General features: G+C 39.8%; 4 protein-coding genes and 3 long non-coding RNA genes across 10 annotated transcripts in view; 4 read left to right on the top strand and 3 right to left on the bottom strand.

Annotated features, from left to right (window-relative positions):
• The window catches only part of LOC147138149 (glypican-5-like), a 45860-nt gene extending 23707 nt beyond the window's left edge, over positions 1-22153 (top strand). The window contains exons 9-11 of the mRNA XM_086047466.1: positions 5696-5825; positions 18516-18604; positions 20284-22153. Coding sequence (XP_085903592.1) covers positions 5696-5825; positions 18516-18604; positions 20284-20382 — 318 coding nt within the window. The 3' untranslated portion in view covers positions 20383-22153. The remainder of the gene's footprint in view (positions 1-5695; positions 5826-18515; positions 18605-20283) is intronic.
• A 10325-nt stretch (positions 22154-32478) lies between these two features.
• LOC147138147 (glypican-1-like) lies at positions 32479-73235 on the top strand. The gene is made up of 10 exons (XM_086048175.1): positions 32479-32882; positions 58437-58595; positions 60070-60287; positions 62300-62473; positions 64836-65001; positions 65077-65207; positions 67837-67977; positions 68829-68959; positions 69391-69566; positions 70349-73235. Exons 1-10 carry the CDS (start codon positions 32696-32698, stop codon positions 70531-70533), a joined length of 1668 nt encoding a protein of 555 aa, XP_085904301.1. The 5' UTR covers positions 32479-32695; the 3' UTR covers positions 70534-73235.
• LOC147138148 (uncharacterized) lies at positions 47840-65851 on the bottom strand. 3 transcript variants are annotated; one of them, XR_015089088.1, is made up of 7 exons: positions 65752-65851; positions 65513-65602; positions 65081-65174; positions 63127-63598; positions 56285-56388; positions 55342-55422; positions 47840-48174 (listed from the first exon to the last, which is right to left on the bottom strand). It is a non-coding gene; the product is annotated as an uncharacterized LOC147138148 (long non-coding RNA). The 3 variants fall into 3 exon arrangements; XR_015089090.1 differs by having other exon boundaries at positions 63266-63598; XR_015089089.1 differs by lacking the exon at positions 65513-65602.
• Positions 73236-74976: 1741 nt separating the features above from the next.
• LOC147138144 (ephrin type-B receptor 1-like) lies at positions 74977-168390 on the top strand. Of its 2 annotated transcripts, XM_086046309.1 has the most exons (20): positions 74977-75241; positions 107619-107683; positions 109041-109331; positions 110197-110415; positions 110519-110699; positions 119519-119674; positions 122766-123028; positions 127520-127595; positions 128948-129072; positions 141395-141560; positions 141843-141948; positions 144187-144248; positions 145475-145672; positions 148848-149095; positions 156013-156080; positions 156557-156704; positions 157787-157936; positions 162779-162975; positions 163063-163221; positions 164017-168390. In XM_086046309.1, the coding sequence occupies exons 1-20, from the start codon at positions 75148-75150 to the stop codon at positions 164126-164128; spliced, it is 3084 nt and encodes a 1027-aa protein (XP_085902435.1). In that variant the 5' UTR covers positions 74977-75147; the 3' UTR covers positions 164129-168390. The 2 variants fall into 2 exon arrangements, with proteins under 2 accessions (XP_085902435.1, XP_085902436.1); XM_086046310.1 differs by lacking the exon at positions 119519-119674.
• Positions 87056-94638, bottom strand: LOC147138146 (uncharacterized). Its single transcript, XR_015088872.1, has 3 exons — positions 94265-94638; positions 93983-94201; positions 87056-88005 (listed from the first exon to the last, which is right to left on the bottom strand). It is a non-coding gene; the product is annotated as an uncharacterized LOC147138146 (long non-coding RNA).
• Positions 149251-155764, bottom strand: LOC147138145 (uncharacterized). The gene is made up of 3 exons (XR_015088871.1): positions 155149-155764; positions 151911-151999; positions 149251-149941 (listed from the first exon to the last, which is right to left on the bottom strand). It is a non-coding gene; the product is annotated as an uncharacterized LOC147138145 (long non-coding RNA).
• Positions 168391-212340: 43950 nt separating the features above from the next.
• On the top strand, positions 212341-218153 carry LOC147138143 (fetuin-B). The gene is made up of 7 exons (XM_086048508.1): positions 212341-212662; positions 213211-213321; positions 215158-215245; positions 215556-215722; positions 216021-216128; positions 216456-216542; positions 217395-218153. Exons 1-7 carry the CDS (start codon positions 212426-212428, stop codon positions 217911-217913), a joined length of 1317 nt encoding a protein of 438 aa, XP_085904634.1. The 5' UTR covers positions 212341-212425; the 3' UTR covers positions 217914-218153.
• Positions 218154-220062: the final 1909 nt, after the last annotated feature.

Here is a 220062-nt window from a genome sequence, read left to right as displayed (position 1 = left end):
CTTTTATTTTGAAGTAAGTCGGCGTGTTACAATATGAGTATATTTACAACTTCCTCCACGTGTCTAAATGATGGTGCACACACCAAATAAACTATTACCCAATGCAAAAAAAAAAAAAAATCCTCTATCATTTTTAAATTTGAGGTACTTGAATTAATCTAATGTACCTGAATTTTCTTATGGAATATTATGCTTTTATCTGAATTTGACCAGTCAGCTGCAAACTTAGATGCGCATCTCCACCCATTAGTCGGACATTATCTAGAGCAGGAGTGTCAAACTCATTTTTTTTGCGGGCCACATCTTAGTTAGGGTTTGACTCGGAGGGCCGTTACGACTTCGAAACCCAAGTAGATGTATGGTCGCCTTTTATTGTCAAATATACACAACAAATTGATGGATAACTCCATTTCAAATCAGAAGCCAGTAAATAGTTTAACTATTTTTCAATGTACTTTAAAGAAGGGATTAGAAACTAAGGAAACGCATGTTTGCAATATCTTATGTTGTGTTAACAGTGAAGACAAATTCAAAGAAATATGTATGTGTATGTACGTACATATGTATGTATGTATGTATGTATGTGTGTAGACAATAAGTTAGTTGAGTGAACCATTACAACATCAGCGACTTGGTCAAAGTCATTTGCAACATTTTTGCAATTGAAGAAAAAATTACAGTATCGTATAATATTGTTTGTGTTGTTATAATATGTAAGGGATTCTTTGACCACCTCTGCAGTATCATCATCAGTTAAGAAACACTACTTAAATGTAACTTTTTTATGTTGCAATTCACCCCTGGCATATTCCATTATTTTGCTTTTATCATCGAAACACCACTTTAAAACCGAGATAATTTAATTTCCTTTTCCCAGGAAACTCATAGACTTCTTGGTTTTGGAAGGACTCGTAAATGGGCCTTTAGTTCTGATTAGCGTTCTTCCAGAAATTCTTTATGCCTGCAAAGTCCTCACAATTTTAGAAGGACAAATGTGTGTCTTTGAGTGTGTAATGTGTCTTGCCCCTCATTCAATCATTTGTTATCACCACTTGAGTGAAGTGCTGCTTAATGCAATACATTTAAATGTCACCATTGCAAGCATATGTTGATAATGACGTTCAGTATTACATTAATTCAGCAATTACAACAGATTTATGCGGCACTCTCAAAGCTTTTGACAGGTTGGTAATCTGCTGACAGGATTTGCAGTGATTACTCTTGAATCATCCATCAAGGTCATTCACAACGATGCTGCTTGTGTCCAAGACTCTTAATTGACAGTGACACTGCTTGACAGTTGTCAAGCTGATGATGTACCTTGACGTATAAGTATAATTCTCTTTGTGACCAAGCTGTTAAGCCACATCAATCAATTATCAAGTTCTATTCTCACCTAGTGTCTGAAAGTGACTAATTGCCACTAAAATTCATTTGCACATTCCTACTCTTGTCCATTTCAAACTGTGAAAATATATAGGTGGGCGGCGCAATATTTTGTTTTTGTTAACATCAAATGTGAGCTCCTATGAGGAAAAACCACTATCACCTCCACAAAATCAAACATACTTTATTGTGCTGATCGTTTTTCTATCTTTTTTTTTTTTAATGGCCTGCAATGGCCTTCAGGTTTTAAACAACGCTGAGGTCATCTTTGAATCTAAATCTTAGCCAAGTACTTTCCCATTCGAGAGACACAGCCATCAATTCAAACCTTTAATTCATTATTATTTATGACTGTCATTGCTTGTGTTCACACAGTCACAATGCAAGAACGAGTTGAGTAGCTAAATATGATAAAGATGCATCCGTGGAATATGAATGATCTTATCAGTCGTACTTTAGAGGTGTGTCATTCTCGCCGTCTTTGCCTGGCCTTTCTCATCTTCCACTGGCCCCGTTCTCTTGTAGCAGTTAATTAGACCTTTGGAGCAGTGGGCTCTGTTTCACGCAAGCTTTGCAGTCTAATGGGATTCCGCTAGCGTAGTCACTCGTTACACTCGTTCACTCCTTGCAATTAAAATGTGTGTGTACATGCTCAGCCAATCAGGACGAGCATAATCAAACTTGTGAGAACCACGCTTACATAGAAAAAGGCGGTGGCCACACTGCTGTGCGTCCATCTTTTTTCTTAAATGACAGACGATGACAATGTGGCCAGTGATAGCCCAACCCAGTGTTCTGATACATGGAATTTGTTCTGGGTGTAAAGGTCTTGACTCTTTACACATGGGGAATGCATGTGTCCATCCATACCAAATTACTGAATCAGAATGAGAGAGACTTGTTTGGGGCCTTTCTCTTATCTTTTTTCTGATAACTTTCTGGGTATTGTTGCCTGTTGTTGGAACAGTTTCCATATTTTGTCTGTTCTGGAGATTATAGTGCTAGGCAGAAGACCAATAACTCTAATTTTGTTAAATTATTTATTTATTTTTTTACCTGTTTGAACTTTCTCATGACCAAATTAGGAAAGATAGCTAGGTAAAGATATAGCTCTAAAATTGTCTTCAATGAGTATGAAGCACTACACAAATAAGGGGTTTTATTATTATTATTATTGTTATTATTATTATTATTATTAATATGAAATGTGCTTCTGAAAAAAAGTGTGATATCGTTTGTGGCTTTTGGGGAATACCTCTTGGAGGATAAATATGTTGCTGGGTTTCCTACCAACACCAGTGATGAAGCCTTCTCGGGTTGGGAGACGAAACGTCTTATGAGACAATTAGAACAGTTCAGTTGCGATCAATTCAGTGTACTGACATTCAAAGGGCTCCTACGCATTTGAGATTTCAAAATTACATACTTTTTTCCAGAGCCTAATTTCTAGATCTTTCAGTGTAAAAATATAAAATCAAGCACCCAATTTTTAAAAGACAAGCTTTTTCCCCAGAGTATGACTCACAACAGCCGCCTCCCCTACGTTGGAGATTAAATGATTTCACACAAAGTCTGCATTTTGCTTCTTTTCCCTTTTGGGATCCTTAGACAACCAGTATTTATATTTGATATTTATGAGCCTGTCATCAGAGAATTTCCACTTACCCATAATGAGGTATTGCAACGATCATCCAAGCTGGGACGTGCATCAGCTTTTAATGGACAACATGGAGGCATAAACTGGCGCCCAACAGAGGACAGTTGCCTCTGCAAAGTCTGTTAATCCCTGATAATTGAACATTTCAAGGGCATTGACCTGCTTATACGATGGTCACTTGCCAATGAAAATAATTTATGAATCTACCAATTCACAGTTGCATACACTTTGACTCTAGTCCCAACTTTCTAAGGGTGTGTAAAACCGTTTTAATGACAAGAGAAACTGTCAGCTACCATTGAAGATGTTGGCAAACGTCTGGCAAACATCTTTACGACCTGGAATGAACCCTGTTGAAAAATCGATATCCACTACCCTCGCAAACACTTGCAAACTTTCGCCGCTCAGTGGGGTAAAGGCTTTATTTATTTTATGTGACGGTTGATGCAAGCTCTCGGGCTGGCAACTCTGTACTCTTTGTCGGTCCCCGTCGACTGGACCTACCCTGTCTCGGTGTCCAGATAACTTTTTTCTGTCACAGGATGTCAGTGGAAATATCAATGGTGAAGTGTTCAAGTTCGTATGTGTCACTATTTGTGCAAAGAGTGTCTTAGTGTTTTAATTACCTATATTGTTTTATTCGCGTTGATTTCATTCTTGAGTGTGAGTGCATTTAAACCTAACGGAGTTACCTAAATTTTAAAAAACAATTAATCAGGGGATTCATGTAAAAAAAAAAGATACATAATGAATAATATATATATATATATATATATATATATATATATATATATATATATATATATATATTTGGTCCACTTAATGCTTATAATTGTAAAGAATTACAGGCAGAACATTTGACTGTTTCACAATACTTTGTCCTTTAGTATTTGTTGAACTTTACAACAAAGAGAAAATCAGCAAAAATGAGCCAATTTTTTCAGATTTCTTTGGGGTGGTACGAAGTTGGCTTCTTTTTTTTTCTTTTTGGGCCGATTTTAAAAGAGCTCATATAGTCCGATTAAATTGGCCAACCAATTAATCGGTTGGTCCCTAGTTGTAATCGCCAAATAAAGTAAATGATAAAATCAGTCATTATTGTTTTAAATTAGGTAATTTCTGTCCTCAGAATACTTTACTTTTCAGAAAATCTGACTGTGTCAGGTTGCTATGTTTGCTTGTATAATCTAACGGTGCTTGTGCATTCATTTGGAACAATGTAATGATTTTTGACAGGAACTACTTGAGATGTTTGAAGGGTGTGCATTATCAGCTAAAAATGTACACCGATGTAGTCATTTTCTGAGCCAATCAGAATCGGGTATTTACCAGAGCTGGGCACTTTTTTTGCCGGTCCGGCCGCGACCCTCCACCCTTGACCTGGGTAACCTTCCGGCAGCGACCCCCCGCCCTTATTCGTAAACATCGTCGGCACCCGCCTTCCACTGAGTAGGCTGAGATTAAATTTGGCCGCCTCGCGACCACGTCAAATGCATGAGGGCCGATTAGTGGGCTGGACTAAAATCCACTTCCGGCCATGCTTAGTCCAGCCATTTTTTTAAATTTGTCGCCCTGCCCCAGTTGTGGTTTTGAGAAACAAATTCCCCAAACCATAATTGTTAAAAAGAGAGCTGGGCAATACGTCCCAGGGAAAGAATGTAAACTTCTCGTCCTCCGTCCGTCCACAAAAAAGTTACCGGAGGTTTTTTTTTTTTTTCAAAAAGGACGTACTAAGCATGGACGGAAGTGGCTTTTCGTCCATCCCTCTATTTGTCCCTGATCGGGTCAAGTACGGACTGGAGCATCGACTCTGCTTCCCAGTAGTCGCATTGCACATGCTTATTCTGCCCTCTAGTGGTTCAGCATGTGTAATACCATGGATAATGCCACAGGAGCCAGGACGCCATTCAGAAACCCCCCCAGCCTGCCTTGTGTGTGTAATCCGGGACAGCAATTTTGTTTTGTTAACTATCTGTTAACATTTAATACCTTGTCCCTCTGCATGCAAAGTATGTCTGTGTGTGGGACATCTTTAGACCATAAAAATCTCTACCAGCGAATACATTTAAACGATCTGGAAGTGGAACTCTTTGTTTCCTCTTAAAAAAATCTTGCATTATTTTGCAATAATTATTTCATAAAAAATGAAAATGTCTTGCGTTGAAACGTAACAAAACACTGTTTATTTATTCATTGAAAATATAGAGATACCTGGAATTTAAATACAAAGGGGTTGGCCTGAAAAAGGCAATTATGATGATAGACTGAAATTATAAAATTGAAATGGATATCAACGGGGAAAATACAAAGATGTAAATGACTTCATTTTGCACTCAGGATTGAAAAATATACGTACTAAAATGTGACCAAAATGGAACACTCAATGTCCAGACAACTTTTCCTTATTTTAGTAACTGCCAAACAGAACATGTTTGTGAATACACTATCTCTATATGTGTTATATACAATTGTAAAACTACACTTAACGTGGGTGAGAAGGAACGTAAGGTGTTGAAATAATGTCATGTAAGTTTCACTGTGATGGCTAAGTTGTTGGACTGTTGCTGTTATATTTGTGACTTGGGGGACAGTCAGTTAATGAGTCAAATGAAAGTACTTTTGAAATATGCACTCATATTTATGTGTGTTCAGGAACTTTTGGTGGAGCTTGGCTGGGCGCATGAAGCCTCAAGAACGGGTGAGGAAGAGGACGGAGGGAGTGCAGAAGCAGACATGGGCAGTGGAGACAACTGTGACGATGAAGACGGCTGTGAAGCATCTGGTGAGGTTTTTTACTTTATTTTTTCAATTTCATCAGCATTTTCACCTTGATTTTACATGAGTTGACTTGGTTATTTTTTGTCAAATGTATTATGAACAAGGATGATATGTCATTGAAGTTCTCATGTGCTTTTATTTATAAAGCCCATCTGATTACATAACTGTTAACGCTTAATCGAGGGATGGGCGATACCGTTGGTTTTGGATTCGATCCAATACCAAGTAATACTGGGCCAAATATTACGATACTGATCCGATATCGATACCGGAAGTGTCTTTTTTCTTTTTTTAACACAAAGCTGCAAACAAAATCACATGTGCGCTGCCGCTGCGCTCACACCAGTGGGAGCGCACACATCATCAGTTGAACCAAACTACTATCAAACTATCGTTATCACTTTCATGTCATATTGTCAACAGTGGCGTGCACTCAATGCAGTGACTACGAAACGTGTGCCTTCACCCTGACCATTCTTCATCCAATCAAATGCCTTTACAAATTTCTGGTGGGCGGGACCAGAGCCAGCAGTCTGTTTCTGCTAAGGCAGAAATCTCTTTGCCCTTGTCAACCCATAGCAAAAATTCTGATTGGATGACAACACAAACTTCTGAGTTATAGATTTTAAATTTATTAGATCGATACTTTAGCTTGAGGATCGATAGTTAAAATTGAGCACTCTGGATCAGAATATCGATATTTTGGTATCAATCCACCCATCCCTAACTCAATTCTGGAAAGCCATCTAAGCAGTACAGTTTTACATTTGTTCAAAATATACAATGTTAAGTACTAGGGATGTAACAATTAATTGAAAATCGATTTAAAATAGATTTAAACTGCTTAAAGTATGCATCGACGTAAAAGATAAAAGAATCGATTCACAATGCCAGGTTGATACAACATAGATGCAGATATTGAAAGTAAAGTTTTGACCACAAAAGGATTTGTAATGCTAACCAGTCAAATCTATTGTACATTTTTTTATTTTCATGTTTAGTTTTGGCACTGACAAAACACTGTTAAGACAAAAATGCAAACATTTGTTTGTAACAAGAACAAAATGCAGATGTTAAAATAAAAACATTTTATGGTTATAAAATGAGTCATTCATTTTGATAAAAAAAAGATTTAAAAAAAAAATCTAATCAAAATCAGGAACTGAAAATCGAAAATCAAATTGAATCGGGGCTTGAGTGAATCATTACATCCCTATCAACTCATTCACTGCCAGACATTTTGAGACCCTCTTTTACCGTAATGTTTGAAAAAAAAAAAAAAAGTTCCTGGGATTGAATGGCTAGACTGTGAAAAGACAAATAAATACGTCAATGGCAGTGAATGAGTTAAATACAAACACAATGCACTGAGAAACATTAATTTCCTTTCACAGACAATTGCTTCGTGCGTGAGCGGTTTCTGCACTCAATTCTTTCAAAGAGAAGAACCCATTATGTGTTAGAACCACACCATGTAACAGAGCAGCCTTTTGTTTTTAACTTGAGGGGAGCTCTGCCCTTTCCAGTTTCTTTCTACCTAGTGCCCAAATGTCCCTACCTCACTTATGTGTCAGATGCACCCTGAATACTTATCAGGATCTACTCTACTTGTCATCATGATGACATGAGGATGTCACAATTGGTCTTACACACAGGGCAGCAGTAATGTATGTGAGAGGACAGTCTTTTTCACCAGCTTTCTGTCTTCATTTTGTCATTTCTCATTTCCCTCACCTCAGGAAGAAAACTGATTGATTTTTTTTTCCCCTACTCAGACCAAAGCGATCCTCTCCTCAATCCTTATACCTCCCCAGGCATGTTCTGTTAGTCAATAATGTAAATGTTATCACAGCTTCTTCTCTCCTCTCTACTATTCTGTGTAGAGCCACAAACTATTATGTTGTTGTTACAAATGTAACATTACTGACATACATTACGTTGCATTCTGGAAAATGACAATCATTTTTTTTTCTCAAATTACCGACTAATTTTGCATATTTACAATATATGTGATCTATAACATTCAAAATCCATGTTGGTGTGTGCACAAAAGTTTGAGTCATTGTAACCATGGTTACCAAATGATCTTGATCTTGACCATGAAAAAAGGAGTAGAAGAAAATGAAAGCGAGGCTGAATTTGTCCCATTTCTCAAAAGTCAGGAAATTTATTTTTTAGACCCACACTTAAAGTATGATTTAAATGGCCCTTATCATAAGAAATACACAGGAATACCTTGCGGAACCATTTTATATTTATTGCCATACTTAATGCATTTTCCCTTTGTTATCAACCATTGGCCTACAGTGCAGGTTTATGGATCAAAGTCTAAATGATCTATTTCAAGGGAATTGCCAATATTTTCCAGTGCATGCACCCGCTTAAGTTTGATCTATATTTATAAGCACCCATGGCTATTTGAATGGGACTAGAAAAGTGACTATAAAAGTGAGCCTTTGGTTCAGATTGATCAGTGCTATAAAATGAAACTGCCTTTTTGTCCAATCCATACACTCTGTGATATTGAGGCTGCAAACATGCTCAGAATAATATCAGTGTGCTTATCGAGCAGAGCCATGCTGGATAACCAGACTTCCCCTGCCTAATGTGCTGCATATTCATAGGGAGTTAAAAAAAATGGTGATTTGCCTAACAAGTATAAGTAATAATGTCACTTTAGTATAGTTACAGTTTCCTCTCATTGCTGTCTGATAAACTTTCAAAGTCAAACAATGCATATAGATGCATGGACCAGTTGATGTATGATGGTAAGTATTTCCAAACAGTCAATACAGTATATGTACCGTATTTTCCAGACTATAAGCCGCTACTTTTTTTCCAAGGTTTTGAACCATGCGGCTTACCTAAAGGTGCGGCTATTCTGTGGATTTTTCTTCCACCGCTAGGGGCGCTCTAACCGGAATTACAGTACAATTCAATACAATACATTTGCCATGAACAGGATGTGACTGCAGGTGGAGGAGTTCAACAGGTGAGGGCGCTACGCACTAGGTTATGCATTAGGTCATATGCGGAGCTAGAACAATAAAATGTGGACGTTAACTGACAAACTGGAGTAGCAGCGGGCAGTGAAATGAAGATACGTACTGCTTATTTTCTCTTGGTTCTGTTCCGTATTAATAATCAAAGTTGCTGCCATGTTAAAAGGCACTGCTAGGAAATAATCTGTTCAGGTACATACATGTTAATTTCCTGTTCAAAATCGTTCTGTAAATGCAAGAAATATCTAATTTTCCATGTTGTTTCCAAGTTCATGGCCAAATACAATGTAAAGTCCAAGTTCAGTAGTAGTAGAGTTACTTAACATTCTTACACTTCATTTCAATCTTCTTTCTCATGTTGCCCTTTTAAATTCTTTGATCCTGACCACTACTAGATGGAGTAGCATCTGTAGCTGCCTCATACTCTATTTGTGTGTGTGTTTGTGTGCGCACCCTTGTGTAGTGTGTGTAGTTTTGTAAATGTATCCTGAGCATTTCTAGCTGAATCAGTAATGAGCATTTCATTACTTCAACCTCAGTTCCCTTGGGAGGAAGTGCAGACACACGCACACACCCACGCCCATACTCACACACACACACACCTATGTTATACTATCCTGACACCTTTCAAGGTCACCTTTTAAGTGTGCGTTTGTAAGCATTGTGCATGTGTGCGTTTGAGAGACAGCGGGAGAATGCCTAATTTATTTGCTGCAAAATCCAAACACAATTGGCCCTCATCCGACAAGTTCGTACAAAACACCACGTTCATTTGATAACAGACAATAATGGATTTTTGCACTCGCTCATGCACACAGTCACAGACATCACAGCTATCAGTTTTCATTTGAACTTTTTCTCCTCATATCAGTCTTATCTGACTTCCGCTCACCATTTCGTCAACAAGAATGACATTCAGCACCAAATAGTAAATCTTTATTCTGTATGAGGTGTGTCACAAAAGTTATACTTCATATCCAAGCTACAAGTACACCCCCTAGAGATGAGCGCACTTTCCCAGCCTTCTCTACCACACCTTCATGCAGTCCCGGAAGGACTTTTTTGGGATCCTCTGCAGCTCTATCACAGCCATCTTAATGTCATCCACATCTTCAAAACGGGTCACCTTGATGCCTTGTGTTTTGCAAAGTGGAAAAAAAAAACAGCCAGGTTGGGTAAGTAGATCCCCTGAGGGAAAAGATCAAACACCTTTCTCCAAGTCCACACAGCAAATGTAGACTGGTTGAGCAAACTCCCATGCCACCTCGAGGAGCCTGCTGAGGGTGTAGAACTTCTCCAATGTTCCACAGCCAGGACGAAAACCACACTGCACCTACTTTATCTGAGATTCGACTTCCCTTGGACACTCCTCTCCAGCACACCTGAATAGACCATAACAGAAAGCAGGGGCGTGCAGAGAACGGGGCCAATGGGGCAGGGTATCCCCCCCCGGGCAACCACAGCCCCCCTCGACATAAATGTCACTTCTGTCACAGATCAACAAACGAATAATGCGCATGTTGACGTGCCATCCTTCAGGGCTAGTGGGGCCATATACTTAAAGAAAGGTCTGTCCTCACCACGCCGCACCCTCCCATCGACAAAAAATGTAGGGTTAAGTGTAACGGATGCCAGCATGAGCTGCGTGGTTGGAAAACCTCACTTTCCGTGCCTTCTACTGTAATGGGGTTTTGAGCTAAATTGGCACCCCAGACATTTAGCTAAGCAGCCTGATCTCCCAAACCGATCCCCGAGTTGGGTGGACGCCGCAACAGTAAAACGTAAATATATGGTTAAGGAACCAATTAAACTTGTATCTTAAAGCAGAAGTCAACCCAAACATATTTTTAGAATATGAATATAGAATATGTTCTATGCAGGCCCACTAGTTGAAATGCGGCATTCTGATTAATATTGCGTTTGTGGAATATGAGTTAAGCAGCAAAATCCACCTGTCTTTAGCCATCTCAGGCGACGGCCATTTTGTCACTTCTGTCGACTGAAAATGACATCACAACTGCTCAGGGCTCGGGTAACAACCAATCACAGCTCACCTGTTTTCTGAAGCTGAGCCATGACTGGTCGTTACATAAGCCCTGAGCAACAGATGGCCAAAAACGGGTGGATTTCTCATGTTCCACAACCGCAATATTAATCAGAATGCCGTGTTGAGACTAGTGGGCCTGCATAGAACATATTATTGTAAAGAAAATGTTTGGGTTGACTTCCACTTTAAGGCATTTCTGTATGTATCCTATTATGTCTGGCAACCAATCCAGAGTGCATCCTACTTTTCACCCAGAGGGAGCTGGGATTCGGGACCACATAAGGGGCAGGATGGGGGGGCTCCAGGGCTTGGCCCCCAGGACAAGCAAAAAATGGACAGATTTAAAAACAATACAACACAGTACAAAAGTTTAAGGTCACCGTTAGATTTGAAGTGTTATTTCAGCCTGTTTTTCAATAAGATACATAAACACAGGAAGTATGTTTATGAATGTTTAACTTTTAAAATGTGTCCTTTTAATTACCTAAAGCAGATAGGTAGAGAGTAGATTGGTAGTCCTAATTGTCTCTACTTTCAGTACATGACTCCTTTTTTTATTAGTTAAATAAGTACTAAATGATGCACCTCGACTGACATATTTCATATTCAAAATATGAAATCCATATTGAGTAGCGATACACCAATATGGTCTTTTCAGGGATGATACCGTTTATTAGTAGTCAAGGGGGCCGATAACTGATATTTGAAGCCGATATTAATATGCATAAAAAAGGAAGAAATTGGCATCACATTTTAGAATAATTCCAGACTTTGACTGTTTAAAGGCCTTTCAGCACAAGTTTATTAAACAGATTCTGTGATTTGCGATATGTTATAGAGGAAGCCAACCCATACATATTTTTTTTCAAGAATATGTTCTATGCAGGCCCACTAATTGAAGCACGGCATTCTGACTAATATTGTGTTTATGGAATATAGAAAAATCCACCTATTTTTAGCCATCTCATGTGGCATCCATTTTATCACTCTTGTCGACTGAAAATGACATCACAGATGCCCAGGGCTCAGCTAACGACCAATCATGGCTCAGCTTCAGAAAACAGCTGAGCTAACGAGGGTCAGGCGTGCTGGGTCCTATCCGGGCAGTAGGCGGGATACACCCTGAATTGGTTGCCAGCCAATCGCAGACAACAACAATAACAGTTTTCCCAAATTCAATATACTGTAACAGAAATGTTCATCTTTCACAGATCACTTATTATCTTTATTTTAAAGTTCAAACACAAAAAGCAACGCAGCCACTGGCCAGCAGCGAAATGAACATCTCATCAACGGCACTGTCTTCTCTCCGTTGATTTTTGTGGGTGTTTCTTTATTCTTGCGTGTCCCATATGCAACTGCCGTCTTCGTCACCCTGGCTTTCTGTAGCGGAAAGTCGTGAAACAAGCTCAGCCATTATTGACTTTAACTTGCAGCGCTTTGCTTTGAAAAAATGGCATTTTAGAAATCTAAGAGGTGATCGATGTACCTGGCTCATTGGATTATGCACATGGTCATAATGTTGTAACTAGTTGTATATGTGTGTTAACTTGTTTATTAACATTATAACACTTTGTTTTACTAGCATGGAAAACACTTGTTTTCTTTCAGCAACTAGGCATATTTCTCTAGTTTATAACGCTTTGAAAAGTGCACGTGTGTCCGTGTGAGGGATTTCGTTTCTGCCTAGAAATCAGCATATTGTATTCTGTGTGGGTCACTGAAGTTCTGATTTATGGCTACGCTCCACCTGCCTGCAAGCCTTGCTCTCACCCTTGGAGAGAGGCTTATTTTCCATTTTTATTTTATTATTTCGGAAGCTACCTTAATTAAAAATCACTGGTGAACAGATTCATTGGAATTGGAAAGGCAAAGTTGCTGCATTGGTGTTTTCTTGTTGCAGCCATCTGTCCTCTTTCGCCAGTATAGCATATGTAGCAAGCACTGCTGTCCTTCATTTGAACCTTCATGTCAGCTCCTCTGGGGATGCCAGCTGTGCCGGAATGGAGGTGTTAACTAATATGTGAGTCAGAAACTTTTAGCTGGCCTGAACCAAAAGTGACCTGGAAACTGCTACAAATAAAATACACTCAATACCTTGAATTGTTCTTTAAGCGAGGTTGTGAGGTCTTTTTAGTGTCTTGGTGTCCATGGCTTTTGAAAGTGTTCATCACTCATCTAATATGGGGGGGGGGGGGACAGTGCCCACCCACGGACACACTCTGCCCACCCATAGAAAACTGGATGTAGTTCTGATGGCAGAACCCAAAACGAAAAAAAACACTGTCACCTGCATGTCCATACTGTTCAGTAATGGTTGTGTTCTAAGTTTTAACCTTTGTTTGTGTTGTTAGATCCCCTTTCACCTTAAAAAAACAAAACAAAAAAAACATTGTCACCTGCATGTCCATACTGTTCAGTTATGGATGTCTTCCAAGTCAAATAAAATCAAATCAACTTTAATTTGTCAAGCCGAAATACAACAACAGTTATCTCAATTAAGGAGAAAACAAAACACTTTTTAAGGTGCAGGAGCACTACGCTGTATTTCGACCTACATGAGCATTGTAGTACTTTTTAGCCCCCCCAGGTAAGACTAATGCCCAGACACACCTGGCATCCTGGTAACACCACTGGGGCTAAGCATTGTTGGAAGCCCATTTTTTCCATCTGTGTAATCGTCTACCGTCTATTTTCGCGGTGAGGCTTCCGTTTCCCGTTGGCCACTTTTTGACAGCTTCTGGGTCCTAAAAGGAGAGGCATTTAGGTGTGGCCTCCATGCCATGATGAGTCTTTCGTTTCAAATATCGCTCAGCGGGCGGTGGGGATGCTAGTGGAAGTTGGTCGAAGTTAGTAGACGGAAACGCTAACGGAAGCCTGTTTAAAATGATTGTCGGACTGGCCCATTGGCGATTACTATTCGGTGGAAAATGGAGGATAGACGGATGGCGGAAGGGTACCACGGCTGCAGAAGGAAGGCAATAAACAGAAATTTTTGTACAACGCCCAGCTCTGTTTATTCGTAGAGAGTGCGGCTGAACTTGAGCCGAAACACTGAAGTATTGTGATTTTTGTGCTGACCTAAACATATATGCGCTTGTTTGGGAATTTGGTTCATCTCCCTGTGCCATGCCGGGCGTTTGGGGCATATCGTTTGACTTGTGGCCGAGACATCTGACAATTTGGTGGTTGAAAGTAGACTAAACTTGTCTGTGGCACCACGTCTAAATATTGACGCAGATAGTGTAACGTAATTTTCGTGAATTTGACTGAGGTGCAGGTAGACAGGTCCTGAGCTCAAATGATGTGCAGTGGATGTCATATTTCAGACCCTTTTACTTATTGTGGAAATCAATTCATTGAACGCATTATTATTTCATCTTTCTTACAGCGCAGCTCTGTGGGGGTGGGGTTCACACACGGACACGTATGACCGGGATGTATGGTAGTCTCCAAGTGCCCATTTTACACATCTGTGATCTCCTGGGCCAACTTGACATCATCCGTCGCAATTTATAAACGTAGACTTCAGTCTTCTGCGTGAGCGACTGAGTGAGTAGGATTACATTCAACTCACACAGGTAAGAAGATGCGGTGATCAATACTTAATTTTCCCATTAACTTTTGGTGGTCTGAAAAAGAATTGGGATACAGGAATTTATGTAACTGTTCCACCCCAGAATGAAAGTGGTACTTTTTGTATTTTCTAATGGACATATAAAGACATATAATCAGACAACAAAACAAAGATACTGTGCTACACACGGAGGTTGTCATTATGGTCATAGATGGAGAGGCAGTAGCTGCAAATATTTTAGACTGATCACTGCAGATATGTTAGTGATTCGACAATTACTCCACTTGGGAGAGGTTTGTTCTCTACTGAGCTAGCTGCTCCTGAATTTATTTTCTAAAGCTTATAGTGAGGTACATAGAATAGTGTTCCTTACTGAGATAAAACCCACCTTCTCCTTTTTTGGTGTTAACACATACTTCACTAATTTCATCAGGGAGATTGTCAGCAGCAATGCTATTGGTAGACTCTTTAAAGCGGAAGATAACCCTAACATATTTTTTTCAAGAATATTTTTGATGTAGGCCCACTAGTTAAAACAAGACATTCTGCTAAATATTGTGATTGTGTTTCATTGTCCTCAGTTTGGTCCAGAGACAGACGTCAGATTACATGACTATGAGCAAAACATCCAAAGGCCGCATAATCACATTGTTAAGTTCAAGTTGACCTTAGGACATACATTTACATTCTAATGCATTCACTCACACGTGCCCCTGTTTCTTGACTTTCCAGTTCAAACATATATTTGTACTTACTATTATTTGTATGTAAAAGGCATCAAAAGAAACTAGGCCTATGCCAGTATGCTTATAGGTGAGAAATCAAGTAACCAGCTGGATGCAGACAGAAAAGACAGTGGGGGTTGGTATGAATACTAATAGCTCATACTCAATAAAGGTAAAGGCCTAAAGGGGTAGCGCTATTTTGCATCCAGTGTATCTTGGAGCCGGAATGTATTTTTGTACGAAAACAATTTAATGACATTGCCTTAGATGTATGGTTTTAAAACACACTTTCATTTATTGAAAAAATAAATGAAGAATAAAGAACACAAATAAAAAGAAACACCTGGCTGAATTCCTTGAAAACTCTCCTTGATTGTAGAGGGAACACTGAAAAAAAAATGCAGTGCATCATTTACTCACTTATATTTCATCAAGTGGTTGCACGCAATAAAATCACCTGAATCCAGAGAGATTTTTTAAGCAGACTATACATCTCCATTAAAAATGTATCTGAATACAAATGATTTTATTTTGTGCAACCACTTGACAAAATAAAATTGACCAACCATTTTTTTTCAGTGAATAATTCGTCAAGTGGAGATGACTGGTGTCCTGATATATTTTTACTTGGTAGTTTTTGGAGTCTGATTATTCTTAAATTATGCAAATGATGTGTTGGGATGACAATTGAAAAGTGGGCAGCGCAACACTGGAAAAAAAAATGGTCCGTTGGATTTAATCAATTTTATTTCGTCTAAGTTTTTTAAGTAGTCTATACATCTACTTAAAAAATGCATCTAAATCCAGATGATTCTGGTGAGTGCTTGTGTATATGTTCGGGGCATGAATCCATTCACCTCCCGTATGGGTCCTGGAGAAATGCCAACACACACACACCCGCACACACCCCCACACACAACACACACACGCACACACACACACACACACACACACACACACAGTTGCATGAGTGAAATGGTTCTTCATTTAAAGGGGGAGTTTGCAGTTTTAAAACCGCTTGTAAGATTTAAATGTAGCCTCACTTCACTAATCACTCAGACACCCCTGAGTCTGACTAAAGACATGTCCCTCACTGACACGCACACACGGGATTCTGAAACATGGTCTTTCATAATAGTGTGCCATTAAAAGTGTTTTAGTTGCCATAAATCGTCAAAGTGTCCAGTTTCCACAATATAGCAGTGCTAGCAATAGCATTAACACTGCAAACAAGATGACGTCTGCCACGGCTGGTATGGTGGTAGAATGCCCTATTTGTAATAGTGTGACTATAAAACAACATTTATTGGTTTGATGTTTTGTTTTTTTGAGATGTACAATAATGTAAACATCTAAAAGAGGCGATAAATGTACCTGTGGGGCTGTTAAAATACGTTTTGCTTCCCCAAAAATGTTGTGTATTGTCAACAAAAACGCTATTGTCTAATTAAGGCTATGTTGACTCTGCTGCTCAATCCCAATTTTTTTTTTTTGCCCATATGTGACGCCTATCTGACATTGCAGTGTGAACAGGACAATTTGGAGTTTTTCAAATTTGTCCTGGGCCTCTTTTTGCAGTATGAACACTAGGTAGGTCACAATATCGGCAATATTGCGATATTAGAATTGCCACGATAGATCATCGTCGTCATGTCACAATATTAATAGCAGCAAATCTGTTTAAAAACCCAAGTTCTTTTCCATTTGTGCAGTTCCAGCGCCCTCTGGTGGTTAGTTTATTCGTGCCGTTTAATTTGACGCATGACTTGCCAAGCCTATTTCTTTATGAATGCTATTGTTACTGTATTATGTACAAAAACAGAATATTGTGATGTTTTTTCTTTTAAATTAGCATTTTTCATTTTATATCGTGAGCTTTTATACAGTATCATGAGATGTTTGTATATCGCCAACCTCTCGACAATATCGTTATAATATCGTGAGGTTCATATCGTGATATCGTATCATGATATCTGGATAGGGTCACTGATGGTCTAGTGGTACACACGCCTGAGTTGTGTGCGGGCAGCGTGGGTTCGGTTCCCGCTCAGTGACAGTGTCTGTGTGTGTGGCCTGCGACTGGCTGGCGACCAGTTCGGGGTGTAGTCTGCCTTTCGTCCATTGTCAGCTGGGATAGGCTCCAGCACCTCCCTGCGACCCTGTACAGGATAAGTGGTTTGGAAGATGACACGTGACACATGACATTTGGATATCGTGACATCCCTAATGACCGCTCATCCATGCACATGGGACCTATACGTCATCAAAAGCCCAATATGCGCTCGGCACGGGAGGGGGAAAGTCTTTGGGAAGGAGACTACTGACAATGGGCCGTGAATCTGCAGTTGTTTTGAGTAACAGTGTTGTCTTTATATTTGACTTTAATTTAAACCCCACTCGATACATTAAGCATATCGTTCACATATGTGGTGAAAGTACAAATTCAGCCACACAGACGGTTCATTTATTACACGCATCAGTGATGTCTCCATAAAGTGGGTAAAGGAGCGTCACCTCATTTCCCCAAAATATTTCTACCTCCTCCTGCCTTGCTATTATGGCGATATGAGATGATAAAAGGACGAGCCCCTACATGCAGGACCATATTTACTTCCATAAACACAATACCAGGTTGACGTCATTTTTAGTTTGGAGTGGACACCACTTGACGTGCTGTGTGCGCTTGCGTGTCACATCACGGATGCGTTGCTTTTACATTAGAAGTCGCATTTGTTTTTGTAATGTGAACGAATGAAGAGATTGGATTCAACAAAAAATCTGAATAGGGCATCACGCCCTACAGTGTGAAAGTAGCCTAAGTTGTATATCCAGATGTAAGTAAATGGAAATAGTAATACTATTTATTAGAGTATAGGAAATGTGAGTATAGGAAATGTCAACTTTACTCATTACTGTCAACTTTACTCATTACTGATCATTCATTTCATTTGATTCATTTTTTCATTTTACACATCACACCATTGCAAAAAATTGCTACAATATTTATTAAATGAATACCTCATCCACACTACCAGTCAAAACTGACTGCTGTTAAAGGCATTTTTATATGCAACTCTTGTGTTGTATCTCCTTTGGCGAGCTAATCCAATGGAATACTTGAAAGGAAATGACTGTAATGAGCTGACAAGGGCTGGTTTGGATCAGCTTATGTTGCTGTGTTGTTAGCTGAGTTGACTTTGTGGTATGTCTAAACTTAAATGCTTATGCTCAGTCCTTTTCTTATCACTGTGTGTTGTGAGTGAACAAACACAATTAAAGTGCTGCTCTGAAATTGCTTCAACAGAAAGATAGTCATGTTCTCTTCGGATATTTATGTGCTTAGGTATTGACACAGCTCATTTATCCAGCGGACACCGTCCAGTGATGAAGGACAGGGCTCCTCTTCCTCCTCATCCTAACTCTCCGCCACTGGTAGGCAATCTCTCGCATCCTCATTTTCAGCCCCCTTTTTCACTGCAGGAACCTTATGGAGAATTTTCCAATTTGCGGTGGTAAATTCAGTTGGCCCTTTGTTGTTTGGGTTTGTACTCAACATTAAACTATGTTATTCACGTGACATGCCTGAAACATGCCAATCAATGTAGAAAATTAAACCTGAATAAGAAATATGAGTGTGCGTATTCCAACTAAAATGGTCTAGAACCGCCTGTGTGTGAGTGGGTGTTTGTGTTTTTATATATATACTGTATACATATATTAGGGCTTTCAAAGTTAAAGTCTTAACTATGGAGATTAATTTAAATTTCATAACGCATTAAAAAAATTCACTCATTTAACTCAGTTTTATGTACTTCCTGTGGCAGCTTCCCTCTGCTCACTTTACAGCCAAACTTTGAGGAGAGTCACTGTCACAAAGACGGACCTTTACGTAGTTTTACTTTAAAAAGTTGCTCGATGGCTCATTGGAGCAATCCTAACTGAGTTATTTTTTTAATGCTTTATAAAATTTAAATCAATCTCCAAAGTTAACGCTTCAACTTTGACATCCCTAATATATAGATATCGCTGCCTCAAAGACACTCTGCAGCCTGGATGGCATTGCAAATGAGAGTCAGTTTTCAACTGATTTATCGAGATAAAGGGTAAAGAAAAAAAAAAGTAAACATAAGCAACAACACTTTGACTCTGATTTTCACACTATGACACATTTGAATATTGATTAAATATTTTAAATTATCCAATATGTTTTAGATTAAGATACAAACTAATACACACATTTTAAAGGTCACTTTCTGAAGCATTTTCTTTTAACTGCGATGATGTTTAAAAGCCATAGGGTGTCAGTAATGAGTTACACAGTAACGCAACACTTCCCCCTGTATACGTCATCAGTCTCATTTGCGTGACCTACCCTGAACTATGAATGCGGTGGAAATGCAAACCGCCCTGTCCACAGCAACTTTGTATTACCAAGAATGAAATGTTCCTGGGCTTCCTGGGTGGAAAAGTGGTATTATAGGGAACATGCAACTATGCCCTTTTGACATAAACCAAATTAAAGATGGAAGACTGATTAAGCAGTGAATAGACTATCAAACTATCTGTGCCTGAATAAGTCTTTAAAATGGAAATCAACCCAAACATATTTTTTTCAACAATATGTTCCCAGCAGGCCATCTAGTTGAAACACGGCATTCTGAATAATATTTCGTTTGTGGAATATGAGTTAAGCAGCAAAATCCACCCCTTTTTAGCCATCTCAGGGGGCGGCCATTTTGTTAGTTCAGTTCTGTCGACTGAAAATGACATCACAACTACTCAGGGCTCAGGTAACGACCAATCACGGCTCAGCTTCAGAAAACAGGTGAGATGTGATTGGTCGTTACCTGAGCGCTGAGCAGTTGTGATGTCATTTTCAGTCGACAAAAATGACAAAATGGCCGCCCCCGGAGATGGCTAAAAACGGGTGGATTAACTCTTATTCGACAAACGCAGTATTAATCAGAATGCCGAGTTTCAACTATTGGGCCTGCATACAACATATTCTTGGGTTGACTTCTCCTTTAAGTGACTCTTTAGGCAACTTATTCACTGTTTTTTCTTACAGAATTCACCCTTTCTCTTTCTCCCCTTTACATCTACTCCATCAGGTGCCTGTTACAGGTTCAGCCAGCATGCTGACTCTCGAACTACTACTTTTGAGCCTGGCGACTCTCCTGTTGTTGCTGTCCCCATGGCAACCACGTTGACACTTGAGTGACATAATCGGGGACTGAGAAACGACCACGTCATGTGTGTGGTTGATTCGTGCTTAAAACCTCTTTGAGCACAGTTTGGCCACTCATTGTTGTTACTTTGTGGACAATAACGATAATGGATGTTGTTGTTGATGATGATGATGATGATGATGGAAGATGAAATATTCATTCAAGAGTGTGAGCATTTTATGTTACCTGCACTGACCTCGATGTGTGCTCACTTGTATTTAACGCTCATAGCATAGATGGCACAGCACTACTTTTTTTTCAAGAGGTGTAAATACAAATCTATATTATATATTTATATAAAGAGTTTATGTAGATTAATTTTGTGTAAATAGTGCATAACATAGAAGACATCCGATTGACTTGTAGGTATTAATTGCACTTTTTTTGTTTTTATCACTCACTGATCTGATTCCTGACAGCTATACACTGAAAAAGTTTTTTGTTGAATTTACTCAATTTTATTTTCACCGAAATAAAATCACCTCGTTCCAGGTACATTGTTTACGTAGACTATACATCCATTTAAAAATGCATCTGGATCCAAAAGATTTTATTTTCTGCAGCCACTTGATAAAATAAAATTTAGTAAATTCAACTCACCATTTTTTTCAGTGATAGTTAGTAGTCATAGTAGTATTATTATAGGAGTAAAATATGTTATAGTAGTATAATTGAACAGAGACCCAGATATTGCTATGAAATTGTGTGTTTTGCTTTCACAATAGGCGAAACAGCCATTCACAGTGCCTTTATACTTATTTCAAATAATTTAAAATAATAAACGTGTTCACAAAATGCCAATTAGAATTTTCTTTACAAGCATGATGAATGATTGAATGCTTATGTAATGCCGGATGCATAGGCCTTTCACCTTTACTTAATCTTCTCTAAGAAATGGCATTAGTAGTAAGACAAAAAGTGCTACTTGTCTTACAATATGAATACATTGCCTATTTTCTTCACAGTTTTAGATCTACCTATTGGCGTCCCTTTTCACTAAGAAGTTAAAAATAAGCATACTGAAGCATAGAAGAGGGGACATAAATGCAGGTAGCTATTCCTGGTAGAACACAGCCATCTGTTTGATAAGTTGGTCTGAATCACAGTCATGTGACGGAATGAATAAGACACCAGGGAGAGATTACAATTGTCATCCAAGACAATGAGGCTTCTCCCCAAATTTGATCAACTTTATCACCTTGTCCTTGTTTTACAAATTGCAATACAGCATGATTGACGTCACACTGAATCTACATCTGATAATATAGACTGAATGTTATAAACATTAATTAGGATTATTCCAACACTTCTGTTTCTTTGTTGAGTTTCCATCCCCTCCCCAAACTGTGCACAGTGGAATACTGATGAATATATTCAAAAGGAGCTAGTCAGCCAGCTGAAGGATGCTTTGCACATCTGTCAGTGTGTTACTGACTTTCTTAAAGGTATCACTCTGATCTGAATGTATTAACATCCTGAGATATACTAATACGACTATAAATGTTTAACCAGAGATGCATGCAGAATAGGTTATGCTCCGATTAGTTCCTTTGACAGGAAATCCACCAGCCAATACAAAAAGTACCGGTAATAATAATAATAATAAGCCCATGTTAACATTTCATTTGATAAATTGTACTGGTACACAAATTAGGTGATTCAAACTGTTTGCCTGAATATATATGTTGGATTCAAGTCACGCATCTTTTGCCCGGTGACTTCATGAATAAAATGCACAACATGCCATGTTAAACCTGAAGTGATTTGTTTGTGATGCTGACGTCATTGTGTGGTAAGACATGTCAGGCTGGCCATGTAAAATACAAATGACTTCTGAACGCATACTGTACAAGCAGAAATGACACCAGCAACAGGTATCGACTTTCTTCAACACAATAATGCATTGCTTCTAGTGCCAATCCATAGCAACGTATTATTTTTAACTTATATACTTTTTTTTTTTAGAGAGAAAAAATTGCACTTTGTCACTCATACATAAGACCTCTGTTGATGTTCTGTGCTAAGATAAACACAAATACAAAGAAAAGCATACATATATATGATTGGTCGTTACCTGAGGCCTGAGTAGTTGCGATGTGATTTTCAGGCGACAGAAGTGACAAAATGGCCGTTCCCTAACATGGCTGAAAACGTGTGGATTTTACTGCTTAACTCATATGCCACAACCACAATATGAATCAGATTGCCGTGTTTCAACTACTGGGCCTGCTTGGAACATATTCTTGAAAAAAATATGTTTGGGGTGATTTCCCCTTCAAGCCACATTTCGATGGTCTTGGTGAGGCAAAAATTCTGTGAGGTAAAGAAATGGCCTCGCCAATGTAATATACTCGATCTTTTATTGCTGACTGAGGGAAGAAAAAGTAAGTCAAGTGATAATTACCCATAACACTTGCTCATTTTTTGTACTTTTACCCTGAAGGCAAATCAAGTTGAAAGTGTTTGACAGTCCACCGTCAGCCTGAGCCCGCCTGTAACAGAAACACAGGCTCTACTGAAGCAATCAGACAAGTCTTGCTGAAGGGCAATTCAACAGTTTCTGTGTGAACGTCTTGAATTATCCAATTCATCCAAACACTTCAATTATTCCTACCACCCCTGCAATACTTTCAATCCCTTACAACCCCTATATGGGCTCTGCTTGTTATGAGGCTTTAAAGTTTGCCACATTGTTTTTGAATTATGTAGTAATGCTGAGTTTGGTGACAAAATCAGCCTTTGCTTAAAAATTCACTGGATACAAATCCATCCATCCATCCATCCATCCATCCATCCTTCCATTATCCAAACCGCTTATCAATATGGGCAAAATACTTTATAAATAAAATCTTAATAAGATCACGTAAAAAGGGCAAACAAAAACAGAATCAACGGTGATTACTGACGTCACATGATTTTGAAACATTTTTCCCATTATTTGGAAATAATCTATTCTTGTACAAATTTGATTCCTGCATATTTTGTGACTTGATCTAGTAGAAGGCAATATGCTTATCGTGTACTTCCATCCATCCATAAATACATGATCTATACCGCTTATCCTCACAAGGGTCGCGGGCGTGCTGGAGCCAATCCCAGCTGTCATCGGGCAGTAGGCGGGGGACACCCTGAACTGGTTGCCAGCCAATCGCAGGGCACACAGAGAAACAAACAACCATTCGCACTCACAATCACACCTAGGGGCAATTTAGCGTGATCAATTAACCTACCATGCATGTTTTTGGAATGTGGGAGGAAACCGGAGTAACCGGAGAACATGCAAACTCCACACAGGCAGGCCACGGCCGGAATCGAACCCACGACCTTTGAACTGTGAGGCAGACGTGCTAACCAGTCGACCACACCGTGCCGCCATCATGTACTTCCTCGACAAGTAATTACAAGGTTTCGTGGAAATTCAAGAGCAAGACAGTGCAGCTTACCCATCAACCCTTAACAAGTAAAGCTTACTATGCATGCCAATGACACTTGCACTAGACCAGCATTGAAAAACCACTTGTGCTGCTCTATTTTGCACAGGTTGGTGCATGTTAATATATTTCTTAAGAGCAGCGGACCAGAACTTGAAGCAGTTGTCAAAATTAGACCGTATCAGAGCATTCCTAACCTGTCGACTGTTACTTTGAGAAATAGGCGCAGCGCTTGATTACAGACACTACATGCCTCATTTTAATCACTATATATTTTGCACAGTCCTCTGTAGTAAAATGTTCAAACTCTTTGAATGGTCCCTTTTTGAGGCGGCATGTTTCAGCTCAGATTTTCCATATGATTTTGATCAGGGCGATTCAGAATATTTAGATCTTTTTGTGTTCTTAGTCATTTTGGTGCATTTTTAGTTGTGAGTTTTTGGTCATCATCTTATTGACCTACCGCTGAGACAAAGCTTTCTGACACTGTACGGTAAATTTCGCTTCAGAAAGCCTTGCTAGTCGAAACACACATTCGGTCATGACGGGCAGCCTCCCCATTTCCAAAAGTGCTGCCAGCATCTTCCAAACTTTGCGATAAACCAGGAAAATGCCAATTCCAAACAGCAGAATCGAAACAGACAGAATTGCCAAGTCCATGATCCTCCACTTCAACCTGAAGTCCATCGTTTATCTGGCCGCAAATATTCCATCAGGAGAGGCAGGCTCACCTCTACCCGACCTTCTCATCGAGGAAATTTGGTTGGTTGCATCGAGAGATGGTGTAATTAATTACTGTGTGTACTGTATCGTAGTATTCATGTGTTTGATGTGTGCCTTTAATGTGGTGGCCTAGTGAGTAATGTTAGGAGGTGGAGTCGATTAGTTCATTGCGAGCATCTCGGCGTGAGTTGCGTCCTACAGCAACTTGTTGCCATTGTTCTCATTTCTATTTGATTGTTAGACTATTTTTCCCATTCACTGGAGGGCTGAAAGTGCATCGGCAGCTTTGGCTCTCCTTGTCCAAATGTGAGGACATTACAGTACCTTAAATGCACCATTTTTTCCACTTCACTCAAGCAGCGATGTATGTGAAAACCAACAGCATTTGGAGAACACATTTTTTTTCCCCAAATACCGTGTTTTGCTGAAATTCCAAATTAAACTGTGGTACATTAAGTGCATTAGACAGTGTACAGTAAGGAATATATATATATATATTTACATTCCAAATTAAATTTGGAATTTAATTTGGAATTTCAGCAGAACATGGTATTTGGAGAAATATTTCTATATTTCTAATTTCTAATGAACTTTTATTAGTCCCTTCTGAAAATTGTCACTTTTTTTTTTCATCTCTCACATTTACAATAACTGACGAGTACATAGCCACCTTCATTAAGATGAGATTTTTCAGGTTGGAGCCAGTCTGTATTGGCTTGGACCCCAGCCAATAATTCACTTCAATGCCATTATTCCAATGTTTATTGGTAGTGGCCAAGTGATTTTATCTTGAGTGGCAGATAGTTTGGAGTGGGAGTGGCAGCTAAGCTATTAAAAGAGACATGGCTTCATCATTTATATGATTTATTGTTTATAGGCATGTGTGTGGGTGTGTGTGTGTGTGAGTGTGTTTATGGGTGTGTGTGGGCGTGTGTGTGTGTGTGTGTTTTATACCAACCAATGATGATTATGAAAATTTTTTGCCGTCTCTGCACTGGCAGTATACATACACTGTCACTGTTTAATACATTATTGTATCACTGATGTTTACTGATCTCTTTTACCTATGGCAAATTCGACCCAAACTGACTGATAAATGTGCACGTGAAAAAGATGTCATTTTTATTCCCAGGCTTGACAGGAGACTGTCAACTTACAAATCCAAGAACGCAGGTTCTATCAGGCTTCTCAGCTTTGACTCTGGCTATCTTTCCCTTCCTTGACATCTTCATGCTTTGGCGCTTCACAGGCATGCGCTCGGAAACAGAGAGCCCATTATTTCACCATGATAATTATGTGTGAGAACATGTGGGAGCAAGGTGTCGAGTACTGTACGATGAATTGAGAATAGATTCTAAGTGTTGGAGTATTAATTCATAATTTACTGACTTTGATATGGCTGAGCCAACATTGAGCTCTTTGTTGCCAGTTGGGACTAAAGTCAGTATTCACATTGTTACATGAACCCACTTAGGTATCAGTTTGGACTCATTTTCAGTGAGGTTTTAGTCTAATAAATCATGCTCATATTGAATTTCTGTTGATGAGTAACACAGCCAACGCATCCGGCGGTTGACGAATTGAATTACTCTTTGTATTTTCCCATGGCAAAAGCTGGCAGCATTGTGAAGGTTTCATTAAGTTCAGTTTTACAATGTCCTGAGTAAACTTTGCATGAGGCTAATATGACATTTTTAATTAATTAATCTATTTCATTTTTTACCACCAGGAAAAAACATTTCAATAAATGTGATTACTAATCGTGCAATGTATGTGCAATGTAAAGTGAAAAGCCAATCAAGTACAAAGTAAATTTTGTAATGAACATTTTACTCTAAATTTGATGTGTAGTGTATTATTTTTACTAATAAACATTTTGTGAGTCAGAGTGATCAGACAGGCCTAGATAAACCATTGTATTAAAATAACTTCAGTCACTGAAATCGGTCACAGCCACTGTGAAATGTGAATTTCAACGTCAGTGCCCCCCTAAAAGGTTCACAACATAAAACAGCTGATTGAAAGTACGTGACGCCAATTTCAGAGGGGGGCCCCACAAATAGCCTGGGGGCCCCTGTCCAGCTTGAGCACGGCTATCTATAGTTTCTGAGTGATGTGCCGATGGATACTGAAATATAGATACCACAGATACCAGATTAATATGCGCTAAAATTGAATGTAAAATCAAAATATTGATACTTTAGATAATTCAGTCATTAGAAGTATTTTATATCATGACACCAACACAGTGGAAATTAAGTAAACTACGTATTGACTTCTTGTCTAAATGATATGTGGTTGGTGGGAATGACTTTTTCTTGTCTGCGTAAGCGTGTCATATGTAAGCGCAGCGGAATGTCACGCTGCTCAGTCAGTCACTCAGCCTCAGTCTGACTGTACAATGCAATCATGGCAGAAGGCCGATGTGTATCAACCTGCGAAACCTTTTGTCAATGCTCTGGTCATGCACAGATGGCTGCATCCTTTTCCTTATTGAGATATGAGATATCTACAAGTGAGATTTGAATTTGCCACATTTAAAGGGAATTAGAGGAGTCGCTTTGACTGGTGGTGAACTGAGTTGGCTGTGTTCACACCCACAACAGCGCAAACCGTGCTACTTTAAATGCGCTGGCGCTATTTTAAATGCACCCCTGCAAAATTACCAGCACGGTCTAACACTTCTGTGCCCATTCTATGTGCTACAATGGATTTTCGGAGGTGATGAATATAGAGCCCTATGAATTCGCACCAAAAATCAGGATTGCATTGTTCTCGCCGATTCCAGATTGAATTGTACTCAACACCTGTTGTATGGAACATCACTCATTTTACATCTCTGTGTAGCCACACAAGCAGCTAGGAGACAATATATTAAACATAAAAATTAAATAAAATTTTGCACTAGCGCACAAACTATGGAGTTTTGACTGGTGTTGACACTATTGACATATGCTGTTCCACAACAAAACAAATACTAAAGTAAAAAATACACTGAAGGGATTTAGAAAGATTGGATGCCATTATTTTTACATGATGAATAAAATAATCTTTTCCAAGTGCAGTATCAATCACAAATCCATTAGAATACTGTTAAACATCCATCACAGAGTGCCTCCTTATGATAGACGGAGCTACACATAAAATACTAGTAAGTTAAAACATATGGCTTTTGATGTGCTTTGTCAAGGTGCCCATAAATTTTAAATCCAGGGATTGGAATCTTTTAAAGCACAAGATGATTTATTGAAGGTGACGAATGAGGAACAATAGATTATATGACCTCTGAGACTTCTGGTGATCATGACTCTCCAGTTAAACCAAAGGAGTTTTAAAAGTACTCACACAAATCCTGAGAATGATTTTGTATTTGATGGGAACTCATGGTTACCATTATTAACTTATAGCCATTATTAGCAGAGACGGGCACTTTACCCTTTTTTTTCCGGTCCGTCCTTCCGTCCTCGTCCCTCCGTCCTTATTCATACAAATAATCGTCCTCCGACCCCGTCCGTCCTCGTCCTTTTAAAGCGCTTCCGTCCTTACATTGCGGCAGAAAAAAAAAAACGTCCGTGCACTCATAAACATTTAAAGCTAGCCAATTTCCTATGCACACCCACTTACCAGCTGGGAGTATCGTGAGTGGATGAATTGTTTACACCTGTTTAACCAAGATAGCATTTAGCTGCCAACCCCACCACGCTGCTCACTAGACTGGAGCCTGCCAGGTAACATTACGAGAATATTTAAGATAGCTTAATAAAGCAATACTATTGCATTTTATTGCCAAACTTTTGCATTATAACGCAATAAGCTCTCAGTTTTTATTACTACAATAAAGTAATTATTGCAAAATAACGTAAGGTTATTTTAGGAGCAAAGGAAAGACTTCCACTTCCAGTTTGTTTGAGTGTACGTCAGCGCTGGCAGAGATTTTTACAGTCTAAAGGTGTCCCACAACAAGGATATACTTTGCATGCAATTAGATAAGGTATATGTACAAATTTTTACAGTTAGTTAACAAAACAAAATTGCTATCCACCTTTTCCTACACCCAATACATGCCTCATCCCGGATTACACATACAAAACAGGCAGGGCGTGTTTCTGTCAATCGTCTGTGAATGAAAGTCCTGTGGTGTAATCCATGGAACCACTAGAGGGCAGACTATGCCTGTGCAATGTTACTGCAGGGAACCCACATGAAAAGTGTTGTGCAGGCGGTTCATGAAGGCGGCTCCGTGTATCGCAGAAGAGAACAGTGGTCTTGCTTTTTAAAAGAACCCAACACAATATGTAAGTCGGTACTTGACCCGGTTAGGGACGAACAGTGGAACGGACATAAACCCACATCTGTCCTTGCTTAGTCATTCCTTTTTAAAAGACTTCTCGTCCTATGGCTGTCCGTCCACAAAATGGGCGGTGGACAAAAGGACGGACCGTTCCTGGGACGGAATGCCCTTCTCTGATTATTAGTTTAATCTCAACAACAAAAATGACACAAATATAACAAGACTATTTTAAATGTTTACAACCAACTATATGTCAATTTCCATCAAAACTTGAACTTGAAGTCTTGCCACTCCAACTTTGAAGGAAGTGCAGATCTGTTAACTAGTCAGCTGTGCCACCCTTATTTTTCTTCCATCCATCCATTATCTATACCGCTTATCCTCACAAGGGTCGCGGGGAGTGCTGGAGCCTATCCCGGCAGTCTTCGGGCAGTAGGCGGGGGACACCCTGAACTGGTTGCCAGCCAATCGCAGGGCACACAGAGACAAACAAACATCCGCACTCGCAATCACACCTAGGGGCAATTTAGAGTGTCCAATCAACTTACCATGCATGTTTTTGGGATGTGGGAGGAAACCAGAGTATTCGGAGAAAACCCATGCGGGCACGGGGAGAACATGCAAGCTCCACACAGGGAGGCCGGAGCCGGGATCAAACCCACGACCTCTGAACTGTGAGACGGACGTGCTAACCAGTCGGGCACCGTGCCGCAACTCTTATTTTTCTGTATTTATTTATTTTATTTTTTTTACAAACCCCAAAATGCTGATAATTCAAAATCCCTAAATGGCAATTTTTATGGAAGAGAGCCCTTTGCACTCAAAACAAAAATTAGTATGTGGTTATTTTTGTACGCCTCAAACACTTTGTTTCGGAGATAGCATTGTGCTTTTTTTTTTTGCATGCATTGAAATGTATTGAATGTATTGTCAAAAAATAAATATATACATATTTTGTCCATATTTTAAAAAATGCATTTTTCTCATACATCTGGTTAGAAATGATCCTGGTCCTATGCGCCCCCCTAGAAGCACTGATGAAAAACTGTGGCCCCCCTCCCTCCATAATTTAAATTGCTGTGCAATAGACTGTAACATGGAAATAGATTGATATAATTTTATGGACTAAATACTGGACTATAGACTGTAAATGTATGTCAATGCTTTTGATCGTGTTTAAGTGGGCAGAGAAGGCCTTGCTGGCCCTGACCGCTCGACACTTCAGTTTGAGCTGAGGCTAAAATATGATTATGGGACACATGGTGGACTAATGCCTTGCTTCGAAGTTAAGGTGTCAGGAAACAGTCTGCATCAGCATGACCTTATTGATTGTTTGTTTGATTTGTGATTTTTTTTATCTGTAGTTTTTGTTCCCTTGCACAGGAAGGAACCATTGCAGCAGAATGAAATTGTGTTGAGACACAAACAACTGTTAAAAATGGGCAATTGATACAAGTACTACATCCTATACACTCAATACCCATCATTGACTGGTACCCACTCCAGTGAAACACAGGATTTGAACCTTACACTGTCCCGACTCCCGAATATCTTAACTGTGTTGCGTTTTGAAACCTATACCAAAGAAATGCAATTCATTGGAGGAAATGCAACACTGACATTAATTGAGTTCCTTCTGTATTTCGGCAATCACTGTAAAACACTGTGGCTGTCCGCTACATCAGTTAAAGACTGGATTAGCATAAGATTACCTTTCATCCACCTCTCTACTCATCTAAACCTAAACAGAATGTATCTAGCTTCATTGGTATGGGAAGGATTTGGGGGGATTTCTGCATTTTCAAGGTGTCACTCAAACTTGAGGATTGCCAGTGACCTTTCCAGGTTCTGCCTCTGGAAGGAAGTTGGATGTGGTGAACGACTGTCGGGTGTCAGACAGCTCATCCATCAAGTCCACTAGCTAGTGCTGCCAGAGCGTGTATGAAAAGTTACTGAATTGCTTGCCGGTGAGTAATTTCCTCAAAGTGATGCATACCGGGCTAGCCGTGATGATCATTTTGTTACACATATCATGAAAATGACTACATACACTCAATGACCCAATATGCTGCTCTTAAAAAAATCTTGATCAATTGATAATGTCAGAGAGGAATAAATAAGTGTTGGAATAAGGTGTACAACTTCTCTGCATCATACTGATCCAGCCGTTCACCCTCTCTACCGTGTGTCCTCATTAGGATCATGGATTAGATGGAGACTATCCCAGCTATTCACACATATGGACAATTGGTCTTCAATTAACCTTACATGCTTATTTTTGGAACGTGTATAAAGCCAGCGTATCAAGAAGAAGCTCGCAAGGACAAGGAAAACGTGCCAATTATGTACAGAGCTGGACTTTTATTAAAGATTTTAAGCCGTTGCCTCGTGACTGTGAGGCAGACATGTTAACCACAAGACAACTACACTGTGCTGGCCAATAATAAATATACTGTACAACAATAATAAGAATGGTTCCATTAATACCTACAGGCAGCACAGGGGCCTACTAGGAGTAGTTTACTCATAGTTTTGAGTTTTAGGTCTTAAATCTCAGCTCAGCTGGGGGGATAGGCTCAAGCTGACCTGTGACCAAAGCAAACACAAGCGGTACAGAAAATGGATGGAACTAGAAAGTGTTTGATGGGATGCATAATGATGATGAGTAGGATGGAAAGCTGGTTAAAGCCAAAGTCAACTCAAAAACTTTCCTTACATTTATATGTTCTATGGGCCTCCACTAGTTGAAGCACGACATTCTGATTAATATTGCATTTGTGGAATATGAGTTAAGCAGCAAAATCCACCCGGTTTTTAGCCATCTCAGGGGGCTGCCATTTTATCACTTCTGTCGATTGAAAATGACATCACGGTTGCTCAGGGCTCAGGTAATAACCAATTACTCACCTGTTTTCTGAAGCTGAGCCGTGATTGGTTGTTACCTGAGCCCCGAGCAAGTGTGATGTCATTTACAGTTGACAACAAGTAACAAAATGGCTGCCCCCTGAGATGGACACAAATGTGTGGATTTTACTGCTTAACTCATATTCCACAAACACAATATCTATCAGAATACCGTGTTTAGACTAATGGGGCTGCATAGAACATATTCTTGTGAAGAAAAAATGTGGGTTGACTCCCACTTTAAGGTTTAATTTGATATCTTTGGTATTTTTGCCAAATATGTAACTACTACACTCTTTGTACACACTAGTTACATTAAATTAAATTCTCATAGAGCCCCAGTTTAGTCAGGGGCAGTCCTAATGATTCATTGAAGAACGCGATGAGAATTAATCATTTGTTGCAACTTCCAAATCCTTGCAACCTGCAGGTGGCGCTGTTCGAACGCGTGAGTGACAGTGGAGATTGAAGAAACCGGCATCGCGTCACCCTAATTCTCACCCCGAGGCTACATTCCTTGATTTATTCTCGATGGTAGAACGTGATTGAGACAACATATTTCATCCGCAAACCAGCAGGCAACAGATCCGGCTTTGACAGAGCGAGCAGCTCTCTCTGTCTCTCTGTCTCTCTCTCTCTCTCTCTCTCTCTCTCTCTCTCTCTCTCTCTCTCTCTCTCTCTCTCTCTCTTTGTCTACGGCATCCCTTCCAGCTCCGAAGAAGGAGAAGAAGAGGAGGGGAAGGAGAGGAGGTGCGGGGTGTACCTGACACCTACAGCCGCGCGTCGTTGTTCCTCACCCGCAAAATTACAGCAGGCTTCCAGCCTCTATCCTGGTTATCGCTCCAATAGTTCCCTTATCGGACCACATCGCTGGTTGAACGGCCGCCACACTCCTCTGGTCACTATACGACAAGTACTATTTGAAGAACTCCCGAGACGTCCAGAAATGCAGTTTCTCCCTGCCGGATTTTCTTGGACTAGGTTTGAGAAGATGCTTGTGCTGATGCTGTCTCTGCTGCCCGGTCTGACCGGGGCAGCTGGGCCTGCACCGGACAGGAGCTGCGCCGACCTGCGCCAGTTCTACACCGGGAAGGGCTTCACGTTGGCCGGAGTACCTCAAACGGAGACCTCCGGTGAGTTGAGGAGAAAAACACAACACCACACTTTTGTGTTTCTACACTTGAACAACTCTCTCTCTCTGTCTAAAAATGGTCCCTATATTGACTTAGGTGCGAGTGAGACTTCTGTGAATGATTAAAATGGTTATGGTTTGATTTATCATTTCCTATGTGAATCTGACGATTTTGTTTTATTGTCCCAAAAGACCCAGGCTGCTCATGTTGTGTAAACAGTTGATCTTGATCTCACTTTATACTTATTGTACTTAGTGTACGTACTCCCATTTCCTATTTCTCTGACAAGCTACATGGGGTTGCACCATGCACGCACGTTATTTTATTAGAATTAAGATGAGGATAATTTTGCAGGTATGAGTAAAGTAACCCATGTGTCATTAGGCATAATAATCTATTATTGAGTGTTTTTGTGGGGTATTTCACCGCATGCATGCAAAAGCAAATAACCATTTATTAAGCAGAAAAAAAAATACGTTACATTTGCTTCTTATAACGCAGTTAGAATTGCATCAGTGCGTGTGTATGCCGATGTCTCCGTGTGCTGAAGTGAACTCTAACTGTGGCATGATCTAAAACTGTGTTGTGAAATGCGCTATGTAAATAAAATTGTATTGTATTGTATTGTATTATATGTGATGCTTAACTGAGATACCACTAATATAAAACAATAACAACAACAACAACAACATCAAATTTGGGCTGATCAAGAGGGGATGTTATACCGGAGCAATTATTACTGTTTCGTTTCTATTCTCTAATCATCCAGTCAATTACCCTGCGTGTCAGATGATCAAGCAGACTGAGTACTGGTTGGTCAGCCTGTCAGTCAACCAGACATCACACACCAGAGTCACAGTTCACACATTTATATTAAATTGATTGAACTGCTAGAAGAGAACAGATAGGAAATTAGAGTGGATTTTTCCTTGAAGGTAATCATCTGTCGGCCTGGGTCTTTTATCATTTAAAGGTGGACAGCAGCAGCAGCAGCCTGGAAATAAGGAGACAAAAGACTGTGGTGTGCTTGTGTGGAAGCTTTGTGATGCAGAAGGTCATTCCCATATGTCTTGTGTGGTGGTATATGAAACAGTTTGTGTGCGTGGGTGGTTGATCCCAAGCAAGATACCAACACACAGACAAGAGGGAGGCATATAAACGCAGTTAGAATGAGTAAGTCATGGGCAGACGGACTAGGAGAGAAGGAGACTGGAGGATTGGCAGAGGGATGTACAAAGAGGGAGGGTGGGGAGAGAGAGAGAGAGAGAGAGAGAGAGAGAGAGAGAGAGAGAGAGAGAGAGAGAGAGAGAGAGAGAGAGAAAAGTGAGTCACTCAAGATCTCAGTGGGCGCTTCAGGGGTGGCCAAGGAGGAGTCCAGATACCGCTCACTCCCTTCCCCTCCATTAAAAACTCATCTTTTATTGACATCTGAAGAACACAATTCCTTAGTTCTTTAGACCATGATTCGCTCTAGTTATTTGAACGAGAGTTTTGCCTACCCACAAAATAATTGAAGCTGACAAGCAGATAGGACAGGCAGTGGAATTCCCCAAAACAGCTATGTTTGGGCTTTTTTAGTTTAGTTTTCTCAGTATTTCTGTGTCCGTCTCGTCAATGATTGTGTCCACCTGTCTGCATTGCACCCCCTTGTGTTAGCCAATCAGCTGCCTCCTACCTTGTCCAGGTGTTTCTCGTTGTCTTGTCAGTATGCTTGTATTTAAGTTCCTAGTTTTTGTTCTGTCCTTGTCGGATCATTGTCGCTGTCAGGTTGTTTTGTTTTGCCCAGTGCTATGTTTTGTTTTTTAGTGTTTCTTTGCCACTTTGAATTTTGGACTTTTCAAGATTTGTTTGTCCTCGTTTTTGTTCGTAAATATTTTCTTCAGTACCCATTGCTTCTACTGCCTCCCTGCATTTTGGTCCGCCATCCCGAAAATGTGACAAAAACATAGGCTACTCATTTTTGTAAATACTGTCCATACTCTTAAAAATAGAATTGGTTGACCATGGACTCATGATACGAACAATATTTGATGAAACTTAGCTATGGCAGACATGTCGGAAGTTCAACAGTAGGACTCTGATGTACAGACTTTTTATATTCCATATTAGCTTCCTATGTTTTTCTTTTGTTTGATATAATTTAGCTGTACAACTCGGTGGTACATCAAAAGCTTGAATGCTTACGGTACACTCTCTTACTGTCGGAATCCCTCTCATTTTCCATTTTATCTTATTTTCTCATCCCAACTGTTATTGATCAGATAGATAGATGGATAGATAGACAGACAGACAGACATACAGACCGACACTAGAGCTGCGCGATATTGGAAAAGAAACATGCAATAGGCAATATGGTTGTTGAATACAGGAAGTTGTCGATTTACAAACGAGTTCCGTTCCTACGCAGGCAATGTAACCTGAATTTCCACGCAAGTCGAATTTCACTGTTAAAGTTGAAATTTACGGCAAAATACTTCATATAAAAAAAATGAAATACATTCAAATAAAATAAAAATAAGATGCTGCACTTACCATTACTGCTGGAGTAAGCAAGATACTCCTGGTGCACAATCACGGACAAGTACTATGCACTAGCTAAGCGGAAACACAATGGTGCTGGGGACAAAATGGCGGAAGAAGACCGGGTGTCGTAAAGTTGAAAAGTCATAGGTCCAGTATGTCGTAACTCAAGGACTTCCTGTAGAGCGATATTGGTATTATTGCGATATTTAACATGAACCTAAAGAAATGACATTTTTATTATCTAATGAAAGAATTATCAGTACATTTTTTTTCATGCACCAACGTACGGAATCTTAGTGTGTTCTTAGCTAATACATTTTGATGCGGCTGTCTGATTTGTGCCGCTCATGTCAATAAAAGGGTTCCATTTACGTATCTTGGATGTTTGAGCGCACACACGGGCGTGGTAGTGAGGACTACGTGAGAGGTGACCAATCAAAACGCATCCTCCGGTCAAATGATTTGAAAATGGCAGCACCTTGCAAAGTTGTCAGCGGTCACATATTAAGAGGTTTAATCCGTCTGCGCGTGGCCAGATGTTGTGTTGTCCGATCTTGTGAATGAAACTGAAGACAGGCGAAATCAAGTTCCTCCTCATTTAATTGATGAGGTGTCATCGCCGCCATTTATAATGCCTGCTGCCCTATTTTCAAAGTCAGGCGCTCCATGTAAAGATGGGCACATCTTTATTTTCGTACCTGGCAAGTCTAGTTTGCCTGGTTTTGGCTGCGTTTTGCCTCGCTGAGTTTTCCGGTTGGTGGAGCTGGCACGCCCCCAGCGGACTTGACAATTTGGTGACAGAAAGTAGACTGTGGTTGGCATAAAATTGGGCGCATGTTTATTTTCCTGCTGCGGCAAGTATAGTTTAGTGTTTGTTTGAATCTGATAGGTAGACCGCACTATGCCTCGATAGGCGTTCCAGCGCATTTGATTTTACTCCCCTGGCGCATTTTCTGACCAAAAGTTGACTAGGTTTTAGACTAGATCTTAAAGCAAGTCTAAATTTGCAGATGGTATATCGCGATTTTGTTGGATTTCAGGTGAAGACAGACAGATTGAGCTCTGCGGATGTGTGTGGTGGATGTCATCATATTTCACTCATAAGTATGACAACAATGTGGGAAAATCCGTTTGAATCACCGAACAAATCCATCCATCCATTATCTGTACCGCTTCTCCTCACAAGGGTCGCGGGGCGTGCTGGAGCCTATCCCAGCTGTCTTTGGGCAGTAGGCGGGGGACACCCTGAACTGGTTGCCAGCCAATCGCAGGGCACACAGAGACAAACATCCGCACTCACAATCACACCTAGGGCCAATTTAGAGTATCCAATCAACTTACCATGCATGTTTTTGGAATGTGGGAGGAAACCGGAGTGCCCGGAGAAAACCCACGCAGGCACGGGGAGAACATGCAAACTCCACACAGGGAGGCCGGAGCCGGGATCGAACCCACGACCTCTGAACTGTGAGGCGGACGTGCTAACCAGTCGAACACCGTGCCGCCCACCGAACAAATCAATTAATTGAATTAATTATTGTCATTATCATCTTAAAAATAATTTTGATAGCACCCACCTGATCGTGCGGCACAAGTATGGGTGGAGGGGGGGTTGTCACAGACTGACACTATCAGGGGTGGAAGGCTGTCCCCAAGTGCCCATCCACAGTGGTCAACTTTCCATCATCCGTAGTGGAGATCCTCTTGCAGTTCCTTTTACTGTAAATTAACTTTTATTTAAACTTAATTTGTCTTTCTTTGAACTCAAAATGCCAGTCAATTTAATTTGATACACACAGAACAATCCATTGGGATTAACAGCATTTTATTTGGTTCAGTTCTATTCCAGTCAATTTCCAAGTTTCAATCCTGGGCTCCTAGCTCACCATCGACCTGGCCAATTCCGTCAGTTGAGCATACGCTCCACATCACTTCCTCACTCACTCGGCATTCCGCTCAGATAGTCGGCTCCTACAGCAAACAATCCCCCACATGTGTTACTTTCTCCTCCGCCAGCGGACAATCGCTTCCGCATTTAAGCAACTGGATTGAACGCGCTACTCACGTGAGCGCATCACAAACACGGAAGTAACCACCAGAAAACAGAGATCTTAATACAAAGAGAAGAGTAACAGAAAGCACAAATACGAAGAGAATGTACAAACAGAACACAATACAGAAAGTACAACTGGGCTATGCTTAGATACACCAAAAATAACAAAATCGAATGTGCCGATTTGAACGTTTTTAACATCGTTTTATCCAGAAAATTCGGCTACGTTTCAAAATTGCTTAATCGAGCAGCGGCCTGGTACACGGTGAGGTTTTTTCCCCGACACCTGGGAAGCTTTAACCATGTCAGGTGAAAAGGATCAAGCATGCCGTAGCTGCGGCAGCGTTAGCTTAGCGTATGGCTGTTATAGCCTGTGCATGTACAGTATGATCTGTTTGCATATTCTTAGTTTTTCATAAGCACACAATTTGTTTGCATTCACACATTAAGTAGTTTTGGTCTGTATGTGGTTAGTTGGGATGGGGTGTGTAACTGTGGGCAGAGATATGTTCTATGTGTGGTTTTCGTGTTGTGTTATGTTTATTGATTTTGTATGTTTGATCCCCTCTAAAAGAGATTATTCATGCCAAGGGGTACAGCCGTATATAATAAAAAACAAATAACAACAGTTTGATGTGTTATGCATGCATGCTCTATAGTCATGCCTTAAGAGTCCTAATCTTCGCACTCCCTACTCACATAGCCATTGTCCCACAGGTTTAATGGCATGTGAATGGAAGTCATCGTCTTTCCTGCTGTCTGCCACTTTGTCTATGTGCCTGCAAGCACATTTTACTCACGCATTGTAGCCTTCATCTGGCCAGTGGTAAAGTTGAGCTCATCTTTGTTAGTGTGTGTGGTGTGTGTTTAAAAGTCTGTGAAAGCCAATACCTCCCAAAAAGTTTCATTCCCAAGTGCATTATCTTGCAGAGAAGCACACACCCTTGTGATCAAATGACCTGCAGCAACAAAATGAAACCGTTTTGTTTCCTGCTTACTGAGAATTGGACTGGAGATTGCACTAGATTGTATTTGTTTTTTGGAGTTTGGTTTCATGAAGACAAACAAAAGAGAATGTAATTTCAATTAACATTTGAAATAATATTACAAATTTTAAGGACATTAATATATGTTTGGTAACATGTTCAATAAGACTTAAAGTGAAAGTCAATCCAAGCATATATTTTTTTCAAGAATATGTTCTATGCAACCCCACTAGTTGAAACAAGGCATTCTGATAAATATTGCGTTTGTGGAATAAGTGTTAATCCACTCGTTTTTAGCCATCTCTGGGGGCGGCCATTTTGTCAGTTCTGTCGACTGAAAATGACATCACAACTACCCAGGGCTCAGGCAACGACCAATCACGGCTCAGCTTTAGAAAACAGGCGAGCCGTGACTGGTCGTTACCTGGTGCCCTGGGTTGTTGTGGTGTCATTTTCAGTTGACAGAAATGACAAAATGGCTGCCCCCTGAGATGGCTAAAAACGGGTGGATTGTGCTGCTTAACTCATACTCCACAAACGTAATATTAATCAGAATGCCGTGTTTCAACTAGTGGGCCTGCTGGGAACATATTTTTGAAAGAAATCTGTTTGGGTTGATAATTTTGATAAAATTTAATAAGGCCTGTCAACTCAAGAGCCTGCATTTTGTTTGTTGTGATCAGTTGCAGTTCAGCAACTGGAAATAGTCCGTCCATCTAAACTTATAATTTAATTGACATTCCTACATAGTAGTAATGATCTGCCTGTTGAACATAAATTTTTAGCTTGCCAAAAGTATCTAGCAGGATTTTTAAGGATCAAAATCTCAACTCTATTTGTATTGACTACCCGTCTGAATAAATACATTGCACTGAAAAAAAGATCCCATTGGAAAGTCTGAACATATTTTGCACGCATTAAAAATTATGTTTCACCAACATGACTATGATTTTTTTTTATGCAATACTGTATTCTTGATGGTGAAAGCACAAGTGGTCGGACAGGGGGTTCTAAATTAACACCCGCTAACCTACTAAATGTGGGTTAAATTTCATTTTAGCGGGTTTGATAAAAACTTAACAGCCAATTTTGCAGGTGATGCATGAGGCAATTGTGTCAGTCAGATATACTAGTCTCGATTGGAACGGGACTCTGTTTAGCAAGTAGATTGTCTCTCTAGAGCCAAAACATTTATCAATTTGCCTACTAGGCCTATTTTGCTTTTCAAAGTTGGATGTTCTCCGCTTCAACGCAGTTCTAGCCTGACGTCTGTGAAGAGTGGAGTCGACCACCCAAGCACTTAATTCCAGTGATAAAGGCACTAGCCTTGTCAATTTTAGGTTTCCTTAGTAATTAGCTTGGCTCCTCCTTCTTTTCCCGTCATCTCTTTATGAGAATGATACTTGTCAGAAATATAGCTTATTCGCCACCATGGCGGCAATGATTACTGACTTAGGAGCAACTCCGCAACGTGTTTAGGCGCACTAGAATCCAGTTCGTTTGCTAGCTAGCTGTTGCGGCATAAGTTGCACAGAGATTCCCTCCATCTCTGTCTACCAGCGGTAGAGGATGTGAGCCAGGCAAAGCTTTTTGGGACCGTCTTGGTCCTCATCTACTTTCTTTTGGCGGCTGTCTCGGCTGTTGATTCTCAGTTTTGTTGCATTTTGATGAGGCACAAAATACTAATATTTTCTCACCTACTGTGATGCAAAACCACTTATTTTGATCCTTGCGGTGTATATCTGTGTGTGCTTGTATGTGGTTTTTTTTGGGATTTGAGTTTAATGGAAAACTAAACAGAACCAAACAGAATTACATGTCGTGTATTTAACCAAACACCAACATAACTGTCTGACAAAAGTCTGCTAACTTAATGCTGACACACAATGCAAATGGCCACAGACAAGCTGACAAAATAGCATTGATGTTGCAGTGGTATAATCAGGGGTGCACATACAGTAAGTGGTGAACATGCGCACATGCGTGCTGAAAATATTAAATTGCGTACCAGATTCAAGTCTGTCACTGTGCATTTGTGTACTGAGCATTTTTTTTTTTTAAAGAGCACAGCAGTGGACGAGGCTCGAGGTGCAATGCGTTGCCTGAATGGAAGCGAAAGGAAGACATGCGCTTGTTTTAAATCCAGCCGCTCCCGTTCCACACAAAACTGTTTCGCCCGTCGCCCCGCCGTCATGAGCTGAAAGAACAGCATGAAATGAGAGCACCTGTGAGAGAGAACAAATTATCCAATGACAAAACATTATTTCTCTGAGGTGGGCCGGAGGTATTTGCGTCTGTATTCGGCTGACAAAAAATTGACATTTGAACAACTATTAGATAGTGAAGTGAATGAATTATGACAGCAAAATGGTCGTAAACCGATGCGTGTACAAGTAGTATAGTACTATGTTTGTAAAGACAGCTTTGCATATTTACAGTATATGGCTCCCTTAGACTTAAATTAACGGACTAGTGCAGGAGGTTGACGAGCTAACCACAACCCACCCGTGCTGTTTTCGTTTATTAACATGACAGTTAATCAGTAAACATGAATGACATGGCAGGACCATCATTTGAAATGTTAGCTTTCGTCTCCTTTTGGAAAGGAGCTCTTCAAGTACAGAGGTGGATGAGGTGGTTGGGGTAGTGCGCTCACCTTCTATTTTGGTACAGACCGTACTTCATCAGTAAATGTCATGCACTGTGGTTTGTAATTTTAAGGCAAGCGCATGTGGACAGTCTCCTTAGTGGTTATCTACACCCAAGTTCAGAGTGTGCATGGAGTCGCCACAGTGCCCTACTTTCCATTTCGCTAACCTTTGTACTCCCTCGAGCTAGTGCAGAGATACTCACACTGCTCACTGTAAGGATGAAGCATGGTGACTCGAGGGATCCTCCAAAAAAGTATATATGTTATATTTTTTATTGTTAAATGGTACATAAGGGCAATTGTAAATTAAAACTACTTTTAAAATGTATACTAATTTAATCCATGTCTTTGCTACAAACAAATGCATGTTGCGTACTTTGTGGTGTAGCTACATTCCAATCCCACTTCTTGTATCAGTGCTATTGAATTACTGTATTGTTAGGTTGCTCATACCAATTGAGCAACCACTTGAGTCATTGGCATAAGAGACCAAGGTGGCTGGAGAGCCATAATCAACAAAAAATGACATATGACACAGTGTTGCTTTAAATGAGGCCACTGAGCCCTTCTTGGTTTTAGCGGCATATTTGCCCCACTAAGCTGGTTAAGTCGCTAATGTTTGAGTTTCTGCAGGCTGAAAGAATTTCCAAATTTAAGCCAGATGAAGTTCAGAACAATATATTATATTGTAACAACCTGAACCAATCAGGCAATTTTTACACTACAAAATGAATTGGTAAAGTCACAGTAAATAACAAGAAAGAGTACAAAGTTGAATGTACTATCATCTTAATTGTCTTTATGATTAGTTCGTACATAAAGAATTCAAGCTGTAAGTGAAATATGGTTATTATAAGAGCAGCAGCTTGCTGCTGTGATTGGCCGCGATTTACATATTATCCGATTAGTCGACTAATTGCGACTACTGTTGGTGATTAGTCGACTAGCAAAATAGCCATTTGCGGCAGCCCTAATTCAGTATGATATTCTCCCTCTTATTACATTCTTTGTAAAGTTTGTTTACAGTTAAAAATGATTACATGTGACATTTTTGCATGTTCTCCCCGTGCCTGCGTGGGTCTCTGGTTTCCTCCCACATTCCATAAACATGCATGGTTGGTTAACTGAACACTCTAAATTGTCCCTAGGTGTGATTGTGAGAGTGAATGGTTGTTAGTCTATTTGTGGCCTGCAATTGGCTGGGGACCAGTTTTGGGTGTAACCCGCCAACCGCCCGAAGACACCTCAGATCTGCTCCAGCACGCCCGCAACCCTTGTGAGGAGAAGCGGTTCAGATAATGGATGGATGGATGGATTATTACATGAATATTTGTATACAAAGCTGTGCAGTTGTCGTGGGAAAAATTTCAGCTGGTGTTGCAGTTCATAATTATTTCCTTCAAATCTATTTGGAGTAATTAAAGAAGCGTTAGAGAAAAGAAAGAAATTAAGAACTGCGGTTTTGGAAACTGCACTGTTATTGCACTGGAATTTGTATTTAGACAATGCTGTCGCCTTTACCCCGGAGCCCTTTTTATTTAATCATTAAAATTGCATGTCAAGAGATCCTCTTTACGCTGCTATGTAGTAAATAATGAACGATGATTTGCCACTGCATACTATGTTGATCTGTCTGTGATTTTAAAGCCCACATGGGGAGGCCTATAGTGAAACACATTGCTATGATAATACAGACTGGAAGTGCATCAGCGGTTTCTATTTGTTCCTGTTTAAGAAACTCAACTATGTAGTGTCTCATTTTTACTTTCTGGCTGTCATACTTGTAAATATTATTTTTATGGCACACTCAGATATTGAATGAATGAATGAATAGTTTATTTTCGGTTGTACGCATAATACAAAAAGAAAAATACACAAATCATTTCAAATATCATTTGACAACCGAAAAAAGGAATGGGCTGAAGCACCAGGCTTATTATTGCCTATCCTATACTGTCCCATGAATCACCTAGAATTTCAATAGAACAAGATAAATAAATACTATACACATTTTAATCTCTAATTTTACATGTTATCAATGGCCCTATACACAATTATTTTACATTTGACTTTTTTTCTTAAACCTCAACAAAGAACAACACAGCTTCAACGCATCATCAAGTCCATTCCACAATTACACCCCCAAAACTGAAACGCATCTGTATTTTATGTTGGTCCTTACTTTACATACCGTTATTTCAAACATAAATAAACCTCTTAAATGATAATTTACCGGTATTAAATTGAAAAAGGTCTGAATACCAAGAGGTAGGCTTTTATTGAGCTCATATCGTGCAATACCCAATATTCCCCACTACTGTAATACCGTGCAATACTCAACATTCCCCACTACTGTTAGTCTAGTTTTATTTTTATCCAATGCTGTTCCTTACATTTCACTACAGCACTGCAGCACTGTCACTTCCTCTGTACTATGTACAGGGCAAAATGAGTGTTCCTCATACTTTTTATGTCGATGTATGTTGGTGTATATATACATGTGTATATACACATGTTACTGCGTATATTTACGTAGGTTTGATCCTGAATGTTTGCCGTCAATGTTATACATTAATGGCTACATTATGCCGCCGTCCTCGTGTGACCTATATCTTTGCTGCTGTAACACTGAAAATTTCCCCACTGTGGCATCAATAAATTCATTCTTATCTTATCTTATCTTATTTATGACACGAAAAGGGATTCCCAATGTCTTCAGATACACAATATCCATGAATTTTAAAATAACAGATCCTCTGAATAATTGATTAGTTGATTCTCTAAAGCCAACCGTGTTAATCATTCTAATAGCCTTTTTTTGTAATTTAATAATAGCATCTATATTTGTTTTATATACATTTCCCCAAATTTCAGCACAATATGTCAGGTGAGGCAACACAAGAGAAGAATACAATACTTGAGAGCTTTCTTGTTTAACAAATCTTTTACTTTGTAGAGAACAGTCACTGATTTCGCCAGTTTACGTTTAGTGTGTTCTATTTGTGGCTTCCAACACAGTTTATGATCAATAATTACTCCCAAAACTTTATTTCAGTGACTCTCTCAATTACAATACCATTTAAATTTAGTTTTATGCCATAGTTAAGGTGCATACCACCAAACACCATAAAATTTGTTTTATTTTCATTTAATGATAACTTATTACAATCAAACCATTTTTTGAATGCAATCAATTCCTTTTATACAGTTTGTATTAGTTGCTCCATGTTATTCCCTGCGCAAAATACATTTGTATCATCAGCAAAAATTACACATCTTAATATATTTGAGACAGTGGTGATATCATTTAAGTAAATTATAAACAATTTAGGTCCTAATACCGATCCCTGTGGAATACCACATGTTACTCTTCTCAGGTGTGAATCAGTATTATTGATTTTTACATATTGAAACCTATTACTTAAATAACTGCATAACCATTTAAATGCTACACCTCTTATGCCATATTGTTCACATTTCTGCAGAAGTAATGAGTGATCAATAGCATCAAATGCTTTGCGTAGATCAATAAATACACCCACAGCATATTGTTTTTTATTAATTATAGTAGCTATATTTTCTGCAAATTCCAGCACTGCTAGAGATGTTGATCACTTGTTTCTGAAGCCATACTGGTTGTCATTTAGTAACTCATATTTTTCAACAAAGACATCTAGTCTTTCTACAAAAAGTTTTTCAAGTATTTTAGAAAACTGAGGTAACAAAGAAACAGGTCTGTAATTTGACACAATATGCTTATCGCCATTTTTATGAATTGGAATCACTTTTGCTATTTTCATTTTATCAGGAAAAATACCTGTTAAAAAAAGATTTGTTACAAATATAGGTAATTGTGTTCAATCACACAATTAATCACTTCTTTTATAAGTGTCATATCAACATTGTTAGTATCAAATGATTTTTTGTTCTTGAACTTTCTGACAATTTCGAGCACATCACTCGAACAGACTCCTCCAAGAAACGTAGAATTACAATTATTAAAAGCACAATCAAAAGTTGTAACTTCATCTTTCGGCAAGTCAATCGAACTTGCCAAACCGGACCTATATTGACAAAAAAATAATTAAATTCATTAACAATCTCTACTTTATCATCAATGATAAAATAGTCCTTTTTAACAATTTTAGTTGGAAAATTTCTATTATGGCGATTTTTAAGTAGCTCATTAAGAACACTCCAAGTAGCTTTGATGATTTTTTTTTTTTATATATCTTTGCAGTCACTGGTCATAATAATCTTTCTTTTGTTGGCTCAAAATATTTCTTATACTTGTCTTCCTTTTCCTTTGTTCGATATTTCATAAATTCCCTATATAGGCTATTTTTCTTTTTACAAGCTCTTTTCAAACCTTTTGTTAACCATGGTTTCCCCTTTTTCATAGACTTTTTTCTACATTCTTTGAAAGGACAGTGTTTGTCATACATTGTAACAAATGTTTCCAAAATATTCCATATTGATACTGTAATTTGAGAACAAATTTCAATAAAATAAATATAATTGCATGTGAATAAGACTTCATCACCCGAATTGTATGAATACAATCTGAAAATACTCAATCATGTACTACACCGGAGAGGTGTTGAAAGGACCCATTTGAAAATGAGGTGATATATTTCAATGGGCTATTCTTGAAATAAATAAATAAATAAATAAATAAATATATAAATGTGCCCATTTTTGTATTCACTCCCATAACATTGCTGACTTCATCTATCCAACAATCTGGTTTGGTCATCACTTATTTTCTTTTCTAATAGTATGATGAAACAGTCTGTTGGTGAATGCCTTGCAAACTTGCCAATTTAGTGTATGATGGTATTGGATAAAAAGCACTGCTTATCGCAAAATTTACACATCTAAATTTAACATATAACAGATAACATTGCGAGACAGCCTGAGTCACAAAATTACAGGACAATAATCTGACAAATCTAACAATCAAAATAGTTTGAAGCTGCTTGTGGTCCTCCGAATATTAACATACAGTACATTGACAGGGAGATCTGGTTGTCACAAATATAACAGCAGCTGCTGTCAATACGAGTGTACAAAGGTAGCTCCTGTTGGTTCATTGGATTGGTACTTTTTTGCGGTATATTGCTTTTCACTTCATTCCCTACTACCACAGAAATTAATCTTAAATAGGAAGTCAACCCAAACATATTTTTTCCCCAGAATATTTTCTATGTATGCCCACTAGTTGAAATACAGCATTCTGATTAATATTGCGTTTGTGGAATATAAATTAAGCAGCAAAATGCACCCACTTTTAGCCATCTCAGGGGGCGGCCATTTTGTCATTTCTGTCGTCTGAAGATGACAGCGAAGTTCCCCAGGGTTTCTGAAGCTGAGTCATGATTGATTATCTGGCTGGTCGTTATCTGAGCCCTGAGCAACTTCGATCTTCAGTCGACAGAAGTGACAAAATGGCCGCAGCCTCAGCTAGTAAAGACAGGTGGATTTCTCATATTCCACAAACGCAATATTAATCAGAATGCCGTGTTTAGACTAGTGGGCCTGCATAGAACATATTCTGTAAGAAAATGGTTTGGGTTGACTCCTTTAAACAACTGCATTGCCACATAATACTTATGGTGCAAATACTTTAGCAATAGGAAGGGTCAGACGAGCCCACTGTGTGAATCAGTCATGCAGTGAAGTTGATCTGCAATGTTAAGTCTTTCTGTTTAGGCTTCAGTCCAAGCCCTTTAGTTGAAGTAGCTGTGATCAGGCAGTTACTGTGCATTTCAACATATTTCTCTAACTGGGAATGGCTGCCCTTATATTGTGACCCTAATGTTCCTCTTGTCCAAGAGATTTGATGCACCTCGAATGCGAAAGAGCAACGATGAGCACTCGCTTCTTATGTGCCCTTGCATGCTCTTACCGCACATATTCTCATGCCCACCACGCCCAATCAAGTGCTAAACTTGTGGCAAATATGCTTGTGAATTGCTCAGTGACACACCCATAAACCAACATTTTATTTGCCACCTTTCCATCACCAGGAGCATTTTCAGCACTGTTGGATTAAGGCCTGATGTCTAATCTCCTGCTAATCCCCATCAGTTAATCTATGTGTGAGCAGTTTCTAGTTCACAACCTGGCATCTAACACATGCTGAATTTGCAACAGAATAGACATGCTTATTACTTTTCACAGTTTTGGTCTTTAAGTGCAACGTATGTATTTACACAAAGCAATGCCTGTTATTGGAATACTTTTATTTGCACAGTTGCTGCTAACAGTATGCTGCTAATACATGCTAAATCTGGCAGTCAAAGGTAGCCGCTATGACCTTTGCCCCATCCTGATTGCTCCACCTTTGACTGCACAAATTTGCACACGCAGGCATTTCCCCAGTGTGGCACATAGCAGTTGGTACGCATTTTTTCTGTTTTACTGGGTGAAATAAAGTAAAAGCAACACTTACTTTGAGTGTCACTGTCTTCTCCCCAAATGACCTAAAATTATAGTATTACGTGAGCTTGGTGCAATTTGAACACACACATGCACACCACACACACACTTGGTGGGCAGCAGACAGGGCTGGTCTGTGGTAGTGTAGGGTATTTTTAGTCTGCTAATGTTTCACACAAATATATACGCACCTCCCAGTCTGAAGCACACACGCACGCACATGCACACACTTCTCTTAATTTGTCACTCAAATATTCACATGGCTATGCCTGAACAAGCTAGTGTTACTTTATTTTGCATGAAAGTGCATTCAAATGTAAATATGTCATACAAATAGTCTGCTGCTTTTGCATCCTTTCTTTTTAAAGTGGGAGTTTTGATTGTGATAATATAAATAATGGAATCATATGGTCGTCTGCCTTCGCCCGTTGACAGCTGGGATAGGCTCCAGCACCTCCCCGCGACCCTGTGTAGGATAAGCGGTTTGGAAGATGACATGAATCATATGGTCAGGATCGTTATCAGGTTTTTGCAGAGCTTGCTGACGAGCTGATCATTTGAATCGGTGTGTTGGAGGAGGTAAACATCTAACATATGCAGGATAGGAGCCCTCGAGGACCAGAGTTGGTGACCCCGGACCTAAACAAAAACACAGATCATATACATGCATGTAAAAGAACAAATGATAAGGAAGCAACCCTGGTGTAGTTACCCCTGTGAATAAACACGCAAGACTTTTTCCGTCAGTCCCCAGCGAAATGGGAGTCCGTCAGTGATGGACTGAGAAAGTCCACCGGTACACAGTAAATTTCGAGGAGTACATTTTACTGTAAAAAGACTATATTTGGTCCCGGTCTATCCATCCATCCATCCATCCATTATCTTCCGCTTATCCGAGGTCGGGTCGCGGAGACGGCAGCTTCAGCAGGGAAGCCCAGACTTCCCTCTCCCCAGCCACATCTTCCAGCTCTTCCGGAGGGATCCCAAGGCGTTCCCAGGCAAGCCGGGAGACATAGTCTCTCCAGCGTGTTCTGAGCCGTTCTCGGGGTCTCATACCGATGGGACATGCCCGGAACACTTCACCAGGGAGGCGTCCAGGAGGTATCCTAATCAGATGCCCGAGCCACCTCAACTGGCTCCTCTCAACGCGGAGGATCAGCGGCTCGACTCTGAGTCCCTCCCGGATGGCCGAACTTCTCACCTTATCTCTAAGGGAGAGCCCGTACACCCTGCGAATCAAACCCATTTCGGCCGCTTGTATCCAAGATCTTGTTCTTTTGGTCACGACCCACAGCTCATGACTATAGGTGAGGGTAGGAACGTAGATCGACCGGTAAATTGAGAGCTTCGCCTTTCGGCTGAGCTCCTTCTTCACCACGACAGACCGATACAGGGTCCGCATCACAGTAGACGCTGCACCGATCCGCCTGTCGATCTCCCGTTCCATCCTACCCTCACTCGCGAACAATACCCCAAGAAACCACTCCTCCACTTGGGGCAGAATCCCATCCCCGACCTGGAGAGGGCACGCCACCCTTTTCCGACTGAGGACCATGGTCTCAGACTTGGAGGTGCTGATTTTCATTCCGACTGCTTCACACTCGGCTGCGAACCGCTCCAGCGAGAGTGGGAGATCGCGGCTTGAAGAAGCCAACAGCACCACAATCATCTGCAAAAAGCAGAGATGCAATACTGAGGCCCCCAAACTGGACCCCCTCGACACCTCGGCTGCACCTAGAAATTCTGTCCATAAAAGTTATGAACAGAATCGGTGGCAAAGGGCAGCCTTGGCGGAGTCCAACCCTCACCGGGAATTAATCCGACTTACTGCGCGCAATGCGGACCAAACTCTGACATCGGTGGTACAGGGACCGAGCAGCCCTTATCAGGGGGCTCGGTACCCCGTACTCCCGAAGCACCCCCCACAGAACTCTCACAAACTTCCACAAACCCAATATTAATCAGAATGCCGTATTTCAACAAGTGGGACTGCATAGAAGATATCCTGGAAAAAAATATGTTTGGGTTGACTTCCTATTTAAGGTCAATGTAATATAAGACTCTGCCGACTGACTCAGGATTCCCTTGTTTTCTACATCGTTTGAGTAGTTAACAAAAGACACTATTTACTGGTAAATCTTATGGTTTTTCAAGGTTTCCGTATTATTATGATTACAGTTTAACTTAAAACTAGTATCTTAGATTCCAGCCCTGTGGTGCTTTATAACATTTTAATTAATCTCCATAGTTAATTTAACTTTAACTTTGACGGCCCTGATTTTTAGTAAAATATTATGAAATTATTTTTGAATGTGTGTTTTGTTGTGTTTTTTATTTTATTGAATATTAAGAACGGCATAATTGTGGTTGTCTAAGGAAGATCTGAAGATCTCCATAGTTAATTTAACTTTAACTTTGACAGCCCTAATTTTTAGTAAAATATTATAAAATTATTTTTGAATGTGTGTTTTGTTGTATTTTTTATTTTATTGAATATTAAGAACGGCATAATTGTGGTTGTCTAAGGAAGATCTGAACTTATTCAGTTTGTCATTTTATTTGAATATACGATATGTCGGGACAGGAGGATTATGCTGAGTGAGAGAAATATTCAGGCCCGCCATCCTGATTTTTCCAGGCCAACCCATTAGCTACATTCTGGCTCAGCCCAAGACCATCAGTCTCTCATTTAGGTAATAAGTCGCTATTGTTAGTGACAGGATTATTGTAAGACGCTCATTAGGAAAGGAAAGCTGAAATAACCTGAAGGGAATAAATTCAAACCATTGCTCCACTTTTACTCCACAGCAATGAGCTACTTTCATGTGATGTAGGATGGCTGAGGCAATCCAGTCCCTGTCAATCCAAATGAGTGCGAGAGCACTGAAGTTGTTCTTATTCTCCTCTGCTCTTTATTACTGATTTCATTTTCCATTTGGCATACAAATTGGTTTGTTTGCGTGTGTAAGATTTAAGGGTAAGTAAAACTGCCTTGTGTTAATGGCCCACTGAAAGAGGGAGTTCAGTGAAGTTTCAATGCAAAGGTCACTCCCTCCCCGACATGCTTTTGTCTCAGTAATGCGCTCACAAGTTCTGACATTTTGAAGCATATAAAATTTCATCAAATCCGTGCGAGCAGGTGTTTACAAGGTTTTAGGGCATAATGATAATTATGAGTCAGTATACTAGACTGTTCCAGGGTCAAAGTGTATCCCTCATTAAACCTTCCATTAAATGTACATGCTGTCATTTCAATGGCCATCCTTGTACTTAACTGATTTATTCTGTAAATTCTCTACATCATCAATTATTTTAAATGCGAACCAAATAAGAAAACCCAAATAAGGTCTCTTGAATAATACAGACCAAAGATTTAGAAGGTTTTATTCACTATTTTGATCGATTTAGGTTTTAATTTATGATCCATTAGGATTGGAGTCAGCGTGCTTATTTAGACTTTGAACATTTTCTCTGGCATGAAATTTAAACGGAGTTACATATTTCATTGAAACTGCTTTATGACTCAGCAATCTATCATATTGGAAACGTAATTTGCGCATAACATTAAAGTCGAACTAATCTGGTATATAAATTATCCCTAATTAATACGCATGCATATTTGTAAACAAGACTAAATTGAAAACTATTTTAAGCGAGGCAACAATATTCAGCCCTTCTAGTGATTTATTATGATTTATAATGCATAGGCATTAAAAGCTATAACCATAGTAGCATTAACACCATATACATAGAAATGCTAAATGTTTGAGACACTCAGTATGTGTCTGTGTTGCAGACTAACACGTAGACTAACACACAGACTAACATGCACGTAAAATAAATTCTACTCAAATTCTACTCATCTTAACCTACAGCCTCAGAGTATTTATCATCAAATATCACTGAGCCTTTTTGGTGTGTATGTTAAGTAAGATTAACGCTCCCATATAAATTTCCCATCCGGTGTGAGTTTGCATCATGAATTGCAGTGTCCTGATCTTCTAAATTGTGCGTCTGGTGACCTTGATCCACCTAATTGAGGCCACAAAGAGAAGTGTGGCTTTGGATTAATTGTAAAGCTGTTTCGGGTTTCACTGCGGTGTACCTCAATTAGGTCAAATACATGCGTCACAGTGACAGTGACTACTTACAAAGGCATCACTGGAAAAGAAATTCAATGACAGTTGCAATAAACAACTACCATAAAAGTATTTACCGGTATGACTTTGAGGCATCAGTTTGTACAGTTGACAACATTGATGGGCTCTTTTAGTATATGATACTGAACTGAGTGTGGAATAAAATGAGCACATTGATCAAGTTGGCAAGGTGTGAAATATTAACAGGATGAATTTGGCCGTATGTTTCGATCCAAAAGATGAAAAGAAAAGAAAAAAATGTTTAATGATGAAACGCCGCCGGGTGGCCACTGGCGCTTGATATTACAACATAAGTAGGCATTATCTTATTTTTCTTTCTGGTTGCTGTGTGTTACTAAATGGAGACCGGGTAAGCTTTAATTGTATATGTGTATGTTTTATTTATTCATCCATCTATATGATAAGTTGGGCAAGTGATTTAAGAAGTGAAGTCCATGTTTACATATCATGTTTAATAAAATGAAGTGACATGTAGGAAGTGGTAGAGCCACTGGATTATTGGTTCTCAGTCTATATAAGAAGTTGAGTGATAAAAGCGGGAGTCAACACAAACATATTTTTTTCAAGAATATGTTCTATGCAAGCCCACTAGTTGAAACAAGGCATTCTGATAAATGTTGCGTTTGTGGAATAAGAGTTAATCCACTCGTTTTTAGCCATCTCCGGGGGCGGCCATTTTGTCACTTCTGTCGACTGAAAATGACATCACAACTGCCCAGGGCTCAGGTCACGACCAATCACGGCTGACCTGCTTTCTGAAGCTGAGCCGTGATTGGCCGTTACCTGAGCCCTGAGCATTTGTGATGCAATTTTCAGTCGACAGAAGTGACAAAGTGGCCTCTCCCTGAGATGGCTAAAAAAATGCTTCTTTTTGTCCAAGCAAGACGAGAAGAACGAGGGACTGAATTATGTCAATGGGTGACCATCCAAGTCTATTTGTCTCTTGAGTGGTGGACCTAATTGAATACATGCTGACACTTGCGGGAAAACACAATATGAGCAATGAAATCACATGGAAAAAACATATTTTACTTGTCCCCACCCATCTTACTTCTCTGTTCGCACATTTTCTTCTTTTCTTTTCTTCACAAGATTTTCTTCTATGCTTTATATTTGAAAAAAGACCAACATTTGCAGTTTATATGATCATCTATTGTGCAATGACAACAACCCAAAGCTATTACATTACAAAATACACTGAAAAAAGCGCCATGCATCATTTACTCAATTTTATTTCGTCAAGTGTTTGCACAAAATAAAACTCTGAATCCAGATTTTTTTAACACAGACACTTCATCAAAAATGTATCTGGATACAGACAATTTTATTTTGTGCAACCACTTGACAAATTGAAATTGGGTAAATTCAACCATCATCTTTTTCAGTGTAGATGCCTAAATCATGTAACCTGTGTTAAATTATCTGGTCTTGCCAGCTACCGTTTGAGCACTAGCATATGGGTTGTGTTTTGTGCTTAGTTCTATCTTTCTGACTAAGTTGACGTTTTGTGACATTGCACTTAATCCTTCTATTACCAGTCAAACCCAAAATCCAATAATGCATCAATATGCGTCTGTGAGGAAACGCTGTGCATCTTCTGGGGTTTCATGCAAATCCAAACAACCAATGCTGACATTAGCCTATGAGCAACCAGCAATGGTGTCTGCGAGAGCAAAAATGTCACACTGATGGTGTTACTTTCAATCTCAGGAGAGTCATTTCTCTCCCCTCTGCCAAAACGAAATTGCCAAATTGATCAAAGTGAATGTTTGAGTCAGTAGTTGACAGTGGTGATGGATGAAAGCGGAGACTTCAAATGTGTTATTCAACTCCCATCTATAGTCAGACCAAGGGATACCTGTTTAAAATGGGATCAGACTATCAAGCAACACACACCCTTGTAAAATTTCCACATATTGTACATACCATGAGAGGTGTAAAAAACAATATTCTTTATTGTAAGGTTTATAAGTGGCTATTCTAAGACAAATAACATTTAAAGAACTATATCACCAGTTTAAGATAGCATTAAGATGCTTAGCTTTAATCAGCCTTCTATATGTTTTTATTTCACATGCAATTGATATTAAAAAAATGTGCCAATTTATGTCCAGTAATTTCATTTATGATTGTTTAATCCTCTGCTGCATCTGAAAACATCTTTCCTTCAATCTTTCATGCTTTTACTGTTTTTAACGATGGATGGATATTTTATTTAGAGGGAATTTTTTTCAGATAAAAATAAAAAATCCCCTTCATTAATAAACTTGTAATCTTAACATTGTCTTTGTCGAATCTTATTATATCAAGTTTTAAAGAGGAAGTCAACCCAAACATTTTTTTTTTCAAGAATATGTTCTATGCAAGCCCACTAGTTGAAACAAGGCATTCTGATAAATATTGCATTTGTGGAATGTGAAAAATCTCTGGGGCCGGCAATTTTGATACACTTCTGTCGACTGAAAATGACATCACAACTACCCAGGGCTTAGGTAATGACCAATCACAGCTGACCTGTTTTCTGAAGCTGAGCCATGATTGGCCGTTACCTAAGCCCTGAGCATTTGTGATGTCATTTTCAGTTGACAGAAGTGACAAAATGGCCGCCCCCTGAGATGGCTAAAACGGGTGCATTTTGCTGCTTAACTCATATTCCACAAACACAATATTAATCAGAATGCCGTGTTTCAACTAGTGCGCCTGCATAGAACATATTCTTGAAAAAAATGTGTTTGGGTTGATTTCCGCTTGAAGTTGTGGTGCTTATATGAGTATTATTGTGCTCATGTCGTTTGGATCTACTTCATCTGTTTGTAATCTGTTTGAAACTAAAATCGCTTTTAGTTTAAAATGACATGGAAAGAAGCACATTGCTTTTTGATGTAGGTGCTGTATTTGTGTCCTGGTTGATCTGTTGGTTGGTAATATGCATTTCAACTCTGAACTTAAAACCCCATTCCTTCATGTCCTCAATGAAATCTGTGATGGACCAAAATAGGTGTCACCAACATCATCAACATGGTGCCAAGTAGCTGTTTTTATTTGGCACTGTTTCTTATTGTTTACTGTTTTTTTTATGTACGTGATGGATACGAGTGCTTCTCCTTATTTTGTTGTGACACGTTTACAATAACAATACAGTAATGCCATTCTGTTTCGGATTGTTCTTTTGTCACCACCCACAGCTTGTGACCATAGGTGAAGGGTGAAAGTGTAAATCACCCAGTAAATTGAGAGCTTTGCCTTTTGGCTGAGCTGAGTTTCATAAAGTAGAACGCATACGCGTCCAGAATTGAGTCCAGCACATTCATGGTGGAAGTGAGAACAAATGTAAATAAAAAGTAGTGTTTAGAAGTATGGCAAAGTCATATATTTTGTGTCATGGTGCTGTATGAATTGAATGAATGAGACATCAACGGCAGTCTGCAAAGTGGTGTCAGTGACAATCACTCCGATTGGCTGTCAGCCAGGAAATGCAAATCAGTGCATGAGATGTATAAATTTGTAAAATGGTATACAATTTATTTCAGTTCTTTAAACCAAGCATTGCTTCCTTGCGGTCATCACCAGACAACTGCCTCACACTTTCACACGGGCTGTGATGAGTTGTGGGTCCATCTTGAAAAGTGTGTTGAGATATACTGACCACTTGAGGAGAGTTGCGCTCGACAGTTTTCAATCTCCAAGCAAGGTAACCAGAACCACTCTGGTAATCATAGAAATGTTCCTGTGGATTACAGTAAACACACAAAGTTAATATGGAACATTATTTGGAGAACGCACAGTTCTTGTGAAGTGTCACATCCTACAATGGCAGCAGACTAATGCCTTTTTTTTTCTTTTTTTTTTACAATTCCAGCACTCGTCCTGTCCAACACACACGCTCAGTTACAAGCAACCCGTTTTCAAAAGATTACAATGTGTGAAGTACTTGCCAAAACAGTGTGATAAATGAAAACATCCAAATGTCAAAAGTGTCGTTGACTTGACCACGATGCTGCGTGTGTCGACATGTGTAGACAGTATGTCGGTGACTGTCATGGCCGCCAGTCATACTTAATTCAAGTGTACATCTGGCACCCGTGTATGGGCCTGTAAGGTTGATTTTTGACCCGACATAAAACATTACTGGCATATAACCCAATATATAGTTAATTTGAACCAACAATTGGGTTAATTTATAAGACATAACCCAGAATTTTGACCCAACACCAACAATCCAAAAATTGGCTTAATGAAATAACCCAACTGTTTTTAGAGTGTGGGACAGGACCTCTTCCTCGACCCAGAGAAGGCACCTCCAAATCTGAGTACCATGCATGACCTCAGATTTGGAGGTGCTCATCCCAGCTGATTCATACTCAGCTGTGAACTGCTCCAGCGAGAGGTGAAGATTCTGGTTTAATGAAGCCAGCAGAACCACATCATCTGCAAAACGCAGAGACCTAATACTGAGGTTACCAAACTGGACCCTCTCAACGCCTCGGTTGTTTACTCGAAATTTTAATCGGTAAAGGTTATGAACGGAATCTGAGACAAAGGGCAGCTTTGAATGAGTCCAAAAATCACCGGATACAAATCTGACTTACTGTTGGCACTGCAGACCAAACTCGGACTCTGGTCGTAAAGGGACTGAACAGCCAGTGTCAAGGAGTCCGCTACCCCATACTCCTGAAGGCAGGGATAAAACATCCTAACCAAACAGAACAAAGAAAGTGTTAGACCCTGTGTAATCGCTCACATTTCAACTGACTCTTGGCAGACAGTGCCAAGGATTCTATGAAAGATTTATGGGGAAACATTGATGAAGGCATCTCCTCTTTTGCTCCACTTGTCCCATTGGACAATTTCTATGCCTCCCTTCCCCAAACCCCCACCCGCTCACATATATATCCAAAGAAAGTTGCACATTGCGACATCTGTAGGACGGATGCGCCTGATGACGCACACAGCTTTGGGCGTCTTTCTCACCCTTAACCTTCCCCAGACGTGCATGCACTTACTCTCATGAACACACATCATCCCTCAGGTTTGCACCTTTGAAAAAGATGATGCTCTCGACAGCTTTCTCGACTGGCTGGCAGAATTGATGTTACACATGCATTTATTCTTACCCTCACAAACAAGCCTCAATATTCCCTGAAGCCGAACACATATTTATGAGCGCCAAAGCATCCTTTCTTTATACGGTATTATTTTTTGGATTACCATTTGGCCATCAGTTTAACCACCAAAGCTAGTACTAGCACTTAATGATCAACACAACTATTTTTTTTATGCAAGTGCGATGGGGAGTAAGGCATTTAGTTTATTTTTGTACTGTGCCCCAAATGAGTTAATTGGGAGTTATTGTATAAGTAGTAACTAGTACTTTCTCTGCACTAAAATGTATAATTGATAAAAATATTTATTTCAATCTATTGTTTACTTACTAATAGGTTCATTGCCCTCTTAAAAGTTTGGCTTATTTTGATCAAAGTGGAACACAGCTTGTTTGGTTACAGTAGATGAAACGACAAAGAAAGCAATGTCGTAAAATCAGCAAAGTAAACAAATCTGTCTGATCAGTTGTCCTGCTGAAAAATACCAGCAGTGATATTGCTAGATTTTAGACGGCTTTAATATGACTCTATCTTGTACCCCCCCTTAAAATTAAAATTTCTTGGGGGGACAGGGAAAACACAGCAAATGTACTCTACTCTTGACAGCCAAGACCTTCTAGAAGATTTGGTCTCGGAATCGTTCCAAACGCAGAAAGTTAAATGGAAATAAAAAAAAAATATGAAAAATGAGGAGAAACACAGAAGACAAAGACAGGCCTGCACCTTGTTTTGTACCTAGAGCCTCTGTGAGGAAGAAATATTAATGCTGACCCGTGGAAAATTCCACCAAGATGAAAACAAAAGCATTTCTAAAATCCTTTTTCCCACATAACCCACAGCATTTTTTCAGTTACACTTTTGTATTTCTTTTCATTCGGTAGTGTCCCCAAGTGGCACAAAGGAAATTATTTTGTAAATATTTATTTTCATTGTTCAGTGAAATAGTGCTCTTTTTCCACTGTACTTTTAAATTCAGGCATTTTTCTTTGTAGATGGATAATTTAAGTTAATCTTTTTAATTCATTTGAAAGAGACCTTCAACTTTTTTTGTAAGGGTTCAAAATGTGCTTGTTTAATAAATCAAATTAAATTTTCTGAAACATTGATGGACTGCGTGGATTTCATAAGCAACACACTATTGTACAAGTGTAAAGATATGCATACATCTTCATTTTACATGTGAAAAAATGTTTTCGGCTCAGTGTTTTCTTTTCCATGGAAACCGGGTCGAAATGGCTCTTTAAGTGTAAAAGCTTGCAGACACCTGTACTCTACTATTTAAGTAAATTCAGCATGTTGTCATTTTGTGATTGGATGCTAAGATGATGGGTTGTAAAATGGAAGCAATATGTGACAAGTGACAAGTAGGGCTGTGCATTTAATCAAAATTCAATTCCAATTACGATTATTACACTCCACAATTACAAAATTTGGCCTGATCGTAAAAAAAAAAAGACATTCGTTTGAATAATCGTGATGTCAATTATTACCAAAATAATCATGATTAATATTTTTTTCATAATCAAGCAGCCCTAATCCTAAGCGTGTTAAGGATGTTTTGGTTAAAAAGTATGACTGGAAGTGTTCCCCGATTTATCAATTGTAATTCATTTTTAAAATATTTTCTCTACCTCATCAGGTGAACATCTGAGGACCTGTCCCCAGGGTCCAACCTGTTGTACTACTAGCATGGAGGAAAACCTGGAGGGCCTAAGTGCACGAGAGACAGAGGCGCTGATCAAGGAGGCTGGCAGGTCACTGCAGGCTGCCTTCAACACCCTCTATAGAAGCTTTGACAGTACGTAGGCTGTGTGTGTGTGTGTGTGTGTGTTTTTTTTTTTTTTTTCCAGAATAAACTCATTACTGGATGAGCTTGGTGAGTTTTTGTTTGCTACAAGCTCTAGATGTGCTCTGCATCCAACCGCAACTTCAGTCGAAATGGTGCATGTGCGAGGGGGGGATGTGTATGTCAAGTCCGTCAAGGAGACCCCTGACTGGGTGTTATAATGAGGGCAGAATCAGGCAGACACAATGAAACATGATAAGCCGATCCCCTGATCCCGAATGACACACACACACACACGCACACGCACAAACGGGAGGTATCCCCTGGGGCAGAGGCTGGTTCAGCTAATGAGCAGTTGACCCACTGAGGCGGCAACTCTGCAGATCTGAGACATAAAGGAATGAGCAAGGAAAGGGAAAGGAAGAGAAAAAAGACAGATGACTGTAGGAAGATGGCTAAATGCTGCAGGTGACAAATGTGCCATTATGACTGGGAATCGCTCTGGATCAATCCGAGGATCACAAGGAAAAAGACCACTGTTAATGCAGTGACCGTGACGATCTTTAAATCTATTATACAAACATGTTGCAGATAGGAGTCACTAATTGTGTAGTGGTGGGACATTGGCCTGACTTTGGTAGAGGAAGCGTGGGACCAGTTCCCATTCAGTGATAGCGTGAATTTGAATCTGAATGGTTGTCACATCTCTAAATGTGCCCTACGACTGACTGCCGAAAAGTCCAGGGTGTGGTTTGCCTCACCCAGATGACTCTGGGTGTGGTTCCCCGTGACCTGGAACAGGAAAGGAGATGAATAGAAGGATGGAGGATTCTCCACATGACAGTCACGCTTCAACACATAAAAAATCAGTTAAAAAGACTTTTGAAAATCAGTTAAAAAGACTTTAATATAGGAAGTCAACCCAAACAAATTTTTTTCATCAATATGTTCTACGCAGGCCCACTATAGTTGAAACAAGGCATTCTGATTACGTTAATATTGTGTTTGTGGAATATGAATTATGCAGCAAAATCCACCCGTTTTCAGCCATCACAGGGGTCGGCCATTTTGTCACTTCTGTTGATTGAAAATGACATCACAGATGCTCAGGGCTCAGATAACGACCAATCAGCTCAGCTTCGGAAAACAGGTGAGCTATGATTGGTCGTTACCTGAGCCCTGAGCAACTGTGGTGTCATTTACATTTGACAGAAGTGACAAAATGGCCGCCCCCTGAGATGGCTAAAAACGAGTGGATTAACTCTTATTCCACAAACGCGCTATTAATCAGAATGCCTTGTTTCAATTTGTTGGCCAGCATAGAACATATTCTTGAAAAAAAAATGTTTGGGTTGACTTCGCTTTACAAATGCAAAATCAGATGTTAATGAATTGAAATACATTGTTGATTGAAAAAAAATGTATTACTCCGAATCAGAATCATTTCTGCCATTAATGTATTTCTTCATCTTTGTCATCCTACCAGCCTATTTCACGGAACTTCACAGTCACTCTGAGCGCTCGCTCCAGGAAGCGCTATCTCCCCTTGGTGCCCTATACTCCCAAAATACTAGACTCTTTGGTGATTTGTACTCTGACCTCAAACAGTACTACCGCGGATCCGCTCTTAACTTGGATGAGACCCTGACTGAATTCTGGTCGCACCTTCTAGAACGCACCTTTAAAAGCTCCACCCCCAGAGATGTGAGTAGGGACTCCATCTTTATAAGTCATTTGAGGTTGACAAAGCAAACAAGTGAACAGCAGAATTACTGTGATTGTTTTTCAATAACGTAATAAAAGACACTGCCATTCATTGTGTACAAACACTTTTATCTTGAACCAGGGAATTCTTTTAACATTAAGAAATTGTAAAAATGAGTAGGTCTGGGGAATTAAATGTCATTTTACTTAAAGTAATGGATATATAGCATTTTTGAAAACACCTCTTCAGCTGGACTGTGATTGAACAAAAAAGGACGTGACCTTAAAGAAAAGTCAACCCAAACATATATGTTCTCTGCAAGCCCACTAGTTGAAAAACGGCATTCTGATAAATACTGTGTTTGTGGAATAAGACTTAATCCACTCGTTTTTATCCATCTCTGGGGACGGCCATTTTGTCACTTCTGTCGACTGAAAATGACATCACAACTACTCAGGGCTTAGGTAACGACCAGAGCTGGGCACTTGACCGTTTTTTGCCCATCCTCCACCTTTGACCTGGGTACCCTTCCGGCCGTGACCCTCCGGATATATTCATAAACAAACCGCCTTCGGCGCCCCCCCCCCCAAAAAAAAAAACAAAAAAACGTGCATGATGCCCTCGCGGGAGGGATGCTAACGGAAGAGGTTTATTTAAAGACAATTAGCTGGCTAACTTACTATTCAAACCCGATGTGGACACACTTCAAACGTGCCACTTACTCCCGTACTTACCCAGCTGCGTGTACTAACTTCCATTGCGAGTCCTGGGGTTAGTTTTGTCGTATTGTATAATTATTTGGGTCCAACAGACGACAAGTCTGCAAGCATTCAACAAGTTACTTATTTATTTTCCACACTTCCCCTCCTTCACACTTCCCGGACTTCAAAATAAAAGCATGCCAGCAAACCACTACACAGCAGTTTTGCTACGGCGTATTTCCGGAAGTAGGAAAGTGCACGATGTGCCATACTTGAGTGCTGCGCGCAGCTTGAATATACTCCCGGACACTAGTTGTTTAGAAAGCCTAAAAAGAAGCCTTTCACCGAGTAGGCTGAGATGAAATTTGGCTGCCTCGCGAGCGCGTCACAAGCATGAGGGCCGATTAGTGGGCCAGACTAAAATTCACTTCCGGCCATGCTTAGTCCTGACATTTTTTTTTTATTTGTCACCCCCCCCCCCCCCCCCCCCCCCAAACCCTCCGCCCCAAAAATGGGCATCCGACCGGTCTGGGCCAGGGACGGACTGCCCAGCTCTGGTAACGACCAATCACGGCTGACCTGTTTTCCGAAGCTGAGCCGTGTTTGGTCGTTACCTGAGCCCTGAGTAGTGTTGATGTCATTTTCAGTCGACAGATGTGACAAAATGGCCGACCCCTGAGATGGCTAAAAATGGGTGGATTAACTCTTATTCCACAAACACAATATTTATCAGAATGCCGTGTTTCAACTAGTGGGCCTGCTGAGAACACATTCTTGAAAAAAATTTGTTTGGGTTGATTTCCACTTAAACAAGTAAATTAAAATAAAACATCAGATTCAGTCTCAGTCATGTTAAGTTCAAGACAAATGCAGCACACATAGAATTGAATAAAATAATGATTAACCTGAATGACTGTATTGCTACATTCACCTAACTATTCAATGCATTCCACCAGCTACAGCTAAAAATGAAAAATAATCTGTGAATTCTGCAGCACGTTATTTGACTAAGTAGGCGGGCCCACATTACACCGGTTTTAAAATCGTTTCATAGGCTCCGAGTTTTTTAGGATCCATTTTAAGGTTCGTTTACAAGTGTCTTAATGGTCTTGGTCCTTCGTATCTTTCAGAACTGCTAGTACCTCTCGCAGTCCATGCACTCTGCTGCAGAGGTCTCCTAGTCATGATTTTAATCTCCAAAGTACTTTGAGTTGCAATTTCTGTGTGAAAATCTTTCGATAAAGTTTTCATTGATTAATAAATTGATTAATAAACCTTTATTGTATGCGCCGCTGTCCCCACCTTTGCAGGTTACACTGTCCGAGGACTACCTCGAGTGTGTTGCTAAGCAACAAGAGACCTTGCGACCATTCGGCGATTTCCCCCGGGATATGAAAGCAAAGGTTATACGGGCTTTTGTCACAGCCAGGTCATTTGTCCAAGGGCTGATCATCAGTGGGGAGGTTGTCAGAAAAGTCTCACAGGTGAGTGTGGGGGTTCACGTATCACTAGTATTGTGGGAACATCAGTTCAAACAGTTCACATTGTGTGGATAAATATAAGCAGTTACTTTTTGACTTTTAGGTTTAAATTTGTTAAGGGTGACACTATGATGATCCCAGAATAAACACTGATTTGGACTACAGTGAACACCCGTTATGATAGATGAAAATATGTGATATTGAGAGACAATGTAAAAAAAATCTAGTACTTCTACTTCTTCCACATGCTTTAAATACATTCAAGCTTATTATAAATGCATTAAAACTGAATTTTTAAATTATTCCTTAGCGCCTGTCTCTTGGCTCGCAGAGCTCTCCAAATAAGAAAGTAAAGCATGCTTTGCTTCCAGCTGTTTATTACTTCCTGGTGAATTTTACTGTTGAATTGATGCACACAAAAACAAATCTAACATTGCATATTTAAACACAAAAACGTTCAAGCAAACTAATCTATTTTTTCCAACAAATGTGCACTAGTTTAATGCTAACATATGTGAAAAGCCACATACGGGCAAATGGGAATAAACCCTTTAGCTGTCCACTGTAGTGACCACTGTGCATGAAAGGGTTAACATAGATGTTACGGTATAACACACACAGAGCAGCAAAACATACAGAGCATCAACAAAACTCACAGACATATGTTTAATTCTTGTCACGCAAGGAGTGGGATTTGGACCCAATAGCAGACGTGATACGGAAGCTCAGAAGTAAAAGTCTTTATCAATGAAAATACAAAGTAACTAATGAGAGCGGAACTGAAGGAATTCTCACTGGAAGAAAGCTTGCATCCGCACTCGAAGAAGGTTTGGCGCCGTAGTGACAACGTGTCACTCAGTCACTCGAGCTTATAAACTGTAAGACATCAGGCCTATATGACATAATAAAGGACAAAGCATCAAAGGACCATAGCAACTGCATAGCAACAGATACATCAAGGAACAACCAGTCACAGCAATTCTCCCTGCTCTGAAACGTTTATTACTGTAGCTCAGTTGGGGGGGGGTCTTATCTGACTCTTCTTTGTTGCCTAAATTGCGGTGCATCTCTTCCAGTCGACTTCAGTGCTGCCCAGCTCGCAACCCTAAATTCGCACTTGTCAATATACTGTAAAAAGCAATTAAAAAAAAACAAAAAACAACACTTGAAAATCTGATAAAATGAATCACAAAATAGTAAAATAGTCAGGGAAAGCTGTATTTTATACATTTACGCTTACCAGTACCTTCATTGATGAGCATATAAATCACATTCTTAAAAATATAATGTCCCAGTCTGTGAAGGAGTCCTGTAAATATGAAAATATCGCTAGCGTTGGGCGGAATCCTTGAGCCTCGTACCTCCAAAATCACTTTTCAGGAGACCAAAAGAACGGCATGTTTGTTCAACCATTCACATTGCATCGTCAAAGAGAGCAAGCCATTTTTTACACTCCAGATTAGTCAGTTTGTAAAAATAACACACACTTGTGTGGACTGAACAATATTCAATATTGTAGATCAATGCAAATATATGAATTTGACCAAACTGTGACATGCTGCTGAATTGAAATGAGGAGCTTCCTTTGGACTTTGGACTGTGATTTCGGCCCGACATCAGCGATATGTAATCTATTTTTATGAAACGTCAAAACTGCAATTTAGCTCTCACCCTCAATTTGGGAGTTTACTTTGGTTTGAAATTTAGACTTGACAAAATACTTGAGGAAAATATTCAAGCTGTCAATCATAAGAATCTTTACACTCTGGACTCCTACAACTGTGCTGTTTATATTTCTGAAATGATTTTCCAATTTCTACTTCTATTTCTTGACCTTCCGGGGTATAATGATCCAGTGTTACACTTTTATACAGATTTTTCTATTTTAGTCTTGTTCTGGCGGCACGGTGGCCGACTGGTTAGCACGTCCGCCTCACAGTTCAGAGGTCGTGGGTTCGATCCCGGCTCCGGCCTCCCTGTGTGGAGTTTGCATGTTCTCCCCGTGCCTGCGTGGGTTTTCTCCGGGCACTCCGGTTTCCTCCCACATTCCAAAAACATGCATGGTAAGTTGATTGGATACTCTAAATTGCCCCTAGGTGTGATTGTGAGTGCGGATGTTTGTCTCTGTGTGCCCTGCGATTGGCTGGCAACCAGTTCAGGGTGTCCCCCGCCTACTGCCCAAAGACAGCTGGGATAGGCTCCAGCACGCCCCGCGACCCTTGTGAGGAGAAAGCGGTACAGAGAATGGATGGATGGATAGTCTTGTTCTTGTGAAGGGGAGAAGAATGGCTTGTTACTGATGGAAGTTGTAAGTCAAGGCAAACAGTAAGTATAAAGTATAACTAAATATATGTTTGCTCTCCAGGTTCCTCTGAGTCCAGAATGTGTTAAGGCCTTGGTGAAACTTGTTTACTGCCCGCACTGCCGTGGCCTTGCCTCTGTCAAACCCTGTGCCAACTACTGCTCCAATGTCATGAAGGGCTGCCTGGCAAACCAAGCTGATCTGAATCCTGAGTGGCAGAATCTCATAGGTATAAATATCGCACCATCAGTACAGACACACACTATTACGATGGGATGTTGATGAATTACAATGGAATCTTCAGATACCATGATCCAAGTGGCATCTAGTTTCAGCACAGAGCCCAGTCTCGATGTGGTTGTGTCATCCATCCCCTCTCAGATCTTTGAGGCTGTCCGCTTGCTAAGGGAAAACATTGACACCTTTTCAGCCAAAGTAAGTTAGTGTTTTTAGAACATTTCTTTCTCAACGTGGTGCCTTCTGTTGTTAACTACAGTATGTCTGCAAGTACAAACATGTTTGATTTGAATTTCTTGCCTTGATGGACCAATTATGTTAAGTCTTAACCTTGACTTCATTTTTCATTCATTTCATTCAACTTTTCTGAATTCTAAATTCTTAAAATTCACAGGGTAATGAATGATTATATACAATCAAAATCCACCTTTAAAGCAGCACTGGGCAAGAATTCATCCTTAAAATGTTTTTTTCACAACTCTTTTGATGAAACATTGACTTACAAGTAGTTGAATGGGACTTTTGTCATGCCCTGGGGGGGTCTCTATCGTTTTTACTGGCACTAAGCAACTTTGAGGAGGATGGGAGCAACCCTGGCACACAAAAAAAATACAAATGTCCTGAATTGCTTTACAATAAAGATGGAAGTCGATTCAAACGTCTACACGCTATTACTGGTGTCATGGCAGGAGCCCCAAAACAAACAATAAAAGTATTGTTTGAACAATATTAGATTTATTACCTCATTGCTATTCATCTTTCACACAGCCACTGGAAATAGAAATGTAATTCAGTCCAACTTGCAGGCCAGAGAGCTCAGGATTTCACGACACTACGCACTGTGACTCTGATGATTTCAGTAAACTACGTATTTTAGCTTGGCAGACACTATGGCTAGGTTCACACGCAGATCTTAAGGCTCAATTCAGATTTTTAAAAAAATAAAATAAAATCCTAATTTTTTGAGTAAGCGTTCATATTACATTATAAATGCAACCTCGGTCTTGTCTGTTTAATGAATACATGTGTCGCCAAAGTGACCCCCATGCGCAGAAGAAGAGACGACATCACTCATGACTTTTTATTCACGGAAGTAAATGTGGTCCAGTGTGTCCGAGCATTTCTACAGTGAAGAGATTCAGTATGAGGTTGACATAAATACAGTATTTGGGGGAAGTGATGAGGCGAGTCTTTTGTATCTCATTTCATGGAGACATCACTAACGATGACGACACATCATAACCGTGCGTAAAGAATGAATCGATCTGAACCGTGGCTGAATTAGTACTATCACCATAAATGTCCACTTTATGCTTCATGTTTCAAGTGGGATTAAATTAAAGTCCAATATGAAGTCAATACTGTTACTCAAAACAACTTTGCAGATTCGATCCCTCTGCTACCAGCACTTTTCCTCCGCCCACGCGGAGCGCATTTCGCGTTGAGGATGACGTCAATGGCGGATATATGCGACATGGTGGTTCAGACCGTCGTATTGCAAAAAATCGGTTAAGTATCCGATCTAGGACCACATATGAAAGCGACCCAGTTTGGATTTGAAAAAATCTGAATTGCGCCATTCAGACTGTCATAAAAAGATACGTGGCGCATATGGGCGGAAAAATCTGATCTGGGTCACATTTGCCTAGCCTATAAGATCAAACATGTGTTTTCGGTGAGGGATTTGACTGGATTCTTTCTTGGCTAAGAAACCGCCTTTTGGTTTACTTAACATTTGGAATCTAAATCAGTTATAAGTCAGCAAATTGCTCCATAATTTTTAAAGTATGTCACATCGATTGTAATGTCATGAAATATTGAGAACGGACAACATTATGTATGAGAGTATAATGATAGATGTGCCTATGTATTGCATGTATGTAGGCATATGTATGCAAAAGTGTAAGTGCAGTTGCATATATAAGTTGGTTTATATACTGACATTTTTCCTTTTCCCCTCTTGCAAAATTCTACATCAATGACTTATTATTCTATTCATATGAAAGGAAAACATGAAAGTCAAAATACACAAAGAACAAGGAGTAGGACTACATAAGTTCTGGACTCCTTTTGAACATGTGACAGTGCTTAATGATAAACATTCGTTTTTTTCTTTTGTTTTATTGTTTTTCTGTTAAATCTTACATACTCTTACTCCTACTGTTTTTGTCCTATGTTATCTGTTTATATATGCAATAAATAAAAAACAAACAAAACAAAAAATGAACATTATAAATATGTCTATAGTGACATCTAGTGGCAGATTTTATACCTCTATCTTTCATAATCACTTTGATACATTAAACTCAGCGTTGTGTTGTTGCGCAAGTCAAGCAGTATGAAGGGCACAAATACACATACCATAATAATGACACATACTATAATAATGACACTTTTTTTATATTTAAATGCTAATCTATCTATCTATCTATCTATCTATCTATCTATCTATCTATCTATCTATCTATCTATCTATCTATCTATCTATCCATCCATCCATCCATCCATCCATCCATCCATCCATCCATCCATCCATCTATCTATCTATCTATATATATATATCTATCCATCTATCCCTCTATGTATCTGTCTGTCTGTAAACTATAGCTCTCTAGCTATTTCTTGCTCTACACACACTATTTAACACAACACTACTTAGTAATTGTATATTTGACCCAAGATAGACGACCAGACTTATCCCGCAACTCTGCTGTTGTTGACATAAATCAGGATATCAGTGTATGGTTTTTTTGGGGGTTTTTTTGCATTGAAATGTTAAAACGTGCTTAAAAATAAGCCTGTACAATATCCATTTTTCCCATCCCAGGTGTACCAAACATGTGGCACTCCAGTCGAGCCAGGCACGGGAAGTCCAACACTTCTCGAGCCAAAGAAAAAAAAGAGTGGCTCCCTGACTGCTTCAGAATACAAACTCTCTCCTACTGCGGGCCTCAGACTTGAAATGCAGGTGTGTTCAGTATGTGACTCTTTAGATGAAATAATTAGAAATGAACGAATCGGACAGCGTGAGGCTGAGAAACACATTATATGAGTTGTTAGAGCTCACTTTCAGCTCATTGCCAGAAAGTCGTCTTTCTGTATGGAGTTTACGTATTCTTCATTTCCTGGTTTCTTTCCCACAGTTCAGAAACATGTGTAAGTATGTTCGAGTACACAGGTCAACAGCACATTTAAACATTTTTAAAGGGATTGCTTTATGTGTCCCTAGATGTATATTTCACGCTGATTTAAAAAAAAAAAACGTCTTTACTTTCTTTCTAGCACACCAGGTTTTTGAGATATTTTCACATTTTTGGTTTTAAGTTTGACTAATAAAAGCTTGTGCAATACAGATTTTACCATGCTAATAATATCATTTATAGCTATGATGTTTCAGATAAATTCTCCCTGTTGCTGACCCTAACCATTAATTCATAAATATTGCTAAATATATTATTATATTACATATTCTTCTTCTTATTATTATTTTTTTACTTATTATTATTATTATTACTACAAAAACCTGATGTGCTAGAGGAAAACTGAGGGCAGATATGAAATCAGCATCAAAAAATATCCAGGAAAGATTACTTCCGTCTCCGATTGTAGCAATAAATGTAGTAAAATTGTCCAGTGTTACTAAACTAAGACTATTATTTTCCAGTTGATCTGACAATCAACATGAATAATAGTGAACAGAACTGACTGTAGATCAGATTGGACAGGGTTCCCCTACAATGTTTAAAATGGATGGAAACAGATACTGCAGAATGATACACAACTGTTTTCATTTGGATTTCATCATTGTGTCATCCCCAGGTGTCAGATCTCTCCAGTAAATTAAGGGAAATGAGGCAGTATTGGCTCCAGCTCCCCATAGCACTTTGCAGCAAATTGGCAGCAGGTGGCGCCAACAACGATAAATGCTGGAATGGCATTACCAAAGCCAGGTGGGAAAAAAATTGTCAAGCATCATTGAATGCTGTTTATTCGACAGTCTCAGCCCCTTCTTATAATTACATGATCACTTCGAGAGTAAAATCACTTCATCTATTTCATTTGTACCAATGAAGCGTTACATTTCTGTCATGTAACATAGCCTCAAAACTCCAAAACAAATAGTGTTGAAGATTTTTTTAATAACATTCATGTAATGTATTTATCCCGAAAACTGATCTAAGAAAATGTGCACTATTCTAAACACAGCACATTTGCTCAATTTTGCACATGGTCTCACTCACTAACTCACTCACTCACTCACTCACTCACTCACTCACTCACTCACTCACTCACTCACTCACTCACTCACTATCACAATCCAAAACAGCACCACTTGCTTCTCTAAAATCAGTTGTATTCCCATTGTTGGTGCTTCCTGAAGATACCTTCCTGAGGTGATGGGTGATGGCTTGGCCAATCAGATCAACAATCCCGAAGTGGAGCTTGACATCACCAAGCCGGACATGACGATCCGTCAACAAATCATGCAACTAAAAATTATGAGCAATAGGCTAAAAAATGCCATGGATGGGAATGATGTGGATTTCCAGGATGCAAGTAAGTCGATTTTTGGAAGGAAACATATTTTGATTTGTTTGTGTGTATGTGTGCGGGGGTGTGCGTGTGTGTGTGGGGTGTGTTTTTAACTATCACTGCAGCAGTGGAGAGAGTATGACATGAAGTTTAAAGCTGCTTTGCTTGTTTATACAGACCTTATCGACTCTGGCAAATTGACATTAAGAGTATGCTAATTTCTATACTGATCTGGCATTCCAATCTACCTTGAGAAGTGTGAAAAAAACACTAGCGTTTGGAATACATTACAGAAATTTATACAGCACTGTGAAAAACAAGCTGCAGCAATAGCTCATTTCCAGACTTTGTTTATTGTAAAACTGCTTTGTCATGATCCGAACCATTACTTCAATGGACAAAATCATTTTCATTTTTCTAAGAAACATTTACAGAAAAAAAGTGCTCAAACTTATGTAAGATTATTGTAAAATAAACATGTTCTACAATGTTGAAATAATAAAATGAGAAAAGTTTTCTTGCACGTTTAATACATTTATTGCTGAGTAACGCCACTTCAGCATCGCTCCTTGGCACCGATATGCCACAAGATATTGCCTATGCAATGCAATGATTGATTTGGCCATCGCACAAAGACATCAAATAGTTTGAGTTTTTCGAAGAGAATAGGTTCCCCAAAAAATCTGCAAATTAGTCAATTCACGACTGCCGAACCTCAAATATGCTTGAACCAAAAACTTTTCCCGCTGCAACAGAGCACATTTATGATGATGACTGAAAGCAATACAACTGTCTTTCTCCCGCAGGTGATGACATCAGCGGCTCGGGAAGTGGTATGTGCCTCAGGGGTCAGTGTAGTCGGAGCAGACCAGGACTGTACAGCTACCCTCAAGACACCAACCAAGTCATCGGTGCAGCCGCGTGTCAAAGCCGCCTGGCCAGCCTCCTATCGCTGCTCCCGCTGGCTCTCCTGCTGCTTTTTTGTCGATGATGCTCTGCCTTCTGCCAGACCCCGAGGTCCAGTGAAGGACTACATCATCCTAAATGAGCTGGAGTTCACAGGAGGGAATATTGGATTTGATTAACTTTGCCAAAAATGATTGAAAGTTATGGGAAAAATTCTGCGAAGAGGAACAAAAACTGGCAGTCCGGGGTTGGTTTTGCTGTGTTCTACTATAGTTTGATTGCATTTGTTGAGCTGGTTTCAATGAATTCCAAGGAAGAGGATGATGAAGAAAATGAGACGAGATGTTAGAAAAGACGAGTGATGATAAAAAATCAACAGAATGTTGATATTGATTTATTGATGTCCCACAAGGTCCATTGTGCTCCCCTCACCAGGGACTGTGCTCAGTGACAAATGCTGTGGTGCATTGAAAACTTTGTTATTTTATATTATTTTTAGTGTGTGTTCTTTTTTTTGGGGGGGGGGGGGGGGTGTACCTAAACAACATTGTGTAAGATATTAATGTACATAATGCATAGTTGGTGTGCATCATGTCCCCATCTGATGGAAACAAGACTGGCACCATAGTGAGCCATGGATGTACGTTTATAGGTTAATACTCGAATGGGAAAGAATCCCTTATAACCTGTGATGTAATTGTCAAGATTTTGTGGTGTATGTTGGCTTAACAAATATTTGCTAGGGATTTGTTTGGCCTACTTAACAATGATCACCCTCCTTAAATGTTGTGATAGCAAATGTTACTGTTCTAATGTCCTATGAAATAAGCAGGTGTCACCAAAACACTTACAAAGCACAGACTAGCAATTATCTGAAATCCATGATTTTATTTTGCTGTTACAAAAAAAAACCCATCACATTATTCTGCCACATTTAGTCGTCACACTGAGTGCATGTCACAACACAATTTAAGAGGGCATTTTTGATGGAACGCACGCCTGCCTTAATCTGCCGATTCATATGACATTAAAGCAACACATCAGGAGTAGCAGAGGAGAAGGGCACACCAAAGCATTTCTTCCCTTTAAAACAAAACAAAAAACTCTCAACTAATGATACTCCTTTTTTTCCATAGTTTTAACTGCATGTTTGAGCAGAACTACAGCACCGGGAGGTGGGTGGGGGCTCATATTGGTTTTATGATCAATGGTCAAGAATTCAGACTGGGTAAACTAAAATTAGCTCATTATAAGAATTGTTGGAAGATATTTACCCATGATGCACAGCAATGTAAAATGCAAAATACACTCAGAAGGACCAAATAAAACAAGCAAACAAGTAGAAGTAAAGTAAAGTAAAACTTTCTGAACATGTCTGATGGAATTTAAATTGCATTAACATTGAAAAGCTGCATTTTTTCCCCTCACACAATTTGGCCTTTTTACCTTTTATTATTCATTTGAAAATGAATGTTTTGTATTGTGTACCGTTTTTGTAAAATACAAACACAAGAAACAACTGTACTACTTTTGTTTTTCTCTTCAGAATCATGACTCAAGATTTTTGTGGCATTGTCTACTTGGCCTGCCTTTACAGTAGCTACGGAAAGTATTCAGACCCCTTGAAATGTTTCACTTTATGTGTCACTGCAGCCATTTTCCAAAATCAAAAAAGTTCATTTTATTTCTCATCAATGTAAACTCAGCACCCCATCTTGACATAAAAAAACCTGAAATATAGAAAATAATACAGAGAAATAATAATGAGAAATAAAATGATTTTTTTTCTTCATTTTGGCAAATGGCTGCAATGACACAAAAAGTGAAACGTTTTAATGAATTTGAATACTTTCCGTATCCTCTGTATTTCAGACTTCATGTTTGCTTAAACATAGAGTAGGCTATTGTGATTCCCTTTGAGCTGCGTCATATAGGGCTGTGTATTTCACTTTTAAAAAAAATGTAATTTATTATATTATTATTGTTATCATTATTTTTTTAAATGAATGCACATATCAAATCACATACAATATTCCAATCATTAAAATCATGTTAATGCACTAAATTTTGTCAGGACAATTTGAATGGAAACTTGTGTCTTCTTAACTGATGAGTCAAACACAAGTCGCGCACAAATATAACTAGATAAGTGAATAACGAGTCGGTCTGGAATATTTTAGTTTGCAGCGTTCATGTTTCATTTATTCTGCAATAGTGACTGAGGAGACTTAGGCCTATACTAAAAGTGTGTTCATGCATCTTGCCCTGCCATGTTAAGGTTCAAATAGGGGGTGAACGACGTGGCAGCACAGTATCGTGGGGACAATTGTTGACCTTTTTGACCCTGATCAAAGTGCAATTAACATTTGGTGTTCCTCAGCCTCTGTTACTCTGTATGACAATTCAGCTTTTGTCACAAACCCATCCTTGTTTGTTTTAAGTTTTAATAGGTTTAAAGAAATGAAAAAACACTCATAATAAAAATGAAACACTTTTTTTGCTCCATGTCCAACAGATGGCGAAATATACATACCGTATATTTTAATGTGGTTGTACCAGGAATGCTGAAGGAGGTCATGTACTGGTTGGCAGTGCTTTGCTTTTAGATGGACAGGATTTTGGGTTAAAACCAGTCAAGCTACAACAAGGCATGTTGACAGTGACTTCAAGAATACACACTTCTCAACATTAGGGCCTTAAATAGTATCAAAGAGGATTTATTTTATGTTTTGCCATTATTGTGGAATTGCGAGCCACTGGTTGGACAATAAAATGTATGACCTAGGAGATGAATTGTAGAGTGCTTATTTCACATATATATATATATATATATATATATATATATATATATATATATATATATATATATATATATATATATATATATATATATACTGTATATAGTATATAAGAATATTTTACCCAGGCAATACTACAGGAACCCACCCACTCAAAGGGCCGCACTCTTGACCTCATCTTATACTGTGGCCTGAACCCCTTTAATATTGCATTTAGGATATCTGTGTGTTAGAACCGCAAAGTACTTTTATTTAAAATGGTTTTCTGGACTTTTTAACACCGAATACTTGTCTCCCTTCAACAAAGATCTCACCACAGAAGAGCTCACCTCTTTTTTTTTTTTTTGTGAAAACATGCAAATCTGTCTTGGATTCTTTGGAATCAAGAGGCTTTCCAAAGTACAGCAGCCCTGGCTCAGAGAGGTCACACATACTTTAAAGATGAAGATTTAGTTTTCCAGCACTTTAAAACTTTATATTACTCATCATTACATTTGCGTTCAAGTTTTTACATTCAGCATTTCAGCATTCACACGCAATTTCACATAGTCTAGTTATTATTATTATCCATCCATCCATCCATTATCTATGCCGCTTATCCTCACAAGGGTCACGGGCGTGCTGGAGCCTATCCCAGCTGTCTTCGGGCAGTAGGCGGGGGACACCCTGAATTGGTTGCCAGCCAATGGCAGGGCACACAGAGACAAACAAACATCTGCACTCACAATCACACCTACGGGCAATTTCGAGTGTCCAATTAACCTAACAAGCATGTTTTTGGAATGTGGGAGGAAACCGGAGCACACGGAGAAAACCCACACAGGCACGGGGAGAACATGTAAACTCCACACAGGGAGGCCGGAGCAGGAATCGAACCCACCACGTGTATCAATACTTTTCGGTATGGCTTGTTAGGTTCGGTCCACTTTGCGTACTGTTCCTGATCAGTTTTTATTATTAGCGCTAGCTTGCGCACGACCTCTGCACTGTGAGGCAGACGTGCTAGCCAGTCGACCACTGCGCCGCCCATTATTATTATTATTATTATTATTATTATTATTATTATTATTATTTTTATCAACAATCTTATAGTATTATTATTACTATCATCATTATATTATTATTATATTATTATTACTTTTGTTATTATTATGGACCTAATTTTATTTTGAGACTTATTTGTTTTGAAATTATTTCCCTTTTGGGTTGTTGGAATCCTGTATTGCCTTAGGCTTTCCCATTTTTTAAAAACAGTGTTAATGTTACTGTTGTTGCTTACTGTAATGTGTTGCTTGATTGCATTTTCTTCTGTGAGAGTTGTTTTGTAGTTGGTCAGTAAAAGCACTGCAAACGCGTTGGTGGGAGGAAACCGGAGTACCCGGAGAAAACCCACGCAGGCACGGGGAGAACATGCAAACTCCACACAGGGAGGCCGGGGCCGGGATCGAACCCACGACCTCTGAACTGTGAGGTGGCCGTGCTAACCAGTCAACCACCATTATTATTTTTGTATTATTATTATTGAAAACCAGGTGACACTCAGAAATCGCTCCCGCATTTGCAGTTGACAGGTGGCGTGCCATTTGTTGCTTTCTTCTGTTTGGCCACTTGGCGTCGCTCATCTTACAAGGGCAACTATGTGAGATGTGTCCTTTGGGTTTGGAGTGTAGCTCAGGTGATTGGTTCATGTGTCGCCATCTTCTTCTCCGATTGGCCAGAAAAGTGTTGGAGAGGCGGTAATGACAGAAGCAGCAGAGCTCTCAGCAGTTGTGAGCCGTGTGCGCTGTTCAGTGGAAGTCCAGCTCGGTGCTCCCGCTTGGCTCTGTCTCGATGGTGATGTGAGTGTTCCAGAGGAATCCTGACGAGTGCATCAGTGGGATATTGTTTGTGCACGCCGGATAATGGGAGAGGACAGGCGGATGCTCACTGGAGCTATGCTGGCCACTTTTACTTCGCTTCTTCTGCTTATGATCACGACAGTGTGTGCAGTGGAAGGTAGGTCTGCTAACATATTTGGACTTGAACCAATTTATAATTAAAGGAGAGTCATTTGAACCTCAGAGAGTTCAAATTTTAAGTGTGACGAGGACTGATTGCATTTTGCAATGAAATGTGCTGGAGTGCCTCTGTGCCTTATAGCATAATTAGTTGACTTTTCATTTTATTCTGAAAAGCATTGAAACAAACATCCTTTTTTTTTTTTTTAAATTGAAGCAAGTGGTAATAATTTAGTCAAATGCTCATGGGTGCTTTGAGTTATAGCCCATTTCCTCCCATATTTTTGTTTCTGTCCCCTCTGTCTCCCATATGAATGCACCCACTGGTCCCAACATTAGCTGCACAGTCTAATGACATCAAATTACAAGAGCTTGATTAAACATTTTTCCTTTTATAAAGTGGAGAATGCAAATAGTTTATTGACATGTCAAAGAGGTATTAAATCAGCGTTTATTACTGTAGCTAGATTGGTGTAAAACTGTACGCAGAACTCAATCGTATTAGCAAATAGGCATGCTCATGGCTTTCCCTCTCATGTTGTGGAATAGATTAAGTCAAGTATGAGCAAATCCAGTCAATGCAGTGCAGGTGTGCCTAATATTAAGGACAATATATCTTTGTAACTTGTAGCTTCTGTGATTTTTACAGACCACAAAAATAGCAATTGATAACGTTTCACTTTTGACTTGGAACTCTTATAAGACTGGAGAAGGCATTACCATATTTTCTATCAGACTATAAGCTGCTACTTTTTTCCTACGCTTTGACCCTGCGGCTTTTAATGTGACGCGGTTTATTTAGGGATTTTTCATGACGAGCTAAGCCGTCAATAGACTTACTGTGGCTGCGTATCGATTCAGATTTCCAAAATCGCTCGATTCACACAGGCCTGGTTAAATTTATGATTCATGATTCACTTTCACAGATTTCAATTCAGGATTTCACGCAGTAGGCTACCTGTTTTACTTTCATATAGAAGACATTTTTAGAAGAAGCAATGCTGCAATAGTAGAAACGTCTTGCTCAAAGTTGGTGCATTATTTAAAATATGAATATTTATATTTAGAATTGATCAGAGATGGGTAAAGTACTGTTATTCTATACTTGGGTAAAAGTACAATTACTTGTGTAAAAATGACTTTGGTAAAAGTACTCATTCAAATAATTATCCATCCATCCATCCATTATCTATACCGCTTATCCTCACAAGGGTCGCGGAGAGTGCTGGAGCCTATCCCAGCTGTCTTCAGGCAGTAGGCGGGGGACACCCTGAATTGGTTGCCAGCCAATCGCAGGGCACACAGAGACAAACATCCGCACTCACAATCACACCTAGGGGCAATTTAGAGAATCCAATCAACTTACCATGCATGTTTTTGGAATGTGGGAGGAAACCGGAGTACCCGGAGAAAACCCACGCAGGCATGGGGAGAACATGCAAACTCCACACAGGGAGGCCGGGGCCGGGATCGGACCCACGACCTCTGAACTGTGAGGCGGACGTGCTAACCGGTCGACCACCGTGCCGCCTCAAATAATTACTAAAAGTAAAAAAGTACAGGCTCTAAAATGAACTTCGTGAGTAAAAGTAAAAAATATTTAACTGGATGTTTCCTCCTCACATCATATAATTTGATGGCTATTAAATTTGAAAGTTCGTCACTTAACACACCCTATAAACTAACTGGATGGATTTTTAACTGTGATGTGATGAATCATGCAGGTCGACCCACCTCTTGAAATCATGTTTTTATTAATGAACTGCTGTTTCATTCCATCAGAATAACACACACACACGTGCACACAGTTCCCATATCATCACTAAAATAAACTATAGAATTTCTAGACCTTACCAATGGTTCTCAAAATGTCAAGGTCTTCCTGAGAGCAAACAAATGGAACCAAATGGATTACCACGCTAATACAGCATGTTGTCATTAAGCAGGGCCAAGCCAGACTAATACAAACATTAGACCAGGGGTGGGCGTCAGCCAGCTGCTGACTCGCTGGTGCCGGCTCGTTCTGAGTCGAGCCCCTATTGTTGACGGTTTCAACATCAACACACTCCACATCACGTCATCGATCATTTTATTATTTCTCTCCTTCCCATGAAATAATCCTCTGTAGCGGGTATTGTGTCTTCTCGGTTGATCTCATAGCTTGAGCCAATCACAAACTGCGATGTCTGGAACCGGGTATAACCCTTCAAAACAGGTGGAGCCCTGTTTTGAAAAGGCATCAAGTAAAAAGTACAGGTACTGGTGTTAAAATGTGATGGATTAAAGTAAAAAGTATTCTAAAAAATAAATAATCCGTGAATTACAAAATTCCGGAAAAAACTACTTAAATTACAGTAACGAAGTATGTTCCCATCTCTGGAATTGATCCCAATGCAGTTACATTAATCATGTATGTTTTATTGAACATAACCTGATCAAAACATTAAATAATAATTTCAATCAATTCCAACCACAGGGGAAGCTATCTAAACTAAATTTAAAAATGAAACTAACTGCAGAGCTGGGCAGTCCATCCTGGGGCTGGAACGGACGGACGACCATTTTTGTGACGGAGGACAGGGGGCGACGAAATGCAAGGACGGACCCGCTTGAAAAGGACGAGGACGGACGGGGTTGGAGGACAATAATTTTTATGAATACGGACGGAGGGACGAGGACGGAAAGGGACCCTGGTTGCGGACGGAGAACGGACCGACAAAAAATGGTCAAGTGCCCAGCTCTGCTAAACTCATGACACTCACATTCCTGTGACTGTCTCACAAACTTTCACTTCATTTCTGTCTGTGTTTTTTTAAAACACAAAAACATGCAGACATCTGCCTTCAAGCTTGTTGGCGCTAATTTCAGTGCTTCCGCCATGTTATTTTCATACGCTACTCATAGTGACGAGATCTCCCATGGCACGAGAAGTCATGTATATTTATAGGAAAAAAATCAATTCAATTTTATTTCTTTTTGGGGGGGGTTAACCCAACTCTAAGATTTACCCATAGTCCCGTCACATGCCCGAGAGCATGTATGTATAGAGATATATAGATACTGTATATATTTCCTGCAACCTGCCTCAGCAGGCAGCATCCCCTGTTGTTTCCTCCTCTTCCTGCTGCTGTCTTAAATAAGTGTGAGATAAATCCTCTGTGGTGTTCTAATGGTGTGTGTAATGACAGACTCTGGCGAGGCGCCCCCATTCGAGGGCATGTAAATGCATTGCGGGGCAGGTCTATTTTCGCGGAATAGAACATCGAGCTCGTGTGAGACGCAGGTAGGAGGGTTAGGGGAAGAGGTGCAGTGTAGGTGATGGCTTATTATGCCGTTCCATGGTAAGTAGTCGCCTAATAAACACATGTACAGTAAAAACTAAACTGGGAGTTGGTATGCAATGACGCCATAGAGACACTCCATTTGACAACCAAGAGCAAGGTTATTGTACCGAAATGTCAATAAATGAGGATAAATGAGCTACGTTCCGAGGCTCAGGTTCCGATGTTAGGATGTGCACCTTTGCCACAAAATATGACTCAGTAACAAAAATGATTCATTACATACTGCAGGGCACAAAAGAGTAGGTCTGCACATTGTTAAACCCCTAATAAATTATTTCATTCTCTTTTTAACAAGGCAATATTTTGAGCAGTAGGATGTTCTCCAGAGCCGCTTGTTAAAAATGATTTATCTGGATCTGAAATTTGTGGGCCTAGTTTGCTTCCAATATTGCATTTGTTTTTCCCCCTGCTTTTGTTCAATGCTCCCATATATGATGTCTTCCTCAAGCCAAATCAAAATTCTGCACTTCTATGTGGGCGTGGTCACCGCTTTGACTCCATTTAAAATCATTAGTAGCATTGAGATCAAAAGTTGGAACCAATCCCATGCAAGGACATTCGTTTACTTCAATGTCTGTTTATCATGTTGGAAAGTGACTCTGGCAGTCTTGCAGAGACACCGGGCTGTTGGTTGTGGTCCAAAAAGGAGAACAGGTGTCCTCTCACATCTCCTGAGACTCTGTTGTTGGCACAGTTTAAGTACATTTAATTTTCCCCTAAATTGTCTTGTCTGTTCAAGGAACGTGTTTTACAGGTTCACTCAGTATTGTATTTGCGTCTCTGTTAGAAAGTATGCCACAGAAAGGCAATGCAGACCCTGACCCAGAATATATTGTTGGCTCAGATAAACCTTGGCGTGTGTGGCTAAATTGTCAGTGCCTGAACCAAATATGCAGTCAGCAATCAATGTTGTCACTCTAGCTGCTGATTTGTGACAGTGTTGGCTGTTGAGTGCTTGAGTATTTCTTGAGTATAAATTTTCCGTGCGCTAGTACGGTGGTTCCCAAACTTTTTTTTTTTGCAGGACCCCCCCCCCCCCATGGAGGTTAAATTAGTTTCAGCCCCCCGCCCCACATACAGTTTTTCAATGACTACGCATACGCTTAACTTGAAAACATTATTTCTTGGGGATCAACGAAAACATGAACAACAAACATAACTCCAATAATCACTGGCCTAGTTAATTTTACAGTGGAAAAATTACACCGGTGAGTTTACCAAGCCACCAAGAATAAACAAAAAGCTAAAAAAAAAAAAAAAAAGTAATTTCTGCTAAAATGTAACATCTTGAATGTTCTTCCTGCAGTCAGTGCTGTGGGCTTGCTTTGTACTGCAGATTTTTCTTATCGTGGACACAACTGTGAGACAGTCACGCGAAGCCACACTGCGGGTTGCTTCAAGCGGACAGGAGGAGGGGCTCGCCTCCTCCGATGTCGGTGTGGGGGTGCGGAGGTGGCGGGGTGGGGGGGGTCTGTGGCGTGGGGGGGGGCGTGGTGGTAATCTGGGAGTTCACACATTGCCAGACAATCAGGTGACTGATGGTGGTTTTGGTGGCTGTTAAATGCTATCTTAAGGCTTCTACACACCATTCCGACGTCGGCCGTTGTAGTCAACTGTCACGTTGGCCTAGAAGTCGGCATGTCGGACCGGAAAATGACCGAAGATCACACTACAATAGAAGAGATGCCATCGAAATTAGTATGTTTATCAAACCATTAAGAGCGGTCTCTGTATGAAAAGTAACTCGAGTAGGACCGTATTTTCCGGACTATAAGCCGCGACTATTTTCCTAGATTTTGAGCCATGCGATTTATAGTCCGGTGTGGCTATTCTGTGGATTTTTCTTCCACCGCTCGGGGCGCTCTAACCTGAAAGACAGTACAATTCAATACAATACATTTCCCATTGCCTGGATGTGACTGCAGGTGGAGGAGGTAAACAGGAGAGGGCGCCATAGACTGGGTTATTGCATTAGGTGCTGTAATGTTTTGAATTTATGTTTTCCTAGAGGTCCGTGAAGTGCACATGAATGCGATTGGCTGATGTTACGTCTGTTCTGTTGTTTCAATGTGAAATGCTATTGTTGATTTAGTACGTCGTATGTTAGATTGGCAGACTTCATTCACATAAAACAAGGCGGGTGCATATGTAGAATCTAGTAGAACAATAGAAGGTGGAGTCTTGTGGACAGTGTTAAAAGGCACTGTTAGGAAAGAATCTGCTCAGGTAAATACATGTACATTTACAGTTCATAATCATTCTGTAAATGCAGTAAATATAAAAATTTTCAACATAGATAGGTGCGGCTTATTAAGTTTTTTTCCGAAATGTTCTAAAAATAGAGTGGGCGCGGCTTATATGACGGTGCAGTTTATAGCCTGGAAAATACGGTAAATCCTGCCAGGTACAACCAGCTGTGTGTCAATAGCTTCCCATAGCTTGCCTTGCATCACTCGATCAGTGTAGCCTTTCACGGCGATGTAGAATAATGGAGGTCTTTTTTTTTTTTTTTTTCCGCTCTTCTGTCAAGCCAGCCATTATGTCCAAAGAGGAGCTGAGCGAAGTAAAAACCCCTCGATTTTTAAAAAAAAACCTCCAACGATAATTTGACGATATTCTACAAAAAAATATTTTAAATCTGCACTTGCTTCACAGACCAATTGTGGATAGACAGCGTTTGTGAACAACATCTGTTTTAAATTGCTAAATACAGCTTCTGCAAAACATAATGATGTTCTACGACAATATTTAACAATAAAAAACAGAAAAAATCCGGGCAGACTTACATTGATTTTTGGGAATATTTATGTCATTTAAATGTCTGTGCTGTTATTCCATAATGATGTTACATTTTGAGCTGCAGTAAGTACTGGTGTACCACTGTCAACTACTAGAGGAATCAGAGTGAGAAAAAAGTGTTAACTACATGTTACGGGTCCCAAAGACTTGGAATCCCAGATAACAAAAATATTTTGGCTGTGTCTAAACACCTGAAAAACACAGGTAAATGTGGAGAAGGAGTGGAGACACGAACCGCTTTCTTTCCATCCCAAATTTCCTCACTTTATTACAGCAAATGAATGAATCAATTCACAAGTGCATTATGCCATTTTATAATTGACAACATTTGGTTTTCCTTGTTCTACAACTTCTCATCTTCAGTAGTTATTCGTCCATCAGTATTTATACTGGCTTCTGAAATACTCACACAGAGTCAAATTGTTCATACTGTGGTTTCACATCCATCATCAAATAAATAAGCAAGATAAAAAAAACACTGTTAAAAAGACTTATTCCTATCTTGAGAAGTATTACACTGGGAAGGCTTTTTCCTATAACACTGGCTATCGAACGTTTATAATTCACTTAACACTTCTACACAAAATATTCACAACTTTGTAGTTTTGACACATTCTGTACATATTAACATCACAATCATGTTGGGAGCTTTAGCGCAGTTAGCAATGCTGCCAGAGTGTTCAATCAAGTTTCAGTTAACATCCAGCCGTTGATAAGCCTCATGCACCGCGGGTGCGTAACGATGACCTCGTTGAGCTTGTTAACACAGGCCGCAAAATATACTTACTCTACATCCATCATACTCATGTAAAAAAGTGTTTAACTTGCCAAACATTCGATTAAAAGTACGTTCTAAACATTACTAACCAGAAAAACACGGGTAAATGTGGAGAAGGAGTGGAGACACGAACCACTTTCTTTCCATCCCAAATTTCCTCTGAAGGGAGGGGGAGTGAGTTCCCTAATTTAACTAGGAACCTGAGCGCAACACTTGACAACTATGGTTCCGTTCTTTGTTTCCTATCCACAGTTATCAAAATGAATTTGAAAAAATATGTTTTCATTTACATTTGCGTGTAAAATAAATTCTGAGTACAAGATATGCTCTTATTAACAAAACAATTGTGACCGCATATTTTTGAGTGTCACATACAGCAATCAGAATGAGGCTGCAAGGGCTGCAATGGAACAAAAGGGGAGACACATTGTGTCTAAATTATACTAAAAAATAATTTATCAAAATTAGAGCTGAAATGATTAATCGACAACTACTCGATTATGAAATCAATCGATACTCATTTCTGACAATCAATCGTTTCAAGACCTAGTTTAATTTAAAATTGTCTGAATTTCAGACTCTCAGTACCTGTAATTATTCACCAATTTCTGTATTCCTCCATGTAAATCAAAATCAGTTTTTTTAATTACTTGACAAAATAATTGACAGATTAATTGATTCTTAAAATAATCATTAGCTGCCGCCCTAATTGAAATAAATAAATGAAATCAAATCTAATCAGAATAAATTAAACCGGATTTGGATTTTTCAATAATGTATGTACATATATAGCCTACTATATATGAATAATCAGTCAAGTCAGTTGTGTAATGTGTGGTTGAGTGGAAAATGTTTGTGTGGTTCTTGTAAGGTGCAAACATATTCTAAGGATACCAAAACATAATCAAACCCAGGACCAAATGTCCAGAGTTCAGTTTGAATGTGCTGTCCTGTAGCCAGAGGTGGACCGTTGAGGAGAGAAGCAGAGCAGCAGCCAGTAAAATGTGCAGCACACAGGATTGAAGTAATCCCACTCTAATCAGCATAGCCACTCAGCAACGACATGTCACCTCCAAGAGGACCTCAGGGGCCTTGACAAAAGCAAGGCCCATACCATATAGTGAGTAGATGTGCCCTTGTATGGCACATACATATTATACATGCTACTCTTGCATACCGTGCAGCATGCTCTGCCAGCTCATGTTTTAAAGATGCTGTTTCGATATTCAATTCCTGTAGTGACACGTTATCAGTGTGACAGACAGATAGTTGAACTGAGGAAAAGTGGGATCTTGGAAGATCCTTCACATGAGCCCTGAAGCTTTTATTCCAATGGGCCCTATGCAGTCTGTTTCCAAGGCCTTTGTGATTAAATATTTATTTCCTCTCAGCATTTTGAGTACATTTGTTTGTGTTCTCCCATCAGGTGCTTAAAACCCTGAAGGAATGTTTGCTTATTGCTTCGAGACTTGGTATTCACCGAGATAGGAATCAAAATGTGTCTCGTATCAGACACAGTACTCAAGTTATAAATATTAACTTGTTTTCTACAAGACACCTCCAATGTTAACTGTGATGTGATTAATGAGTACTGGCTGTGTGAAAATATTTCCTTAACTATGAATTTTCACATCTTTGCTGTGAATTTTCACACACACAACTTTTTCATGGCACTCTACAACTGATGATTCATGTCAGTTACTGCACATTTTCAGAAAATCACAAAAATAATTAATCAGTATATTATTAAAGTGGTTCTCACCCCCAAATCACTCCACCCCCCCATCATAAACTGTATGAACGGTTGTCTACTTATGCTGTCTTAAAGCAGCGCTGGGCAAGAATTTGACCTTAATAAATGTTTTTCACAACTCTTTTGATGAAACATTGACTTACAAGTAGTTGAATGGGACTTTTGTCATGCCCTGGGGGAGTCTGTATCGTTTTTACTTGCACAAAGCAACTTTGAGGAGGATGGGAGCAACCCTGGTACACAAAGAAAAATACAAATGTCCCGAATTGCTTTACGGTATACTCACTTCCTCCTTTTGCTACAAGGACTGAAGTCGATTCAAACGTCTACGCGCTATTACTGGTGTCATGGCAGAAGCCACAAAACAAACAAAAAAACAAAAGTATTGTTTAAGCAAAATTACATTCATTACCTCATCTCTATTCATCTTTCACACAGCCACTGGAGATAGAAAAGTAATTCAGTCCAACTTGCAGGCTAGCAAGAGGATTTCACAACACTTTTTTCAAAACTCTACCGCTTTTGTCCACTTGGCACCGCCATAATCAACAAAAACTGACATGACACAGTGTTGCTTTATGCCCAACCCTCTCCCCCCTCGCGAACCCAGACCTCTGATCAGATAGCTTACTTCGCACAATTCTTTACGGCAGCTGCCACTGTCCAATTTTTTTTTGCGCCACCGACCGCTTTTATTTTGACGGACCGTCGAAGCCGTGGTGCAGTGACACGGAAATAACGGCCTCGCCGGCAGTTCAACTGCACGTGTTTGTCCAGCATCTCACGGCAAATGTATTGTTACTGGGGAGAGCCACCATGCCAACAAGCCACCACTAGGGTTGGTGATAGGCAGGGGTGCACATATTTTTTTTCATGGGTTACTCACATGAGTACCAGGTGATTGACTTCGGCACTAGTGGTTCAACGGATCACATAAGTCACGGTTCAGATCGGTCACGGATTTTGAGTCACGGATCGGATTGTTTTTCCGGTCAGCAAAAAAAAAAAAAAAAAAAAAAGATAAGTAGAACATTTACTTTATTTTATAAAACACTTTTGCCCATTAAAAAAACAACTACAACAAAAAATAAACTCCTAATGTTTAATATGTCCTTTAGGATTTAAGAACGCAGTATAAGGCATGATACATACTTATTTTATACGTGGTGTGGTATATAAAATAAGGTATCCTGCTAGACATTTTGAGCTGAATGTGTTCTTAAAATTATTTACTGAGCAAAAGTGTTTTTATAAAATAAATGAAGACAACGTTTTATTTTATTTATTTTTTCTGAATGAAAAAGGCCTTGAAGTGCAATTTAAGGCTTGCTCTTTGCACATTGACAGCGCATTACAAAATAATGTAAGTCCACAATATTGAAAAACAAACAAACAAGTAAGCCAAGGAACAGCTGTTCAACAACCAGCCAGGCACTTGTTGCTAATGATAACAGCTACTGGCCACTAACGCCGGAGACTTGTGCCGTATCATACAATGAGAGCGTAATTAACTAGCAGTTTGTTAGCGTCCTAAATTAGCGACTGAATATGACACGTGTTGATGTAGGTGGCAAGCTGAGACGTTGAAAACGGAGGTCAAGTTAGCCGTTACTCCACCACGCAGGTCAACTTCAAAATAAAAGTCTACTACGGCTATTGCATTGGCATCAATGTATTATTTGGTAAGCTTTATTTTGAAGTAAGCCTTTGCGGAGGGAGTGTGTTCGTTGAGTATGTTTGCAAAGCGCTCCCATATGCGACTTTTGTGAGCCATGAGGGTTTTCAACTTTCTCTGCTGCTATTACAATGAATGCGGACTAATTACGCTGACTTAATGTGAATGCGCACAGTTTTTTTTTTCACCAACCATCGCGGATCGTGCCTGGCGGATCGAACCGTGATGCTTGATCCGTACCGACCACAGATCAAAGATGTTCCGTTGCACAGGTACGTAAAGGCCCGTCGTGACTCACATGACGTTACGCATCAATGATTTCTGTTGCGCATGCGTACCTGCGTACTAGTGATGTGCACCCCTGATGATAGGCTTCTATGCAACACGCCGCAAGGGTCAACTTCAAAATAAAAGCCAAACAAGTATGGATAGCAATGCCTTACCTATCTTTTATTTTGAAGTTGGTGCTCGGTAACAATCGTGACTGCTGACTTGACTTCGAATTGAAGCTGGCTTGACCCACCCTTAACTCATTCACTGCCAGACATTTCCCGACCGTCTTTTACCGAAACGTTTGGAAATTTAAAAAAAAATGTAAATAAGTTCCTGGGATTGAGTGAATGGACTGTGAAAAGACATATAAGTCAATGGCAGTGAATGAGTTAAGTGTGTAAAAGCGCAATGACAGACTTGAACTGCTGCGCAATATTCAATTTCCAGTGCTCATGCGCACTGACACACCACTTACGTGCACCCCTGATTATAAATCAGTGCAATTATGTAATGTTTTTTCTGATAAGAAACCTAAATTGATATTGGACCAAATGCTCAGCATGAAAAAGAATGAAATGTTTTTGCTTTGAAGCCTCCCTTTTTGTTGTCTTTTTGTTAGTTTTTTGCCTCTCAAAGAATCACATCAACACATCAGCAATGGCTTACTTCTTGTGCTGTGTCATCCATACTGATTGGATATTTCAACATGCAAAGGAAGCATCAACTGCTCTTTATTGCAGTCAAAGGGACATTAATATTGCCATACTTAACTCATGAACCCCATTTAATTGTATGTTGAGCTCTCTTGGGCTTCTCTTCAACAGGTTCAAAAGAAAGAAAAGCAGAATGATTTTGAAACGCTTTTCCCGTTTATACGCTAATGTTGATAAAAAAAAAAAGCAGTTGCAGACTTTAGGACAAGCCTGGAACTATGCAACAGTAATCTCCTTACTTATAATCAATATACAGTTGCATTCTGTGTATTTTTCATGAACACAATACACATGTTACATGTTACAACATTGTTGGTATTTGTATTGTGAGTGACAAGTACGTAGTGTATATACCGAACTAAACATACGTGTACTTGTGTGCGCAGAACAAAGAGTCAAGCCACACAACATGCCAGACAGAAGCGCACCAGCATGTCAGTCTCATCTGACCATGACTTATTGGGAAATCATTTTGATTACACTAATATACAGGTAGAGGTGTATCATTACAATACAGTGCATACTAAGCCTAAACATAAAATACTGTTTTTGTCTTTTTGATATTTTTCATTACACACACTGCTGTTGCCTTTTTTTTTTCCAGAGATGAGAAATGTCATTCATAATCTTTGTGTGGTGTTTTTATGAAAGGTAATGGAAGTTAATGTATCTAGAATTTATCTAGCAAGTCTGTAATTGCACATATAAGTAATGAGAAAGTAAGGAAAATTTGAACTTTATAGATAAAGTTTCATAAATGCCAATCAAAAATGCAAAAGGATTGGTAATTTAAAAAAATTATAGCCCTGTAAATTGTGATTGAATGGAACTGGAACTGTCGGATGCTCAGGAAATTGTGGGTTGTCTTTGTAAACCACTTCTTTGTAGATAGTAGTGCTGGTTGATAGTCTGGCCACCATTAAGGGGAAAAGTCGTTGTTGTTTGTGTTTAAAAGTGATCTTTTGTGACACCAGTCCTGGAACCTCGTAGATTTATGGAAAGGTGTAAATGTAAGTGATCATTATTTCATAAACAGTAGTGGAAAATGTAATGGCACCAAATTATTAATTGAAGAGTAGCTGTCACGGGCGGAACAGAATTTGGATCCAGAATCAGACAGAAGTGGCTCAGAAAAAAGTCTTTACATACAAAAATGCAAAGTAACAACATAGAGCAAGGAAGGACATGGAAGAAAACGTGACGTTCTGTCACTGAGCAACTCGAGCACATGTACTGAGAGACATCATAATTCCGTTCCATTTCCGTCACACTCTTCTTTGTTGCACTTGAGATATGTATAAGTCATTAAAGGATTCACTATTACGTCCATTTATTTGTGTGCTACTTGTGAGTGGGCCCGCTGCCAACCTCTTTAGGACTTCTGCCGTGGGCATATGGTCTCAAAGAGCCATGCTGGATGGTGACGCCTGTGTCAAAACAAGGAAAGGACATTGGAAATGAGGACAACACGGGTGCTTAATGTTAAAAGTAAGCCCCCAGGTGTCAAATATTTTGGTATTTGGATATCCTACTGAAAATTCTATTGAATAATCGGGTATTCGGATAAAAATAAAACTTTTTTTTTTTGCTTGGCTAAGACAAAAAACCCCACACATTTCCACTTAATAACGGACAGCCAATTGGTTTTCATTTTTAGGTACTCAACATTTTTTACTTACAGCATTTAAAACTGTGCTTAGCAGCATACTATTTTCGTTTCTAGAAACATTAATGAGAATTTAGATAAATCTCTCCTCTTGGATTTTGGTCCACGAGACGAAGAACCATGATTTTGTGGGCTAAAACAACACACTTGAATAAGCCTGATTTATGATCAGTGATCAGTAGGAACAGCAAGTGTGTCAGGCTGAGCCATTCAGCTGTATTAACTTGAGCGCTGCCAGCCCTGCTGGCGGGATAGCACTGCTAGCAAACAAATAATGATAAATACTATAAATAAAAATATAAATAAAAAAAATATAAACAAAAGCGAACAGGTTGCATATTGCTGTGCTGCATTTATATGTGTATTATGTTCAAACTGTGCATAATGTTACAGTGTCTTACAATAATATTACATTCTATACATTTTAGGAATAGGGTCTCTGGCTTATTTTCGATGAACACTTGGGCCTACTACACAACTATATCTTAATATTGGTCATTATGGTGGTACCTGGAGATCTGTGCTCTGCTATAGCTAAGCGTTATCTTGAAAAGCTTCAACGGCATACAACAAAACGAGTTTATCCGGACACAAATGATTTCATGAACGACATTTTACACCAAACTAGTGATTGGCGGACTGTGTCAACCAAAAGCTAAATTTCTTTGCTGTCATGAGACAAAGTTCCAGCCAACATTGTTCACCCATCCAGACACAAATTGTGTAATTATTAGTTAGTATTATCATGGTCAGCAACAAAAGTATTTAATAACAACAACAAAAAATACCGGTAATTTAATTTAAAGATTAAAAAAACAACAACAGTATATTTATCGGTCTCACTTGCGTGAGTACATGAAAAATTGACTCGCGCCGTCTCAGATTTTATAGGCAAAATGTGACCATTGAGGGGCAGTCTGGAGCCCTATAGATCACTATTTTAGTCCACCATGATCTTATCTGACAGAAAAGCATGTGTACAAATTGTTATAAGGCAATGACTCATAAGCTGCCATTTTAGGGTGGTTATGCAAATTATTTTTGCAGAATTCTGCAGCTCTTCCTCTTCTCTTGTTTACATGCAGCGAAACCAGGGCAGCATTGACAGTCAGGGGAATGAGAATGAAAATTTGATTTTGGCAGCACTTCTCAGCATGACAGTTGAGATGTCAAATTTCCATCAAAGGTACAAGAAAATAGGTTAGGATAGAAGATTTATGTAAAGGCAATCAACTTTCAGTGTAATTTTGAGTGCCTTTTACATTGTACTACCTTGTCATTTAACTGCGCAAATTGTCACTACTATGGGATTTTTAACCAGTCAAGAGCTGCACATGGACACGAACGATCAGCTTAGAAGGCGGTCTCCAAGTGTCTACTTCACAGTGGTGATCTGTGATCACCTTAGACAATTTGACATCAAAGACTGTGCACACGTCTCCTGCACAGATTTTAAAGGGAATGAGTGCAGCCACTTTCATTAGACAGGAAATAAGTTGGGTGTGTTCGTTCACTCACACAACAGCACAAATGCCCTTTCCTACCTGTTCCCGTCTACGAAATGCGCACAGTTAGACTGCACCTTGTACTAGAATTACACTGGGTACGAAAATGGGGCCCAATGTTAAAGTACTTCTGTTTTTCATACAACAAAAGCTAAGTTTCAACTGAAATGAATATTTATGGTTGGAATTTCCCTACAGAAAAGGATTCTAGACAAGGAAAATACAGTTTGCTGGTATGCACAATGAATTTAAGAAAAACACTTTATGGTGTAAAATAGGAAACCAATAGGTAAACCTATATTAAGTGAAATGTATTCTTTTCTTTTTTTATTATTTTCATGAGTGCTCTTTAAAGAGGAAGTCTACCCAAACATATATTTTTTAAGAATATGTTCTATGCAAGCCCACTAGTTGAAACAAGGCATTCTGATAAATATTGCGTTTGTGGAATAACAGTTAATCCACTCGTTTTTAGCCATGTCACCAATCATGGCTCAGCTTCAGAAAATAGTTCAGCCGTGAATGGTCGTTACCTGAGCCCTAAGTAGTTGTGATGTAATTTTCAGTAGACAGAAATGACAAAATGGCCGCAGAGATGGCTAAAAACGGGTGGATTTTTCTGCTTAACTCATATTCCACAAACTCAATATTAATCAGAATGCCGTGTATCAACTAGTGGGCCTGATGGGAACATATTCTTGAAAAAAATATGTTTGGGTTGTTTTCTACTTTAACCTGGCAAAAATATATTTTACCCGAATACTTTCAGTATTTTCAGTCGGATACTGGAATATTGAAATATTTGATAGCTCTACAACTTCACCGTTCTATTGTCATATTTATATTGTTGAATAAATTCATTGCTTCATTCCCCGGGGTTAATCGGCAAAAAAAAAAAAAATGCTCCTCAAAATTACATTGCTCGTCATTACATTACAACGTCATCAATTAGCAAAACGGCTACTCAAAGAAAAATAAGTTCATTTTAGCATTGTTTACAGAAGCAGAGCGAATCCCGTCCCTGAAATCACATTGTCATATGAAATAGAAATTCGAAAGCATACATTTACAGTGTGTGGCCTTGCCTCTCTTTTGGCTTTACAAATGGTAACTCCTCCCATAATGCTGTGCAGTATGTCACCCTGCAGTCTATCAGTCTTCACACTGGCATGCCCGAGCTTCATACCGTGCAAGCATGTGTCTCCCCGTCTCCCCTGTTGCACCCTCTGAGATAGCACAGTGTCTCATTGAGCTGCCTCCAAGACTGGTGCCAGTGAAACATCTGTCAACAGATTGACCCTCTATAGATAGAAGTTGTGAGGGGAGATGTAGAAGATGCATGGTGGCATTTCTCTCCTTTTCCCTTCATTCATGTCTATTCTTCTTGCCGAAACTAACTGACAATCATGATGACATAGGTATGATAACCAAATGCAAGACTAATGTGTGTTAATAGAATACAAATGAGAAAAAGACACGTCTTTAGTGAAAGCTAAGTTGAATGGAAATAATGCTAAAGTGGTTGAAGTTTTTGTTCCCTGTGTATTGGGAGCATTTTGGGAACACGGGACATTTTGAATCAGTTGACACTTCTCTATTTCAAAGCCAACAATGTCAATTCTTTATGAAGCAACAAAGGCACACCTTTGCCTATGGCATTATTGCCAGTTATTCAGGAAAAACTGCGGCCAAAAAACAAGACATGATATTAACTGTTCATTACAGTCAGGGCTGAAAACATTATTTACATCAGCATTCTTGCAAATCTATGCTTTATTCTCTTGTTTTGAACCCTATTTTCAGAGTATCTTTTAATTCATCGAGACTGGTGCTTGGTTTTAATCATCTAAAATAATTAGATTAACATGATTTTATTATGATTTTTGCAACGCATCTCTTTCACAAAATCAGCTGGGTTAGGCTCCAGCACACCCACAACCCTAATGAATGTATCCAGAGTTCCTCTTTTTTTTTTTTTGTTTGTTAACATTTATACTTTACAACCTCATTCATGACAGCAGCGGGTTGGGGGGGACCAAAATCTACAACTGATAAACCGTTTGAACGAACTCATACTTGTAGCTAAATGTTAGATTGTTTTTTTTTTTCTAGAGCTCTTGTGAGGTATGTAGTTTTTGATTGTCTTTACAACCACTTAAGTGACATGTATCCACTACAGCTGTACTTAAATTTACTGAACACTGAAAACACAACCCACGTGATGCAAAATGATGCAGATACAACTGTGTGATTACTTATGAAGATGACCGTACTAGTATAAAAAGCAACATTTGCATTTAACTTTGAGTGGACACAAGTTGGACCAGTATTTATGGAATGCTGCCACAAGTCAGCTGCAGTTGCCATCACTTCTGGTTCAGCGATTTTTAGCATCTGCTAACATATTTAAGTGCCAGCTCTTTAGCGACTGTTATCGATGACAAGCAAAGCAGCAAATTGTTCAAGGCCCTCAACTATCTTGAGTTCCTTAATCAAGTAGATTACTTCATTTATATTCGAAACACTACTCTACTACTACTTGTATTTTCATTGATGTATGAATTATGCATAGGTTTTGTTCCAAGCTACTTGCTATCAATAAACAAATGAGTGAGGTCATGCGGCCCGCAGATCGCCAGTTGCATATCACTGTTCTAGACTCTGAGCTCACTTTTTTTATCACGTAGCCTATTAAAAATATATTTTGTCACTTTAAGAATATAGCCGTAGTCTGCCCCTTTCTCTCTCAGGCCAACACAGAGACAATAATGCATGCATTTATTCCCAATTGGATTGACTACTGTAATGCCCTGCTTTCTGATCTTCCCCAAAAAAGAATTTCAAGCTTACAATTACAAACCTTGGCAGCGCGTGTTCTGACGAAGACCAGAAGGCGGCAGCACATTACACTGATTTTAAAATCACTGCATTTGCTTACCATGTGTTTCAGGATTGATTTTAAAGTTCTCTTTTTATTGTTTTTTTTAAGACATAGTAATGGTATTAGTATTAGTATAGTACTCTTCTCTTACCACATCTGTCACTGTTTTCATATTTGACTGATTTTCATCTTGTATTGTTTTATTTTCATGTGATTAAACTTGGCAGCTCACTCAACCGCCCACAGAAACTACACAGACCTCATTGCTCCAGCGGTGTTGGCCTCTAATTCACCCATCCTATCAAGATACCCACAAAAATCACAACAAAGGTTCTGAGGAGCTTCAAGTGAACATCTGCAAGTTCTGTTTTTTTTTTTCAAACAAAGTGTGCCATTTGGATGTCTCTTTTTCTTTGTTTTAGTCACAAAAGCACAAAGCAATCTGCCACAGTGACGAATGAAATGCTTCATACAGAAGTTTGTCTCTGAACTAGGACTGGGTGACATGGTCCAAAAGTCATATTCTAATGCTTTTTTTTTTTTAAGATGAATGGAGCTAAAGAAGCGGCACGGTGGGCGACTGGTTAGCACGTCCGCCTCACAGTTCAGAGGTCGTGGGTTCGATCCCGGCTCCGGCCTCCCTGTGTGGAGTTTGCATGTTCTCCCCGTGCCTGCGTGGGTTTTCTCCGGGCACTCCGGTTTCCTCCCACATTCCAAAAACATGCATGGTAAGTTGATTGGATACTCTAAATTGGCCCTAGGTGTGATTGTGAGTGCGGATGTTTGTCTCTGTGTGCCCTGCGATTGGCTGGCAACCAGTTCAGGGTGTCCCCCGCCTACTGCCCAAAGACAGCTGGGATAGGCTCCAGCACGCCCCGCGACCCTTGTGAGGAGAAGCGGTACAGATAATGGATGGATGGATGGAGCTAAAGAATGTACATCCTTATATTTTGTTTTTGTGGGAAAGCTAAAAAAAACGTACAAGATATATTTACTCTAAGGAAAGTTTTTATTTGAACAATGTTTTTTTTCTCGATTTGCAGCACATCAAATAATTTTCCCTTCAAATTGTATAAAATTAATGGCAATTTTCCTTCTTCAATTTGTTCATAAAACACATTTTGTATAGAACACTCAAAAAAAAGAATTTAAATAAATACATAAATAAAAGGAAACCAGTCACCTCCCTGAGCCGTCACCTTATCGTGGTAAAGGATTTGTGTGTCCCAATGGTTCTAGCTAAGTTGTCTGGGGTCACCCATGTCAAAAAGATCCTAGGTGAGGGATCAGACAAAGTGTCGCTCATATAGCCTCAATGATGAATGAAATATTTGGACCTTGATTTTCCTCACCTGGACGTGGGATGGCCTCTGCAGCCATGCCTGGAGGCAGGGCTCATTGGCGAGCGCCTGGTGACCCGGCCGTGCACAGCCCAAAGAGCCAACATGGGTCCCTCTCCCCATGGGTCCACCACCTATGGGAGGGGCCAAGGAGGTCGGGTGCGCAGAGAGCTGGGTGGCGGCCGAAGGCAGGGACCGTGGCAGTCCGATCCTCGGCTACAGAAGCTGGCTCTAGTGACATGGAATGTCACCTCTCTGGCCGGGAAAAGTCTGACTCGAGAAAGTTGGGCTCACCTTGACACATGGCTTTGGGCGTTTTCAGAGGGGTTGGACATTCTCTCCACTAAAGTGTTGCCCATGGAGAGAGGCGGCCAGCAGGTGTAGGTATACTTATTGCTCCCCGTCTTGGTGCTTGTTCATTTCGGTTAACCCTGTTGGACGAGATGGTAGCCTCCCTCCTCCTTTGGGTGTCCTGACTGTTGTTTGTGTTTATGCACCAAACAGCAGTTCAAAGTACCCAGCCTTCCTAGAGTCCTTCCTGGAGTAAGTGTTGGAGAACACTCCGTCTAGGGACTCCCTTGTTCTGTTGGGGGACTTCAGTGCTCATGTGGGCAATGGCAGCCCCCCGATCAGAACCCCAGCAGTGTTCTGTTATTGTACTTCTTTGGTCAACATGGATTGTTTATAATGGACACCATTTTCAGACATAAGGGTGTCCACGTGTAAACTTGGCACCAGGACACCCTAAGCTGCAGTTCGTGATCGACTTTGTGGTCGTGTCATCAGACTTGCGGCCGCATGCCTGGACACTCGAGTGAAGAGAGGGGCAGAGCTGTCAACCGACCACCACCAGATGGTGTGTTGGGTCCAATGTTGCGTGAAAATGCCCTCATGTCACATGACAAAACTCCGAAGTCACATTGCCATGGATTACACGGTGCATCCTCTCTGAGAGGTAAGAACTAATCCAAGTAAGTGCTGAGCCTGAAATACCAACACATGTTTCAAGGCATTCCGAAAGGCTCTGGATGTTGTGGAGCACTCATGGTTGTCATGCCTCTGCAACATCGCATGGACATCGGGTACAGTGCTTCTGGATTGGTAGGCCGGGCAGGTGGTTGCCTGTTCAAAATTTAATTGCGACAGGACAAATAGTTTGTGACCATTAAAACTGTTTGCAAACGTCTTTGCAACCTTTTGTAACATTTAACGAACCCTGGCGAAAAAAGGACATTAGCTACGTATGCTCACATAATCACTTTTTAAACACAAATAATATTTTAGAGGAATATCAATCTGGTTTTAGGATGAACCACTGTACAGAGACTCTTTTAAGGATTTTAAATGATATTAGGTGCACTGCAGACATGAGAAAACTCACAGTCTTGGTGCTACTGAATCTAAACGCTGCTTTTGATACAGTAGATCACCAAATTTTATCAAATAGACTTAAAAACCTAGTGGGCATTATTGGTACTGTTTTTAACTGGTTTTATTCCTATCTCACAGACTGACCTTTCTTTGTAAGTATGGATACTTGTTCCTCCAGAACCCATGAAATTAAATGTGAGGTTCCCCAAGGTTCAATTTTAGGACCAATACTTTTTAATCTTTATATTCTTCCCCTTGTGGATGTCATCAGGAGACACGGCGTCAGCTTCCACAGCTATGCTGATGACACACAGCTGTATATTGCCATGTCTCCTGATGACACAGGACCCATTGATACCCTTTTAAATTGCATGTTAGATATTAAGTCATGGATGGCAGAGAATTTCCTACAGCTCAATCAGGACAAAACTGATGTTTTAGTTATCGGCCCTGAAGGTCAGAGAGAGAAACTTTTACCAAAACTACAAGATTTTAAACCTTCAGAATGTGTGAAGAGCCTGAGCGTCATCTTTGACTCTGAGCTCAGTTTTATTTCTCATATTAAAAATGAAACGAAGATAGGTTTCTATCACCTTAAGAATATTGCCAGAGTCCGCCCGTTTCTCTCTCAGGCTAACACGGAAGTGCTGATGCATGCTTTTATTTCCTGTCTTTTAGATTATTGTAATGCCCTGCTCTCTGGCCTCCCCAAAAAGAGTATCTCTTTTTTACAACTACTCCAGAATTCAGCCGCTCGGGTGCTGACAAGCACCAGAAGGCGGGCACATTACACCAGTTTTAAAATCGCTGCATTGGCTACCCGTGTGTTTCAGGATAGATTTGAAGGTAATTTTATTAGTTTATAAATGCCTTAATGGTCTTGGGACATCTTATTTGTCTGATTTGCTTTTACCATACCAACCCTCGCGTATCCTGAGGTCCTCTGGCGCCGGCCTTTTAATTATTCCAAGGGTGAGGACCAAAACGCACGGCGAGGCTGCATTCAGTCATTTTGGTCCTCAACTTTGGAATAGCCTGGCAGAGGACGTCAGGTCCGCAGAGACTGTTGATATTTTTAAGAGGAAGCTCAAGACACACCTTTTTAGTTTGTCTTATAAATAATGTAAGGAATGTATCTTTTTCTTTTTATTGGGGATTATTTTTACTTTATCATATTTTATCATACTGATTTTAGTTCTTAGATTATATTACTGTTTTGTCTTTTAGTTTTGTTGTTAGCTTTTAGCTCCAGTGTTTCCTGGGGCCTCCACGTTGGGGGGGGGGGGGGGGGGGGGGTTGCTGCCCTTCCCGCGAGGGGCTTCATCGCAGGGGCTCCTCAGGTCCAGGTGACCGGGGGCCTCCACACTAGGTGTGGCGTCTCCCCGGCTAATCTGGGCCGGGGGGCTCTGTGATGCTGGCGCTGCCCGTGGCCCGTGGGCTGTCATTCCCCTCAGTGTGAATGAGCACCTCTTGGGTACCCTTTCCTCATATGGTTTCTCTGTGCCATGTCATGTCTTTTTTAACACAGTTTATCAGGTTGTGTGCTTTGGGCATGTGTGTGTGTATGTGCGAGTGATGATGTACTGGCGGATATATGTCTTTGGGTTTGTTGGGAGGGAGGGCGTGAGCGGGTCTTTTTAAGTTGTGTTTTGTACATTTTCATTGGACAGCACTTTGGGTTGCATTTTTTTTGTATGAAAAGTGCTATATGAATAAATTTGATTGATTGATTGATTGATCTTTAGTAAATCATTTCACCATCTGTGCATGCTTTGTGAATTAGCCACCATCTGTTTGCTCCATTTTTACCAGTTAGTGCCACGCAAAAGCCATGCAATCCTTAAGTGAATTTGTCCCTCTGTTGTCTGCAATCTTAGTATTATGGCTTCAAAGAAATGCGGCATCTATGGCTGTAATCATATTCAAAGATGAATAACTATGTCGCTCAATACAGCAGAAACCCCTGCAACAGACTATCTAACTATCTATCTAGCTATCTATCTACATATCTATCTAGCTATCCATTTTTGCTTGTGCTATTCAGGATTGCGCTAGGTGATCTGAAACTTATACCGGCTGTTTTTAGGAAAGAGGTGTAATACACTGGAATGGTGGCTACTGAGACACAAGTCAGTAATGAAACAAATTGGGACTTGCTTGGCTAAAATTTATGAACAATTTGACTTGTGTCAATATTGACACAATATTTCAATATTTGTAAGCATCAGCACAGATACTGTGATAATATTTGTAAGTATCAGCACAGAGGGGGTGGAGCATTCTTGATGGGCCCTTATGAAAGTCACTTTACCACAGTACTGGGCTGCAGGCGGCTTTGGGGAAATCAAAACGGGGACCTATCAAGGGCCCTGTGAGCTTGTGGGCCCTCGGGCGACCACTCCCTTGCCCCCGCTCTGCCTCCGCTACTGTTTGAACTACTTGACTAGAAAAGTCAAATAATTAAGATGCATGTTGGTCATACGCTTGATTTAGAACACAATAAGAGACAATACAAAGACAGGTTTTGAAACTATTAAAAATCTAATGTCAAAGATGATGAATCAGCCGATCAATAAAATTAAACCCTGTGTAACTGTATAAAATGTAAATTTCGTATTAGTAAATATACTCTACCACATTTTAGTCCATGCAAAAGAATAGGCCCTGGTTCACCACAGAGGTTTGGGGGTCAGTCAGTCTTCATCAAAACAAAAACTATCATAATTGTGCTTACATGGTTTGAAAGTCAAAGATCAGATGTATAAGTAAATGTGCCATGTCTCTGCTAGATGCGTTATTCATCACCTCCTCCACTTCACTTGAAGCCCCACATCAAAGCAGCAAACATTGATTGTGCACTGCCGTTATTGTTACACTTCTTGCACCACATTGACCGCAGCATGCTACGCTTCCTCCGCTTTTTTCTTTACAATCGTTGTGCATCTCCATCGTGATGCATCTAAGATTCGATTATTTTACTCCGTCGTGGATCGTCATGGCATTTCGAATTGATCAAAAATTATAATGGAAAACACCTGAAAGCTTCAAATTAAGTTATATAGTGCATTTATCTTGCTCATGTAACGGAATCGTAATTTTCTCAACAGTGTTTTAAAGTTATGCTTATTTTCTGCTGATACAATGTGTTTTAAAACTGCTGAAAAGACTCTTGTGAGAGATCAGGGTGAGCCTATTAAATGATCTGAAATGTGAACATTAGGATGAGACTTAGTCATTTTTGTACAAGGGGTACCTCTTGTTGCTAGCAGGTTCTGGGTGTGGAAAATCTGGATTTTTTAAAAGGCACTGGAGCATCAGTCCAGAGTGAGTGCTTTGTAGTTTGTCTCTGCAGTCTGTTAGTCCGCAGCTACAACTTTATGACCCCTTGCACAATACAATATGTATAAAATACAAGAGCAGTATCAAATATTCTGCCTTTGGAAAGAATAATGTTCAGTTTTGATTAACACTGTCTGGCCTTGGGAGGTATTAACAATGAGTTCATTATCGTGGTAGTTAGAAACTGCACTTCATCATACTAATGTTTTTTACTCTTTCACATGAATCGGTTACCAAATTACATTACACACACTAAGTGTATGTGCAAGAGTTTCTGAATGGTCGAGACTGAGACGCTCTTTCATTACACTGTGTCGTTCCACATGAATTGGTCAACAACCATCTCTGTAGGTAGTTTGATGTCTGAAACTACAGGAATGTTTTTAATGTGTTTGCCTTGTCAACATGTATGCTTGTGTGTCCCTATTGGTGTTCTTCATCCACAAAAGCTTAAACTCTGTAAGTGGCACCACACACAGTATATACTGTATTGAACACACACTTCCACCAACTATCCTATAAATCAGAAGTAATTGGCACTCTTTGGGCAGCAAAGCCATTTGGTGGGTGAATGCAAGGCTAATTAGCATACAATGATCTAACTTTAGCATTTGCAGTAGCACTAGTAGATCACTCCCACTAAAGTAATACAATCCAGCAGCTATTATGGAAGTAGTTTGATATCTTTTTTGTGGGCTTCAACAAGCTTTTAACCAGCCTCTGTAAGTGCTATAGTACCATACAGATTTACCTGCTGCTCCTCACGTGATTAAATTGTTCAGATTTCATGTTGTGGGGCATAGATTAAAGAGGTGTGGAGATGGCTGCAACCACAGCCTCCAATATGTCACAAGTAATTAGGCTGATGATAGTATTCCCTATTCTGCACAAAAAGGTGTGTGCTGTTAATTAGAATGATGAGCAGTTACACTCTAATAAGCCTATAGACCATGAAAAACAAGGCTTCTTTTTGTTCTCATTCGACTTGCCTCCATCTAACCATGATTGTCCATATAGTCACTGGAATGTTTTTAAATGCAAGCTCAGCTAAGCTGAAACATACAGTACATCTAACCCAGAGAAGGTAATGTTTAGTGACGGGATGTTTTTAGGAACAAATATTTTTTGTTGGTGAATTCTTTCCACCACAATAAGTAGGCCTACATGTGAACAGATTTGTGTGAACAAAAGACATTCATTTGTATTATCAAAAAAAATTGTGGATCTGATTCATTTGTATCACATATAAGTACCAAATTGTGAATTGTTATTGTGGCACTTTGGTATCAAGCAAGGACCATTTTATATAGTAGCATCTTGGCTCGGCTGAGCTCTACTCCACCTTTGGAGTGGTCGTTACACTTCAATATGGTACTACAGCGATCTGCAAAATACACACAAACAATACATTAACAGGACTCCAGACTGCCCCTAAATGGTTGCATTTTGCGCCTAAAATATGAGACAATGCGAGTAATCTTTTCATCCACTCGCGCCAAGTGCGACCGGTAATCTCTTCTTTTTAAAAAAAAAAAAATATTTAGTTTATTTTTTATTTTTTAGGGTGAAACATCTTTTGGTACTGACACACTTCTGTTCTACGCTTCATATCAAAAGACGTTTATCACCGGAACAACACCAGCGGACACAAACAGGATCTTGTGTCGCAAGAAAATAACGGGACACTCTGGCAGGCCGTAACAGCCTGCTAGCATGTTGGCCTGCCAGAATCTGTATCTCCTAGTAACTTTGCCTAGGAAAAAGGGATCCTGCTCATATTTGCTACAGTTACTCAAAATGATTCCAGGAATACACAGAGTAAGTCACTTGATGGTTGGGATTCACCATTTTGTGATTGGAGGGAGGGGGTACAGATTCTGGCAGGTGCTCCCGCGGCCAGGGGATACAGGGGTAAGTACTTTGGCACAACACCGTTAAGTAAATAAAAAAAGTTGTGCTTGTACATTGTTGGAATGTCAGTGCAATGTAAATATTGAAATACCTTTGTCATTCAGTTATTCTTTGAAGCATTAACATTAATGATGTGTGTGCAATGCCTTCATTTTAGTGAGATCAATAAAAAGTCAACTATGAAATAAGCAAAACTTAAAGCATTATATTGTGAATCGAAGGAGCCTGTTCCGCTTCCACACGGCCACCACCAAACAATTCTTAATCAGACCTAGGGGTGGGCGATATGACGATATTAGATCGTTAACGTGTTCACAATCTCATAAAGCCGAAAGATCATTTGATCGTCTACATGGCACATTCTAAACAGTTTAGCTCTGACGTGTATACCCGACCGACCAATCACAGCACGCACAGTGCACCATACGTGACACTACCCGCCTCCCTGTTTGTTTGTATAGCGGGGAGTTATAGTGGAAAGTTACCACAAAGCAGAGTTGGTCCCGAAAAGAAAACTCCCCATCCACAGTGTCGATTTGTTTTGGCTATTCCTCGGAGGAGAAAGCGCAAACCAGTTATTTGCAAAGTTTGCAGAGACTCAGTTCGGACGTCAGCGCTGACAGCCGAAGCAAACGGACACATGGTAGCCAGAGGCAGCCGCTAGCTCCAAGCTAACACAGTCATTTAACAAGAGCACCCCATATGAAAAACAAGCAAGCTGTGTAAAGAAGTAACTGAGGCAGTGACTTACCACCTTGCTGAAGACATGATTCCCATTAAAACAGTGGAAAACGAGGGGTTTAAAAGACTCTTCAAAGTACTAGACCTGCGTTACGAGCTGTGTTGTTATCAGAGCTGGGCAGTCCGTCTCGGGGCCGGACCGGTCGGACCCTTTGGCCCGGCCAGATGCCCGCGAGGCGGCCAAATTTCATCTCAGCCTACTCGGTGAAAGGCTTCTTTTTAGGCTTCTTTCTACTCCCGCATCGGCGCGAGCGACAACTGCCACATTGATTCACAAGACCTACACGTTGTGCTGTTGGCAACAGGTCTGCAACACATGCCACGCACACATCAGGAATTGTTGCTGCGCTGATTGGTCCATTATGTCACAGGTTGCAATGACATACAGTTTCCCCCAGAGGAGAGGATGCACCACGCAGCTTGTTGCTGCTGCAAAGCAAACTAGTTTGGCAGCGGCGTGGGTGTTATATCACGTATGCGTGTGTAAAGAAGCTACTCACCCACGTTCCCCCTTAGCAGCCTCCTTCCAGATCATTTTTGCAATAAAATTAAATGCATCGTCTAGTTATCTCGGTCCCTTTATGGTTGTAGCAGGCATGATATCCATTGTTGTCGCTGTCTTTTTGAAACGACGCCTCCCAACTTGGAACATAATTGTTTCAAAACAACTTGTCTCCACGAGTATAGTCAAGCTGCGCGCAGCACTCAAGGATGACGCTGGCACAAGGTGGAGTTTATTCACTTCTTCTGGCGTCTTCCCTACTTCCGTGGTTTACTGGAATGCTTTTATTTTGAAGGCCGGGAAGTGTGAAGGAGGGGAAGTGTGGAGAATAAATAAGTAACTCATTGAATGCTTGCATACTTGTCGTCTGTTGGACCCAAATAATTATACAATATGACAAAAAACATATCACATATCACATATAACATATTCACATATCACATTTTGATAAAACCTGTTCAGAAAGCTTAGCTGATTTAAAATGTCTTTTTTTTTCTGTTAGGGTTTTATACACATTTTAAATATGTTTTATATGTTTAACATGGGCGGCACGGTGGTCGACTGGTTAGCACGTCCGCCTCACAGTTCAGAGGTCGTGGGTTCGATCCCGGCTCCATCCTCCCTGTGTGGGGTTTGCATGTTCTCCCCGTGCCTGCATGGGTTTTCTCCGGGTACTCCGGTTTCCTCCCACATTCCAAAAACAAAAACACGATGTAAAAAAAAGAATCATGATAAAATCGTGATCATGATTTAACTCAAAAAAAATTGTGATATGATATTTTTGCCAGATCGCCCACCCCTAATCAGACCCTGCACAACACTTTTTCTCCCCAACAAATCCTGGGACAAATCCTGGCCTGGTCGCCAGTCAGTCGCAAAGCACACTTATAGACAGACAAACGTTGACCCTCATATTTACACTGTCTTTGAATGGGAACTGAAAAGATGCTTGCCTGCACCGAAGTCAGGCGAACAAATTCAAATCTACTGCAAACACTCTTGTCCATACCCACAAACATAAACTGAGTGTGAATTTTGTGGATAATACTTGCACTGTCAGTCTAAACATTAACTTTACATTTTTAGTTATAAATATGTGTGACTTAATTTATACAATACTTTGGGGTTCTGTTGTCGAAACTTGCACGATAAGATGTGAATTTAAAACATTGTAGTTTCTGCAAGCACAGTATTTATCAGTAATATGGTGAAAATTGAGCAGAATTTAAAAATTTACTTTGCGAGTCAATTTTCCGTGTTTGCGCCTAAATTTTCGAAGGGCCGACTGTGCTCCTGGTAAAAGACTCTGGAGCCCTATACCTTTTTGCCCGTCCGGCCGCGACCCTCCACCCTTGACCTGGGTACCCTTCCGGCCGCAACCCCCCAGCCATATTCATAAACATTGTCGGCCCCCGCCCTGTACTACATAATGAGCCATAGTTGAGTGCTGGGCGCAGCTTGAATATACTCCCGGACACAAGTTGTTTTGAAAGAAGCCTAAAAAGAAGCCTTTCACCGAGTAGGGCACATCACACGCATGAGGGCCGATTTAGTTGGCCGGACTAAAATCTACTTCCGGCCATGCTTAGTCCAGCCATTTGAAAAAATGTGTCACCCCCCCACCCCTCCGCCCCAAAAATGGGCATCGGGCCGGGCCGGCCCAGGGACGGACTGCCCAGCTCTGACATTATTTATTGGTAGGCCTGTCAGGATGGCTCATTTTTCTGGATGATATATTTATCCAGAAATTATCACAATAAATGATAGTGTCATTTGTTTGTTTGTTGTTGTTGTTGTTGTTGTTTAAATGCCAGCGGGCTCGAGCAAAAATATTTTCTTTTTAAGTGAAATAACCATTCAATTCTCAAGGCTATGGAACATTTGTATTGAAATGTAGTACAAAAATATCTTAATTTTTAATTATATTAATTATAATACTCTGTACTCTAACATTTTTTTTTACAACAACAACATTCAGCAAATTAACACAACACATACACCACATTCAGTATCTGTAGTGGCAGAGTAAAATTGTCTTTTGTTTCCTTACTTTCCTCTTTCCTTCCTAAACAATTGAACTTTTTCTATTCTTAAAATTCGGTCGGGAACATTAGAGCAGCACTGCGCATAGGACTGCTTTATTGTATATATAATTAATATTAATGCTTCAAAGAATAAATCACTCACAGAGTTATTTACTTTAGCAGTGACCTTTCAGTAATGTGCATTGCACACATACTGCACATGAGTGCACACATATTTTTAATTAAATGCAGGACCCCAAACATTTTAGTGCTAATGGTCATTTTCATATGAATACATTTTCAAGGACTAAAATGAAATCACACCCCACCCACCCCTAAAAAAATCACTTACCATAGACGTACTTCAACAAGCCGTGCCCGTTTGTATTCCAACAAGTGTTAATTACTATGACAGTACGTCGCAGTGCAGAGCTGGGCAGTCCACCTATGTGACGAACCGGTCCATCTATCCGCCTATGACGGATGCCCCTCTTCTAGGCAATAAACGATAGACGGGAACCTTAAAAAAAATCGGCGGACTAAGCATAGTCAAAAGCCCTTTTTTTCCCGTCTATGTATTCGGCTATTGTCAATTTCGCGGTGAGGCTTCAATGGCCCGGCGATGCTTCCGTTGGCCGCGGCCGAGGTCCTAAAAGGTACAAGAAGGGAAAAAGGTCCTAAAAGGAAACACATTTTGTCCGGCTGCAGTGAGGCTTTCATGCCACGGTGAGTCTTTCATTTTAAATATAGGTCAGTAGCCGTAGGGGGTTGTTAGTGGTAGGTGGTAGACTGATATGCTAACGGAAGCTCATTTAAAATGTTAGGCGGACCGGCCTATAGGCGATTACTATTTGGTCCGGCTGGACAAAACGGCGGATAGTCGGACGGCGGAAGGGAACCCCGGCTGCAGGCGGAAGGCGATAAGCGGACCGGGTAAATTTTAGTAAAATGCCCAGCTTGTGCAGTGTCATAGCGTTTGCTTTCCATCCAACCATGTTGTGAACCAATTACCCTCACTTAAGTCACAAGCGTGCAATAAGGTTGTCGTTGTAGTCTGCGCATTATTGGACATCATAATCTGGTGATGAAACAAAAGTCGCTTTGTACCGCAGTGGTTGACTGCAAGTGCAGTTGCACTGAAGCGTGGGGAGTGTTTAGCGAGATTTCCACGATTAATAAAATGCAACAGTCCTGAACCTAGCGATTTCCCACTATCTGTTGTTCCAGATCACTTGTCTTGTGTGTTATGGATATGGTGTGGGAGGTAGACAGGCTCAGCAGTGCAGTTTGAGTGGTTAGCATTTGCCTTAGCCTAGCCATAGTCAATCTTGGCAACCCCGCTTTTTTTAATGTTTGCTACCCGGCTTACGGCGCCAGACCCGACAACAATCCACGCAGGTCCCGCTATCTCATCTGGGATGTTAAATGTGCGGTAAAAAGTCTCTAGAACTCGTCAATTTGGACTGTAATCCAATGTCGATTAAGTCCACGCGATTGTAGTATCCAGCAGTGAAGGTAAAAGTACAGTTAAAAAGGAAAAGGCGCGGTTTGCTCGTCATCACAGTCCGATGACTGCCTGAAGCTGCTTACGCTGAGGCGGGGCCACAACCGTCACGCCGGGTGACCACAGAGGTAGCCTCAGCTCTCAGTAAGGGTATGGACCCCAGCATGCATTCATGAAAATGTTTATCCCAAGCTTCAATATTTATGATAAATATGTGTTTTAGAGTCAAGGGGATTTTGGTTGGTTGTACATTGTACATGTACTACAATCTATAATTTTTTCTGGTGGCCACACTGTGAAAGGGCGCCTGCACACCCAAATTGGGCACGCCATAGAGCCCGCCTTAGCCTGGCAGTCCGTCAGGCTTATTCAGCACTGGGGGAAACCCTGCAGAGTCCAGCAAAAGGTTTAGGTAATATTAACATGTTTGCTTGTTCTTGTCATTTGTTGCTGTGTAGCATCCAACAATAGCAAATAAGCTTGACAGTTTGTTTTACATTATCCATTTAGTGTTGCCTGATTTCTAACCCCGGATGACTAGATTCTAGAAAAAGCATTGTATGGTAGAAAAGGGCATAAGTCCTGTCTTGTCCACGTTTTGCCCAGTCAGCTGTGAAAGATTCTTACTCTCTGCTATCCCTAAACAGGATAAAAGGTATGAAATGGATGTTTGTTTGTTTTTTCTGTCTACTGCTGAACACACTACATAGCTTGTGGTATACTGCTCTTCAGTGTTCCGATGCCATCATGATTTAAATTCTTTCTTCATCCAAACCCTTACTAAAATGGTATGGGTTGCATTGCAGCATAAAAAATAAATACATATTCTTTCTCCCTGACAAGCCCCGAATCCAAAGCCCTCTTTGAGAATTGCTAATAGGTAATACTTCTAGGATTTCTTATGTTGAAATGGTACAATGAATTTTTTAGGCCTGTTCTTTGTACACCATCTACAAAGACCTTTGGAATGGCCGAGGAGAATACCAAGAAATGAATGAATACCAAGAACCACTATATTTTTGACGGTGTTTTTTTTTTTTTTTTTTTTTTCCTCCTCCACAGAATGTTTGTTGACAAGGCACCACTGAATGCACTGAAGCTACAAATTGGGTGGTGACAATTGTTACTGTTTGAATAAGCTTTGCTCTGTGATTTCTGATAGTGGAATACATTCCGCGTGACAAGCATTTCATTTCCCCAAACGACCTTCATTCTCCAGGGAGAGCTGAAAGAAAGCAGATTCTGCTGTAATTAGGCGAGCTCAGTGACAAAAAAAGAAACACCCAAAGTGAAGGGGGTGCATAAAAGAGAAAGAAGAAGAGTGAAGGAGAAGATGAAGGTGTGGGGGGGGGGGGTGCGAGGAGGAAGGGAGATAATGAGAAGCAGGGTGACAGCATGAACAAATGCAGGGGGAGGAGGAGGGCATGTGAGGAATCAAGTGGCTTGTTTGCCTGTGGCCGTCTCTCAGTGTGATGTCGTTTTCTCACAATGTTTTAAAATACGAAAGATTGTATGTTGCGGGCACGCATGGTGTGTAACTTATGTCAGCTGTATCAATGAGGTGTTAATTTGTGTCCATGTTTTGAATTTTATTTCCCCGGTGTACACAATCAGGTGGACAGTGAGTATATATTATTTGTGGTTCATATTTTGACACGGATACTCCGAGTTTTAGGAATACATTGTATCCACACGGTCTCCTGACAAAAGGCAGGTTACAATACTTTGCTATTATACAATATTAATTTTACATTATGCCCCGTGAGTGTCCGGAGGGAAATGGCAGAGCGCCGTCAATCTGTAGCCAGCGTGTCCACACGAGGGAGTGTGTTAAATTTGTGTACGAGCGTGATGTAGCAGTGTGGATGACAGCGTTTCCACCAGTGTGGATGAGAGTTATGCAATGCACTTCAAGTTATCATATTTTTGCTTTATTATTTTCGAAAGGAAGAATTTGTGAATGTAGCAGCTCAAAAATGTGTTCTTCTTTAGACCATATAGTAGTTGAAACTAGAAGCCAGGCAGTGCACTCTATTTCAAAATTCGATCAATTCCACACCAAAGGCAGAATTGTTACTGACTGAATAATTACGGTCATTACCATGCCCACACAATATATTAAAGTAAGCAAGAGTGTTGAAATATGATATCAAGAAAGGATTTGTTATACAGTGGTGTGCAGTTATAGAATCACATTTTCTTCAATTATGAACTTGTTCCTAATCCCCCCTTCTGTCCTTTTTTTTTTTGTGACAGATACGGTGATGGATACAAGGACAGCAACAGCTGAGCTGGGCTGGATATCTTTCCCCGCCAATGGCGTATGAGCATTTTTCTTTGTTTTGAGGATGGATATGTGAGCGTGAATATGATTGTGTGCCGAAGGTAGAATAGTTTTGAATGCACTTCAAGGTGATCAATTATTGAGATGAAACAGGATTAGCATTATTGTAATTAGCGTTAAAATGAAACGCAAACAAAAGTACAGATCCATATCCTGAAACCATTGTTCGAATTTGAATACAAAAAAAAAAGTCAAATCTCAGCCCAACTCAACTTTATTTCAAGAGCACTTTAACAGCAATGGCTGCATCAATAATTACATAAATAAATACTTGCACACATACATACATATGTGTTTTCTAAGTTAAAATACACAGGATCTCTCTTTACTTTGGCATTTAGCATATAGGTGCTGAGTTTTATTGTTGCACATGTTGTGTGAAGTTGTTCGGGGGTGTGTGAGAGAAGCAAGATTGAAGTCTCCAGCGACCAGACTTGATGACACCAGCATGATAGACGCGATAGACGTAAACTTGCAATCACGGCGACGGCGTACTCATGTTTGCTACAAGATAAGTTTAAATGTAAACAAAGAACTGCAGTCTGCAACCCCAGACTTTTTCTTAACACTCTATTGTAAATGGCAACCAAAATGAATTTTCTTACATACAGACCCCACAACTTATACGCCGGTACAGCCAGTGCATATGGAGGCCTCCACTTCAACGTATTTTCCTGAATTCGTATATATTACACAACGTTTCACCTGTAACTTATAAAAAATATATACAGCCATATCCCTCTTTTTCTTTTCCAGGTCAAAAAGATATCACTTAGGCTGCCTTCCACAACGTCTTATTTCTTATTTTCTGTGTCAGTGCCGCATGTTTTAACTCATTAGATATTCCATCCGTCCATTTTCTCACCCTCCAAGTCACTGAGAGCTGGAGCATATCCCAGCTGACACCGAACAAAAAGCAGACTACACCCCGGATTGGTTGCCACTCAATCACAGGGCACATATAGAGACAGACAACCATTCACACCGTCACTGAGTCGGAACTGAACCCACACGACCTGCATGCAAGTCAGGCGAATGTATCATGACACAATCAGTGACCTCATCGGATGTTTTCTAATTAAATAAAGTCAGCTTCAGCTAAGGTGATGGCTTGTGTTTGCATTGCATATTGCTGATAATAGATGCACAACACGGTGCAGCACTGACCAAGACTGAGAAGAGGCAAAATGTGCAGATGAAGCGAGAGCTCAGTTAAATCTGAATCAAGGTTTAGTAAAGCCATTAATCATTTAGCTTCTCTTAACTCCTCTCTCTCCACACTCATTCCAACCCCCCATCTGCCTGTTTGTTTGACACACTAACATTTTCCCCAGTGGGAGGAAGTGAGTGGCTACGATGAGAACCTCAACACCATCAGGACGTATCAAGTGTGCAATGTGTTCGAGGCCAGCCAGAACAACTGGCTCCTCACCACATACGTTGACAGACGGGCAGCGCTGCGCATCTATGTGGAAATCCGCTTCACTGTCCGAGACTGTGCCTCCATCCCCAGCGTCCTTGGCTCCTGCAAAGAGACGTTCAACCTTTACTACCTGGAAACAGACAGGGCCGTGTCAGAGGGCATCAGAGGGGTGGAATACTGGGCAAATGCCCCCTTTCTTAAGGTAATCACATACAACTTTTGGTAGCAAGAAAAAACCCAAGAACGATTATTTGAATCATTATCACATCATTAGAGATACTCCAATGGTACCTTGATTTAAGAGTGTAAGTTTGCTTTGTGCCGTGAGTCAGAATTTGACACAAAAGTGTTTTATTTTTCTCTCTTTTTTTTTTTTTTTTTAATTTTGTCGAATAAAAATTGGTATGTCACTTGGTATCTTAGTAAAACCTCACTTCCTGTCCCTTCAAACGTGGTGCTGAGCCGAGTGCTCTGCGCGCCCAAAAGGAGACACGGTGGTGCCATGTGTTCGATCCCAGAGTTGGGTGCATGCCACAAGAGTAAAACGCCACTGGTTACACATGCGCATCCGTAGCAATCCCCGTGGGATTGTACAAGTACTCAGGGCTCAGGTAGCGACCAATCACGGCTCAGCTTCTGAAAACAGCTCAGCCGTGATTGGTCATTACCTGAGACCTGAGCAGTTGTGATGTCATTTTCGGTCGACAGAAGTGACAAAATGGCCACCCCCAGAGATGGCTAAAAGCAGGTGGATTACCTCTTATTCCACGAACGCAATATTTATTGGCTTGTTTCAACTAGTGGGCTTGCATATAACACATTCTTGAAAAAAATATGTTTGGGTTTACTTCTGCTTTAAGGAGCTATAGCTTCCAACAATGAATCACATATCCCTGCACTACACCTCTACAAGATGGTAGTAGTTTTCTATTGTGTTGTGATTTCTTGCTATCTGTCCTACTTTTATGCTATTTGTTTAAACGATAATTCAAACATCAATGCAAGTGGTAGGCACAGCACCATACTTAATACTTCTGCTGGTTTTCCTTCTCTGTCTCGCGCAATAGGTGGACACCATTGCAGCAGATGAAAGTTTCTCCCAAGTTGATTTTGGCGGGAGGCTGATGAAGGTGAACACAGAAGTTCGAAGTTTTGGCCCACTGTCCAAAGGAAAAGGGTTCCATCTGGCTTTCCAGGATCTGGGGGCCTGTATGTCCCTCCTTGCTGTCAGAGTTTTCTACAAAAAATGTCCCAGCATAGTTCAGAACTTTGCTTACTTTCCAGAGGTAAGGAATGTACACAGTTGCTCTTTAGAAGTGTCTTTGGTGACATAGTTTTGTGTACTGTACTTGAAGTTTATTTGAATTTTAATGAAATGTATTTTTACAGACACTGACCGGAGCAGAATCCACATCACTTGTCATTGCCAGAGGAAGTTGTATCCCCAATGCAGAGGAAGTGGATGTACCCATAAAGCTTTACTGTAACGGTGATGGCGAGTGGATGGTACCCATTGGCAGCTGCAGCTGTAAGGCGGGTTATGAGCCAGACAGTGACAACCTGTGCAGAGGTGAATCTTTGTTTTTATTTTTGTAGCCCATGAAGTCCAAAATGACCTTGTACAAAAAAATAAATAAATAAAAAAAAGAGAAAAATAGAAAAGAAATTCAAGCCAACCCAGACATATTTTTTTCACGAATGTTATATGCAAGCCCACTAGTTGAAACAAGGCATTCTGATAAATATTGCGTTTGTGGAATAAGATTTAATCCACCCATTTTTAGCCATCTCAGGGGTCGGCTATTTTGTCATTTCTGTCGAACGAAAATGACATCACAACTACTCAGAGCTCCGGTAACGACCAATCACAACTGACCTGTTTTCTAAAGCTCAGCCATGATTGGTCGTTACCTGAGCCTTGAGTCTGAGCCTGTGTCAGTCGACAGAAATTACAAAATGGCCGCTCCCACAGATGACTACAAAGGGGTGGATTTTGCTGCTTAACTCATATTACACAAACGCAATATTAAAGAGATGGTTGGGTAAGGATGGCCATGTTTTCACTAACAAGTTCATTTTATATATTTTTTGATCAGGAAAATTAAAAGAGTTGTCATTTTCTATTTTATCAATAAATTAGGAAATATGTGACTCCATGAATAACGCCTCTTCTTAATGAGGAGAATGGCCACACCCCATACCATTCTATCCATGTTCGGTCAGAGTCACTGGAGGGACCGATTAAAACTCTCCATTGGAAATCATTGTACTTTCATTGCTTATAACATCCAAAAACGGTGATCAGTTGGCACCATAATTCATATGGACATCCCTACTAATGACCACTTCAACATTTCAAAAGGATTAACCTCTCCGTGGCTGATTTATATGAGAATGAGGAAATGTAGAAGTGAGCAGAGCTACATAGATTTATGCTGGGACGAGCGCACACATCTTCTTTGCTAAAAAGAAAAAACAACAACAACAAAAAAACACTCTTTGCTGATCACGGTTTGGACGGGCGAGGCATTAAACACCAGTCAGGATATTTACAGAGACTGAAGTGGGAATGAGTAGACTTGCACATTTATTTGGATGAGGAATAGTCCCAGTTTTTTCGACCTACAACATTCCATCCAATTTGGAACGTAACAGCCGAAACGGTACCTTCCAATGCGGCCACACTCGGCTGTGCAGTCAGCCTCCTCGCTGGAACTTTTTGTTCGCTGAACATTAACGCTTGTTCAATGAGGTCTTACCTCACCCCCACGCCGCTTCACTCTCTCGCCGAAGCTGGCGACTGCAAGCGGTGTCGGACAACCCCGCAACATGAAGACGCAGGCTGGGCAGACAGTAAGGAGCTAATGTTGTTGTGCTAATGCCTGTTTAACGGCCTGAAGCTAGTTGTTGCTTTTAGCCGTGCTGTTATCCCAATATTAGCCGGGGAGGGATAAAGATCAATGCTTACTTGATGCCTGCCTGCTGCTCGCTCCCAGCCGCTGTCTGCCTCCTGAGAGTTGACACAAGTTTAGCGTAGCTAAATGTCCAGAATATAACCAGTCGGGGTTTGTGTGCGCATTCATGCTATTGTCCGCTTCAGCCTGTGTAAGTGGAGAAGCGATTGCCACGGTATTTTTGATTTTGTGGAGGTGATCATGATATCACGTTTTACGTCAATAGATCCAAACTCTTGTGCAGAACACTTTTATACTTTCACAGGTTGAAGTGGACAAGAGTAGTAATGTGCATTTGCATTTAATGGCGATAGGTCGCTGTTTTAGACAACAGAACTGACAAAGCGAGCAATATTACCACGCTTGCCTCCCTCCCGTGAGGTAGACCGCTGAGACCGAAAAAATAACAAGCCGAGCTCCAAAAGGGGGTGGGCCAATTTGTCGTAAATCTAATCATAAAAAAAGCCCTTAAATCACTACAGAAGTCTTTTTTGGGGGGAGGGGGCATTTGGGTCGATTTTCCCTATAAAGAAAGTACAGTTGTCTTGCGGACTAAATTGCTTTTGCAAACGTCATTTTGCCCAAACATGTCCACTTTTTTTTACACCTTATCCGGTCGTCTGGAGATGTTTATAAATTCATGAAAATGTCAGGCTTTAATTGGCTTTCACGGGACCATGCTTTTAATTGGACTGACGTTTTGTGCGACAAATGACAGGTGGAATGTTTTTTTTCTTTTTGTTGCTTTAATGAGAGACGGGGTGCACCGTTACCGGCGTAATTGTCGTGGACATTTGTAGGCTGGGGGCAGGGGTTGTTGTTGGAGGGAGTTGAAGCCCCTGGTTAAAATGTGACAAACAACACTGCAACTCACAAAAATGTTAGCATTATTTTGATACTCATCCACTCTGACACAGCTGCCAACTACCACTTTGATTTGAATGTTTACAGTTTTGCTGCATTCACACTGAAAATGGCCACAAGCAACTTGGCAGCAAAATTCTGGTGAAACTGTGTTGATGTTAACTGTATAGGGGATTTAGATTTGCTGGCGATCCTTGGAGGAGTTTGTTTTGGCATGACACCTGAAAATGGGTCAAAGCCCTAAAATACATTACACTACCACCAAAATGTTTAGCAGCCTGTGTAATCATCACCAACCTGGTCAAATCCAAACGGACCTCACAGTCCCTCACTGATAGACGCCCGTTTTGCTGACGAGAGACGGAATCGGGACCCAGACTGCATTTACTGTATATGTACAGCAGGTGGCGGTATGCGCCAAAGAGAGAATCATGAGCTAGTCAGGCTCACCAATGAATGACTTAAGAAGTAGTAAAGTAGCTTTGAATACGGAGACAGTTTTACAGAGAAGTTTTTGTGAGTTAAGTTTTACATTTCCATTTTTATGTTTGGAAAGAGTGGGGTTGGGTGGTTGTGAAATGGTATTTTGCGGGCCGACACTCCATTTCAGAAGGTGGCAAGAATGCACCAAAAGTTGTATGCCAAACGCTAAAAGACAGAAGAAAAGGAAGACGACTTCAAAGAAAAAACATTCATTATAATAATGGCTACTTTATTTCAGTTTGCACAAGGACGATGAAGTATTTTAATCCACCAGGATTGTACCTATAGCAAAAATGTGACACGGGAGTCTGGTTAAGTTAAGCAAAACTTTAAAGTAAAAGTCTTAAGAGTTTAAGCGGCAGCAGGCTCCCACTAAACAGTTCAGTAGATTGGCAAATAAGTGTAGGCTGTGAAATGTCAAATACATGTGATTGTAAAGCTGTTTGAGCATCAAGCCGACACATTCCGATGTACATAATGCACTCCATTTAATGATGGATGTATTTTTCATCTGTTCTGGACCGTTTTTTTTTTTTTTTTTTTTTTTTTCCCGGATTGACGATTGATGGACTCGCGGACCTTTGATATTTACTGATGGAAAGGCGGTTAAAATAGCAAGATGGACTGACCGACAGATGATAACAGTTTGATTTGGCTTGAAAAAAATGGAGGATTGACGGATGACGGACAGGTATCCAGTAGTGTTGTTCCGATACCGATACTGGTATCGGGATACAGTACAACTATACATCCCGATACCACATTAAAACACTGGTATCGGTATCTGCAAGTACTTACAAATAATGTGCCGATGCCATTTCCCGATGCTGTACCAGTAAAGTAAGTAAAAATAAAAATAAAATTGGCTAGTGGAAATTCTGATTAGCTTGTAAGAGAGTCAAAAGTTAATTTAGAACCCAGGTGCGAACCAGTATGCAACCATGTTACCGGATATAATTTTTTTTAATGTTAAAGTTCTTGTTCGGTCCATTAAACATCATCAATGGTGCGCCTCCCAAGGCTGAGTCATTTCAATCTGAATGGTCTCTCAAAAATCTCTTTTTTTCTTCTTATGAATGAATGATCAGATGCACAGAAACAGTCTCAGATGTGTTTTTGCTTAAGGAAGCAACCCACAGCAGAAGAAAGTTTGGCTGAAGATGGCACATAAATACTCTTCATCCTCTAGTGTTTCTCATTTGCACTCCCTTTTTATCTGCCGTATTTCCCTATTCCCTACCTAAAGTAGTTCCCCTCATTTCTCATTTTCTCGAGAGACTAATCCATTGTATGTGTGCCTATGTCTGTATGTATTTCTCTTGGTGTGTGTTTCTGTTGTAAGAGTGTGTGCTTGTGTGATGTTCGTGTACATGTGGTGAAATGATAAGTGAGTCTTTCATTCCATACTAATTAGAAAAGAGCAAATTAGTTTTGTGCTATCAGAGAAATGGAGATATGGTATTACAGTAGACATATAAGGAAAAGGGAAAGCTTCTTTCATCACTTTCATCACTTTCCACTTTGATTCCTTAATAAGGACTCAAAGTGGAAAGGTAAATTAAAATGAAAGGACAGAAAATGTGAAGTAACACTTCACCACCAATTTCTCATGCTGTTTTCCCCTCAGAATGCAACTCCACTAAACTGATTTGTATTCATAATACATTTTAAAAAAATTAAGTAATTGTAAACAGTGAAGATCCAGCTCCTGGAAATGATCTAACTTGAACTTCACCTAATGTTGTGGTGAGTGTGTATCATTATTGAAAAGACTTCTAGAAGAATTCTAATACAGTACAGTGATGCAGACGGGGAACGCAATAAGTGTTTAGTTTTTTAAAATTGAATCAGTCACTTCGTAAAACCTCCGCCATCGTTAACCCTGGATTTGCTCAGTCCGTGTTTCGCAGTAAGTGCCACCGACCCATATATTCGATCAAATGCAATGATGATCATGCAGAGAAAAGGTTACTGTCGGTAAAAATTGCCTCACATACATTACATTCATTTGTATTTAAGTTGTTGAGTTCACCATATTGTTCTCGCGGTGCATGGACAGATACACGCATACGGAGTAACCACACAGCTAATTTGCTTTGGTGTGGAAAGCTTTAAAGATTGTTGAGATCACTCAACAATATTGTACTGAGTAAGCAGGAAAGACAGGTACTGCTTTCCAACTCAGCACGTCCATTTCCAATTGATGTGATATGACGTGTCTCCAGTTTGCCATCGCTGGCACCCTTATGTGGTAGCATCATGAATGAATACAAAAGAGAAAAAGGAATCGCTGCCTCAACAGTTCATAGTTAGACACATGAATGAGCTTTGAAAGCAAGACGTTGGCAGGGACGTCTCTGTGAAGACGACTAATGGCAGGACATGTTGCCATGGTGACACACCAAATGCTTACGAACTTGTTGCTGAATAAATGACCTTGACAAGCCAGATGTCTGTCGGCCTATTCAAAGGACACACACACATCGATGACAGTCCTGAAGAGATGACTTCAAAGGAAGGCAGATTTGCAATTATGAAGGCGTGCAAACTGTGCATGAATGCAAGAGACTGTGTTGGGAATTGGGAGGGAGAGGATCTGATGAATGAATAATTGTCATTTTAGGCTTTTGTGTTATAGTGTAAACTTCATTTATGTATACATGAAGTCTGACTGCTACCTGGTGACAGAAAAGAGTTTCTTGTCTGACTCTTTTTGCAATCTATTTCTTTGGTCAGATCTGCAGTTTCCAATCACTGATGTTTCATTAATAGCTCAATGGTCAATTATATTAATTAATTAATTATTTAACAATTATTTACTCCTCTATGTCTGCATATAGAATTGTTCTCTCCATTTAGATTTACATTAAACCTGCACTTGTGCTCTGTATTTTGGAGGTTAAGTGAGATAAACACAGTGATTTTATATATATATATATATATATATATATATATATATATGTATATATATTAACCTCCAATATATATATATATATATATATATATATATATATATATATATATATGTATATATATATATGTATATTAACCTCCAATATATATATATATATATATATATATATATATATATATATTTATATATATACATATATATATATATTTATACATATACATATACATATATATATATATATTTTTTTTTTAACCACAACGGTCAATATGTGGATTAACGCTAGTATGAGAGAAGTCATTTAGCCGTTTTTCAAACTTTCATGTGTTTATTACTCTGCGTATATAGATAGATGCGCCTGGCCTCTTGACTTTTCCTAATTCTGTATATATTTCATTACCATAGTGTAATTTTATGGTATTAAACGATATTAAAATTGTTACGAGTCATTATTCCTTTAACTACGGCGTCCCAGTCAATTTGACGGTTCTACTTACTTTTAGTGTCAAAATCCTGGTACTCCTAGTGTTAATTGTACTGTACAAGCGTATATTTACATTCAGTGTAAATTCGGTAGAATTCCTAATTGAAATATTAGTCATGTATTTGTTTGAATACATCACAGAATATGCAGGCACAATGAGCTTTATGTGCATTAAGAAATTATTGCAGGAAGGAGACAAGTGAGTGAGCGAGTGACTGGACCCTCGAGTTAAAAGGGAAGCCTCTATCATATGCGTCAATGCCAGGGGTGTATTGATGGAATGCAGCGTTTATACTTACTATTTTATTTTGGATTACTTTCTGAAGCTACCGGTAAACAAACAGAACTTAAAGGGGGAAATCAACCCAAACATATTCTTTTTCCAGAATATGTTCTGTGCTGGCCCACTAGTTGAAACAAGCCATTCTGATTAATAGTTTGTGGAATATGAGTTAAGCAGGAAAATTTAGCCATTTCAGGTGACGGCCATTTTGTCTCAGGTGACGGCCATTTTGTCACCTCTGTCAACTAAAAATGACCTCACAGTGGCTCAGGGCTCAGATAACGACCAATCATGGCTCAGTTTAAGAAAACAGGTAAGCTGTAATTGGTCGTTACCTGAGCCCTGAGCCACTGTGAGGTCATTTTTAGTTGACAGAGGTGACAAAATGGCCGTCACCTGAGACAAAATGGTGGCCCCATAGATGGCTAAAAACGGGTGGATCAACTCTTATTCCACAAACGCAATTCCACAAATGCAATTTATCAGAATGCCTTGTTTAAACTAGCTTGCATTGAACATATTCTTGAAAAAAATATGTTTGGGCTGATTTCCACTTTAAGTTCTGTTTGTTTACCGGTAGCTTCATAAAGTAACCAAAAATAACCATTTTAAGAGTCTGTTGTCTGAACATATCAATAAGAGCAATGCAGCTTTGACACTTTAGATCAATCCTAGATGAAGCCCAGTTATGAAATGAGACTGATGTTTGACACTGATGTCATCGTAAGATGATCTGCTCCACACACAGCACATCCAATATGGATGACAATGGTGCTGTGCTCTTCTTTAGAGGAAAGTTGGTTTTTCGGAAGGGGGACGTGAAGAAGCCAGAAGAGCTTAAACAGATTTCAGCAGACAGAGCATGAACAGAGAAAGTGCGCTAAAGTGCCACTAAAAGATTAAAAGTCAGTCAAGCAGCCAGACGTTTTGGTGCCAGGGTGATAATTTCCTTCACAAAGTGGTTCTCTGATGAGTTGAACTGCTCGATTGCTGTGAAAACATTTAATTGCAAATGCTACAAACAGTGCCGTACTGTAGTCTACACAACTGTACAGTGTATGTCTTGGCTTTAACATGACCTTTTGCTACACTGTTTGCCACATGTGAGCAATTGTAGAAAAACACTGGCGGAACTAATTATAATGGAAATTTACCAGTACAGTGTAATGCTATTGAGTCCCATGGTTATGTTGCATGCTGTGTTCCAATTAACTGTAAACAATTGTATGATATGATCGTAAATCTCCAATAACTGGTCCCGGTGTACACAGTGAGTTAAGTATAATATGTTTTTTTTCTATTTTGATTTTTTATTTATGAATAACCTGGATAATCAGACAGTACACTTTCACTATCGGCCAAGGAACCATATTTGGTCACTTTAACTAAGACACACATAGCTTGATATAAGATAGATATCGATGGCGACGGGCTGAAAAATTCTGTCACAATTTAGTAAATGTAATATTTTTTCGCAAATCGTTACTGTTGGTCAGTACACGCGTGGATGTTTTTATAAATTATTGACCAGTCAACTGTTGAAAATGGCTTATTCTCTTTGATGATGCAGAGTTAATGGTTGAAGCAACATTTTTGGGGTCTAATGAAAAGTGATGATTTTGGAGGTACAAAGATTCCACCCGACGCCATCTTTATTGTCATCATACAGGGGCAATAAAATGTGGGCAGAGCAAGCCTGTAGATGCCTGAAAAACAGCTAAATGTACAGAATACACACGTTACCATATCTGGCTTAATGATTGTGCATTTATATATATATAATTATTTGGGAAAGTAGTTTTCAACACCATTCGTTAGTTAGTTAGTCTGCTTGTTTATTTGTTTGTTATCTTGTCCTGACACCTTGATTTGTAGTCCAGTATTTGAGTTGGCCTTCATGAATCCTTCCAAACTGAGCATCGAATCTACACTGACGCTATCATCCATTACAACAGTCCTATTTTTTGAGGGGATGGCAAATAATGAAACAGCATGTCTACAGTCTGATGAACAAAAAAGTACTTCTTGCTCAGAACACGTCCGCTCGAGTTGAATGATGAAAAACTTAAAAAAAATGGGGGCGCACCATCATTAACTATTCATAGGTGCATAAAGTCTTAAAGGGTAAATCTTTTGATTTAACAGATTTAAAGCACTCTGACCCACATAAGAGGATCAAAACTGTAAAACTGTTGTCTAGTAGCTACAAAGAAAATTAAAAGAAGACCCTACAAAACATGCTTGTGTGTCTTTTCTAAATAATGTACAACCACCCAAAAATCCCCCTTTCGGTCCCACTGTCAACACAACGTACAGTATTTGTTAACTTTGTGTATGAACTCTTAACAACATCATAGTAAACTGTTATAATATACAAATGTACAATTATCATATTCCAATTTCTTCACAGCTTGTCCACAGGGCACCTTTAAATCATCCCAGGGGCCCGGATTATGTCAGCAATGTCCACTTAACAGTCGGTCCACCGTTGAGGCTGCCTCCCTTTGTGGTTGTCGGAATGGTTACTACCGTGGTGACATGGACAAACCACAGGACTTGTGCACCAGTGAGTCACTCTCTGTCAAACATCCACACAAAAATAAACAATTTATAAACTGACAAAAACAAATTCATATTGGGATCATAATGGAACATGCTTTACATAGAGCACTGTAAGTAAAGGACAACACCGCAAGTCAAAGATCTTCACAAATTTACCATTTCAACATACCAACTATGACAAATTATGGATACCACTATAAATAATGCAGAATGACTTATTTGCCACTAAACTTCTCAATTGTGTTCTACACACTCTTTATCTCCCGCCTTCCCCGTGAACATCTCACTCGTTGATCCCACCCTCGGTTGTTTGTCATTGGCTGGCTCTGTCACGGCGCACATGAAACGAGGTTTGTGATTGGCTGGTCTTAGCACAAGCAACTTGGTGGGCGGACACGGCCCCCGATGGGGCCACAGATCTGTATTTCAATTTTCAAATTACACTGCTCAACAAATTGTGGCTGCATTTTTTAAATCTGAGATGCAAGTCAACTTTTCTAGATGCTTTTTTTTTGCGCTGATTCCGAATCTGTCCTTGTTTTTTTTTTCTCTAGTACATGAGGTTTTCATAATAATATAATCATAAAATATCATATGTAATGTAGTAATATATTTAGTAATATTTATGAATTAAGGGTTGGGTTCAGCAATAGTTTGAATTTTTAACTGGAAAGTCATAGCTATTAAAAAAAAAAAATCTATATTGCTCAAGCTTTTATAGGTCAAACATGAAAACAAAGAAGGAAAATATGTCAAGAAGCGCATATGGTAGAAAAAAAGGAAAGACATTTTTTAAATCAGCGTCAAAAATACGTTAAGGCTGATTAAAATTTGCTGTTGACCAGTGTTATGCAAAAGTTTAAATGACAGTGCTGAAAAAGAGTCCCATCTTTTCGTCTTCCACATTCCAGTGGCTTTTTATTGAAGTGAATATCTGTTTAGAGTTTTGAAGGGCCTGCATTGCTATGCAAGACGAGAAGCAGGGTTAGAAACACACTCGCTCTCAACTCCACTGAGACGTGGTGGAAGTAGGTTGAGACATGAATCATTTCAGACTGTCTCTGCAGCCAGTCACATTTTGGGTGTGTGCTTGTGTGTGCGCGCGCGCATGCATGTATTTCTCCTATTAACCGTTAACATTCCATCCTCCAGCCTCCAACAGTTGTGCAGGATGTGAGTAAATGTTTATCGGGATTCTGCATCCAAATTTGTTTTCTTGGCATTGACAATGCGTACAAGGAGAATTTTCTTCCTACGTGCATCTGTACTATGTTTAGACATGTGCACGCCCTCGCTGATCTAGATACACCTTCATGGTTTTTAGGGAATTAAAAAGCTGGTTCATGCACAGTTCACTCACTTTATTTCACTGCTGAAATCGATGCTAATGCTTGACTATGAAAGGCAACGCAACAAACATGACCTTTACCTGACTGAGTGGCAGTGATGCGATACTGAGGGAAGAAATGATGCAGCATTGTGCTGTGATCTTACCCAGGTTTCACTTGTATGCTGATATTCAAATCATGACCATCATCATATCAATGAAAAACTTGCACGTCATCTTGAGATTACCTTTTTACCTGGCCTGTGTTTACATTTTTCCACCGATTTGACCCATGACGTTTGAGTCTTTTGATGCGGCAAAATATTATCTGACACAATACAGCTCATGCGTTTCATCTTTAACTCTAAAATTCTGAATAATTGGGACCCCACAGTGCTTGTGTGACATTTTGGGTTATTTCATGGTAGTGATCTCAAAATAATATTAGAAATGATTTTTTTCCCAAGTGTGTAGCAAAATAGTTGGCCACTTACTTCTCCTGACAGTAGGGAAAGCAACTCACTGCAACAATGGCAGCACACACACAAATTGATGGTGATGTAAGAAAAGCAGGTTTTCACAGTGAAAACGTCTTGGGTGTCAAGGTACTCAATGTACACTGCTCCATGAATCGCCTTGGTCCTTTCATTTCAAGGGCAAACAAGAATTGAATTGAGTTTTAGCCAAATAACTCTGTAAACACCAATACTGAGGGACTTGACATCATAAAATAGTTAGCTTCCTTATTTTATTTTAAACTTAACATTTGATTTACCTTTAAGAGTGTTTGATGACAGCTGACAGTCATCATTGAGAGCAAGTCAAAGTACACGCAAAATAAAGCTAGTAAAACAAAATCAAATACAATTACAGATTACGTATCTGAACCCTAAAGCGGAAGTCAACCCAAACATATTTTTTTCCAGAATATGTTCTATGCAGGCCCACTAGTCTAAACACTGCATTCTCATTAACATTCCGTTTGGGGAATATGAGAAACCCACCCGTTTTTAGCTAGCTCAAGGGGCGGCAATTTTGTCACTTCTGTTGACTGGAGATGACATCAAAGTTGCTCTGGGCACAGATAACAACCAATCATGGCTGAGCTTCAGAAAACAGGTGAGCCGCGGTTGGTCGTTATCTGAGCTCCGAGCAACTTCGATGTCACCTTCAGTCGACAGAAGCGATAAAATGGCCGCCCCTGAGATGGCTAAAGCTGGGTCAATTTTGCTGCTTAACGTATATTCCTCAAACGCAATATTAATCAGAATGCCGTATTTCAACTAGTGGGCCTGCATAGAAAATATTCTGGAAAAAATGTGTTTGGGCTGACTTCCCCTTTAAGTGATTACATACAATTTCATTTCAGTTAGCTGCATATGTTAGGAGATAAAACTATGTTGTCTTTATGAAAATGCGAGGATGCTATCAAATACTGTAAGTGCTGAAATAAACTAACATTATGTCACATGAGAAGCAAGTAAATTTATTTTTTTGAAGTCGTTGGTGAAGCTGTTTATGAAATGTTGAGTATTAAACTCAGCCTCTATTGATATGGTATGTTTTATTTGTCTGATATTGGAGAAAATTGTATTGTGTGAAAATGTTTCAGTAGAAATCATATGATCCTCCAAATGTGTGTTGTTGTTGTTTAATTCAGGATGTTCTATGATTTCTGATGTTGTGAATAATAATGAAGTACACTAAAGGAGTCTTTTTATTTTTTTTTTATTTTATCGTGCTCTCCTTCTCCCATCTCCTTCTCCAGGTGTCCCTTCAGGTCCTCGTAACTTGGTCTCAGTCGTTAACCAAACATCAGTGCAACTAGAGTGGCATCCGCCGCGTGACATCGGGCATCGTGAAGACTTGTCCTATAATGTGTTGTGCCACCGATGTCACAGCAGTGAGCGACAGCTGTGTCAGCCATGTGATGACACTGTGGCCTATGTTCCAGGCCGCAGGGGGTTAAAAGTAACCAAGGTGGAAATCAGCAAGCTGCGGGCCCACACATCATACAGCTTTGACATACAGGTTTGCTTCATGACATGTTGCATATTTCCTGTCGCTTTTTTAATTGTTATTCACAAACTTTTTTTAACATGCATTTAAGTAATGTGGAAGTGTTTAAAATACTGAACTACTATACAGTATTTTATTAGACAGTAAATTGGAGAAAAATTGGGACTGGGGTTAACTCAACTGGATTTTTTAATTTGAAAATTAATTTAAAAATTATTTGAACATAGGGTCACTGATGGTGTAGTGATACACACGCCTGAGTTGTGTGCGGGCAGCGTGGGATCGGTTCCCGCTCAGTGACAGTGTCTGTGTGTGCCCTGCGACAGGCTGGCGACCAGTTCGGGGTGTAGTCTGCCTTTTGCCCATTGTCAGCTGGGATAGGCTCCAGCACCTCCCCGCGACCCTTTACAGGATAAGCGGTTTGGAAGATGACATGACATTATTCGAACATCTCAATGTTCCACTTTTAAAATGGAGCGTTTCTCCAACATAAAGTTTTTTTTGGACTCTTTAAAGGCACCATGCATCTCGCTCGTGCTCTGCAAAACTCAGTTGATGACTCAAACTAATCTGTCACCACATGTAGCTACAGTATACATAGTTGTTATTACAATGCGACAGGTTAATTGCAGGTTAATACATCTGTCTGTCCATTCACACATACACATAAGTCAATTTGAAAGAGAGAGAAAAAAACAAGGTCCAGCCTGCAGAGATCTTCTCGCTGCTTTATAATTTTATTTATTTCATTTCTGTGTTTTTGTACCAGCAACATTTTTGCAACTGTCTCCCTCAGCCTCATAACCGTACGCAATTGTCTTTTAAGTGAATAAAGACATCTACAGTAAGTCAGGATTTACAAGATTGCTAAGGTCAAATGTTTTGATTGTTAGGTGGTTAATAATTTATGTATCTGACTGTAAATGTTGGGGTCAGATTTCATATCAGTGCTTGTGTTTTTTCAGTTTTGTTCAAATCCCTAGTTATGCGTTGATAAAAGTATGCTGAAATTTAATGTACATAGGTGGGCAATTTACAAAATGTTGCCGGTTCGTCATCCGTCAGCGACCTGGCCCCCCGTCCGTCATCGACAGTCAGTCATTTTTTCAAACCTAACCAAACTGTGATCGTCAGTACCTCAGTCCGTCGTGTTATTTTAACCGTGCTTCCGTCATCGCTTCAGTCGGTAAATTTCACCCGTCCGTCTGTCAGTCTGAAGTAACCTTGCTTGTATTCAGCCAAGAACAAACACACGAGACGGTCTTGAATATAAATAATTTCACCAAAATTTAACGGAAAAGCATAATCATAAAGGTTTATATGCAAATAAATACACATTCATAAAATATTAGCATAAATATTGTCCGCCCAGCGTGTGGGGGTGAAGATGAGCCTCTGTCTTCAAGTCGCCTCGCAAGCAGTCGCGTGTGGTGTCCCTGCTTGCAGCCGCGACCTGCCTGAGTGAAGCGTCGTGAGAGTGACGAAAGCCCGCATCGAACAGCGAACAAAAAGTTTCGCCGGACGAGTGTGGCCGCATTGGAACATGCCATTTCGGCTGTTACCTTCCAAATTGGACGGCGCGTTCTAAGTCGAAAAACTGGGTCCATTCCTCATCCAAATAGATGTGCACGTCTACTCATTCCCACTTCAGTCTCTGTAAATATCCTGACTGGTGTTTAATGCCTCGCCCGTTCTAACCGTGATCAGTAAAGAAGCAGTGTTTTTTGTTGTTGTTTTTTTTAAGCAAAGAAGCAGTGTGCGCTCGTCCCAGCCTAAATCTATGTAGCTCTGCTGACTTCCACATCTCCTCATTCTCATATAAATCAGCCACGGAGAGGTTCATCCTTTTGATATGTTGAAGTGGACATTAGTAGAGATGTCCACATACATTTTGGTGCCAATTGATCGCCGTTTTTGGACGTTGTAAGCAATAAAAGTACAATTATTTCCAATGGAGAGTTTGGAATCGGTTCCCTGCGTGACTCCGGCCGAAAATGGATAGAACGCTAGGGGCCATTCTCCTCATTAACAAGGGGTGTTATTCATGGAGTTACTTATTTACTAATTTCTCCAAAATGAATTGATGAAAGAAAAAATGGCAACACTTTTCATTTTTCTGATCAAAAAATATATAAAATTAACATGTTAGTGAATACATGGCCATCCCGGCCCCACCGTCCCTTTAATAAATTTCTAAAAACTTTTAAAATGAAAAATGTACAAGCTGTCTAATTTTTGTGGTCTCGGTTTTTGTAAAACAAAATTCCACTAAAAAAAAACTTCCGACTTAGAAGGAAGAAGGCTACATTGTATGGTTAATATAGTCCTCTCTAAGAAACCCCCGCAAACAAACACAGCAAAGCGGGATGTTAGTGATAAACTTGACCCAGTTAGTGACGATTATACTAATGGAGAAAACTCACTTCCGTCAATGCTTAATCCGTTATTTGGAAAAAAAAAAAAAAACCTTGAAAAACCCTTAAGCCTTTACTTTTTTGCTGTTGATTTGCATATTAATTAAGGGCTCTATTTTCAGTCCCAGTGCAAGTCTAGCGCAAATTGCAGTTACTGTGTGCGTGGGTGGAGTTGTCTTTCTTTTGGTATTTTGCTAGACTTTGCTCAGGTAGACTTGGGCGTAATGGGGCGTTTGCGCCATTGTGGGATGAAACGTAGCATTTTCTGGGCCACTCGCGGTGGCATCCCTTATTTACATTAAATTCAGGACGGTCCCTGGCTTGACATTGCGGAGACAATAGACCTCTTTAGGAAATTTAGTGACATCCAATCTTTGATGTCCTCTAGGCCAAAAGTAGTTTTAGGGAGGAAGCCTCTTTTTTTTTTTTGCTTAGCGGGATATAGATTTGACAGTCGTCCGCATAGCAGTGGAAGGAAATGCTGTGTTTTCTAAGGATGGAACCCAGGGGCAGCAAATACAGTGAGAACAGCAATGATGGCTAAAACGGGTGGATTTTGCTGCTTAACTCATAATGCACAAACTCAATAATAATCAGAATGCCATGTTTCAACTAGTGGATCTCTATAGAACATATTCTTAAAAAATATGTGTTTTGGTTGACTTCTGCTTTAAGGCTGTAATTGAGCTTAACCTACAAACTTTGATCAGGAGCCAACTTTACCATCAGGCCTGAGGGACTGCTCCAAAGTCACCTGTCTTGTAACTGTCACCTCAGTATCCTTGCGAGTGCAGTGTGGGGTTCTGACATAGTGTGCTATTGAACTGCGGCTCGCTCACATCTTCTCATGTTCATGCCACTTGTCAGTTTGGTAGTTGTCCTGTCTTAAGATTTTTTAGAAGATGTATTATTAACAAGTTCACAATAATCTTCCATTATACTAGATGTAATTCTAATGCATGATATATGTCAAAGAAGTCCATAGTTCACAATAAAACAATCCAATATGTTTGCAGAAGCAACAAAGCAAACAAAAACAAAAATAGTAACATCTCTTGTAGCTTCTACTGGACATCCATATGCAAGCCACTGGTGACTGTCTCCGTTTTGCATGGCACTGAAAGACTCTGTAACGGTGAACAAAAGCACTTGGACATCATCAGAGTGGTTTTTTTTAATTAACGTTTGCATAAATAATCTTGTTTGGGAACTGTCATGTGATGACAGTGACAACTAGCCAAAACACTTGGCAAAACATTGCAAAGTTTATCGGTTGATGTTGGCTGAAATTAGTTCGACTTGGATGTTTTTTGAGGGGCGTTACTTTTATTGCCAAAACGCAAGGTGCAGCAGACAGGCCAGTACATATTGTCCAGCTTTCAAAATTCATTTTGGTATCAAGCACATACAGTATTTACAGTGTTCATTTTGAAAAGAGTCATCTGAACACTGTATTCCCAGCAGTTATGGAAGTAATTGTTCACTTAATTCCCTCACAGATGATAAAATCTGTCTGTGACAGCTATAATGTCAGCCAAGAGATTAGGGTTGTCTACAAGCAATAGAAAACATACTTTATAAAACTCACTGACCATATAATTTGGTAGATCTGCGTAATATAATGACATCCAGTGCAAGGATGATCAAAAATTCAAGTAATTATAATTCTCAGTTTTGACTGAAGCTGTTAAGATGCCACTTGTTTAACAATATTTGTATTGTATTGTGAGTATCATTTGCAGTAGTGTAGGACCGCTGCATCATATTGATAGATGTTCTTAATATTTTGCCCTGTGTAGCAAAATACATAAACCCCCTTTAGTACAGCAAGTAGTGCAGTTCAATCATACTACAAACCATAATGGTAAATATTATTTTAATCCCACAAAACTGAGCATGTTTATAGATTTTTAAAAGCATAATGGCAGTTCTTGCATTGAATGTCAATAAGGTGTCCATAATGTTGCTAGGTTGATGTTCTTTGGCAAAATGTGTTTCATCATGTTATCCATGATTCAAACGGCAAGTTTAGATAACAGTTTAAGTATATAATGTAATGTATAATGCTGATTATGTTAATGTTCCACAGGCAGTCAACGGAGTTTCCAACAAGAGCCCTTATCCCGCCCAGCAGGTGTCAATCAACATTACAACCAATCAAGCTGGTGAGTGCAAAAGCATTGTGTCCATGAATGTGTGTGCGGCCATCTGTGGGGTGTGTGTAATCGTACCCTGGGGCAATGTGGATTATGTGAGTAAGGGATGTCTAGGGGGATAAAGGAAATTGAGCTGCAGCCTTTTAATTCATAAAACATGTTCCCAGCTTGTCATCTCGTTCCCTCTGTCTTCTTTCTTCACCCCCTCTCGTCTGTGTTGTTCCTGCAGCTTTCATTACGCTGTCCTTTTTGCCATCCTCTTAAATTCTTGTTTTCTTTTGTGCCATCACCCGCTGTCTCCGCCCTCCTTCCAGTCTCTGATAGCATACTTCTCACAGACTATAAAGTCAACCAAGTTATGGTCGATGAATACTTTATAGAGGCAGACTCAAGTGAACTATCCACCTGCATATAGATTGAAATGTTACTATTCTGATGGAAAAGAAACTTTATTTTCCTCATTTCCAGTATGAGTATCTCTTTCTCAATAAGTAATCCATTGTCTTCCTCACCACCTTCTGAGAAGATCTAAAATCTGCCAGATCCAAACCGCCCTCATCCCATCAATGTTTTAGCACTCAACAGAAAAACAAGTTCCTTTTTACTTCTAGAAGAGAGGGCCTCTAAAACCATGCACAATAATTGAGCATATCCCAGGAGAAATATTTAAAAGTGATGCAACCCACAGTATACAGAATGATTAAAAAATTGTCAAATGTACCGGTAAACATATTTGAATAAGGGGGGTCTTTTCAGTTTTAGTTGGCTCATACTGTCAAATTAAGATGATTTGACAAATATAGCCTGAGAATTCTAACAGTCTTTCAAAGCCATCATGCCTCATTGGTTAGATTGTAGATGCATTTCATGCACCGAAACATTTGCTGATGAAACGATTATTAGATACTACAGTCTAATATCATGAGCCCCAGACAATTGGTAAACAAATTGTATTATGAAATGTAGCAATGGTTAGTTTTGTGTGATTTTTCACTGCTGTTACTTATCATGCAAACACAACCATTACTTGTCTGTATCTACTGTATTTCTCATCTCATCCCTTCACCCTTCAAAGTAATGTCATGATGAGATGAACACCAGCATAAAAATCCCAGCAGCAAAACCATAAATACACACCACACTATGGCCAACAGCCACTGGCTCTTAAAATGATGTGTAAAATGCATTCAAGGCATTATTCTTGCTACCCCATTAGTGGCAAGCACATTTTCATGATAGGGTAACATGTTTCTTATATGGTTGTAAATAATCTAACAGATGTCTTTGCATCATTATATATTTGCATAATTTTTGTATGATAGAATGCTAACTGTGTGCACCTGTGTGTGCATTTTTAATAGCTCCTTCAGTGGTACCCATAATGCACCAAGTGAGCTCAACAAGGCGAAGTTTCTCATTGTCGTGGCCGCCCCCTGAACAGCCCAATGGAATAATCCTCGACTATGAGATACGATACTATGATCAGGTATATTTGGATGGTTAATGTCTGTCTGTGTCCTACTGTCAATAGTTAATTAGAGTTAATAAAATAGGCAAACCAAAGAATCTGAAAATCAAGAGTTATACAGTACAAATAGTAGTATCAAAGTAATACAGTAGACCGCATGCGGATTTCCAGATTCTCTCTTTTTTTTTAATTGTTTAAAAATATTTGTAAAATATATATATTTTTTGCGGTTTTCATGGAAAATGCATACTGTAATTTCCAGTGGTTAACGTGCATTCTTTTGCAAAAAAATAAAAAATAAAGTAAATAAATCCCCCCCACTTGTATTGTACAATGTACAAGGGTCTATAAAAAATTTATAGAGCTTTAGAGCTTGTAAAAAAAAAAATGTCATGCTTACATATTATATTACATGTCTAATCTTCTGAATGTATGTACTATAAAATGTAGATAATATAATAAGTTGTCAGGCATTGTTGCAGACATTTCATTTCTTGTTTCCGTTGCGGTTGCAGCAGTACAGCTAAATAAGAGCTTAGTTGTCTTATGACCCCTTATTATGTTCCTCATTGATGTTGTTGTCAGCACTGGTTTCATGGAGAAAAGAACCTTCTGTGCTGGTATCCTACAGTTATTCTGTATGGTCATGTGTCAGTTATCCACATTAACCTGCTCGCATTGACCACAAGATGTTCGTGACACTTATGATCACATAAAGTCATGTCATTGCAAAGTTATTTTGGAATGGTTTGCAATTTATGTAAAAATATGCATAGGCTTTTCATAATATCACAAGGTGTAATTATTTTTTGCAGCCATTGATATTGTCAATACAACATATTTTCTTACGATCCTACATATTTAATGAATGACAGTTCGTATTTTAGTGGATCATATCCGTTGGCAAGGCAGTGCAGGGCTCCAGATGGAATTTTTTTACACGGAGCACAGTGGCTCGTAACCTGAAATTATAGGCGCGGAAATAGAAGATTTAGGTCCACACACTGTTTAGCTTACACTCGCAAAGTACTAAATAGTCATCCCATTCATTTTCACTATATTGCTGATAAGTGTGGAGCAGGCATTTGTCAGCAACCAAAAATATTCTAGAATAGTAATTATAAAAAAAAAAAAACCAAAATTACCCCCTAAAAATGCAAACCAGCAAATTTACTGGTTGCCCTGGTACGAGTAGGTGAAAATTGTAGTTTGTACTGTCTAAAAATTCCACTATTTGGGATGTGTCTTATTCACAGCAAATTATTGTATTGAATGTTTATCAGTGTTTTTTGACATATTTTGGAGGTTTAATTCTTTTTTTTTTTTTCCCAATGCATGTCATTGTGTATCAATTATACACAGATTTTAGCTTTTCACTCGCCAGCCCGGTTGCTTGCCCCCGCGTATAGCGGTGGTCCACTGTACAGGAAAATGTTAATCAGCTGCAATAGAAATCATCCTCAAGGAACTTACCTAACTGGCAAATCCAAATGATATTATATCAATCAATCAATCACATTTTATTTATATAGCACTTTTCATACATAAAAATGCAACTCAAAGTGCTTTAAAACATTCAAAGCAAAACATAGAATTATCTTCAATCAAAAGAAAAGATAAATTATTTAAAAGTTGTTGAAAGCCAAACTAAAAAGGTGTGTCTTGAGCTTCCTCTTAAAAATATCAACAGTCTCTGCAGACCTGACATCCTCTGGCAGGCTATTCCAAAGGTGAGGACCAAAATGGCTGAATGCAGCCTCGCCATGCATTTTGGTCCTCACCCTTGGAATAAATAAAAGGCCGGCGCCAGAGGACCTCAGGATCCGCGAGGGCTGGTATGATAAAAGCAAATCAGATAAATAAGATGGCCCAAGACCATTAACACATTTATAAACTAATAAAAGTACTTTAAAATCGATCCTGAAACACACAGGGAGCCAATGCAGCAATTTCAAAACTGGCGTAATGTGCTCCCGCCCTCTGGTTCTCGTCAGCACCCGAGCGGCTGAATTCTGCAGTAGTTGCAGTGGTGAAATGCTCTTTTTCGGGAGGCCAGAGAGCAGGGCATTACAGTAATCTAAACGACAGGAAATAAAGGCATGCATCAGCACTTCCGTGTTAGCCTGAGAGAGAAACGGGCGGACTCTGGCGATATTCTTAAGGTGATAAAAACCAATCTTGGTTACATTTTTAATATGAGGAATAAAACTGAGCTCAGAGTCAAAAATGACGCCAAGGTTCTTCACACAGTGTGAGGGATTAAAAATGTGTAGTTTTGGTAAAAGCTTCTCTCTCTGACCTTCGGGACCGATAACTAAGACCTCAGTCTTGTCCTCATTGAGCTGTAGGAAATTATCTGCCATCCATGACTTGATATCTAAAATGCAATTTAAAAGGGTATCAATGGGTCCTGTGTCATCAGGAGACACGGCAATATACAGCTGCGTGTCATCAGCATAGCTGTGAAAGCTGATGCCGTGTCCCCTGATGACATCCCCGAGGGGAAGCATATAAAGATTAAAAAGTAAGGGGCCTAAAATCGAACCTTGAGGAACCCCACATTTAATTTCATGAGTTTTAGAGGAACAAGTATCCATACTTACAAAGAAATATCGGTCTGTGAGATAGGAATAAAACCAGTCAAAAACAGTACCAGAGATGCCCACTAGATTTTTAAGTCTATTTAATAAAATTTGGTGATCTACTGTATCAAAAGCAGCGCTTAGATCCAGTAGCACCAAGACTGTGAGTTTTCTCACGTCTGCAGTGCACCTAATATCATTTAAGATCCTTAAAAGAGCAGTCTCCGTACTGTGGTTCATCCTAAAACCAGATTGATATTTCTCCAAAATATTATTTGTATTTAAAAAATGATTCAACTGGATGAAAACCAGTTTTTCTAAAATCTTACTTAAAAACGGTAAGTTGGATACGGGTCTGTAGTTATTAAAAACGCTCGGGTCAGAACCGCTCTTCTTCAGAAGGGGCTTCACCACCGCCGTTTTAAAGGCAGCTGGGAAGACGCCTGTCTGAAGAGAGCAATTGACTATATTTAAAATTTTTGTTGTTATGTTAATATTTACTCAAGTACTTCACAAATATAGCACATTAACAAATGAATGACGTTGCCAACACTAAAAATAAGGTCTGTGTAGTGTAATCATGAATTTAAAAAAAAAAGTGCATGTTTGTGTATTTTGGGTTTGCTACTAGACATAATCATCAATATGTGACAACCCTTACCTGCCACTGTATGTGAGTCATAAAACAACAAAATTATTGTTAATCAGTTTTGTTTGTGAAGGTTTCTCCTCAAAAAAGCACATGATTAACTGTGAGGGTAGAGACCTGTCAACATATATTTTTAGATTGATCATCCCCGACATTTATACAGTTTGTCTCTCGTTTGTTTGGATGGCACAATATTATATTTAGTACATTATCATTGACTAATGATAATTGATCGCAGAACACCCCAACATTTTTCATGGCGCCTGTAGTCATAATGACGCTTCAGTATGCAATGCCAAACTGTAACGTGAACTCAGTTAAAGGGTAATGGAAGGATTGTTAATGTATGAGTGATTCTTCAAGTGATGGAGCAATTTCATTAGATTTGAGCTGTGCTTGGGCCTCTACATAGATTTGAATTTCATTAAGAAACCAACACGCAGGAACATAATGATCTGGTTCGTGGGTGTCTTTTCACTTTCATGAACATAAGTTTAAAGAGATGCAATTGAGTGTGTTAGAGATACAATGCAGGAAAAAAACTGGGGGGGAAATGTTTAATCTAGGATCAGATCTTGCTCAAGCTTGAATGTGGAAAAATATTGATAAAACAAACAAATACATGTTTACTGCATTTTGATGAAGCGCATTACAAGTAGTGCTTCTGAAATCCTGTTCTTGGTAAATGTACAAGAGTTATCAGGCGCTTATAGATCCAGTTCCCCCTGTATTGTACAATGCCATCCTAATCTTAAAAATGATTAGTCTGTTAAAGTAATGATGTTTTTGCTATGTTGCGCAGAAACATGCATACAGCATATATGAGCTTCACACTAAACATGGTCATTCTTGTATTTTGGTTGTCTGGTCCCGTTCAAAGCAAACAAAATGTGAATGATAAATGGAAGAAGAGATCACTGATTCAATCGACAAAAATAAACACATATCAGGACTGTTTTGTTGATCTACAGAAAGCATTTGACATCATAGACCATATTATTTCAATTAATAAACTGGAGCAATGTGGGATTAGGGGAGTGGCCCTGAACTGGTTAAGAAGATACTTAAAAGATAGGCAGCAGTTTGTGAAGTTGGGTACATTTCAATCGAAATGTTTGGACAGCGTGTGTGGTATGCCCCAGGGGTCAGTGTTAGGACTAAAATTATTTATATTATATATTAATGATATATGTAAAGTCTCCCTCTTATTGATTTTTTTTTCTTTGCAGATGACACCAATATTCTGGTTTCTGGTGAAAAAAATGCAACATATTCTGGATACAATCACATCAGAGTTTCAAGAAGTTAAATATGGATTGACAAAAACAAGTTATCAATAAAGCTAAACAAGACAAAACTGATGGTGTTTGGAAATGTCAAAGCAAACAACCAAGTTAAAGTACAAATTGAAGATGTAAACATAGAGACAAAATTCCTTGGAGAATTATTGACCGGAAAATTTATTGGAAGCCTCACATTAAATATATAAAATATAAACTTTCAAAAAGTATTTCTATCCTGTCTAAAGTAAAACATTTTCTCAACCAAAAATCCTTGCACATTCTTTACAACTCACTAGTTTTACCATATTTAAACTATTGTTCAGAGGTCTAGGGAAACACATAAAAGAATTCAATGCAGCCTATTTTTATACTGTAAAAAAGAGCTATGAGAGCAATCCACAACGCCAGTTATCTGTACCACACAAATGCACTGTTTCTATGCTCTAAAAGTTTAAAATTGTTTGATCTTATAGAATATGAAACTATACAACTAATCTACAAAGCAAAACATAATTTACTGCCGGGTAATATTCAAAATATGTTTTCAGAAAGAGAAGGTGGCTATAATCTAAGGGGAATACATAATTTAAAGACAAAGTACTCACGCACGACAATGAAACGTTTTTCTGTATCTATATGTGGAGTAAAACTATGGAATAAACTGAATACTGATCTAGAACAATGCCCAAACATCCACCAGTTCAAAACGAAATATAAAATAAGTATTTTAGAAAAATATACAGATGAAGAGGGGCTGATAGAATAATTATATATATATATATATATATATATATATATATATATATATATATATATATATAAATATATATATATATGTATATATGTGTATATATGTGTATATATATATACATATGTATATATATGTATATATGTGTATATATGTGTATATATATATACATATGTATATATATATATATATGTATATATGTGTATATATATACATATGTGTATATATATATGTATATATGGGTATATATATATACATATGTGTATATATATATGTATATATGTGTATATATATACAATATATATACATACGTGTGTATATATATATGTATATATGTGTATATATATACAATATATATACATACGTATGTATATATATATATATGTATGTGTGTATATATATATATATGTATGTATGTATATATATATATATATATATATATATATATATATATATATATACGTATACATATATATATACGTATATATACATATATATGTCTGAATGTTAACATAAAAACACAGCTCGTAAAGCAGGTCTAGTACTTTGAAGAGTCTTTTAAAGCCCTCGTTTTCCACTGTTTTAATGGGAATCGTGTCTTCAGTAAGGTAATAAGACACTGCCTCAGTTACTTCTTTACCCTGCTTGCTTGTTTTTTCATATGGAGTGCCCTTGTTAAATTACTGCGTTACCGTGGGTTGCGTTACCTTGTAGGGGCTGCCTCTGGCTACCAATGGTCTGATCTCCGTTTGCTTTGGCTGTCGGCACTGACGTCCGAACAGAGTCTCTGCAAACTTTGCAAGCAACTGGTTTGCGCTTTCTCCTCCGAGGAAAAGCCAAATCAAATTGACACTGTGGATTTGGAGTTTCTTTTCTGGATTAACTTCCAGAAAAAAGTGGTGACGTCCCGCTATAGCTTCCCGCTATACAAACAAACAGGGAGGCGGGGAATGTCACGTAACGTGCACTGTGCGTGCTGTGGTTAGTCGGGTATAGGCGTCAGCGGCTTTGCGCCACTATAGAGCTAAACTGTTTAGAATGTGCCATGTAGACGATCAAACGATCTTTCGGCTTTATGAGATCGTGAACACATAAACCGCTTAATGATCTAATATCGTCATATCGCCCACCCCTAATATATATGTATGTATCTATATGTATATGTATGTATATATATATGTATCTATATGTATATGTATGTATATATGTATGTATACATGCATATGTATGTAGATGTATATATGTATATATATATATATATATATATATATATATATAGCCAAATGCTTTTGTCAACGAAACAACATGATAGAAACAGGTTATTGTGATGACACAAGCAAAAATCTTTAAAGCATGCACTATGAGCAGGTTAACCAGTGTGAAACCCCAGTCTCTGTTCTAGCTGGCGACAATGGCTGGGTGTATGGTGCATCTTGGGCGGCCATATGCCCACTGAACAGAGCCTAGGTGAGCGGCGGGAAAATTAGCCAGAGACCTGAAAGCCGCCCAATACTTTTTGTTTGTTTGTTTTAAACCATATTCTTTTTGCCCCTATCATTTCTCGTGTCAAGCTAAAATATACCAATTTGTGACTTGTGGGCTTAACTGTATATTCCAGACTTCATCAGTATAACTATTGAAGTATCCAGTGAGAATACAATATCAAGCTCACGAAAACATGCACCGTGTCTTGGAAAGCAAATAGCGCACTAAGAGCAAAGCGAGACCAAAGAAAGACAAACTTTCCCAAAACTTGTGCTTGCTGCCTTCTTACATTTTGTAATTTCACTGTTTGTTCTATTTATATTGATTACAATAAATCACAGACAAAAAGAACATGGCAGCTATGTTTTTCTAATATAATCATCTCTTCTTCGTTTCCACCTTGGCAACCCCTCCTCCTTACTTCCTCATCCATTGCCTTCAACCTCTTGTAGATAATGAGGTTTGAATTCCACAAATTTAATATGGCACACAGTGGTAGGAATTTTCCTCTTGCTTATCTCTGGGTACCAGACCTTCTCAGATGGGGGCCGGCCTAACCTCCCTTCTGCGGCAGGCAAAAAGCTCCCCAGCCACGCACACGCACACCCCCCGTGCCCCCCCACACACACACACACACACGCACGCACACACACACACCTAACGCAAATTAAGACCCAATTTCTGTGGTCACTCCCAATTTCATAATTCTTAATTCTTCACAGAAATAAACATGTACCGTTAAACATTTGATCTAATTATTATCTGTTTGTTTCAAAGTATCAGTGTGAGGTCAAATGGTATTGGTTGTGTGTCTGTATGAAAAGTATGTATTATTGGCTCAATTCTGCCAAGTGTAAAGACAATATTCAATCATAAACGATAAACTTTTCCATGTATTTATCTGGGACAAGTCATTTTTTGGGCAGTGAGAGTTACTGTAGTCAAAATACATTGACCTTTCAAAGCCTTTTCAACTCATTTGTGTGATACGACATCCCTAACCCTAATTTAGTTTCTGTTCTCTTTATCCCTCCTGAACAATGTAGTGTATGCCATCATCTAACTGGCCTCCTTCATCCTTACAGTATGACACCATCTTTATCAACCCAACACCCCCCACCTTTTTTTTTATTCAGCACAAAAATAGCCCTTTCTGGAGATAGGAAGCTACTATATGGTTTAATTGGGGTTGAACCAACTGGCCTTGGGTTTCTGAGTTGGGGCCAATAGTTCTTATATTTTGTCAACAAGAGATAGGCTAATGGAAACTGAGGTTTTTCAGATGAACATTACTATGTGGACTCTTTGTAAATATTAAATATAAAACTAGTGTATGTTGAAAAAGCAAAAGGCAAACCTTTGTCCTCAAATTGAATTTTTAAATCGATGAATGGGGTCAGGTAAAAAAATTACGAGGTAAAAAAAAAACATGTATATACACCCGGTATATATATATGACATTGCAGCTTCTGGCTCTGCATGCACATAATATGCTGTATTCCACTTGGACACAACTTGACGAGTCAATAATAGAAAAATCGAAATAATATATTGATATATTATATTAATATATAATTTTATGGGACATAATCAGCATTGGGATTCAACAGTTACACTTTTTTTCAGACCAAGTACTTGCATTTGAGTACTCACTTATAAGTACTGATACTTGATAATGCCATCAGAATTTGCAGTTGTGAAAATGTGTCTTATGGTTGTACTTGCCTAAAAGTGGTGTCATCCGTGTCCTTAATTAAAGTATGTCCATATGGCTGGCATGGCTTCTACCCAGAAAGTTATGTCAGGCTGATCATGTGGTATTGGTGTGTAATATCTGAACATTTTTACGAAGCACCTGTCAAAGGCAACATATCATATTGCACGTTTTGATTAATTTCACAGCCGCTGACAGCGAGTGATGACTGTCACGGGCCGACTCCTCTAATTTGCCCTACCGGTGAACAGGGCGGGTCACACCTACGCTCACTGATTGACAAACTGCTGTATGTGCGTCCCTTCTACATTACAATGACATCCGATGGTCAACATTATATTATATGAATTGGTGAACAAAAAGAATCAGCGCCAGTGGAATTTTTTCTTCACCTGTGAGGAGCATTTCCACATGCTGGTGGGACTTACAGTTGAAGCGCCAGTCACAAACATTACAGTCATTGTAATAATGGGCCGTAAGTTATATTTTTTTGTGGGATGGCGGGGGGGGTGGATGGTATTGGATGCACTACATGCGCAGTGCTTTGCTTGGCAACCTGGTCAACTCTCAAGTTGCACTCTTTCCTGAGCTTTCCTTTATGAGCACATTATTCTGATTTCGTAATCAAAGTGTGGCATATTTTCAAAATGGATCTCTGTGGAATTCTCATGTCTTATGAAAACTCCACGATCCGGAAATTAGGGCCACCTTCAGACCTACGATCGAATCACGCCTCTTTGGTGGTTGCGCACTTATTTCCATTTCACGCATGGTGGGTGTGGCAAAAGCCAAGACGGAGGGGATTGCCGCATCTTGAAAGTGCACGAGAAACTGGATAAGGAATTGACTTAAGCGCCAAAGGGAGAATATGCATTATTGTAACATTTATTTATGACTGACCGCAGAGAACCTTGTGAACATGTAAAAATGACCAAAACTATCTAGAGCACAGGGAAGAAAAAAGAGCAGGGTAGAAAAAAATGAAGGGAAATAGGAGAAAGAGAGGTCAAGTGTTGCTCCTTTTCATTTGGGCAATTAACTGTCGCTACAGCAGGTCACTTGCATGATTTATTTGACAGTAATGAAACAAATTGAGAAAATGTTCCATTTGATATTTTTAATTGTGTGATGTTATCTTATAAATTAAAACCAATATTAGAAATTAAACTTTTCTTGTAAGCGTATGTAAAGCGTCGATGTAGGGGTGGAGCCAAATAAAATCTCTCCTAGGGTACATTGGCTAGACCCTGTAAATCAGGGGTGCTCAAGTCCAGTCCTCAAGAGCCCCTATCCAGCCTGTTTTCCATCTCTCCCTGCCTGCAACACACCCGATTCAAATGATCCGCTCATAAGCTTTGCACAAGCCTGATAACGATTGTGGGCTCTTGAGGACTTGAGCACCCCTGCTGTAAATAATACATGGTCATCCATAAGTTTGTAGGCTTTTATTTTTTAAGTTGACCCTCGTATTGTGTTGCCGCCGCCTTACCGTAATGTAGTGATGTAGTGATGGGCGATACCAGGCAGATTTGGTTGGAAATGATACAACTTCTATTAAGTTAACGGATACCGATGCTTTGTGTTTACCCCCCCCCCAAAAAAAAAAAACACATGACAAAAACTGATCACTTTACAACTGTAAACTCATGACATATTATCCATTATCTATGCCACTTCTCCTCACAAGGGTAGCGGGGAGTGCTGGCGCCTATCCTAGCTGTCTTCGGGCAGTAGGCGGGGGACACCCTGAATTGGTTGCCAGCCAATCGCAGGGCACACAGAGACAAACAAACATCCGCACTTACAATCACACCTAGGGGCAATTTAGAGTGTCCAATCAACCTACCAAGCATGTTTTTGGAATGTGGGAGGAAACCGGAGTACCCGGAGAAAACCCACGCAGGCACGGGGAGAACATGCAAACCCCACACAGGGAGGCCGCAGCCGGGATCGAACCCACGACCTCTGAACTGTGAGGCGGACGTGCTAACCAGTCGACCCATAACATATTAGTTTACGAAATTAGACTACCGGGTACTTCATTTTTATGAAGGATGTGTAAAAGAGTAAACGTATGAAGACACTCTTGAACTTGACTTGAAGTTCAGACTAGCCACCATTCCACTCAAAACAATTAAATGAGAGTGTCATTAGTGAATACACAAACAATTCATATAAATATGAATTAAGGTGAACATCAATAAATTATGGTAAACAGAATAACATTTTAATTTTTCAAATGAACCAAGACCTGGATTATTTATTAAAACAAATAAAAATAAACAAAGATAAGGTACTAATGGTCGAGTTGTTTGAACAAAAATCATCCTCGGGTTTGCAATTATTGTTCATGCTCAAATTCCATTAGTTTGAGTTACGTTCCTCATAAGTTCAAGGGATAGTCATGGTACAAAAATCAAACTTGTCTTGCCAGCTTGGAAGCATTCCTAGTTCGCAGCAGGTGGGCCTCGACCTGTGTCATGCAAGTCCTCCGATGGTGGCGATGAAAGCCACGGCTTCTCTTAAATCCGTCAAGGTGTGCATGATCTTGCTACCCTTGGTGAGTTTTATGGTAGCGGGATATAGGAGGAACGCCTTGAAGCCCTGTGCGCGGGCCTCATGCATTAGCTTGTAGCAGGGTGTATTACTACATATCGCTGGTATATAGAAAGTTATCTTCACACTTGTGGAAGTGAGTACACTAAGAGAGAGAACGGGCTCCGTTTCATTGAATTTACAAATGTTTTTTGTCAATTGCTTTCAAAGCCCCCAGCTAGCTGCTAGCCCGGTATAGGCTAACAACAGCCATCTGAGTACTTTTTAAAGGCAGTTTAATAGGCCAAAATGAATCAGTACACGTTTTATGCTGATGGCTTGACACAGTTGCAGTTTATGCTAATTCATTCTTAACAAACCAACAGATGAATCTCAATGTTTGTAGTCAAGAAAATAGTTTGCTGCTATGCACAATTTGAAAGAACTAATAACTGTTAGGCTTTCTATAAGAGGAAATCAATTGGTCATTTATTATTAAGTGAAATGTCTTATTTTCTCTTTTAAATTCATAATTGCTCTTCATCCAAGCAAAAATATATTTTATCAGAATACTTGAATATTCAATGGAATTTTCAGTTGGATGCTCGATTACTAAATTATTAGATAGCTGCACCCCACTTGTATAGACAATACATATGGCAGTGAAAATTATTCTGGTGCATTGCTAAATCAATTGTAAATTGTAAATAAATATTTAAAAAATACCTGGAAAAATATATGACCATCATGTAAAAATATATTATGGTATAGTGTTTACTGTAAATCGTATGTACTATTAAAAAAAAATAAAATAAAAAAACTACAGTAGACACGAAGATGCCCACAAATGATTAAACAAACACTTACTGTTGAAAACACCCATGATTACAATAGCTCTATCTAAAAAAAAATTAAAAGGACATGAAGATGAACATTACATGCAAATCAGGTAAAATGCTACTCTTCGCTCATCTGAGTGAATTGATGTGGATGCAGAGCTATTTGAATAAATTAAAACTGTATAAACCAACTTCCAAAGGATGAAGCAGAAATTCTGTGTGCAGAGAGGGGGGATTGTCATTTAAATCCAAGTTATCTGCGGTAGCTGTCTGGTGTGCAGGCAAGCCGGGTTCATGTGTGACTCACAGTCAAACTACCATTTACCAATTTGTCACACCGAGTCTCTGCTCTTTGGAGATATGTTCCATACCATGACCTATCTGGAGCGTAATTCAACAAAAGCGCACTAGATGAAGGTCATCATGGTTTTTGATGGTGTGGAAAGTGTAGCTGAGGGTCACTATTCTTTCTCTGACATGTCATCTCTCTGTACTTTCCTCACAGTCTCAACCGTCAGAGTCTAATAGTTCAGTAGTTCAGAGCGAGACCCCCAGTGTGATTCTGGAGGGACTGAGGCCAGGCACCGGCTACGTGGTTCAGGTGAGAGCCCGCACTGTGGCGGGCTACGGAGCCTACAGCAAAGATATGCTCTTCCAAACACTCACTGATGGTAAGTGTGTGGGTGTGCTGCTGGAGTGGTGTGGAGGTGTGTGTGGAGGAGTGGGAATTGCATGCACAATCAAGGGATATGAGAGGTTTAGCTAGATTGGAAATCTGTCTGCAAATGTTTTAATCTACCTGACGTGTATGTGGGCTTTTGAAGCATATTTAACATGTTGTTCACACCGGAGTTAGTCAGGCACGCATAATTATTTATTTTTGCATTATTTTAAGAGTTTGAACAATTCATTTGGAGTGCGATTTAATGAACAATATTTGTATGTTTTTGCAGATGAGTTCAAGTCAGAGCTTGGACAGCAGCTCTCCTTGATTGCAGGCTCCTTAGTAGGCGGAGTTTGTATTGTTTCTCTGGTAGCCATCGCCATCATTTGTACCAGGTGATACACCCATGAAAAATGCACACAAATCCTCTCCATACTCTGAATGCATGCAAGTGGAAAAGTCAGTTTTACCTCATTTAATAGGAATTTCCAATTCATTAAAAACTAACTAGCAACTTGCAAAGGAATCTTTACATTGATAATACCAGATGAGCATGGACGTGCACCCGCTTTTTCATGGTGAATCCACTAATTGATTTTCCACCATTGACACTTTGATCTGCTCACATTACATGACAAAGGCTCTAGGGTTGGGCAGTATTACGGCGATACGATATCGCACGGTCTCTAAAAATAGCAACGGTGTCACTTTCAACACCATCATTTAAAAAACAAAATGCTGCGCATAAAGAACTAATATGGTATTAAATATTTTTTGATAGCACACATAAATATGTAGTTGTGTTTTCAACTTAGTATTACTATAACTATTTAACACTAATAGTAGGCTATAATGTTTCTTTAAACTGGAAAGGAATGATATTCTATTACAAACGCGGCAGCCCATGGCCAGTCGCATGGCCAGTCGTGCAGCTCTCAACTCAAGCGCATTGGTCTCCCCCCAAAAAATGAAACTGATACAATGTGCCCTCTTTTTTTTAGGGGGGGTGGTGGTTGTTAGGTCAAACGTCAACAGCACAAGTCATTTTGAAATGCTACTTACAGTATTTTTGGACCTCAGAAAAGCCTTTGATACAGTAAACCACAGTGTTCTCCTCAATAAGCTTTCACAATTTAATCCAATCATATTGGTATTATCGAACACAATCTGTATCATTTAACAGCTGCATTTCTGAATCTCTTCAGATAATTACTGGGGTGCCACAGGGTACGGTGTTAGGCACACTTTTATTTACCCTTTACATCAATGATTTTCCTACCATTTGCTCTGATGTTGATTGCTTAATGTATGCGGATGAGACTGTCTTATTTATTCATTGTCATTCCAAAGGCATTGTTGCAGCCAGACTAACTAAAGCAATGGCTCATGCTGCCTGCAACTAAATGTGTCAAAAACTGTGAGTATGTACTTTAATAAAACCAGTAGTGCTTCTCCTAATCCTGAAATACTTGTAGCAGGTCAATCACTGCAGATTGTAACTCAATACAAATAGCTTGGACTTGTGATTGATTCAAAAAGTTCCTTTAAATTTCATATCGACAAAATATGCAAAATGTAAAAATGAATCCTGCAACTTTTCGGTCGATCCGTAATGAAATGTCAACTAATGCGGCAAAAAGTTTCTTGGATCAATAATTTTCAGTCTTATACAATATTAAGTCTGAAGTCTAACAAGTTGGTCTCAGGCTACTCAGAGTGGTAAAAGATCATTGGAAGTACTGTACAAACAAGAAAACCCCGGCACTATCATCACTGTGCACACTTAAAAAGTACAATCTCTTGAACTGGGACAATTTTCATAATGTTGCAGATTTGAAGCTCATTTATAAGGTACTCAATGGCCTAGCCGCAGTTCCACTGGCCAAATTGATCTGCCAAAGAGACAGTAGTGAGCGCCTCACTCGTGCCTCTCTTAGTGGTGACTGCGCAATTCCTCTGCACAAGAGTGCTTTTAGTCCGTCAACGTGGTCAGTAAGCGATGCTAAGGAATGGAACAGTATACCAGAGGAGGTTAGGAGACAAACCACCTACAAGGCCTTCGTTAAAAATTTGAGCACATGGTACAAAAATAACTACATAATATAGATTGGAAAATGTTTGAAGGGCTTAGTAACTCTTGCTATTTATATTCATTTTTCGTAATTGTATTTTAATGCTTTTTTTTACATCATGACCAGCCAGGGGACTACAGATGAAAAGTAGCCTTTTGGCTAATTCTGGCTTTTTTTTAACCATGATTTTTCATGTGTTATGTGAAATTGCACTGTCCCCTTTCAAATAAACTAATCTAAACCGGGAGGGAGAGGAGCCGGATGAGGTGGCTCGGGCATCCTTTCAGGATGCCACCTGGACACCTCCCTGGTGAGGTGTTCCGGGTGTTTCCCACTGGGAGGAGGCCCCGAGAAAGACCCAGGACAGAGACTCACAGCTGTCTTGAGGAACGGCTCGGGATACCCCAGGAGAATCTGGACGAAGTGACTAGGGAGAGAGAAGCCTGCTTAAGTTGCTGCCGACCTTGGATGAGCGGAAGAGAATGAATGAATCAATGTAGTTGTATGTATAGCTGTCTTAGCTACCTTCTTGTCTAACAAAACCTGTTTTTTTTCCTGCAGGAGAAGGCAGTTGAAAGAGAGTGCGTATGGTGACAAGCTGCAGCAGTACAATGCAGGGGGAGGTATACGCCATTGTTTATGTTGAATACACATTTGTATGTGATAAAAGCAAAAGCATGTGGACATCAGGCCATTACATTTATAGGAACTACAAACTGAAGATGATGTGGAGTCGATCTCCCCATTGTGGTTATTATAACTTCCAGGGTTTTAAAGAGGCTTTTGAGTGTGTTTAAAAGAGATAAAACTGTATTATAGTTTTAGATCACGATTATCATGACCTATAGTTGCACGGTTACCGGTATTGCCACAATGTTACTAAAAATATGCGCCGAAAGCATTGAAAATGTGGAATTTGCGCTCGTCCGAGCATAAATCTATGTAGCTCTGCTCACTTCCACATTTCCTCATTCTCGTATAAATCAGCCATGGAGAGGTTAATCCTTGTGGGCATTAGTAGGGATGCTCACATAAATTTTGGTGCCAATTGATCAAAGTTTTTGGACGTAATAAGCAATGAAAGTACAATGATTTCCAATGGAGAGTTTGTCCCCCCCAGTGACTCCGACCGAACAAGAATAGAACGATAGGGGGCGTGCCCATTTTCCTCATTAAAAAAGAGGCGTTATTCATGGAGTCACTTATTTCCTAATTTCTCCCAAATGTATTGATAAAGTAGAAAATGTCAACTCTTATCATTTCCGTGATCAAAAAATATATGAAATGAACCCTGTTAGTGAAAACATGGCCATCCCGACCCAACCATCCCTTTTAATGAACTTACGGCATTGCTTCTACGCTGTTTGACAGTGGATGGCGCTTGATTGTATTCAGAGCATAAATCATGTCTGCCTCACGATCAAACTGGAAGAGGCCAAACAGGAAGTTACATCGGCGGATATGACGTTACCAAAGGCAGGCATCTCTAAGATGCTTTTACAAAAAAATAAAACTTTTTTTCTCTTTTTTTAACTGCCATAACAGAGAGAACACCCTTATAAGAGAAATACATAGAAAACAATATTAACTACAGCTGTGAGAAATGTCCTCTTTGAGGTAGGTTGTTTTTGTCCATGCTAGTTTTATTTGCAATATCTATATTTTTCAAATAATTCTTTTGGACCTCAGAAACGCCTGAAATGCGTCATTTTCATTAGTGGATTTTCAGTTTCAAGTTACTTCAACAATTGTGGATTTTTCTTGATCGTAAAGGTACAGACAATTTTGCCTACATGTGTTGTGTATTTCCTATGTATAAAGCTGTTGCTTATTTTCTGTCTTTTTTCAGAGGTGGCGCTGAGAACTGATATGTTTAGTGGTCCTACCCCCACGGTGACCTTCCCCACCCTGTCTGATGGTCACAGTTCGCCGGGAGTAAAGATATACATCGACCCTTTCACCTACGAAGACCCCAATGAGGCAGTCCGAGAGTTTGCCAAGGAAATTGATCCCTCATGTGTCAAGATAGAGGAAGTCATTGGTTCAGGTAAGCATATACTATACGCAAATTCAGGTTTCCTAAAAGGTTGCAAACAGTTTTTCTTGTCACAAAGAAATGCATGTCATGTTAAAAATTTCTTTGCAACAAGAAAAACTGTTTGCGACCATTGAAACTGTTCGCAAATGTCTGGTGAACGTCTTTGCAATCGATTGCGACCTTGAACGTACCCTGACGAAAAATCAACATTCGAGCCATGCTCAAACACACGCCAATCGTCGCCGCTCAATGAGATACAGGCTTTAGTGACTCTATAATGAACATACTTACCGGTAACTACAATGTCATTGAATGGATAAATGAATGGCTTATGTCTCCCACATTTCAGAGACGTCCCTGCTTATTTCAGCAGGACAATGTCAAGACACATTCATCATGTATTACAACAGCGTGGCCTCATAGTAAAAGAGTGTGAGTACTAGACTGGTCTGAAGTCATACATCAAGCAATAATGGTAAAGAATTCCAACAACAAAGCTTCAACTATTAGTGTCCTGAGTTCCCAAATGCTTATTGAGTGTTGTTAATAGGCAAGGAACATGTCCACGCCCCAGCTTTTTGGAATATGCATATAGGCATCAAATTCAATATAATTGAATATTTAAGAAATATTATCAGTTTGACCATTTAATATATTGTTTTTGTACTGTATTTAATTGAATATAGGTTGAAAAAGACTTGAAAATCCTTGTTTTCTGATTGTATGTTTTGCACAATGTCCCAACTTCATTGAAATTTTGCTTTGTACATTCAAACCAGCAAGAATTCACACTGTCCCATTGGAATAAGCTTTACCGACTATTTCAGTGCCATGCTAGTCCCGCGATACAACAGTTGAGCCAAAGTTGGCTGTCACCAATTATGGGGATGGTTGCCTGCTAGCTTTTGTCATTAGTTGCCAACTGACTCTTTTTACATATGTACTAAACACCTGCGTGATATACTGTATAATGTTTAAAAAAAAAGAGTCTATGTGACTTGCATTGCTCAGTCTTCATCAGTTAATAATAATCATCATTTTAAGGTACCACTGTATATTCTTTCCAATATTTTCAAAAGACAGATCAGCAATGTTTGTTGCACCTTCCAAGAGACAGCCTGTCACTTGAAAGAGATGATAACAGTAGACTAAATAAACCAATTTTACAAGTCAGTGAGCATGAGGCGGGAACAAGCCATTCCAATTATTTTTGTGCGCTTTGAAGCTGAGAAAGATTTGCTTTCATTTATGCTGAAACATCCACCAGAGGATAATAAGTTGTGTCAATGCAGCGCTGTCAACGTAAAATTGTGTTTGATGTGTTTCATAAAATTGTAGTTTTGCATTTTAGTTGTCATAAGTGCAAAGTGAAACTTCAACAAACAGAGCCAAAAAGGAGAGAAATAAAAAGCTGAATCTTTCTGGGTGCTATGTTTTGACATTATTTATATTTTTAACAATTTAAAACAGTTTACTGGTATCTTAATAAAATCTCTGAAATGTTTTCATTAATATACGGCAAGGATTATTTGATGGCTATAATCTGGCCTGTTTATGTCCCCCACATCGCAAAGGCATTTGGGCCGGATCTGCTATAAAACCGGCACAGGTGGTATTTGGTCGGCACAAACCAGTATTACCTTATTATAATAACACTTGTGTGAGGTGAACAATCAATTGACATCTGACAAAATGTCACTAAGAATTTATAAATGATAAGAAATAACACATTTACATTTAAGGAGCAGTATTGAACAAAGTGGTTTCAAGAGTAACGCGTTGTATTCTGTGTGAGTCTCAGATGTTAATTTTGTCAGACACGAGTCTTGCGCAGCATAGAGAACGTTGTCCAACAACCTCACTGAATGTGGTCATCAATCATTTCACTTTAGAAAACTATTGTGTTCTGCACATCACTTATATTATAAATGCATATAAAAACAAGGTTAAATCTGATAATTTGTAATTGCTTTTGAATAACCTTGCCGATATAAATACAGACCAGAGAGTGATGTACTGTTGAATTCCACTGGAGCCTAATCGTCAGGGCATTTTTCTCTCTGTAAATATACAGAACATACCCCTGACGTTACTCAGCCAGACTTAACTCTACAAAATGTCTTTTTGGCTGATAGAAGCCATGAAGATCATCCAGAACTTTGCCACTTGAGAGGATGTCCTTTGGTCAGTTGGGCGAGACTGAGCATCAGTCAATAATTTTAGTCTCCAGTTTTATTTCTCTCGGGGCAAGGTTTCTTACCTCAGCCAGAGATCAAAGCAACAGAACCCTTGGAGACAGCAAGAAAAAATACGAGTTTGAGTGATTATGTTTACCTTATTATGACCACCTCCTCTGTTAGAAACACTTCCATAACTGTAAAACTTGACTTACAATTTGTCTTCAATCTTAAAAGACACATGATGAGATAGACTTGGCTATTTCCGTATCCGCCACTTGACTTGAACAGTTTCAACTCATCTGCACTCTGACCTTACATCTGTTCTTGTTCATCAGATGTTTCTAAGCATCTGTCCTATCCTCAACCCCTCATGTTCCCTTCATCACATCTCTGTACTCTTTACATTTTTCTCTCTGCTGATTTACAGCGGTGACAGTACATTTTAATGAGCACTGAGATGGGATGTAGAGATCACAGTGAGACAACCTGTCATCCAATTCACATCACTCATCCTTTATTTACACATCCATATATCTGGCCTGTGAGCAATATTTTGAAGTGTTATCATGTTTTCAATGACCTAAGGAGTAGAAGGCTGCAATTTTTTGGACAAAAGACATCTGTATCCACGATACACGAGAGACAGTAGTTGGAAAAGAGGTTTGAGACAATTAGTTGATTTTTATACTTGGTGCTTTGTCATCAAGACACAAAAGTATTCAGTAATCAACCTAGACAACAGAGCAGAAGACATATTGCAGTTGTGAAAAACTAAACTGAACTTCATATACAAGTACTAGTAATAGTAATGAATTGTAGAATACAGGAAGTCCTCGAATTACGACGTTTCGACTTTACGACGCCCGTGCCTCCTCCGCCATTTTGTCCCCAGCACCAAAGTGACTACGTTTACATGCAATAAATATGAGTTGAGTGTTAACATCGACTTTGGCATCTACACCATCGACCAAAGGTTTTGAGCCACGTGACTTATTCTCTTTCAGGTGAGTTTGGAGAGGTGTACAAAGGCCGACTAAAACCTGTGGGGAAAAGAGAAATTCCTGTTGCCATCAAGACTCTGAAGGTGGGCTACTCTGAGAGGCAGCGGCGGGACTTTCTGTCTGAGGCGTCAATCATGGGTCAATTCGACCAACCAAACATCATACGGCTCGAAGGCGTGGTGACCAAGAGCAGGCCCACAATGATTATCACAGAATTCATGGAAAATGGAGCTCTTGACTCATTTCTCAGGGTAAGTTGCATGTTTTTGGGGTTTTTTTTTGCATCCCACACACATTTTTGTAAAGGTATGACTGTTGTTCAAGCATCCATGAAAATGGTAAAATACTGTACATACACAGTGAGCCACCAATGGGACAATCTTTATTTACTTCTGTAAATTGTGAAAATTGTAGATGACACAAGAAAGTGAAGCACTTTTTCTATTAGACAAACCTATGGCCTCAGTTCAAGTGCTTGCTACCAAAATTCCACTAGATGACAACAAAACAATATTTTATGAGACATGGCTTTGACCTGCGCATAAAAAACAAATAGAAAAGTTTCCAGCAAATAACAATTTTTTGCCTGGTCTGTTGTCCTGAGAGGCAATATCTCCTTTCTGTCCTGCAGCTTTCAGCTCTGGCATCAGTTCTGAACTGTGAGGTCCCCAGTATGTAGATTGAGGTTCCTTTTTAGTCTCAGCCCAGGTCTCTTGCGGTGACTCCACTATTCCATCAATCACCAGGTGGTAGCTCCTAGATGTACTCGATATTCCATCTTTTTACAGCCAACAGACTGTTGCAGACCTTGAACACATCTGACTGCACTGAGTTCTATTATTCACTGTTGTCATTTTTTTTTATCTTGTCCACATCCTTTTGCGTATATTTCAGGGTTGTTTTAATCTCATGCAGCTGCTTTACTAACGCTTCCGGTTTTGAATTTGTTGAGGCTATAATCAGTTTCACAAAGCTTTTGAAGTTCTCCTGTTATAGTTGAAGCTAAAGCTTTACAAACTCCATGTTGGGGTTCACCTTTGCCTTTTGCATCTTTGATGGCATCTTTGGGGATCGATTGCCTTGCTCACCATGTGCCGCTGATGAACACAACTCACTGGTTAGCTTTGTTAGAGGCGGCAAGAAAATGGGCGGCTTTACTTGAACTCATTTTTGTCTCGGGCCACATCGTAGTTATGTTTTCCTGGATAACTATTCGTGAAATCAGAATAGTTCAACTATTTGTCAAATTATTTTAAATATGGGATTGGTAACAAAAACATTCTTGCAATATCTCATATCTCAGTGTTGTTTAAGAGGGAAGTGAGAGTTAAACCCCCAAATATTCCTTGTAATAATCTATTCTATGTGCCTCCACTAGTCTAAACAATTTATTCTGATTAATATTGTGTTTGTGGAATATGAGTTAAGCAGCAAAATCTACCCATTTTTAGCCATCTCAGGACGAGGCCATTTTGTCACTTCTGTCGAATGAATATGACATCACAGTTGCTCATGGCACAGATTCGACCAATCATGGCTCACCTGATTTCTGAAGCTGAGCCATGATTCCCTCATCGTTACCTGAGCCCTGGGCAACCGTGATATTATTTTCAGTCGACAGAAAGTGACAAAAAATTACACAATGTTGTGTTTCAACTTTGTGCATTACGCGGCTAACATTTGCAGAGCTATTTCACTAGTCAAACTGTGATGGTGCTTGTAGGTAACGTTACTAGTTCCGTTGCTTTATATATCCAGAAACAATGTGATATGTGGCATTGTGTATATATCTACTCCGCTCTCGATCTCACCGTCTCAGTGCAGACTCTGGGCGCAGCACAAGCATGCACCTCGTATTTAGGATATGTACTGCTCCCGCTGCTTAAAAAAAAGAAAGAAAAAAAAAAAAACTACTGGAAACCCTGGCCTGCTCTCCATAGTCCGTGACTGCACTAATATGTAATGTGTGCCTTTTAAAAATCATTGTAATGTCCCCCCGCAAAAAAGAGGAATGAACACCAGAAAGAACATCTGAAGTTCTGAACTCACACAAAGTATCCTTAAAATGATTGTCCAGGACATGAGGCACTTTGCAATTGTGGAGGGTGGTCCTCCACTTTGTGTTTATTTAAAAGTTATTTAATTTTGAGTTATTTATTCTTATCAATTATTTTACTTGGGCTGCTTAGCATGCGCTCACACATTGTTTCACTGACAGACAAAAACCTCATTCATGTTCACACGTCATGGTGCTTGCCTAAAAGAGATGTTAGTGTTCATTCAATTTCAAATGTTTTTTTTTCTTTAAGAAACAAATAATTTTAAAAAGTTCAGAAGCGTTTTTGTGAATGAATAATTGTCAACTCAAAAATAATCGCTAGATTAGTAAAAAAAAAAAATGTTAGACTAATTGACTAATTGTAAAAATAGTCGATAGATTAATCGTGAGAAAAATAATCTTTTGGGACAGCCCTAGTGTAGACAAGGCCTTAATTTGGACATGTACATCGATTACGCATGATTAAAATGTGATAAACTAACATGTACCATTTGAATATTTTTGAGGAAACAAGTAGAAAATGACATCAGTTTACCACTTTTTAATCATTTGCAACTGAAAGTCCTCTATTATATAGTAATATAGTGTACGTTACTCTATGTACAGTATATAGTAACACATTTGAACAAAAATTGAAAACTTTAGAAATATAAACTTATTGTTGTACAATTTATATCTATAATCAGCATTAAAAATAATGACAACTTGATGCCATTCTTAAGCGACTACAAGAACCAGATTTGTATTTTTGTGGCTTGAATTTTGATTGACCACCATGTCTTCGTAAAAAAAAAATGTCTGTGTAATAGGATGATTTCAGAAAAGATCCATCCATCCGTTAACCAAACCGGTTGCATTTTTTTTTTTTTTTTCTGGGTGAGATAAACTTAAATAGGCACAAAGAAATACACCCCCATTAAGAAACAGATGGACAAGGGGGGGGCTCAGTAGCTTTCCAGAAAAAGACAAAAGAGTGAAACAACCTCCTGCTCTTTTGTTTCCACTACCTTTTCTCTTCTTGTTTTTTTCCCTTTCTGTCCTGCCAGCACGCCGTCTGTCTGTCAGTCCGTCCGTTTGATCCCCTTTCTAGGCACGGCTAAAAACAGAAAGAAAAACTGTTTGATGTTCAGTTCTCACAGTGTGACCTCTTTTGACTAAGGATTCATCTTCGGACACACACATTCACTCTCACACATAAACATAAGGCACACAATCAATGGATCAATGCCACTGGTGGTGTGGTCATACGACTGTTTTGGAGGGAACCGACTCTCAGAATTGTAAGATGTGTGCATGCGTTTGCATGTGTGTGTTTGGGAGAGTGTTTGCGTGTGCATGCGCGCGTGCATGAGGCAGGATCAAAGTGATTTGGGAGACACACTCAAAAACACACACTTCAACTATGCAAATATGCCACATATTCTCATCATTTTGTTGTCTATCCAACAAAGGTTCGGCAAATCCTAGATTACGCAGACCCCTGCAGTGACACATTGTAGAAAAAAAAAATGGAAGACATGTTGTGATGAACACAGCAAATACATGACAAAGATAGGTCACGATTAGTTCATATTTGTTATTCACTTTGGAGAGTCAAAAAAAGACTTCAGAAAACAGTAAAATGGGAAAAAAATATGATTAAATATGTCAGTAGAAAATGTTGTCACGTAGGTTACTGTTTTTTTTCTGTTCGGCATCCTCAATCAGTCAATCCAAACTTTATTTATTTTGCACTTTTCATGCAGGGGAAATCCAACACTAAGTGCTTTACATAAATGTTTTAAGCATAAATGTGCACACATACACAAATACACACTACTCGAATCCGAATGTATTTGAGTACTAATGTATTTGAGTAGTGTGTATCCAACCTTATAGATTTCCACTTCGAAGTTCAGTATCTATTTTGCGTGACGTATTTGGGGCAGTGACCTGTCAAATCACACAAGATGCTGAGAATGAATCCTAGATGATTTGTCCCATCTTAAAATAATATACATTGCAAATTTCAGTTTCTATTGGAGTAATCAAACCTCTTTGAGCACATTTCCCTTTCACCTGTCTCTTTTTTTTGTTTAACTCAGTGATTCCCAACCTTATTGAGCCAAGGCAGGTATTTTAAGTTCGAATTGTCACAAAAAGTGGATACACTTGAATTTGATACTTTCAATGATCCAATAGAAGGTCATTTATTTGCTCTGTCTGTCACAATACGGTGAATATTGATAGATATATAGACAAATATATAGTATTTGTTATGAATAAATCATTTTCTGACCAATGAATTGAAATTTGATCATTTCCCGTGGCACACCTTTAGAGCTCTCACAGCACACTAATATGCCCCGCCATACTGGTTGGGAATTACTTGTTTAGCTGCCATAATTATTTTCTTCCTGGTCTCTGGCCACTAGCTCACTTTCTTTACGCAAAGTTGATTAAAAAGTGCTGAATAGCATTTGTCAGATCCTGCTCTCAGATCTTAGTGATTTGGAAGCCTCATTTCTACAAAATGTGGAAATGTAGTCATCTAAAAAGAATGGTAAGCAGTAAAGCAAGCAGCATAAAACAGGTACACTGAGGTCTCACGTGACATCATGCATGATAGTGGTTCAATCTCTGAATTTCTTTGCAAATTTAACGTCAAATTATCCCTAAAATGCTCAAACTCCGAATTGTGCAACTTTGGTTACTCCTGTGAGGAGTTTGCACCTCCATGTTTGCAAGGGTTTTCTCCCGGTTTTCTGGCATTCACCCACACAACAAAAACATAAATGATGGGTTCATTTAGGGGTCACCAACCTTTTTGAGAATGAGAGCTGCTACTTGACTACTGATTAGGCTTAGCAGTTTGATACACACTTCTGAAGTAACAACTTTGCTCAAACTAACTTTTGTCACGTTATTATTAGGGCTGGTATGATCAGCGATTATGCTGCCTGCTGATCCCAATACCAAACATCCATGAGCCAGATTGGCCAACACCGATTCCGATATTGATCACATGGATTAGCTGGTTTTTTTTCAATTTTAGAGCTGCTCACTAATGTTTATTTTAATAATCTATTAATATGTCAATTGTTTTTTTTTTAATTAACTCATTCACTGCCAAGGACATATTTATTTGTCTTTTCACAGTCTGGCCATTTAATCCCAGGAATTTAGTAATATTTTTTTCAATTTTTTTCAAACATTAGGGTCTGAAAATGTCTGGCAGTGAATGAGTTAAATGATGACTCAGGTTTAAAAAAAACATTCTATCCAAATGTCCAAGTTTGTGATTTAGTTACTACTTTGGGTCTACAATGTGCAGTGTTAAGGAAAAGGGGGAGGGGACGCTATTGATCTGCAATGAAAGGCATTGAGCGACATATGCTGATGATGTATTTTTCCACGGAAATTGGCCAATCACGTTCAGATCAGGACAGCACTAGTTATTATTGATAATTAAAGATATTGTATTAATTTGTGTGAAGGCACTGACCATATTAATCATTGCTCACAGTAATTAGCAAACAAATGAATGTCAATATGCAACACTTTTTACATTTTCAAATGATCGTTTATACAACATTCTTAGAAAATCAATTCACTTTTGAGCTATTTTTAGAACAGGCCTGAGGTTACTCATGTGGTCTTTGGGAGTGATCTGGTGCCCGTGGGTACCACGTTGGTGACCCCTGCTCAAATTTGAGCATATGTGTGAATGTGAGTGTTTGTGTGGAGGTTTGTTTGTCTCTAGTGTAGCGATTGTTTAGTATTAAATATTAATTTCATAAATGGGCGGCGATTGAGTTAATGCCTGCACTAACTCTCGATCGCCGCTCGGGGGCACCACGCCCGTTTTGGGTTAATTCTGATTTCAGTATATGACAATGATTTATTTTCTACAGTTATTGAAATCTAAACGAAACACACTACAATGTTCAGAAATAGAAACACAATAAAGAAATACTATACTAAGCCAAGTCTAAATAAATGAATAAAACGAATATCAAAGGTTTGAAAACGAATATCACAGGCTTGTAAGGAAAAGGAGCATTTGGGGCCCGGACGATGTGTGCGTTCGTGGGTGTGTGTGTGTGTGCGTGTGTCTGTTGTGCGGGTGTGCGTGCGTGCGCGTGTAATGAGCAGTGAGCTAGCGTACCAGGCTAAAATCAGCTGACTTATACCAAGCTCTACTTGATTCCCAAGTTAATTATGCACCAATCGTATGGCCCGTAGGAGATTGCAAGTTGCACTTACGGCTGTTGGTTGTCGTCGCTCAACGGGGAAGGGGAGGAAGTGTTGCCGCAGAGTGTGATGTCACAGGGGAGCAAGAAGAAGAAGAAAAGTCGAGTCCAAAAATTGAAAAAGTTCAACCAAGGAAAATTGATCGCAACGGCCACGGGATTCTGCGGCTCAGCACGCGGTGTGGTTCGGACCAGGTGATCTCCCCGTTTCAGGGCGCTTCGGACACTGGTCGTGATAGCTGGTCGGCTTTGCCGGGAGTCTATGCTATCACCCCGCTTTGAGGGAGGTGGCACACCTTGGGATGCGGCCGCGCTGTGCTAGCTAGCTGGTGGGGCTAGAACCGTGATCGGACCAACGGAAATTTGAAGGTCCCCACGTGTGCCGTGGTTGGTCGACGGTAACAAAAGTAACATAAAAGAAGCAAATGTTCTGACACAGGACGGATCAGAGGGTGTCTGGTGACAGAGGAGAGTTAGTAAGCCACGCTAAAAAGGGTGTAGAAAGTTCACGAGGGTGTCCAAAAAGAGAGGTTTTCTTTTCAGGAGAGGGAGAGAGAAATTCTGCACGGCCTTTTATAAGGGACATGCGCATGTTAATGAAGGGGGCTGCGGACTAGGCAATTCATTTATCGAATCAGTTAATTTTAAGTTTATTTGTTGAATGATTTTGTGTGCACTCTTTGCGCGGTTATAAAATAAATGAGGCCTCTCTGAAGCATCCGTGCCTATCATTTGAAGTGATTAATTGATTGTTAGTTTTGCACCAAACAGCTCACGTTTGCTTCAATGTACTTGTTAGGCATGAGACCTTCTGTTATGTGAAAAAGTCTGATAACCAACAAGAAAAATACTCCTGTCTTGCTTCATGCTCTTGCAGCAAAATGACGGGCAATTCCCAGTGATCCAGCTGGTTGGTATGCTGAGAGGCATCGCTTCTGGAATGAGGTATACACGTACACACACGCACACTCATTTCTGCTCTAGAAAGCCATTCATCATCAAGATGAAGAAAGAAGGTTTTTTGATATGATTTAGTTATGTGAAATGACATTTATATGTAACTAATGCAATTCCATCTAGATGAGATTTCATGTGGCGCTCGCAGATCCAGTCTAGTGCTCAACCACACATCAGCAGGCTCAACCATGCCGTGGATGTACAGAAACACAAACACCCGTAGGACTGCCCTGTAATCCTCTACACTCAGTCAGATAGTTCATTCACATAAACACACATAGGCTGCCTGCTGGGATGAAACCCTGCCCAATGTGTGCATGTTCACAAGCCTTAAATCCCATTCCTATTTCAGGCAAGGATAACACGGAATCGCAAACACACAAAATCCCATTACAGTTTTACAGTGGCCCAAGTAGCTGGCACGAGATAATACACGTTCAGATAATAAAGTGTGTTGCTTGCAGGTACCTGGCAGAGATGAGTTACGTTCACAGAGACCTGGCTGCTCGCAACATCCTAGTTAACAGCAACCTGGTGTGTAAGGTGTCTGACTTTGGCTTGTCTCGTTATCTGGAGGAAGATACTTCTGATCCCACTTATACAAGTTCTCTGGTGAGCGCACACAAACGCACGCGCGCTCACACACAGTCTCCGTTCATGATTGATGCGCTCGGTGTTGCCACCCATCTCGGAAATGTCACTGAAGCTCATGTAACAGGTTTTAGACTCGATAGTGACTAAGTGATAAAACGCAAGTGGTGATTTTGGGAATATTTTGGATCTAATTGCCATGCAAGAGATTACCAACATGGCTGGAAAAAATGTGATTAGCCATTTAGAAGTGCCTTGGAGTAAAACGATAAATGGGCTTTACCTGTATAGCACTTTTCTACCTTCAGGGTAGTCATAGCGCAATTACACGCACCTCACTCCCGCAGGATATGTTTTGATTGGTAGCGCCCAATCAGAGACAGGTCAATCATAGTCAAGACTTTTATTTTATTTTACATGTGGTCACTCATGACAGGTTGTCTATTAGCGCAGACTCTCATATTTATTAGCCACACACTCGCGTTAATCCACCCGCTTTTAGCTATCTCTGGCGGCGGCCATTTTATCACTACTGTCAACTAAAAATGACATAGCTCACTGCTCAGGGCTCAGGTAACGACCAATCACAGCTCACTTGTTTTCTGAAGCTGAGCCGTGATTGGTCGTTATCAAAGCCCTGAGCAACTGTGATGTCATTTTCAGTTGACAAAAGTGACAAAATGGCCGCCCCCTGAGATGGCTAGATTTTGCTGCTTAACTCATTGTCCACAAACCCAATATTAGAATGCCGTGTTTCAACTAGTGGGCCTGCTGGGAACATATTCTCGGAAAAAAATGTGTTTGGGTTGATTTCCCCTATCGAAGAGCAAATTTAAGATAAACAATTCAATGCATAAGGGTTAGGGTTAATCTGCCTTGCATTCAGTTGTACTTTAAAGATAGCAATTGCAGGACAAATACATGACATTGTATCATTGTCAGTCTTTTACCATCTCGCTCACTGAAACAACAAAACAATATTTTATTTATAGTGCAGTCATTGGTAGCTTGAACCCTTAGGCCAAGTGTAAGCCAGGGTGCGTCATTAGTATTTTCTCCCATCTTGTCATCATAAATAGAAGTTTCTTTTCTTTCTCTGTTAGGGCGGTAAAATCCCAGTACGATGGACAGCCCCCGAGGCAATCGCCTATAGGAAGTTCACATCAGCTTCAGATGTTTGGAGCTATGGGATTGTCACCTGGGAGGTGATGTCATACGGCGAAAGGCCTTACTGGGATATGAGTAACCAAGATGTAAGTATCATGCATGACTGTAAGCAGTACAAAGACGGTCTGACTTCTGAGGTTGTGTGTTCTCACTCCTGCTGGTGACTTCACATTACTGTTGATTTGCACTCAGCATGTGTGTGGGTGGGTGTGCGTGTGTGTGTGTGTGTGTGTCTGTTGGATTGTGGGTGTTTTTTTCCTTTGCAGGCTGTCACAGCACGGTGCTTGCATTTCTTGTAAACACACATCAATTCAACAATTCATAATCAATTTAAATGTCATCTAACTTTTAACAGAAGGCAGCCGAACATTGCTTTCCAGCTGTTACAGTCACCTATGTTTTTTTTTCTGATTTCACTGTTTGTTAAACTGACTCTGTACTTTTTTCTTATACTCGATAAGAGACAAGCATAATTGATCATTCCAAAATGTAACCGGCAGTAACTGCTGCTCCTGAGATGTTAGCGCCGTTTAACTGAATTCCATTTCCCATAACCAATCAAGCTCACTCTTTGGCCAATAATTTAAGTGAGTTACTAAACATATGGAAGATCCCATTGTGATTACAATATATTCCCTCCAGGACTTTACCGAAGTGCAAATTTAGCTTCATGATTTATTATTTTTAAGATTTGCACCTTTTGTAGGTAATTTCCTATCATGTTTTTGAGATTACCAAAAAAATAAAAAAAATAAAAAACTGAATCAATATCAAGTCCAATTTTTCTAATACAATACAACACTTGAATGGCACGACAATCCAAAAGCAATGTCGGTTAGGATTACCACCAAATTGTACACCTTAATAGTTAGCCACCTTGTGCATTAGAGATAAACTGAGTTAAGGAGGCCGAGAACCGATATTCATTTTCAGTAAAAAGGAAAATATTGGCATCAAAATCTAAAAACAATTAAAACTGTTAGATTTGTTGAAACGCCTTTAAGCACGTTTTTTGAAATTTTTTTCATAATGTTGCATAATGTTGATTTTTTTTTTATTATTATTATTATTATTATTTATTTTTTGTTTTTTAACAATATATATCTTTGTTATAATATTCAAACATCAGGTATCCCCTAGGGTGATCAGCATGTCTTACAAAGTTCAATGAAAGCTTAAACAATAGCTACCTATAGTTTTCTACAGTAAATAAAGTTCTCCAAAATTTCAAAACGACAGAAATGTCAAAAATTCACTTATCTTTGTTTTGATTTCAAACAAAAACAAAAGGTGCAGAGTGTTCCCAGGGTCAGTAGAATCTCTTATAAAGTTAACTGAACATTTAAATGAATAGTTCCTTGAAGTTAACGCAGTCTTAAATTGAATTATTATTAGCCATCAGGTTTAAAAAAAAAAAAAAAGGCAGATACCGACATTAGCTAAAATTGTGTCAATGAGATTCACAGAGCTCTATTAATCATGTGGAAAAAAATAAGAATTAAAACTAGTTCAAGGATTATTCACTGAGGAATTACAAAACATGTTGCAATGTTAACTAAAGTATTGTTAACAACTTCACAAGTGGCAAGTGTATCGGAACACATGAGAAAATCGAGGAACTGTCTGGTGAGATACATTGCAAGTACCTATAAACAGTTTCGGATTCCTTCGCATTTTACACTTGCCATAACACTGGTGAGGGGAATACACAAAGAATATAATTCAAAATCCCTGTTGAAATATAGCACACAAACAAATGTATAGTTTTAAATAGTACTGTATTATGTAACTGTGAAACTAAACATTGCATCGGAATCCTTGCCTCGCCTGAAATGTTTGCTTGTCAAAGTATAGAAAGTACACATCTCCCCCATTGTTTTACATTTCATCTCTTCCCTATACTCTTTTTAGCTCCCTTCCAAACCTCACCTATTATTCGCCAATGGCTACCCTGGAGACATTGAAGCAGCAAACACAGTCGAGCCGTGACAGAGACAGTATCAGGATAGAGACATTTTTATAATGGCAAAGGCAGTGTATAATGATGAGAAATGTATGCGGTAGCACTGCAGCTAACGAGGGTCTAGTGGGGTATTAAGTATGCATGAACCTCCCGCATAGCTGCACTACTCAAACGCATGCAGAAAGCCACGCTTATATCCAGCTCGCACACCCCAAAATATTTCAAAAAATGAGGGGACCGAATTGAAATTGTCAGTGGGGTTACCACAGGTGCTGTGTTCAACATGAATTAATCATGAATCCACAGACCTGTGATGTTTCACTACACTTGCTGCTTTTTTGATTGACAGCAATGCTTGCAAAGAATTTTTTTGGCGGCTTCAGAAATGTTCAGGGTCAAGTGGAGTTCATCCGCAGCGCCTATTCCAGTTGCAGCATTTCCAGTCGGAGCAGCATGTCATTCCCTCAGTGTGTCACACGTTCGTCTTACAAGTATTTTGACACTGGCTTATAATTTTACATTCAAGTGGCAAAAAAAAAAAAGAACATGATGGAAGATTTCAAGCGTTCTCACTTCTGCTTTCTTAAAGGCATGAAAGCAGCTTTAAGCTCAAAGGCAAACGCTGTCAAGGAGGCTCGACTGAGAGACAGAGTAGGCGGAGATAAAACACGTTTTTCCAGGTCAATGATTCAACAAGGACGCTACAGTCCAAATACACATTTGTGTTATGTTTTATTGTTCATAGCCAAAATGCCCTTTAACTACGGTACTTCAAAACCTGCAACTCTTAATGAAATCAAGACTTTTTCCATTCAAAGCTACAATACCTGCTCGACATCAGAGACCACAGCAGGCGCCACTGCTGCTTGGAGTTGAATGTTTTGATTTTCTGTGTGATTGAAAAGAGTACCAGCATGAAATTCTTGCATGGAAATGGAAATCTCTTAACTCATCCAAGTTTCTGAAGCGATGTATACTGTACATAATTTTCAGCAAGAGGAAAGAAAATTGACATATTTCTTTCAAGAAAATGTTCCCAGCAGGCCCATTAGTTGAAACATTCTGCATTCTGATGAATATTGTGTTTGTGGAAAATGAGTTAAGCAGCAAAATCCATGCATTTTTAGCAATCTCAGGGCGCTGCCATTTTGTCACTCTTGTCGACTTAAGATAGCATCACAATTTCTCGGGGCTCAGATAACGACAAATCATGGCTCGGCTTCAGAAAACAAGTGAGTCGACTGAAGATGACATCGAAGACCGATCGCAGCTCACCTGTTTTCTGAAGCTGAGCCAAGATTGGTCGTTATGTGAGCCCAACTTTAATGTCATCTTCAGTCGACAGAAGTGACAAAATGGCCGCCTCCTGAGCTAGCTAAAAACGGTTGGATTTCTAACACTCCACAAATGCAATATTAATCAGAATGCCATGTTTAGACAAGTGGGCCTGCATAGACGGGTGCACATAATTTCTTTCATGCGGTACTCTCATGAGTACCAGGAGATTGTCTTTGGTACTCACTAGTGGTCCAACGGATCACAAAAGTCACGTTTCTGATGTTTTTTTTTTTTTATTTATATGTGAAAGAAAAGCTAAATAGAAATGTGTCTTCATTTATTTTATAAAACGTGTCTGCCCATAAAGAAACAACTCCGAATGGCCGTTTAGGATTTAAGAACACAATTTAACGCAGTTTTGTAAGTGGTACAGTGTGTACATTTGAAGGTATCCTGCCAGACATTTTGAGCTGAATGTTTTCTTACAATTATTAGGCAAACGTGTTGTTATAAATTAAATGAAGACAAAGTTTTTTTATTTGTTTTCATAATGTAAAAGACTTGAAGTGCTATTTAAAGCACCTTTCTTAAAACATGGACAGCACTTTACAACGTAATCTAGGTGCACAATATAGAAAAAGAAGTTTAAAAAAAAAAAAAAAGTAAGCCAAGAGGCAGCTGTTCTACCAGCTAACGATAACAGCTGCTAGCCACTAACGCCGGAGACTTGTGCCGTATCATATGACAGCGTATTTAACCAGCGGTTTGTTCCTGTCCTAAATTAGCGAGTGAAAATGATTTTGAGACAGCGTTAGTTGCCAGCGTTGAAACTGCCGAATAGTCGAAAACGGAAGTCAAGTTAGCCGTTACGCCACCACGCGGGCCAACTTCAAAGTAAAAGTTCACTTGGTCTATTGCATTGACATTAATGACTCAATGTATTATTTGGTAAGCTTTATTTTGAAGTTAGTGATTTTGTCTATTCAATTTCCTCGACTGAATGCAAACTAGTCAGGTTGCCTTATTGTGAACGCAGTTTTTTCACCAACCATTCTGCGGATCGTGCCCATCCTGAACCGATCAAAGATGATCCGTTCCACCGCACCACTAGTGTTTTTTTTTAACCACTAGTGTGTACAGGTACGCATCAGTGATTTCTGTTGCGCATGCGTACTTGCGTACCAGTTATGTGCACCCCTGTGCATACAGCATATTCTGGAAGTAAATATGTTTGGGTTGACTTACCTCTTTAAGGCATATGTTTTAGACAGACCTGAGTCTTAGTTTTGCACTACTGTAAACCTTCTACTGCTATGACCTTGCATCCCTCTATCTACTGCACCCTAAGCTTGCACAAGTTGGATAAGACCAGTTAAGACCCTGGAGTCACACATTGGAAAAATACCAAGGCATTGTTACGGCAGTGTCGCCCAATGTGTGGGCATTTACTGAGAACAGTATAGGAACATGGAGCCATTATGGACACTTAAGACTTTTTTTTCTGCACCTGTGTGGTTGACAAGGCTCAGCGTCCGAATGTCAATCTTTCTGGTGTCATTAAATCTGTTCGTCCTCTGTTACAGTCCTTCATATGATTGTAGTATTCATATTATAGCAAGTATTAAAGTAAAAGATGCAGCAGGCAGAACTCAACACTAACGTACTGTCTAAATGTCCAATTTCCTAGGTGATAAACGCCATTGAGCAGGACTTCCGGCTGCCGGCTCCCATGGACTGCCCAACAGTTCTCCATCAGCTGATGCTGGACTGCTGGCAAAAAGATAGGAACGCTCGACCAAAGTTCCCCGATGTTGTCAACATGTTGGACAAAATGATACGCAACCCCGCGTCCCTGAAAGCCGGCACCAACAGTGTTGCGCCAGGGTGAGGGGAAATTCAAAGGAAGTATGAAACAGTTGAAATGGCTCTAAAAATGGCTTTTCTTCTACTTTCATATCCCTCCTCTGCCAGTCCTTCCCATCATCCTTTGTTAGATCGCGGTGCTCCAGATCTGAGCCGGTTGAGCTCTGTGGAGGATTGGCTGGCTGCACTTAAGATGAGCCAGTACAGAGACTCCTTCCTGGGATCGGGCTTCACCTCCTTGCCACTCGTCACTCAAATCACTGCAGAGTATGTCTTCTCCTTTCAGCGTTTCTCCTTTCTGCTCCGTCTGCCCCTCTCTGCATGCGTCTCACATTGTTCCCAAGCCAAGTGTGCATCTTGTGAGCTGGAGATCTGGCAGGGAGGCTGCTGGCTGCTCCATGTGTGCATCTGTCTGCCATTCAGAGCCATCCCCCTGGCTGCCTACGAGCATCCATTCCTGCTCTCTTTTGTTATCGTGGTGCAAACTACCAACACACTAGATGAATGGCTCTATTTTCAAAATAATGATTATTCATTTGGGCTCCAGCAGTGCTACAATCTATTGCTTGAGCTCATATTTCATGTGTTTGCTTATGCTGCCGGTTGCAGTTACTTACTGTATTGTATTTGGGCACTTGAATAGGAATAATCTTATAGTTAAACTTATATCATTAGCATTTTGACAGTGTAATATATGTTTGCATGTATATATATACAGATACATATACATATACATTTGCTCACTCGACGGTCATTTCCACTCGGGCTGCTGTGATTCGTGAGCATTTTATTCGTCTTGTTTTAACATCTTCCGCAGACTTGTTTTTTTAAACATTTTAAACTCACCTTGCTCGGCAGTAATAAGCTGGTACATACAGGTCGCTCACTGTCGCAGTTAGGTAAAGTCAGCACCAGATTGGCACATTTCGGAGTTGTCCGTTCAATAACTCCAAAATGCAACGTCATTGTAACGCAAAGGATGGCTTTGTCCACTCTCTGTAAGGTAGCCGAAGAGCTACAACTCGAATTTCACCTCTTCATGTTTTTTATGTGTTTTGTCAGAGATCTTCAGAGGATCGGAGTTTCTCTAGCCGGACACCAGAAGAAAATCCTTACAAGTGTTCAGTCAATGAGGCACCACATTGATGACCAGTCTCCGACTGAATCTGTATAATCGCCACATTCAAACGGGTGTGTTTGAAACTCTCTAGGCTAGGGCGGTGCGCTCTATTTTTACACTTGTGCATCCATCTCTTTCCTCACCAGTCACTCTTCAGACTGCTCTCGTCTATTTAGCTTCCGAGATCATTTTCAACTCAATGGAAGTGATTAAATGCACATTTTCAAGAGCCAATGCAAGGTCGGCAACTCTTTGAGTGGTGAAAGTATCTGCTCTTTACAAGCCCTGATCTGCTCTGACCCGAATGGACTACCATCATAAAAGCCCATTTCCATCCGTCCGTCCAGCCAGAAGACAGTCTTTACCAACTTGACAGTTTGATTCAAGGGCAGTGTGGCCTGATGCTCCACCTTAAGCAGCCATTGTATGAATATGCTCCGAAGGGGAAAATGTTTTAAAAGAATGAACAAAATCTGTCCAAAAATCCCATTTTGTGGCTCTCGTGTAGTAATATGAAACATTTTGACTTATGTGATTGTCTCAACTGCCACTACTTGAATACAGGAGAACCCATGGTTAAGTGAGACTGCGACAATCTTATCTTCATATTGAAGAATCGGTACATATTATGATATGGGGTGTTTATTTCCTATCTGCTAATTTGTCTTATGACTGTGATTGTGATTAGTGTTCTTCCCAATTTTAGCTTCTTTCACTTTTTGATGAAACACATTTGTAGTCTGATGCATCAACAAATGGGTTTGACATCACTTCCGTGCAAAGGGTGTCAAATGGCTGGCCTACTTAGGTAATTAATTCCAAGCACTTAAAATGAGTGTTCAACACAAATACTCTCCGAAGACCATATTGGGAAACAGTAAAGTCAAGTTCAATACCATGTACAGAAAATGATGGAAAAATAAGAACAGAACGGCAACAAGCGGGCCACAATGTGTGTAATATTTCTGGGAGAATGGCTGAATAATTACTCAAACGAGAGGTTCCTCTTGTGCACAAACTGCAGTAGGTAGTAGAAATGAAAGATAATCATGTGAAAACTGACAAATGACAGGAGTCATCAATCATTCATTTCGCACCTGAACACATCAAAAGACACATGCGCAAATCGAATTCTTTTCATACTCGTTTGGATGGCATACGAAGAGTGATGATCATTTTGCACCAGGCAGCCTTTGCATCCATCTGATTTTCTACTCACTGGTCACCCGATGTGACATTGTTGATTGGTCATTTGTGACAGTGATGATTAAAATGAGAAATCATACGTGGTGAACTGCTTGTAGTCTTATTTTGGTAAGCAACCACTGACAGGCATACCTGAAATGATAGCAAAATACGAACCCTTTCGATCTTACCAATTGTGTGCTTTCAACTTCCAAGAATGCGGGGAAGGTCCTTTTTTTTAATTTTTTTAGTCCAGCTAACTGTACCCCAAAGCACAAAGCAAGATCCATGCAGACATCAATGGATGAGTTATGTTGTGTAAGAAATTAGGAATCTTGACCTTAACCATGTCAAACCGACAGCTGCAAAGTTGAGACCAGCTTTAGTTTCTTCCATTTTCTGTGAAAGAAGTGCTAAGTTGTTATTTGATTAGGTTTCATTTGTGCATGCCTGAAATGTGCGTTTTGTCAAGCACCACTGTTCTTCACAGCTTTTAGTACTTTCTTTATGACCTTGGTAATATTTTGCAAATATTAGAATCACTCCATTTTCCACTCTTAACTAAAACATGGCTCCACCGGTGTGAGCATATCTCCATGTGTTGCCTGGCATCCGTACAATGTTAAATAGTCTAAAATCCATTGATACAGTATAAAGTGAGAGATTGTCAGTGGTTCGTCAGCCCTGGGGAAACACTTTAACTTGAACTTTTCACTTTAAAACACATAAAGTGCCAATAAGCTTACAAAAATGTCAATCCTGTAGTTCAGAGTGATTTGCCTGTTTTTCTCAACTTAAAATATTAGCTTTCAACAAACTCACATCACTGTGTTAGTGGAAATTAACAACTGCACGATTTTTGCAGTCACAGATTATCTCAGGAAAATGGAGGGTGAGATTCGTTGGCGTGTAAACATGATCTTAAATTGGCAGTTCTTGCACTATGTAGTGGTCTTGGATATTAATCATTAGGTTTTAAGAATCTCAGAGTTAGTAAATCTACCTAAATACCACAAAAAAGAGGAATGCATATTTAAGAAGTATATTTTGCTTACAAGTACAATAAGTACAAGACAAAATTAGCAATTTTTCATCGTTTTGGGGCTTTCACATTACTCCTCACATTTACAATGTTTTATTTCTGTGAGTCTTGAAATAGCGGTAAACAACATTGTTGAATTATGTACATTTTGGATTTGTATTGTAAAGATTACTGCAATCAGTGTTTAAATTGAAAAGACAGCCTGCTTTCATATGAATTTAGGAATGTAGGAAACTACAAAAGACATGCGAAATTGATGGCAAAAAATGTGATGTATACTGTTAATGATTGCCATAGTTAATCCATCAGTTAATCATAGTTGTACTACATTTTTGAGTAATACTAGGAGTTATGACCCGAGAAAAAGTAAAGAAAAATAAGATTGGACAGTTGTTATTAATGTTCATATGCACTTTTCGTTCTTACAACACAATTGAATGTAAATTAAAAGGTGGGGTACCAACATTATTTTGTCTAAACCCAGTCAAGTACATGATGTATTGGCTTATTATTTTCTAAGAACAGTTTAAAGTCTGAAAGAGGAAGTCAACCCAAACATAATACGGCATTCTAATAAATATTGTGTTTGTGGAAGATGAGTTACGCAGCTAAACCCACCCGTTTTTAGCCATCTCGCCATCTCAGGTAGGGGACATTTTGTCACTTCAACTGAAAATGACATTACAGTTGGTCAGGGCTTGAGTAACGACCAATCATGGCTCAGCTTCAGAAAACAGGTGAGCTGTTATTGGTCGTGACCTGGGCCCTGATTAGTTGTGATGTCATTTTCACTCGACAGAAGTGACAAAATGGCCGTCGCCTCAGATGGCTAAAAAGGGTGGTTTCATTCTTATTCCTCACGCGCAATATTTATCAGAATGCCTTGTTTCTTGAAAAAAATACGTTTGGGTTGACTTCCCCCTTTTAATGCCTGCTTTATTGGAATTTCTGAAGCTTTTTGATTAATGCTGACATTTGCAGATGTGGCTAATATATAACAGAATATTTGATCAATAAACTTAGAAACTCAAAAGCTACCTCTAAAAATAAAACTTTATTAAGGTAAAGTGTGAGGCTTTTACACTCATTTCTCTGTTGGTCTGGAATTTACAGTGTATGATGCTATGTTCAGATGAAATGGAAATCACAGGATAGGGAATGCAGGAGAAGAGGGTAAAGTTGAAGAAATCTTCCAGTTCATCTTCCAACAGCAATGTAAAAAATACTTAGAGCTCACAGGCACTAACGCTCAACAGGATTGATTTTTTTTCTCTTGGTGATCTTTGTATTGGCATGTTGCTAGGCAGAGTTCACATCGGGTTCCTGGTACGCACCAAATTAGATGTATCAGTAAAATGTTTTGAATGTGGCAGAACTCTGAACTGTGCGGTGAGAACAAAAACTGTGCCAAACAATCTCACTACTCTCTTTAAATCAGGTATTCAATCCACAAGGGGAGGGGGGTTGGAGGGTGCGTGGAGTTTATGAATGACCTCTGACCTTGTGAGCGCCAGACACTCCAGGGTCTTAATCTGTGATGCTACAGCCACCATCGGTGTCTGTAATCATTCAGCTCAGCTGGTCTTTTTTATGGTAATACCCATAAATAGGCAGGTTTCATGTTTGGACTGGTTTATTTCAGAATGTTATTTTTTTTTAAATATACCAGTATGCTCTCTGGATGTGTTTTGCCTTATCAATTATTTATTCCAACTTGGTATGTGTTATTTCTTGTGAGCTGTCAAATTTAAGGATTCACTGATGCTATTTGTTGGTTTCTAATTTCAAAGAAAAAACAGATCAAGAGCTACAGTCTGTCTTCATGGCTACCTTCAATGCTGTTTGAAGTGTTACTGATCATTCCGTCAAAGCATCTCTTGTAATTTATAATAACACTGTACTATAATGGGTGTATGCACACGCCTGTATATAATATCATGGTGTGTCTGTGTGCGTGTGTGAGTGTATTCTACTTAATGTGTGCTGTTCAGTGTACTTAAAATATGTTTTGTGAGTGCAGGGTTGTAGATGTTATCTTTTGGAACAATACAGTTGTAATGCACTGTTGATCAATAAACAAAACAGTCAATCAAGCTGTCATTTTTTGAAGAAACTGGGCCATGATTTTATTCATTTTTTGTGAAGTATATTAATTACTTAGAGCACATGGCTTATTAAAAATAAAGACCTCGGGACTAAAAAGACTGTTCTCTATGCTGGCTTTTGCTACCAACGTGACTATTGGGTATGCTCTGTCAAAGGAAGAAGAAACTAATGTTAGTTGTAAATTATAACGATGTGTTCAATGAGCTGCTCAATACCCTAAAACAAATGGTACTGAAGCATGTTTCGCATTACTGAAATAAGAAGTCAACCCAAACATATTTTTTCAAGGATATGTTCTATGCAAGCCCACTAGTTGAAACAAGGCATTCTGATAAATATTGCGTTTGTGGAATGAGAGTTAATCCGCTCGTTTTTAGCCGTCTCTGCGAGCGGCCATTTTGTCACTTCTGTCGACTGCAAATGACATCACAACTACTCAGGGCTCAGCTAACGACCAATCACGGCTTAGCTTTAGAAAACAGGTGAGCTGTGCCCCTGGAGATGGCTAAAAAGGGGTGGATTTTGCTGCTTAACTCAAATTCCACAAACACAATATTAATCAGAATGCCATGTTTCAACTAGTGGGCCTGCTGGGAACATATTCTTGAAAAAAATATGTTTGGGTTGATTTGCCCTTTAAAACCTTCGGAATGTAGTGGTACAGTAGACACTAACAATTGATGTAAAGATTAAAAGAAAACAAATCAGGCAGGCTCTGAAGAGGCCTAGTAAAAGCATTCGGCGGTTTTCTTTATATGTCTGGATCTTATGGGACAGTCACAGGACGCAAAACTGTACTTATGAAGAAAAACATCCAAGCTTGGCTAAATTTTGTGAAAGGGAACTGGTCAAAAGGGGAACTTTTTTGCCTTTTTTTTTTTTCTTAACCCACACAAAAAGACATTGCGAATCTTTTGGCACATTGAAGCACAGTGGTGGCCGTATCAACCTGCGGGACACTTTTTGCTCAGCTGGAACTGGGACCATTGCCTAGGTGCAGGGAATTAATACCTGTCAATTTTGGCACAAAACTTTCAGGCTTCTTCCGTAAAGGACAAGAGGATTTTCACCTTTCAGCATAAGAACCACGTCAATATGGTTCAAACGGCTGACTTTCCGGCATCAGGCTTGGCATCGATTGCCAATTAGTGACATTTTCATTTACAAACCAAAGACCAGTTTAGAGTCTGACTATTATGGCCAAGCATGGCAGCTTCATTTATGTAGCACATTTTATGAGTAATTTAACTCAATGTGATTCACATAATTAAAAATACAACATTTAAAAGCATTTACAAACAAGAGTTAAAAACATTGAAAAGCAAAGTAAAGAAATAAAGCTTTGCTTCTTACTAAAATTATTAAAAGAACAGACAGCGCAAAAAAAGATATTGGAAAAATGTATTTTAAAAATGCTTAAAAATATCCTAATCAAAGTATGGGGGGAAAACTGTTTTTAACCTGGATTTTAAATCCTTTACACTTGGAACTGACTTCACTTTTGTTGGCACCTGATTCCATTTGGGTGTAGCATAGCAGCTAAATGCTGCCACAGCATGTTTGCTTTGAACTCTGGCCTCCACTAATTGTGCCAACTCTACAGAACTCAGAGCCACACTGGTCTTATTTTCAATCAGCATTTCATGAATGTATTCAGGACCCAAACCATTCAGTGATTTACAGACCAGTAGCAAACATTTTAAATCTATTCTACAGTTAATTGGGAGCCAGTGTAAAGCCTTTAGGACTGGAGTAATATGCTCCGATCTCTTTGTTCTGGTAAGAACCCGAGCTGCAGCATTCTGAATGAGCTGCAGCTGTTTGATGCTCTTTTGAGGCAGACCAGTAAGAAGACCGTTACAATAATCGAGTCTACTGGAGATGAAAGCATGGATAAGTTTCTCCTGGTCTGAGCGGGGCATGTAACCCTTCAGTCTTCTTAGAGCCCTTTATACTATGCCACACAAGTTGTTTTTAAAATATATGTTAACTGCATATTTAGAAAATAAACGTACAATTGATCTGAATACAAACTGTAAATTAGTCAAGAACATTCAGTACTTACAGTCAACGTCAATCATTACTTTGACATCATAGCAAGCAAACAACATGGGCGAGAATCAGATGCGAGGTGGCCACTGATTGGTGGAATTTCGAGAAAATATGTAAATCTTCCCGAACAGCCAGTGAATTTCTGGGCCGGTCCAGGCAATCACGGCCACCAGCAGCAAACATATTTCACAGCATACAAACAAATGATGTGTGATATCTTGGACAGATTTATTCAGTGTGTTGCCATAGATGATAGATATTGTTTGATTTTTTACTCCATCAATGAACGTAGTTGTCACAGGAAATTGGCCAAGTTCGTACAGGACAACTACACAACATTTCCGTGGATTTTCCTGCTTCAGAAATTCTGGATTGCTCTACACACGCTTCGAAGCCTCGGCACATTTGGACCCATCCCTACAGAGGTGGTTACGAGTGTGTGCATGCTTATGGCCACGCCTCCATGAAATCCTGTGACACCCTGGCCACCCCAGTGAAAATTCTCTGACTACACCACAGCAGTAATCTACTTGCTTTCTTTTGCTTCTCCACACAGCTATCGATGGTTGAATGTAAGCCCTTGTTTTGGTGTACTATTACAGATTCGGCTTTATCCACCCAAAATGTATTGACTTTATATGTGTCACGAGAATATATCAACTCACGTTCGGCATTACTGCAGCATATCGTCGGGGTCATGTGAAAAACATTTATCTCCATTTTTTTTCCCGTTCTTATTTTTACATGAATCATGTTTCCGCGTTACTGACATCGCATTAACCCTTAAATGCACGAGTGACTGGACCCTACACTCTTCCATAAATGGGTCAAAAATGACCCATATTAGAATCAATGTGTTTTTATGCCATTTTTGTCATTTTGGTTAAGAATAATCACTTGTATAGTATTTAGTATTATATTTAGGACCACACAACAATGATTTCATGTTTGAAATATCTTCATTTTTTCCCTTTTAAACATTTTTGATGTTGCAACTTGCGTTTCTAAATCTACTACACAACTGATGTTTTCCCCCAGATTCTTCTGAACTTCTTCCCCTGGTTCTCTCCCCGTGTAAACTATACCATCTATTGCATCACAAACCCAGAGGATCTTTAGGCCGTACTTGGCAGGCTTGCTTGGCATGTACTGTAGAAACTTGCACCTACCCCTGAATGGCACAAGCTGGTCATCCACAGTGACACAATCACTGGGGATGAATGGCTTTTTGCAGTTGACCAGGAATAGGTCCCATACATTGCGGAAGGCTGCCATATGGTCTATTGCCAGTCAGAAGGCTCTGGTCCTCATGGCCATAGAGGCCTTATACATGGGAATATGTAGAGAACTCCCAAATAGCTCACGGACTGATACATCCCAGTTCTTCTCACTTCCTGCAAGCAGGGTCAATCCAATGAAGGTCATAAATTCATCTTTTTTCCATTTTTTCCAAGGTCATTTTTCCATTCTTTTCCTCTAGCTGTTGCTACTCTACATCCTTCCAAGTTTGGTCACTTCATCGCCTCTTGTATTATATCATCAGTGATAAAGAACTCCCATGCATCTTCTGGTGAGGCAGTGGTGCTAAGCCCTTGTGCAGGCCCAGACTGACTTCTGAGGGTGTTGTGGCTCTGTGTTCTGCACTGGTTGGGAGGTAACTCGCTCCCGTAAAAGGCCTTCCAACTCATTCTGTTGGACATAATTTGGACGCTTTCTTCTTCAGAGGACACATAAGAGAAATTTTCTGACTCAGATTGATTCTGTTCAGTTGTATTTCCACTTCCACCTGTACAATAGTCTGGGTCCTCATCATCAGAAATTTCAGACTCAAGAGTCCAACCCCGTTACTGTCCTCCATCATCCAGCATCTGTAGGACAATTTCAGCTCTGTATCTAGCAGCCATGACACATTGGATGAGGAAACATAGAAGTAATGTATCCAATAGATCAATATGTAGCTATATTAATAAATACTCACACACACAAACACACACTGCATATGGTAATGTCGGCTAACTCTAGTTATGATACATCAGCACCCCCTGCTTTTTCAGCACGACCAGAAAACGTTTTTACATATACACTAGTTATGAAGTAGGCTAATATGTTGATAAAGAATAATAACATACTCTTCCACACAACAATCATGAATGACACGCGCACACACTAATGTTAACACAATGCATATACTAATGTTAGCAATCTTAGTTGGCTAGTTAGTGTTAGCTAGTTATAAAGTAGGGTAATTTTTATAAATAATAATAACAACAATCATGAAAGACACACACAATATTATTTGAAGATAATACTTTCACATGTCAGCTCCTGCAGTGTGAAACGATCTTCCTGAAGGGTGAAACTTTTGATATAGTCTGTGTGGTTCACAGTTCATTTATTTCTGACAGCCAAAGTTGATAAAAATCAATGGTTCCCATTGGATTCCATAGAAAATGCATGCGGGTCATTTTTGACCCACTTATGGAAGCTTGGGGTAGTAATAAAAAAAACTGTAATTTCTTAAAAGGTATTAAAGGTAAGTTAAAAATGTGAATGGCATTATATCAAAAACAAGTTTTTTGAGGAATACCTGGAACATGAAATCCTAACATTTTTTCATTACGAAGATATTTAAAGGAAACAACCTCACCAGGTCCTTTTTGACCCAATTGTGCATCTAAGGGTTAAAGTGAAAATGAAAAAAGTTTGCAAAATTGGAGATAAGTGTTTTTCACAGGACGGCGACAATATATATCCTTGTTTATCAAAAGGTAAGTGTGTCCATGGTTAACAGCGGAGCAATTTCATTTTGTGATTGGATAATCAAGGGCATGGAGACAAAACTTCCACCTCCCAGTGCACGTCTGTCCACTCCCATGACACTGGCTAGAAACAATACATTATCTTTTCGGGCTCACATACGCCAGATTGGCATTGGATTTTTTTCTGTCTTTCCTGTTTTCCTTTCTAAAAAGACAAACTGTGTTAAAATGCAGATTTCAAACTACTTTAGAAACAAGATGACTTGTCAAGTCATGTAGTTCAAGTCTAAGTCAAGACGAGTCACCTGGATACCAAGTCAAGTAAAGTCATTCCCAATTTTTTGGCAAACAAGTCGCAAGTTCTAAAAATAGCAACTCGAGTCAAGAGAGTCCCCTATCTCTGATAGATAGATAGATAGATAGATAGATAGATAGATAGATAGATAGATAGATAGATAGATAGATAGATAGATAGATAGATAGATAGATAGATAGATAGATAGATAGATAGATAGATAGATAGATAGATTCTGAAAGTAACGAAAAGAGACAATAAAGTTCCGTAGTGAGTTATGTGTTTAGGCCAGTAGACTGAATTATTCATTATGCAGGGTTTAGTTGGGTGACTGTTTTTGACTCACTTTTTGAATTAATGGCAAAGTTTACAAACCGTGGAGATAATTTCACAAGTGATTGCCATAGCAGCGTTTCTCCTGAATGTTCCATGCTTACAATGCGCACTCATCATGGCAGGACAAATTGAGTCATATTTAAAAAAAACCTAAAGAAAAACAACCGTTACCTGAAAGCATGCAAATTCTGCAGCAATGTATCATCCACGGCACTGAGTCCCATTAATTTCACATGACGCAGATAACAGTAACAGCAGGGAATCTATTGTAAATTGCTTACCATGGCCATAAATACATGTTAGTTGTGTAACTGTCACACTGCCATAAACTTCATCCCGGGCAGAGAAGAAAAGCTGATTACAATGATGTGTGCTCTGAAACTGAAAGACAATATACAGTCCATGAATATTTATTTTAAATGAAGTAAAAAAAACACCCCATCTGTATATTTGTATTGTGAAATGGACTGAGCTGTATTGTCTCTGAGCAACGAGAGATTAAGGACTCTATTTTTGTTGACAACACAAACGCACTAGCCGTGAAAACTGGTGCATCTTGATTTTTGTGCCGGAGCAGTCTAGTTTAGCAGGTTTGGGAATTAAGCAGATTGTGCTGCCCCATGCTGGGCGCACTGGCAGACCGAGAGCGTTTTCTATTACAAGCCCCGAACGCACCTTACAATTTGGTGGCGGAAAGTAGACTGGAATTTAGACCACGTGAAACCAGGTCTAATGGCAACCAACTTTACATCATTCGCAAGAGGAGATCGTCGTGCAGGACAGTGAGTCCATTCATGCTTCTTCCATGTCCTCCTGCACTGAAGGCAAGTAGGCTGTGTTCACTCCACAATGGCGCAAACACCCATTTCTACTTGCGGAAGAAACCAAAAGTAAGAAAACTCCACCTACACGCACAGTTAGACTGCACTTTGCGCTAGACTACGGCCCTCCAGATGGAGTATGGACCAATTCAATTTCGCACAGAAATATTGATTTATTTCCACTTTTAACCATTGGAGTCACAACCGTTTGAAGCAATCCACCCCAAAACCAAAAGAGCTCTGTCATCCACTCATGAACTAGGGTGCACTGCGATCTAACAGACAAATGAATTAAAAAATTATAACAAAATAAAAAAACCCACACAAATATGACACCCTGATGTATTAACTTTCGTAAAGGGGAAGCCAACACAAATATATTTTTTTCAAGACTATGCTCTATGTAAGCCCACTAGTTGAAACAAGGCATTCTGATAAATATTGCGTTTGTGGAATAATCCACTCGTTTTTAGTCATCTCTGAGGGCGGCAATTTTATCACTTCTGTCGACTGACAATGACATCACAACTACCCAGGGCTCAGGTAACAACCAATTGCGGCTCAGCAGGGGACCCGTGATTGGTCGTTACCTGAGCCCTGCGTAGTTGTGATGTCATCTTCAGTCGACAGACCTGAGATGGCTAAAAACGGGTGCATTTTGCTGCACAACACAATATTAATTAGAATGCAGCGATTCAACTAGTGGGCCTGCTGGGAACATATTTTTGAAAAAAATATGCTTGGGTTGATTTGCGCTTTAACAGATCAACCCTAGCAAAGGGCCGTGCCAGCTCCAATACCCCATTTAATTGTTAGTTGGTTGTTTTTATTTGTTTCCCAAAATTTATTTTAGGATTAAATTACAGAATTGCTGTATGGAAAAACACATTTCACATTCTGGGCCCAATTTTCATTCCCAAGGCAAGTCTAGCACAAAGCGCAGTCGAACTGTATGCATGGGTGAATTTTTCTTTCTTTCGGTATTTTGCTCGACTTTGCACAGGTAGAATTGGGGGTAAAGGGGTATTTGCGCTCTTGTGTGCCATTGTAGGATGGAACCTAGCTGAGTCCCCGCCAATTTTAGTGCCATCCCTCATTTGCATTCAAATAAGAGCTGTTGGAGCACAAGTGCTTGACATTGCGGGAACAGAAAGTCTCGCTGGGGTCCGTGCATGACATTGGCAGATAAACTGCAAAATCTCCCCGTAGTCAGTAGCGCTTGTGACATGGGCAATTGAAGACTGCCTTGCACGCACAACCATGCATCCGTGTGTGAGATAACCCTCCCTTCACCGCCAAAAATTTGACAGATGATTGATAGGCAAGAGTATACTTTTTTTAGGCAAGAGTATACTTTTTTTACCGACACTGCCTTTGTGATCAACCGGTAGCTCACAATCGACATATTATTGGGCACCCCTATTTTAAACCATGTGAAGAACTAAGAATTTCCCGAAATTGTACCCTCCAGATGCATAATGTTTACAGTACTGCTTTTGAAGAAGAAAGGTCAGATGTAGTAAATTGTGTTCATATCTAATGGATGAATTTGTGTGTGCGTGTGTGTGTGCATGACGTGCATGTGTCATTACAGCCCTTTGCTGAAGGTCTAATGATCGACAGTGTGAACCAAAGCCCGGTCAGGCGTTTTTGTGGGGACAACACGGCGCATGACCTCATCATAGGCAACACAAGTCAGTGAAATACAAAGGGGGAAATCAATGATACAGGAGGAAGGAAGCACTTGCGTTTTATCAAAGACAGTTTGCCAAACTATCACATTCTTTTGTCCATCGACTGTTTCTCCAGCAACTCCCCAGATAAATAATTAACACCCTTGTTTCTGGCCGCAGTCTACTGGTGTAAAGCATTTTTCTTTTGGGGCATCATTACTGGTGAAGAAGAGGCTTGTCACGGTTTCACACTCTTTTCATGTCACTGCTTCACCTCTCTTGCCCCACACATAACTCTCTGCAGGCAAGGGGCTGATCTATTATTTAGCAGCAGTCACAACCCACTATCTCTATTTACTAGGATGGTCAAATAAATATGACAGTACCGGAGAGACTTGCACACATCTTAACAGAACCCTGCACTGTGCAAATGTACAGTGAACGAAAGATGACTGTTTAAAGGGGAAGCCAACCCCCAAATTTTCCTTTTATGTTCGATGCACTCCCACTAGTCTAAACATGGCATTCTGCATAATGATGTTTGTGGAATATGAATCAGCAAAATTAAGTGCTGCTTGCCTTTGTTAATAGGTTAGACACCAGCAATGTATCTTTAATCAGATTGGTAACCAAATCTCTGAGTTATCTGATATTAGACTATTTCTGTGCCATCTTTGATTCATCTGCATTTTTGAACCTCTCATCTTCCCTTGCAGTCCTTCCTCCAACCTCATTGTCTCTTACTGCACAACCCGCTAGCTTTCCTGCCTACCATTTTTCTTTCTTCCCTCAAGTCTCTGAAGTCTATATTTAGTACGGAGTTCTTCTGGAGGGACCTGTGCTTGTACTGTCTTCCTCTGGTGCCCTCAATGCTGCCAGGATGTAGTGTGGTATATCGCCCCCCCTTATGTGAGAAGCTACTGCTGTTACATGATGAAATGACGCAGTGTATTTGTTTTCTTCATACTTATCACACTGAAAGTGTGGCCCCCAACTGTTACTTCACCATGTATGTTGGAAAAAATTGAGACAAAGCATTGCTCTCTGTCTCTTTCGAATAGTTAAAATTTGTTTTCTTGCCACTCAGACACTTATCGGTGATGTCACTTTACCCACAAGCAAAAACGACACTTTCTCATTGAGGCCACATTTGTCCTGTCTGGAGGAAATGAAGACCCAGATGGCACTGAATTTCTTGAATTTCAATGAAAAGAAAACAGAACTTATGGTGTTTGGTCCCAGTGGCCCTTGTACTTCCCATCCTGCTGACTTGACCCGACTGTCTCCTTATCTAAAGCCAACCGTCTCGAACTTGGGTCTTAAACTGGACAGTGATTTCAAATTGGACCGGCAAATTGGCACTGTTGTTAAATCCATCTTTTTTCATCTTAGGCAGGTGGCAAGTATCTCCTTTCTCATCCACACTTTGAAACAGTAATTAATGCCTTTGTCACATCCTGGCTGGATTACTGTAATGCACTTTATTTTGGAGTCAGCCAATCCTCTATTAAGCGTCTCCAGTTGGTCCAAAATGCTGCTGCTCGCCTCTTGACTGGTAGTCGTAGGAGGGAGCACATAACTCCTACTCAGGCGTCCCTTCACTGGCTCCCTGCATATTTTAGAGTTCTTTTTAAGATTCTATTACCGTATTTTCCGGACTATAAGTTGCTCCAGAGTACAAGTCGCACCAGCCATAGAATGCATAATAAAGGGGGAATAAAACATATATAAATCGCACTGGAGTATAAGTCGCATTTTGGGAGGAAATTGTGCGCTTAGTACACATAATTTCCACCGAGCTACGATGGTAACATTTAGCTAACATTCAGACATGTAGCATACAAGAAAGTTACTGTAAGATAACTTTAAACTCACCAAAATGGTTGTAGATCGATTAAATAAGTCTTTTATTTATCCCCGACCATCTAGAATGTTTCCAAGTCTCCAAAAGTATTTATGTATTCGGTCGTAATTATGTCTTTGTCTCCTCTGTGCTCGGCTTCTTACATGTGTGGCTACATGATGAAATACCCCAGCCAGAGGCAGGCAACTGCCTGTTTGTGGTTCATTCTTGTTCAACCATCGTCTGTAAGTAACTTAGACAATTGTGTGTAATGAGCACGCAACATTTATATAGGAGCGGAATTGTAGATGATTGTACTGTGTTGTTGACTGAACATACTAATCGCTATCGTTAATGCTAATCGTGATCGCTAATCATTAGCAAAGGCTCATCTTCTTCATGTCTATAAAAATAGATTTGTATGTAATGCATAGATTGATAGTACATTTTCTGTTTCTTGTGCAGTTTCACAATATAAACAGGCAACTTTGCTGCACACGTGGAGTCTGTGGAGTTTGTTTGTGAATGTTAGGCTGTTTGGATAAGATGGCTTATCTTGACTAAACAGTAAAATTGTCTTTTTATCATACCATTTGAATTACTTATTTAACAAAACATTAGACTTTAACCGTTTAAATTATTCATGCATTTTAATAGCTTTTAGGATGTATGTTATGTTTCTTTGTGTGGGTTACAATAACGTCAAATGATATAGAAGTAATTGTCATGGCTTGTTAGTGCTGATTTGCATTTCTGATGTTTTGTCTCTCTCTGCAGGCGCTTTAGCGCTAAAGGTCTTGTTAGTGCTGACTTGTATTTATGATGTTTTGTCTCCCTCTGCAGGTGCTTTAGCACTAAAGTGCCTGCAGAGGGAGACAAAACATCATAAATACAAGTCAGCACTAATGAGCCATGACAGTAATAATGTGTTAATAATTTCACAAATAAGTCGCTCCAGAGTATAAATCGCACCCTCGGCCAAACTATGAAAAAACCCCCCAAAAAAACGCGACTTATAGTGCGGAAAATACTGTATTTGTTTTTGAATCTTTAAATGACCTCGCCCCAGGTTAGCTCTCTGAGCTCCAAACACTGTGTGGATTGATTGATTGATTTTAAGGTGCTTTTTTCAATTTCTAAATGTCCTAACAGTCTTGGACCATTTCGTGTATCTGACCTGCTTTTATCATATCAGCCCACACGGATCCTCAGGTCCCCTGGCACCGGCCTCTTAATTATTCCTAGGGTGAGAACCAAAACGCATGGCGAGATTGCATTCAACCATTTGGGTCCACAGCTGTGTGATGCTGGCATTCCCCGTAGCCATGCGGGCTGCCATTCCTCTCAGTGTGGATGTGCTCCCCTTTGGGTATCCTTTCCTCATATGGTTTCTCTGTGCCTTGCCATGTCTTTTTAACACAGTTTATCAGGTTGTGTGTATGTGTGCGTTTTGTGTGGGTGTGTGAGTGCAGATGTGCTTGTGGATATATGTCTTTGTTTATGTTGAGAGGGAGGGAGCGGGTCTTCTTTTTATGTTGTATTTTGGATGTTTTTATTGCACAGCACTTTGAGTTGTGTGAATTTCTACGTGTGAAAAGTGCTCTATAAATAAAATTTTACTGCTTGATTGATATTTACGAGACAGTATATGAACGGTTTTGGCATGGAAGAGCGGATGAATCTATGTTGGCATTCTTCCCGCGCTGCGTAACCAACGTGGGCAACGTACATAACGCGTTGTATTGTAAAAAATTATAAGTATAACTTAATTTGTGGGATGGAACGTATTAATATAATTTCCATTCATTTCAATTTCAAGGTACAAATGGGCTCACGGAACTAATTAAGTTCATAATAACTAGAGGTTCCACCGTAATTACTTTGTTTGGATGATTGAAGGATGTTGGTTGGTTCAACACAACATCTTTAGCACCCCTGAAATTTTAGAGATCTTTGTCTTATAATTTTTTTACTGTGTGTTATTTTTAACAAGCTAGAAAGTTAACCATATTGTTCAAAGTTCAAACACAATATATTAACAACAAAAATACAGGCACCCGTTTGCTCAAAATTAGCAAACAAGTTATTGTTTGCTTGTTTTGCTGTTTGCGATTCCTTTTTCTTGTTCGCTTGTTTTTTTGGGGTTGTGATTTTGGATTTTCAGTTGTGTTTCGTCCGTTGTTATGTGTTTTTGTTTTATGTTTGCTTGTTTTTTTTGTGTGTGTTTGTAATTTGCACTGCAACATTGTTATGAACACAGAACGGACTTGGCGACTATTTTGCCTCTCGACTTTGATCTCACTCGACTGCCTGCTCTCAGGGTGCACACAGCGTACAAATGTGATGTGTGTCACGTGGTAAGGGTCTCTACAGAAGTTGACGCCCCCCCAACAAATGTTAATAATTTCGAACATTAATAGTTTAACCTTAAATATAACTCTAACTATGATCCCAAAATACTTTTCCTTCCTTGCATTTCATTGTTTGCTTGAAAACCCCCAGGCGGCGGTGTCATCCCGCTGGTCTTCATAAGGGTTGTTGAGGTCTTCGTTTTCTTGCATGGCTCTGCCCTCCGTATAGAAATTTTCTCACAGTTGTCTTTGTCTTCTCCCAAATGGTATTTCCGTGCATAAACCATACAGCCAAGGCAAACGGCTTATCTCGCACACTTTTAACCGTCTTATTCGCTCTACCACAAAATTTTCCTTATCGCTCTTCTGTTTTTATTTATGTAACAGTAGGAGTTGCGCTGACTATAGTTGACTAGTCTATTTGTCGACTTTACTCCTCCACAATTACGTTCTGAGCTTGAATATTTGACTATTTGCTAATCATTTATTTTTACTCTCCTAGGCGACAGAGCCAATAAGTGAGTGCACTGAATAAAATTAGTCCATCATCTTAAGTGCTTGAATTCTCTTCTATTTCTTAATGCACTGCTTTGGTAAGTGAGGGAGAACCAGTAAAAAGGAAAAACAACAGGCTTGAGCAGAATTTTGAATAACTTTGAGCAACCTGCACCATTAAAATTAAAGGGGATCAGAAGAGGTCTGTGACTAAACTCAAAATGGACACAGTCAGGGTAAAAGGCGGTCATCAAGTGCCCACTTCACAGTGGTGATCTGTGGTCGCCCTGGGCAATTTCACATCATCTGCAAGTGGAGGCCTGCCTGCAGTTAAACGTACGTTGCATGCTTCGATCTCCTGCGTGGACTCCAGAGAGTCTTTTTGTGCCTCCGCAATGTCAAAGACTGTGGTTGATTCAGCTGAGCTGAATTTAAAGGTAATGAGTAAAGCCGTTTTCATTGGCCAGGAAGTAGGTTGACTGTGTTCACTCCCACTACAGCACAAACTCCCCTTTCTACCTGTTCCCGTCAAGGGAAATACCAAAACAAAGAAAACTCCACCCATGCTCACAGTTAGACAGCATTTTTGCACTAGACTTGCGCCGGGCATGAAAATAGAATGCCTTGGAACACATGCAGTCTGTTTAGTATGATTTCCTCATTTTTTTCTTTGCATATCTCAGCCACCTGGGTGCCTATGTGCCATTACCAAAATGTGTTAGCCTTTCCTCTTTTCCATTATTTTTTGGTTGTTTTGTTGAGCAGGATGCGGATGTTTGCAGTGTATTACAGATATTCTGCTACATAATATCAGTCAGTTATGTCTGTCTGGAGCTGAATCCAGAAGCATAAATGCTATTTGAAATTTGAATTCATTTAATGTTCCTTACCTTATAAACAGACGGGACACTTGGTGAAAGCCATGAATCAACATTTTTCATTTTCACAGATTTTCTTCTAGTGTTTTTGAATGATAGACATTTGAAATATTAGTTGACGTCTTTGTCCTCCCTGCATACTATTCTCTCCATCCTTCTTTGAACAAATCTGGTCCGTGACAAGACTTGTACAGTCTCTGGCCCTGTTAATATTTCATATGGTTGCACGTCAGAGCAGATGCCTGAAAAGAAAGTCTTCACCTCATTTAACCTGCTGCACTCAATATCCATATTTAGCAATGGTGAGACATGGAGAGCCTGGCAAGGAATACATCGTCATTCCTCCTTCTCTACATGCTGTATTTGGATTTGGATCGACAATAATGACCTAAATTTGCTTGTGCATGAAAAAGGTTTGTCTGCTTGCAGGGTGAGATACTGTAGCAGGGGCCTTCGTAGACCCCTGGAGGCCTAAAGGCCGAGATACACCAATCCGACGTCGGAAGTCGTGAAGCGTCGTGCCGTCTGATTGCACAGGTGTAGTGACCACCTTCGTGGCGTCGCAATCCGTCAGGAATCGTCTGGAGGGCGTTTACGCATATTGAATCGCCGTCGCCAGTCGTGACATTTGGTCACTCTGATTGGCTGTTAGCTAGCAAATCAGCGCTCAGAGCACGAACGGGAAGTGCCAAATGCGGATAAACAGCGATCACGCCGTTTCCGCCTTAATCTTCTTACAAGTGCAAGAGCGAGTGTTGATAATGTAAGTATTTCATGATACAGTGTCAAGAAGTGAGGGTTTACTTCGCGTGGGAGTTCATCGTGAGTGAAAAATGTAGCTGAATGCATTGTTTACATTTTTATAAGCCGTCCCCAGCCAATGGCTTTTCGGTTGGATTTTTCTATGAGGAATAGTGACTACCATCGCCAATTATATGGAAGGGTATTACATCTTATGCATGCGCATAAGGTACTTTAATGGTCAGCTCGCTGTCTGTCGTTGCGGTGTATTTTTCCAGTGGGACGTGCAGACAACCGGCCTGACGCCACAGGGGGTAAGCGTCTATCACAGTTGGCCAACGTCGGATTGGTCAAGGCCTTTAGGCAATAATATCAAGATCATTATCAGGCTTTGGCAAAGCTTGCTGATGAGATGGTATTTGTATCAGGTATGTTGGAGGAGGGAAATAATCTAACACAGGCTGGATAGGGACGAACGAACGAATCCTCAATTCCAAATGCATTCGGGTAATTATAAAAACCCATGGTAATAACATTTGTGGGCAAAAGAAATGCCTTATCCTCGTGGTGAAGTTAACAATTTTCCTGAAAGAAGGGAATTCATTATCAGTACCCAAGTCAAGTCAAGTTAAATGTATTTATTCATTCATTTCATTCATTCATTCATTATCCATACCGCTTATCCTCACAAGGGTCGCGGGCGTGCTGGAGCCTATCCCAGCTGTCTTTGGGCAGTAGGCGGGGGACACCCTGAATTGGTTGCCAGCCAATCGCAGGGCACACAGAGACAAACATCCGCACTCACAATCACACCTAGGGGCAATTTAGAGAGTCCAATCAACTTACCATGCATGTTTTTGGAATGTGGGAGGAAACCGGAGTACCCGGAGGAAACCCACGCAGGCACGGGGAGAACATGCAAACTCCACACAGGGTGGCCGGAGCCGGGATCGAACCCACGACCTCTGAACTGTGAGGCGGACGTGCTAACCAGTCGACCACCGTGCCGCCTAAATGTATTTATAAAGCCCTTAATCACAAGGAAGTCTCAAAGGGCTTCACATGACATATTAACAACATGCCCTGATCCTAACAAATTTACCCACACATACAAACATTCCATTCTGGCATTCAATTGAGTTGTTTATCATCCAAGAGGTATTGGCAACACTTTGCATTACATAGAGCATTTGACAAAAAACCCCAACACTTGGTCTGGAAAGTGTACCATCTCTCTCTGCATGAAGGGTGTCTTCATTTTGACACTTTGACAACACACTGGTTGGCCAAGCGTTTCATCATGGACAACTTTTGGCCAGTCTGTTTTAAATAGAGCTGGGCATTTTACTAAATATTCAGAGTCCATTTATCTCCTTCCACCTACAGCCGGGATACCCCTCCGCCATCCGGCTTTTTGTCCGGCCGGCCCAAATAGTAAGGTCCGCCTATCATTTTAAGCAGGCTTTCGTTAGCGTTTCTGCCTAACAACTTTGACTTCCACTAGAACCCAACCCCCCACCCAACCCTGCTGAGCGATATTTGACCAATCCTTCCTGGCCAATGACTGACCCTGGCATGGAAGCCTCACTGGGGCCGGACTGAATGCGTCTACTTTTAGGACGTTTTAGGACCTTTCAGGACCTTTCAGGACCTTTTAGGACCGCAGCCTACGGAAAACAGAAGCCTCGCCGCGACCATTGAAGACTCACCTCATTCTATCACTTCCTATATGAGTTACTGTGCTCCCCTGACCCCACCCATGTAGGTGTAGCCTTTTCATGCTCCAGCTCTAACCTAGAAGCCATGCGGCCTATTTTTAAAGGGTTAATTTAACTTCATTGTTAGTCTCGGTAACTTGATTTAAGTCCCTAATAGTGTGATTAAAAAAAGAATATAAATGATTTAATGTGTTGTTCACTGGTATGATATGATCACAATACATCCTGTCAAAGCATGGTACCACATATTTGATAGCAATGACAAGAGAGCTGAAGGCTTTCAAACTTGGCTTTACATTCTGTGTTTCCGTGGACACAATGTGACACAATTCATTCTCCACTCGAATAATCCTGTTTTCAGACCACAATCGTGCAATTTTCCTTAAAGCAAAAAAAGCAATTGGTTCATTTGGCGTTTGATAGAGACGTAACTCCAAAAATTGAAAAATGTGCCCACATTCAACACTTTAAGCTAACCCATGTAAAGTTAAGTCAAGGCAAATTTATTTCTTTAGCCCTTAATCATAGAAATGTCTCAAAGGGCTAAACATGCCCACAGTTGACAAATTTTAATAACATCCCCAGGAAGGCAAGGGAAAAAATCCCCACCTCCACTGCAAGCAGGAGAAGAGGTGGCAGTAGAGAGAATAGAAGTGGCCAAACAGGCCAAAAAGTAGTTCAACTAAATGAAAAACTATATAAATGCCTTAAAGAGGAAATCAACCCAAACATATTTTTTCAAGAATATGTTCCATGCAAGCTCACTAGTTGAAACAAGGCATTCTGATAAATGTTGCATTTGTGGAATAAGCGTTACTCCACCTGTTTTGGCTGTCTCTGGGGGCGGCCATTTTGTCATTTCTGTCGACTAAAAAGGACATCACAACTATCCAAGGGCTCAGGTAACGACCAATCGTGGCTCAGCTTTCGAACACAGGCGAGCTGTGATTGGTCATTCCCTGAGCCCTGGGTAGTTGTGATGTCATTTTCAGTCGACAGAAATGACAAAATGACCGCCCGCTGAGATGACTAAAAACGGGTGGATTTTGCTGATTAACTCATATTGCACAAACGCACTATTAATCAGAATGCCGTGTTTCAACTAGTGGGCTTGCTGGGAACATATTCTTGAAAAAATATGTTTGAGTTCATTTCCCCTTTAAAAGTCTCGTTCTAAACATTTCTACTGAGGTAGCGGCTCTAATATCCATGGGTAGGGCATTCCAGAGCACTGGAGCCCGAATAGAAAACATTCTATAACCTGCAGACTTCTTTTGGGCTCCTGGAATCACTAAAAGACCAGTGCTTTGTAAACGAAGGTTACGAGGCGGAAGACACGGTACTACTAAGTCAACGAGATAGGAAGGTGCTAAGCCGTGCAATATTTTATAGGTAAGTAGCAAAACCTTGAAATCGCATCCCAAGTGGACTGGCAGCCAATGCAAATTGGCTAGTATCAGAGTAATATGATCAAACTTTCTCATCTTAGTCAGACGTCAAGCTGCACCATTTTGTAGTAACTGCAGGCTTCTAATACTAGACGTTACAATGATCGAGGCGAGACGTAACAAACACATGAATTAGGATTCATGCGTCACTAGCAATTAGAATGGGACGGATTTTAGCGATATTGCAGAGGTGAAAAAAAAACAGTTTTATAAAACGGACATTTTTGGATGAGTCGCTTTGTGTAATAGTACAATTATCAAGACTCTGACTGGTGTCCTTAAATAGCTGCCAATGGCGAGCAGGACCAATGATCAACATCTCGTTTTTTTCAGTTATGAAGCAAAAAATTGAAAGACATCCATTGTTTAATCTTGGCAAGGCACGCCTGCGCGGGTTTGTTATTTCCTGAGGCATATATGATTAGGTATCATAAGCCTAACAGTGAAAAATAATGTTATATTTACCAATGATAATATCACCAAGCGGAAGCATGTAGATGTGATTAATGGACCTTATAATGGCCACCGTGGCATGTGTGTTTATAACGCCTAATGACCTTTATTGGTGTGTGACAGAATCACTAAATTAAATGTTCAAACTGTGCATGATGTTCCAGTTTTTATTCCAGTACAGTAGGTCTACATTTCTTAGCTAGAGTTCAGATGTGTTTCACTTTTAACTGCAGTACTTTTACATTTAACTTTTAGAACTATCTGTTTTCAAGTATTGATTTAAGTACAATTACGATTTAACTTCAAAGTGCTATACATTTTAATCGAATCATGATGTAAGTACAGTTTTTTCCCCCCCCATATTTAACCATAGTGTTAATGTTGAACCTGTGCTTAACAGTGGCTTACAAAAATCTTAATTCTATTTTCAAGGTATACAACCTCTGTCTCATTTTTGATGAACATTGGTACTTGGACACTTAAGTATTTTTTGGGTGGTAATTGAGAACCACTGAATTATCATATCAGTTTTTGATGAAAAACTAATATTAGCAAACATTCATTGAATAGCAGAATGTTCCCCCCACTTTCTGGTTAGATGTGCTCTGACGCCGACACTGACCTGACCGCGTTAGGGGGCAGCTGCCTGTGACTCTGCACAGTGTAAATTATAGAAAATGGATGGGTACAAGGGAGTACAGGTGTGATATCTGCCTGATATTTAGAATGAGCAGATAGCTGTCTAAAACTTGTCACACGTGCTAGTCAAACAATAATCAAGGCATGGACCAAACTTGCTGCTCTTCTATTTATTGTGAGCAATATTGTGAGTTTTATTCGGCCGGCTTTACCAGTCTACAACTTTATACACAGGTCTGCATGGTGTTCTGAAGTGAGAGTCCACTTCCACTTGAGAGTGGGGGTTAAAATACAGCAATGCACTAGAGCCCATATTATTCCATGAATGATTCTTTATTCTCTTCTTGCGATGGAGTATAATGAGGACTCCAGGGATGTTTGACCTGAGTGAAGTCGAAGTAAGGTTCAAAGGCCATGCATATAATGAGATATGCATTAAAGAAATACATTATCATTAGAAATTCCCATGCTATTGATTGCTTAGATTCACATGAAAGTCTAATAATGTATAAGTAGTCAATTGCGGCATTCAAAAGAAGCCATTGTGTGTCTATAAGCGTCGTGTCAGGCTAACTGGGTTTCTGGTGGTAACCGTATATCCGTGGGTAAATGTTCACATTGCAGTTAAACACCACAACAAACTGCAGCTACAACAGTAAACAAATTGTTTATTCCAGTAGCTCTCCTGGGCAGCCGTGGACAAATATTTAAGATCGTTGCCTGGCACAATGGGGAAAAAACTAAGAAAAAACTTCAGAGAAGAAGTCAATTATTCATCGGAAGTTGCGTAAAATACACACTCATATTCAAAACAGTAAGAATCAAGCATCATCATGTGCTGTCATGCCATGTCTTTTCATTCATTGTTGAAGTTGAACCAGACTGCTTTGTTCTTTTTCACATTTTACAGTGGTAAACTTTCTTTTACTCTTGCAAGTAAGAATGTTAAGTGTAGAAGTTTGGTGTACTCAGGAATATTAGCATTATATTTACCAATACAGTGAACAAAGGTTTTAGGATGGGAAATCTATTTTCTTCAGGACAATTGTTTTGAAATATCAACCTTTGAACCTTGAGCTGAATAATTCAAAAGCACCTTCAAATATTATTTGATAAGAGCTTACAATGAAATCATCCATCCATCCATTATCGATACCGCTTATCCTCACAAGGGTCGCGGGGCGTGCTGAAGCCTATCCCAGCTGTCTTTGGGCAGTAGGCGGGGGACACCCTGAACTGGTTGCCAGCCAATCGCAGGGCACACAGAGACAAACATCCGCACTCACAATCACACCTAGGGGCAATTTAGACAGTCCAATCAACTTACCATGCATGTTTTTGGAATGTGGGAGGAAACCGGAGTACCCGGAGAAAACCCACGCAAGAACGGGGAGAACATGCAAACTCCACACAGGGAGGCCGGGGCCGGGATCGAACCCACGACCTCTGAGCTGTGAGGCGGACGTGCTAACCAGTCGACCACCGTGCCGCCCATAATGAAATCAATTGGAGGTAAATATTGCTTCCATTATGAGATGCACAAAAAAACTGAAAAACATGTGGGACAGGTTTAATCATGTAAATTCGTGTGTGCAGGCTGCACATCAGTTTGCCAGCCATTTTTTCACTATGATTACCGTAAAATGGGATGAGACTGTGTAGATTCTTATTTTGGTGAATAGATGCTTGTCTCATGGTATTTACCAGTTTTCCAGGACTACAATACAGTATATGTGAAATAATTGGCAAATGGCATACTTTCAAGTACTGAAGGAGAACTTCATGATACAGAAGGTGTTCAGTCCACCCGTTTTCATTTGACGGCTTTCAAGACAGCACTTACTCTATATGCTTCCCTCCTACTGGGAACTCCAAAATAATCCACACTGCAATACTGAGATAAGGATTAACTCTTACGGGAGGAGATGCACTCCTAATTTTGTGTCATGTAGCAGCTGGAAGTGCGGTGCAGGTAGCATGTAGCACATGTTTCATTTTCAAAATTAATTTCCAAGAAGCTGGTAGAAGGTCAAATTAATATGTTAAAATTACTGCACCAAAGAAAGGCCCAAATTATAGCAATGCATAAGGTCAACCTTCCTTTAATGAGTAACAAGAAGATTTGCAAATCAAGGTAAAGATAACTGATGCATCACTTAAATTTATGTATAATAGGTATTTGGGTGTGTTTCTCCAGTACACAGAACAAAAATTGGCCTCTGCAGCGAAGCATTCCAGCATCAAAGTCAACATTATACACTATAGGTAGATAAGTAGATCTATTTCATCCTACAGTAATTGCATCTTTGATGCACAACCATATGTTTTCAGTGTTAAAGCAGTGAAGATACTGTAATAATTTTTAAAAACCTCGTTTATTGCTTGCACATCTTCTGCCGTGGTCTTTCCTCGCACACGCCTTGCACAGGCCTTCGCATGCCTTGCACACGCCATAAGAACTGTATTTATAGGCAATAAAACAGTCAAATTTATAGGCCACCAAAAAAATAAATGAGACGCACAGCATCAACATAAAATAAACAAAGGCGCAACACATAATTAATACATCATTGGCCGCTTACCATGAAAAGAGGTGACATAATAACAATATGTAGTATGCCTTCGTCCCTTTAACGTCAGTCTAACTTCGAGCTCAAGCAATAGCATTAGCATTTAGCATTAGCATTGCTCAGTTGAGTTGCAGTTAAGGTCCCAACCAGAGCTGGGCAGTCCGTCCCTGGGCCGGACCGGTCGGACCCTCCTGCGCAGCCCCCCACCCACATTCGGGGCGGGGGGCGGGGCGTGACAAATTTTAAAAAATGGCTGGACTAAGCATGGCCAGAAGTGGATTTTAGTCCGGCCCACTCATCGGCCCTCATGCGTTTGACGTGGTCGCGAGGCCCGGAAGGGTACCCAGGTCAAGGGTGGAGGGTCGCGGCCAGACCTGCAAAAAAGGGTCAAGTGACCACCTGTGGACAATTCATTAAATCAACCCAAACATATTTTTTCAAGAATTTGTTCCTAGCAGGCCCACTAGTTGAAACACGGCATTCTGATTAATAGTGCGTTTGTGCAATATGAGTTAATCATCAAAATCCATCCGCTTTTAGCCATCTCAGGGGTCGGCCATTTTGTCATTTTCAGTCGACAGAAATGACAAAATGGCCGCCCCTGGAGATGGCTAAAAACAAGTGGATTAACTCTTATTCTACAAAAGCAATATTTATCAGAATGTCTTGTTCCAACTAGTGGGCTTGCATAGAACATATCTTTGAAAAAAATATGTTTGGGTTGATTTCGTCTATAATGAAAACTGTCTAAGGCTGCCAAGAGGGTTGCAGACCACGTGCATCTTGATCAACATACACATATCATCTGGAATTAAAAGGTCATGTGCAATCAGTCACATCTTTACATTTCATTTAGCATTTTAGTTGGTGAACATTAACCTCCGTCTTGACAGTGCTTGGCATCAAAACTGATGTTAGTTGCTCAAACTCTGGAAAACTGGATTCTCTCATGATGATCGTCAAAACATATGCGCAAAAAGCCATTCATCCTCAAAGCTAAGGAACATCCTATGGCTGAGTGCTCTGCGTGACGTCACTTCTGGCGCAACTCACCCGCACATGTTATCCAAATTCACATTAAGCCTGTCCAAATTTGTTACGATTTATGTGGTCCACGGAGGCTACATGAGGTGGATCCTTTGAATGCGTTGAAGGACCCAGCCTGCGAATTGTCTCCACGTGCGGTCGAGTCACGCCAGAAAATGCAGCCATCGCAGCCTGTGAATTTGGACACAGCTAGTGATGAACAACCATCAACACGCACAATCACACTTATGGACAAATTAGAGTATAGGTGTCAAACGCCGGTCCTTGAGGGCCACTTTTCTGCATGTTTTATATCGCTACCTGCCGCAATACACCTGATTCAAACAATCATCTTATCAGCAAGCTCTGCAGGAGCCTGATAACAATCCTGATCATTTGAATCAGGTGTGTTGCAGCAGGGAGAGATGGAAAATTTGCAGGGTAACGGCCATCGAGGACCGTTTGACAACTGTGTTGCCATGCATGTTTTTGGAATGTAGGAGGAAACCGGAGTACCCGGAGAAAACTCACGCAAACACGGGGACCAGGGATGGTGAACTTGGGCCAATTAAATTCTATTCCTTTTTGCATGCTCATATTTAATTCAGTTTGATGTTGTAAATTTTAACTTCTGACAAATTCTGTTTGATAGTATCACTTTGCTTGTGAACTCGCTAAGAAAAGAAAACAGAACAATGCAGTGCAACTCAGCAAATCTGAAAAAAATGCACATAAAAGCACAATAAAATAGGTTTTTGCACTTGACTTATTATAGGATGGCTCTCATCTCGGTAACCAGGCTACAAACTCCCATCCCAGTCAGCACAAGGATCTTAAATCAAAGTTGGGGAAATACTTTGATTTAGCAGACGACAGAGTTGGTAACTATGTTTCTCCTCTAGAGCTATCGCACACCGTGTTTGTTGGTCTTGTTTAGATGCATCAATGCCACTTCTGAATGCAACAGACTCCTGCTGCCTGTGTTCAGCATTGTGATTGGAAAGCAAATTGATGGAAGATGACGTTATGATCTGTCAACACTGACCTATATGCAGACCCGTCCCCACGGGTAGTCCATTGGGGGCCGTGCCTCCCTTTTGAGGCACAGATCTAAAAAAAGAAACCCTTTTTTCCCCCCATTTATTTATCTGTTATTTCATTCCCAGTAGTTATTTTTGTGTTGTGAAATATTCATATTGAGTTGTTTATCACCAAGACGTTAAAAATCTAAAGAAATAATGTTGAGATTCTGTTGATGGCCAGTCTGATCTACAACAGCCTATCATCACAGCCTGACTGAAAATAATGTTAGGTGCAAAGACCTGTACGCGACAAATTCGTCACTGTTGGTGTGCAAGAGTTTTTGTAAGCAACATTTTTCTAAGAGAAATCTGCTTGCTTTTTTTTGTGTCTGGCACTGTGCAACATGACATGTCTCTAAAATATTTACTTTTTTTTTTTTCATCACAACATTGTCTAGGTACTCTTAGGTACTCTTGCAAATCTTAGATTTTAGAATCTTAGAATTCATAGCTTAAGTCATGACTTGGGTAATAGTTTTGATGTTGTAAAATAATACATCATTTTATGTAAATATTGCTAATGTGTTACTTAATTGTGACAAAAGTCTAAATGTTAATTCATATCTTAATTACTGTTAATAATGTCATGTTGTGCTCATGTCCGGAACCTTTATTTTCTTGTGTTGCTACATTGTTGGGACCAGAGCTGGGCACTTGACCCTTTTTTGCCGGTCCGGCCGCGACCCTCCACCCTTGACCTGGGTACCCTTCCGGGCCTTGCATGAGGTCAAACGCATGAGGGCCGATGAGTGGGCCGGACTAAAATCCACTTCCGGCCATGCTTAGTCCAGCCATTTTTTTAAATTTGTCACGCCCCGCCCCCCGCCCCGAATGTGGGTGGGGGGCTGCGCAGGAGGGCCCGGCCCAGGGACGGACTGCCCATCTCTGGTTGGGACCTTAACTGCAACTCAACTGAGCAATGCTAATGCTAAATGCTAATGCTATTGCTCAAGCTCCAAGTTAGACTGACATTAAAGGGATGAAGGCATACTCCATATTATTATTATGTCACCTCTTTTCATGGTAAGCGGCCAATGATGTATTAATTATGTGTTGCGCCTTTGTTTACTTTATGTTGATGCTGTGCGTCTCATTTATTTTTTTGGTGGCCTATAAATTTGACTGTTTTATTGCCTATAAATGCAGTTCTCATGGCGTGTGCGAGGAAAGACCACGGCAGAAGATGTGCAAGCAATAAACGTCCGTTCCAAAGAAAAGTACATTCATCCGTCACCAACATAACTCTAAAATATCACAGCGATCCCCCCAATATTTTTTTATGGATGAAATTAAACATAAGCTTCTTTGTGTGCCCCTCAATGGAGAGGAAAACTATAGCCATACAAATCGGTAATATTTGGGCGATTGTTCTAATATTTTTAGTGGGTGATCTGTGCATAAGTAACAAAATAACATACATTTTGGTGATGGTAGATTGCAGTTTTCGCATATTAGGCGACATTCAGCTTTCATACATTAGCATTTATACTTTCCCTGGCACAATCACAGCACAGCAAGTGAGGAGGGACATATTATTGGGGTCGGCATTCGGCAACTAGAGAGCTATTTGGACCTCTTTCATAAAAGAAACCACAGGAGCCACAAACCCTCTAGACATCTAAAATGAAGATCAATTTTCTTTTCCTTATTTTCTTTTCATTTTGGCTGCAGACACCCGTTGAACCGGGTGGCCCGTATAAAGCGATATATCAGCGCATTGGCTATATCTGATGTGACCAAATCATATTCATAAAAGTGAATCAGAATGACATAATATAATCAAAAGCAATGGTTTAGTATTAATCCAGTGAGTTCTGGCTTGATGATACATCGCTTCACTTTACCACATCCAATACGGCTGCGGTGTCACTGTACTCAGGATGGTATCTATGTATATCAACTGTAAATGTTGTCCTTGATAATACTTGCCAGCGGCTGCCGCAAATGGCGCCTTTCAAGGCTATCGACTAGGAGTGGCAGTTCTGCATGTCCGACAGAAACAAATACAGTATATGGAGCAAAGTAAATTCATTAATTATTGGGCCACCAAGCTTTTCATATGCCCCCTTAAAGTCTGAGGTCTGGGGACAGGTTTGCCTTAATCTATATTTCAAAGAAGTCACATCATCTGTGAACAAACAGCAGAAAGGTCAATATGTAGCCAGAGAGGAAACTTTTCTTTTCTGTCTGAATACATTTCTGAAGGGTGTTATGGGAGAGCCTCATTAATATCAAAGGCTTATTTCTCTTAATTAATCTGTCGCTCCAGCCATATTATGCCTTCACACACACAACTGAAAACTAATTAGACCAAAGTTATTTTTAAACTAATCTCTGTTTTTGTGTGCATTCTGAATGGTTTAGGCTACCCCATAGCTCATATCACTGTAATTATTGCTCAGGCATCACACGTTATCAGCCTTTGGATGAAGCATACACAGAGACAGGAAGTGCAGCTTTTGACATTTGACTTCTCACGCTGTATGTTCGGATCATGACTGTTCCAGTTTAGTCCCGTAGGAGTCGGTAGCACGCATTTCAAACTCTGGCTGACTGTCAAAACAAATCAAGGAGATGATGTTGCCACCCTCTATGGGCTCAGAATACTAATGCTAAAAAATTAACACTACCAACAAATCATGGTGGGTCTTTTTCTCAATTGTGCCTTGATCTGTGCTGTGAAGTGAACTCAAAGAGACACGTGTGCAGATATACAGTACATGCAATAACACCCCCAGAACATGATTTGTACCAACTTAGGTTATTATAGTTAACTAATGAGATAAAATAACTAGATTAAAATTAAAATATAATTATTAACAACATTATTAAAAAAAGAACAAAAAATACTTAAAAAAAAAGAAAATCACTTAAATTACCACGTTATGGTTAAAAAATGTTCTTTGTTTTCATTTTTGTCAATTAATTAATTAATTAATTAATTAACTTTTTTTATCTTGCACCCGACAAATACTCCATATATATATATATATATATATATATATATATATATATATATATATATATATATATATATATATATATATATATATATATATATATATATATATATTTATTTATATATATATATATATATTAAAACAAAAATACAACAAAAACTGATAATAACACAAATTAAAACGATACAAAATACTGAAACCAAGCATATAAATAAAACGCATACGAAATGACAAACCTGCTCTGAAAACTAATTACAACTAACTGAATTTAAAAAACAAAAGTCAAATGAAATAAAAACTAACTTTAATGAAAACTCCCAAACTACTCTAACCCTTATTTGTACCTCCTGTTAATTCATTTATTCGAATCAAAGAACAATTCCATATACCGTACTAGCTTGCTGGTTTCAATTCAATCTCTGTCAGGTAGTCACCATTTGTGGTTCAAGTTTTTTTTTTCCCAATAATTCACATGTACTGTATGCGGACACCCGCGACCCTTGTGAGGATAAGCCGATAATGGATGGATGGACATGTGGACACTTGCATTTTTGGGCTTTTGTCTACAGGTTCAAATCACGGTGTGTGTTTTCTCTTGGTAGTATTCCCACATCTAAAAACATGTGTGTTAGGTTAACTGAAGACTTGAAATTGGCAATAGGTGATTTACATTCATAAAAACTGGCATGTCTTGATTTTCGTACAAGTGCACGCCTCATTTTGCCTGTTTGGAAATTTAGCTGACTGCTCTGCGCCATGGTGGCCATTCTGGCGTACCAAGGGTGTTTCTTTTGGTATATGCTCATTGACCGCATTATCATTATTATCATCTTTTTTAAATCAACCCCGCTGGCCTTGGCACTGCTGTGATGTGGTGGCAGGGACTCACACAGACATGAACAATCAGGATGGAAGGCGGTCTGAAAGTTGTCACCCCACAGATCTGTGATCTCCCTTGCCAACGTTACATCATCTGCTCAAGGAGGTCTGATTGCAGTTCCTCATGAAAGTATTTTGCACACATCCACCTCCTGCATGGACGCCAGTAAATCAGTTTGTTCTTGCACATAGATTTTAAAGGGAATGCCGGCAAATCAAGCTGGTTGTGTTCAGGCCCACAACGGCGCAAAACGCACATTTTTAACTGCGCTAACGTGTGTGCATCTGTGAAAATACCTAAACTCCAGTCTAGCCAGCCCAATACGCAATTTAGACTTGCACTGAGCATGAAAATAGAGCCGTAAGTATGAAAGTGAGAGTGTACCGGTATATGTGACATGCGACTGACTGATGACCAATCCAGGGTGCATCCCACCTCTTGTTCAAAGTGAACTAACATGGCCTCCAGCTAACTTGTCATTTCTGATGAGGACAATTGGTGTAGAAAATATATAAATAGTGTAGCCAGTTTTGTTTTGAGTTTAAAACCAAGACAGGAAAACTAATATAATGTATGCAGACCTGTGTGGAATAATAACACCTGAATACCCATACTTGAGTGCTTTTACTGCACAGTGGCAACTCATTTCAAAGTATTTTACACATTGGGTGTTTTTGCACCTGTATAAATGTTATTTACCTCACTGAGAGGGGGGAATTGTGTTAGATATTTCCCACATGAATAGTGAGAGTCTTAGCATCACTTCCTCACGAGAACTAAGAAGGCTTTAATCCTGTTTTTCTTCAATCATTTAAGACACAGTAACCTAGGACCTGTGAATCTGATTATGTGGGATCCAAATCTGTCCCAGAACTCCAAAACAAAACAATGCTAGAATGTGTTTTGGGCAGTTGTCAATGAATATTTTTCCACCTTGTGTCTGTGTGTGTGCGTGTGGTTGCGCATGTATGTATGTTTGTGTGTGTGTGTGTGTGAGTGAGAGGGAGAGAGAGAGATAGAGTACAATGCACACCTGCCACTTCAAAGCCATATCTGCAAGCACGGGGACTGTCTGACAGGGGTCCACAGTGGGAGGTGCCCACAGAGTTCAGGAGCATTGTTCACACCTACTTATACATACAGAAACATAATGACCGGAGCTCATTATACTGTAATGCTGTAAACCATGCTCTTGACACCTGGCCAATACCTGTAGCCGCACTTTGATAGTCCAAATATCATCATGTTCCATCCCAAATAAGCATTTGTTTCAAAGTCAACTTCAAAGTGTCTCACTTTTAATCAGTATTGGCTGTAGTTTTACACTGGTTGGGAATATTGTCTTTTGACCCTGAAGCCTTGGTATCCAAATATTTCCCTTAGTGTAGATTTTACCTTGACGGACAAATATTTTTTTATTTTATGTATTATATTCATCATAATCCCTCAAGGACAAATGCAAACTCACACAAGCATGCAAGGAGATATGTCCGTGTGAAAGTCATACGCAAAGAGTGCTGCACCCCTTGAGTTGGGCTGAAAGGAAAAAGGGAAAGGAGGAGGCTTTGCTCAGGGGCACATGGACAGTAGACTGGCCTCTCTCCCAACAACTAGTTGCCATCTTTGCCATCTGGTTCCAAAGCCCAAGTCTTTGCAGACAAGCTGCTGCTGTCGCTTATATGTTAATCCCATTTCTGAAAGTGTACAATTAATGAAATATTTATTTTATTTTGAAAAAATTATATTCCAGAGATAGGCACTTTACTCTTTTTTGCCAGTCCTTACTGCATCCGCTACCTGGGGACCCTTCTGTCATCGTCCCTCCGTCCTTGTTCATAAAAATAATCGTCCTCCGACCTGTCCGCCGTCCTCCTTTTAATTTTTTTTGAGTTTTTCTTCTCATTTACCCCCGTCTTTTGAAGAATTTTGTGGGTTTGTAAAAACAAACAAAAAAAAGAATTAGGAGGATTTTTTTAACGGGCCACTCAGAGCACATCTGGGCATTTTATTAAAAATTTGCGGTCCGTTTTTTGCCTTACGCCTGCAGCCGGGGTACCCTTCCGTCGTGTATCTGCCATTTTTTTCGGCCGGACTAAATAGTAATTGCCTATATTCCGGTCCGCGAATCATTTTAAACGGGCTCCCGTTACCGTTTCCAACTACCAACTTCCACAAACTACCACTAGCACCCCACCCAATATGTGGGCAATATTTGAAATGAAATGTGTCTCCTTTTAGGACCTTTTTGTATGTTTATGGACCTCTGAGGACCTAGGCAGTGGCCAACTGGAAACAAAAGCCTCGCCGTGGACATTGAGTTATCACCACGAAAATAGACGATAGACGATTACATAGGAAAAAATTGGCTTTCGACTATGCTAAGTCCAACTATTATTTTTAAGTTTCCCGTCAATTGTTTGTCACCTACAAAATGGGCGTCCATCATAGACGGAAAGACGGACCGGTCCATCAGATAGGCGGAATGCCCAGCAATGACTCAGAGTGTGGTCGAAGGCTGCATGTGGCCCAACCGTGCTTTAAACGACTGCTGCCACCATTTGTAGACAATTGTATTATGACAAAGCACAGATCGGACACTGAAAGTTGATCTCATAGTTATACTTATACTATCTTACTTACATACTTATCTTTTTTCTTTTGGGCATAGTAATATTTGCAATTCATTGTATTTTATTCTTGTCTAGCAGGATTACTGCTCCTTTCTGCATGGATTTTGTTCAAATAAAGGGTTAATTGGGATTACAGAGATCTTGCGTATCCTTATTATATATCCTCCACTCTGCTACCCTTGGGCCAACACCTACACAACACACCCCCACTCACTTGCCACATATTCCTTTTTAATACCACAACCCATCTCAGAATCGATAAGTCTGCGGCATTACATTTGGGGGAGTGAGAGCATAACATATAGGTGTATGCATCCGAGTGTGTGTAAATTCACAGAATATAAGGGTTGAGGCATCTATAATTAAGGTTTTATATGACTCATCTTGTGGCTTAGGTGAATAACAACACAGAATAAATATTTTAGTTGTGACCATCCACGCATACTTTAAAGTGATGGTTGGATCAGGATGGCCATGTTTTCACTAACAAGTCCATTTGATATATTTTTTTATCAGGAAAATGAAAAGAGTTGTCATTTTCTATTTTATCAATACATTTGGGAGAAATTAGGAAATAAGTGACTCCATGAATAATACCCCTTCTTAATGAGGAGAATGGCCACACCCCATACCATTCTATCCATGTTCGGTCGGAGTCACTGAGGGACCGATTAAAACTCTCCTTTGGAAATCATTGTACTTTCATTGCTTATAACATCCAAAAACGGTGATCAGTTGGCACCATAATTCATGTGGACAAACCCTACTAACGACCACTTCAACATATCAAAAGGATTAACCTCTCCGTGGCTGATTTATATGAAGATGAGAAAATGTGGAAGTGAGCAGAGTTACATAGATTTATGCTGGGACAAGCGCACACTGCTTCCTTGATTAAAAAAAAAAAAACAAAAAAACACTGCATCTTTGCTGATCACGGTTAGGACGGGCGAGGCATTAAACACCAGTCAGGATATTTACAGAGACTGAAGTGGGAATGAGTAGATGTGCACATTTATTTGGATGAGGGATGGCTACAGTTTTCCAACCTACAACATGCCGTCCAATTTGGAACGTAACAGCCGAAACGTTACCTTCCAATGCTGCCACACTCGGCTGTGCAGTCAGCCTCCTCGCTGGAACTTTTTGTTCGCTGAACATTGACGCTTGTTCGATGAAGTCTTACCTCACTCTCACGCCGCTTGACACACGCCGCTGGTGTCAGACAACGCACGCGACTGTTTGAGAGGCAACCCCGCGACATGAAGACTCCGGCTGGGCCTAACACAGACAGAAAGGAGCTAATGTTGTTGTGCTAACGCCTTGTGTTTTAACGGCATGAAGCTAGTTGTTGCTATTAGCCGTGCCGTTACCCTACTGTTAGCTGGGGAGGGATAAAGATCAATGCTTACCTGATGGCTGCCTGCTGCTCGCTCCCAGCCGCCATCTGCCTCCTGAGAATTGACACGAGTTTAGCGTAGCTAAATGTCCGAAATATAACCAGTCGGGGTTCGTGTGCGCATTCATGCTCTTGTCCGTTTCAGCCTGTGTAAAGTGGAGAAGCGATCGCCACGGTATTTTTGATTTTGTGGAGGCGATCATGATGACATCACGTTTTATGTCAATAAATCTAAACTATTGTGCAGAACACTTTTATACTTTCACAGGTTGAAGTGGACAAGAGTAGTAATGTGCATTTGCATTTTGGTGGCGATCGGTCACTGTTTTAGACCACAGAACTGACAAAGCGAGCAATATTACCACCCTCTTGTGATGTAGACCGCTGAGACCGACAAAATAACAAGCTGACCTCCAAAAGGGGGCGGGACAATTTGTCGCAAATCTAATCACAAAAAAAAGCCCTTAAATCACTACAGAGTCTTCCAAGTGTCGCTTTAAAATGACTTAAATGTTTAGTGTTAAATCATTATGTGGAAGCTTTACTTCGATGTAATTGTGCTCCATTTTAGGGTCTGTGTTTGAGCAAGTAGTTTAATGCCTTTCAGCAGTAAGAATGTGGCAGGATATTAATATCAGTTTCATTCACATGAAAACCATTGTATTTTAATAATCCACTGTTCTTCCCATGCATTGCATCTGTCAGGTTGAGGGTTTTATTCATTTATGGGAAAAAAACTGACAAGTAGAACCCTGGCCAAGTAACACACATTTATTGACAGCTACCTGTGCACACTTGTGCTGGTCCCATTTTCTTGTTTTTGTCATTTTTCAGAGTTTCCAGAAATCCCATTCCTCTCTCTGCATGAGGTTTTCACACTGCTTTCCCTGCCTGTGAGCAACAATCAGACAGAGAGTTAAGGGCTGCCAAGCAAGGAGTCTTTCTCCGGCAAACAGATACAAACTGTGTGGGAGTAGTGGGGAGATCCAAATTTAGATTTTACCCAAGCTATTCTTGATTCTATCAATGAACTACGATCCAGCCATCTGAAGACAAGAAAATATTCATCTCAAGAAAAATCTGAGAATATTCTTGATTACATTGGATTTTGAACAGGTTTCCGTCTTTTCTCTTTTCTATATCAAGGCCACTGAAAATATACCAGTGTTAAAAGTTGGTGGTCAGTATTAAAACAGAATGTTGGTGTTGTATTGACACCACTCAATTATGAAATAGCCTGTGTAGTCTAGGATGTAACACTGGCAGGTTGTTAAAATGGGTGTCAGCTGGAGTTGACCCTGATTGGTGTCTACCGTAAAATCCTGTGCATAATACGCACTACCCTTCACCCCGCCCCCCAAAATGGTCCCAAATTGGGGTGGAGTATTATACATGGGTGTTTTTTTGTTGTTTTTTTTTAACTTTATTTTTATAAATCAACAGCTTAGAACATTCTTTGACAAAACAACAGAGTAAAGTAAGAAAATACGTAGTAGAAATCAAAAACAAGCAAAACATGTGCATATACATTTGGACATCAAAAAAAGACAGAAAAACACTGAGTAGTGAAACATAGATATGTATCTATATCAACGTTAACATTACAGCAATGCAGTATTCTTATCAATCAAAGATATGTATCACTGTGGGCCTCCACCTCTTCTCAAATACTTCTGACCTCATTTGTAACTTTGCAGTTAAGGCCTCCATTTCATAAAACTCCCTGAGCTTCTGCTTCCACAGTGTTACCCTGGGTGGCTGAGGTTTCATCCAGTTTATTGTCACACTTTTCCTAGCAGTCATCAAGAGGTATATACAGCAGGTGTTTTTGGTCTCTGTTGTAAATATCAGCTTCAGATGGAAGATCAAAAAGGAACTGTTTCTGGTTAAATGATAAATTGATTCTCAGTGCTCTATCAATCTCACTCTTAACCTCCTTCCAATAAGCAATTTCGGGCAATCCCAAAATATGTGCGAATGGTCGCCAACCAATCCACACCCCCTCCAACAATATTTTACAGATGTGTTATTTATAAATTTGGACACCACCAAGGGGTCCTGAAATATCTCGTCTTCATCTTCCAGTCAAATTCCTTCCATACATTACTGCCAATACCCTTATGAAACCCCATGCATATTTTTCCTACTCCTCATCCTCAATAATAACATTCAGCTCCATTTTCCATTTAGTTTTGATATAGAAAGTATTGTCTGTTGAATCCAACAACAAATTTCTGTATATGAGCCATTCTACCGAATTGGTTGAAATTGCTGTCCCACAATGAAAATCAAATTTTAGAAAACAATGAAGTGTTCAGACCTTCCATATTTAGTAATATCTTGTTATGAGCTATTTTACCACAAGGCATTAATTGAGATACTATTAAACTGAATGTATAAATAGTCATCTTTTATATGCCACTTCCTATTGGGAGGTGGCTGTCCCAATCTCTAACTCCTAAATTTCAATTCATGAAAAAAAAAATGTAGAAGATTTTTGCCAATTTAAAAAATACTTTACTTTAATTGAACATGTTGGTTGCTTTTAAATGTATTGTGAAAGATTTACATTGATTTTGTAGATTTTTTTCAAATTAGAAGCTTTATGTAAAAAAAAAACCTGTCCCAACTTTTCATGTCACTACCGAAACGCAAAGAGTATTTGTCTGTAGGCAGGGCTCGGTTTTAGCCACATCCCCAGAAATTTCACCAGTAAGAGACATTACCTTCATGTTCATCACTGGGCACAGGGCGAGTAATTAGTTGGCAGCATCATTAAGTTATGTGCCCTCCAAAGTCTGAAAATGGAATCACTACCGAACACTTAATTTCGGCAATAAAATGAGAACTTTTGATTTTAATGCTAAAAGTACTGTTTTCTATCTCTGTACACATGCTCAAAACTGTCTGTGGTAGCCACGTTGTGCCTAGCATTGTTGAGTATTGTCAACAACTATCATAAAACGTCACTACCGAAACAGTCACTACCAAAACGGTAGTGACATAATGGTTTTGGTAGTGACAATATGATGTTTATTTTTGAATAAAGTAAGTTTTAAATAATATAACACATAGATACATAAGTCATACATAGATCCTTCTGATTTCAACAATATTCTATTCCATATTTTATCTTAATTTGAAGGGAAAAATAAAAACGAAACAGTCACTACCGAAACATACAGAAAGGTTTCGGTTGTGACATAATGGTTTCGGTAGTGACAATATGATGTTTATTCTTGAATAAAGTAAGTTTTGAATATTACAATACATAGATACATATGTCATACATAGATCTCTCAGATTTTAACAATATTCTATTTAATATTTTATCTTAATTTGAAGGGAAAAACACCATCCATCCATCCATTATCTGTACCGCTTCTCCTCACAAGGGTCGTGGGGCGTGCTGGAGCCTATCCCAGCTGTCTTTGGGCAGTAGGCGGGGGACACCCTGAACTGGTTGCCAGCCAATCGCAGGGCACACAGAGACAAACACCCGCACTCACAATCACACCTAGGGGCAATTTAGAGTATCCAATCAACTTACCATGCATGTTTTTGGAATGTGGGAGGAAACCGGAGTGCCCGGAGAAAACCCACGCAGGCACGGGGAGAACATGCAAACTCCACACAGGGAGGCCGAAGCCGGGATCGAACCCACGACCTCTGAACTGTGAGGCGGACGGGGAAAAACACCAAAATGCCAAAAAGCCAAGCAGAGACAGAGTACAGGCGAAGGGTTACAATGACCCAGTGAAATCCAAAGAATATTTAATAAAGGAAAGAGAAAGAAATAAGAGATGGAAGGAAGAAGGAAAGCTGAAGTCTACCAATGAAGTATCCAGCAGAGAGCAAAAGAAAGTCAGAAGAGCATGGAGGAAAAGACAAGACCACAGGATGTCTCTCAAAAAACAGAGAGAGAGGAAACATACATACAGGGAAATGTATGTTACAAAAATGTTTGTCATTCCTATTAAATTTTTGGAAGGTGAAACCACAGTATTTCAACGTTGAAGAGCCATGTGATGGACAGGTACCGGTCCGGCGTGTACCCTGCTTTTGCCCTAAAATGGAAAAAATAGTGTTTCAATAGTTATAATACATGTCATGTCATGTCATGTCATCTTCCAAACCGCTTATCCTATACAGGGTCGCGGGAGTTATAATACATGTTAAAAGTTAAAATATAGCAAAACTAGTTAAGTGATTACAATGCTACCCTCACACAAAGTATGACTGCAACAGCAGCAACATTATGGTCACTGCTGAAATATTGCAGTCACTACCAAAAAAACGGATGTTTTAATAAAAATAAAAAGTATTGAATAATCAACCAACAATTTTTGATAATGATTGCTTAAGGGTATGTTTGTTTTAATTAATGATGACTTTTGAAGTCAATATGATCAACTTTCTACATTTTACAATGAAAAATAGCATATAAAGTTTGATTTATTTCGGGAAAAAGTCATATTAAATTCAGTTAGAAATTCATTTTGATTGTTTTTTATGTCAAAACCATATATAATAATTTATAAAAAGACTGTAGAGGGGGAATGGAAAAAAACATCAATCGGCTAGTAGAATTATTTTTATTCTTCTGTAATTGTGTGTTTCGGTAGTGACACATTTTAGAGACAGGCAAGATATTTGGGAAAAGCTAGAAAATACTATTTGAAAATTGACTGTACTTTTACTATACTTGTGCCCCTTTGATATGGTGCAACATGAATACAATAAAAGTTTTTGGTGAAATAAAATACAAATTCCATACATTTTCCAACTGAATTTGAACCAATTCAGTAGAATGGCCCATATATGGGAAATATACTTTTTGGTAGGCAGCCGACTTTTGATTACATTGATAAAGTAAATTTCAAGGTTGGATGGAATTCTCTTAATAATATTCCAATCTTCTTGGTTTGTTACATAATGTCTAAGATAAAAATATCCGAATATATCACTTTGGGGAAGCGAAAATTTCTCTTGTTAATAGGAGAATGGCTGAAACACATTGTCATAAAACAACTGGTCAATAACTCTCAGGTTATTGTTCGGCCACCTTGTAAAGATATGTCTCATTGAGGGAGGGAAGTCCAGATTTCTAGAGATCTGTACAGCCCCTGAAAGAGCCACACGCCCTCTAATTCTTTTTTGCACTGTTGACCATATTTTCAACGTGTCCCTCGCCCATACATTTTTAATTTCTAGTATCTTTTGGGAGTGGGTATTCAAAAACACTAGCACTGATAAAGGAACAGTTGGCAATGAGTTTTGCTCTATGTTTACCCAGCCCAGGTCACTGTCATTGGTTATCCATGCAACAACTGGTGTCAATTGCGATGCCCAAAAATAATATCCTAGGTTGGGGAGACCCAGACCACTTTTGTTCTTCCAGGGAGTGAGTGTTTTAAATGTTCAAGAAAGTGAACCTAATCCGCTCAACTGTACCTATAACCATAATATACCTGCCTTCCCTGTCTTTAAGTACCTTCTCACAGTTAAAAAAAAAACATTACTCCTGACTAAAATAGCGACTCCATGTTTTCTCCCTCCTTCGTGAGATGCACCATATGTTTGTTCCACCCACTCCCTCCTTAATTTCAAATATTCATTCAATTCTTGTAGCATTGCAATTGAGCATTTTAATGTTTTAAGTGGTCCGCTGATAGTGTAGTGGTACACACGCCTGAGTTGTGTGCGGGCAGCGTGGGATCGATTCCCGCTCAGTGACAGTGTCTATGTGTGCCCTGCGACTGGCTGGCGACCAGTTCGGGGTGTAGTCTGCCTTCGCCCGTTGACGGCTGGGATAGGCTCCAGCAACTCCCCGCGACCCTGTATAGGATAAGCGGTTTGGAAGAAGATGGAATGTTTTAAGTGGACTAAGTATTTTCTTTTTAACCGGACTCCCCAGACCCTTAATAATGTAACTAACCACAATCAAACCATCCATAGAGCAGAACTGTCAATCCTTAATGTCAAGATAATTTTCAGTCACCTTGTAAATACCTATTGCACCACCGGTTGTCAAGGAAATAACACGATACAAAACAGAAAACAATAACAATTTCCCCAAAAAAACATTAGAAATCAAACATATCAAACTGGCTTCCAAGTCCTCAACTGGTCTGTCTTGAACAAAGACCAGTCCCTGGATGAAAACGGGCGGAGGGTGGCGGAGTCACTCCGGGCTAATGTCACAGTGTGAAGCAGTCTGCCTGCGTCGGGCAGACCGCAGCAGCCCTACTTTGGTTGAGTGCAAACCACTCGTAATGAATCGTTTGTATCTGACGCCACAACCCAAAACGACGCAATAACATTCTGTAGTTTTAATCTGTGTTCGGCATGAATAAGAAGACAAAATCAAAATAATATTGTATGTATATATTTCAACAACCCCCCATCAGCAGAACGATGATGAAAAAGTTTAACTTTAGCACGGCTAACCGAGTAGACGTGGGTGTGGTGGGGGGAAATCACAAAGCAATGGCAAAAGCTCTTACTTTTTCCACATGTCCAGTCCATTTGGGGAAAGAAAACCTGCAATCCTCCTCGGGGAAATTCCCGATTCTCCCATCTGTGCTTAGCCAGCTCCCGCTCCACTTTATCCCGTTCGTCTATCAGAATATGAACATTCAGGCTCCTGAGCACCTGTCCATCACGTTCTGGAAAGTTTTCTCCTCAGAATCCACCGTCATCCTCAGCCTCGCCGGGTACAAGCACCTCGCTTTAATATTTTTCTCCTTCAGCTGTTTCACGACGTGTCTGACCTGGGCGCGTTTCCTCTGTAGCTCCAGCGAGTAGTCATTATCAAAAAAGATCCGCCTCTCGTCCATCTTCACTGTACGCCGTTTCCATGCTTGCTGCAGGATCTGTTCCTTCACGTTGTAGTCCGCAAAACTTATCACGTTTGAGCGAGGAGGATCACTTTTCTTAGGTTTCGGCATTGGGGCCCTGTGTGCCCGATCAATATTGATGTCCATTTCAGTTAGCGAGAGTTCTGTCAACACCTACGGCAGTAGCTTTTTAACGAAAGCCACCATATCTCTCCCCTCACTTCCCTCTGGAACATGGTACAACCTCAGGTTGTACCTTGTCGCCCAATTTTGAAGATCCTCGCACCTTTCCAAAAGTTCAGCTTCGCACCGCAGCAGAAAGCTGATGGCTTGTCCATGGGCATCGGTGGTCTTTTCAGTGGTAGCTATGCGCTCCTCAGCTTCCACAACCCTCTTTTCCAGTTGCGTCAGTTGTGCGCTCACGGCTTCTATTGAAGTCTCCAGTCTCGTGAAGGATTCGTTTGTTTGGCTTTTAAACTCCTTCACATCCATCCTCATCCGTGAAATGTCTTCCTCTATATCTCGGTTTGACTGGAGGATAGTTTGTAACATCTCCATGTTTTTCGTCGCAGTTACAGCGCCTTTGCTAGCGGCTTTGCTTTGCGGCTTGTTAGCATCAGCTTTTTTGGGCGATTTCTCCTCCCCGTCTTTGTTCCTAAATTTGTATCTAGCAAGTCTATCGCTAGTGATGGTCTTCGTGGTGTTGTTGGGCATATTTTTGCTGAGTTCTAGTTTAAAGTCGTTTGATGGGGTGGGTTAGTCAGCAGAGCTCGAACTTTTACGTCTCACACATACATGGCGCCGCCGGAAGTCATTCATGGGTGTTTTGACACAAAAAATGTACCTTGTTTAAACGTTTACCCGTGCCAAGTATCAAGGCGCGGCAAAACAACAGTTCATGCTATACAACACAGTAAGAAAGCCAACTTCAAAATGAACCTTACCCAAGCAAATAATATACAGAAATCAAATGCCCAGGTAAGCTTATATTTCGAAGTTGTTCCCAGCAGCGTGTCGCGGTGTAGTGGCTGACTTGAATCATTTTCTATATGTTGTAAATGGGGCCTAAAAAAAGCACTACCCAAATCATTTCACTTTTCAGTGCGTCTTATTTTAAGGTCAAAGTGGAGAAATAGGCAATGTACCAGAAGCTTGAGGTCACCAGGCTCGACAATGTTGGGCGGCAGAGCAGTGTTGAGAAGCAGGACTCTGAGGTGATGACCACAACACGACGAATGTTTGCGAGTGTTTGCATGCGGTCCGAATGTTGATTTTTCGTCAGGGTTCGTTCAGTTTCGCAAACGGTCCCGAAGACGTTCGCCAGCCATTCGCCAACAGTTTTAGCTGTCAGCAGCAGTTTTCTATGTAAAAACACCCGCAAACCTTTGCAGCTCACTGAGATACGGGCTTTAGAAGCAGTACCATCGAGGACCTGCTGCATACTAGGAACCTGTGACAGCTGCAGAAGCTCAGGAACAGAGCGAAATAATGATTGCTGCTGCTCAAAGCCTGATACCTTGGGGCAAATTACTGCTGTAGCTTAGAATCCTTTTGACAAGCATGACCGCTCGAGGACTGCAATAGGTGCCCGGCACCGTTCTAGTCACTCAACCACATCTGGTATCTTGATTCACCTCCAGGTGCATGGAATGGATAGAAGCAGAGGGCTACAACATCTATAGGGAAGGGCAAAGTAGATCATTTGATCTGATCTGCTTAGCCAGGGGAGAAGCGTGCACCTTTTGCCCCACTGCAAAATGAGTCCTTGGCTGCCAGAGCCTGAGAGGCACGCTGAGGAAAAAGCCCTGGTCTGTCATTGTGCAAGAGACAGAGCCAGAGCTGAGACAGAAATTTGAAAATGTATCTCGAAAAAATTGCATGCTTTCATCAACCATTGAGCCTGTCACATATGCTTAATTGGAAATGTAAAATAGCATATTCGTGGCTTTCAGTATAGAGCATGGGGTCATCAAACGTTTTGAAACTGAGATCTACTCTTTGGGTGCTGATTAATGCGATGGGCTACCGGTTTGATACACACTTCTGGAATAAGTATTTGCTCTAATTACCTTTAATAATAACACAATGTATTATTATTAACAAGATTAACATGATTTTTATTTATGTGAAGACACGGATCATGCTAATGATTTATCACAATGATTAGAAAACAGATCAATATGCAGCAGTGTTCACATTTTCAAATGGTCACTTCTACAACATACCTAGGAAATCACAATATCTCATCACTGGTTAAATATTTTTAGAACAGGCCCGCAGGCTACTCACGTGGTAGTTGGGGGCTACCTGGCACCACGTTGATGAGACCCGGTCTAGAGACCTGGTCAAAATAATTTTAGCCACTGTATAGCATGCTGCAGAAAACAACATGATTGGAAATAGCAGTAACTTTTCAAGTCTTGGAGACAATGAACGTGAGGGATTATTATTAAAACACATCTTAAAACAAACTTCCAAATGTACTGCACCACGGACAGAGGAGGAGAAGGATTGTAAGAGAAGATAAATTAAGATTAGTTAAAAAACAAAATTAGCTATGAAGGGAAAAAAATGCAGATGCACACACTCTTTCTCATTTTCTAACTCGTACATCCACTTTCGTACACACACACACACACACATGCCGAGCATCCTCTCTGCACCAGGCTTTCCCTCCAGGGTGAGTTAGTGGTGCTTTTAAGTGTCGACATCAAAGAGGTCTGTATAGATGTACTGTATAAATGGGCTCTGGGGCCGAAAAAGTTTCACTTGACATGAGTTTGATACACTCACTTGGACAAGGTCAGGCTTGCATTAACTTAGTGACTTACTCTTAACAATCTCTCTGTCTCTCTGTCTCTGTCTCTGTCTCTCTCTCTCTCTCTCTCTCTCTCAGAGAAAGGCGCATTTATTTCGTCAGGGAGCCAGGTTCTACCATGTGACTGTGTTTCACCAATCAAATGTAGCCGTATGGCCGTATAGCTTTAAAGTGGGAGTCAACCCGAACATATTTTTTTCAAGAATATGTTCCCAGCAAGCCCACTAGTTGAAACACAGCATTCTGATTAATTTGGCGTTTGTGGAATATAAATTAAGCAGCAAAATGCACTAGTTTTTAGCCATCTCCGGGGGCGGCCATTTTGTCACTTTTGTCGACTGAGGATGACATCACAACTGCTCACAACGACCAATCACAGCTCAGATTCGGCAAACAGGTCAGCCGTGATTGGTCGTTGTGAGAAGTTGTGTTGTCATTTTCAGTCGACAGAAGACAAAATGGCCACCCCCAGAGATGGCTAAAAACGAGTGGATTAACACTTATTCCACGAATGCAATATTTATCAGAATGCCCTGTTTCAACTAGTGGGCTTGTGTAGAACCTATTCTTGAAAAACAAAATGTTTGCGTTGACTTCCATTTCAAGCTTACTGTGTGTTAAATTGTTATGTTAAGGGTTAGCCAATTAACTAGAACAAAGACACGAGACTTGAGTGACTGTAGATGTTACTGAAAACAAACATTTTCTTTTAGCCCTGGTGTCCTTGAAATACAGTGTCTGTTTGTAGCAAGGTGGAAATCAGATCAAACTTGTATAAAATACTGAAATTCTCTACTGATGAACATGGCTTGCATAATTAATGAAAGTATTTAGACGATATGGAAATCATCCGTCCACATCTCTTCTCTTTTCTCATGTAGTGTGAGCAGCAGGGGCCTAGGCAGCTCCATTGTATCTGGAGCTGGGCATCACTTCAGCCTAGAATCTCTCCATAAAGCAGAGTGGGGGAGTTCTCTGTGCTCACATCAAAGAAGGTTTGTCTAACTTGGGTCTGGCATTGTGCTGGTAGAGCAAGTCCTTGGAGCATCCTCAGTTGTACTTATCTCCCCCTGCACAGACTCTTTCTGCTCCAACACAACCGGCTACTGAAAACGCTGGTGCATGAATGTGTGGCCGTGCAAGATCAAAATGTGCCCACTGACACATCAGTGGTGCACAACCAAAACACATGTACGCACACACACACACACCCACCCCCACACACCCATACCGCCCCACACACGCACACACACACGCACACACACACACCCACACATACCCACATGGAGCCTTTCGTCCAAAGTCAGCTTGGATAGGCTCCAGCTCACCCATGACCCTCATCAATGAGGATAAGCGGAATAGTGGAGAATGAATGGATGGATGGATGGGAATAATAAGCCTGACATCAGTGACTCATTAACCCAGTTTTGCCTGGTAAACATATGCCTCACATACAGATAAGACATACAGTGACCTCTATTGGTAGAATACACACAGTACACTTCTAGTCCATTATTCTGCCCACAACCTTGCTAAAATAAAATAAAAATGTCAGCACTATCAGTCCATCTCTGCTCTCCATAATCAATTGCTCACTGGTTTCTGGTTGTGTCCCGTCCTATTTCAAGCAAGCAGATGTTCAGCCGCTTCTTAAAAAGCCAAATCTTGACCCCTCTGTTCTTAGCAACGATCGGTCCATTTCCAAGCTGCTCTTTGTGTCCAAAATTTTAGAAAAAGTTGTGGCAAACCATTAGTCTTTGCTGTAAGCAGAACATTTTCTATAAATTTCAGTCCGGTTCTTGTCAGATACATTTCACAGAAACAGCGTTTCTCAGAGTTTCTATTGACATCATGATGGCATCGCATGCTGGTATATGCACAATCCTGGTTCTGATTCCTCAGCGCAGCCTTCGACACCATTGATCACCACATTCTTGTTGATAGGCTGAAGTACTGGGTAGCCATTTTAGGGACCGCCCTTCAGTGGTTTCAATGTCATCCGCCCAATAGATCATTCTCTGTGACTGTTGGCCCTCACAAGTCAGTCTGTCCCCCTGCTGTGTGGGGTGCCCCAAGGTTCCGTTTTAGGGCCTATCCCTTTTTACAGTAGACATGCTTCCTCTGAGAGATCTCATAGGCAATTTTGAAAGTGTTTCATAAAACATGTACGCGGGTGATCTTCAGTTTTATTTCTCATTTAACCCTGATAGGGCACATGAAATAGATATACTGCAGGACTAGTTAAGGATTGGATGACTAGCAACTATCTTCAGTTGAATACAGCTGATGTGCTAATTGTTGCCCCTGGCATTTTAGTCTCTGAAGTGGCCAGATGCTTAGGGTCCCTTAGTTCGAAAGTACGCCCTAGTTTGAGAAACCTTGGGGTCATATTTGATCAGGCCATACAGATCCGTCGTATCACATTCCGAGCTAGAAATGATCATCCATGCTTTTGTTTCCTCACATCTTGACTATTCCAATTCTCTCTTCTCCCGTCTCAACAAAACTTCATTAGAATGGCTTCTGTCAAGATGTCATTACTTCAATCCTATCAATCCTGTTTTAGCCTATTTGCACTGGCTGCCGGTTGATGTTAGGATCCAATGCAAATTTCTAACTATCACTTACAGGGCCCTTCATGGTCAAGCACCTTCATATTTAGTAGATCTTGTATCTTGTCACTGTTCTGTCAGGTCACTGCTGACCGCTGTCTATTATTACCTCATACAAAATTTAAAAACTAAAGCCAACAGAGCTTTTTAATCGGTTGCTCTTAAATGATGGAATGCATTTCCATACGAGCTGAAAGCCGCCCCTTCTTTAGACCTTTAAAAGGCAATTAAAAACACATCTCTTAGGCGTGTGTTCCAGTAACATTTAATTGCATTGTTTCTGTTTTTCATTACTTGTTTTGTTTCTTTATTCATATTTTATGCTCATATATGATTAAATTGTAGTCTTTTAACTATGTGAAGCACTTTGTTAGACCTCACTGTGAGAAGTGCCATATAAATGAATTTTACTTACTTATTACATTACATACTGAGTAAGAACTGGGTGACTCTGTTCCACCCCTAAAAAAACAAAACATTATTATCATTATTATTTAAATTGAATGTTATTGTGACGGTCCAAATAACTGTCAGTGTTCATTCACAAATATAAATAAACTTTGCCCTTGGCTTGATTTCAACATCCCTCCCTATTTTGATTCCAAAAGTCAACACACAACCCAGACTGAGCACAAACAGGGGAGAACAAACTTCACTTTCATCGGAACTTCGTCCTGCTGCTCCAGCAGGATCCTCTGCCATGATGAATATATCCATTTACACATCATTACTGCAGTTAGCGCTGCTTTTTATTCAGATGCTGTGTCTGAATGGTGAGGGGTTAGCACTCATGCCCACTGAACTTGCTCCAATTCCCTGCAATGACAAAGCTGTAGAGAAGCTGTCTCGTCTGGCTCTCACTTACATCAACGAGGATCGTGCTGACGGGTATAAGTTTGCCCTTAATCGCATTGCCAATGTCCACCTACATGCTCAGGTGAGTGGGGATAAATGCTTTAAAAGAAAACTTGCCTGAAGCTTATTAAAGTTTGTTTTCAGTAGTTAACAATTCCCTTGTTTTGTTGTCAAATATCCATTAGAAAATGTATATAAATGTAAAGACATTTTTTTCAAAAATCCTTTGAAATACAGCATCGTAATGCTCGAGATGGCCTGCACCTTACTTGACGTTGCGCTTGTTGTGATGGCAATACATTTGACTCTTAATCTGAGATGCTGTTGACCAAATTGAAATGCCAACATACTGTAGGTGAAAGGTGCACTATCATACTGGTTAATGAATCAGAATGTAGTATGGAGTAGTAACCCATCTTTTGTTACATTTTCCCAAGCTTGAATTTGCTGAGCAAGGACACTAATTGCCTCTCAACATTCACACAATGATTAAACGATAGATGATTAAATTATTATAGTTGGGCACATCTGTTCATTCAGGACCTTTACATTGCTGCATTCTGCTCTTTAACCTGTGTAATGTTTACATGTCCTCTTCCCTTTTACTCGTGTTTATCTTGTGCATGTCAGGGTCCAGCAGGCAATGTGTATTACCTGGACCTGGATGTCCTGGAAACTAAATGTTACATTGGCAGTCCGAAACCATGGAAACGCTGTGATGTCAGACCATTCATGGAAACAGTAAGAGACACACATACAGTACAAATAAACTGTGCACTTTGAGAGGACCCTGAGAGGTAAATATTAATCACTGGCCACAAATTTAAACTCACCTTTTGCAATCTAACGAGATCCAACAGAATAGCAAGAAACAAATGTCTGTTGTAAAATCCCCTCAGCGCAGTATTTTGTGCACAACAAAATACTGCGCTGAGGGGATTTTAAAACAGACATTTGACATTTTGTTGTGCAAATGCACAAAATTGGAAATTACAAAATTGGAAAAACTGTAGACTATTACTTAAACATCTATCCAACCGTTATCCAAACCACTTATCCTCACAACAGCCCATGAGTACTAACATACTATAGGTTTGTGGTAATCGACGCTGTGCCACCTCCGCTTTTGTCATTCTGCAAAGACAAGCTAAAATTAGGTGAAGAGGCCTCAGTGAGAACAGTTGATGCATCTGCACGCAGCCATGTTTCAGTTAAAAACAGGCAGTCAAGTTTTCAATCTAAAATTAGGTCATTTAGAATACAGGAGTTATTCAAAAGAGAGTGTATATTTAGAAGTGCCATATTGAAGGTAGTGGATGTTTTCGTTTTTTTATCTGAATACTGTGATTTGTGGCGATGAGGTTCAGTATGATGATAGTTGGGTTTATTTCTACGTTGTTGTTGTTTGTTCTGGACTATATTAGATAAAGGGCAAACCTCCACCAAGGCCAAACAGTCCTAAAAATGTCCATCTGGCTTGTGTGATTGAATGATCCTGTGCAAGGCCATACTATTCCACTCCAGGCCTGTAGTTAAATTTCCATCTGCACTATCCCTCTTGGCCCCAATGCAAGTTGATTGTAAAGGCAAAAGAAAAAGTCTTGATTCCATACCTTCATTTGGATCATCACCAAAATGTTTTAGTTTCTTCCTCTGTGCATGACACCGCTACAAAAAAGTTATGGAAATCTTCTTTGTAGTTTGTTTTGCATGACTGCAAACAAACCAATAAAACAAACGATATCTATCTCTCATAACTTTTCAGTGGCTGCGATAATAATAAACAAACTATTCAAATGCATTCAGGGCAGGGGGACACTACCCCACCAGATTTATCTGTATGGTATTGCAAAATAAAACTGCTTCTGCTGTGGGAGGGTGTACACAAAACATGGTGTGTGGTCATACAGACGAGACGACAGACTGAACTATTACTACTGAATGCAGCACATTCAATTTAAAAAGAACATGTGATTAATACTTCCCAGACAATGCCCATGAACTATAATTATCATATAAGGAAATGCTCACGCAGCTCTTTGGTTGGATGTGTGTTGATTAGTGTTTTTCAAAATTTTCAAGGTCAAGGCACATTTATTTCATTGAAAAAAATCCCGCGGCACACCACCAGCTGAAATTGTGGAAAAAAAGCTTATTTTAACAATGTAAGTGTGATATTGTTTATTTAAGCATTTTTCAACATTGAAGAATGACGTTAAATTATAACGTCTTGAATCTTACTCAGTGTGAAACATGGGCCTGTTTGGATAAACGTGCGTCACTAATTCGTTTGTCTGTAAACAAAGACAATTAGGTATCTACTGCTGCTACCTGCTGGTATGGAAGAGTACTACAATGTAGTAAAGACATGATTACGCTGCGAGGCGCTAGACCGCACAGGCACATAAATTAAATTAGATAATTTCCCACGGCACACCTAACAATATCTCGGGACACCAGTGTGCCGCGCTACATAGTTTGAAAAAACCCTGGTGTAGATTACATATATGTGCTGCAAGTGTGAAGTCTAATTCTTCTAAGAACTTGTCACTTCTCTTTCCCCTTTTTCCTTTTCAGCAAATCTCTGGTAACTGCAACACTACAATCCTCCACACATTGGAAGGTTACTCCTACCTGTACAGTTACGACTGCACGCTTGTGCCAGGTAACGTAAACATACCAAAGGATTAGTTGTTTCCGATTAAGATTCCGACACTTTCTGATATTGTGCTGCAGATTCTCATCTTGTAATGAGGCCGTATGACAAAAAAATATAAATGATGATAAAATACAAATACTGTGTCAGAATCCAAACTTATGTCCATTTGTAGCAAATAATCACAATTCGGAGCAATGCATGTTGAAAGAAATGATTTCAATTTGCCAATCTTTTTGTAAAATTGATTTGCTATTTCAATTCAAACAAACATACGCAAACATACCATGATTAGTAAAATGCCCTCTTTTTCATGCAGACCGCGCCGACAAGCTGCAACAGATATGTCCAACCTGCCCCATCCTACTTCCTGTTGACAGTCAACAAGCTGTGCTGGCGGTTCAGGTCTCGTTGGCGTCCTTTAAGAGGCAGTCCACTATGGGTGCAGGCCTCGGAGTGAAGCGGATCACCAGAGCTGCGGAACAAGTGTGATATTTATGCCCTGACGTTTGTGAGGGACAAATGTCTGTGGTAGATTTTATTTCACAGCATTCTGCTGAGTCTTTAGTTTGTCTTGGAATTGAATATGTAAGAAGAAACCCATGAGCAGACAGCAAAGTGCAATTATGAGTTTTTGTGTACCAAGCAGAAAGCAAAATTATACATTTTGCAGCTCACCATAAGTTCTGCAGCACGTTCTCTCTTTGTCATTCTGTCTTTTATTTTTATTTATTTTTTTGGGTGGGTGGGGGCATTTTCTCACCATACGAGTTTTGTATTTCAGACTATGCCAGTGAAAGCCAGATTTGTGGAATATACAGTCCAAGAGTGTCCAGAGGGAGTGACAGAAAAAGGCACCTGCCAGCGGTTGACGCCCGCTTCAAACCCTGAGGTTTGCAATGAGTCAGCTTCTATTTCTACTCCACAAGCAGACACACAAATATTTTAAATACATTTGAACAAATAAACTCACTACCATTAATAGATACCTGGTAGGCATTAAAGTAAATAACACTCTTGGCTACTATATGAGAAAATACAGAAGTTACTATTCTTCATTGACACTTAAATAGAGGTTTTGAAAGTATTCATGGGCTCAGCTACGTAATGGTGGCCATGGTCAGTCCAGCCACCCCGCTGGCCACTTCTCCACATCTAGGGGGAGATTTTGATGAATGTGAATCTGTGTAGCTAATGTTTGGTTTTGGTTTTCCCCTAGACTGCAGGCTTTTGTACAGCATCTGTACATGGAGACCTGCATGCTCATCCAGACGTTCAAGTGTCCTGTGAGATGTTCAAAAGACAGGTACAAAAGCTGACGCTTTTCATCATATGCTTAAGGGAATCAGACCAAAGAATTGTGGATATATTTGACATTTTAACTGCCACAATGAACTGCATTAAGTACATCTGCACAATGCCATGACACCCAGTACATGCACTATCACATGTGGGCTTGTATCCCTGTAGATGTCTAGAATGGCACTTTGAGTGTGTGTGTGTGTGTGTGGGTGTGTGTGTGTGTGTGTGTGTGTGTGTGTGTATGTGGGTGGGGGTGTGTGTGTGTGTGTTTGGTCGGGGTAGGGGTGTGTGTGTGTGCGTGCGTGGATCAAAAACTTCATGATCAAAACGTTTGTTTAGTGCATTCCCTTCCTGAATAAGCACTTCAATATAGAAAGAATTCAGTGAAGGGGGCAATGTTTACTTCTTTACATACAGTACAGTGTACCCCGCACTGTCCACTATCCACTATCTGGACACAATTTGTGGCAATGCAGATTTTCGTTTTATTTAATTTATTGATAAAATATCCCTCAGCGTGCAAAGGGGCCAAGTGCTGCACTGCCGCAGGCAGAATTTCTTGTGCTCTTCTATAGTGCTCGATCTCTGTTATGACTATGCAGATGTACCTATTGCTGAGTGTAATTAATATTTCATTTATTTGTTTTGTTTAGTTTTTGTTTATGTGTAATTAATTATTGATTAAATATTACATAGTATTACAATACACTGTATGGTACTAAAACTAAGTCAACTGTACTTGTGAAGCTGGATTGCAATACAGTATTACATGGTTGAACTTGAAACTCTATTACTAGCCATTAACAGCAAGTTGGTAAATATCAGTGTAACGTGATCTGGTCTTTCCCTTCCTCAGAATGTGGATGTCCTTCGCCCACTACAGCCACAAGGTCACGACCTCCCCTTACAGCCTGACATCTCAACACTGCCTCCATTCCATTTCCCAGGAAAAGAGCAACAGCCTGCTCAATCTGACCCCACACCACTCCCTGATCCTCAGCCAGCACCATTTGAACCCACACTGCTCCCTGATCCTCAACCTGCACCGTTTGACCCCACACAGATTATCCCTCGTCCCTTGGACCCTTCATTTAATCCTCCAATCACCTTCAGCTCATCTTCCAGTGAGTCTGATGAAGATATTTTAGATCGGCAGCCATCAGTAAATGGCTCATTGGACTCGTCATCTGAGGAGACAGGAGGCTTTCTGGCTTTACGCCCACCATTGGACTTTCACTATAAGAGGCATGACCGCAAGAAGCGGCAGGCCTTGGCGGAAAGTTCATCCCATAAACCAACATTCCTGTCTGATTTCCCTAATGGACCCTCGCCTTTCCGTTCCTGCCCTGGTCCTGCACGATACACCACAGTCTAAAGGGCCATTTGTTTGTGTGCTGTGCATTTGGCTGACAGAGTAAATACTTTTCTCTGTGACATCACTTATCTGTGCAAACAGCTTGCACCAATAAGAGTGGTAGTATTTCCATGGACAAATACACTTACTCACGGTGGTTACTTGAAGTCACAGGCATCATGTACTGAAACTCAATTCAAATGTATGGAGAATTTGATGGACAAAAATGGAAGTACAATTAAAGTTTGGGTTTCATTTTAACAGTGTGAATCACATTTTTTAACAAAATACATCTTAACGTGGTTTCATGGAAAAGCAAAATTCATTCAAAGTACTGCAGTATAACAAAAGTGCATTTATTTTAAAAGAACAAAGTACTGTATATTACTACTTACGATTGTCTGACCAAAGGCCTATTAGCGGAACATGCCACACAAATTATTTATTAATATAAAGCATCTTGCTCAAAACAACTTTAATTCACATCCAGTAATGTCCAAGGTCTAGGGTTGCGACAGTAACCCCTTTTGTGATGCTCCTCTGGGTGAAAGGTACCAACAGTGAGCGGGGTGTTGAAGTTGACTCACAAATATTCTGGCTTCCGAAGCAGTAAGAGAAGCCGCTGGGCACCTGTGTGAAGCGGAATCGTGGAAAGCACCTGCTCGTTATGTTGAAAGCAATTGTCATTAAAGCAGCACTGAGCAATAATTCGATCTTAATAAAAACAATTAACAACTCTTTTGACGAAACATTGACTTACAAGTAGTTAAATGGGACTTTTGTCATGCCCTGGCCGGGTCTGTATGATTTTTACTGGCACTAAGCAACTTTGAGGAGGATGGGAGCAACCCCGGCACACACAAAAAAAAAATACAAATGTCCTGAATTGCTTTATGGCATGTCACTTCCTCCTTTCTCTATAAGGATGGAAGCTGATTCGAACGTCTACGCGCTATCACTGGTGTCATGGCAGAAGCCCCAAAACAAACAAAAAAACAAAAGTATAGTTTGAACAAAATTAGATTCATTACCTCATCGCTATTCATCTTTCACACAGCCACTGGAAATAGAAATGTAATTCAGTTCAATTTAAAGGCCAGCAAGAGCTCAGGATTTCACAACACTACGCGTTGGCGCGCATGGTAAATGTGGTTGACTTTTATCAAAACATTACCGCTTTTGTCCACATGGCGCCGCCATAATCAACAAAGACTGACATATGACACAGTGTTGCTTTAAATTCTGGTTTAAATTCTGTTGAACCAAACTTTAAACCTAGGTTAAAATTAAGACAGATTAAATTTAAAGTTCTCTTTAAAACTCAATTTAATTTTTAATCTTGAACAAGTGTAAATTTAATTCTGTTGCACCAGAACTTTAAAGTCCAGTTTAAATTGTGATCGAGAATTAATTTTAAACATTTGATTAGGATGGTTTACGGTAACTTTACCAATGAGTGCACTTTTGAAGTGGATAGAGTAAAATAACTAAGTTCCTCATACAAAATCGATAGACAGGCTCAATCCCCTTTAATTTTATGATGAAGAGGATTTTTTTGTTGAGCCGTATAGTCAATGGAAGCAACCCTGCTTGTATTCAGCCTCGTGAACAAACACACAAGAGGACCAGGTTAGTGACAATTTCACTGATGGACGAAACTTCGGTCAGTGTTTTTTTTTGTTTCCTGTCATCCATCAATCGTCAGCAATCATCTAGTTTCCTGTCATTCATCAATCATCAGTGACGGACTGACGGACCCTCCGTTAGTACAGACGTAATGCCCAATCCTCCGCAAAAAAGTGTTACAATGCTCAAGTAGGTCGAAATCCAGCGTAGAGTTCCTGCACCTTAAAACGTGTTTTGTTTTCTCTTTAATTGAGATAAGTGTTGTTGTATTTGGGCTAAACAAATAAAAGTTGATTTGATTTTATTTGACTAAGAAGACATCCATAACTGAACAGTATGGACATGCAGGTACAATGTTTTTTTGTTTTGTATGTTTTTAAGGTGAACGAGGATGTAACAACACAAACAAAGGTTAAAACGTAGAACACAACCATAACTGAACAGTATGGACATGCAGGTGACAATGTTTTTTGTTTTTGTTTTGGGTTCTGCCATCAGAACTACATCCAGTTTTCTTTGGGTGGGCAGAGCGTGTCCGTGGGTG

The sequence above is a fragment of the Filicampus tigris genome, chromosome 12 (assembly GCF_054856515.1).
Source record: "Filicampus tigris isolate MCC_2025a chromosome 12, RoL_Ftig_1.0, whole genome shotgun sequence".
Classification (NCBI taxonomy): Eukaryota; Metazoa; Chordata; class Actinopteri; order Syngnathiformes; family Syngnathidae; genus Filicampus; species Filicampus tigris.
The sequence above is the reverse complement of the archived record's forward strand: the minus strand, read 5'-3'. Positions and strand labels throughout refer to the sequence as shown.

Excerpts from the sequence above, each read along its gene's own strand:
- LOC147138147 (XM_086048175.1), top strand. The coding sequence starts at position 32,696 with ATGCAGTTTCTCCCTGCCGGATTTTCTTGGACTAGGTTTGAGAAGATG. Across the intron at positions 32,883-58,436 it reads ACCTCAAACGGAGACCTCCG|GTGAACATCTGAGGACCTGT; the intron begins GTGAGTTGAGGA and ends CTACCTCATCAG. Across the intron at positions 58,596-60,069 it reads CCTCTATAGAAGCTTTGACA|CCTATTTCACGGAACTTCAC; the intron begins GTACGTAGGCTG and ends TCATCCTACCAG.
- LOC147138144 (XM_086046309.1), top strand. The coding sequence starts at position 75,148 with ATGGGAGAGGACAGGCGGATGCTCACTGGAGCTATGCTGGCCACTTTT. Across the intron at positions 123,029-127,519 it reads CATACAGCTTTGACATACAG|GCAGTCAACGGAGTTTCCAA; the intron begins GTTTGCTTCATG and ends AATGTTCCACAG. Across the intron at positions 163,222-164,016 it reads GTCACTCAAATCACTGCAGA|AGATCTTCAGAGGATCGGAG; the intron begins GTATGTCTTCTC and ends GTGTTTTGTCAG.
- LOC147138143 (XM_086048508.1), top strand. The coding sequence starts at position 212,426 with ATGATGAATATATCCATTTACACATCATTACTGCAGTTAGCGCTGCTT. Across the intron at positions 212,663-213,210 it reads ATGTCCACCTACATGCTCAG|GGTCCAGCAGGCAATGTGTA; the intron begins GTGAGTGGGGAT and ends TGTGCATGTCAG. Across the intron at positions 213,322-215,157 it reads TCAGACCATTCATGGAAACA|CAAATCTCTGGTAACTGCAA; the intron begins GTAAGAGACACA and ends TTTCCTTTTCAG.